The 288,358-nt window shown below is 39.4% G+C and overlaps 1 protein-coding gene across 2 annotated transcripts; it reads right to left on the reverse strand.

Annotated features, from left to right (window-relative positions):
• Positions 1–146,935: 146,935 nt before the first annotated feature.
• Positions 146,936–151,069, reverse strand: LOC127975445 (iroquois-class homeodomain protein irx-1). Of its 2 annotated transcripts, XM_052579544.1 has the most exons (4): positions 150,648–151,068; positions 148,408–149,332; positions 148,080–148,152; positions 146,936–147,283 (listed from the first exon to the last, which is right to left on the reverse strand). In XM_052579544.1, exons 1-4 carry the CDS (start codon positions 150,882–150,884, stop codon positions 147,226–147,228), a joined length of 1,293 nt encoding a protein of 430 aa, XP_052435504.1. In that variant the 5' UTR covers positions 150,885–151,068; the 3' UTR covers positions 146,936–147,225. The 2 variants fall into 2 exon arrangements, with proteins under 2 accessions (XP_052435504.1, XP_052435506.1); XM_052579546.1 differs by lacking the exon at positions 148,080–148,152 and having other exon boundaries at positions 150,648–151,069.
• Positions 151,070–288,358: the final 137,289 nt, after the last annotated feature.

Genomic DNA, 288,358 nt, shown 5'->3' on the forward strand with positions numbered 1-288,358 from the left:
GCTGATTTGATGTGTTATTCACACCTTTTAACCACTCAGCACTGATTAACTCACGCTGATTACATTTCACTGAACTACTCAGGCACGAAAGCCATTAGATGTCCTCGTTGGCAGGGCTGGACCAAATTGAGTTTAAGAACCGGCTCTGTTCAATTCATGAGCTGGAATTAAATTGGCTGCACAGGATGACAGAAAGAGGAAATGACTGAATTACAATTTAAAGTCATTCAATACAATAAAGGAATTATATTAGTGTTACACAACAACAAATAGGCAAGAACAGAGAAGGTTTCTGTGTGTCTCTGTGAGAGAGCTTATATATATATATATATATATATATATATATATATATATATATATATATATATATATATATATATATATATATATATATATATACGACTAGTGCTATGTGCTGTATTAACACAAACATAAATGGCATTAATAAAAACACTAACACTGACAAGCAACACAATATCATGTTCATAATCTAATGCGATTCATCTAATGAACGCGATATAGTGCAGCTTGTCAGTGATCTTCGGCTCTGTGTATTAAATGTCACTCCATCTAAAAGCATGTGATGGAGATTTACCCGTACTATTAATCACAGAACCGGCTTTACTGACGAGATGCGGACGACAATCAAATGCGATTTATGGTGCAGCTGATCACAAAGTACAAAGTATGAGTAAAACTAAGATGCAGAGTGTATTCAAAGCACCGATAGAGTGTGTGGAATGGTGCGCTGTGATTGGATGTTACCGTTTACAGTGCGTGGATGGTGCACTGTGATTGGTTGAGAGGATATATCGCATTCTGCAAAAAAGCGAGACTAGTGCTCGTAGCGGTTTTGAAAAAAAAGGGAGAAAACACGATCTAATAACTCTGCGAATATCACATTTTGCATATTATATATATATATATATATATATATATATATATATATATTATGTTTTTCTGTGTTTTTGGTCAAATAAATGCAGCCTTGTTGAGCAGAAGAGACTGAAACAAACAAACAAACTTTGTCTCATTGATCCCAGATGTTCGATATGTGTATGTTGATGGATGGTAATTAGAACTGTTCGGCAATCAACATTCTTTAAAATACCAGCTTTATTGTTTCATAGAAGTTTTGGGTAAAATCTTTTGAACTCTTTTATGTAGATCAGCTTTGGAGTGAATTATTAATAATGGTAATAGATATCATATAAAGAAACATTTAAATACAAATTTATTCAGGTATTATTGCAAACATTAAACACTAATATAATTTAATGTTTCTGGAGATTTCAAATGTTGTGTGTATATGATAATATGCCTGTGTTTAATTCATATTGATGAAATGCTTTGTTAATTAGATTATTGAAATGACTTTAATTCTATACACCATTACATTTAAATTGAATCACTTCATTTTATTTGCTATTTGAAATTTAAATCAACTGATGTGGGATTTTAAAAGACTTATTTTAAATGTGGTTTTATTAACAAAGTTCGGGAGAAGCACGATCAGATAATCATCCAATTTGGCACAGGTGCATCTCGTTTAGCTAATCATCTTAAATAGCACGCAAGCGTATATATATCCAGTCTTCCTACCTCCTGTCCCACGACAGTTTTTCGGCATAGACCGTCTGTCAGCATTCGGTTCGCTCTGTCAGCATTCGGTTCGCGCTGTCCGTCATCTTATCACAGGCCCAATCTTCCTTCCGACGAAGATATCTATCCGCCGAACACCAACAAGCGTCATCGCGTCAGCTGCTCTTCTCGCCAAGCCACACGTTGCGGCCAAAAGCTCGTGCAAATCCTTGAGCTCGCCTCACTCGGCAACACGATTTTCTCGCCAGGACCGGGCTCTATTATAATGCTGGATCGCAGCCGTGCTCCAGTTCTCCCCGCAGTAAACCTCTCTCGCTTTTTCAGCCGTGTCGCAGTTCGATGCTGCCTCCACTAGCGGCGAAGTTGTAGTGGCATGTCGTTCGTGAAAGAATCGTTTTTTCGAATGAATCTTCTAGGCGAACGAATCGTTCTCGGTTTACACTCATTCATGAAGAATTTTTCAGAGTTGTCATCCACAATGAGCGAGTTTCATATGAGTCTCAGAGATCGAGAGCTCTCATTCGTGAACGAAAGGACTAAACCGGTATACATGTCGAGTTGATTAAACGGATACATGTCGTTCGTAAACGCAATGAACTGGTACATATCTTATCTTAACAAAATTGATGAGAGTAAACCGGGTCAGTTAGCCATTTAGCATGTCAATCTTGCAAAATGTAAAGCGCAGTTATAGGTACTGTGCACATATTGTTTACATATTTAGCATACAAAAGATAAATTCCACGTTTAATCCTCGATTTATGAACGTGAATATATAGATCAATATATGAACCGTCTGACCAAACAATTAAAATGCTAATCATGCAAGAAAACCTCGTGATTTGCTCATCTGAACAATTTAAATAGACGTTATATATAGAATGCGCTTATGAAGACGCCAAAATTTGTTAAACGGCGTTATGACTTAACTCTGTCCGATGACGATGCCACTTTTTAACCACGAAGCAAAGGCTTTTTGCAGAGTTGTCATCCACACCGAAATGTCTAAAGACATTACATTTGCTTTACTGTGCATGTTTAAACCTCACTGAGATGATACAGACATAAGTTTCATGCAATTATTCCGGCAGGATCAATTATTTAGGGACATATTTCACCACTTACTGGCATGATTATTCAGAATTTTTCACGCTACTGCCTCGTGTTTGGCTGCAGAACAACAAGTGTGAGTAAATTTTCTTTTTAGGACTGTTATATGAAAAGCATGCAAAGTAAATGTCTTTAGAAACGGCTTGAATTTGAATTACTGCAATTAACGTTACTGCTATAGACATGTCTATTGGTACAATGGTTTATAAAACTAAACATGCTACATTGTTTCAAAGCCTCTATTTTCACAGTCCATACTACAACAGGAAAACAGCATCCCAAATTTATCTGCTCCGGAGGCTGTTTAAAAGGGCCCGAAGGCCAAAACAAGAGGAAAAGATGCTTTTCCAACAGGACTGTATTAATTCAGACAAGGTTTGAGCAATTGTCAAATCAGCCAACAACTACAGCAGCCAAAGCAAGCATGAAGCTACTTTTACTTGCAACACGGGCCTGCACATCTCAGTATTTCCATCCTGTTACTTCTGCTAGCAGTGCAGGCTACACAGGTTCTTCAAGACATCACACACCCCAGCCCCTTCCCACGACCCACAGCCACAGCAGCTGAAGCAAACGTGAGGCCGCCTCCATTCGTAAACGCGCCCTCAACTCTTCCGCTCCCTCATGCTACTAACCATTTTTCTGTTCAGTGGCCTCCAGCTCCAGATTTGCCAGAAGGCAGAGGGTACCAAGACCTATTATTGGTCAGGCCGATTATTTTATTTATTTATATATCTATCTCGAACCCTCTTCAGCCAACCCCTCTAACGCCAGCTCATCCCCTTTCACTAAAACTCCTAATCTACCATAGCTAACTCTCCTAACATGCCCTATCTATCTGTAATGGTCAATCCTCACTTCAGCCATCCTTCCGCAGGAGCTTTCTCTGTATCTCCCCACCGCCGCAGCATTGTCCGCTCCCGCAGGAGCCTTCTCTATATCTCCCCACCGCCGCAGTATTGTCCGCTCCTGCAGGAGCCTTTTCTGTTTTTTCCTCACTGCCGCAGCAGTCTCCGCTTCCGCAGGAGCCTCTACCTATATTTCACCACTGCCGCAGCAGTGTCTGCTCCCGCAGGAGCCTCTACCTATATTTCACCACTGCCGCAGCAGTGTCTTCTCCCGAAGGAGCCTCTACCTATATTTCACCACTGCCGCAGCAGTGTCTGCTCCCGCAGGAGCCTCTACCTATATTTCACCACTGCCGCAGCAGTGTCTGCTCCCGCAGGAGCCTCTACCTATATTTCACCACTGCCGCAGCAGTGTCTGCTCCCGCAGGAGCCTCTACCTATATTTCACCACTGCCGCAGCAGTGTCTGCTCCCGCAGGAGCCTCTACCTATATTTCACCACTGCCATAGCAGTGTCTGCTCCCGCAGGAGCCCTTTCCATCCTTCCCTACTGCCGCAATTCTCGCTGCCGCAAGAGCCTCAAAAATAAATAAATAAATAAATAAATAAATAAATAAAAATATATATTTTATGTCCATTCTCCAATTCAACCTCATCAGGCTCGCTTTTGTCTAACTCCGGAACGCCCAATCTAAATTCACGATGGACCCTCCTTTCATCAACGACTCTGGTTTAAAAATATTAGTAATCAAGTATTCTTAAAAAAAAAAAAATAAAAAAATAATCCATCGATTAATCGAGAAATAAAATGTGTTTTTGCTTAATTATACTGATGTGCGCATGCACAGTAAATCTGATGGGTAGGATAAAATGTCAGGACCCCGGACTTTTATTTAGTCGGGTTGACGTACCTTTTCAGTTCTGTGTATGTGATGTGATGCTAGTTTTACTTAAATCAAATGGTCAAATGCTCATGAACTGACTGTCAGAGCAGTTCTGGAGATGTTGTTCAAGTCCTTATTTAGTGAGACCGCAGACGCAGAAATTACCGTGAGCGTAACGCGCGCTTCAGTGTGTGTGTGATAAAGGAAGTCGCGCTCCTGCTCCATTCATTAACAGAGACACACAGAACATGCAGGATTTACATTTAAATACTGTTCCGGCTTAATATTTAGAGATATTAATTTGTGAATTGGATGTAAGTGCAATTACCTATTTTGATTCATTCATTCAAAAAAAAAAAAAAAAAAAAAAAAAAAAAAAAATTAATAATAAAATAAATAATAATAATAATTGGCAAGTTCTTTGCCATTCCGCGTTCAACTGTAAATTCCGTTTTTGTGACTGGATTCCGCGATCCCCTCCACGTTTTCTGCATCGCGGAAATTGTAGGGCCCTAGTTGTGGTATGCTAGCTCTATCTTGCAATGGACACATGCCACAACGTTCTCTTTACGTCCTCAAATCAAAACACTGCTGACTCCTTGCAGTACGTGATTTTCGGACGCAGCGCTTGTCTCCTTCCGCCAACAACAACAACAAAAAAAAAAAAAAAAAAAATATTCCTCCTTAAATCATGTTGTGTACTTGAATAATAGAAGCCTCTCAGTTATCGTCTCTTCGGCCAAAGTAAGGGCCCTCCAGCCATCGTTACAATCTCCTTGCCTATTTCAGCATCGGACAGGGCTCTCCCTTCCGGTGCAGCTGGGCAGTGGCTCCCTTCGGTCGCAGTGTGAGCCTTTCATCTGTCATTGAGTTGCGCTGCGCGCTCAGCGGCAGACGGGGTTATCCCTCCCGGTGCAGCAGAGCCACAGGCCCCCTTCGGTCGTTGTGACAGCCCTCCATCCGATGCATCAAATTAAGCCTCGTATACAGTCGCAAGGGGGACTCTCCCTTCCGGTGCAGCAGAGCCGCAGCTCCCTTCGGACGCAGCGAGAGTCCCTCCATCAGTCGCGTTTTCTTGCCTACTTTGTATCGGACGGGGCTCCCCTACCGGTGCAGCAGACCCACGGCTCCCTTCGGTCGCAGGGTGAACCCCCCCCGTCTGAGTTATGTTGCATGCTCAATGGCAGACCGGGATCTCCCTCCCGGGGGAACACAGCCGCTGGCTCCCTTCGGTCGCAGCAGGAGCCCTCCATCCGATGCATCAAACCGTGCCTCGAATCTTCTTGCCTATTCTGCATCTGATGGGGCTCTCCCTTCCGGTGCAGCAGACCCACGGCTCCCTTCGGTCGCAGGTTGAACCCCCCATCTGAGTTATGTTGCATGCTCAAGGGCGGACAGCGTTCTCCCTCCCGGGGGAAAAGAGCTGCTGGCTCCCTTCGGTCGCAGTGAGAGCCCTCCATCAGACGCATCAAGCCATGCCTCGCATCGCAAGGGGGACTCGCCTTTCCGGTGCAGCAGAGCAGCAGCTCCCTTCGGACGCAGCAAAAGTCCCTCCAACAGTCGTATTCCAGTTAGCGTCAATCAGGGTTCTCCCCTCCGGGGCAGCACTCCTGCTGCAGAGTTGCGAACCCCCTACGGAGGCTGGGAGAACCCTCAGAGGCAAAAAAAAAAAAAAAAAAAAAAAAAAAACGTGCCTCCATAAACCCGCAATGGGGGACTCCCCCTTCCGGTGCAGCAGAGCCGCAGCTCCCTTCGGATGCAGCGGGAGTCCCTCCAACAGTCGCGTCTCTTTGCCTTCTCAGCATCGGACTAGGGCTCCTCTTCCGGTGCAGCAGACCCACAGCTCCCTTCGGTCGCAGTGTGAACCCCCCATCTGAGTTATGTTGCATGCTCAACGATGGCTAGGGATCTCCCTCCCGATGGGGTACAGCCGCTGGCTCCCTTCGGTTGCATTAGGAGCCCTTCATCCGACGCGCCAAACCGCGGCTCGAATCTCATTGCCTATTCAGCATCTGACGGGGCTCTCCCTTCTGGTGCAGCAGACCCACGGCTCCCTTCGGTCGCAGTGTGAACCCCCCGTCCAAGTTATGTTGCATACTCTATGGCGGCCAGGGATCTCCCTCCCGATGGGATACAGTCGCTGGCTCCCTTCAGTCGCAGTGAGAGCCCTCCATCAGATGCAACAAACTGCGCCTCGTACTCAGCCGCAAGAGGGACTCTCCCTTCCGGTGCAGCAGAGCCGCAGCTCCCTTCGGAGGCAGCAAGAGTCCCTCATTTCTTGATATCCGGCATCGTGCTCCTCCCATAAGCGGCACGGAGGGCTCGCTGGTAAGACGTTGCGAGCCGCAGCTCTCGTCGAACACTGGGCGGGCTCTCCCGGTCGCTCTGCATTTTCTTCCCAACACGCATATTTTGGGGGGCAACTAAATTTTATCTCTCTGGCTGCTGTCCTATGTCTTTAAGCTTCTTTTGGGGAGTTATTTGGGTTCGGGCTATGCTCCGGGCCCGGACCCCTCCCCCAGGACAGCACGCCAAAATATGCCTACTATTTGCCTTCAGATTAGATGTAAGGGTGAACTCGTGAAATGTGGTTTTATTAACAAAGTTCGGGAGAAGCACGATCAGATAATCATCCAATTTGGCACAGGTGCATCTCGTTTAGCTAATCATCTTAAATAGCACGCAAGCGTATATATATCCAGTCTTCCTACCTCCTGTCCCACGACAGTTTTTCGGCAACCCTCCTCCACCCCAACTCCTCACTTCTAATCTATTTATCCCAAATTAGGGATAGGGGGAGTTATTTGGGTTCGGGCTATGCTCCGGGCCCGGACCCCTCCCCCAGGACAGCACGCCAAAATATGCCTACTATTTGCCTTCAGATTAGATGTAAGGGTGAACTCGTGAAAGGACTGTTGATGCAGAAATCAAGCTACATGCAAACAAGGAGTGTGATTTTTTTCCATTATTATTATGCAAGAATAATAATATTATAATATTCTTCTTTGGGCAAGAAAGAAAAAAGAGCGCAGTCAGAAGTGTGGAAGCTAGGATTTATGGAGCAAGGCCATCGGCTGTAACTTCGCAGTGGTGGAAATTAGTCACAAATAGCATATTAGAACCACTAATCAGACACAGACCAGCGCCACGTGGCCTCAACACCTCCGTAACGGCCAGAGTAGATGAGCGGCCCCGGGCATCAGACTGACCAATCGCCTGACCTCCACAGAACCAGAGTCGACCCCACACTGGGCCCTGCGAGATGCCTTGGTGGAGACTGGAGAAAGGTAGTATTTAGTATTACATAAAAAAAAAAAAAAAAAAAAAAAAAAACCCTAAAGATGTATGGTTTTGGTTTTCCCAGATTAAACTGCAGAAACAACCAAGAGTAAAGGTATATTACCGTAACTCATACAAGACAGAACCATCCTCTAGATAACTTAATTTTTATCAAATATCAAATATGTATACAGTTATTATATGTTTTTCTTTTTTTTTCTATTTTGGTTATATTTTATAGTCAGATAATTGGTCTAGGGTTTGGTCTGTAAGAGTAAAGTTTCTAGGTAACATTGGTGAAACATTACAACACATGCATAATGGCAACACTCTCATACAATGCATTGCATCACTCTCTTGAATACGTTTGAATATTGTCAGGTTAAATATGTTTATCCATTAATTCACATTGCTTCATATGTCTGCTGTGAGTTGTATGTTAATTGCCATTGAGGAGTGTGTAAATGCAGCACTGGAGATCTGCCCTGTCCTCTTTAGATGACGGCAGTGAATTTAAAATTTCAATCAGACGCTTGTTAATTATTGATGGGCTCGTCTCACCCACGAGAGAGAAGCTAGGGTCTTGCTTTCCTCCGCGGCTCTGCTAGAGGACCGGGAGCGAGTTCAGGTCAAGAGGTCAGTTCCTCTGATGAGATGTGTCTACTTCAATGAGCTCCTCTGTGCTTAAAACACCCACAAATCTGACATCATTTTTCAGTTTTAGACCACATATAGAAGGAGATCCCAAAGTTGTATTCCAATTTATGCATTCTCTGTACTTCCAGGCTGTCTTAAAGGCAGTTTAACTGAGAACAGAGTTTTACAGGATCTCCAGTGATGAGAAGAATCTTCAGCTTTGTGAGGCATTAGTGAGAGTGACAGCCCTGATAAACGTGCGGGAGCTACCTTCAGGCCAGTGTGCTGACATCCACTGTGTTCAATATTCCTGGCAATAAAGCAGGATTAGAGATCTTTTATTGTTGAACTCAAGAGTTCAATTGCTTTTTCAATCAGAGTTTATAGACCTGGCAAGATCATTACATTTGTTCAAACAAACCCGACAAAGAAAGTGCTGTCCATGGCACACAAAACAACATTAACTATGCGTTTACTGTGTGGCCACACTGTCCTGAAAAATCCAATGATATCACTTCCTCCAGAATCTGTTGCAAGGTCACACTGTTCAATAAAGTGAAGCAATGTTCAGTTTATTCAAACAATAAGATACATGTTAAAAAGAATATATATATATATATATATATATATATATATATATATATATATATATATATATATATATATATATATATATATATATAATAGCAACCATTGCAGCCATATCAAGCACAAAATGGATTTAAACATGCTTTTGTAATAAACTGACTACCTATTTACCTTATTAAATCATGTTGAGTGATTTATTTAAATACACTCCTCTTATAAATTTCGCATCTGAAATGGAAACACCCACAGAAACGTGCAATACAAAAATTACTGTACACACCTTTTATTTGCTTATTTTTCAGTCCTGATAGTGTTTTTCTTTGTTTTGTTTCTTTTTTTTTTTAACTAAAGAACTGTTAGTAAATATAGCTCAAATTTAATAAATTATCTCAAGTAATAATGCAGTATACGTTTTAAAGATAAACATGTAAGTATAACCGATAATATAATAAGTCTCCCAGGAGTCTCAACATATCTTAGCTACAAACATCCACCATCTTGTTTCTTCCTGTTTTCCCTGTATGCCTTTTGAAAAAGAAGAAAAAGAAAAAAAAAAATACATAGACACGGTTAAGTTAAAGGTGAAAAACGATGGAAATCGAAAGGGTGAAAAAAGAGAGGTAGTCCATCTTGTGCAGGTCCAGGTGTCAAAGCTGATCATACTGTAAGAACACTTGGAGAGTCGCTCTACCTCTGCACTTAGCCCTTCTGCCAGATGGTTATTAAGACAGAATAAGCTGGTGACTTTTCAATTCCAACCATAATTTGTTTCTGTATTGCATTTTCCGACAGCGGGGAGTGATGGAATTTTTCCTCACCGTGGTACTGCAGAGAGGATCTCCTGCAATGTCCTGTAATAGGTTATCACAAGCCATATCTTTTGCAAAATAGAAACTCGGACATATGTACATCTGCGGTAGCACGTCGCAGCCTTAAATATACTTCAGAATTGCATTCACTGCACCGATTGGTATTCTCCGCTGCTCCTTCGTCTCTGCGCCGCATATATCTCTGACTTTTTGAATTACGATGTGAAGTCGGTTTGCCTTGCGTGAGACACTTCTGTACCCTTGTTTCTTTGAATAGAAACAGGAATGTGTGTGTGTGTGTGTGTGCGTGTGTGTGTGTGTGTGTATGTGTGGGAGAAAACCATGTAAAGGTTAGATGATATAAAACCGGGGAATGAACATTCATGTTATATGCACACACACTCACACAAATGTTTCTCAATAACTGTAGATAAATAAGAAGAAAACACAATCAAATCTGCTGCTGCTACTATGACTGAGACAAACCTATTCGTTGGTTGCATCACAAGGTCCCTCATGGTTCCCACATGAAACTCAAACCCAAGTTTGTTTATAGGGCCTTTTTTAGCTATTTTTGGAGAAGGAAAACTTAGATAAAGAATGGGGATCTATTAAGATTCTCCCATAGAAAAATCAACTCTCAACTTATCTAAACACTAAGCTCTAGGCCACAACTCCAGCCCAGATGTTGGTTTGAAAAAAACAAAACAAAACATAGGGAAGTAATAAAAACAAAGTCATTAGTAAAAAACATATATAAATACTTTAGTCAAAGGGATACATGCATTATTCAACATAATTATTGTATTGATAAACATGAATATTGATATTTTGACATGCATTAGATAGATCATTAATGTAAAATGTAAATATAATTGGTCTTAGAACAGACCCTTGTGGGACACCTATTTTGTTTCTTCAAAATCAAGAATTATGAGACTAGAATTCAGGATGTATATTCCTAATTGAACGATATTGTAATGCTGCAGCTGCCCTGATGACACACCAGTCTCTCTCAACGAGAGTATCAAGCAACTCTTCACTCGTACTTGCCAGGTGATTTCTTTAAAACTGTTCACGCTCAAACAAAGTCAGTTCACAGAACTCCATTGTTCAGAACACACAAGGTCTTTATCATGTATAAAGCTTTGAGAATAAGCCATGTCAGATATAGACCCGACTGGCTGTGAGCACTTTGCCGTGTTATGTCTATAAATCGTGCTTATGTGCAATATTTCATCAGGCCCGCGCTGACGTGCCTGTTGGGATTGACGTCTCTCCAGTTCATTTGTCTGCTTCATAATCCTTAACATATTGCTCGGGCCATCCCCCACTTGATTGCGTATTGACAACAAATCAAAGCAGAAAAATATATGGTAGTGTGTTGGAGGGCCAAGGGCTTGACCAGATAGCCACAGATCTTGACTAGCAAGTCTACACATGTTTGCTGGAAGAACTAGCGAGGATGCTATTGATTGCCCCAGGAGACGTCTGATGGACAAAGACTGATTCTTCTGTAAACAGGTCGTCACTTAATGGCATCAGAATTGCAAACAGAGGGCCCACACACAAATTTAACTCCCCCGACTACCCGGCATGAGGTTAAGTAATAGACAACAAATGCAATAATCAGCTCAGACCTCGTCTTAGATGCCTTTGCTCCAAAGCTAATGTGTGTGGATCAGAGAAAGTTTGTTTTTTCCCCTTCAGGGCTATTCAATAAATGAACGCAGGAGAGGGGTCCCGTCTCACCTCAACTGAGTGTCTTTGAAATGGGTTTTGTATTGATTTTTGTAACTACCCTGTTAGATGACGTTATGCCGTAACGTGTGATTTCTAGATGGGGCCAGCCCCGAGCAGGTTATTGAGGTGATAACTGTCATTTGGTGGGACAGAAAAGCAATCATAGCTTTTTCATTACTTACATTTTGTCCCCCTCGCTAGCTATACCAGTGGGATCACTTGACATATTATGGCTTCTGTGATTTAACTGCACTCTTAAATTAAGTGCTGGAATATCAAGCTGTAGCTTTGGAAAAATAAACTCTGTGTCAAGGGATCAGATGCCCTTTAGGTCAAAGCCATGAACTTGTAATGGCGCACTCATCAATTTCAAACTTGTACACTTGTGTTCTTTGAGGGGGTACAGAGGAGTTTGATTATGGTTATAAGGGTCATGGCTGCTGCTCGGCTCAGCCCATAACATCAGCACAACACTGTCATTGTGCCTGACCAAAGGTCGTGCTTTGTTTTGTTTTTTTTGTTAGTTTTTTTTTTTTTTTTTGGAACCTTCATGGGAAGGTTGTCAGTGAGCGCTAACCATATTAGTTTAACTTAAATGCTAAGCATGTCACAATGATTTAGCATTAACACACCACATGAACAGTACAGCGTCAATGTCAGGGCAACTTTGCCGAGGGGGAAAAAGGAAGTCGCTGTTTCCATTTCAGCTTAACAAAATCATATTTTAAATATTCTGCTCTAAATATAAACATTTATTTTAACTAACAATACTTTGATTCTGTGATAGAACAGTTTTTGTTCTTGTAATTGGGTTCCTGGGTGTAGTAAATGTCTAGTGTGCAGATTAATGACGTGATTTGATTTTTTATTTATTTATTTTATTTTTTTAAGGATTAATACTTTTTTTTTTCATCAGAGATGCATTAAATTAATCAGAAGTGACAGTAAAGACATTTATAACGTTCCAAAAGTATTCTGTTTCAAATAAATGCTGTTGTCATGAACTTGCAATTCATGCTGAAACTTTCCAGAGAACCATGGTTTCCACAAACACATTTAGCAACTGTTGTCAACATTGATATTAATCAGAAATTATTTTTGAGCAGTAAATCATCATTTTAGAATGATTTCTGAAGATCATGTGACAATGAAGACTGGAGTTGATCACATAAATAAATTACAGTTTAATAGAGATTCACATAGAAAACAGCTATTTTAAATTGTAATAATATTTCACACTATTACTGTTTACGACACTTATTCATGTTGTTTAAAAACTTCAAATTGCATGTAAAAACTTGTGGAAAAAGTCACATTTAAAAACCTTTAAAATCCCTTTCTATTTTACATCAGAGATTTTCATAGAGTGGCATGTTTCTTGCACTTCCTACCCCGACCTGGAGGGTCACCTTCCCGATTCAAACGCACGCCTGTCAGTGCCGAGAGGACAACAGAGACGATCAGGCCGTTATCGCTACCTTGAACAATATTGTTCTAGTGTTTCATCCTGTAGAAAAAAGAGAGATGGCGCCGTTAACCGGTAATGTCATTAACGAGTAGGCATAAGGTTAGTCCCCTCACATCAGCTGTTCAATGTGACCCCCATTATTCTCAATCAAGTCATCCATTGCGACACCCCGCCGAGGGGCCTTCGCCCCCAGATCCCGCTGAATGCCTTCCAGGAAGCATTCTCATCCTCCGCAGCGGAAAGGGATGCTCAGTGCTCCCTCCAAAGGTGTTATGGACTGTTATCAGCAAGACCATTGAATGGATGGCTGCCCTAATTGAGAATAATGAGGGTCACATTGAACATATGGTCGCTGTTGTGTCCCCTGCCCCGTCTCTCCTCAAAAAAGAGCTTCAGTCAAAACTTGGCCAGACGGAAAAAAACGCAAAAAGTCTGAGCGACATCACAAAGGACTTTTGCCGACAACTTTGCGGTGGGTTTTAATGAGCCGATACCCACTGTTCTGGCGAAGGGCATTGCCGCGGTTGACCTCGGGCTCCTCAGAGAGTTGCGGAAACTGTGGGCTAAGCACCGCTGATAGCAGCTGCGCTCGGATCACACGCAATGACCAGTCGCTTTTCATTAAAAGACTTTGTTCCGTGTCATTGAGAGTGGAAGACGAGTTTCCAGCCAAAGCACCCGGCGTCAGATGTGCCCGCTGACCAGCATACGTACACCACAGCCATCAGATTCGATCTGACCCGGTGTCAGAAGACATTTGCAGTGCACTTCAGCGATGCAGGGCTAAATCACCAGGTTACATGCATTATATATGTTGCCCGAGCAGAGTTTACGGTTCTCATAGACAGCTATGTGATCTGCTTGCATTTCAGAATAAATCTCGAGAGCTTGTCTGAATGTGTCACGTCTCTTGTCATTTAATACGTGTGGCGAAAAGCTTTCTCATGCTCATGTAATCTTCCACCGAGCTCTTTATTGTTGCTTCATTGCTGTTTTTGTTTTATAAGAGTGCGACGCTCGTAGGCAAATGTGCAGGATTCTTTCATGATAATGATGGCAGAATGATGGCCGTTATTCTCCAAGGAAGATCCAGTTTCTCCAGCTAACTTGATTAACATTAAATTCGATTTGGCTCAGTTAATTAAGATTTCAATTAGCACACCTCTGCAGCTCTAAAATATTATTTTATTAGCTTAATCTATTCACTTGGTTGTCAAATCACATGGAAAGTTCATCTGAATGAATTCCTGTCCCACAGCATTTTCATGGAGTTTTAAGGTTGAGCTGTAAAAGTATCAGTTGATATGTCTGCGTCTCGGTTGCATGTGTAACATCTTTATGAGGCTGGATTTATGACCTGTTGGCTACTGAACTATTACAGACTTTAAGATGTCAACTGACAGTCAGATTTCAGATCTGAACAGGTGAGTATTTTAAAACCATCAACAGAATCTGCATATTAGTTCTTAGCAATGATGTTTCATATCTGAAAGTCATGATCTACACATGTGGAAATGCTGCGCTTGTCATGGATGATATATATATATATATATATATATATATATATATATATATATATATATATATTACAAATGAATAAGAAGTTGACTAAAATATAAGGATGTCCTCCTTGTATCCAACATTGAATTTTGATTTATTATCCTATAACTACAAACTGTTTTAATATTAATGCATACAATTTAAAATTCTACTTAGTGTAGATGGCCTGTACTCTCACTCTCTCACTCTCTCTCTCTCTCTCTCTCTCTCTCTCTCTCTCTGTGCGTACGTACGAGTGTAGTGGGACGTCTGAGCGTGCTGGTTAGAGCGAGCGTGTAAATTAAGCATTTTGAAAGTGTTTTCCTATTTTTTTTTTTTTTTTTCCTCCTCTTTGTTCTTAATAATAATTGTTTTAAGATTATTGAGTATTTGAAGCCGCTCGCGGCTTTTGACGCGTGTCGGTATGGCCTCTGAAGTTAGTCAGGGAGTCTCACACCTGTCGTTGCGTAATGGCTGCAGGTGTGTACCTGAACTTAGCGTGAGCGTGGAGGATGTTCTCGTGGTGGTGGGAGAAATTATAGGCTTCGACAATGTTCTCTCAGCATCGCGGATGAACAAAGCAGTCATCGTGTTTTTAAAAACAGAGCAGTTAGTTCACCAGGTGACTGAGAATGGATTATGGATTAAGGAAATGTTTGTGCCCGTTACTCCTTTAACGGCTCCGGCAACTAAAGTCACTATTTCCAATGTACCGCCTTTTGTCTCGAATGAGGCGATTGTTAAAGAATTAACCCGATACGGTAAAATCGCAAGTCCGGTCAGAAACATTCCATTAGGATGTAAAAACACTGATCTCAAACACGTTTTGTCATTTAGGAGACAAGTGTTAATGTTTCTGACTTCATCGCAGCGCACATTAGAGATCTCGTTCCGTGTAAGTCATGGAGATGGATCATATATGCTGTATGCAAGTACTGACAATCTAAAGTGCTTTGCTTGTGGAAATATAGGCCACAAACGCTTCTCCTGTCCCAATAAAACAGCGGATGTTGAGCAGCAGCTGCCTGTTAATGCGACTGAAAACGGATCAGCTCATCGCAATGATACCAGTGATACTGAGGATAATACGACAGTAGCACAGGATAAACAACTACCTAAGAAACCGAACAAAAGGCCGTTAGGGGAGGTCTACGGGCACAATGAGGTGAGTGAAAGCGATGCTGGTGTGGATGTGGAGAGTAGTGAGCAGGCTGGATGCAGTTCTGCGATTGTTATAACTGAAAATGATGATGTTGAGAAAGCAAAAGAAAATGAGTGTGTATCTCAGACTGGTATACAAGTAGCTGAGCAATGCTCGGTGGATGATATGGATGGGTATATCTCAGTACACAGATGATAGTGTGAAAGATGATGGGCATTGGTCTGAAGGGTCAGAAATGTCAAAAGTAGACACAGAAGGATTGTATACTGTGGCACAAATTAATACTTTCCTGGATGAGACAAAAGGTAGAAGCACGGAAGTGAGTGAATTTTTCCCAGATCTGGATAAGTTTATCTCTTCTGTAATGTGGGCAAGGAAAAGTTGCAATAATGATGAGCTATCACAACAGAAACGTTTTAGGTTAAAAAAACATATAACTGATATTCGTAAAAAGTCTAAGACAGGGAAAGGGAAACCAAAAAGAGGAAAATATAACTAATTACTATGGCTAATACACATATCTTTCTGACTGTTCTTTTTCTAATCTTTTTCCCTCTTATGGAAACCTTACGCGTGGGATCCCTAAATGTTAATGGGATGAGGGATAAGAGTAAAGCTGATACAGTGATAGAATTCATCAAGTTAAAGAAATTAGATGTAATTTTCTTACAAGAAACTCATAGTGATGTAAACAATGAGGTTGACTGGCGATTGTGGTGGAGGAATGAATGTGTGCTCACACATGGGACTAACCTGAGTGCAGGAACTGCTATTCTCTTTTCTCCCTCTATAAAAGCCAAAGTTTTGGGAAAAAAGGAAATTGAACCAGGAAGATGTTTAGCAGTTAAGGTTGATTTAAATGGTCTTGTCTTCACGTTTGTGAGTGTATATGCACCTAATATAGAAGCTGAGAGAATTATTTTTTTTAACAAATTGAAAGTGTTTTTAGGACAACAGCAAGGTAATGGTTTTACTATCTTAGCTGGAGACTGGAACTGCACACTTAATGCCTTGCTTGATAGAAATGGAGAAGAACCCCATTTTCAGTCACCAACAGTACTTGAAAATGTTATTAAAACCTCCAATCTTACTGATATATGGAGAGAAAATAATCCCTCTGTTAAACAATATACATGGGTAAAGGTTAGTGATGGGAAGATTTCAGCAGCACGACTGGATAGACTGTACTTATCTAATAGTATGAAAAGTAGAATTATTAATACAGCTATTGTCCCTGCATCCTTCACTGATCACAAATTAATCACTATTGACTGTACTTTGAATTCTAAGAAAAACAGAAGTGTTTACTGGCATTTTAATGTCAAATTGTTACAAGACCGGAGTTTTTGTGAATCTTTTAAACATTTTTGGGAGACCTGGAAAAAAGAGAAAATAAGATTTGATAGTGTTATTCTTTGGTGGGAAGTTGGAAAAGTTCATATAAGGGAATTTTGTCAGCAGTATACATCTCACTCTAATTTTAGTTTGAAACGGTCTCTGGAATGGCTTGAAAGAGAAATCCTTGCCATTGAAAAAAATATGATAGGAGATCTTTCTTCCAATGTAAATGAGTGGTCTGAGAAGAAATTAAAATTGAGCTCTATATTAAATGAAAAGGTTAAAGGAGCTCTTGTGAGAAACCGATTCCTATCAATAAAGGATATGGATAGTCCCACCTCTTTTTTTTTCAATCTGGAACGTAAGATTGTGCAAGTTAACCAAATGTATAACCTGAAGAATGACAATGGACAATGTACATCTGAACCTGTGGAAATGCGTAGACTAGCAGTGAATTTCTATTCACATTTATACTCACCTGAGGACATAGACATTCCGATACAAAATGGATTCCTACAAGATCTTCCTTGTTTAAATGAAGAAGATAAGCAAGCACTGGAATCTGGATTAACCTTTGCGGAATTAAGTGATGCCGTAACGGGTCTTTCGTTGGGTCGTACCCCAGGCATAGATGGACTTCCTGGTGAATTTTATAAGCATTTCTGGACAACACTTGGATCTGATTTATTTGAGGTGCTAAAGGAATGTAATCGTACTGGTTTTCTACCAAAGAGCTGCCAACGGGCTGTATTAACATTGCTTCCAAAAAAAGGTGATCTTACCCTGTTAAAGAACTGGAGACCTTTGGCAATCCTCTGCACTGAATACAAACTTTTATCAAAGTGCCTTGCCAACAGATTGAACAAAATATTGTTCAAAATTATACACAAAGATCAATCTTACTGTATAAAAGACAGATTTATTGCTGATAATTTGCATCTAGTACGTGATGTTATTGATTATGCAATGTGTAATAATATAGATGTTGGAATACTGTCACTAGATCAGGAGAAAGCGTTTGATCGTGTTGATCATCAATATCTTTTTAAAGTATTAGAAGCTTTTGGGTTTGGAGAGGAATTTAGGAAAATGATAAAGTTGTTGTACAATAATGCTACATGTATGGTAAAGATAGCAGGAGGCCTAAGTGTCCCTGTTAAGGTACAGAGGGGTATCAGACAAGGATGCCCACTTTCTGGTCAGCTTTACAGCTTAGCTATTGAACCTCTTCTATGTAAACTAAGAGAGAGTTTAATGGGTTTGAAGGTACAAGGTGCTATTTTTAATGATTTTGTAAAAGTTTCAGCTTATGCTGATACCATTACTGTTGTTTTAAGGAATGTTAACAGGTTTTAAAAGAGATTTTATTAAGTTATGGTAAAGCTTCATCTGCAAAAGTAAACTGGGCAAAAAGTGATGCAATGTGGTGTGGTCTAGACCATAACACTCCAGCTCTCCCAGGTAATTTAAAATGGGGAAAATCTGGGTTAAAATATTTGGGGGTGTTTTTAGGAAGGGAGGATTATAAGAGACAGAATTGGGAGGGCCTGGTGGAGAAGGTGTGTGCTCGGTTGTCTTGCTGGCATTGGCTGCTACCCCAGTTATCCTATAGAGGAAGAGCCCTGGTCTGCAACAACCTTGTAGCCTCAACGCTATGGCACAAAATGAACATTCTGGAACCTCCTGAAGATTTGGTTGTAAAAATCCAAAAATGCTTAACAGACTTTTTTTGGTCCGGTAACAACTGGATAAGAGCATCAACTTTGTTTCTGCCCAGACAAGAAGGTGGACAAGGACTAGTGGATGTAAAAAGCAGAATTAAGACTTTCAGACTACAGACAGTAAAAAGATTTCTCTACGGATTGGATGTAAGCTGGTCTGGAGTAGCTTCTGCCCTCCTTAGAAGAGCAGGAGGGATGGGGCTGGATAAACACTTGTTTCTTCTGGACATTCAACATGTTGATTTGACTGGATTAACTTCCTTTTATCACTCAGTGTTCAAAGCCTGGAGGACTTTTAATATCACAAGAGACATCACGGATGAGGGGGGTCACTGGTCAAGGGAGGAACCCCTAATGCACAATTCTATGGTGGACTCAGCGATCCTAAAATCACCATCGATGAGGAATCTTTTAAAGGCCGCAGGAGTTGTAAAGATTGGACATTTAATAACTTCAGATGGATGGATGACTCCTGAAATGCTAGCTTCCAAGATTGGAATAAGATCAATTCGTCGGACACAAAAACTGAACTAAGAATAATTCCGGATGTGGGTATATTTGAAGAAAAGGAGGGGTCTTTGTTGACCTTCAAGACACCTAAACTGAACGGTTTCAGTAAAACTGAGAAGAAAGCACTGTACGCCACATGTGTAAAAGTTTCACACTCTCAGTCTTTAGGAGGAGTTAAAGAGTCGAAATGGCAAGAACTATTCGGATCAGGCTCTTCCCCGAAGGGTTGCTGGAGGGCCTTGTATAAGCCTCCCATTGAAAAAAGGTCCGGAGACCTTCAGTGGAGAGTTGTGCATGGGTTAATAGCTACAAACAGATACAGAGCACACCTCGATCCCCAGGTTCAGGAGGGATGTCCTTTTTGTGGGATGACTGAAACTGTTTTTCATTTATTTCTTCAATGTGGGAGGCTTGTGCCATTATTTTCTCAATTAGAAGAATGGTGTACTGTTTTGGGAGAAGTGTTTTCACCCATGTTATTTATATATGGACCGAAGTATAACAGAAACAGAAAGCAGATCCATGTTTTGCTTAATTTTTTGTTTGGGCAAGCAAAAATGGGAATATGGATTTCACGTAAAAGCAAAATAAATAATGATGTGTCAACTGATGCAATGTTAATTTTAAAAGGGTTAATTAAAACTAGATTAAAGGTGGAATATGCATACTATTCCTTGGTTAAAGACCTGGAGACTTTCAATCACATTTGGGGAGTTAACCAGTGCATATGTGAATCTGATTTTGATGGTGCTTTGCAAATGTATATTTAATTGTGCTATTGCCTTCCTTTGTTTTCTGCGCTATTTATTATCATATGTTTGTGTTTTAAATAACTTTTTAATCTATGTAAGGTTTAACTAAACCTTGAATATTTTGTAATAAAAGGGGGGTTAAAGTCAAAGTTAAAGTCTCTCTCTCTCTCTCTCTCTCTCTCTCTCTCTCTCTCTCTCTATATATATATATATAGATTTCTTTTTTTCTTTCTTTTTTCAGTTGTAAATAAATTGGAGTTTTTAGTCTTACTGCTTAAAAAGAAATCACATTTAATTAAATGTATTAACTGTTATTTCTATGCAGCTCCTTGTGAAATCTACTAGTAATTTATCAGGGAATTAAAAAAATAATAAATAATAATCCTACACCAAGCATTTTTCACAGGATATATTTCAAAATAGTCAAAAACCTTAGTTTGGTTATTTCAGCATTATTTCATGCAGAATAGCAAATGCTGCAGAGTGATGGAATTACAGTGCATTACAATAATTTGGATAAGTCAGGTCATTAACATTTGTAAAGTTGGGAGACAAGTATTATGCTCATAAAAGCCACAGTGAAATTACCCAGAAACCCCAGCATCCAAACCGCGCTCAGGCTGAAGCTTCTGTCTGTAGACACAAGTTGCTGACAATGAAATCTGAATATTGCTGTGCTGCGGAGGCCCCTGGGAAATAATGTCACTAATTGAATTCTCCATTACTAAACAGAGTTTGCCATAATGGGATTTCTCTGTAGCTCGGCCTGACAGGTGCTAATGTCCCCCTCATCATCCAGAGGAGAGTCCTGTTGACTCGCAGTTTCTCCCTTGCTGTCACCCAAACCTGCATGATAATGGACATTTTCTCAATGAATAAGGTATTGTCTCTCTCTGTTTCTCTCTGCAGTTATTTCCAATAAAGAAGTTTAAAGTTTATTCTAAACAAGTTATTATTATTATTATTTTTTTCTAAATAAGCTGATATTACAAAGTCAGGATTTTAAATTATAATTGTTTATTTAATTAATTTTATGCAACTATTTTTATTATTATTTTTATTTTTTCATGTAAGATGATCAAATGTCATTTTAAAGTAAAAATTTAAAGCTTTATTCATGCTGTTATTATGTTGTTATTTAGCTTGGTTTATTAAAACAGAGGTAATGCTTCACAATACAGACCCACTACTTAATGTTAGTTAATGCATTAGCTTACACTAACTAACAATTAACAAACTATTTGTTACAAATATATATATATATATATATATATATATATATATATATATATATATAAAAAAATTAGTAAATAAAAAATACAGGTTATCATGTTAGCATATGCCCATTAAAAGGCGGATTAATAGGATAATGAAATACAGGCTTTATTTTAGATACATGAAAGGAGGGATGAATCCTGTACACTGGAGGAAGTTTGAGGCGGACTGCCACCGGACTAATGATTTTGGTGACAGTGAACGGGCCAATAAATTTGGGAGACAATTTATTAGAGACGGAACAGAGAGGAATGTTCTTAGTAGAAAGCCACACTTGACCCATGACGTATACGGGAGGCCTAGACTGGTGGCGATCGGCTTTAGCCTTGGTCCGCGCCCCACTTGGAGTAGAGTCTCGCGGGCTTTAGTCCAAGTGCAGTGACAACTCTGGACGAAGGCGTGAACGGAGGGGACAGCGACTTCGGATTCCAGACTGGGAAAAATAGGTGGCTGGTAACCTACACTACACTCAAACGGAGATAGGCCTGTAGCTGATATTGGTAAAGTATTGTGGGCATACTCCACCATTGACAGTTGTTGGCTCCAGGAGGAAGGATTCTTGGAAACTATACATCGCAACACCCTTTCCAAATCTTGGTTGGCTCTCTCGGTTTGACCATTGCTCTGGGGATGAAACCCTGAGGACAGACTTACAGTCGCTCCCAGTAATCTACAGAACTCATGCCAAAATTTGGACATAAATTGGGGTCCCCTGTCAGAAACCATGTCTATCGGGAGTCCATGTAAACGATAGACGTGATCGATGATGGTCAACGCGGTCTCTTTGGCTGAGGGTAATTTGGGCAATGGAATAATGTCGGCCGCCTTCGAAAACCGGTCCACCACAGTCAAAACTACTCTGTTGCCCTGGGAGGACGGGAGGGCGGTAATAAAATCTAGTGCGATGTGGGACCAGGGTCTCGAAGGGACCGGCAGCGGTTGAAGTAACCCATAAGGGGGTCGATTGGAAGTCTTACCAGTGGCACAAACCGAGCAATCCAAAACAAAACTGTGAATGTCGCGAGCCATAAGTGGCCACCAGAATCGTTGCTTGACTAAGAATTTAGTACAGCTAACTCCTGGATGACAAGCCACATTAGAGCAATGCCCCCGCTGGATGACATTGGATCGTAATCCCTCCGGCACAAATAATCGATTCGGTGGGCACCCGGGCGGAGGCGTTACCCCTTCTGAGGCCGTCTTGACCTTCGATTCGATCTCCCATGTGAGTGTGGAGACCACTAATGTCTCAGGTAAAATGCACTCGGGAGTGGACGGGTGTTCGGAATGGTCAAAAATAGGTGACAAAGAATCGGGTTTAATATTTTTGGAACCTGGGCGGTGCGAGAGAGTGAAGTCAAAACGTCCGAAAAAAAAGTGCCCACCGGGCCTGCCTGGAGTTCAATCTTTTGGCAGCACTAATATATTATAAATTATTGTGGTTGGTACATACTATAAAAGGAACCCCCGAACCTTCTAACCAGTGGCGCAATTCCTCCAATGCCATCTTGAGTGCCAACAATTCTCGGTTACCAATATCATAATTGCGTTCGGCAGGAGATAATCGATAAGAGAAAAACGTGCATGGGTGCACCTTGTCGTCTGAGGGAGAACGTTGAGATAACACTGCCCCTACCCCCACCTCCGACGCGTCAACCTCCACCACAAACTGACGTGATGGATCAGGGGTGATCAGGATAGGGGCTGAAACGAAGCAACTCTTCAGTTTGGCAAACACAGCCTCGGCTGTGTCTGACCACCTGAACGTAGTTTTGGGGGAGGTCAAGGCGGTCAGAGGTGCGGCTAGTTGGCTGAAGTTGCGAATAAAACTCCGGTAGAAGTTGGCGAACCCCAGACACCTCTGTGGGGCCTTACAGGAATCTGGACTTGGCCATTCTACCACAGCCTTAACCTTCTCGGGATTCATGTGTGTTCCCTCAGTCGACACGGTATACCCATTCTCTAGCAATCTTTGAAGCACTTGAACGTGCTGCACGTGTTCCTGGAGAGAAGAGGAAAATATCAATATGTCGTCCAGGTAGACATATATGAATTGATCAATCATATCTCACAGCACATTGTTGACGAATGCATGGAAGACCACTGGGGAGTTGGAGAGCCTAAAAGGGCATGCCCAAGTATTCAAAGTGCCCCCTGGGGGTATTAAAAGCGGTCTTCCATTCATCCCCCTCCCTGATGCAGACCAAATGATAAGCATTACGTAAGTCCAATTTCATGAAAAGCAGCAAGAGACTTACTGAACACTTCCTTCAGGTGGAGGTACTCCGTGGGCACGTTAGACAAATCCACTGCCTCCTTCTGAAACACAGACATAGAAACAGACGGTCAAGCAGACCTTGGCCTTTTACCGGACAGATGTAGGCGTTATGACCAGTCCCCCTGCAGTAGAGGCACAGGCCCAGGGACCTCCACCTCTCCTTCTCCTCCCGGAAAAGCCGAGCTCATCCTACTTGCATGGGCTTGTGATCGTAGGAGGGGCTGGCCACGTCCCCGACGCTGACTCACACGTCCGTCTGGGCCTTGGGTGTGGAACTGGGTAGGTTCCGTCGATCTCTCATGTCAGACATGCATCTACCCTCAGCGCCAACTCGAGGAGCCCATTTAGTGAAGTAGGAAGGTCCAGGGCGTAGATCTCCTTCTGGATGCGGTCAGCCAGCCCATGCAGGAACATGTCCCACTGCACCTCCTCATTCCATCGACACTCCACCGCCAGAGTACGGAACACGATTGGAAAAGTCTGAGACGGATCTTTCACCCTGATGCAATTCAGCTAGCATCCTAGCCGCCTCTCTCCCGGCGACAGCCCGATCAAAGACCCGCCTCTGTCTGGAACGAGGTGCAACATGGATCTTGATTTTCCCACACCGCCGTCTCCCATAATGCCTCCCTCCCAGTGAGCAGGGTCAGTACAAATGCCACCTTGGCTTGTTCATTTTTAGGAAGTTCTAGGTTAAAGACAGAAATGCATATCGCATCGAGTTAAGAAAGCTCTACAAAAGTTTGGCTCACCAAAGTAGGTCTCCGGAATGGGGAGGCTGGGAGGGGGTCTCCGGTGGTGTGGGAGGAATGGGCGGTGTAGCGGCGCAGTGGGAAAGCCTGAACAGCGTGACCAGTGTCATTAAGATTTCTCTCCTGGGAGTCCATCCTCCGAGCACTGGCACTGAGAAACTCCTCCAAGGCTGATGACGGGTTACTCACTGCTTCCATGGGTGGTCAGATCGTTCTGTCACAGCTGTGAGTAAGGACAGGAAGCAGTTGCGAGTAATGGTATTTCTAGTACTGAGTAATGGTAAGTAGATGATGGTGGGTGACGCAGGGAACTCAATGGCAGCACAGACAGGTGAGGAGGTGTTTGAGTGCGCTGGTGGAGGTGGTGGTGGTGAGTAATCTGTGGCGATGACTGGTTAATCCAAGAGCGACCGAACTGAAACAAGACACAACGAAGTAGAGCTGGTGGAAGACATACATGTAGCACAGAGGACCTCAAACAACTATCTGACAAACAAGAGACGAAAGACAGGACATTAAGTAGGCTGGTGGAATGAGCTGCAGCTGCTGCTGATCAGATGATCAGCGGTAACACCCACATGAAACAATCAACATGATGTAATAAATACTTTTTTGTCACTTATACTGACTGTGGTACAAGGAAGACTTCAGGCGGATGACGTAAGACGTATGCGTTGTGCGTGTGTCTCTGAAAAATACAGGAGCAAAGGAAACAAAGTAGCCCCATATATTTCCCTGGTAGTTGTATGTTTTCCAAGATTAATATCTAAATATCCTTGAATCAGGATTTCCTGCAAATGTAAAGTTTTACAAAGTTAAGTAAGTCCATGCTTAAAACTAATATCTGTCGGGGTAGAATATCACGTTTTGTAGTGTTCAGAAGGTACATTCCAAGTCTTATTTATTTATTTTTGTAAAATCAATTTAAAATGTTATTTGGAGTTTTTTTTTGTTTTTTTTTTTTTCTTTTTTTTACTTTGAAGCATTTCATATAGTGTTCTTTTGGAACAGAGCATAATGGCATATTGTTTTCCCTTCAGTCCTTACGTTTTCTTGGTCTGAAAGGTCTTACATTTACTTTTATCAAATCTGCATGTATTAGTAAATGTTATTTTAACAAATCAACAAAAAAATCAACAAAAAAGAAAAAAAAAACCTGTATTACTTATTTAAACAAATGCAGCCTCAATGCAAAGTGTAAGTCAGTTAAATGTTTTAAACTTCAGTAAAGAACTATGAAGTTGTTCAGAAGTGTCTCCTTGCCCACACTTCCCAATTCTCAAAAATGAGAGAATGTCATTGAACTAAAGCTGTGGTTCGAGTGAGGGTCCGTAAACTCTGTGTGAACCGCTTTCCTCCTCCTGGAAAACCAACACCATTTCAAGGCAAGGTGAAAATAAACAAATGTTCACTGACTCCTGCACTGAATAATGTCAGTTTTCAACTCAGGACTGACACGGAGCAGGTTAAATACCTGTGTTGTTGTTTTTGGAGAGTGTCTAGTAAAAAAGTTCAGTGAATGATAAATCTGTACGCCTTCCCGAACCCCATGCAGCGTGGCCAAACTAGCTAAATAAGCGCGCTCCACCAGCCTTCCCTGATTTCCATCGCTGTCTATTCCTACACACTGCAGCTGTCTCGTTCTGGCTAATAAATACATATGTTGGTGTCTGTGACTTCCTGCTTATTAAAGCTATAATGACACACTCAGTGCAGAATGGAAAGATTTCCTCAGCGAACTTCACGTCAGCTCAGCCATTTCGCTGTATGCATGTCTATCGAGACTTTGAGCAGCAATACGTCTGAGGCACAATTTCATGGAAAAAGCACAGAATAGATACTAATATATACATGTGGTGTTGAATTGCATTTGGCGGCTTGCATTTCAAGTATTTGCCAAGGAAAATGGAGCAGAAGAACTTGTGAAAACAGAAGGATGTCCAGTGTGTTGCTCACGTTAGCTTTATTACTGTTATACAAACACGAGGACTAGCTCAAGACAACATGCTTCATGATCCAAAACTAGTCCCAGCTTAACGTGTTGTGTTTCATTTATGAGTTATGTCTTGAATATACCAGCGTTGGTCAAAGAAATGCAGAGCGACTGAATATGTTAATGTGTGAATGTGTTTAGAGCAGTTTCTTCAACTACAGACACTTTTATGTCCAGCGGGTTGTTTTCTATTGAAACTAACTGATTTTTATGATTTATTATTATTATTGTTGTTGTTGTTGTTATTACTTTTACCTTACCATTCATTTAGAATATATGTATAGCCTTTTATATAGAGATGTTAATGTTTTACGATAAAAGTAGTATTTCAATTGCTAAATTTCTGTTTTAATATAGACTTTTAGTTTAAAATTTTAGTTTAAACAAAAAATACAGTATTAATATCATTTTAAAATCTATGATGATTAAATGAAAAATGCCCAAACTGATATAAACTATAAGCATAAACATAGTAAACATAAACAATTTAAGTTTCAACTAGTAGTAAAGTAGTAAAAACAAAACTATATAACTATATTTTATAAAACAATAAAAATATATTTACTAAGGAAATATTGGTTGCAAAAGCTTGAAAATAGATTTGATGTGTATATTTATGACACACAAAAACACACACACTATGTCTGTGTGTGTGTGTCATTTGCTGTCAAACTGTAACTTGTGCAAAAAAAAAAAAAAGTACATATAATTTTGTGTATATTGATAATAAAATTATATTATTCCAAAAGTCATTTTTTTCCATCGTTTCCACAAGCAAAAAAAAAAAAAAAAAAATCTGTATCTTTGTAAAAATGATTTGGAATACTTTGACCAATATTTGAACCCACTTTATACTAAGTGTCTTTAACTCCTTGCATTTAAATGAATACTTTCATTAAAAAAAAAACACTTCTTGCGTACATACTGTACATGTTTTTACATTATACCCATATTTGAAAATACCGTAGTGAAACTACATCTGTAATTCATTTCTGGAGTTTAATCTATAATTACCCTGTTGACCCTACCTCAACCCCTTTTATGAAATGAATTGTTGATGCATGTGTCAGTCCAGCAGTGATTGTGTGAGGCGTGTTTGAGGTTTCCAGGTCTGAACCCAGCCGTTCCTGCAGTCTGGGCTTTGCTTGTGTTGGGCTTTCAGAGTGCGTTTTCTGAACCCTGAACGTTATCGAGAGTAATGCGGTAAATTCCTGCCACTGATAAGTAAAGCAGCTTAGGATTATCTTCAGACTGGAGAGTGAAGTTAAGAGCAGCTCTCTCGCTCCGTCACTGTATTATTTCTTCACCATTAGTGTCAGCCGCGGTGATTATCCAAGCAACGGCAGATGGATGAGGTGTCTTTATTCACTCGCTCTAGATCTCGTGAAGAGAGGCCAGAAATAATGAGAGAGTCCAGCAGACGCGTCTCTGTTTTTCTGTCATATTACAGCGCGCTTGTTTGTTTATCTGAGCTGGATCTATATTTCAGCTTTTAATTGAGTTAATGTGATACAGACTAAAAGCTCCCGCTCTAATAACATGCCAATTACAACAAAGACCTACTTAGAATAAATATGAATATAATGCTGTAATTTATGGCTTGAAACACAAACCGGACCAGGTTCCCTTGACACCATTGATTATTAATTGGAGCCTCAGCCTCAAGGGCCAATTAAACGAGGCCAGTTAGGAGCGTCCGGGGGAAGTTAATGGGCATTTGTCAAAGGAATGGCAAACCACTTACCTCCATGGTCTTATATCAACAGGAAGTCCAATAGATATTTTCTGACATAACGAATGCCACATATTTGATCGCTGCTGTGCCGTTATCGAAAACAAGTTATGATTTTTTAAATGGATAGGTCAGCCGTATGGCTGCATTTGCGTTTATGGACTCAATTTCTTTAAGTGACCTTCTTGATGATGTACAGGCCCTGCGTTTGTGTTTCTCTGGCATTTGCATAGAAGTGCACTTGACATCTCTACTGTAATGAATCCTCACTCTTTCAATTCATTAATGGACCTGAGTCCTGCTCCCGTAACATATGTTCTGTAAATATGCATTGATTTATTTCAACCTCTCATAATGAAGCTTAGAGAAACACGCAGCACTTGATGAATGAGTTGCGTACGGTAAACTATAACTCAGAGAACATGTATAAACTTCAGCTGGCCTTTACCGTAAAAGCGGCCATTCCTCAGACGCCTCACTCAGTGTGACACGTTAGCAAACTGAGCTCATTCAAACATGTTTGAAAACCATCAGTATTTGTGCCAGAGAGTAGACACTACAGCAGTACATTTCAGAGCAGGTTATGGTCTTCTCTTAAACGGTTTTACAGGTTACAAAAATAAACAATGCTAAGTAGTTTGTGGAGCTGGAGATGCAACCCAAACAAATGTCATTACTGGGAAATATAGAGTGTATTGTTATTGCAACTGAACCACACTGCAAGACATTTAAAGCAAATAACATAAATAAAGAAATACAAATAAAAGTTATCATTCAGAAATGAATGCACTTTATTAAAAAGTAGTTTGTGTAACTTAAGTTGCCACCAAAAATAAAGTATATTTTGATTGCAGTGTTACCACACTGTAACGCTAACAAATGAAATCAACTATATAAATAAACAAAGATAATACAAATTATTATTTAAAAGTGAATGCACGTATAATATGAACAAGGAGAAATAAATAAATAATGCAAAATTCCAAGGAGTTTGACCACATTGTAACATTAACAATATAAAGTAAAATAAATAGCCATTAAAAGCAAATTATATAAATAAATGTAAATAAGGATTTTTATTAAAAAACAAATGCAGTTTAAAATATTTGAAATTACAAATAATGCCAAATACAAAAGTTGTGTAACTGGTGTATACAGTATAATTGTATTGTACCACACTGTAACACTTACCATTTAAAGCTTGTGATAGAAATAAATATATTCGTATGAAATGTGTTTGAAGGGGTTTATCTAGTGTATATGTTTATAGGCATTATTGTACATGAACATAACGTATATTATGAGCACACACGTGTGTATGTGTAAGTGTTTGTACACGCGAGCGACGTTGTTCTTCTCCAGCAGCTGCTCTAGATCACTTCTACAAGCACGCAGCTCATTTACTTATCAAATGAACAGTTAAGACTGTGTAAATAAACGCATGCCTGAATGATTCCCAGTCTTGAAAACCTAGTTTCAGCAAGTCCAAACCTAATGTCTCCGAGAGATCATCCATTACGGTGCAGACGGTGTGTGTGTGTGTGTGTGTGTGGCTCTGCTGCAGGCACACAATCATCCAGACTGACACATTTCGTTCCCTTAAGAGCTGCTCACTTATGGTGTATTTGTTACTCGCTGTACTGTTTGTCAGTTCTGTGCTCTAAAAGCGCTGCCGCTTGAATGACTTTCTCCGTCTCGCCCCAAAGCAGATGCATGAGTAAATAAAATGGTAATAAGACGCCCACCTCTAACCAGTAGGAGTTTAAACCGTGGAAAGTTAAACGATTCTTCAGAAAGCACACTCATGTGAGTGAAGCAGGGTTTGAGTGGTGGAGGAGTCAACTGCTCCTTTGGGTGGATGTTGTAAATTCAGCTAATCATTTCTCCAGCGCTGTACTTTGTTTGTTTAAGGCCCGGGTCATTCCCAGCTTGTTAAAGATAGCAGCAATAAGTGTTTTATTGGTCCTCGTGGAGAACGGCCTTCTGCTCCTCAGCCTCTCGACACAAGGAATATGAGCAGAGCAAAACTCCATAAAAAGCACATGTAACAATTAACTACTTCACTTTTATATAAAGCCCATTTCCACTGGTTTCCACGCCGAAACAACCACACTAAACTTTAAAACGGGTGATTTATTCTTTATGAGGGGATGTTAGCAGGAGGAGTAAACGCATACAGTCCGTCAGAGAGATCATAGTAGCAGCCGTTCTGAGGATGTGAACTCTTGAGTGCAGACTTTAACACTGCAGGAAATCTCTCACAGCGTGCATGGATTAATGCTACAACTTTTTAGGTTTTGCCACATGACTGTAGGCCCACGTGCACAACCTGCATAAACATGTTTGGAAAAATTCGTTGATTTGAGACACACATGAACTGTTCCAGTAGATTTGGTGCATTTGGATGGGAAATTAACGTCTGCACCAATTGCGGAAAGTTGGTCAGGAGAACTGTGTGAAGAGTTTTTAAGAAGTGACCCAAGTATTGTAAACAACTGTAAGCAAATTGCAACCTTAAACATTTTAATAAGTATAAATTCAGATACTGAAAACAAAATATCTTTCCCTGTTGAGTAATAATAAAAAAATAAAAATAAATCTCTGGATCTCCATGTCTGCCATGCAAGTCAACTGTTCAGATTCAATTATTAGATCTGTCAGCATTATTACTTTTATACTTAGATTTGTTGTTGTTGTTGTTGTTTTTTTTTTTTTTTTGTGGGGGGGGGGGGGTTCAAACTGAAATGCTGTGTCTCAATCAGATGTGATGCGTGGCAGTAAAAGGTATCGTTTCCTGGTAGATTTTGTCCTAACCACATGTGGCAGGGGATTCTGTATTCAACAGGATTTCTATATTCTGTGACATCACAGCTGAAACAGCATACAAAATATGACAGTGGTAATCTCAGGTAATGATTAGGTGCATTTTTCAATGCTAAAAGTGTCTAATATGAGTTGTATTATTATTTTGCATAACCTTTATAGTCATACTGAAAGCAACAATATATACTTTATCTTGAAATAAATTAAAGCAAATTTGAAGTAGGCCACGTTAAAATTATGAACTCCAACGTGTATTCCATAACAAATCCATTCACATTTGTCTAAAAAACTCACAAAGTCTATTTTCCATGTACACTATTCTTTTCTTCATGTCGCGTTGCATCCAGTAGCTATAAACAGAATCTCTGATTATAATGGGTTATATTCACTGTTGGGAACGTTACTTTGAAAAAGTAATCAGTTATAGTTACTCACTAGTAACTGAATTACTGAATTATTATAATAAAAGTAACTCGTTACCAGGTCAAGTAACTATTTACGCTACTGTAAAAAAAAAAAAAAATGTTTTCACAAGTCAGTTGAAATGAGAAGAACAGACAGTTGTTCGTATAACTTTTAATATTTATTGCACGTCAACAGACAGCAAGAGTTTTATCCTGCACTTCAAGTATTATCTTTGTAAGAAAAGTGTTTTTGGCCACTAGCTTTGTATTAAGCGTGTCACACATTACATCTACACATTACATGCACGTTCCTGCCTTTGACCACAGTGAATTTGAAGTAGTGCTTATATCTCCACCTTGAAAATGCAAACTTTTCATCGGATTGCTCCTGACTCACCATTTCTGCTGCTGCTGCGAATCTTCGTGTAGCTTTTGCGTTGCGTGTGTGTGTGTTTGGCGCCGCTGGCGCATGTGCCAGCATGTGTGTAAAAACACTGGCTCTGATTGGCTACTATGAAACACATGACTCTGCCTTAGCCAATCATAATCACTTGTCTCGTTATTAACTCACCTGCTCACTCGCTGTGTGAGCCAGGGGTCCGTTTGGATTGCATAGTTTATTAAATCAATGCATAGTAACACACCGCATTTAACGTCCAGTAATGTTAACGGCATTGTAACGACAGGAAAAGTAATTAGTTAGATTACCCCGTTACTGAAAAAATAACATCGTTACCTAACGCCGTTCTTTTAAACGCCGTTATTCCAAACACTGGTTATATTGTATTTTGTTGCATTGCACCGCACTGCTTGTGTCCATTGTAGAGACGGTGTCACACTAATGTTGCTTTCTGATCCTGTGTTTGAATTTTCATGCCACATTATGTCAAATAATGCACAGGCCAAACATTTTTCTTACACGCTCCAGATGTCGCTCGCAGGCCGCCTATTGAGGAACCCTGGTTTACAGTGATGGTAAAGGACATGCTTTTTCAGCATTGTTCCAATAAATCATGGTCACAACTATCATGGAACAGCAGTAATGAGGAGAGACTCTTAATGCGTGTATTCCCTCATCAGGACGATAACTCTTTATATTTTCTTTCAGTGAGTCGTGGGATGTTTCGGAGGGGGAAGCTGCTCTGTGATTCACATGCGCTCTGGTGCTCACTTTGGTTTTTATGCTTGATTCAGAGTATGAAGAAAATGAGGCATTAATTCCTATTGATATGTGTTGAGCTAAACCCTGTGCTGCTCTAATAAGTCTGAGGAGATCGAGCCGTCCTGAGGGGGATTTGAGACCTCTCCAGAATAAAGCACACAGTCCTGACGTTTGGCTTCATAAAGGCTGATAAGTGTGTACTCTTCACCAGATTAAAGCCCTTCTGTTCTTTAAAAGGGAGAGCTGTCAGATATTTTGAAAAATTTCAGTCTGATATTATTGGCAAATTTCTGTTTTTCAATTACTCAGGATCAATGATCAGACTAGATCAGCTCATACTTCTATATTATCAACATTAAATTAGTATTTCACCCAAAAATGAAATCTGCTCACCCTCAGACCATCCACGATGTAGAGAAGTTTGTTTCTCCATCAGACTTGTGTCATTACATCAATGGATGCTCTGCAGTGAATGGGTGCCATCAGAATGAGAGTCCAAACAGCTGATAAAAACATCACAATATTCACACCACTTCAGTCCATCAGAGAAGACAAAAGCTGAAACAAATCCTTCAAGACGTTTGAACTAATATTCAAGTCCCTAATCTATAATAACTAGGTATGGGCAAGTTAACGTGTTAATTGATTATCAATGACAAATTATTTTATCATGCATCAACACAGTTTTTTTTTATTATTATGAAAGTCCGATGCTGACTGGCTCTGAATACAAAGTTTCATGTATACACAACAACGATTTGCGTTTACACATATACACGAAAAACTGCTGTATTGCGTATGCCAGGCCAGTTGGTGGCGCTGTTACCTTGGTAGTAAACCGTACCTGTAGGGAAGTGGCGATTATGTGATGTATCTGATGCGTCTCCACTGTTGGTTGTAATATTGGTGAAGTAACTCTGCAGTACTCTGCCATTGTTGTGTATGTTTGTTCACACTTGCCTTTAAAATCAACACATATCTACATACCTTACACAAACTGCGCACTTGCACAATGTCATCGTTTTCAAAGATTCCCATCTTTGGGGTTTTCAAACATCCCAACGTGATCGTGATTTCTACTGAGGGGGACCCCGCTGAACTCGATTTACCGAAGGGAACGTGGAACGCTATCTATATGAAAGGGAACAACAGCACACCACCCCAGACCACCATCCCGATTTCTACTGAGACCCACTAACGATCAGTATAATGCATTAACTTAATTAAGTTAACGCATTAAACTGACAGCCCTAATATAAACTTATTGTAGGAGACTCCCAAAACAATATAAATGGAATAATATGGCCACTTTAATGTGAACACATCAGTTTTATCATGATTTCCCACAGCTTCAGCTGTCACAGACCTCTCTTCTGTGATCAGAGCGTAACAGTGATTCAAATGCCAGCCTGGACATTTCTGTGTCAAAACAAAGTTAATTATTATCTTTATATTCACAGACACTTTGCAAATTAGATGGAAAAGTAAATTGACTTGTTCATGATACTAAAAATGTCCACTACATAAAGATACAAAAAAAGAATCAATATGACCCTGATATAGATCAAATCTTCTGATGAATAATGTGATTAATCATAATTGATCAACTTCTCTAATAATTAGAAAATGATTTTTAAATATGCATTTCATCTATTAAAGTGATAAAGGCTTTCGTAAGCAACTGCATGGATGATTTACATAATTAATTGATTTTAAAGCCACTAACTTGATTGAAGATAATTTTTCCTTCTGAATGTGCTTATGAAGCTCCAAACTACAGAACAAACAAGATCACTTGCATTCATTCAATGAAGAGAGAGAGAGTTTCTCCCGCTGTGCTTCAGGATGTTTGTTTTCAACCTGTTCCTATGATGTAGCAGCGACTTTAAAGCATGTGTAAGACATCATTAACACAATCATCTTATTAGGAAAACTCATTTTAAGATGCTAGAAGAACACAGCTATGTTTTTATCTTCTTCATTCTCAGAAACTGTAATACTGACGAACATGAATCAGTCTGTGTTAATGACTGTGTTCCTTTCATCTGTAGCTGACTGATCTATTAAATTAAGTCCCATGTCATTAGCTGGAATCTTAAAGTCAAGGGACAAACATCTACTAATAAAGCAGAAAGAGGTCACCCACACTGCAGGGACATGAGATGCTGTCGTGTGTGTGTTAGCAGATTCATATATCGCATCCAAGCGTCTTATAGCTGATAGCTTCGGGAGTTAATTTTCCAGTCTTCATTTCACTATTCTGTCCTCCAGGACTTGACACTATGGCCAAAATTTGATATCTGATAAGTTTATGTAAATCTATATTAAATATCTATATTTTTTAAACAGTTTTGTATATATATCACCAAAAAAAAAACAAAAAAACAGTTGTAAGTAAAAGTTTATTAGAGTAGGTTTTACAATAACATATAAAAAATTTCACATTTAAAGTTAGTATATGTTTCTTTGTTATTATTTTTAAAATTGTTTCTACTCCTGTTTAGAAGTATATTCTTCCATTAAAAAAATAGCAGTCGGCAATATATTTTTCTGCCGCTCACCAAGGCTGCATTTATTTGTTTGTAACGTATATTATAACTTCTAGCTTTTAAAACTTTTACAAACTTCCTGTTTTAGCTTTCTCAAGCCAACTTCAAAGTTTGTCTTGACAAACTTTCTTTATCTTGTTACAATTCAAACATCAGTTTTCTGTGTGAATCTGTGTTAAAGTGTAATGTATTTCTGTGATGCTCAGCTGTATTTACAGCATCATTCCTCCAGTCTTCAGTGTCATTTGATCTTCAGAAATCAGAATAATATGATGATTTAGTGCTCAAGAAACATTTCTGATTTTAAGCAATGTTGAAAAAGGTGTGTATGGCCACTGCAATATAAGCTCTATTCTAAAACTCCCGGCTGACACTGAGATCTGTGACTCTCGTCTAGTATTTTTGTGAGCTATACACTGTGAACATGCTGTATTTTGAATGAAAAATTATGATTTCCTCAGCTATTTCAAAAAAATGGTATCGATCTTGTCTTTTCAGCAGAACCCATATTCGGATGTTATAGTAGCTAGTGTTAAAAAAAAAGGCATTTCGAGTGAATAAATAATGGAAAATGCATGTGTGTGAGGAGAGGAGCTTTGTTGTGAGAGTCTTCTGCAGTCAAATTAATTAGCGCTCAGCATCCTGTCAGCTCCATATGGCCCTGCAGCGAGGAGCTCGCAGATGCTCCAGCCTGTGCTAATGTGCCTCGGCTCCAGTAGAGCACCCTGGCACTTTCCCCAGCTTCCCTGTCCAAGTCCTCCCCATTCCTGTGGGCCCACCAGCCAATAGTCCATTTATAAATCATCACCTGCCTCAAACTGCCACCCATCAGACCAAGTAAGGAGCGAGTGCTAAGCAGCCAGCTAACAGCACGGCTCCTGAGCCATCGAAAGGCGTTTTCTCCCCCAGTCCCTGGCCAGGAAAGAGCTGCTGGAGTACAAATGAGTTTGTGGAGGTGATCCCCGGTCCAAGAGAGTAGCAGACATGCTTTTGTTGGTCTGGTGCGGTGCTGTTGACTGTATTTGGCAGCGTTGGCGATCTACATAGACATGCTGCTGGAATCTCTCATCTGTAAAGCCCTGTTCTTACATCTACATTATTGTTCTTATTAGCTGCTGGTGTCAGTCTTTAAAGTTAACAAGTAATGCCAAATGCAAATCAGTCTTTCTCGTAAATATAATGACAGTATTCGTTATGTGTAGGTCATTAAATGTGGTCAGAATCTTTTGGTTGACCAACGATTACAGATCTAGATAGATAGATCTAGATAGATAGAGCACTGCGCTAGCAAGCAAGCAAGTGCAAAGTTGGGGGTTCGATTCCCCGGGAACACATGATATGCAAAAATGGATAGCCTGAATGCACTGTAAGTCTCTTTGGATAAAAGCCTTTGCTAATTGCTTTAATTTAATTTAATTTAGTCCACTTTAGACATTCTACTGACTATAAGTAATTTTGTAGCTACATGTCAACTACATTTCAACTAAATCTCAGAAATTTGGAACTACATGTCTACTAACTCTCAGAGTAGACTGTTAGGGTAGGTTTAGGGTTAGTATAAGTTAACAGTTAGTTGACAAAGAAAGTGTTAGAATATATTAAGCAGACAGTCTGCTAATACTCTAGTTGACATGTAGTTGCAAAGTTACTTACTGCTAGTAGAATGTCTAAAGTGGACTATCAAAATAAATTGTTACCAACCCTTCCTGCAATGGATTACAAGGAATTATAACCCCATTCTGTTTCCAGTTGCAATATTATTAATGAACTTGAAGAATGTTTCATGTTAACTTCATGTTTAAATAGCCTGAGTTCAATTTGTTTTCAAGGTAACACTTAACAATATGGTTCAGTTTAGTGGCATTGCACTGTGAAACAGCAATAAACATTTATTTGACAATTTTTTATATTAAGTTCTACATGCACTAATGCATTTTTAACATTTCAAGTATATGTTCACATTGCTTACGAAAAAGAAATACACTTTGCCATGCTTTTAAGAGAATTTCTAATATAAATAATATACTTTACAATACTTCAGCATGATCTGAATGTAATGTTTTTAGACATTTAAAATACATTTTAATTAAAATTAATTATAATTGTATTATCCTTTATATTAAATGTAACTAGCTGAAATGTAGTGTTTCTGACCCACTTAAGTGAGACTTAAGTAGATCATTATTGTTAAAGTTGCTGCTGAATATATTGACAAGCATTCACGATAAACTACTTTAATATCATTTCTATTAAAACTTGTATGTCATGTACTTAAATATATTTGTAATTACACAGTTATAATGCTGATGGTGCAATTTAGTACATTTTATATATATCAACATTGAATGCAATATTAAATAACACACCACAGTTAAAATTATAATCAGGTACTTTATATGAGCTTTAAAAATGCTAGCCAACACATCAACATATGTACTTCTTTAAAGTAGATTATTAAAACTTAGTAATTAAAAATTTATTGTGATGTAAAACATCTAATTTTTAAAGCAGTCAAGTGTCCCTCTTTCAGTCACTTAATTGGTCTTTTATTCCATTAATATTTTATCTGAAAAAAAAAAAAAAAAAAAACAGTTTTTATTTAAAATATTAGTTTTTTTTGTGTGAACTGTCCCTTTAAAGGGTAACTCCATTGAAGCTTGTGTTTATTACGGACCACTGCAGGAACTTTGAGATGTGTTTGTGTGTCTCATCTTTCCACAGGGCCTCTGCTTCACATCTTCACCTCATGCTAACGCTATGTGCTTTCAAAACCTAACGCACTTATGAGCGCCAAACCATGTAAGATCTGTAATGTGGCACGCTCTCCAGCCTGTCACTGAAGAGCCTTATAGGTTCACACTGAGGAAAAATCAGCCCTCCATTATCCAATTGTAAAAATGAAGGCTTTATGAGTGTAGCTTTCAGTGCAGAACAGCTCCTGAGGGCCCATAGCCCAAAGAAAGATCATTATTTTAACAGAATTATTCTGTGATGGAGCATCAGTACATCTTTACACAGACTCCAACACATTCTCCTCAGGGCCAAGATGCTGAGGTTGAAGATGGTACACTGATTCAGAGAAAGCTCGGGCTGTATATGAAACGTATGTAAGCTTTATATCAAACCGAAGCTTGCTTCCATGTTCTGGAAGGCTGAAGTACTCTTATATAGTCTATGCAAATATTATTGGTTCATTGATCTGTAGAGCAGTGTAATATCATTAGCAATCATTTTAACTGGCTCATTTTAATGACCGTGCTAGAATTAATTTTAAAATGGCATATGCATTTTAGTGACTGATGAGGAGTTTAATAGAAACGACTGCTTCAGAAAATAAGTCATCAATAGTTGTCTGAGGGAAATCGATTGAATTGATTGGCTGAATTATGTTCCTCTTCAAATGCAACATTTGCATGTAAAACTGTTCACTTGAGCCGTGAAGAAACGGATAAGAAAACACCTGTCTGGCTCCCAGTGTCAGACCTGACTAAACTCCTCCAACTACAGTCAAGCTCAGCTGAAACACTAAATTATTTTTTTACTTTGTGCCATACTAAAATAATAAATAATAATTGACCTAATTTGGTGTTCCTCGACAAAAGCAACTGTTCTAGTTCTAGTTTATTTTATGATGTCCTTGTTAGGTACTGAGTATTAATTAACTACAGGTACTTACTTTCACATAGGGTTAGGTGAGGATGAGGGTTTGGCTTAGGGTTACTTGCATGCAATTATGCATAATTTTATATGTAATATATAATTATACATAATTGTTATTACTATAGTATGTATATGTAACATGTAACAAGGACACTGTAAAATGAAGTGTTACCAAAATACTGGACTCAGACTATTTATGTATTTGTGTATGTTTTTTTTTTTTTTTTAACTGACTGGTCATAGGCCAATAAACACATTTATAAAAGCATTATTTGTGGATTAATTTCTACTCAAAACTGAGGTGCATGAGAAAAGAGGTTGATAAAAAAGACTGAATCCCTTATTTGACAATAATGTAGCATAATGAGAATTGCATTTTAAAATGACTGGAACACAGGGTTAAATATATAATCAATTATATATATATATATATATATATATATATATATATATATATATATATATATATATATATATATAGATAGATAGATAGATAGATAGACCAGGTAAAATGGGGAAACAGAGACAAGACGACCTGGTAAAATGGGAAAACAGAGACAAGAGAAGTGCAACACAAAACAAGGAGTCCTGGAAGGTGGTGGACCGGCAGAGGATCAGGGGGAGGGACGGAGGGCCAGGTCCTTAGGAGGAAGACAGACAGAAAAAGTCCACGAAGGACATCACGTGACGCCCACCAGGGCAGAGCAGAAGACCACCACAACCGTGGGGTCAGGGCGGAAGCCCCCCAGGGCGGAGCAGAAGACCACCACGTCCGTGTTGTCGACCCAGACGCCCCCCCCCAGGGCGGAGCATATGACCACCACATCCTTGTGGTTGAGGCAGAAAGCCCCCAGGGCGGAGCAGAAGACCACCAGGAGGACAAGTCTGGTTGGGTAAGCCTGAAACATAGAACCTGGACATGTTAGGGGTTGCCTCCGTGGCCACAACAGGAACAGTCGGGTGCTCTGAGAGTTTGACTGAGACATGATGAGTCTCTGGAATTTTCGCAGAGGTGAGGAGAGACTCTGGTAGTTCATCAGAGCCGTGGAGAGGCTCGAGTAATTCCACAGAGAAGTGACGAAACTATGGTAATCCCATGGTGTTTATACTGGATTCCAGAAGATCGGTGCTGACTTGACTCTGCTCATGAACATCAATGGTGACTTGCCTTTGTTCATGAAGATCAACGGTGACTTGACTCAGTCCTTGAAGATCACCGGTGACTCGACTCAGTCCCTGAAGATCACCGGTGACTTGACTCTGTCCTTGAAGATCACCAGTGACTTGACTCTGTCCTTGAAGATCACCAGTGACTTGACTTGACTCTGAAAGGTCAACGGTGACTAGCCCTGATTCTGGAAGGTCAACGGTGACTAGCCCTGATTCTGGAAGGTCAACGGTGACTAGCCCTGATTCTGGAAGGTCAATGGTGGCTAACCCTGACTCTGGAAGGTCAACGGTTACTAACCCTGACTCTGGAGGGTCCACGAGCACCTGACTCAACTCTGGAGGGTTCATGAGCACCTGACTCGACTCTGGAAGGTCAACAGGAATCTGACTTGATTCAGGAGGATCAACTGGAACGTGACTCGACTCTGGAGGGTCAACCGGAACCTGACTCAACTCTGGAAGGTCAAGGGGAATATGACTAGACTCTGGAAGGTCAACAGGAATCTGACTTGATTCTGGAGAATCAACGGTAACCTGCCTCAGCTCAGGAAAGTCCACTGTAGCTGCCACCTCTGCAGTGGCTCCGGGCTGGGGGCCAACTTGTCCAGTGGCACTGGGTTGGTGGCCATCTTGTGGTGCTGGCTCAGCAGACGTGACATGAACAGTCTCTGGATCGGCAGACGTGACGTGAACACTCCTGGGAATCTCTAGGATCTTTGATAGCATGGAGAAATAATCCAAAAATGTCTCAGTGGCCATCTTGGGTGTTGGCACTGTGCTGGCATCCATCTTGCCTCGTGGTGCTCGGCTGATGGCCATCTTGTGCCGTGTCGCTGGACCTGCGGCCATTATGGGCAGAGGTGCTGGGCTGGCGGCCATCTTGTGCTGTGATGCTGGGCTGGCGTCCATCTTGCCTCATGGCGCTGAGCTGGTGGCCATCCTGTGCTGTGGTGTTGGGCTGGCTTCCATCTTGCCTCGTTCAACACGAGCCCAGGGACGAAGGAGGGCCATGGTGGAGACCAATGCCGAACCTCCTCTCTACCACTCACTTCTTTGCGACCTCCCCTGGTCCCACGGAAAACCACCAGGCGGTTTCCTCAAAACCATTCCTACCCCTCTCGGTGGCTTGGGAGGAAACATAAAAAGACATACAGCTGGATCTGAGGGATGCTTCTGTGCTGATCGGTGCCCAGAGAGACCCAGGAGAGAGAGAGATCCAAAAGCAGGTATGCTTTATTTAGAGGTAATCCAAAATCAAGGTCAAAAACAAGCCAGGGTCAAAATCAGAATGCAGTCCAAACAAAACAAACAAACAAACAAGAAAGGAATAGGAAAGGGAACGGAAAGGGAACTCAGAATATGAGGAATCTCGGAGGGCGAGAAGACTGGACATACGAAGGGTAAGGACTCCATACAAACAACAGGAAAAGACTGGAATATATAGGGAGGCTAATGACAATAGATTGCTGCACCTGGTGCAATTAACTGGAGTGCAATTACTGTAAAGACAGGACAAGACTAGAGGAATTCTAGTGCCTACGGTGAAGTGCCTAAGGGGAAGTGAGCTCACTAGTGGACACCTAGGGAAACAGAGACTAGACAGCGTGACAACAGATAGATAATCCAGTAATCTTTGTTTTGAGAAATCATTGTATAGTTTAGTGATAAACAGCAGCATTTCTGCTATAGAAAACACACACGAATGCAGCTTTTTGGTACACAGCTTTCTGTTGGGAAAAGTGTTCTAGTTACACTCTCTTGTAAGCAGCTGAGCTTCTTTCACAGTATGTTTAATTCACAGAATTGTGAGCTGCTGTAGAATTTTTTGTGTGAGCGTGCGTGTGTCCCTCAGCAGAGGGTTTGCCCTCCCGTCCCCTGCTCTGTCACTGTAGCCACATCACCCTGGAGTGGACACGAGCATCAGAGTGATAGAGCCGTCTAATAACATCTGACACAGCAATACAGCATCTCTCACGTCACGGCAAACCCAGGCCTGCTCTGAACACAGATTGCACCACATGCTCGGGGAACAGAGGGACAGAAGCATCACACCGCTTCTTAACCTCCAGAAGTGTTCTCTTCTTCACAATCAGTGCTGTGATGTGACAGATAATACAGGAGCAAGTCTGTGAGTTTGTACTGACTTCCAATGATGTGCAGCCTTCTTTTTATGTTAACTTTTTTAAGATTACTTTTTAATAAGTGTCAGTGTTGCTCTAGTATTATTTATATACTAGTTTCCATTTTAATCTTAATTTAAGTTTTAGCAATTTTGTTATGTGTTTGTTGATTTAATAGTTATGTGCATCTTTATTTATTTTTTTTATTTTTTTTAGGGTAAGTCATTTTAGTGCAACATTATAATTTCCATCTAGTATTTATATTTAAGTTTATTTCAGCTTTATTTCAATGACAGAAATGTTTAGTTTTAGTAACATCACTGATCATGACAGCAGCTTATAACAACTTGAAATGTTCTTTGAACAGGCCTTAACTGTAGCAACTTCACTATTAATGTAACATGCATGAGTATATAATTAAACTCTAATCAGAATTTAGGCCCCAAAGTCTATCCAGCACAAATATTTCTGAGCTCATGTCCGAGCAGCACTTCTGGAGACCATCAGGGTGTTTCTGTGGATGTTTGGTGCCAGCTGCACATTAAACACCGGGCACGTCTGGCCAGTCTCTGGCTTTAAGCCGCGGGGAATGGTGTACATGGGAAAGTTCTCATCTCCACTCTCGCATTTAGCAATATGTAACAATACAGTACATGTAACTCATTTAACAACGGGCCCCTGCGTTGTGGATCTGTATGCCTTTACAGTAAATCTGTGTTCTGGGTTGACGTGGTGAGATGGTGGCCTCTCGCCAGGCCGACCGTCCGAACTCAGAACACATCAAACGCCGGGGACGGTCCACGTGTCGTATCTGACGCTGCCAGCTCACAGCGATCATCGACGCCGGAGCAGATGTTGCTCGTAATAATCTACGCCTGAGAGAGAGGCATGTATGCCAGGTGGGGAACCCGGGGTGCTCTCGAACTCGCTCGCCCGCCTTCCTCACAAAACCCTTTTTGGCCCTCTTGTAAAACAAAAGATGCTTTGAGGTATTGGGTTTCATCAAAACAAAGAGCGAGGGAGTGGAAGGGGGGCGGTCAGCGCAGACGCCCGTTAAACAGCGAGCGACCGAGGGGGAAACGGGTCAGTGAAGGAAAGTGACAACCAAGGGTCCGCAGGTCTGGAGAAGACCATCAGAGTAAGGTAAGAGCAAGCTCGCCTGTGACAAACTATGGAAAAGAGGCAGAAGTGTACAGAGACTGTTAGCTTCTGTTACCGGCTGCATTTCTGTGGCATCGATTGACTGCTGGCTTCCTCTGAGTGAGAAACTAGCTCCTCAAATCAGCCCGGCCATGAGGAAATGGATCAGGAGCGCTGAGAGGAGCGAGATGAGAGAGGATCTCAGAGCTGGGGTGAGGAGCGAGTGGAGAGAGGTGGAGATTTGGACTGGCTCTTGCTCTGCAGTCCAGGAGGAGGAGGGGGGCTGGATGTGCGACTCCTCCTCTGGCCTTTAGGAGGCGCAGTGCTTCCACTCCACAGACGTCTGGAGTCAGGGATCGCAGGGACTTCCAGAGCCTCTTCCTGCTCCTTCTAATGCTAACTTAAAATGCTACTTAATTTGTTTTGTTTTGCACGTTATGCATTGCTTTTTTACATCTGCAATAATTTAAGATTTAAAAAATATAACTTTAAGCATGTTTTAAGAATCAACTGGATGCCATACTTTACATAAAATCATTATAGAGAAAAGATAAATCTGTTATAAAACACATAACATTCTTAATTAACATTATTATTATAAAGTGCTACTTGTTTTGCACGTTGTGCATTTAGTTTTACACCTGCAATAATTTAAAATTCTAAAAATATAACTTAAATCATGTTTTAAAAATCAACTCTATGCCATAGTTTACATAAAATATTGAAATGCCAAATTAACAATTTATTATTATTATTATTATGATTATTTAGTTATTTTTTTAAATTTAATAATATCATATTTAGTCTTAATTTTAGGGAACCACGACACAATTGCACAAAAGACAAATGGGATTTCATGTCGAAACAAACAATGCTATATTTCTTTCTCTGTTTTTTTAAACAGACTTTTGTTGTGTTTAATCAAATTACTTTAATCATGAAAGGAAAACAGTGTATCTTTTCATCGAGCCATGACTCATTTAATTACAGAATTACTGAAATCTATTCAAATGAATTGCACTATAAATCTTCTGGAGTCACCATAGAAGACATATAAATTTGGCTCCCATTGTTCAGTCGACTCGAGTCGTTCTCCTTCACACAAATACACTTTTCAGCAGCAGTATGACTAAGAAATGAGATTAGCCTCTATTGAATCAAGATGCAGGACACACACATTTCTCAAACAGAAGATAGTCAGATGAAAACATGCAGGTATGAATTGCCGATGCCTCGTGATGAATGTCAGGCCAAAGAGGAGTGTGTATAATTGTCTGATAATTTATGTTTGTTCAAAATGAAATCTGTGTAGAATTGTATCAAACATGAGTGTGTCAGTCTCACATCATCCCAAACAGGAATCAGCTTCCGTCTGTATTTATTAAGATTAAATATAGAATTAAAATGATGTCATTACAGATTTTTAAGTATTTTTTTATACATTACAGGTTTTTAATTACAGATACTAAAAAAAAAAAAAAATAATGTTTCTATATCTGTTAATGACTTACATTTATATATTTGTGCTTGGAATTACATATTCATAATTTGCATGTACATATTCAGATTTGCACGAATGCATTTAAATTAAAAATATACATCGATATTGTATTTAATGATTTTCCCTTGCTTTCTTGCTTTTTTGTACAACTGTATAATGAAACACATAAAAGGTAATTAATTTCCAATCATGTTATATAATATTCAGTGTGATGGTTATGATTTCTTTACAGCTGCTACCGAATTCAATGCAAGAAAAGGAGTCAAGCTACGAGACTGCTAAATAAATGAACAAACGTTCATGTTTGAATGGAAATATAATACAAACAAAGCGCTCCACTTCAGAAAACGGATCAAATTAAGCGTCTCGTTTGGAGTAAAAGTGATATATGAAATGCTGCTAACATTATTTCACTGTGATGCAAAACTGTGAGTAGAAAAATGACAGCCGTAGAGCTTTTAATAAACCTGTTAGACCACACACACACACACACACACACATCAAAGCCTCTCCTAAGGTGGCATCTAAATCACACTCTTCAGAAATGGCTAATTTTTCATTTTTCTTTTCTTATGCAGGTTGTAGGCTTTAATAATTTCCCATAAATGCCATATTCCTATTTGAACTTTTTCTCTTTTTTCTGTCTCTGCTAATATCTTGGTCTCATGAATCCTCTGCGCTGTTGGCGGCACACTGGGGTCGGATGTGCATAATGGACTTTAACTAATGTCGCCTTTGATCAAGCTTAAAGGTGAGAAGAGAGAGGGACTGTGTCCACACCGCACACACACACACACACACACACACACCGCACACACACACACACACACACACACACCGCACACACACACACACACACACACTTCTACAGGCGACGGCCTACAGATAGCTAACCAAGGTGACTCAATCGATCTCCAGCCATGAGATCTCTCTGAAAAAGGACGGGTGAAAATTTCCCCATGCATTTCAGCATGAATCAGTCTCAGGATGTTCAGCACAAAGAGTGTCTTCTTATCTGACCAACAACACTGCAGAACATTCACAAACTTGAGTCATTTATGTGTTTCTTTGTGTGTGTGTGTGTGTGTGTGTGTGTGTGTGTTAATTTGTATTGAATTTTTAATGTGCATGTATAATTTTTTTTTTTAATATTAACAATTTTAATCATCCCTTATACACACACACACACACACACACATGAACACACGTATGCGGGAGGAAAAGACCGCTGTCTGTTGATGTCGCTGAAGCTCAGTTGATTGTCCTAATCTGAAATCTAATCAACAGAATGCAGCTCAGTTTAGATTAGGTAAGTATTTGATTCCTAAAAAATGTAAATTGATTGTCTGTTGGACATTTTTAAATTGGCGTAATGGAAGCGTTTAAAACGTGGTTTGTATTGATTGGATTAGGTTTTGAATTGGCTGTGGAAAACAGTTTTACATAGATTCAAGATCCTTAGTTGTTATGTGCTACATCATATTCTGTGTTTTATTTAATAACGTACAGTGCAGTTGGTTTTATAATCAGTTTTTAATAAATGTTTTCAATTCACCTTATTTTATTTTGAAAAAAACATGTATTGATTGTGTGTGTGTGTGTGCGTGCGTGCGTGCGTGCGCGTGTGTGTGTGCGTGCGTGCGTGCATGCGTGTGTGTGCGTGCGTGCGTGTGTGTGTGTGTTCGTGTCTAAACCACATACAGATTTGTACTTACAAGTGCACTAAAGCTGACAAAACCTCCTTTTTAGGACATATTAATTTGTAAAAATGGCATAAAAATAAAGCAAACAACATTCTTAAATATATATATTCTAAAAAGGCAAGAAGTCTTCTGTTATGGTTATTTTACAGTAGCTATAAAAAGCTATATATAAAAACAGCTTCTCTGTCTCTATATACATTTTACATATACATCTCTGAAAATATAAATTATAAAATGGATTTCTAAACAAATTAGTAAGTATTCTAAATAAATAAATACATGCCAGAAATTGAAATTATTTAATATCCTGAAATGGATGTCAAATAATTAGCAAAGAAAAAAAATATTCTATACTTACAGTCATGAATTATACACAGTATAAGGCTTAGAATGTTACTGTTACTAATATCAGTTATATCACAAGGCTCATCAGTGTTGTGTCATGTACTAATATGATTAGTGTGTATGTGCATGCGTGTGTGTGTGTGTGTGTGTGTGTGTGAATGGAGCTGTTTGGAGACTCAGTGCTGTAACATTATTTCATGGCAGATGGTTAGAGCCTCTCCTGACGTCAGAGACACCTGAACGACAAGCCCAGGAGTAAGAATAACTCTACATGAGCGTGTCATATTGAGACACAGTCCAGAATGACAGAACAGCACCATTAAAGGGGAAATGTGTCATTAGTTCAGTGTGCAGAGCAATTATAACTGAGGTCAATGCCTCTAAGAAGTGTGACCCTGTGACTCATCATGACACAGACACGCTCAACCGACCAATGAGGATAGATGGGGGCGGGGCTGTCTGACAGGCTGACCAATGGCAGGGGTGGGACAGTGTACAGTAATCCTGGAAGTATCTTTACGGTTTTTCAGGGTAACACTAATGCAGCAGAGATTACATGCTTCATTTGACTTTGCACCTTATCTCACATCTACAAATAGCATGTACAACATTTTGAAAGCTTGAAAAATGGGTTTCTGACATGCAAATGTAGACAGACACAAACAACTTGGTTTCTTCAGGCTCACTTTTGTGTGAAAGCAACTGGAGTGTGTAGAGCAGGAAGTGATGTTAGAATGTGACATCCTGTTTGTTAATTACATTTATTTGAAATCACACTGGTATATATATATATAATGAGAAATTAAATTGAATTAATTCAAAGGGTAAACAAGTTGGCAGTCATTTATCCTTGTTTCAAGCAAAAACAATGAACACTATCTAATATATATATATATATATATATATATATATATGTGTGTATGTATACATATACATACATACATATATATATATATATATATATATATATATATATATATATATATATATATATATATATATATATATATATATATATATATATATATATATAAAGTAATTTTGCTTCTCAAGTAAATGCACCTTTGGGAAACAAGACAAAATACTGAGGACGAATATTTAGCTTTTTTTTATTTTTTATTATTATTTATTTATTTGTTAAGAAAATCCATATTTGAAAATCTCCCAATGACTTTAATGTCATGTTTGCCATTTTGCCAAATCTAACTTAAAGTGATAATGAATTCAAAATATTTGCATAATTCAATCCTATTGGTTTTCTTTGTTACAAATAGTTGCATATGGAATTGTGATTGGTCTTTTCTACACTTATAGAAATACAAATCTGTCCCTGAGGCGGTATCCTAAGGTATAAAAGCTAAAAAGCACATCTTTGCAATTTAATTAGTCCTAAATTGTACATATTAAAACATTATAAGTACATTTTAGTACTTTTTTTGAAAGGCCAGCCCCAGTGACAGTATTTTTCTGAGAGTGTATCTTGTGTTTAAGTGTCTTCAGACTGCAGAGCCGTGCTGTTTCATTAATTCACAGCTGACAGAAATCTAGATGTGTTTCTGACAACAGAAAAACATGAGTAAACATCTCCTCTTTCGCCAAGAACTCTGGTATCTGTTTATTTCTCATGTTTGCTTTCTGTTTGTTGTTTGTTTACTCTGTATCCATGTCTGATAGTTTGGGTGACGTACGTGTAACTCTCTCCGATCAGAGTGACTCCATACAGAGAGTTTTCCTGCCAAGCGGTTCAGGTTTAATACCTCCGGCCTGTCCAGTGCTGTTCCAGCTGCTCCCTGAGTGAACACACACACACACACACACACACACACAGACAAGCGTCCTGGCACTGCATCAGTGGTGGCATATGATCTGACTTCTGATGGTGTTTGGCTGGGCAGGGTGCTGGAGTTGCTGTGCATGTGTGTGTGTGTGTGTGTGTGTGTGTGAGGGCACAGGCGAGGGCTGCACCGCAGGAGGTGGTCTTATCTGTCTACCGTGCAGATCTCTGTGATCCACCTAATGAGTCTGTAAAATTAAAGATGAAAGGAGGGACTGTAGCTCTATTTGTTTAAGCACAGTTATGAATCATGGGTAATGAGGCAGGTTTGGCAAGATCTGTCCACTGATGTGACCATCATGCCAGTTGGCATGGCAGTCAGCTGACCTTTGTTTACCAAAATACCTTGCATTTTACATCCTCAAGCTATTTTTTTCTGGAGGACGAGATTGATGAACCTTTTTTTTTAATTTTTTAATTTTTATTTTTTTTATTTTTTTAGTGTTGTCATCACTTTATTTTTCCACACAATGCTAAAGTTCAAATGTGTTTCTTGTTGTTCATTTCCATATAATGGAAGTGCATGAGGACTGAAACTGCTGGCAAAAAAATGACATGTATATTATAAATATATTGGTGTAAATATGAGGTGTATTATTACTAGTAAATTTCACAAATGTAAAGAAATTGCAAATAACACAAAAGAATTTAAACAGTTAGACTGAAATATTATTTTCAGTCACATTTAAAGCCTTTATGTGTAATACATTATAAAGTCATTCATAATGCACAATATAATACATTAGTTCTTTTCATAAATAATTGTTACCAACATAAATATGCATTATAATATTAACAGATTCCGTGTTACATCTGAAATTGTTTTGTCATGTGTTTTAATGCATTCTATATATAGATAAGCCATATAAAATATTGTAACTAAGTGCATTACAATAATTACAATAATTAATGCATTAAATAATGCATTATATATATATGTAAGTGAACTAACCTTTGTTTTATTTACAATTTAAAAAAAATGTGTAGTGCATGGTTTTTATTATACATTTATGGTGCTTTGTTGGCATTATGCAAATTTATACAGGCCTAGTCATCATTTAGAGAGTAAATGATGACAGAATTTTTATTTGGGTCTATTATTTCAGTACATTATGAGTGATAGGAGTTAGCAGAAATGCCATTAGCTGCACTGTAACTGATCCTTTACACAAGCACTGCAAATTCTGTCTATTTAGATAAACATTTGTCCAGCATCTAGGTGAGCATCTCATAATGCTGTCCGTATGCTGTCTCCTCCGCTTCATGGGATATGAAAGATTTACACGTGGAGGAAGGATTTGGTGTGAGGAGCACCTGAGGACCTTTTGAAGCTCTCAAAGCGGAGGTCTTAGAAAGCTGAGCGCAGGTAAACTGAACGCCTGCCAAATAGCAGCATGCTGCTCCGCCAATCTGTCTCAACTCCATCCAGAAAACACCTGCAGTTTCCATCATGATTTTGAACACGCACACACATTCACGCACACACACACATCCTCACAGATACCATTTTTCTCTAAGAAAGAATATAATTGTGAGGATACTACCTTTTCTATTTTCTGTCCAAGATACTAGAAAAGGTAGTATCCTCAATTATATTCCTTAGAGTAAAACTGTATATGTGAGGATTTCCAGTCAGGATTTAGATCGTATCATAGTACTGAGAGCTCTCCTTAGAGTTACAAATGATCTGCTCTTATCATCTGATCATGGGTGTATCTCTCTATTAGTTTTATTGGATCTTAGTGCTGCGTTTGACAAAATTGACCACAGCATTCTCTTGCTTAGACTTGAACACTTTGTTGGCATTAATGGAAGTGCATTAGCATGGTTTAAATTATACTTATATGATCACCATCAGTTCGTATCAGTGAATGAAGATGTATCATATCGATCACAAGTGCAGTATGGAGTACCTCAAGGCTCAGTAATAGGGCTGCTTCTCTTCATGCTTTACATGTTACCCTTGGGAGATATCATCAGGAAACATGGTGTTAGCTTTCACTGTTATGCTGATGATACTCAGCTCTATATTTCTTTGCGGCCCATTGAAACACACCAATTTGAAAAACTAGCAGAATGAAGTCGATATAAAAACTGCATGACAAGTAATTTCTTACTGCTAAATTCTGAAAGAAAAAAAAAAAACAGGTGTTAATTATAGGACCTAAAAACTCTGCATATTATAACCTAGAAAGTGTCTAAGACTTGATGGTTGCTCTGTCAATTCTTCGTCATCAGTTAGGAACCTAGATATGCTATTTGATCGCAATCTTTCCTTAGAAAGCCAAGTTTCTAGCATTTGTAAAACTGCATTTTTCCATCTCAGAATATATATCAAAATAATGGTCTATGCTCTCAATGTCAAATGCAGAAAACTCAGGCAATTTGATAATATCTAGAATATCAAAATCAACTGCAGGCAGCAGATCATTTTCCTATTTGGTGCCTAAACTCTGGAATAACCTACCTAACACTGATCGGGAGGCAGACACACTCTTGCAGTTTAAATCTAGATCAAAGACCTATCTCTTTAACCTGGTTTACACATAACACACTATTACACTTCTAATATTCAAATGGCATCTATGCTAATAATATAACTAGTATATAATATATAAATATATAAATAAAGGTGACTTGACTTGAATTGACACACACACACACACACACACACACACATGCACACACACACACACACACACACACACACACACACGCATACACACATTTCTGTGCAGGACACACACAAACAATAAAAGGCAAAAACATACAGCAGAATTTGGACACTGAAAAATTTTCTGTGGTTATATAATAACACAATATCACACATATGGCATTTTATTTTAAAGAAATATTTCACAAAAACAAGTTTAATTTAAAACAGAAAATTTGAAATGTACATTTAAAAAATCATGTTGTTTTGTTAGCATGGTTTATTGTGTTAGTTAGCTGTATTTTAAGTGTGTTTTTTTTTAACCTAATCAAAATAACCCAGCTTACAGAAAATCTGTAAAGTTGCAAAAATTAAAGTCTCAAATCCAAAGAGATATTCTTTATAAAAATTAAGAGTCAACCACACCCTCCTAAAACACCTCGTTCTAACACAACCACAAATGTCTATGTCACTGTCTGGGAAGATTTGCATAATGCAAGAAAGAAGGCATAACTTTCATTCTTGCTGTTGCAACCGGTGCCATGTTGTGGAGATGCTGTTTCATTGTGAAAATACTTTGTTTGGCCTTCAAAAAAAGGACACAACTTGAAATCAGTGGTTAAGTTGTATTTACAACACTGTTACAGAACAGTTCAACCTAAATATTCAGATGTGTGCAGCACATTTCATGGAGAGAGTAGACTACAATGCCTGTGCTTCTGACTCACAGTCTGTAGGTATGTTTTCATATGTAAAGGGTTTGCCACTGATGATTCAAACAGGAGTTTTGAGCAGTGTAGTGCTTGTTTTTTTTATTTTTTTTTTTTTTTTTCTCCAATCACAAATACAGACATGGTTTTATGTTAAGTGTAAAAACACAGTATAAATCAATATAATCCTTAATCATGGATTCAATGTCATGCAATAAAGGGCTTGTTTGTAATGGGTTTTATTGGTTTTGTTTTGTCTCACCGGTGTTCTGACCAGGACATTCATCACAGTGTGGAGAGGGGTGTAACATTTATGTCACATGCTTGAGGCCAATCACAATCCACTGGATAGCTGGCAAATCAGAGCACACCTCGCTTTTCAGAACGATGAGCTTTGTAAAAAAAAAAAAAAAAAAAAAAAAACTATGTGTTTCAGAAAGGCAGGGCATAGAGAAGAAACAATAATGTACAATATGTGGAAAAAAATGTGTGTGTGTGTGTGTTTATATTGTTACGACTCTGCGTTCTACTTGCTCGCCTGCTGGTGGCGGTGTTCTTCCAGGAGAGCTTGGGAGATTGCACACCTCTGTTACCTGATCACCACTGAATTATGGAGAGGATAAAACATTGGACTCAATCACTCCTCTTCACTTCGTCCAAGGGATCGACACCCTCTAGAGAAGTCACTTGTTTCGCGAACCTTTATTTGTTTACAATCCATACCAACCTTTTCTCCTCCCCATCAGGATTATGTTTTTTCCCCTTTTGATTTTGATCCCTAGACTTCGTTATATTAAGTTATTTGTGTTTTTGAAGACTAATAAAATCTTGCAAGTCATTTCTTCAGTGTACTTGTATACTTTATGTACGGTCGAAACGAGCTGGTCGTAACATAAATTGGGTGTCTCGTCCGGGATCCTATGGTTGTAGAAAACATTGGTAAGTATGGGTTGTATGTGAATATGTTTTTGTGAATGGTTACCATTTATAAATGAGAACTCTGGTGAGTTAGAGTGTTTCCATCTGGATTGTGAATACAATCATTCCAACGGAGCACTGTTTGTTGTTTTGTTTTGTTATTTTGCCTTTCTTGTTTTTAGAAGTTATCCTGGGTGGAGATTAACTCTCTGTAGGGGGTACGCTTCCGGACCTTCAGTTTGACTGATTGTTGCAGAGCTCAGCGTTTAATGCCGCCCCGAGCCCTGTACATCTCTGAAGACCAGATATAATTTATTTAGTGTTTTTCTGAGTTAGGAGCTGGAGTTTTCTCATATTGTAAACGGTAAATCCATTCTACAAAAATAAATAAAGGTAAATCGTTGTGTTTGTGTATATAGCGCGGTTTAATTCTGCGCTTACACTGTGTTTTGACTTGTGGGAAGTTTTTGTGAATGAACATAGGTTGCGTAATACGGTGACGTAGTTTTTTGAAGTGTTTTATGAGAGTTGTAAACAGCGTCTCACGTGTTAGCTAGTAGTTTCGTTTGTGTTATTGTGCGTATACAAATACGAACAAAATATCTTCGGTGATCGAAGATTTCTTTGCGTGTCCATCAGAAGCTTTGCTTGAGAGTTGTACCAAGGAGCAGTTAGTGCAAATCGCCGAACGCTTCAGTGTTGATCTTACTTCTCACGAAAAGAGGCTGAAGGAAACTATTGTGACTACTTTGAAGCGGTCACTTATTGATAGAGGAGTTATAGAGGTAAGCACTGAGTTAATTACTCCCAGTGAATCGGTTTTGTCTACTCCTGCTGAGGTTTATAGTGAAGGTGAGACAAAATATCCAGAATTGTCTTTGCAAGAGAAGCAATTGTGTTTAGATGCCGCGAAAATTCGTGCTGAATGCGATGGTCGTGCTATGAAAGAACGAGCGGTAGAAAGAGAATTTGAAGAGAGAAAATTAGATCATCAGTAAGCTATGCGAAGACTGGAGCTTGAGTTAGTGAAGGAACGAGAAGAGAGGACGTTTCAGTTGGAGAAGGAACGGAAAGAGAGAGCGTTTCAGATAAAAAAGTTGGAGTTAGAATTAGCAGCAAAGACAGCTGAAGTCTCACAAGCGAATGTGCCTCCTGTTCTACAACAGCAAGCGAATGCAGGTGAACCTGTGTTTGACGTTCACAGAAATATGAGATTAGTGCCGCCATTTTCTGAAAAGGAAGTGGATAAATAGTTCTATCACTTTGAACGTGTTGCTTTATCCATGAAATGGCTGGAAAGCTTTTGGACTTTATTGTTACAGTGTGTGTTCACAGGTAAAGCTCTGGAAGTTTATTCTGCACTCTCACTGGAACAGAGTGGTGAGTATGATGTTTTGAAATCTGCTGTGTTACATGCATATGAACTCGTGCCTGAGGCATATCGTCAAAAATTTAGGAATTTGAGTAAAGCTGATGAATGTACTCATGTTGAATTTGCAAGATCAAAAGATATCTTATTTGATCGGTGGTACACTTCAGTGAAAGTTACAACTAAAGAGGAATTAAGAGAATTTGTGCTCTTAGAGGAGTTTAAACATTGTGTTCCTCATGCTGTAGCTACGCATCTTACTGAACACAAGGTGAATACACTTTCTGAAGCTGCTATCATGGCTGATGAATTTGTGTTAACCCATCATGGGTCATTTAGTTCAGTTGTTCTTAAAACCAACGATATGAGTAAGTCTAAGTTTTGCTTTCAACCTAAGACAAAGTCTCCTGTGATGAGTAGGAATATTAAGGCGACAGTTGCTGAACATTCTAGCAAACCTGTACTCTCACGAGACATGGTTTGCTTTTATTGTAAAAAGCCTGGTCATAAAATATCTGACTGCCTTATTCTCAAGAAGAAAGAGAGATTGTTGAAACCTGTTGTTTTGGTTTCTACCTCACCATTCACTGTTGATACCTGTAATGAGAAAGATCGTCATTCATCTAGTTCTAGTGATAAATCTGTTGATCAGTGTATAACTTCCTCCGTTGATTATACACCTTTTATCACAGAGGGAAATGTGTCATTGCCTGGTTCAAATTAAACGGTGCCAGTACGTCGTCTTCGAGATACGGGTGCCGCACAGTCATTTCTTTTAGAAGGAATTTTGCCTTTAACTTCTAAAACCGCTACTGGAACGCATGTATTAGTGCGAGGCTTTGAGATGGGGTTTGTTGAAGTGCCTTTACATTGAATCCATCTTTCCTCTACCGTTGTATCTGGTGATGTAGTGGTTGGTGTTCGTTCTGCACTTCCAGTCCATGGGATTACATTTATTCTGGGAAATGATTTAGCTGGTGAGAATGTTTGGGGATGGAGTGGTGTGGCAGCTCCGCCCATAATAGCATCTATACCTAGAAAATCTGATATTTAAAACATTAGAGAATTTCCTGATTTGTTTCCAGCTTGTTCAGTTACTTGATCGATGGCTAAACAATAATCTGAAATTCAAGTTGCAGTTCCACTGCATGACACTTTCTTTTATACTGTTAATACAGGTAAGCCAGGATCTGATGTGTCCAAATGTCCTGAGCAAAGAGACCTGAAGTCCTGCTCTTCATTGTCTTCTGACCAGAAAGATTCAACAGTGCTGCAAAAATAATCTGCTGATACATCTGAGGTTCTTTCCACTCCTGAGAAAACCAATGTTGATCTCTCTGATGTTGATGACTGTTCTCTGACTACTTTGTTACAGATCTCTCTCGGAGGATTTAATTCGAGCTCAACAGAGCGATGACACTCCTTTATTTTCTGCAGCAGGGTCTAAGAAGTGTTCTGATCCTCTGTCTTTTTCATACTTTCTTGATGATGGTCTGCTTTGTCGGACAGGGGTTCTGCATAAACATGCTTCTTTAGAACCTTAAACTCAGATTGTGGTTCCTTTTCAAGTGAGAGACTCTGTGTTGCATTTGGCTCATCAAGGACTTGCTGGTCATACCGGAGTTCTTAAAACATTTGATCGGGTCTTACAACAGTTCTATTGGCCTAAGGTAAAACGAGATGTGGCAAAACATATTCAATCTTGTCATACATGCCAGATCCCCTGTAAGCCAAATCAAAAAGTGCCTGTTGCTCCGTTGCAGCCTATTTCCATTGTTTCCACTCCTTTCGAGCATTTGATAGTTGACTGTGTTGGTCCTTTGCCCCGGTCTAAGGCTGGTCACCAATAATGCCTAACCGTTATGTGCCAGACTACTCGTTATCCTGCTGCTTATCCGTTAAGGTCCATCACTACAAAATCTGTCTTGAAAGCCCTCACTAATTTTATGTCGACCTATGGAATTTCCAAAGTTATTCAATCCGATCAGGGTTCGAACTTTAACTTCGAGTAAACCACAATATTTCTAGTGCTTGAAAAAGTGACGTGACATTCAGCCAAGTATGGGGACCCATACTCAGAATTTGTGCTCTGCATTTAACCCATCCAAAGTGCACACACACAGAGCAGTGAACACACACACACACACACAGTGAACACACACCCAGAGCAGTGGGCAGCCATTTATGCTGCGGCGCCCGGGAAGCAGATGGGGGTTCGGTGCCTTGCTCAAGGGCATCTCAGTCGTGGTATTGAAGGTGGAGAGAGAACTGTACATGCACTCCCCCCAACCCACAATTCCTGCCGGCCCGGGACTCGAACTCACAACCTTTCGATTGGGAGTCCGACTCTCCAACCATTAGGCCATGACTTCTCCCGCGAGGGGAGTTTGAGAGGTTTCATCAAACCCTGAAGTCCCTTTTGAGGTCATATTGTGTGTAACTCGATGCGGATTGGGAAGAAGGTCTGCCGTGGATGTTATTGGTGATACATGAGGTTGTCCAAAAAAAAAAGCCTTGGGTTTAGCCCACATGAATTAGTGTTCGGACATGTAGTGCAAGGACCAACAGCTATGTTAGCTGAGGAGTGGCGAATGTCGAAACCTTCTGAAAACATCTCAGATTAATGAGTGGATTCTGGCGTAGATTGTAGAGGCACAAGCTCTCGCTAAAAAGATGTTGAGTAAGTCTCAAGTATAAATGCAACAACATTTTGACAGAAAAGCTAAGTTAAGGGAGTTTCAGTTGGGTGATCATGTACTGGCTTTGCTGCCTCTATCTGTCAACCTATTTCAGGCTAAATTTACAGGTCCCTACAGTGTAGTTAAACGTCTTTCCGATAATAATTATCTGTTGAATACTCCTGACCGGAGAAAAAAAGTACAAGTCTGTTACAGTAACCTGTTTAAATTGTATATAGCTCCTGTTTGTTCTGTTACTGGTAAAGTGGTGACTTTTCTTCAGAATCATCTCCTCTCTTTTGCAGTATGAGGGGGGATTCTTTAGAGAATGCTGATGAGGATGAGGGTTTTCTTTCTCAAGGGAAAGTCGACGGGCGACTTAAAATCTCTGAGATTCTTCTTAACCTGTCCTCTCATCTTTCTTATTTGACAGAGAGAGGAGTGATGTCACTGAGTTGGTGATATCATTTCCCTCTCTTTTTCTTGACGTTCCCGGTCATACTTCTGTCATAGAACATGGTATCGACGTGGGAACCTCGTGTCCAGTTAAACAGAACGCCTATCGAGTCAATCATTTTAAAAGAGATTTGCTGAAAAAAGAGGTGAACTATCTGCTTGCTCATAATCTGGCTGAATCTAGTTTCAGTTCGTGGAGTTCTCCTTGTGTTTTAGTAAATAAACCCGATGGCTCATATCGATTCCGCACAGATTATCGAAAACTTAACTCTGTGACAAAGCCGGACTGTTTCCCTTTACCTCAAGTTTATGACTGCGTCGATCATGTTGGCTCTGCCCGTTACGTTAGCAAATTCAAACTCTTAAAGGGGTATTGGCAGGTGCCTTTGACTAGTCGTGCTAAGGAATTATCTGCCTTCGTTATGCCTGATGCTTTCCTGCAGTATACGGTAATGCCTTTCGGAGTTCGAAATGAACCCGCAACTTTCCAGCGACTCGTAAACCGTATACTGTATGGAATGTCAGGATGTGAGGCATATCTTGATGACGTTGTGCTGTATAGTTCATCCTGGTCTGAGCATCTTAACCAGATTAAAGAACTTTTTTCTCGTTTAGCAAAGGCTAATCTTACAGTTAATCTCGCTAATTATGAATTCGCGAAGGCAACCGTAACCTATTTGGGTAAGGTAGTGGGAAATGGTTGTGTAAAGCCCATTGAGACTAAGGTAGAAGCTATTTGTAACTTTCCAGCTCCCACCACTCGTCGTGAATTGCGACGATTTCTCGGCATGGTGGGATATTATCAGAGTTTTTGCGACAATTTTGCCAGTGTAGTCTCACCTCTTACCGATTTATTGAGTCCGAAGTTATCTTTTCAGTGGTCTGAGCCCTGTCAGCAGGCTTTTGAAAATTGCAAGGCTTTGCGGGCATGTGCACCTGTTTTGACAGCTCTGAATTTTGAAAAGTATTTTAGTCTTGCAATTGATGCGAGTGCTTGTGGCGCGGGCGCTGTTCTCTTGCAGGAGGATTTGAACCAGGTTCTACATCCTGTAAGTTACTTTTGTAAGAAATTTAATCGACATCAACGGGTATATTCCACCATTGAGAAAGAAGCTCTTTCACCAGTGTTGGCCGTACACACATTTTGAGATGTATCTAGGGTCAATTGCTGCACCGATTATCATTTATACGGATCATGATCCTTTGGTCTTCTTAAATCGGATGAGGAATCGAAATCAGCGACTTATGCGATGGAGTCTCATTTTACAACCTTCCCATCTCGAGATTAAACATATTAGAGGAAAAGATAACATAATAGCTGACACACTTTCTAGAGCGTAACATAATTTCTGCGTTGTCCATTCCTTTTTCTTTGCATCTCTAGGGCCCAGAGGTGTTGTAGAATGAAGAGAAGACGATGTTCCTTTGGATCACCAGAACTTTTAATGTGTTCGTTCTGGGTAGTGTTTAACGGTCTTTTCTTTGTGTTTTTTTAGATTCGTTGCCGAATCTTTATTTTAGAAGGGAGGTGTTATGACCCTTCGTTCTACTTGCTCGCCTGCTGGTTGCGGTGTTCTTCCTGGAGAGCTTGGGAGATTGCACACCTCTGTTACCTGATCACCACTTAAATATGGAGAGGATAAAACCTTGGACTCAATCACTCCTCATCACTTCGTCCAGTAGATCGACACCCTCTGGAGAAGTCATTTGTTTTGCGAACCTTTATTTGATTACAATCCATACCAACCTTTTCTCCTCCCCATCAGGATTATGATTTTTCCCCTTTTGATTTTGATCCCTAAACTTTGTTATATTAAGTTATGTGTTTTTGAAGACTAATAAAATCTTGCAAGTCATTTCTTCAGGGTACTTTATGTACGGTCGAAAAGAGCTGGCTGTAACAATGTGTATATATATATATATATATATATATATTGTATGTGTTATTTATTCATTGTTTTCATTTTTTCACTGATGAATCATGCACAGATCAGTCGTAAAGTAAAGTCAACTTTTATTTTCATATCAGCTATGATGAAATTATAAAGTAAATACAGACAGCTTGAGAATACAGTTCCTCTATTTACATTAACTGATCAAATTGTATCAAAATATTTTACAGTCAGTAACTACAGCTGAAGCTAATTCTTCTGTTGAAAAGGTTAATCTCTTCATATGTATGAATGAATCAGCACAGCTCTCACAGCGAGGGCAAGCCTCATTGTCATGTAAGAGTAATTAACTTGAAAGACATTCATGGGTTAAAAAGAGACTTTAAAAGATAAAGAGCATTGAACAAATGACGTTTGTTGACACTAAGCTGGGATTGGTAATATAATTTGTTACTTTAATGTCATTGCAGGTTGAATTTGATCCATTAAATAGATTCAATATGATAAATGATTGATGAAACACAATACTAAAGTCGACAACTGTTTTTGCTGTGTGTAATTGACCAAGACCAGAATGTCAAGTCTAGAATTACCTGCTTTAATTACTCCAACTTACTGTATGATATTATCAGTGATGGAAATCAAAGGCAAACCCCTTATCACGTTTCACGAAAGCTGGACGTAATTACAATGGAAATTACAATTTGCCATCGTCAGGACGAGAGCGGCCGGCCTTATCAGGGGAAAAGTGAAGTAACTGGGCTGGGAAACACATGCCGGAGTTTGAGCAAAGAATCAGGCATTTGTCATTGTAGTATATATTTCAAAGAGGGGCTCTGAAAGGCAATCCTCCACATTCTCTGGCGCATTGTTTTCTGGGCATCAGGGGTTGGGAGTTAAATGGATTAATTAGCTCTCAGCCTCTCTGCTTTCAGCTCACTGCCTCGCTGGGGGCTTTTGAAATGCACATATCCCTCTAATGACATAATCACCTAATTAGGTGATTTTCAAATGCAATCAGGACATAAGTGGGGGGTTAATTTTCCTCTCCATCCATCTCTCTCTCTCTCTGAGCTGTCATTTGCATGCCGCTGCTGGAGGAGGCGATGCATGTTTGAGAGAATGTGCTTTTGTAGGAGATAAAGTGATGGTGAACTGATGTGATGCAGGAACAAGGTTCGAACACAATCTCTGTGCATTGAGTTACGTTGTTCTCTAACGGTCTAGTGTCTAGTGCTCTTGCTCCCACACAGCATGCAAATTTCAGTCACACTAACTTTTACTGAACGCACCAAAGATGCACAAAAATAAATAAATAAATATAAATATACACTAGTCAACATTTGAAGTGGATCAAAAACTTTCATCAAACCTGACCTAAAGATCTAAGAACTGCAAAGTACTGTTTAACTTTTATTTGTTATAAAATAATATTATAAAATACTAATATATTGGTAATATTAACTATTGTATATAATTATATATATATATATATATGTATATATATATATATATATATATATATATATATATATATATATATATATATATATATATATTTATTTATAAATAATAACTGTTAAATTGTTAAATAAAAGTACTACATTGTGTTTCATTACATTGCTACACTCGCTATACCTATAACATATATTTATTAAAATGTACCACACGGCCAAAAACAAACGGGCTTCAGGTATTTTCTTTTTTTTTTTTCTTTTTCTTTTTTTATTTTTTTTTTTTGTGACAGCAAGTACAAAGTCTGCTGCTTTACCTCAGATTTGAGAACGTTTGAGGACGACAACATTGTGGTGTGGAATAATGGGCTGCAGAAAGCCTGGTGTCCTGCCTGGAGTCCAGCGGAGGTTAAATTAAGATTTGGCGTCTTCTGAAGGCTGAGGTGACACCTCTCATTGACTCCTCACACTCTCCACTGACCGCAGACACTCCGTCTGTGTGGAGCTTCTAGTATCTGATGTGAAACAAGAAGGTTCCCTTTTCTCCGGCTCTCCACGGCTTCACAGAGAACAATCGGCATCTCTCCACAGCAACAAGCTGACCGCAGGAGGAGAGGAAATCAGATAATTAAATGTGAGAAAGCCGGCAGAGAGAAATGGGATGGGCTTTCTGCACCAGTACCTTCCTGAGGGCACCTGCTCAGGCGTTTCGGAGGCTGGGCCGGTAGTGGACGGTGAACAGCACAGTGAGGCTGTGGACAATGGCACACCGCAGCCCCTCAGTGCTCGGCCTGGCAAACACATTCAGCTGTCAGGGACAAACAAGCCAGCCATGTCCACCCTCAGTGGCTCCACGTCCATCAGCCGCCCGAGGGTCAAAAGAGCCGTGTTTCACTTCCAATGATACGCCTCATGCCTCAGGAGCCCGTATAAAAGCCCCGGGCTGGGGAGGACGACTGGAGGGATGAGAAAAATCACGTCCTGTGTCTGTAGGGAGGAAGAGAGACACTCGTTTCACATCATAATATGTGGGTCTGAGTTTGTGGACTGACACGCTGCTCATCTGAAAGCCAAAGGTTGATACTCTGGGCTGCATTTCCTTAAAGCATATAACAAGTTCCAGCGTTACTAACAGAGTTCACAATAGAACTTATGACCGTAATTAAAGAGTTTTTTTTTTTTTTTGTTGTTTTTTTTTACAATCATTATGACAGTTTTTCCAGTACTTCTAACAAGTTTCCTAAACTCTTACCGCACCAAAATGGTAAAATACAATAATACACTACATCTACCAAAATACTGCAAACGTCTCAAAATATAGCTGTTATTTATTTTGTGAAAATACATATTCATGTCAAACAATTAATTGCAGTTAGTTTTTCTCAATCAGTTTTGACTGAACACAATGGACTTGTTCTCAAAAAAATTAGCACAGCCATCCAAACACAACATTATTTTAACCAAACAATTCTACTTTGCTGCAAAATGAAGCACTGCATTTTTTTCCTAGTAATGCATTCATTAAAAGTAAATGTTAACATCACATCTATAGGTGTGTTCTCTGTTGATTATAAAACACCTTCAGCTGTAGATGCACAAAAATGCAAATTAATATACATTTAGTTCAGTTCCTCAACAGGGAGTTTTGTTTTACATATTTTGTTTATCTCAACAAAACAAAAATTGTTATAAAAACACCTGCTGTCACCCATGAGACAAAACTCATTGCCACTTCAAATCTGTTCATGGCACCTTTAGCAGCAAGAACTGCAAACAAAGATTTCTGAAAACTACAGATCAGTCTTTTACAGCACACTGGTGGATATATATATATATATATATATATATATATATATATATATATATATATATATATATATATATATATATATATATACCTCATTTTTAGCTGCTGTGTATGTGTGTTTGGTGTATACATGAATTATCATGAATTATTGATCTTGTCTTTTTATTAAAAGTTTTTGTTTACATAATATGTGTGTGTATTGTGTGTATTTATTATGTATATACAAATACACACACATGCATGTATATATTTAAGAAACACATAATCTAATCTAATATTCCTGATCTCTTGTGTTTGGGAAGAATCTTTTGGTCTTATCCACTCCTGGCATGCAGCATCCATTGCATCCAGGAGGGACAATTGGCCCCGTGGACGACAGTTAAAAACCTTCAATCTCCAGGCTGAGAAAAACAGGAAAGGAGAATAGGGGCAAGCAAAAGGGACATCATCCTCGGATGGGCATCAAACCAGGCTCTGTCTGCACTGGGAATGGTGGAGTGCCACATTGTCCCATGTGATCATATATATTGACACAACTCCCACCTGTCCCCTTTCTACCTCTGGCACAAGTGTTTCGAGCAGGTCTTGTTGTATGAGCCAATAACACATTCATTCAGGAGTGCACCATTGTTTGAGATTGTGGCGCACCTGTTGGCTCCTCTCTAGCATAGAACGGTAACTGTGGCCCTTTTGCTAATCATGTTTCTTCCACGCCAATGCCTTTCCGCCAAGTTGAAGCCAGCCTCATCGATGTAGATCAATTCATGAGGGACTTGATTGACCTGTGTAAATGCTTTACTGTATGTCCTACTGTAATCAGGGTTTATAGAGTAGTTTACTGCAAAACACACTATGTAGTGTACAGTAATGACTGTAAGGAACTTTCCTGTAGTTGTTTCAGTAGGACTCTGTGCTTAGCTAGAGTCAGAGGAATGGATGTTATGCTGATTGCTGCAATGTCCCCAAAGAAAAGGTTGTCTTCTACAATACTTTAATTTAAGTCAGTCAGTAAAAATAATAATAATAATCGAATGCTGCACTAAAACCAATGTTTTTAATATTACACATTTTTATTGTATACATAGCTGTAGAACGGGCCTATAAACACACATCTACTGTATGCAAATACACATGCTCAATGTTTTCTTTCTTTCTTTCTTTCTTTCTTTCTTTCTTGTACAGTATTGTATTCACAACCACAAATGCTTACAGAAAAAAAGGTTTGCTTTCAATCTTGCTTTCATGTTTACTGTGATTTTTTTTTTTTTTTTTTTTTGTCTTTGCCAATTACTTTCAATCTAGTGAAGAAATGTACACAGGAGCTCATGAAAGAAGAGCTTTAGGTTTTGAATAACTGTGTGTAATGGTATATCCAAAAATATTATATTATGGCAAATATGTTAGTGATATTTTGCATGCAGTGCTTAATTTGTCTTGAATTTGTGTGTAAAGTAAAGAGAGAGAGAGAGAGAGAGAGAGAGAGGCAAAGTTTTGGAATGTGTGTAGCAGTCGAAAAAAAAACTGTATGGTTAATTTACTATTATTTTCACATGTATTATGTAACTATCTGACGCTAAATAAAGGGTAATTCATTTTTTAAGGTGTGTGTGTGTGTGTCTGTCTCTCTCTCTCTCTCTCTCTGTGTTTGTGTGTGTGTGTTTGTGTGTGTGTCTCTCTGTGTGTCTGAGTGTGTGTGTGTGTGTGTGTGGGCATGTTTTTGTATCATATCAGGACACAACTCTGTATAATGACATGGGTATGACACAGGTATTACAAGGAGAGGGTTCTTATGAGCACATAACCCATGTCCCCATTTTTCAAAACACTTATAAATCATACAGAATGAGTTTTTTTGAGAAAATAAAAATGCACAAAGTTTCCTGTGAGGGTTAGGGTTAGGTGTAGGGTTGGTGAAGGGCCATAGAATATACAGTTTGTACAGTATAAAAACCATTACACCTATGGGATGAACACACTTTACATGTGTGTGTGTGTGTGTGTGTGTGTGTGATCCCCCATGAACACTATTGTCTCTGTTTAAGGGCTCTCTGTCTCTAGTCTATTGACTGCAGATCTATCGCGGCTCATCTTTCTCAGCAGATGTCCACTCTGAGCATCTGTTTGTATTAGAAGTGTAATTGCAGTGATAATAAGCCCATTGATTCAGTATCTAAGGAAATAGTCAATCAGGCCGGCCCATTTGTCTTACTTCTCCTGACAGTTCGCCTCGCAGCTAAACACACAGAGGCAGGCGAGCGCGGTCGACTGGACCAGAACGGCACATTCGGAGCCCGTCCCCTCAGCAGGGGGCTTTGACAAATAGATGTGCTGATCTGTTTATACTAGCTGCTCCACACCCTGACGACGGTTGCCGTGTCACATGATCCATCAGGCAGGGATTCGGCTGTGTTCTGCCTGTTAATGTAAACGTGTGGCGACCGCTCTGATGTTTGGTATCACATACAATCAAACCAAACTTTATTCAGACACCTTCAACATTTCTCACATTATCACAGTTTATTCACTTTAGTTTAGACAATGGTAATAAAGCATGACAAGAACTTAAACTATGTCTTTGTTAGAAAGGCATGTAATGAATTTGACTGAATAACTGTCAGCTGTTAAATTTAAGAACACAATTAGATAAAACCAAATTAGCTCAACCAATAACCAAGCGATGCTTCATTTTGTTCGGTCTGTGCAGTAAATAGTTCAAAATGGAAATTAAAGAAAAAAACACTTAAGCAAAACATCATCAGGTAAACCCACATTTTTTCAGTTTTGTTATTGTTAACTAATATTATTAAATCATTACCAGTAATTAAAAAAAGAAAGCTAATAAATTTAAATAAAATCTAAATATTTAATAAAAATGTACGTTTTAAAAAACGTAGAAAATGGCAATTAGAAATGCTGCCTTGTCAATTAACTGCATAAAATAAGATTACCTAGCAAAATTACTAAAAAATAAAATAAGATAAAGCCATTTATCAACTTATGTTAATAATTATTTACATCTATCTGATTTAATTTAAATAATTATACATTCAAAATGCATTTATTCAAATTGCATAAAATGAACACAGATCTGTTCACTGTGAAAACAATTATGTTTATTTGCTTAAAAAGTATGAACATGGTTAAAATATGGAAAGCAGATTCAGTTCAGATATACTATATAATACTGAAACGTAATTACTTGATGACAAACATAACGCTTTTATGCATTTAAAACACATTCAGTTTATTAGATAAATCTGACCATTTCATTTATGACTGATAAATATACATTAGTTTATTAGTTTACGTTAAAACTGTATTTTCCAACTGGATGACAAATTAATATGCAATTCAAATGAATAAATCTGAGGCTTTTTTTTTTTTTTTTTTTCTGTTGTACAGTTTGGAGGTCAATATCCACAAAATTAAATTTTAAGATAAGAATTACCAATTATTGTACCCTTATGTGTTTGTTTGTTTGAATATTTATGTATTTATTTCATGTAAAGGAGATAAGCAAGATCAGCAATGGTGGAGATTTCAGTGAAAATGCATTCCATCTTAGAGAGGAAACACATGGTGACTCGTTTCTGCTGTTCATCACTCACATTGCTGTAAATGTTTTGCAAGCACCAAAGAGTGTTACAGAAGACCACATGACCCTAAAACTGAGACAGTTCCTTTGCTTCAGCGTGGCTTGATGAATGTGAGATGTTCAGATGTTCAGATGTTCAGAGGTGGCTTCATCTTATAATGACCTGTGATCAGCACTGGACTGCTTGTAGATCACTAAACTGAAACATATGCTAATTGCAATCTCAAATGGGCAGAATCAGAGACAATCAAGGTTTATATATATATATATATATATATATATATATATATATATATATATATATATATATATATATATATATATATACTGCTCACACACATTTTCAAAATTGTGTCTCTTTTTTTTCCAAACTATACAAACAAAATGCAAAATGCCTCACATCTGTTGCAAAATTAAGCACTGCGTTCAAAATATCACAAACACATCTCAAAAGCAAACATTTGCATACAACCTTGCCATAATATCAGTCTGTTAGATCTGAGTATGCTACACAGATAATTGTGTGTTGGGTTTATATTAGGTGGCTTTAGCTACTATGTACTTAACGGCAGAAGAGGGCTTGCAGAACAGTATGGAGCAGAGTCTGTTTCACCCCCCAAAGACTACAAATAAATGGTTTAGAAGATATCTACTTAAAACTGTCAGAGCGCTTTAGGAACGGCAGCCACACGACCCGGTCGTTCAGGGTCAGTCCTCCACCACGGCGAGGGTCAGTCATGTGCTGAATGGAAATATAGACCACAGGGAGCAGAATATACAAACCGGGGACCAGCACTGACCTTTAGATAATATATTTACAAAGGTGAAAGCTCCTTCTCTCACTTGACTTGCTCAGCTTCTCTACTGGCAGATCTGTGTGTAAAGACTCGTCTTCAGCAGATTCCACGCGACGCCTTGATTTCACAGTGATTGATGATGGGTTACTATAGTGCCTAAACTATCATGACTGATCTAAAGTCAAAATGCAGGATCTGAAATAAACAAAAAAGAAGTAAATAAAACGATAAACAAAATAAACAAAAAAGAAGTAAATAAAAATGGTCTGACTGCCTGAAATAAATTTGCTCAATCATCTTGACTACATTTAATACATCAGATCAGTTCCTTAGGATTTTTTACAGTCCATTAATTTGACCATGAAAGACTAAACTGGAACTAAAATCCTATGCTGCAAAGACTCAACTAAAACAGAATTTTAAAGTAAATATGAAAATAGCATTAACATTAAATCAATGTTGGTAAAGCAAAACTATAATAGTCCTGCTGACATGAGCATAGATTTCACCAAAGATTATATGCACTAGAACTCAAGGGAGTTTGTGAAATGACACATGAAAATATACTTTCACACAACTTTTTTGCAGAGCCAGAGTTTGACGCTCGGTCAGAACAACGCAGTATATGTTAAATCTGATGCTTTAGTTTAACCAGAACAATGCATAATGCTGTCAGTCGTCTGCAGGGTCCTGTTACGTCTGTCTCCACAGAAGAGATTGTATTATGCAGGAAGATTAAAATGTAATCGATATGTTTATAAAGTTAATCACAGTCATCGTTCTCAGATTCTCATAAAGCTGAATAACACGGGATGACTAACGGTCCGATAAGACCCGGAGTGATCCGACATGATGTTTGAGACGGATGCTCTCAATATTAACGTGCTGGTGATTTTCCCCACCATCAAGCAAGCATTTTAAATCCATAATTGGCTCCGATATCCCTCTGTAATTAGTGACCTTCCCCGGCAGGAGACTTAAAAAAGCATAAGCTGATACAGTGTGTATGATGAATTATGCCTTTACTTGCTGTTAATAACTGTGAAAGAGTCACAGAGCGGAGCCCCAAAGCACAGTTCCAACATTAATGCTTTATTTCTTATTAATATTTATCGACGCCTTAAGTAAGACAGGGACAGATATGAGGGCATGTGGAAAATAAAGATGTCCCCTAAGAAACTGAAAAACAATGTGAGTTAACATGCTTTTTCAAGAATAAAAGCCGAGTCATTTGATCACATGAAGGACACATTTAAACACATTTTTCAAGAATACTTTTCCACATCTCAGATTCTTATGCCAGATAATGTAATTGTAGAATCACTTATATACTTTTCATAGTTTTTAGAATTAGATTGTGTTTATTATTCTGTATTCTCTTTAATTTTAGTTACAATTTTAAGTAGTTGTTTTGTGTTTTTGTAATTTGTATTAGTTTCTTTTAATATTTTACATATAGTTTTATATATTTTTAATTCAATATTTATTTAGTTTTAGCTAAGCTAAACTTTTGTCAGTTAACATTTATTTTTATTTCAAGCAACAGACATGTTTTTGTTTAGTTAATGATAATAACCCTGATGCCAACCTTAGTTGTTAAAGTATTTAAAATGTTTTTATTTATGCTTAGTATACTACACGTATATTTACATATTTATGTATTTAATACACTTACCAAGAAATTGTACTTTTAGTACTGAACTGGCATGCTTAAAGTATGTTAAATATATATATAAAAAATAATAATAATAAAAAAAAACACTGCAATTTAATAGTGCAGAAGTAGTACTGAAGTCCAACTAAAGTTATAGGCTACTTAAGTATATTCAATTGTGCTAAAGTTAAACAATTTCATGTATGTTTCATTTAGGAAGAGTGATCTCTGATGAGATATGCAATCATATAATTAATGATGCAACAGTTTTCTGCTAACATGAATGCTGTGAGCCCCTCAACCATATATTTGTGTCCTTCAGAAAAATCAACTGAGAACGAAACGGCTGTATGAAAAGGAACTTTGACATGACTTTGTGGAGGTACTGTATGCATACAACACTTTCTCCAATATATCGGACTCGCACCAACCAAGTCAAGCCATTGGGTTGTGCATATACTGGTCATGTTATGTTGTCTTTTACAGAGGATTTTGGAGATGGATGGCCATGCTATCATCCATGAATACATTAATGTGGATGAGGTAGGCTTCAATCTCAGCAAAACCATAAGGGGGAGAAATGTCATTGGACAAAGGGCCATTGTCAGTGTCCCTGGACAACATGGTGGAAACATTACAATGTGTGCTGCAGTTACACAGTCATCATGTCAGACTTGGCCCTCATAACACTGATCACATCATAGGTTTTCTGGATGCTGTTCATGATATGCTTGTACAAGGTCTGCAGAATGACGACTAACATTTGTCATCATCAGGGATAATGTCAGCTTTCATCATGCCCATCAGGTCCAAAACTGGTTTGTTACTCATCACCGTTTTTCTGTTGTTTACTTGCCTCCATATTCACCATTTCTAAACCTTATAGAGGAAATTTTCTCCACATATCTCTGGAAAGTGTATGAACATCATCCCTATGTCAACTTCTCCAGGCAGTGGAGGAGGCATGTGGAGACACTGATGCCGCCTTCATCCAAGGTTGGATACGCCATACAAGGAGGATCTTTCCACTGTGTCTGGCAAGAGAGAACATAGCTTGTGATGTGGATGAAGTATTGTAGCTGGACCCAGCCCAGAGGAGCGATTAGTCCTTTGGAACAATCACCTTTTTGTTAATTTAAGTTTGGATTCTGTCCAACTACACTGTTGTTTTTCTTTTCTATAGTACTGTATTCACAACCAATTAATATTTACAATAAAAATAAATAAAAACAGTTACTTTCGCTCTTGTACAGAAATGTCATTAGGAGCTTGTGAAAGAAGAGCTTTAGTTTTTGAATGACTGTGTGTATGTGACAAAAATATATCCAAAAATATATTAGTATGGCAAAAGTGTTTGCAGCGTAAGACAGATGTTTGCTTTTGAGATGCGTTTGTGACCTTTTGAATGCAAGAGATGTGAGGCGTTTTGTGAGTGCAATTCTTAGGTTTCAAATGGGGAAATGTTTTCATTTTTTCAATTCTGTGACACACCTCAACATCAAGATGGACTTTTCCTGGATGGTCTCCATATAGGTTACTACAAACATCCACACTTGAGGGTCTATTAAATAAAGAAAATAAATTCTTACCTGTTTGGTAATCATGGTAATTTCAGTTCGGACCATATTTGACAAAAAACTATTACAGAACACTGTTTCCTAAGTGCATTATCTTATTATAAATACAAATAGAAAAGGGGTATTACAGAAACCTCCTAAACCTTGACAAAAATCCTGAAAACTGTCTTAACTTTAGAACAACCCCACAGCTGTCATAACTTCAATATTATTTGAAAGCTAATGGAAACACCTCTTACAGTTGCAATGTCTGTCAACTGTTTTCTTCACAGACTCATCTGTACAGTTAATGCTGAACTCTTACCCATTCCCTGTCTGAAAACTTACCAAATAGCATCTGCTTTGCCTGTTCTACCGAACCTTCAGCAAAACAAAGGTTCAGTTTCCGCGACACTGAAATTAAAAGCTCACCAGTTTTGTTTATCCATTGTTTACCACATAAGCAGCTTGTGCAGTGTTGGTTGCTTGGTAACAGACCTGAGAGTGGATTGTCGAACTTGATGATGCAATTTAAGATTTCCTAACCAGATAAGATTAAATTTTGTAAGATAGGATAATAATCCAAAATCAAGTTAAGATTTGTTTCTGTAATACGAATTTTGCTAAAACCTTAATAAAATGTAACATATCTTAAGTTAAAGCTTCACTGAAGTGTCTTGAAACACGCACTATTATTCTATCTTTTTAGCTGAAACAGGTAGACGTAAAATGTATATGCTCAATATATTCTTAATTGAGCATGATTTCTATGAGGGTTATGTTTAGGGGTGGGGTTAGGCGTGTTCATTCAAACTACTAAGCCACCTAGTAAAATATGTATGAATTACTGTGAGATCGGTGTAAAACGCCCACAAATTGCATTTAAATAAACGTGCGTTTTGATTGGTAATGATGTTATACGTCATTTCATGATGAGAGATGCAACGTGATACTGTCATTATTTTTACGCCCGCTAGAGGGCACTTAATATTAAAACGCAAATATAGGTCGTAATAAGGTGCTTGCACAAATGACCTATATGGTCGTTTTTTGTTGGAGGACAGGCTCTTTATATCACAGCTTGGACTAGAGCTGTTGAGCTTGGTAAAGCCGCATTTGACAGAGTAGGACAGCCACAATCTCATCCATATTGCTATAAAATATACCTTTCTTTGTGGGATTCAAATGGGTCCAATAAGTTTTGTGGACTGCACCGACTTGTGCATATGATCCACTCCATGCAATTGAGTCTCTGGACTGGAGCAGACTGTGTGTGTTGTAGTAATTAATTTGACAGTGACACAGGATGGAACCAGACTCATTTGGCCCCAATGGAAGCATATTTGCTCTGTTTGAATCGTTCAATATCCCCTATATAGTGCACTAAGTGCAATTGCAGAACGTACAGAAAATCCAAGTAACCGATTTCAGCCGCAGCTTCTAGGGGTGGGACACTTCAGATTCGAGAGAGAATTTGATTGGACAGAAAGTTTGATGTAAAGTGTAGTAACCAGGTTTTTTGTGTGTTTTTTTTTTTTTTTTTTGGCATATTGATCACCATTTGTATAAGCACAGTTTTACTACAAATACAATTGTTAAACTATTGTTAATTAAGTTGTGGTTACCATGTTTTTTATGTTTAAATTGTATTAAAACCATGGCTAATTTTGATAAGGGTGATCCATGGTGAAAGTGAGAGACTGACAGTTTTGAATGCTTATGTATTGTAAATGCAAATTTTGGCCAATGTTTTGGACCACACTAGCTTATAGATAACACATAGACTTCATGCTAGAAGCCAACAAAACTCACATTTTGATTGCATGGACACTTAAAGTCCTAAAATAATAAACATTCTGTAATATGCCCCCTTTACCATAACCATCTGTCCTTTTCTCTCGTCTGATTCCTGTTGTGGGAAGTGGCGATCCCTCCAGCAGATTCTGGTCCGCTCCGGCCGTCTCTCTCTGAGAAGGTGGACGGTCTCGGACAGAAGCGGATGAGCATGCGTTTGACAGATGCCCGTGCCTGTGACCATCTGCCCTGAACAGCAGAGGTGCTGCGCTGCAGGTTTGAGCAGAGCTGAGAAGGAGACCCCTGGACAAAGGTTGTGCCTTCGGTGTAGTGAGGCAGCGTCTGGGCTCTACAGCTTTAATTTATGATGGATGAGATCGGAGGAAAGGTCACGCGCTGATAAATATGAGAGTGTTTGACTGAGGAGGTCATCAATTATGCTCGCGGCTGCTAACGGTCAATCTTGCGGATGAAATGGATCTCCCCGATATAAGAAAGCTATCTCTCTGAAAATTGGTATGTATTAATCAATCCGAATGGAGTGAAGCCTACCCCTGCGTCCTTTTCAAATTGGAGAATGGATGTGATCCTTACCAGGAGGGGACGGTTGTTTTAAAGCACTGGATTAAACCCAATGGCTGTGGTCCAAAAAAAACCAGAGAGACTCTGGAAGAACCGAATTAGGTTTGATTCCCAGTGAAAGCGTGAACTGATGAAATGCATAAAGGATCTCCAATGCTAAGCATGGCTCTTTTGATAAAAGCATCCAGTATGAGTAAAGCAATTCAAAGCATAAACACAGAGTTCAGTCTAAATAAAAATGCATTTTTGGTAATACTTTATTTTAAAGACCAGTTCTCTATATTAACTAGCATGCATATTACTAGCATATTGGCTGTTTATTAGTACTTTATTAGTAAAGCACATACTTATTTATTATTCTGCTTGACCATATTTCCAATCCTTAAACCCTACGCTTGAAAACTACCTTACTAACTTTTAATAAGCAGCACATTAGGAGTTTATTTTATAATTATTATTATCATTTATTTTAGTTTATTTTTTGTGAGCAACTTTTTTTTTGTTATATTAACAAAACAACATCCATCCAAACAAGCAAACAAACAAACAGAGAAAGGGGAGCAACATACACATTATCAAAAATTTAGGATCTGAAAGAGAGAAAAAAAGTAAAAATAATACATGGTTATTCCTTTACATAGTCCAAAATGTCAGAAGAAAAACATTGCCTTGCATCAACAGTACCAGGTTTAGCTGTTAATTCATGCTGTTGAACATTCACAGGCCACTATCCCAAGGAGGCTATGGAACCAAAATGTTTTTGCACACATGTGCGGAGTAAACCAGTTGTGTATTATTGTCTTCTTTGCTGCTGTAAAACCAGCAAACAACATTCTCTTCTTTAATAAACTTAAACAGGAATTAGAATCATAATTGAGAAGACATAAACCTGGATTACATGTGTAATCAATTTGTAGTAAAAAGGATAAAACAGAATTCAGATCATTTATTGAGGCAAACATCATAGTTGATAGTTAATAGTAAAAAGTTCACCTTAAAATAAAGTGTGACCAAATTTGGTAACACAAAATGTGTGCATTTACGTAGTTATGTGCTTAATTTGCACATTATTACCTTACACATTTTTATTTTTTTATTTTATTTTTTTTTGCAGTGTGGTATTAAAAGTGATACTATACAAAAAACCTTTTAGTTTCCTCTTTCAGTGATCAGTTCTTAAAATAACCACTTTTTTTTTTCTTAATGTGATGTACGTCTTATTAATCTTCTAGAACCTTCTGTGTGATGTAAAGATTCCATGGATGATAAAGTTTCTTCATGGAACCGTATATTACATAAAAACGACTTTCATACGTTTTTCCTCAATAAACTGTAGGGAAATATTCCCACTATTAACTGCTTATTAGCATGCCTATTATCAACATATTGGCTGTTTATTAGTACTGATATAGGACATATTCTGCATGACCATATTCTACGTCTCGACTTGAGTCCAGTCTCGAGTACAGTTTTTGATAGACTGGGACTTGTCACAAACTCTGAACCATATGTACGTGGACTCATATATTATGTGGAATATATTGTCCATACACTAAAGGGAATTTTGAGTCAAGTTTCCCATGAATTTCATGCACTATTCATTGACACATTTCTTATGCATTGTAATATGTACAAATACAGTGAACATGATTGCACAGTTATGAATGAACCAAGTAGATCTTTTAAAGTAAATGATGCTTTGCTTTCCTCTGGTGAAACTTACAGAAAAGACAAGTCAGAACATTGTTGAGACATCTCACAGTTTTGTCATCTCGGTTCAGATATCAGATGATTTCACAGCAGAGTTTAAAAAGAAAAGCCTTATCCCCAGTGTCTACAGATGTATCTTCATAGCACTAAATCTCTCAGAAGTGAATCTTTATGACAGAAAACCATCACGGAGCAATATTTTACAATCTGACACACAAATAAAAATTCCTTCATTCTCCACTTGTATTTGGTCACATCATGGAGAACTTTAAAAGCTTCACAGGCAACATTTGAACCAAATGTAAGACAGGAACATTCCTCCGAAAAGATCACAGCCTGACCTTTGACCGGGTCACCGTTCGTTAATCATTCTCTTCTTTTGCCTTTCTTCCCTCTTCCCATCAACTGCCTCCTCAGGCCCATTATTCCCCAGCGCTATTGTTTCAGAAAGACTCAGCCTCAGTGTGGAGGAGATTGTGATGATTACGAGAGAAAGCTGAGGGGGAAACCGGGCAGAGTGAGGAGGAAGTTCTGCCAGTAATTCTCGCAGTGGCCACAGAAATAATGGTCTTTTTATTCAGCTGACAAGCGGCCGTGATGTCAAGCTCTTCCAATCGATAGGCCTCCATTGTCCCTCAGTGAGCCCCAAAAGACAAAAACCCCTCTTGAGTTATCTCCTACAGCTCCAAAACAGCTGTTTTTCAGCGTCTGTGAAAAGATAAAGAAATATGTTAGAGGGTTAGTGGACCAGTCTTGACCCCAAATTAAAATTTATTGCCCGTAGGCCACCGCTAATTATAAGATATTCAAAGCTGTTCTCTTGTGTAGTCTTTCAGCGCAGCAAACGTATGGGCAGTTCTGCCTTTATGTTCTCGGCTTCATTCACTACATGCTACTTTATTGCCAAATGTCTTGTAAACAGAGAGGCAAAGGAAAAGAGAACAAAGACAGGCCGTTATCTCACAGCAGCAAATGATTATGTGTCTTTCTTTCACACTGTAAATGTTTGTAAAGACCTTTATTTCCAACGCCATTTTACGGGTTTCTTGATTCGCTTTGCATTTAGACCAAGTGCATTCTCTCGAGAGGTGAGGAAACTCTCGCTTTGGGTCATTATCCATCTCAGGAAAACATGCATGTTATAGACCACCAGGCTTTCATCAAATACCCTGGTGCGTCTGACTGACCCTCTGCTCTCAGAAAGGCCTGCTGAAGACATGGTCCAGGGCTCTCCTAAATGTAGCATGGCTTATTGATCTCCTCGGGTCGAGTGGAAGCAGCAAGGCCAGCACTAACTCCAGCTGAGTCAGGCCCATTGCCATGATATGGACCAAATCAATTGTCTCCAAAGGCCAGTTTTCTGCATGACAATGTCTGTCCTCATGGGCCTTTGTTGAGTGAAGTGTTTGAGTGTCAGGAGTGATTACCTTGACCATTTCAAATGGGATTGCTTTCTTTAACGCCAAAGTTACAATGCGAAGAAGAAGCTGTTGTGATTATGAAACAATCCCCATTTTCCACAATAAAATTTAAGTTATATACTTAATTAATACAAATATATATATATATATATATATATATATATATATATATATATATACACATTAAACACACATTTAAATGCAAATATTTCTCATGTTTTAAACATAGGTTTTTCAGAAAATGAGACTTCATATTCTTGTCTTTTTGCTTGAATATTTTCATATTTAAAAACAAGACAAAAAATACTGGAGCAAAACCACTTTTTTAAAGCTTATTTTTAAGAGTGTAGCACCAAGCTAACGGTAAAGTATACTGACATGAGTTTTGGGTAAAGTCCATTGCCACATTTGTTGACATACAAGTATTATAGATTGCTATTGTGCAAATCTATGGTCCCCAAAGGTTAGTTTCTGCATGACAATGCCAGTCCTCGTGGTGTTTGTTCAGTGGAGTGTTTGAGTGCTAGGAGCAATGACTTTGACCATTTTAAATGGGATTGCTTTTCGTGTGGACAATGTGAGGAGCAGCTGTTATTATTATGACACATTTCCCCATTGCTCAAAATGAAAGTACATTTTCGTTGCACTTGAAATCCTAACATCAGATTATTACGAACAGCATTATATAACGGGTTAACTCTGCAGAAAATCAGCTGCGTACTGTCATAAGTATGTTCCTCCTCCGAGGCAGGCCTGAGAGGGAGATTTGCTACCGATTAGCACCTGGTCTCCAGCCAGATCAAGACGTCTGATTTCAATTTAATGCATCTTTTGAGCTGATCCAAAGAAATGCATGATAGTCATAATACTTTTCCAGCACTAAAACTGGGTAGTTCAGCAAACGCAGGTCTTGGTTTTGCTTAGCAATGGCTTTCAGGCCATCATCACCCTGCTTGGACACCCACAGCAGTCTGAAGACGTGACCTTACGTTATCTGTCTTTCAGACACACAGTTTCAGTGAGTGCAGGGGATATCTGTAGTTACTCTGAATTATTCGTCCGGAGGTCTGCCGTTCTTGATTCATGAACCATTGCCTGGGACCCTTCTCTGATGTCTGGCTTCAATTATGACATCATAGATAACAGGAAATACGATTCATATCAAAATCAGGACGGCAGAGTTATTCGGGGCAGACAAATGTCTTCAATCCGCTCTAGATATCAACACTTCTCTTCATCTACAGTACATATGTTTTAATGTTATTGATTTAATGTTCACATTCACTTTTTATTTCTATAGTCCACTTTTATGAAGTTCTGTAACACTTTAGAATAGAGAATGCTATACACTTTTAACTAGTTGCTTATTGGCATGCATATCACTTGTATATTGGCTGTTTATTAATACTTACAACACACATTTAAATGCATGATTATATTCTAGGTCACTTCAATACCTAAACATAACTACATTTACATTACATTTACATTTAATCATCTAGCAGACGATTTGATCTAAAGTAGCTTCCAAATGAGAACAACAACAGTATACAAGTGCTAGTTAGGACCTAGTTAGTTAATTAGTTTAGTGGAACATCTAAAATGTAAAGTGTTACAAAGTTACCTCTGTGTCTGCTTTAAAGGTTTTGACTCACTTAAGAGACAAAAAAATATACAGTTTGAGATGTAAAATATGTTGAGGTCTTATTTATAATCCAGAAGCAGAAAATATGCAATGCATTCTAAATCACTGACTAATTGTATTTTAAGAAAAAGAAAGAGAAAGAGAGAAAAAGAGCGGAAGAAAGCATATGCCATTCCAGACTGAAAGCATCTATGTGAAGAGCTGATGAAAACTTTTCCTTGGTATTAAGTTGAATGGCCAGCGTTATCTTCCTCGTGGAATTCCTCTTATCTGTGGAAGGCCGGCCGAATGACAGATTGATGTGAGGCTCTACCTGTTTTCTTCACAGCAGTCTGTGCTGGGATCCTGCGACGGATAGATTCTGTTGGAGCGCTTGCCATTTTACACCGAGAGCTCTCAATAGCTGCTGAGTGACTGTGGAGAGAGCCGTGATATTGGGCATCTGTGTACCTGGCTGGTGCTGGATTCAGTTTCAGGAGATGTCAGTCGTCCTAACCAAATCCTCCAATTTAACAATATGGAGGAAGGACAGACAATGTCAACTAGTTTTACAAAACCTGGCTCACCTGCAACAAGCCTGGCATTACCTTGTGGAAAAGCTGAACAAAGTGGAGAAAAAACCCTCTAATGAGTTTTCGTTTGGTAGTTTTCCTACTATATATATAACATCTACTAAAAGTGGAAACCTGCAATTGTTACCTTAACAAGTTATTTCTGTTAACAAGATATTCTGTCAGATAAAAATATATATATATATATATATTTTCTCCACATTATTCTTGTTCTATGTATTTTTTGAATTGCTTATAACACATATTTATTGGTTATTTAAAACTACAGTAAGGTTTTATAGTTTCATGAGCAGTGATATTTTAGGATCATATATTAAGTTAATATTTAGTATGGTTTTAAAATATACTGTGATTTTAGCTTTAGTTTACATTTTTGTAAATGTTTTATGTCATTTATATTTTCAATTTTATGTCATTTCAATTAAAGATTTTTTAATATATATATATATATATATATATATATATATATATATATAAATATATATATATATATATATATATATATATATATATATATATATATATATATATATATATTTTTTTTAGTTTTTTAGTTTTAATTTTATTTAATAGCAACGATTTCTTTGTGTTTATTTCAGTGCATTAAACTAGAAATATTTCCTTTGTGCATTGACTAACCTGAGCACAGAAAATAAACCAAACGTTTTTCTTCATTAAAGTCTTATTCTGACAGTCTTAATTATTAATCTAGACGTGTGGAATGTCACTGTTTAATTACTAGGGGGATCACTGGATGATAGTTAGCTCACTTCTTCCACAATGGTCCGTTTCTAACTAGCAGCTGCTTTAATTGATTCGGTGGCTCAGTCTCTAGCTGATATTGATTATCTTTGTCTTTAGGCTAAGCAAAGTCAATAAGCCTTGAAATGAACAATGATGGCGGTCCGGAGAGTGTCACAGTTTACTTCAAGTGTTCTTGTGTGAATGTTCTCCCTGTGTAAAGCTCATCAGTGCTGATGGTTATGGAGAATCCATCATTACCCACAATGCCTTTCAGGTCTGTGTCCACATCAGCTGATTTTCAATTGAATATTCACTCAGAGAGTGTGTTGGCCTGTTTTTCACCGCCACTGGAGCCAAATCAATGCTGTTTGTGACATAAAGTTAACATGTTGGAAATAGCAATCATTGAAAAACCCTTTTGGACGACATGAGCGATGCATGAGACAGAGGTCAGTGACCTTATAGAAACACATTCAGATTGCTGCTCATCATCACATATCTGTTTCTGCATACCAAGAAATGGCTTATCACAGCAATTAGATGCACCTGGTCTCAGTCTGTGTCTTATGTGTGTGTTTAACAGTTGTTCCAGGTGCAGGGCTTAAGTTAAGTCTACTCGCCGCTGGCTGTTAAATGAACAGATGAGTTTGAGATAAAGTTCAGAAATGTATTTCATGAGGCAGGGGAATATAATAGATGTTTCAGAGTCGATATGAAATATAAATTGACTTTCCTAAACCATCTTTCTGATTGTATTGTGCACGAATCATTAGTGTACTTTAGAATAGTTTGAAAAGAAGAAATCAAGAAATGTTTGAAGTGAATGTAAAATTTTTAGACACAACTGCAAATGAAGAGTTTATTTGTAAAAACAGATAACTCAGGAGGGGAAACATCCTCTAGAGAGACGATGACAAGAAAACCAGCTAGAACACAGTTCATTAATGTCTCAGGAAATGTGCTTAAAATCCATCCAACACACTGGAAATGGATGATCGGGTTGAGTGCACTGCATTGTGGGACACGGCATTGAAGACAGTTTTCAGTTTGTTGGTTGTTCACTGGTTTGTGATTCTGATTTTCATATCATTTGCACCACATGCATTACAGTATACACTGCAGAAAATGTAACAGTAATATGTTGGTACACTGTTCCAAACATCTTTTTACTATTCCTTAATTACTCAGATTCAAAGTAACCCATGAGTTTAACGGCTTTCATAGGACCAATGTTCCTAAAAGAATGACTTGCACTGCAAAATGAAGGACAATGCAATTCAATTCATGCAATTATAAACAGCAATTTAAAGTCAAAAACAGTATTAAATATCACTGGATCAACCTAAATACATTCATTTTCACCAACACAACTAAATTGCTGGGGATAAATGAGGCAGTCCATCACATTTAGCAGTGTATTTGAGTGTATTGACATCCCTGACAACACCAGTCTCTCACTGTCATCTGCTTTGAAAAGGGATTTTCTGTTCTATAATAATAAATATTGTTACAAATGCGTTTTATAGTTGTCTCCTCAGGTCCTATGATGTGAGAAAAAAGTATTTTAGTTAAAAGAAAAACAGGTAGGTAGATAGAGACAGAGAGAGAGAGAGATGGAAATCTTTGAGGTGATGAATAACCCTGCAGGCATTGTAATTTATTATATAAGCTTCATGTAACTCCAGACGCTAGATTGAACACCTTCAGCTCAATTTATCAGTCAGCTGTCAAACCGCGGGTCAATCTCCTTTTAACCTTTGTTTTGAGGTTCATAACCCTCTTACAGATTCAACACTGTCAATCAAAACACGGGAACTGCGTTTCCCCCCTTCATAGCTCATTCTCTCTCTGCAGGATCTTACCCAACATTTTAAGACTTCTGAACACGAGCGTTATTAAATTTAGTGTTGTCGCGTTACAGCTCAGCATATATGCCCTCGTAACATCTGAGAAGTTACACTAATGACTGCCACAGTCACAGCCACTCTGGGTTTTTAGACTCTTAAGTTTTATTACCTGAGATGTTCACCTGTGACATGTTTTTACTTATAGTTAGCAGAATGTCTAAAGTGGACTATCAAAATAAAGTGTAACCAACTAATGTTAATTATTGTTTCCCCATTTGTTATATTCCTATGATCCATAAGAAAAATCTCAGATTTCAAGAATAGCTGTCCTAAAATAGTTTGAAGTGATGAATGCATTGAACGGGGTTAAGCATGTTTGTCTGTGTCTGTGTCACATGACACGATGGCTGCAAAAATATATCAGGGCTTTGAGCAGTAGAACACGTTCAAGAACACACAAAGCAACGCACTGATAATTTGCACGAGGAGGTGAAAAGGTGTGCAATTAGGGAATGAAGGTGCATTCAAATGAACGGGTGATGCATGCAATAAATATGTTTCTGGACGCAGCTTCAGGGTGGGTCTAGCGGAGACTGAGCTTTAGTGAAGAAAAGGAGAAGAAAAGCAGCCAAGTCTCCCCCGGCCCACCCTTCTGCACAGGACCGAATCCCTATGATGGAGTGTCCTCTCTCCCAGAGAAAGTATGTTTGCCTAGTATTTCATCATCCCCTGGAGGCAAGAGAGGGAAAATAAGCACATCAGTTGTCATTATGACAGCATAAAAATGGTGCCATCATATTTCAACTACACAATGCAGCCAGCATCCCCTTCCTCGTGATGAATTATGGACTCCTCTTTTCACACGTTGACTATAAGTTAATATTATCTCCCGTGGATAATAATAGCCAAGTTCAATTACCGGCCTAGAATTACCGCGCGGGTTTGGACACACCGCCTTCTTAAAAAGGTATTTATCTTTGCCCCAGCAAACTGGATCTGCATGCTGGCAGTGATGCAGCGCCGCGCCGCGCTCGCGTCCCCGGAGTCCTCTTCAATGTAAACGCCTCCATTATTCAGCGCTTTCAGGGCCTTTCAGCGCTCTCCATGACTCTGTGTGCAGTATTTGGGTTTATTGCTTCAGATGTGTGACTTTCTGCCGATCTTGCGAACTTGCAGGTATTGCATTAAGAGCTGCCATTAAAACAATTGGTGTACAATTTACTCTGAAACAATTTTCACTCAGAAATTGCTGGTTAATTTGTCAAATAATCAGAAAGACATGCCAAGCAACAAATTATTTAATCAATTTGAAGTAGAAAAAGTGAAATAGTACAATGTGAATGTGTACAATTGTAAATGAAATGGCATATCAGTCTTCCTACTTCAGAAATTCATGTTTAATTCAGTTTGTTAGTTGTTGATTCTTTGTAATTAATTGTGACATTTACTAGCAATTTTAAAAGTGAGGACTGTTTCTTCACCAAATTTGTGTCATTGAATTTTCTTTAAAAATGTATTTATAATATATTTTATTTATATAACTTTATTTAGTTTTAGTGTGTACCTGTCACAATTATTACAGTAAGCATCACAAACCAGAACATTTATTGTTATAGCCTTAAGACCTTATGATTCATCATAAAATCAGCAGATTTTTTTAGTTGTAAGTAACTGTTAACACAAGTATTGTGAATTACACTCAAAAATGTAAATAAAACAGATTATTGGAGTATATTTTATGAGAAAATACCATTTCATTCTTGACTATTTCAGACATTTACTGCAGATTTCTAAGTGAATTAATTAATGCATCATAAACCTGTATATTGCTTTAATGATAGAACATGTTAGATGATAGATATGACAGTTATTGCACAAAAGCACCATGCCATAACCAGGAGCACAACACAGGAATAACTCAGCGTGTCTAATAACAATTTCTCAACTCTTTTCTCTGCATGTCTCTCTTTGTTTTCCATTACCTAGTTCCACACGGCATCAGATGAACAGGTCATTTGTTGAGCTGCTTCCAAAGGCCTCACATATGAATTCAGCATTAGCCAGAGTCTATTACAGATCAATATTACAGTTAACTACTTTTCATGTCACACTGAACCCAATTTTCAGGGATATTTGATCTACAGGGTATTATTTCCCTCGTTCAGCTGTCAGATCCCCGACTGACTTCAGGAAGAGCTCTGCCTCTGATCTGACATGAAATGAACGAGCGTTAGAAACCCAACCCCAAGAACTGCACAATAATGGTGACGCGCGGAAACTTTTAGGCCAATCAAATGTTCATTTTTTTCCCGCTTACATGTTTATGAAACATGTTACACAAGCTAATTCTCTCAATAATCTCCTTATTAGCGCATCCATCTCTTTTTTATGCAAATGCAGAGACGGAACTCAAAATCTGATTTGTTATGAAACACTTGTATGCAATACGAAATCTACACTAATTATTTCGAGGCCGGCATCTGCCTTTCAGCGCGACTGGATATTACATTTGCTTAAAACTCAATCAAATGAAATGAAGACTCCATTTGAGAACATTTTAATAAAGATAAGTCGCCGCTATCATCTAATCGGAGACTGGTAATCGCCACATTCATTCGCCGCTGACAGATAATGTCAAGCCGACGTTAGGCTCTTATTTTGCAATAATGCATTTACATTCTAATGATTTTATTAAAGCTCATACAGGCTGTCGGAGACGGACCCCGCGGCAGAAGATTCACCCAGACCAATTGTATCGTTTATCAGCCGCTGCTGACTTTATCACGCGGCCCACCCCGACGAGACGCTCGCTAGCTGGAGGACTGTGCGTTTCATCAGCGCTCTCGGATGTATTGTTCTGCTTAGTGTGCATAAAGAAAGATCCGACCCCTCTGCTGCAGGCTGGAACAATGAAATAAACTATCTGTCTTATTTATCATTTTTGCATTTTCTTTCTTCACTTACTTTCTTTATTTGCTGTGGGGTGTGTTTTTTTTTCCCCCTTTCTCCTCTGACCTATCGGCTCTGAGCAGGTTGGTATTATTCAGTGATGTGTGGAGAGCCATTTAGATGGAGATAAAGAGCAGTCCTTCTCTCTGGAGTGTATATATGCCCACGGGGACCGGAGACAAGGGCCGCTGTGGCTTCTGAGCAGGTATAGGGAGGACCTGCACTCTTTACAGTATGTAAATCACATACACACTTACAGCGGAGGAGATTGATGCTTCCATGGGTCGAGTTGTGCCACATTTGCATGTGGTATTTCAACACAAAACAACACTAACTTTCCACAATCCAGTTTAACCAGGACTCTATGCTGAAACAGCAATGCATCATAATGAAATTTAGTCAGTCATGCATTCAGAAGCATGTGTAAGTATGCTCCCTTTGTGCTTTTTAAAGAGTAGATTCAGGTGTCTGGATTTCAGTGATGTACCGTCTCAGTATAGTCATGTTACTCTCTTCAAAATAAAGGTTCCACAAGAGGGTTTTCACAGTGATGTCATAAACAGTAAGAACTGTTTTGATTCCCCAAAGTTCTTGTGAAGAACATGTTAATAATCAAAAGAAACTTCTGTGCAATGGAAATATTCTATGGATGTTAAAAGTTCTTCATGAAACCATCAATGCCAATAAATTAACTTTATTTTAAATTGTGTAGTTGTGTGTGTGCTGCATCACTCACATTTAAATACATACATACATAAGCCCTTTTAACTGTAAAATAAATAAATAAATAAAGCCTTTTTACCTGTCTACTAATCTAGATAAACTTTAAATCTGTGTAATATTTATATTGTGGACGCTTATGGAAAATTACTTTGATGTCCCTAATTTGTAATGTTTATTATTCATCACGCAGCACGCTATTGATTAAAAAAGGTTTGTAATTTAATCAGGCTGCCTTTTTATTAATTACTAGATAATATTAACAAATGTTTTTTTTTTTTTTTTTTTTTTTTGTCCCAGCTAACAACACAAGCAGCACATGCTGTTAAACTCTACCTCATATAGACAGCATGCATTTCAAATAAATTGAAACATTAAACTTGACAGTGTTCAGAGCTTTACGGTGTCCTACAATCTTAAAAATATATAGTCATATAATTTCATTATATGGAGAATCTTTAACATCCATGGAATCTTTCCATTACACAATAGGTTCTTTATAGTGGAAAAAAGTTTCTTTAGACTATTAAAATGTTCTTCAAACTAACAAATGATGGTTCACTGAATAGGCAATGGATCTCCAATGGCTTTGTTACAAGACCCCCTTCTATAACCCTTGTTTTAGTGTATATATGTGCAAGAATGGTCTCACTGAAGATGGCAATAATCGGAGCATTTAAAGGGGGTGCAACTTAACAAGTAGTTAATATGACAAGGTTTGATATCTGATGACTTTATTAGAGTCCTGATGTACGTGTTTTGCCATAGTCTGGGCTCTCTGGAGCTGCTGGTGGTCTAAACCTCACCACATCACAACAGTGCCTGGGGTTGGTGAGCACTGTAAGGTTTCATACTGGTTGTAAGGATCTGAATATGTGGTGGAGGCTTCAGGTCATTTTTCAGTCTGCTTGTCATGAAGTTATAAAGACCCTTCCCTCCAAACACAATGCAGAACCGACAAACAGTGGCGTCTCCTAAAATCACAAAAAATGGCATTCTGTGAGATGCAAGTTCATTGTTGAAGCAAAAGGTTAACTTGAGACCATTTTGACTGAATAAAAATGAATTATGTCCATCATGTCAATTAAAACCTGCATGCTGTATATCTATCTATCTATCTATATATATATATATATATATATATATATATATATATATATATATATATATATATATATATATATATATATATATATATATATATATTATTATTTTTTTTCATTTCTGAAGAATATTTTCATGCAATATAACATTTTAGTGTCTGAGCTCCAAAACAGTGCTTAAATATTATTGGGTTACATTGGGTTACTTTATTTAGTATTCACTTTATTACTAACTGTTAGTAACTTTGACACTTTATATCAAGTCTCATTACTGTTAGGTGAGGGTTAGAAGAATAAATTGACATATTATTTGCATAGTTTATTGTCTAAATTGGATCAACATAAATATCAACATAAATTGTAACAGATTATTTTACATTCTGCATACATACAATTGCACTTTGGGAATTGATTACAAGATTAAATGCAAGAATAAATTACTTTATTTAAATCCACTAAAGGACTAAATATAAGCAGTGATGTTGGCCCAATGGCTTTGGCGTGAATAAGGCTTCGCTTGAGATTCTCAGAATACATTTTCATGCAAAATGGATACAATACCCATTATGCCCACTGAGAATGCACCAAACGCATCTGGATGTATGAGTTTGTGATTTCTCCAAGTAGTTTGATATGTCTGATTAGTCGAGCTGAATGGAGGACAGAAACTAACACATGTAGCATTGACTGTTTAACATGAGCTACGCTCTTTCAATACAAGGGATTAGCTAGGTTTATATCAGCATTTCGCAGATAGCTGATTGTTGGAAATCTCTTTTGTACGGAGAAGCTCTAAAGGGTCAGACGACTCTGGCGTCATTCAGCGTAGACTGAAGAACTTGAGATGCGTTGGTCCTGACATAATGGGTGTCCTGATACTTTTGGCCTTGTGGCACCACATTGTGGCTTTAACAAGAGTGCTTTGAACTCTGTCAAGTCTCCACCTGGGGCAGGTATGTCACGGCAACCTCATGTATCACACCAAGACCAAAAAACCCAGAGCGGGACGTTGACTAATTAGATGGTAAAAACTCTGGTCATGAATCTGTGGTTAAAGCTTCAGGAAATATAATAAATTGACACTGGCCTCAAAAGCTAGGGGAACCTTTTTTGTGTTCCATTTTCTTTCCCCCGGTCGGAGAGCGTTATTCAAGCCCCGGCTGTAAACCCATCCTTCATCTGCGGGGCAGTTAAATAGCCGCTATTGTGCTCCATTGTCCTGTTATTGCTGTTGTCCCGATTCCTTTCAAATTCAATTCTTTATTTGGTGTATATTATTACCCACAAGAAGCTCCTCTTCCTCAAGGCAAACAGCAGACCACGAGACAATATCAGCTGCACAAAAGACCTTCAAACTCCATTATGTTTTTTAATCTCTTGGAGGGTTTCATGACTCTCAATGCTCTGGAAAACAGGTGATGTCAACGGAAAGGAGTCCTGCGGTTAAAGGCCTCCACTCAATGCGCATTAGAGATATTCCTCTCACCGCGAGCGTGACTAACATAGCCTCTGTCGGAGCAGATCGAACTGGAGTCGCTCCAGCTGAAGGAAACCTGTCTGTCTGTGTTTTTGCGTAACCTTTGTGATTGAGGTGCTCGGGTCTAAAATATGTAGTGTTGTCGATGTTGGTTATTTATCCAAATTCTCACTGAGAAAGACGCCAAAATCAGGCCTGTAGTAAAAGCCCACTAAATATTTACAAATAACAGGACATACTGGCAGTTTTCAGCATATACATTCAGTCCAAAATAACAAACAAAGAATAATATTATAAAATGCATGATTTAAGCCTTGGCTTCTGATTAGTCAATGCAACATTTAAGTAATGCTGTAGAGCACAAAAATAGCACATTCTGCAATAAATGTTGCATATATATATCTGTGTGTGTGTGTGTATGTATAATCACCTCTAACATCTGTAGCTTTATATTTCACTGGCATTTTACTTGATTACATCATTCATAATGTTTCATGGCATTGTACTTTAGTGCTTTCCCTCATTAAAGCCATTAACATAGTCTTTTACTTCAAATTTTCATCCTATACGCAAATTGTATATATTTTGTTAAACGAAGTATAAAAACATATGAAACCTATCATAAATTAGAACTATTTCATGAGTTTTTGTAATTATTCAGTTTTAATAAACTTACATATATTTTGTTGACATACTGCATATACTTTGCTACATGTAACACCATTATAATAGCAATAAAAAGGAAAACAAAAATCCTACGATAAACCAACTACTAACTAAGAAGTTGACCTCTATAAACTACTACTTTGCTGCTTACTAAGTCAGTAAAATAGTTGTTAAATTTATGTATGGGTTTTAAGGATTAAGAGATCTAAAATATGGTCATGCAGAATAAAGCATTAATATGTGCTTTATAAGTATTAATAAATGGCCAATATGCTAGTAATATGCATGCTAACCACCAACTAGTTAATAGTAAGAACTGGTCCCTAAATTAAAGTGTAATCCAAAGTTTTTTTGGTTTGCACTTTATTTTACAGTACATGTACTAGCATATACTTATAGTGTACTTACAACACAACACAAATTACATTCAGTACTGTACTGTAGCATTTTTGTCACACTTACAAAGTGGAAAAATAAAATGCATGATGACACAAAAAACTGGAACTAACCGCATGAACTTATACTGGTTTCTTGGCCGAGAGTCCCACGCTCTATCCTCTCTTTGGTGGCCATTGACAGGAAGTATTGACTGACTACAAGTAAAATAGACCCAGAGTTGATGTGGACCACAAACACTTCCACCTGATCCACACCAGCTCTCAGAGGCCCTCAGCTAGTTTTATATTAGCTTCAAGATGCTCTTTTACCATATTGCTCTGCTTAGGATGAAACCACACATGCAATGATTTATACTGCCTGTCAAATTGAGGTTTAGATGGTCATTTTGATTAACCAAGCAAAGTTTTATGTTTCTTGACAGTGAATCGTGGGATATGTTTCACTTCTCGTGGTTATAATAAAATAGTTTTGCCATTAAATCTTCAATGTAAGCCAGTTTTCTTTGTGCTTGCGAACATGGGGATATTAAATCCTACGGCAGCGCCTTGTGATATTTGAAAGAAGACAGGTCTTCTTCAGAGAAGCGTACACATACGTATTTATGCACTAATTTACATTCAGCTCATCTACAGACCAATCATTTATCCCTCGCTCATTGGATTTTGGGGTGTGTGTTCATTTCCTGTTGATCAGATTAAATGTTTGATGTGGTCTTCCAACTTGACACAATGGTGCAGATGAAAACCGGACAAATTTACTTTTAGGTGACAGACAGCAATTGGAGGGAAATTAAGTTGTATCAGTACATCACATTATACACACTGGAAATATTGTAGCTGGAACAATCGCAACCTCCGTCTGTTTAAATACATAAAAAAGTAATTTCATTGCTTTTCTTTGATGTGTTCACTGTGAATCCTGTAGTGTGTGGCTGAGCTTTGAAAAGAGGAAATTATTGAGTTTATCCAATGCCAGTCAATCTCACCAGCCTGCTTTATTAACAATTTCACATGGCTATTTCCCCAGCTTAAATACCTGTCTATATATAATGTGCATGTGTTATTGTATGTGATATTATTCTCTCTATGGAATGAGTTATTGTACTGAAACACATGTGCTCTTCCATTTCTGGCCTGAACCAGTGAAAAAAAAAAAAAAAAAAAAAAATGTATATATATATATATATTGGTGACGTTTTATCCTTGATAAACAGAACAGAGCCATAGTTCATGCTGATCATATGGATATACTTTACACATTATACGGATCATATGTGTCAGAGTTCACAGTAACTTTCAAAGAGTAAAACTTGTATTCATTCATTAGACGCAGACTGATATATTTCAAATGTTTATTTCTTTTAATTCTGGGAATCGTAATTCAGTATCTCAGAAAATTGAATATCACTTAAGACCAATACAAAGAAAGATTTTTTTGAAAGTATGAACATGAAAAGTATGAACATGTACAGCACTCAATACTTAGTTGTGGCTCATTTTGTCTGAATGACTGCAGCAATGCAGCATGGAGTCGATCAGTCAGGTGTTATGAGAGCCCAGGTTGATCTGATAGTGGCCTTCAGCTCTTCTGCATTCTTGGGTCTGGCATATCACATCTTCCTCTTCACAATACCCCATATATTTTATATTGGGGTTTGTAGTCCACTCTTTATGAATCTCCCCCACATTTTTTAAGGTTTTTTTTTTTTTTCTTTTTTTTTTTTCACAATCTTCTCCAGGGTGCGGTTATCCCTATTGCTTGTACACTTTTTTCTACCACATATTTTCCTTCCCTTAGCCTCTCTATCAATGTGCTTGGACACAGAGCTCTGTAAACAGCCAGCCTCTTTTGCAATGACCTTTTGTGTCTTGCCCTCCTTGTGGAAGGTGTCAATGGTCGTCTTTGGACAACTGTCAAGTCAGCAGTCTTCCCCATGATTGTGTAGCCTAAAGAACTAGACTGAGAGACCATTAAAAGGCGTTGCAGGTGTTTTGAGTTAATTAGTTGATTAGAGTGTGGCACCAGGTGTCTTCAATATTGAACCTTTTCACAATATTAAAATTTTTTGAGATACTGAATTTGGGATTTTCCTTAGTTGTCAGTTGTAATCATCAAAATTAAAATAAATAAACATTTGAAATATATCAGTCTGTGTTTAATGAATGAATATAATATACAAGTTTCACTTTTTGAATGGAATTAGTGAAATCAACATTTTGATGATATTCATACATACACACAAATTTTCATTCTCGCCTTCTTAAAATTCTGATATGCACTGACAGGAACACAACAGCCATTCTCATCAAATTTAAACCTAAAGCACAATTGAAATGACCTGAAATACCATGTAGTTCTTCAGATTTTATTTTAATCCTGCTTGTCTTTGTAGTTCCTTTTGCTAAACAAAGAGACTTCCTCGTGTTGCTCCTAAAATAGTATAATTCAAGGGCTGTTTTACATAGCACAATAGCCTAATACATGATTCAGAGAGTTTCTGCGAATCAGATGCATTAATATAATGGAGACAGATAATACAACTTTCAGAGCATAAAATGCAGAAGAAAATGACTCAAATTGTCTATGTATCCTTTATGCTTCCTGAGGAGCATTCATGGATAATGAAAATATTCTACAGAGCATATGCATTATTGATATGTTTATCAAAAAAAAATTTCTGCATGGTTTGAGAACATTTGAAATTAATGGTTATTCAGGATGAATACTACTACTGCTACTACTACTACTACTACTACTACTACTAATAATAATAATAATAATAATAATAATAAAAGTGCTCAGGTGGACACCATAGCTAGAGTAATGACTTCAAACTTTAAAATGATATATAAAGTGGCACACAACTCTACCGGAGAGAGGATAAACAACTCTATAAATTAAGTATTCTGTAAACTCATCAGACAGAATTGTGCACCTTAATACATTATGGGATTCAAGACACTCCCATCTGTGCTCACAACTTGTCAAAACTAGAGGCCTGAGTGATCCTTAGTGACTAGTTGCAATCAATCGACATGATGTTGTAATGATTTTCAAATAGTGCATATAGATTTTTTGAGAATGTGGCCAAGGAAAGCCTATTTAAGAATTTAAAAAGTAGAAAAAACAAGCAAAAACAAACAAACAAGAAGTTATAAATAGGGAGTGCACATAGTGCTTAATACACAAATGATAGTAGTGACAGTGTCTGCTTTACTGCTGCTGTTCAAGCCGTCAGACCACCAGGTATTCTAACTGGAGCAAGCCTTGAAAACGTCCTGTGAGAGAAGGAACACAAACATTATTACCTTATTTAAAGAAAGAAATCTTGAATATTGATCCAGAGTAGCTTCATTAACTTGAAACTGCCATGCCAGATTGATGTTTCTTTAAAGTAGGTCTCTGGTCAGAGCTACCCTGGGAATCGTGCTATTGACTTTGGGTGTTTGTGCAGGCAAGCCTCCAGAGACTTTTGTTTGTTTTTAATGGGATCCATCAATTCAGTTTCTCTTTGAATAATCATTGTTTTACGGTTTTTGCAAGACTGGAGCGGTTTGAAGCTGCTTCAGTTGTGTCGAGACAGCACAGTTGTTTAAGTCCCTGCATTAAGATCTTTTTCTCTGCTCTTTGAGGATACGTTGTTCTTTCATCTAAGCTTTGACAAGCCCCCACTTTGAAAGTTCGACCTCAGAAACCAAAGCAAGAATCACTGTGATATAAGAAGCCACTAAAAGGAAACACTCAGTTCCATATGGAGTCCCCGTCAAACCAGAACTGAGGTTACACCATTAAACTGGAGGCAGAAGAGACTCTTCCCCTCACATTAGCATGTTAGTAATTGAAAATCCGCAATGCATTTCTCTTCTGAAAGTGCATTGATTTCCATAAGGCTGATGCAGGGCTCCTATTGTTGTCCTATTTTAATGGGATGTTTGATTCCCCCTGTCTTTAAGCATAGGGCAGCGGTGAAAGTATTGCTACAAATGAAAAAACAACCTTATAGACCTTTGATTCACCTTGCAGACAAGCAGGAAACCAAGGAAAGACTCTTAAGTGATGTCTCACCGAAGATGAAAGAGGATGCAAATGTTAAGTACATTGATCAATGCTCTTCAATGCTCAGCTCTTCTGCTCCCTCAATATCTATACATTGGAAATATAATTTGTATCAGCAGTTGTTTCTTTTAATTAAGATCTGACCCAAATCTTTGCCATTGATTTTTGCAATTACCTTAATGACAGGGCTAACACTGAGTCCAGACATTTACAAAGCTGAAGGGTCCAGGCTTCAGATATGAGAGCCTGTGAAACAGAGCACAAATGAATTATGTCACATTGAAGCAGACACACACATTCTGAATAGGAAATCAAAATACTTGTTTTATTTTTTATTTTTTGTGCCAAGAGTGTGAAGGACATGGTCCCCAAATCAGATAATATCCCTTGGCCAAAGTTGGAGTATGAACAAGCCAACTTCAATCATCATTTTTTTGGACATTGACTCAAGTGGAAGATACATCCTTCACAAGTTATACAGTTAATGCATGTTGGGGCTTTATTATTGTGAGTGCTAAGCTGTAATGCTTTATTGGGTGGTTGCTCTGCATGCTTAATAAACAAACTACAGCTAGTCCAAAATGCAGCAGCAAGAGTTCTTACTAGAACCAGGAAGTATGACCATAATAGCCTGGTTCTGTCAACACTGGACTGGCTCCCTATCAAACATCGTAAAGATTAAAATCTTGCTTATTACTTATAAAGCCCTGAATGGTTTAGCACCTCAGTATTTGAACAAGGTCTTGTTAAATTTTTGTCCTCCACGTCCACTGCGTTTTAAAAACTCAGGCAATTTGATAATACCTAGAATATCAAAATCAACTGCGGGCGGCAGATCCTTTTCCTATTTAGCGCCTAAACTCTGGAATAACCTACCTAACATTGTTCGGGAGGCAGACACACTATTAAAGTTTAAATCTAGACTTAAGACCTATCTCTTTAACCTGGCTCACACATAACATAGTAATATGCTTTTAATATCCAAATCCGTTAAAGGATTTTTAGGCTGTAATTAGGTAAACTGGATCCGGGAACACTTCCCATAATGCCAGAAGTACTTGCTACATCATTAGAAGAATGGCATCTATGCTATCTTTGCTATCGCTCTTATTTTGAGGTCTTGAACTTCCTGAACGTCCTTTAACTGTCATTTTGCATTATTGACACATTGTAATGTTGTTCAGTTGCTTTGACACAATCTTTTCTGTTTAAAGTGCTATATAAATAAAGGTGACTTGACTTGACTTGACTTTGTGATTGTATCTTTTGCTAAGGTGAAAGTTTGAGCTGCAGCCCAATTTTTGGCCTTCATAACAAAAATAAATGTCACGTTTCCAGACTGGCCTCTCATCGATACAGAGGTATGTAAGGAGTCCTCTACATGAGCACCACAATGATCTCAACCCAACAGCTGGTCATTCATCAGTTGAAAAACTCTTCATGGAGTGAGAAATCTTTGTGTGGATGGTTGTCAAAAATGAAGGCCAATGCTGACCTGGAAGAAGCTCGAGTTGGGCCATTTCTTTTGGGGCTCTCGGTTTGGTTTTGGTGTTGGGGGTGGCTGGTTAACCTAATCCCATTAAAGCTTCTCTACTGTTGTCTCTCTGTCAGTTGGATCGAGGTGAAACGGCCTCGTGAAATGTCAATACCTTTGCCTCAGGTCATCTTGCCAGACGCCTCCCATCTGACAGCGACTACTTTCGCCATCCTGTTGAATACCCCTCCCCAGTCGGGCATACTCATCTCCCTCTATGGTGCCGTCCAGCTCCCACCCACCTAAACCTAAAGCCCTCAAGTGCTGAATTTGTTTGCTTCCCTCCTTCCCTCTCTTCAACCTTCCCTTCCCTGGAGCCTCAGCAAACCCCATGAAGAACAGTCAAAAATGGGTGAAAAGAATCAGTGGAGGCTTTGAATATCCACGGGCATTTTACCCAATGCCTGCTCAACTCCGATTGCACAGTGCCACAAACAAAATCCAATAGAGGGCTAATCTGATCATCTCATCCCCACTTTTCATGCTGTGTTTCCTCAGAACGCCTTGTACTAGTTCCAGCCTGGGAGAGTGTGATAAGACACTGGAAATTTAGTCATCATCTTCTGCGCAAAGGGCTCTGAGAAGGGATTATGATATTGCTATAACCTTACATTGGATGTGGACAGGGCAGCAACCGGCAAGACTGCAATCCCCAACACTGCAGCCCATCACCCCCCAGCCCTTATGCGGCTCCCTCTCTAAAGGTTGGCTTTACCAGATTAGCACAGACTAACCATCATCATGTTGAGCGAGATAGCGGAAAGAAGACAGGGTTTACCGTTGCAGAGTATGTTTTGTTGGGGAGGGGAGTGCTGATAATAGAGACCATTACCTCATTTTTGTGCGTACTGACCATATGAAATAGTGTCTGAGGAATATGTCAGCTTGACAGAGAGATATGCTTTCATACATTTACCAGTGTTAGCTGGATGCTGCATGTGAATAAGCTTTTGATTGTGAAGAAAGCCTGGTGCATTCCTGCAGCAATCCTGAAGATTTGGTAGCTAACAAAAACACAACTTTACAAAAAAAACAAAAAACAAAAAAACAATAACATCTCTCCAAAAGCTAAAAAGTCATTTTCCAATCTATTTGATGAGCACGTAATATATGCAGAAACTATAATATGCAAGGCTAATTTGAGTGAGCGGGTCTATCTGTTTGCCCAACCAATAGCAGTTGGAAGAATGTTCAAAAATATTTTATTGATTATTCATTCCATTTCTATTTGGCACAGATCAGTCTTTTAAAGAAGAATGGAGGGATTTTAGGACTGAAAAAGGGCATATTCCCGTATGTTTCCATCTGTGAATCATTCTTAGCTCACTTAGTGTTTTAATGATCCTATTTTGTTATGCTTTTAAAGTAGACGCCTGTCAATTTTACTAAAAAGGTGAACTACATCAGAGAGAAACTACAATAGGCCAGTGGTGGGGAATTCAGAGGTTATAATAATGCATAAATTTGCAGCTTGTCAAAGTTAGTTTAGAAGTGCACTTGTTAAGAGAGCGTCTGCTGCAAAGGTGAACTGAGAATATGATGAAAGCAGACAGCTCTCTCCACCGATACAAACACATTAAAGAACTCTTTATTATTTTTACCAAATACACTTTGACAGATCCACTACTTTCAGAGAGCTAACAGGCACTGTTAGGGATTTCACAGAAACTGGCACCCTGTGGGACTGCTGGAGGTGCCTTCCTCAATTTCCTTCCCCAGTAAATAAATAAACACATTTTAAGGTGATGGCCATTATTAGTATAATTACCTGTGTAGTGTCGCTCAAGATTTACTCACCCTATTGTCAGCGGTGAGGATGAAAGAGAAAAGACACTGTGAAGAAGGCAACAGATTCTTCCTCTGTGTTAGGGAAGATTTGCACTGAAGTTTGTAAGATGCCCATAATTTATATAATCATAATTAGTTAAACTATAGAGACAAACAAACAAACAAACAAAAACTATAGAGTTTGAAAAATTAGTTAGCAGCAATAAAAGCTACTCACGAAAAGTAGCTAACTACATTGAAACCACTGAATATGCATACATACATGTACAACAGGGCAGGGTTATTATTGTTAACTAAGAATAAAGCAAAAATAAAAACAAACTTACACTATTTTATGTCAGCTTTTATGTCAACACAAAAATGTTTTTAATTTTTAAGTACTAAAATAACTAAAATAAATGAATAAGTACAAAATAATAAATGCTAGACAAAAATAAAAAAGTAAAAACAAACAAACAAATACTCGAAATACAAAACACATTTTAACAGAAATCAAATACATATAGTATATATAGACAACATACAACAAACAACAACAACATAAACAATCGTTACTGCGCATGAGCGCTTTTGTGGACCTAACTTAACTTCCGGTAGACTTCCAAATAGAATCAATAACAACAGCCAAGTCCCTCTAGAGTAGATATTTTTTTGATAACAAACAAAATGTTTGCTGTGTGGATCAGGCGGACTTAATGAAAATGCAATTCATTATTTGCCACCAGTAGATGTTTTAAAGCATAGACATAAAGTGCCAGAAATAGAGGTTTCCCCAGTAACAGCTGTAAACGAAGCAAAGCTGGTACGCTCATACGCTGCTATCAGGCATATAACATGCAAGTCTTCCTTCAGAAATACAGAGATATAAAAACACCTGTGCCTCGCTTTGATATTAAAACATATAAATGTAAGGAATTATTACTATTAAATGTGCAATACTTATCGTTACTCAATGAAGCCTTTTTGAAAAAAAAAAAAAATCAGTTTTAAAATTGTGCCGAGTCTCCAAAAATAAATAAATGTATGGGAAACACATCCCACCGCACAACCACCTGAGCCCAACTTCAGTCTACTCATCACCTTGCCTTTAACTGCGTTTGTAGAAGGCACCGCAGCCAGACCGATATACACAACACAGGCCGGAAGTTAACTTAGGTCCAGGCGCGTGCGCCCGATGAAACAACACATATATGTATATCAACAACAGCAAAAATCACAAAAATATTAAATTATAATATCATTCAGTCAATGATACTAAAATGCAACACTGCAACAGGATTCAACTAAATATATTATTATCTCACTAAATATTATCATACAACATATTATACTTTAAACATTGCTCTTCTTCTTCTTTTGTGTAAAATTTCTGCACTAACGAAGATCTCGTGGCTCAGACCACCTAAGTGTCGACGCTTTCAAAGGAGCATGAATAAACTCATAATAAATAGAGCTATTGTGAGGTAAATGTGCAGACAGGAATAGCTAGATGTGTGTTATCTGACTGCTCCATCGCCTTCTGTCTGCGTGACAGCCGAATAAAAGGGTTTTGAATTAGCGATGCCAGAGGAGTGTGTCTCGTACGCTCATGTATGGAGGCTGGGAAGGCCCTTTCATCAGTAGCGGGGAACATCACTAATTAAACATATTGTCATGGTGATGCTGATGATGATCTGTGGGAAGAAGATAAGCAGTAGCACGTCAATGCTCACGTCCACTCGCGCAGCGCTGCACAATAACATCTGCTTTATGGCCCTACAAAAGACATCATGGATGGAGGAATAATATTTCATGCCTCTGCACAGCCAACTGTCAGATATGTTTATTTCGCGACACAAGAGCATCTGTAATGTGTGGGAAATGTCAGAATGTATGCACTGATGTAGTCTGGTAATAGGGTATTTAAAGACGCATTCAGGGTAAAAGTGACCCGGCGGGCGACACGCTGGAGATCGTTGACAGCTATTGTGAAATATTGAGTAGAGGTGTGATTCTGACGGTTGTCTTTGACAGACAGCTCTGATACCGCCTCGTTCAGAGTCACGTTAAATTTGACTAAAGACACTGAGAGGCTTCTGACAGAAATTTCCCAGACTCCTCCTCTTCCTCTTCCTCGCTGCTCATCTTTCATCAATATTGCATCAGGGAAGCTGATATGCAACTCTACCTTTGCCCCTGGACATTTTCACTGGTTTGCGTTCGAGCCAACCTGGAGAGAAAGCTAAAGAGTCTCATCTGAAGTGACGTCTGCTCATTCATTCTGGAGGAAAATCAATCGTTCAATTCTCTCTGGATGGCTGGCTATTGTGAAAGGAGCCCTGTCTGAAATGAAATAAACATTTTCTTTCCCTAGATTGCCACCTATGATAGATTTGTGGCAGTACAAATAGATCGCGGTTCACTTTACGAAATGGAAATGCTGGATGTGTGTCCAGTCATCACCTTATTTCAGCAGCTTTCACACAAGACTTGAGTTATTCCCCCGAACACAGACGATCGTTGTGACTAGCTTCAGTCCACTTGCACCTTTAAGCGCCATTGTGTTTTCCAGATGGCTTTATGTTTTGCTTCAGGACTTTTATATTGTGCATCAAGTAACGACTCAAAGCAGTACTGGAATCATTGTTTGATATAGAAATCTCACTTGAATTTCCGTCATTCAATGCTTTTGTGATTGAAACTGTATTTAATGCAGTCTGGGTCATGTTTTATTTTACCTCACACTCTCAGCGTTTTTATACTACATAGTAGCAAATTTTGCTGCTAATGGTGCAAATATTTTACACTTCACTTTAAGAAGCCAAAGTAAAAATGTATTTATTTTATTTAAATAAGTTATATTAAATTACATTGCAAAGACTTTCAAATAAAATTAAAAACACAGCAATAAATAAATGACACACAGCAAAAAGTACTAAAATATTTACTAAATTTAGAGTGGAAAAAAGAACATATAAAGATAATACAATCTAAACATATTAACAAAACATACAATAATGATGCTAAAATAACACTGCAAAATGTTTTAAATAATTACACTGTATTTGTTTTAGTTTCCCCCCCCCCTCAAAATTATTGGCATACATCATGAAATATAATTATACACACTTAAATATATGGACCCGCCCAGAGGCTCATTTTCTACCAACGTGCTCTTGACTTTAGACTTTAGACCAGGTTTGAGTTGGTCTATGGCGCAGTCTATTTTCAGCTCCTTAAAATAGCAATACACCATCAATGAGCCTGAACACACCTCTTTTTTTAGACCATGGGTGCACAAATAGGCGTAAATGCATTTGCTAATTAAACGATGTGGCACTGGATGGGAAAATGCGAACGACGCTGGATGGAAACTAACACACTCACTTGCGCTGCGCCTTGCGTAACATTGTGTTGGGTGTATGATAGGCCCCATAGATTGTGTGGGTGAGAATGGTGTTATTCATCTTGTGTGTGTGTGTGCTTTCCTGGCACAGGGTGTGTGTGAAGCGTCTAGTGCAGTAGTGTGGAGTATGAAGGTGTTTGTAGTTAGTGCATGCTGTATGCTGCACGCTGCTTGCAACTTTCAGATTTTTAGCTACCGCCTTTGACTAGCCCCCTAATATGGGTGAAAAGAGGAGCCAAGTGCGTAAGTCTCCTCTGCCAGTACACAGCCTCTCCACCACCAAGACTTTTGCAGTGCCTCCTTGTGGCCACACATGGTAACTGGGTACCTCGCAGTCCCAGGCTGAACTGCAGGGGATCTCGGAGCAGCAGTGGGCCCCAGAGATGTGGTGTGCAGGCCCACCAAACGGTGGACATGCCCTGACGCCCGTCAACTACTGCCCCAGCTATGGGTAAATAGCCCCACTGCCTTGTGGGTTAGCCTCTCGAGGCAAGGCTAAGGGAGCACACCCCAACAGAAAAGCAATGTGCTGGTGGTGCGCAATAGGTGGGCCTAAACAGAGCTAGGTCCTGGCAGCTTCCTGCAGCCGGGACTGGGAGCTGGTTGTCCTTGGCTTACCCATGCCGCAAGAACTACCTCATCAAGGTGAAGATAGTGCTACTGGAGAGAGCGCACCCCCCAAATTACTTTAAAAATTACAAGTGCATGTTTCCACCTCTGACCATGTTGAATATTACCTGGCTATAAATCTGGTTGAAGTCTGGCGGCGATTGGGTGTCTGAGGATGGGGGCAGGTTTGAATAGGCTGGGAGCTCTTAGTCAGAGCCCTGCACATCATCAGCACAGGGTATTGGTCGCTAACAGCTGGGTTTGAGTGGCAGCTGTTCTCGGCAGACCCCTGTGCGACTGAGCAGCCCTATTCAGGGACCGCACTGCTCACCTCAAGTTGAAGAAGAGTCTAGAAAAGGTGGCCTAAAAAATGCCCAATCAACTCATACCTGGACAGGATACCACACCTTTCGGGTCATTCCACTTCTGTGGTCGAAACATAAGAAACAAATCCTACAACCTTAAACTGTCAACATGGAACATAAGAACTCTCCTGGACTCCTATGGCAGGTCTGAAAGACCCCATAGAAGAACAGCCCGCTATGATATTGACATTGCTGCCCTGAGTGAAACCAGGCACCTTGATGAGGGGTCTCTAACAGAGGAGGGCATGGACTACACCTTCTACTGGAAAGGCTATCCCACAGGTGGACAACATCTGCATGGTGTGGAAATGGCAATTCAGAACACACTACTGCCAAGACTCACTGAAACTCCTGTGGGCATCAGTGAAAGACTGATGACCCTCCGTATCCCCCTGTTGAAGAACCGCTATGCCACACTTCTAAGTGTGTATGCTCCAACTCTACCATCTGACAGTCAGTCTAAAGACTCTTTTTACCAAACACTGGATGAGGCTCTTCACCAGATCCCCAAGAAAGACAAGATCCTCCTGCTTGGGGACTTCAATGCTTGTGTTGGGCAGAACAGTGGGATATGGAAAGGAGTACTTGGCAGGCATGGGATTGGTCAGGCCAACTCAAATGGCAACAAAAAGGTAACTTACCCTCTGCCCTGAGCACAACCTGACCATAACCAACACCACCTTCCAGCAAATGACCAAATACAAAACATAATGAATGCACCCACGTTCCAAAAATTGGTACCTGATTGATTATGATTATGTCATCGTGAGACCTCAGACACGTTCTCATAACGCAGGCCATGAGAGGTGCGGAATGCTGGACAGATAAAGTGAAGTGATGTGACATTCAGCCAAGTATGGTGACCCATACTCAGAATTTGTGCTCTGCATTTAACCCTTCCGATTCACACACACAGAGCAGTGAACACACTCACACACTGTGAACACACACCCAGAGCAGTGGGCAGTCATTTATGCTGCGGCACCCAGGGAGCAGTTGGCAGTTCGATGCCCTGCTCAAGGACACCTAAGTCCTGGTATTTAGGGTGGAGAGAGCACTGTACATGCCCTCCCCCCACCCACAATTCCTGCCGGCCTGAGACTCGAACTCATAACCCTTCGATTGTGAGTCCGACTCTCTAACCATTAGGCCACAACCTCCCCAATCATCGCATGATCATGACCAAGGTCCTCATGACAGTGCGCCCCCCCCCCCCCATGCGAAAACGTGGATCCAGTAGGAGGCGACTAGACTGTGTCCGCCTGGAAGTTACCACTGTTTCATTGGCTGAGAAACTAGGGGAGCTAGAACTCCTCCTGAGGGATGGTAATGCCACAGAACAGCAGTGGACCTCTATTACTACAATGAATGACTTGCCTGAATTTCCCCCTATTGACAACCTAAGCCAATCTCCAACCTTCCTGGAGGTTCTGTCAGCTGTCTGCTCCCTGAAGTACAACAAGTCTCCTGGCTCTGATAATATTCCTGCAGAACTGCTAAAACAGGTAGGGTATCTCTGCAAAAGAACACTACATCATTACATCACCAAGGCCTAGGCTGATGAAAGCATCCCACAGCAATGGAGAGATGCTAGTATTGTCACCATATAAGAGCAAAGTGGATATGGCCATTTGTAACAACCATAGGGGCATATGACTTCTTGCTGTGGCAGGCAAGGTCCTGGCCAAGGTGATGTTACAAAGACTGATCAATAACATCACAGAGTCTATGCTACCAAGTCACATTGTGGGTTTAGAAAGAACAGGAGCACAGTCGACATGGTCTTTTCATCCCGGCGACTTCAGGAAAAGTGCAGGGAGCAACATAAAGACCTGTTTATGGCTTTTGTCGACCTCTCCAAAGCCTTCGACACTGTGCAGAAAGATCTCTTGTGGGAAGTCCTCCTCTGGTTTGGAGAACAGGCTGCAAGAGTATTGATTCCACAATCAGCCAGCACCAACCTCTGCTGGAGGCCAGAAGAAACGCTTTAAAGACCAAATGAAAACAGTGCTTAAGAGGTGCACAATGAAACCTGGGGACTTGGAGAACATGGCTGCTTACCGTAACACCTGGCGGCAGCTGTGTCTAGATGGGACCCAAGCACTCGAGGAGCAAAGAACAGGTCGGAGACAACAAAGAAGGTTCAGGAGAAACACACCCAAAAATACCAGTAACACCAATAGCATGTATATATGCCCCACCTGCAATAGAACCTGTGGATCCAGGATTGGATTATTCAGCCATCAGAAAAACTCACCGTTAAAAGACAGAAGTGGACATCATCATCGGATTCGATGGACAACCGCAAGCAAGCTAAGCAAGCAAGCATTCATCTGAAAGTATTTTCTTGTGCCTTTGCCTGTATGTCAGTGTGAGAGGAAGGGGCTTAATACTTTCACTCAAATGAGCTGAAGTTTATTTTTCCTTCTTTGTATGCTGACCTAAACAAAGCTGATTAGCTGATTTTCTTTAACCATTATTATTTTCTCTTCTATGCTGCGTATATAACACGGTCAGGTTCAGAGTTGTGTCAGAACATTGCTATATTGCCACCTTTGCTGGTTTAGGTTTATTGATTTGATTGATAAAAAAAAAAAAAAAACAGAAACTCACATGTACACACATTTTTTAGCTGAATTTTCTATTCTGATATTATACATTGATGTAAGCAGAGCATTTGCTTTGATGTTCTTGAGTATGCAATGTGTTTAACACAGTCAGGTTCAAATGTGGGTGCAAAAAATCCATTAAAACTCTAGCAGAGGTTTGTCAGAGCGTTGATATTGTGCTATTGCCTTGTGGGCAAGTGAGAAATGTTAAATAAAGCAACATGGTAAAAAGATGAAAATGACTTGATTTTATTTTCAATTAAATTTACATTTTCCAAGGTCTTAACATTAACATTTTTCAACTCCATGTAGGACATTTCTGTACATAAATGTAAGCACTGTGGCAGTAATAATGCAATATTTAGAAAATGTACTCTTGATACTCTTGATACTCAAGTACTTTTAAAATCAAGTACTTCAGTACTTTTACGCAAGTAAACATTTGACTGTAGTACTTTTATTTGTACTTGAGTAGAATTTAGCAAAGGGTATCTGTACATTTACTCAAGTAATGAAGCTGTGTACTCTGTCCGCCTCTGGTGATAACCAGCTTGAGTTTGAACAAGCCTAATGATTCAATGAACCATTCATAAAGAACCATTTACTTCACTCCTGAATGAATTCGCCATTTGAACGAATCAAACGAATAAATAAATGACTCAATGACTTATGATGAAATATATATATTTGTGTGTGTGTGTGTGTGTGTGAGTGTGTGTGTGTGTGTGTGTGTGTATAAATGTGGGTGGGTGGGTGTAAAATGTAAAAATAAAAACTTGCTTGATAGTCATGTACTGTATGTGTATATTTGATCCAGTCGTGGAATCTGGGACTGTTCTCTGCTGAGGTGTGAAATGTTTCTGTGATCAGTTAGCATTCTGATCTGTAAATGCTTCACATCACATTTCTCTCCTCCAGTTTTCTCTAAAACAGAGGCTAATTTCCTCTGAAGGCTTCTGAAGACACGAGAGTTGAGGCTGTGGATTTGGCCTGCAGATCTTCCCCAGGCAATAATAGAATGACTAGTCAAACACGCTCACAGCAGTCCTAATCTTGCTCTGGGACATCGAGTTGAGATGAAAGGCTATTTTTACACATTACCTTGGTTAGAGCTCTTTCTTCTTGCTAAGCCTTCTATTGGTGTTCACAGAGCTGCTCTGACAGCCAGCATTCATATTCAGCATCACTCCTCTGTTTGAGATTCACCCAGCGGCTGATGAAATCTTTCTGAGTGAGTACAGGTTAAAGATGCTTGTAAAACTAAAGCAGCAGTCAGAAGGCTTTAGAGGAACTGTGTCTGAGCGAGTGTCAGGTTTTAATTGTTTTGATTTCATTATTCATCTGTTTCACCGTGAAGTGTCCATCTCAAACGTGCTCTACTGATGGAAACTGGAGCTCTGAATAGTTTGTAAATTTGAGAAGAAATAAAACCCCATGCAAGATTTGCTGTTTTATTTTTATTTTTATTTTTTTATGAATCATTCAATCAACCAGTCAGTGTTATTTTTGTATCACTGAGATGCTGTTACAGTTTTTATTAATATTCTAAATCAGTCTTTATTTATTTTCTGTTTTCATTTGAAAGTTTTACTCTTTTATTTGCTATTTTTAGTTCTCTCACACACTCTCTCTCTCTCTCTCTAGTATTAGTAGTAGTTTTTTTCTAAACTGTTGTTTTACTTTTAGTTATTTTAGTACACTGCAAACAACAACAACAACAACAACAATAATAATGTTTCTTCCTTATTTTGTTTTATTGATGTTTTTTTTTTTACCAGTGAAATCATCTCAACATTCTTAAATCAAGAAACATTCACTGAAGAAACAGCATAACATAATATATAGTCTTTGTACTGACAGAATTATCAAAATTAAGTTTATTTATTTGTTTGTTTACTTCCTGAAAGAATATATATATATATATATATATATATATATATATATATATATATATATATATATATATATATATATATATATATATATATATATTATTTTACTTTGTATTATTTTTTTGTACATCAAGTCAAATCAGTGTAAAATGAGACATATTTAAACAAGTTAAATAAAATGAATTAAAGGGTTAGTTCAGCCAAATATCAAAATTATGTCATTAATATCTCAACTTCTTGTCGTTCCAAACCCGTAAGACCTCCGTTTATCTTCTGAACACAGTTTAAGATATTTTAGATTTAGTCCGAGAGCTCTCACTCCCTCCATTGAAGCTGTGTGTACGGTCTACTGTCCATGTCCAGAAAGGGAAGAAAACCATCATCAGAGTAGTCCATGTGACATCAGAGGGTCAGTTAGAATTTTTTGAAGCATCGGAAATAAATTTTGGTCCAAAAATAGCAAAAACTACGACTTTATTCAGCACTGTCTTCTCTTCCGTGTCTGTTGTGAGAGAGAGTTCAAAACAAAGCAGTTTGTGATATCCGGTTCATGAACGAATCATTCGATGTAACCAAATCCTTTTGAACCAGTTCACCAAATCGAATTTAATCGTTTAAAACGGTTCGCGTCTCCAATAATCATTAATCCACAAATGACTTAAGCTGTTAACTTTTTTAATGTGGCTGACACTCCCTCTGAGTTCAAACAAACCAATATCCCGGAGTAATGCATTTACTCAAAAAGCTGTGAAGAGAGAGATGAACACCGAACCGAGCCAGATAACGAACAAAAGATTGACTCGTTCTCGAGTCAAGAACCGGTTGCATCAGTTTTCGGATCACCAGTACTTCTTTCAGACAGTTCGATTCAATAAACCGCTTGAAGAAAACGGTTCACCTGTTCTTTTGCGCTCGATGTAATGGCAGTCTTTCTCACTGATATGCTAATTGTGGACTATAAGAGCTGTTTCCTGAATGAATTCAAACATCTAAAAATATCTAGACTTATATTTGAAAAGCAGTGGATGATTGCAGAAGGATATTCCAGGCTGGATGTGAACGGGCCTGAACTCTGCAGTGTTTCTACACACTGTGAAATCAGTAATTTGATGAGATACTGGCTCTTATTTTTCATAAAATTCTCTTTGAAAGACATATTTCATCAGTGTAAGTTTCTCAGTTCAAAGATTTCCGTTACATAAGTACTAGATAAATCCATTAGAGGTTAAACTATCCTTGAGTGATTTCATCCCACTTGGGATCCTCCAGCTGGAAGTGTCATGACATACAAATCACATGCATCTCTCATGAGCATCAGGCCATCTCTCATAAACCTACTTTAGAAAGGACAGAGATGAACAATATTTACATCTGGAAGCATCCGGCAGCTAACAGACTAACACATTATACGGATCTCATTTCAGAGAGATTATTTACATTTTCTGTTTATTATGATTGCAGAATCATCAAATAATGAAGAAAAGTGTTATAACCATGCATGTACGTACTTATATGTAAATATGGTTTTCAGTTATGAGAGTTTGCCTTGGAGCATTTGATACGTTATGATGTTCCTGTCTGAATAAACCTTGGGTGTGTTACATAAAAGGGGAATATGTGAATTAATTTTCTTCAGGAAATCACTTTAATTTAAATTTGGGAAGATTTGATCCTCCAAAAGGGTGTGAAGGCATGCAAGTCTTAAAAGGGCGAGATGAAGCGAAATACAATCCTGAATGAAGGCTGGTTTTAACATCTCGGTTTCCTGCCGGTTTAACGTGGATTCTGTGAGCTTTAATAGGTCAGAGCAATGAGTGTGTGCTGGATCTACAGTTACTGATGTTAACAGCAGGGTAAGACTTTAGCTGTGTTGTGTTACACATTAGCACCACAGACCACATTAGATCAGCCGTTAATGTCACGGATCTAAACTCCATCCACACATGACGTCACTGAAGCACAGCTCTGTCAGCAGCAGATGAACTTCGACTCTTCATATATGTGCGCAATGAAAGTTTAGAGGCTCTGACAAGAAACGGTCAGCTGTACAAGCAATGGCTGAGCCAGGAAGACTTCACTGTGTCCACCCTCATGAAATCATGCATCTTCTGTCTTAATGATGAGCTCCTTAAGAGGTCAGGACATATTTCTTATTTAAACATCTCATATATACCACAGATCCCACGTCATCTGGAGTCGAAGTCTGAAAATGTGTATTATGTCAAATCAGAAACTGCAAAAAGAAAGACAGCAAAGTCAGATTAAAAAGTAAATTCATGCAAAAATGTAATTTCCTCAAGTCATTATAAGTCTTTATCACGTTCATTTGTGAGACATAAAAAGGGGATATTTTGAATAATGTGCAAGCCAAAATCAGAACAAACTCCACATGGACAAACACACCATACTGGTCTCATTGTGTATATGTAGGTATTATGTATTATTTATCTACAGGTATGAAACACACATGTTGTGCATTTTTGGAAACACTTATTATTAACTATTTGGTTATTAGCATGCATATTAATAGCATAGTGGATCTTTGTTTGGACATATTAATTAATGACCATATTTTAGATCTCTCAATCCAATCCTAATACATAGCTAATACAACAACAAAGTTACTATCAAGTTTATTGAGAGAAAACAATCTAAGATCTTTTCCCTAATCTAAAGTTTTACCATTACATTATATCATAAATATATGTGTATAATTGCACACATTTTACATGTTTGTGTGTCTGTAAAGTACTTCATAGACAAATACATTTCAATACATCAATATTGTACATTTCAAAGTCTATGTAAACTTACAAAAAAAAAAAAAAAAATGTTTAAAAGGTCTCCATAAGTTGTACCATAGCTTGAGTTAGGAACAAATTATTTAAAACTACCAAACTCAACTTGAATTGAGATGGTCACATCTTATTTAAAGTCCAATTCTCTCTGTTAACAAACTACGACTATTGCCTCAGTAAACTAATTTGCTCCTCATTAATAGTTAGTAAGGTAGTTGTATGGTTTAGGTATTGGCTAGGATTAGGAATGTAGAATATGTTCATGCAGAAAATGTGCTTTATATAAACAGCCAATATATGAATAATAGGCATGCTAATAAGCAACTAGTGAGAACTGGTCCCCATACTAGAGTTTTAGCAGAGAGATCTGTGTAAATAACAGTCGTGTCTCAACAACACGAGTCTCATGCAGCTTCAGGACAGAATGATTAAAGATGCTGCTGCTGTGAAGATGTGCTCATCCTACAGTATCTCACTACACTAACATCTCATACCTCTGCTCCTAGATCTCTCTCTCTCTCTCTCTCTCTCTCTCTCTCTCTCTCTCTCTCTCTCTCTCTCTCTCTCTCTCTCTCTCTCTCTCCGAATCCTCTCACTCTTTTGGAAGTGAAGATATTGTTGCTCTTCACTGTGCATCCCATGTTCATAAGAGCAAACTCCTTTAAAAGGTGAGGCCCACAGTGTGTTTGGTTTGTGTAGGTCATGAGTTTTAGTGTGAATGTCAAGTCACCTTTATTTATATAGCACTTTAAACAAAAAAGATTGCATCAAAGCAACTGAACAACATTCATTTGGAAAACAGTGTGTCAATAATGCAAAATGATAGTTAAAGGCAGTTCATCATTGATTTCAGTGATGTCATCTCTGTTCAGTTAAATAGTGTCCGTGCATTTATTTGCAATCAAGTCAATGATATCGCTGTAGATGAAGTGACCCCAACTAAGCAAGCCAGAGGCGACAGCGGCAAGGAACCGAAACTCCATCGGTGACAGAATGGAGAAAAAAACCTTGGGAGAAACCAGGCTCAGTTGGGGGGCCAGTTCTCCTCTGACCAGACGAAACCAGTAGTTCAATTCCAGGCTGCAGCAAAGTCAGATTGTGCAGAAGAATCATCTGTTTCCTGTGGTCTTGTCCTGGTGCTCCTCTGAGACAAGGTCTTTAAAGGGGATCTGTATCTGGGGCTCTAGTTGTCCTGGTCTCCACTGTCTTTCAGGGCAGTAGAGGTCCTTTCTTGGTGCTGATCAACCATCTGGTCTGGATACGTACTGGATCTGGTGAGTGTGTACAGTGTGTACAGTGAGTGAAGCTCTGGGCTGTTTTGGGTTCCTTTTGCTGCAGGGCATGGATGCAACAGATTATGGACCAGGATTCATCTAGTCTACATGAGAAGAAACTCTGATGAATTCAGTCTGCATCTGTGTGCATACAGCAGGACAGAGCACATATGAAAATATTTATTTTCATAAATATTGCAATTACATTTCCATGCATTTACATTTCTGCTTTTAGCAAATGCTTTTATCCAAACTGACCTACAAAAGAGAAAAAAAAAGTGATTCAAAAGGAGCCAGCAATATTCCACTGAAATAAACAAATAAATAAATGCAGCAACTGAACATAACATCTTAAGCATTTCAACTTAAATTACAATTAATTCAATAAAAACATCCTGAATTTAACAAATTAAGTGTGATTTGTTAAGAGTGTTTATATTCTTGTAAAGATATAAAAAGAACAGCAACCAACCACACATCTAAATAAAGAAGATAGTAAATGAATAAACAGAAAATAAAGCCCTGCAACCATTTTACATCTTCAGCATTTCCTTTTGTCTTGGAAGCCTCAAAAGTGTGATAGCAGCATAACACGTGATGAGATGAGTCTCATTAGCATCTGAAGCCGTGCTGTATGATACTGTCCCAGCTGGGGCCGTGGGGTCGTTTCTGAGCGCCGTTAGCGCCGAAGCCCACTCCTGATCCCACCCACACTGCAGGGAATCCCAGCCTTTGATGTGTTTGGGGAATCTGCAGGGCTGGATTAAGACTGGCCTGCGTCGCCCATCACTCTTTTCCAGCAGGCCTGCTTTCCAACTTAGCAAACTCCACATTGTTTGCTGTGTAAATAGATGTCTCTATGAGGCGTGCTCTTCTGGCTCTTTGTTGAAGGCTCCAGTGCAGATCTGGAGAGATGAGGAGGCATTCGCCAGCTGGGGGGGTAATCAGGACACAAGACTTCGGTGAGAATAACTCCTCTGGTCCTGAACAATCCAGTCGCACGCTTGCCTTCAGGAGCAGATCTCATAGCGTTACGCCTCATTCAGTTTAACTACATGTTGAGGCTCTTGATGCACTTCAAGGGTATAGACTTCACCGATCAGCAAACATTTTTTATTGATTGTATTATCTTTCATGATTTATTACTGATTAGTTACGTAATGTACACTACTCTTCGAAAGTTTGGGGCCAGCAAGTTTTATTTTTATATTTTATTTTATTTATTTTTATTTTTTCTCTGTACAGGTCACCTAAAGTTATGAACAGAAGAGATATATTTTTTTTATATAAAATAAAATACCCACCTCAAGCTTTTGAATGGTAGTGTAACTAATTTTTGGGCTCAAATTTCCAACCATAATTTCTCATTTGTGATATTTATCCATAACCATGTAATAAAATGTGTAATTAAGTAATCCCGTCCACCCCTATATGTCTCATGTTTGCTCAGTCTCTGTCACATTATTGTTTTATGAAACTTCCGTAGACCAGAGGAAGGGTGGGAGGAGGGTTTTTGATCAGATTCCCCAATGGGTGTGAGTTTGGGAGGGTAAACAAACACATGAACTAACTAGCATAAACTCATGTGGTGCTGGATGGAGAGATTGTGAAACAAGCTTAAGACTGATCACCTGTAGAGATCAGCTCATGGGACAATCACCTCACATGACTGATATCAGGGCTGCTGTGGCCTAATGGATAAAGATCTGCAATAGTAAAGGTTGTGTGTTCAAACCACACAAGTGCTGATCCATAAAATGCAAAAGAATAATTCACAAAACATTTTTACCTCTTATAATATGTCTCATGTCATTCCGTATTCTAAACTTCAAATATTTACATTATGCACACAGATGCTTTTTTTTCTTGTTTTTTGTTGCATTCAAAGCGTGCATTTGATCAGTTCATGCATTCCTTGGCAACTGAACCTATGAACTTGCAAATCGCCAAGATCAACTGCTTGAGATATGAATGCTTTTTTGGTTGCACTTTTATGTTGCCGTCTTTAAATTCTTCTAAAATCTTATTTATTTCAGCTTGTACAATTTATGATTGCAAAAATCATCAGTAAATAAAGACCACAAATGATCAAATGAATAAATATTTTCACACTTCCTTACACAATAATATAACCTTTTAAAAAGTGTTTTTACTATAGAAATAGACTTTCAATCATAAAAAATAAGAACATTCATCATAAAACTGTATAATGATTTAATGCAAAAAGTGGTAACAATTAATGAACTGTTATGCATTATTTAGGATACATAAAATCGTATAAAATTCTCCTTGGACAGTGGAGTCAATCCTGTGATTCTAAAGATGACATGTGATTTACATCTCAAAATGATCTTGGAGAGAGATAACAGTTATCTCAAAGGCAGCAGCTTAGCATGTGTAGCTCTAGAAGCATTTAACCAGTTTTATCAGAACACAATTTATCTTTGCTATACAACAAAATTACAGTTATCAATACAATTAATGCACATTTAAAATCAACATGACCTGAGTGAAGTCTTATATGGCTCAATAAAGTAGAATGTCTTGGAAAAGTTAATTTCAGTAATTCAACTCAAATTGTGAAACTTGTGTGTTAAATATATTCAGTGAAAACAGACTGAAGTAGTTTAAGTCTTTGGTCCTTTTAATTGTGATGATTTTGGTTCACATTTAACAAAAACCCACCAATTCACCATATCAACAAATTAGAATATGGTGACATGCCAATCGGCAAATCAACTCAAAACACCTGCAAAGGATTCCTGAGCCTTCAAAATGGTCTCTCAGTTTGGTTCATTAGGCTACACAATCATGGGGAAGACTGCTGATCTGACAGTTGTCCAGAAGACAATCACTGACACACTTCACAATGAGGGTAAGCCACAATCATTAATTGACAAAGAAGCTGGTTGTTCACAGAGTGCTGTATCAAAGCATGTTAACAGAAAGTTGACTGGAAGGAAAAAGTGTGGAAGAAAAAGATGCACAACCAACCGAGAGAACCGCAGCCTTATGAGGATTGCTAAGAAAAATCGATTCAAGAATTTCAGAGAACTTCACAAGGAATGGACAGAGACAAAGCATAAAGAGACACCACACACAGAATTGCCAAGGAATTTGGCTACAGTTGTCGTATTCCTCTTGTTAAGCCACTCCTGTACCATAGACAACGTCAGAGACGACTTACCTGGGCTAAGGAGAAGAAGAACTGGACTGTTGCCCAGTGTTCCAAAGTCTGCTTTTCAGATGAGAGCAAGTTTTGTATTTCATTTGGAAAACAAGGTCCAAGAGTCTGGAGGAAGGGTGAAGAAGCTCATAGCCCAAGTTTCTTGAAGTCCAGTGTTAGGTTTCCACAGTCTATGATGATTTTGGGAGCAATGACATCTGCTGGTGTTGGTACATTGTTTTTTATGAAAACCAAAGTCACTGCACCCATCTACCAAGACATTTTGGAGCATGTCGTGCTTCCTTCTGCTGACCAGATTTTTGAAGATGATGATTTAATTTTCCAGCAGGATTTAGCACCTGCCCACACTGCCAAAAGCACCAAAAGTTGGGTAAATGACCATGGTGTTGGTGTGCTTGACTGGTCAGCAAACTCACCAGACCTGAACTCCGGAGAGAATCCATGGGCTGTTGTCAAGAGGAAAATGAGAAACAAGCGACCAAACAATGCAGATGAACTGAATGCCACTTTCAAAGAAACCTGGGCTTCCAGACCACCTCAGCAGTGCCACAAACTGATCACATCCATGCCACAGTGAATTGAGGCAGTAATTAAAGCAAAAGGAGCCTCTACCAAGCATTGAGTACATGTAAAGTAAATTAACATAATTTCCAGAAGGCCAATTATTCACTAAACATGTTTTTTAATTTGAGATAGTGAATTAAAAATTACTTCAGTCTGTGTGCATTGAATTTATTTAATACACGAGTTTCACAATTTGAGTTGAATTACTGAAATAATTGAACTTTTTCCATGAAATTCAAATTTATTGAGATGCACCTGTAATAGCTATGTTTGAAAACAAAACCCAGATACTTTTCATAAAAAAAAAAAAAAAACGTTTATTTTTATTTGTTTTGTATTAGCAACTTCAGTACATTCTCTTCTATTCTAAACAGCAGAACATTTGATCATAATGAAGAGTGTATGTGCTGTAAACACTGGATGGTTTTTCATATGGAAGGGTCCTGTTAGGATTAGAGATGCATGAATAGCTAATCAAAAGAGCAGTGGATGGGGTCAGGTCTAAGTTCACATAAATCATTAGGGGTCAATGTAGTCATCACTATGTGGTCTTTCAAACACTAACTGGTCTCGTGGATCATTACCCTGCTAATTATACACCTGCCATCAAGGTCTTTTCCACCTCGCTCAATACAATCAGCAGCACTCCACAATCAATCATTCTGGAGTGTCTCCATTACGGCCAGCTGAGCAGCTTCATGACACTCATGTCTGTTTATCCAGCTAATCTGAAGTTGTGTGGCTTATAAAGGCCACTCAGTAAATTAAAACAGACAGTGGTGGCTCCACACACAATGCCAGCTAATGCTGAGAATTATTAATAACCCATAGTTTCTCTATTTTCTGATTGGACAAGCAGACTGCACAACAGACTGCATGGTTCAATTTGTTAACATTATGCATTCGGTGTCAAACTAGCAATGATGCAAATCCTTTATTAATCCATGTTCATATTAATTTATAAACTACTGCTCATTAAAATTTCATGTTTGTTCATAATGCAACTTTTATATGTAAAATAAATACACATAGTAACGCAGAGGATTGTATGTAGACATACAAGTACTTCTCAATAAATTCTCAACAAATACTTCAAAAGAAAGTATGTCCATTAACTGTACATGTACTTAATACTTAGTAGGGGCTCCTTTTGCTTTAATTACTGCCTCAATTCAATGTGGCATGGAGGTGATCGGTTTTTGGCACTGCTGAGGTGGTCTGGAAGCCTAGGTTTCTTTGACAGTGGCCTTCAGCTCATCTGCATTGTTTGTTCTCTTGTTTCTCATTTCCTCTTAATACTAATACTCCATAGATTCTCTCTGGGGTTTATGTCTGGTGAGTTTGCTGTCCAGTCAAGCACACCAACACCATGGTCATTTAACAAACTTTTGGTGCTTTTGGCAGTGTAGGCAGGTGCCAAATCCTGCTTGAAAATGAAATCAGCATCTACAAAAAGCTGCTCAGCAGAAGGAAACATGAAGTGCTCCAAGAACTCTTGGTACACGGGTGCAGTGACTTTGGTTTTCAAAAAACAAAACAAAAAACACAATGGACCTACACCAGCAGATAAGAGTGAACCCCAAATCATCTGTGGAAACGTAACACTCGACTTCAAGCAACTTCTTCCTTCTCACTGGAGCTTCTTCACCCTTCCTCCAGACTCTAGGATCTCAGTTTCCAAATGAAATTGAACTTGCTCTCATCTGAAAAGAGGACTTTGGTCCAATGGCAACAGTCCAGTTCTTCTTCTCTTTATCCAGGTAAGATGCCTCTGATGTTGTCTGTGGTACAGGAGTGGCTTAACAAGAGGAATATGACAACTGTATCCAAATTCCTTGACACTTCTGTGTGTGGTGGCTCTTGATTGCTTGACCCCAGCCTCAGTTTATTCCTTGTGAAATTATCTAAAATTATTGAATCCAGTTTGCTTGACAATCCTCATAAGGCTGTGGTTCTCTCGGTTGGTTGTGTATCTTTTTTCTTCCACATGTTTTCATTCCACTCAACTTTCTGTTAACATGCTTGGATACAGCACTCTATTAAAAGCCAGCTTATTGGCAATTAATTTTTGTGATTACCCTCCTTGTGAAGGGCGTCAATGATTGTCTTCTGTACAACTGTCAGATCAGCAGTCTTTCCCATGATTGTGTGGCCTAGTGAACCAAACTGAGAGACTGTTTTGAAGGCTCAGGAAACCTTTGCAGGTGTTTTGAGTTGATTAGCTGATTGGCATGTCATCATATTCTAATTTGTTGAGATCGTGAATTGTTGGGTTTTTGTCAAATGTGAACCAAAATCATCAAAATTAAAAGAACCAAAGACTTAGACTACTTCAGTCTGTGTGCACTGAATTGATTTAATACACAAGTTTTACAATTTGAGTTGAATTACTGAAATAAATGAACTTTTCCTCAACATTCTAATTTATTGAGTAGCATCTGTAAAAAAAAAAAAATAATGTAGATAAGATTACATTTTGTAAAAAATGTATTTATTGTTAATTCATTATAAATAAATTAACTAATGTGAGCAAATTGAACCTCATTATAAAATGTCATTTCAGTCATCTCATATCTATACTAACACCACAATGTAAAAGTTCATAACATAATAATGTGCATGATATCCTGCAAGAATAAGACTTTATTCATCAATAATTTGCCACTGTAATCATCATGTGTGAATAAAAATAAGCTGTTTTATGGCTTCTTGTGTCATTACAGCTTGAAACTGCAGTGAAGTTAATGTATTATGTAGAGACACATTTTCCAATGAGCCTGGGCTGTAAAAATTACTTATAGTTAAAAAAAAAGACAGAATTATAAAAAGTGCTACCAACTATTGAACACAGATGCATACAAATAAATAAAATTGTTCAAAAATTGACACTTAATTTTTGTAAATAATTACATACATAATAATTGTTATTTTCTTGTAAAATGTCATATCACATTATAAAATCATTTTATCATGTTGATGGTCCTGCAATATTCTATGCAGTTAGTCACACAAGGTATTGTTTTTCTTAGATTTGAAGGACTATTCATAGACCTTTGTTATATTACATTAACACACTACTTTATTTTGCGTTCGTGGCTAGTGACTCTCAGCACTGCTCTGAGCTGGTCAGTCAGAGACTCCTAAAGCTTACTCAGGTTAAATGGTATTTGATTAAAATCAGGAGATTTCCCACTCCTTTTTCCCAGGGTTGCTTTGGCCTGCTGGGAATAGAGGGGAAAAAACAGCATGAATCATGTGCGGCTTCTCTTGTTGTGTGATGGAGGAACAAAAAAGGGACCCTGTACATGTGAGTGTGTGAGTGTGTGTGTGTGTTGGGCTGTCCTAAAAAAAAAAGGTAAATAAAAAAGCTTGCCACTGTTTATCAATCCACAGCAAATCCAATTAGCCCATGGCCTGCCTCCCAACCCTATTAACCTGCTCAGCTGTGAGAGCACTCAACAGCTCTGCCAATATCTCATTTCTGCCGCCTCCGATAAGATCGGCTCAAGATATTCAATGGGTTTTACTTCAGCTCAATCACACAGAGGCCGAGACTCAACAGACCACCCCGCGCTGCTTCCTTTGTCTTTGGGCCATCCGACTGGCTTTCTTCTCCCAGAACGACAAACGTTGTCCACCCTGAAAGCGGCGAGAACCATGAGAAAAACGAGCCGTCAGGATAGTAAGTCTCAGAGATCAGGCGCAGGCAGTGTCTGACAGGACGGAAACTGATTTTCCTTATCAAGGCCGGCCCACAAAGGCCCAGGCCAGGCCCGCGTGATTAGCATTCCTCGCTGGAGATGTGTCAGCCGCGCTTCTATCACAGAGACAGATTGAGCCTTTCACTCAGACCGGCCGCTGACTGACACATGGCCCGGCCAGGAGGACAACATTGTTATTTGAGTTCAGAAATCAATTTGTATCAAATGTACACTGTAATTTATTTGTTGGCTTTGAAGGAAACCTGGCTGAGATAAATGGGAATGGACTGTTTTCTTCTTCTCCTCTCGGCCATAGCCGAGCAGATAAAGTTCTTGTGAAACCCGTGATAGTTCCAGTCAGAGCCAAAGTGACAAAACACGTTTAAAGTTGCACAGTGATCTCTAAATCTCAAAAAGAACACCTTGTTGGACATGATAGAACATTTCTACCTTTTGCCTCCCCGCTGTCACAGCGCTGCTGACATGCAGCTTTAGTAGTTTTCTTATTTTATTTTATTTTTTTCTGCTGACATTTTCTTTATCAGCCTCATCTCACTGGGAGAGATGTTTATATATGTATGTATATATATATATATATATATATATATATATATATATATATATATATATATATATATATATATACACATTTTTTTTTTTTTTTACTCCATCCATGGCGAGCCTCGGAGCTCAGAGAACAAGATGTTCTTTCAAGATTAAAAAGATTCATTTCAGCCTCTCATGAATTAAGCCTCTGAAACAATATTCATGCGCTATGATGTGTTTTTCAGATTGTGCTTGTTAGATGTTTCTGCAAATGCTGCATTTGGAATTTTATTGAGCTTAAACATGGAATACTGGAACACTTCCACATCTGACACATCATTTTAATGAATTAATCTTTTTACAGTGTTTTTTATTTTCTTTTCTTTTTTCAACTTGAATCAAACTGAACCTACTTTATGTTGAGATGCCAGGAAAATAAGGAATATTTTTTAAACTAATACAAACTATATATAGTACATACAAATAAACATCAGGCTATTATTAGCATACATTACCAGTCAGAAGATTGGAATAATTAAGATTGGTTCATGTTTTTTGAAATAATTTGCTCTTGTTCCCCAAGGCTGCATTTATTTGATCAAAAACACAGTAACAATTGTGAAATAGTATTACAATTTAAAGTATCTGCTTTTGATGTGTATATTTTTTTAATGCAATTTATTGCAGAATTTTCCGCATTATTACTCCAGTCTTCAGTGTCACATTATCCTTCAGAAATTTAACTTTAGACCAGTATAGTGTATATTCATCACTTTTTTTTTACTATAAGACATTCGGTATATTGAAACGTTATCAATCTTAAAATATTCAAGCGTATATACAAAACATTCCCCTATATGATAAACCCAGCAGAAACAAATTAATCTACTGTAATCTTACTTGTGAGGTTATACTAGTGTAACGCCACGCCAGCAGAGGGAGCCCTCTCCCGAGTACTGACTGTGATCCGCTCCCTCTGCTTCACCTGTACTTCCTGTTTGTGCTATATATAAGCATGGCCGCCACCACTGTCACGTTGCGAAGTATTGCCAGCCTGTCTGCCTTACTGAACGTTTTTCCCATTGCCAGAGCTTGCCTTCTTGTGTATGATATTTGCCTGGTTTACCCGTCTCTGTCTTTGGATTTGCCTACTGTCTTGTTGTTTGGATTGGACTGCCTATCTGTGTATGATTCTCTGCCTTCTACGATTACGATTCTCTGCCTACTGTTTGGATATGTCTGCTGTGGATGTTAATAAACTGCACATGGATTCTAACGCCGCCTCCGCGTCCTTACATAATACTTCGCCACCGAAGAATCCAGCAGAGGTAACAGATCTACAGGCTGCGTTGGCTTATCAGAGCAACGTTCTCACGGAGTACCGTGACCAACTGGCTAAAGCTCAAGTGGCTAACGACTATCTCACACAGTATCTACGATCGCTACCACCACCCAAGCCCTGCAAAGGTACTTTTTGCTCTTCCTGATAAATTCAATGGTTCTGCAGAACAATGCAAAGGTTTCATTCGGCAAGTTGGTCAAAGCGATCGAGTGGGCTGCAGCAGTTTGGGAAACCGAGCGTATGTTACAAACATCTTTTCTCTATTTCATAAAACAACTTAGGGATGTGTTTGAATACCCAGCGGGGGGCAAGGATGTTTCTACTAGGCTGATACAACTCACTCAAGGCTGCAAATCGGCCGCCGACCATGCTATTGAGTTCAGAACAATCACTGCTCAGAGTGGATGGAATGACGTTGCACTTAAGGCCATGTTTCGTCGTAGCTTAATTCTGGAGCTACAGGCAGAGCTCGCATGCAAAGGTGAGGACTATTCCTTTTCTGAGTACGTCACGTTGGCTATCAGGATTGATAACCTCATCCGTACTCACCGCCCTCAATCCAAGTCTATGAATGTCATGCCTATCTCGCTAACCACACAGATGTTTGAATCATGTCCTGTTAATGATCCTGTCAAATCTGAGCCCATGCAACTAGGAGTTACCAGGCTGTCATCTGAAGAGAGATCCAGAAGATTCACCCAGAAATTATGTTTCTACTGCGGTAGTGCAGCTCACCACAACGCAATGTGTCCACTCAAAGCCCGGAGGGACTACACAGAGAACGGCTGGGTGAGTGTTTCCAAGCACAATATTAAAAATCTCACTACCATGGTTAAGATAACTACTGGAAACAACTCGTTTGAGTTCTCAGCGCTGATTGACTCTGGCTCGGCCCTAAACCTCATTCATCGGGACCTTGTTAATACATACCACATCCCCGTCCTACCATGTGACCCACCTATTGAAGTAAAAGCAGTGAACAATAAACCCATTGGAAGCGGTATCACCCAACAAACACACCCTGTGAAGATGCAGATAGGCCTATTTCACCAGGAGACTATTACATTCTACGTCATCGATTCACCATGCCACGAAATCATACTTGGTTACCCCTGGTTATCTGTTCATGACCCAGCCATCTCCTGGCAGAGTGGCGAGATCAAAGGTTGGTCACAATTCTGCTATTCTACATGTCTAAATAATGTCCTCTCTAAACCTTGTCTCACTACCAGTGTTGAAAGTCCTGCGAGTAAACATGTCACCATACCACCCCATTATCAGGATCTTCAAGAGGTCTTCAGCAAAACCAGGGCCACTCAACTACCACCTCATCGTCATTGGGAGTGCGCCATAGAATTGTTACCCAACGCCATGCCACCCAAAAGTAAGGTCTATCCACTGTCACTTCCGGAAAATCCAGCCATGGATGCATATATTGAGGAAGCTCTCAGCTCTGGGTTCATCCATCCATCCACTTCCCCAGCTGCAGCTGGATTCTTCTTCGTGGAGAAAAAGGATGGAGGACTATGCCCCTGCATTGATTATAGAGGTTTGAACAATGTTACCGTCAAGTTTCGCTATCCACTGCCATTAGTTCCTGCAGCACTAGAGCAACTCAGAGAAGCCAAGATCTACACTAAATTAGATCTAAGAAGTGCCTATAACCTTATCAGGATCCGGGAGGGTGATGAATGGAAGACTGCATTTCTGACCACTAGGGGGCACTATGAATATCAGGTTATGCCGTATGGGCTAGCAACTGCACCTGCGGTATTCCAGTCTTTCATGAATGAAATTTTCAGGGACCTCTTGAATAAATTTGTCATTGTCTACATTGACGATATCCTAATCTACTCCAAGTCTGAAGAAGAACACAAGGGTCATGTCAGAACAGTAAATGAAAATTATGTCATTAATCACTCACCCTCATGTTCCAAACCTGTAAGACCTCCGTTCATCTTCAGAACACAGTTTAAGATATTTTAGATTTAGTCCGAGAGCTCTCAGTCCCTCCATTGAAGCTGTGTGTACGGTCTACAGTCAATGTCCAGAAAGGTAAGAAAAACATCATCAAAGTAGTCCATGTGACATCAGAGGGTCAGTTAGAATATTTTGAAACATTAAAAATACATACAGTTATTAATGACATAATTTTAATTTTTCGGTGAACTAACCCTTTGGGCCCTATTTTAACGATCTGAAACGCAAGTGTCAAAGCGCGAAGCGCAAGTAACTTTGTGGGCGGGTCTCGGCGCTGTTGCTATTTTCCCGGCGGGATAAATGGCTCTTGCGCCCGGCGCAAATCTAAAATGGGTTGGTCTGAAGTAGCTTCATTATTCATAGGTGTGGTTTGGGCGTAACGTGAAATAAACCAATCAGAACTTCATCCAACATTCCCTTTAAAAGCAGGTGCGCAAGTTCCATTATGGATTGCTATTATTATGGCGTATTTACCAGGCGCACGCCAGGAGCGGTTCACAGCCGAGGAGACTGATGTTCTTGTAAGAGCAGTGAAAGACAGAGAAGTTGTGTTGTATGGGGATGGGAGAAACCCACCCAAAATAGCGTCGGTTAAACAGGCGTGGGAGGAAATAGCCACAATTGTTTCATCGATTTTTTTTTTCCTGGTTCTTGACGGACAAACAAATTTGTCAGATGTCCTTATATACATATATGTCTTGCCACTATCGGGCAAACAGGTCTGATCCTTAATTACTACAATTAGCCTGAATAATTTGTAAGCAAGATTTCACAATGATTTCCGTCATCTCATGTGTTAATATTTTTTTAGTGTAACAATTTATGATTTGCAAAAATAACTGTTGCATCTGTGTAGATTACATGAGCAAAGTGTATGCGCGTTGTGCACGCTATACATTATGGTCAAGCTTGCGCCCTTAAAATAGCATAATGAACAACGCGCAACGCGCCACTGACTTTAGACTAGGTTTTTTCTGGTCAGTGGCGCAATTGTTTAATGGAACAGCAAAATAGCACCAGGGATTGTTTGCGCCGGAACACGCCTCCTTTTATGCGCTGAACCGCCCAGGGAGCGCAAGTTCATTCACTAGTTTAGAGACGTGCTTCTGTGGAGGGAAAAGCGCGCTTTGCGCGGATGCAAAATAGGAATGACACATGCGTCGGTGTACAAAGTCAATTGCGCTGGGTGCAAGATAGGGCCCTTTGAGTGGAAACTTAACTATCTCAGCATCTTTTTACTAAAGCTTATATCCTGTGTTACTGGGCTCTCTTCCATTATGGATTTATACTTCATAAACTTAAAAAAGATAAGATGATGATGCAAGCACTGTTGGCATCCATTAGGTATTAAAATTATGAAGTCAGTAATGAGAGTCTGATCACAAACTGCACAGAAGGGCCACTATATCAGATTGTTATCTGAATTACTTAATTCCCTTAATACTGCATACATATTGTTATAATGTTGTTGCATATTCTGTTTATCAATAGGTTTTGTGATGAGCAATAAATGTAATATATGACTCAAATTGCCCTATATCAAGAGTCATATTACCTTACAGGTAACCCATAAGGTAATATCACTCTTGATATAGGGCAATATATACATATAGGGCTAAATTGTCACGGCAAGGATCCAATGAGGCACGGAGATAGAACCAATTGCAGGTAAGTCGTTTATTTAGGCATAATCCAAAGGGGTAAACAGTCCAGGCAGAGGTCAAAACCAAACATAATCCAAACAAAATAAATATGACACGATCACAAAACAAGGCAAGGCAAGGCAAGGCAAGAGTTGACGGACATGAATAATACTCAACATTAAACAAAGACTCCGTAACACAGACTAAGACAGACTGGGTATAAATAGACAGAAGGATAATGAGGGAACAGGAGAAAGGTGGGGGACAATCAATTACACAACAAGGAGGAAGGTGACCAAATAAGGGAACAGGAAGTGATCTGGTGACAGACACCGTGAGAAAGGAGGACACCTAGTGGAACCCCAGGGAACAACAACCCAGACACTGTGACATAAATAAAATGAACACATAAATACATTTGTGATATTTTCAGCAATTTTGCATTTAACCAATATAAAACATAATTTTACATATTAAATATATCTATATGATATTTTACACAGTTTTATGTGTAACAACCATATTGTCACATTCGCTACTGTGTTGGAGCATGGAGTGAGGAATGAGGAGACGTAGAGTCCATCAACAAGGATATTTTAATGACAAAGGGAACCAGGAAAACACACGTAGCTGAGGAGGTTGACATTAACAATACCGGACTAAGAAGAAAGGTACACACAGGAAATAATATACACATGACATGACAAGACACACCTGGGATCTATAGAACTAAATTCAAAATTAAATTTAAAAATTAAATTAATGCATTTAGCAGACACTTTTATCCAAAGCGACTTACAGTGCATTCAGGCTATCAATTTTTACCTATCATTTGTTCCTAAAAAACTGAACTAAACGGGAAACGCCTGGAACAAATTATAAGCACAGGAACAGGAAGGACCAAATGGGGACATAGAAAACCATGGGGAGCAAAACACAAAAAACATGTCTGACATACATATTTCAACAATATATATTTTACTTATATATGCAACTGCATTAAAATAGCATACAGTGTATACAAATATATTGGTTTATATGGACATGATATATGTTAAAATGAAAAATATCAAATGTCTAATGTTTCATATGTTTATGCAAGATCATATTTTGTATATGAAACAGTACACTGTTATGCATAAATAACTAAAGAAAAAATAATATATTCATTATTTATCATTTATTATTTTTTCTAATATTTTTTGTTAACAAATTATATTACATCATTGATTTCCTGCTTTGCTCTGTATTTAATGTTCCCATATTTATTCAAATGAAATCAGCATAAATGTGATCCATTCTCTTTCATTTGTTCTATCACAAACATCTGTGTAGGAGAGCAGCTCACTGGAGACTAGTGCAGCTTAATCTAATAAACTATGGAAAACACACATCCATGTTAACACACACTGAGTCTTCTTACAGAAAGTCAAAAAACAAAGTTTCATCTCCTCTCACAAAAATAATATCTATAAAGACATTCAATTGTATTAGATGCTCGAGTCAGTGTAGCATCTCTTTCTCTTTTCCATAGAGCTAGAAAAACTTGTGGTTATCTGAAACACATCAAATATGTGCTGAGCCTCTGGCTTGACATTGGAAGCTTTCTCAGTTCATATCTTCATGCAGACCAAAAGCATGCCGTCTTGAATTGGCATCCAAACGTAGATATGCAAATGCCCTCAAAAGGAAGACCGATTGAAAAAGGATGTCTCTGAGGCTCAAAGCAGCATACTCTAAAGCTAAACAAGATTAGCAAAATTGAATCATTTCAAAAGCTGTGGGCAGAATCTTAACTTGTTAGCTTTTTAATCCTTAGGCCAGGTGACCAGTTTAATGTCTATCTAGATGGCAACCAGAGCCAAGCACTGTAGACGGGTTTATTGGAGCTAAATAACAGGCCTCCTCATGTTCTTCAGAGAAAACCGAGCCTTTGAATCAGCCGGACTCCAACCGTCCGACATACAGTTTCCATTCTGTCCAACATGATTCACTTTCTGTGGACCAGATGTTGCGTGGAGATGTCTTGATCCCCCCGCAAATGTTAGAAAAGGCTCGTAGAAGGAATGTCAAGCTGATCATTTATTGTGTCAAGCTGATCATTTATAGTTTATACGTTTTGCCTCATGTCTACACAGAATTTGTGGACCACATTAACTTTTGCAGCACTGGGAAGAGCAGTGTTTCTCTCTGCTCACTTCCTGTTATTTATATCCATCATTCCAGTGTGATGAGTCTCAACGATGTTTGTTTTCACAATACTTCCCCACTTTTTATTAATTATGAGCTTTTTTCTGGTCGTTTATTTATTCCCTCATCAAGTTACAATGCTCCTGAAAACCTGAAGTATGCTCTAATGTTAAACACGGCCGTTCGAAGATTTGTAGCTACACAGATGCACAGATTCATATTCTTTGTTTAAATTGCACTATAATAAATTTTTGTCAGCTCTAGATCACTGGCTTAATATCAAAAAGCTCACGTCATGTTGTCCCAAACACATAAGACTATTTTTTCCCCTTTAAACATAAAACAGATAATTATGCTGCTCCTTTTCACCTAACAAAAGTTCATAAAATACGCAAAATGCACCATAAATCAAATTGCTTCATTCATGGCATTCGATTTGAAAGTCTGCAGTAGAAATGCATAATACTTATTGTGAAAGTAATGTAGTTTTTTGAACACTTAGTTGCAATTAAAAGGTATAAATTTCATACGTGCTGGAGTGTAAATCAAATGCACGACAAAGGAGATATCTAAAATTCTTCTGATCCACAGGAGAGAAAAAAAAAAAAAAGAGCACATCTAAACACAAATCCAAATAATCGAACATCAATAGCGGACAAAGCAGAACAGAACAGATAGGGTTTTTAAACTCAAGGAAAGTAATGAGAGGAATGGAAACAAGTGGGGAGTAATCAATTAACTAAACTAGGAATGGAACATGACCAAGACCAAATAGGGATAACACAAAAGGAACAGAAGTTCATGACTGTGACAGTTCGCCCCCTGGTGCATCCTTGTATCAAAAGAGATACAAAAAGAGTCCAGCGGAGGGAGGGTGGAGGTTCAGGAGGTGGGGCGTGGGGCGTGGGGCATGGGGCATGCAATGGAGAGGGAGCATAATACCAGGGTGGAGTGGATGGAGGGAGGAGCCAGGGAGGAGCCCGGAGCAGGAGGAGCCAGATGGTCATCCTGAGGCCAGCCAGGATAGCGGACCATGGTGGAGTCGATGGCGGGAGGAGCCATGGTGGAGGAGGAGCCACATGGTCATCCTGAGGCCAGCCAGGATAGCTGACCATGGTGGAGTCAATGGCGGGAGGAGCCGACCACACCAGGGGCCGACTGACGGAGACTGCATCAATGGATGAGGAGGCCAGGTTGGAGCAGAGCAGAGGGAGAGCCAGGGTAACAATGAGGGTCCAGAGGTCCAATGCAGCGCTGAATGCATCAGCGAATGAGGCAGGGCTACGGAAGCCCACTGCTGAGTTGGAGCGACTGAGGATGGAGGTGGAGCAGGAGGGAAGGAGGAGTCTGACAGAGCAAGAGGGATGGAGTGACAAGGTGAAGCCAGTGGAGTGGAATCCCGAGGCAGCGAATGTTCGACGACTGACCAAGGCGGAGCCGGAGGGACCTGGGAGCCCGGTGGAGCTGGTGGGATGACAGGTCACGGTGGAGACGAGGGAGCTAAGTGCCAAGGCGGAGCCGATGGTTTGAAGGACAGAGGTGAAATCCAGGGCTCTGAGGCTGGAAGTGGAGACAGGGGATCCTCATGCCATGGCTAAGCTGGAGACTGGAAGTCCCTATGTGAATAAGAGCACCCAGATGTCGATGACTGAGGGAGAGCAGAGGGACTGACAGGCACCAGTGGAGATAGGGTTGAGGAACTGGCTGGTTTGAGAGGAGGTGGGAGAGGGAAGCTGGGAGGGAACACAGAAGGACTTGGGCTGGGCAGAACCAGTGGAGACACAGGAGAATTGGGTAATGCTTCCCCAAACCAATCTATTAAATCCATCTGGAAAATGTCCATAAGTTCCTCATAGTATTGTCCAGTGACCAGATGCAGGTCTGTCCAGTGTGGGCAGGAATTCTCTCCAAGCCCTCGATCTCCACCAAAAATCCCTCAGAAACAGACGATGTAGCCGGCTCATGCACTTGGTCAGATGCTGATCGAGGCTCAGTCTCCATGGTGGCGATCGGCTCAGTCGCGGCCGGCTCAGACTCTCCGTCTGCAGTGGGCTCAGGCAGTACTTCCGTGCGGTGGGATGACAGCTGGCTGGTCTCTGGTTTGGGAGTGGGGCTGGAGATATCCTCCTCAGCGGGGCAGACGGTGAACGGTGATCCGTTATTCTCCTGCACCCACTCCACGAAAGCAGCAAAATCCTCTTTGGGACCATTCGCTGGTAGGTGTGCCTTAAACTTCTCGCTCAGGCTGGTGTAATAAAAAAGATTAATAAAGTCCTTGGTGTGGTCCTCCAGCGAACAGTCCAACTGCTCCAGGCATAGGAACTGGACAGCTCTGAGGGCCATACCAGGAGAGGGGGAAACAAAACAAAAAAGAAAGAGAAACACAGCTAATCTCACTTATTAGGTCCGCTTTTCTCTCACACGTGCTGGAGTGTAAATCAAAAAGCACGACGAAGGAGATATCTTAATAGTTATTTTAATGATCCACAGGAGAAAAACACAAATCCAAATAATCAAACATCAATAGCGGACAAAGCAGAACAGACATGGTTTTTAAACACAATGAAAGTAATGAGAGGAATGGAAACAGGTGGGGATTAATCAATTAACTAAACTAGGAACGAAACATGACCAAATAGGGATAACACAAAGGAACAGAAGTCCATAACTGTGACAATAATAGTTTATATTAATTTATATTTTTAATATTAAATGCAATTATCTGAACTTTAACAACCATAAGAAAGTCCATGTGTTACTGCTGAATATACTGACACGCATTTATGATAAACTCAAATACACTTAAATGACATTTCTATTGAAACATAAATCTCATTTATTTAAATGTTTATATTTACAGATATTGTATATTTTACATATTACACTGATGGGTTCAAATTAAATATCAAATAACACACACCAGTTAAAACTATTATCAAGTACATTACGTGTTTTATATGTTCACAACACATCGAAATAAGTGCAATTTAAAGCATGGGAAAAGATAATTTAAAATATAAAACGATTTTAAATGTACTTTCAACTCAAACTTAATTTGACATTAGTACAAAGTATTTCATTAATATTATGTTATTGTTCAAGCCAAAAAATATATACTTTAAAGAACTGAAGTGTATTATAAATACACATGGAATACAACTGAGTGCAATTCTTTTTCACCAAGCAGCTGCACAGAAGAAACTTTTCAGTGAACAATGACATACATTGCACACTGTTCTCACATAAATCTCTCAAAAGACTGCTCTTTGGAAACCATGCACAGGTCATATGGACACTTTCATGATGCTTTAGGAATCTTTATTTGTCCTTTTGGAGTTTGACAGTCATGACTATGAACTTGCAAATAGCAGCATGAAGATTGCCCTCCCTTTTGTGCACCATAGAAGAAGAAACATGGGTTTGGAAAGAAACAAGTGTGAAAATAATATGAAAAGGTTTGGCGTTCTTTAATAAATGAGAAATTATGGAATGACCTATTTTCCTCATGATTATGTTTCTCCAAGGTTTTTTGTCTCTTCTGAATCTCTGAAATATCTGAACCTTGAAGTCTTCCAATAATGCCACATCTTAAGTTTTTAACTGATTTCATGCAGTGTTTGGTCTATAGTGCAGTGAGCAGAATAAGGACATGGTCTCTGTGATTTACAGTGATAGTACAAGTAAATGTGCTCCATCTGGCTCCTGCGCCGTACAATCCACTGGCACTACAGAGTGACTATAGCATTTGATCAGCTGGGAAACTCTTTCAATATGACCTTTTGTACTTTCTATTCATAGCGGCATGAGATCTGTGCCATATTAACAGTGCAGCGATCCTTTTCCTGCTCGGATCTCCAATGTCTTTGTGGGAAATGAATACTGAGCTGTGCAGCTCAGTCTGCAACACGTGCCGCAGATCTCTAGACCTGCTTGCAATCACATTCATCACAACAAGCTCATTATCTCCAACATTAGTGATCACTGTGTGTGTAAGTTATCAAAACTTCTCTTTCTAATCCAAGTACATTCGTGTTTGGGGTTTTAAACTCATTGATGCGGTTGCATTCTGTACTTGTACACTAAATCGCCATGACTTGTTGTAGAGATGCCGTAAATCTTTCACTATAAGGACTTAAGCAGCATTCGTGACCTGACAACAGGGGAACATGATCACAAAATTCAATCACCATGTAATGTGCCTCTGACCTCTCTCGTCTCTGTTTGCCAGGGACACGAGCTTGTTTTACTGCAACGACTCTTAAATGCTATGTTAACTCCTCAACTTGAGCTGCAGGATTTATTTTGGCCTAAATGTGCTTGTGAAACACCTTACCACAAATCCAAATGATCAGATTTACTGCATGCAGTGATGTATAATCAGGAGCCGGTTGAAAAGTGAACATTGCTCAACAGGAACCAATAAATTGAAGGCTAAATATGAGATAGAAACAGCAACCAGGGCATTTCTTCTTCTTCTTCTTCTTCTTCTTCTTCTTCTTCTTCTTTACTATGAATATGAATATTTTAAATGTGTTGTAATTTAGGGACATATTACTATGAAAATGTACTTCTGAAGTATATACTTAAAAAAAAAATACAACTTGATTTTTTTTTTTTCTAGAATCGTGGTAATATACTTTTTATTGTTTTAAATTTGCTTTTATTTCAGTTTTCATTTAAGTTTAATTTGAAGTTTTTTTTTGTGCTTTTGTCATGCTAGATTTATTTATTTATAATAATAATACTAATTATTATTATTATTATTATTATTATTATTATTATTATTATTATTATTATTATTATTATTATTATTATTATTATCATCAATATTTTAAAAACAAATTAGTGTGTCATCTTATTTCAGATAATGCAAAGACAACATTTTGCCCTGTTTGTTTTGTTCATGTTTTTCATCTAATATGTATATTTTATACTTCAGTTCAATCAACAATAACCACCCTGATCATGTCAGATACTTTGTTTCCTAATACAATGCTGTCCACTCAATTTTCTCTTAATTAATGATGTTGTGATAAAACAAAACTAGCTTATGTGATATCCATCAAAAACAAGTTTAACGTTTTAAACTATAACAAGTCTTCACAACATGTGTTACTTTAACTCATTAAAATAGACTGAGCAATTTTTCTTTTTTTCAGTCAGTTTAATGTAGTTTAAGCTTAAATGACTTTTACAAACAAGTTGATTATACTTGGGAATTTAAGGCAGCAGTAAATTGAAGGTTTTAAGTAAAAAAAAAAAAAAAAAAAAAAGAGATTTCTTACAGTGAGTAATGAATGATAATAGCATATAATGCACAGTAAAAGTGCCCCTGATCACTGAATGAAGGACTGAAGATTTCTGTCTCCTCACAAAGAGTCCATGATGACTTTACTTCATGAAATCATGTATCGTTTGTTGATGTCTGTCTCAGACCCCTCGGGTGATTGGTCACTATTAGTGCACATGTGATGCAGCAGAAGTTAAGAAATAGCCCGTATTAAGGAACCCCACCGCACTTTTTCTGGAAGTTAATGGGAAGCACAATGTGCTCTGTGCTCTTCCTAATTAATTAGATTAGTGGTTATTAAGAAAATGGTGACAGTGAGTCAAACTCCAACACCTTAGTCTGCTCCGAGGATTTCTTGCTAATATACCGCCTTTCTTCAAAAGATGAATTTGGACAAACTCTTCGACGGTGCTGCTGTGGACGAGCACCAGCGCAGATGGGAAAATAAGCTGTTTTAGCTCTTCATTAAAAACACAATCCCACACAATCTCAAGGGTGGAATAAGACACGTCTCCATTAAGTAATTAAGTCACGGCAGGATGGAGATCACTTCAAGAGCAGAGCTGGAAATCACTGCTGTTATATAAGACGGCCTCGTGATCTCTCCATCTTCAGACTTAGCCCAGGATCGCAGCAGATTATTAGCTAATAACAAACTAATGCTACTGCTGGAAAACACTGTGTGATGAAAACTGAACACAGAGCTGACCGCTCACTCCTAGTTCTGCAAAAACATCAAGTGAATGTCTTACAGGACAATACTCATACATTAGACTGAGATTCACACATCCACCATTACGTGCCAAACCTGAGACGCACAGCTCATTTAAAGTTCTGGTGAGAAGAAAGCAGATCCATCCTCCATCTGCAGACACTACAGTCCGGTTCCTGTGATTTTGACAAGTAAGACATGTTCCTGGATCAACATCTTCTGATGATCCTGGATCACCATTATTGTCCAAAAATATAAACTTAACCCAGTCCCTGCCCATAAGTCTAACCTTACCCATAATTTATTCCTAAAATCAGTGGGAAATAATGGCTGATTAACAAGGGTGTAGAAGCACCTAACTCTGGATGTAAGCCTTAAACAGATATTTCCTGAAAAGTTACATCTCAATTCTGATTGGTCGATTGGAATGTTGATCCAGGAACATGTTGTACTTGGTGAAATCACGCTCGCCCTACAGTCATGTGCATGAGGTTTTTACAGGATGTGCTTGTTCTAGTGCTGTAGACTGTTTGTATTAACTTGCATGTTTTCGTTCAAAAAAACACTTTGATTTCTTAATTTATTTATGGATATTGATTTGAAGATGTAAACCCGATTGTCCTGTGTACGCGTACAAGATGTGCATCTTATTTTTAAGAATCCTTTTACACCAGCCATCTCAAAAACTCTAAAGCACAAAAATTAAAAAATGTCAGCTGGGTACAGTCGTTTGCATAAACACGCCTCCAGAGTGACACATTGACATAGGCCCCGCCCACTTGTCCTTTAACTCCACTTTACATCTGTACATTTCTATATGGTGCATCAGTCCATCCTCTGTTTCTGAAGCTCAGATGCTGAAGCTCCTGGTGCTGATGATGATCTCAAACAGTGTGTTAATGTCTCCTACATGACACTCATGACACGTGTGTGGTTTGGCTTTCCAAGTAATGTCTGGACAAATCCTGCAGGCCGGCTGGGGTCATGTGTCTGATACTGAGTGTCCCTGGGTTTGTGTAAGTGAGTTGTCTGTCATTAGTTTGTGCAGAGCTGTGGCCGGCCTGAGGAAGGCCTGTGGAGCAGTAGGATTGGTTTCCTCACGCCGCTGCCCAGGGTTTGTGTTACGTGCCTCATAAAAGTAGCTCTTATTTCACCATCACCCCGCTTTGTCTGGGGACCCAGCTAATCTGTCAAACTGGGCTCACAGGCAAATTCTTCCACAGAGTAACATAAACTGTTAGAAACTCCTTGGCTGTTTAGATGCATGAAATGACCTGTTGATGATGACCGTCAGCCTGAGCTGGGTATCTTCCATTGTATATATTAATTCATCCATCCAATAATATTCGAAAATAGTACAAGTAGAAGAATGAACTGTAAAAGTGAGAGTTGCATGGGAGATAAAGCAGATGTCTGAAGTGTAATAGAATCTATTATACACTATGAGGACGGGGATTGTTTCTGCAGGAGCTCCCCTGACCTTCAGTGCTGATCTCTGGTCATTGTCTGTCTCTTTAACTTAATCTGCACCTGTGTAGTTGTGTTGTGGATCGGCACAACAGAACATGTCTTTGTTTTTGTCAAATGTTTGACAGCTCTGTGTGACCCGGGCAGAGAGAGGAGGAGAAGGACCTCAGATTTCATCACGTTCTCTGAGTGAGAAGACTGCAGTGGAAACTGTGTACTGTCCTTCAGTCCACGACGGTGACAGTCGCTTGATCCGCAGCACTCTGAACTTATCATTTCTCCTGTGCGTTTGGGTCTGTCTCTGCGAGAGGAGACGCATGAGTTAATAATCTTATTTAATAGTTCTTGACAAACTTCCAGCTGTAGTTTGAGAGCAAAAAACACAGTGCAGTTGTGAGTTGCATGACGCTTTCTTATGTGCAGAACAATTAAATATACAATGCAAATATTAATGTGTGACCATGACTTTATATGCAGTACTAAGTTTAAAAAAAGAAAAAAAAGGAAAACACTGATTGATGAACTAAAACCCAGTGCACATGATGGGAAGGGCTCTTCACGAGACGGCTGAAGCTGACTGATCTGAGACCTCAGTAAATATCTAGTGCATCAGTTTCTTTCATCGCCAGAGTTATTTGTTCGCTCCTCGACCGTCCCACCAAACCAGCCAATGGCAATCACTAATTACGATCGGGATGCTTTCAATTATCTAGAAGGAGTGGTAACAAATCACAGACTCCGTGCCGTCTTCCCATTACACGCCTGCTCTGAAACGTCCTGCTGATGACCTTCTGAATAAAGAAGACAGAGAGAGAGTAAGAGGACACCTTCCACCGAATCAGCCTGGCTCAGTCATCAGCACTTCAGCATTAACTGTCTGTGTTTTCTTTCTCGCTTTCTCTTTCAAAGACGTCTGACGAGAGGCATTGGTTAGTCATGTGTTTAGCTGCTGTGGAAAGATGATGCAACACAAGCACACTGGATGTGTGTGCAACAACAACAACAACAACATCATCATCATCAACAACAACAACAACAACAACAACAACAACAACAACAATAATAATAATAAAAATAATAATAATAATAATAATAATAATAATAATAATAATAATAATAATAATAATAATAATAATGCTGTAAAATCAAATTTGAACAAAAAAGTACTCTCTCTCTCTCTCTCTCTCTCTCTCTCACTATATATATATATATATATATATACATGTTCAAGAGTATAGCATAAAGGAAAGAAAAAAGTGCGAAAAATAAGATTTTAAGTAAGTAAAATGCCTTCAGCTAGAGTCACTATATGATGCTCCAGTAAAAGAGTGTAGATGCAGATTAGAGTTGCTCTTTCAAGAATGGATGAGGTTAGTTTCTACATCCTGAGACCCAACACCAATAAACATATTATATAAAAAATAAAAAATACATCCATATGATCGCTGGAGCTCATGAAGCACATTCAATGCATGTGAACCGTCACAGTATGTTTGTTAGTCAACTCAAATAAAGAGGGAACTTCAATTCAAACTGGGTCAGGTCTCTTGCTGCCTTCAAAAAAAAAAAGACAAAAAAGGCAAGAAAAGAAGGCAGAAACCTCCCACCCAGGGGGACGGAGAGATTACCCCAAACGATTGAATTAGCTTGGCAGCTATAGGGGGTGGAGGGGGGCGGGGATGCTAGAAACTAATGGTAAATAACAAGCTTTTGACAATTCCTCTGCTGTGCTCTCGGAGGAATGCTGGAGACGGGACCTTTCCCCTCCGCTGTGTTCCTCCAACAAACAGTGTCAGTGAGATGGCATCCTACCTCACACAGATTTGCATGGTTGTCACTGGACTGAAAGCCAGTTTAAAGGTACATCCTTTATGTGCCAGAAAAAGGATTAAATGCATCCCCACAAAGAGGCTTTGATTTCTCCCAAACACATAAGAAGACCGGCCAGGACTGGAAGCTAAAGCTACACCTCGCTCTTCTTCAAATGCTTTTCACTTTTTTCTTTTTTTGTTCTGATCACTCAAGATATTCTACTGTAAAGAAAACTTTTCTGTTTTCTCTCTGAAAGCAATGCTTTTAAACACGTAAGAAATGTTAAAATAGCAAGAAGTAAAATGATGTCTTGCCTGCGGTGTTCAGAATGCCTTTCATATGTAAAAATTATGAGAAAGAATCTGGCTTCAAGTTAACTGAACACTACCTGCCAAATAATTAAAATATTACAGAAAGAAACAGCTCAAAACTTTTGTAATATATATACATACTCTTTAAGGTCATGCCACAGAATCTCAATCAGATTTAAGTCTGGACTTTGACTTGTCCACTCCAAACCTTAATTTAGTTTTTCTTGAGTCATTCAGAGGTGTATTGCTGGTGTGTTTGGGATTATGACCCAAGTGTGCTTCAGCTTGAGGTCACAAACTGACGTCTGGTCCAGAGCATCACACTACCTCCACCATGTCTGACGGCTGGTATGTAAATATATAGTAGTCAGATGTAGTTATGTTTTATGGATCCAAACAGGGTTGAATTTAGAAGCTACTAAACACTTCTAACTTCTCATGTAACCGTCTTTAAATAGGGAAAACATGGACGTGTTTAGTAGCTTCTAAATTCATCCCTGTTTGGATCCTGAGGAATGAATGGTGCTAAGCTAAACACTAGCATAGTGGCGCAGAGATTGAGACAGGAGAGGTACGTATCAACTCATCTGATCTGAGGGAAGAAGAACACAGTGGGATATGGAAAACGGTGGTGTTTTCCTTTAACATGTGAGGTTATTTAATAAGCTGCCACTGCACCAAACTCACATTCAGTGAAACAAACTGGAATTTAGAATCAAAAATAATCATACACATCATGTACATGTTTAAACTCAGACAAACGATCTTTCAATCAGTGTCTCGTCACCATCTAGTCATTTGCTTTTCATAGAAATGACATGTGCTACATATGAGTCTGAGAGGAGCGGAAAAAGCCGTCAGTAAGAATGATTTCAGGACGCTCCGTCTAAAGCATCATCCCGATCAGACCGGTCTTCACAGAAGCTCTTGTGATGCTGTGCTGGACCCCAGATGATCAGATCAGATCAGAAGGACCTGTGTCTGACTCCTCCAAGAACTCCTTCGAGTGTGCCGTAGATCACGCTCTCGAGTCCCTTCGTTCCAGCACATGAAGGCCAGCTTGTTTTTATTCATTCAGCCCATTAGCAACTACAGAGAGAGAGAGAGAGAGAGAGAGAGACAGAGATGCTGCTGCTTTGTTTTGGAGATATGAAGACAGCAGATGAATGATCACTGGCACAGGAAGGAGAAACAGGACGGAGAGCAGCCCAAAAGAAGCCATGAGTTTACATTCACAGCATTACTAATGTGCAATCATTATTAATGGAGCGTCTGTGTCACCATCCGCAATCAACTATAGTTCTACATATGCAAAGATAAGCCTACATGTGACAAAGTAACAGTGAAACGTTACTTTACTAATATTAAGAATATTCATATAACGTTTTGGAAACATGTCAATTTATTTAATTTCATTTATTTATTAATGATTACGACATTGCAAGTCTCCCAACATCTAAAATCACATCCTCAAAATATATTTCAGTCCTGTGTGGATAAAACGATATATTTCACTTAAAAAAAAAAAAAAAAAAAAAAAAAAAAAAAAAAAAAAAAACCTATTCAGCCTTCATTTTGAAGGACTTCCATATTTCATTATATGAGTTTTTATTTTATTATTATTGTTATTATTATTTAGGTAGGCCCCATTAGCACCACAGATCTCTGGCCTGTCTATCGCCCCCTGTGGTCAAAATCAGTTATGCAGTTTCTAGGCTTACCATAGTGAATTTTGGCAATAACAGAGTTTTGAAAACTTGAATTACTTACTTACTTACTTACTTACATGCTGAAATAATGGAATTTTGTTTCATCCAAAAAAATGTAAATAAACACAAACTTTTCAGTTCTGTAGCCTGTCTTGTCCCTGTAGTCTACATGAGAACCGCTAAATTAGTATTTCATGTGCATTAAATCATGTGCATAAAATATGAGATTTCCATGAAAAATAAATAAATAAAGACATTAATGAAGTTCATGGCATTAATATGTGCATGCAACATATAATGGAAGTGTTATTGTAGATCAGTGTTAATTAAGCAGAGCAGCACATCATGTTTATGGTGTTGTGGAGTCGCTGTTTCTCCAGCTCTGGGTCTGAACTGAATGAATCAGGATTGAGGCACAGAATGAGTCAGGACACAGCGATTGGGGCCGCTCTTTCACTTACACAAAGACCTGGTCTACAGGGACACCATGGGAAGCGACTCCTCCTCCATCTCTCCATCGCTGCCCACCGTTCAGCCTCAGAACTGAAGCATGTTGTTGAAAGTGTGTGCTTGTCTGTGTCTGGCTAACGAACACAGATGCACTCTAATAACCCCCTCTTCTCAATTTATATGAACAAAGATTGAGACGGCCCCTCGAGAGGGACGCGTCGTCTGGTAACGTGTCTTCATGTAGTCGGGGGGCCGTCATATTTCCTGAACGGCGCAGGAATCACCAAACAGTGGGGTGCACTGACATCATTATTTCACGGAAACTTGTGATTGTTTGCTCCCAGACTGAACCGTGAGTGTTACAGTAACGCAGCAGAAAAACTCAATTACTTCAGATTGTGTAAGTATATTGTTTGAATAATTGTACTTGCAGATAATAACTAACAAAATAAAAGGCCACTTTAGTAAACTTAAAGGGAAACACTTTTATGACTGTTTCTTACCATACCTGCATACATTTTTTTAAAAAGTTCACAATTATGTAAAGTTAAAAGGTTTACTGTAATTAATTAATTTTCAAAGCATGTTTTAAAATCCTGAAATCCAAAAAAATTAAGTAATTGTATTTTTATTGTCCAAAATTGCAACTTCGTCATTATCATTGCAAAATGACAAGTATATATACATTCATGACATGCAAATCTGACAAGAAGTGTCATTACAGTACATTTATAGTTTTATCATGAATACGTGCCAGTACATTCGGCAACACTTTAGCCATATTTAAAAGACAATAGAAGTAATTAAAATAATAATTATAAAGAAAAACTACAGTTTGCCCTTTTATTTTATTGTTTGCTTATATGCAATAAGTATTCTTTTTAAAAGTATGTGAAAAGTGAACCTCTTTCTCACGAGATCCGTATTGTCATTAGCATATCACTGTTGTGTTTAAGACCTCATGAAATCCAGATTTGTAGCTTGTATTCATATCTGCTAATCTACAGGCTAATGTCCTCTTAAAAGTTAATTACACAATTAACTGTTGGTGTAAATGCACAATTACAATTCTGTTGTTTCTCTCTGTGGTAGGAAAAACAATCCAAAAACATTCACAAACGGGATGTAAATTGATATGTTGCAAGCGTAGACACCAGACACAGATTGTTCTGGTGCGATTTAACCTATTTTGATGACTTAATTTAGATCTTCATCTAATCAAATTCACATGACAGCATACTCTCCTCCAAACAACACCTGCCTCTAAATAGCAATGGGAAAAATTGTTTTGCTTTCTTAAAAATAGCACTTCAATAAATCCCATCCCGACTTTTCTGTTTCAGCAAGAAATCCATCATCACAGGAAAGAAAATTGAGCATGTCAGTTAATGTTAAGTAAATATGGTGAACAATCACGCTAAAGAAATCATGCTTTTTAATATTAAACAGATTTGATAGATAAAACAAATAAAGACTCCAGTAGACAAACACATAAATGAGTCTTACAGTAGTTTAAATAAGCACACTTTGGGAAGTGTAAAACAGGAACCTTATATTTGGAGCGGTGGTTTACCTAAACGAGTTAATGTGTGACACATTAGAGACCGCAGTAAGATGACACGCTACACGCTTGACGAGTCAAACACATGTTCTGAATCTGGGACTGCTGGCAGACTTCACGCGCCAGGATTACCTCCATGGAGAGATTCTCCAGTTTATTACTGAAGGAATGGAGAAAGGCTACAAACCACAAGAGGGCTCAAAGAAAAATAAATCTAGGGTTTCCCATTTCTGATACATGTAGAGCAAGTATGTGAGCGTTTAAATCACACGGCTTGTTGGAAAGGCTTGTGTATTTACTGTCTCTCTCCCCAGAGGTCATTACATCGAGGCATGGCTTCTCTCAGTGTTTGCACTGACTGATGTTGTCCAGCATGTGTGCGTGAAACCGAGCCTGTCCAGCCTAGTTTGGGAGAAAGAGCTAATCAATTGCAGAACTGATATGCAGCTAAAACAAATTAGACTTCAGACTAATTCAAATATTGTTTGAGAGATGGATGTGGGACGTCACGTATGCTGCGTTACACTGAGCATGTCCTGAAAGAGAGGCCTGCAGAATGTAAACTTCGTGGCTGTAATCCAATGATGCCAGTATTTGGAAGCAAGCAGGACTTGAAAGTCGTTCCAGGTAGTGAATAAATAAATCAAAGCATGAAATAAATGTTTATTTAAAATGCTGTCAGAATCAAACGTTCTACTGTCACAGTTTTCTTCATTGTCACAAACAAATACAAATCCAGGATGTTTTTATATCTATATATATATATCTTTTTTTTGTGTGTGTGTGTGTGTAAAGACATTATTTGACCGAGATACAATTATTTGAAAATCTGGAATCTGAGGGTGCAAAAAATAAAAAAAATAAAATCATAATAATAATAAATATTATTCACTTGAGAAATTACGTTTAAAGTTGTACAATGCATATTACTAATCAAAAAGGAAGTTTAGGTATATTTACAGTAGGAAATTTACAAAAAAATCTTCATGGAACATGATCTTTACTTAATATCCTAATGATTTTTGACATATAACAAATATTTACAGTGTATGGGTCAGGGACACATATGTGTGTATTAGAATTAGTAAATTAGCATACCTAAAGAAAAAACACAATTATATATTATTATTGGTTCACTTCCAGCTAAATTTCATTATGACCTCTCCTTCACTCTTAGTTGCATGGCACAGGCACATTTTTTCAATTACAAATGCACAAAGATGATCCAACTGGATGCGGAGCAAGTTTCAGCCTGTGGCGGTTTCCAGCACGATTAGCTCAACCTCCGAAGGAAAACAGGGCCAGTCATTTCTGAACTCCTGTTCAAACTTTTGGTGAGATTAGAGTTGAGAAACGCTCTTCCAAAAGTCCTCCTACAAACCAAATATTGTGCATTAATAATTGCTGTGCCACGCCTTTGGTAGCAGTGTAATCGCTACAGGCTGCTGAGGGTTTTTCCGAACTAATGTTTACAGTTGTTTTGGAGTGGACAAAGAAGGCACCCAGAGGACAGCAGGGTGTGTGTCTCTTCTCTGCAGATTGTGGTTAACCAGGTCTCATCTGGAGACCTTATGCTTGGCTCATCTCACTCCGGTCCCCTTGTCTTCCCCCTCCTGATATTGTCTACATTCCACATCAGCTATCTCTGGCTGAACATGTCATCCTCTGGTATGTGCTGATGGTTCGCTTTTATGGAGCTTTCATGTGTGCAGTGTGTGCAGTAATTGCTGGATGGGATATATGTATAATAAATCAATTTGTCATTTAAGAAGTATTTGCTGAGGGGAAGGGTTCACGGACAGATTTGTGGCCTGTCGTGCTGCCTGTTTCCCTGACTCTCGTGTCCCACCCTGCGTGACTGGTGAAGATCTGTGTTTTTACTCTTCGTGACTTTGTAGTGCATGTGTACAGTCTTTCTGCTGAACTAACGATTTGTTAGTCGATGATTGCACAATTATTCATGCATCCCAAAAATCTTTTTGCTATATTTGCTGCAAAACTCTCTTCAAACACCACGTTTGTCACAGTTTTAAAACCAAGGTTTGCATTAAAAGAAACTGCTTGCTCAGCATATCAGTAATCTGCTTCAGTTTTTGCTGTAAGATGGTCAGAGTTCATCTGAAGCCCTCCACCTCCCCAGCTCCACCTGTCTAGATCTGGATTTTTAATTACGCTAGTTGTGCAACTTAAAGGTTAAATGTGTAATGTATGCTCCAAAATCACACACACACACACACACACACACACACACACACACACACACACACACACACACACACATATATATATATATATATATATATATATATATATTTTTTTTTTTTTTTTTTTTTTTTTTTTTACTTTTATTATGTTTAACATGACAGATAATTATGTTTGGTAGTTGCATTCACAAATCTAAATGTTGTATGCATAAAGGTGCGTTTTCTATGCATTGGAGCTTGCATTCTTTTTTTTCTTTTTTTTTTGGAGACACATGAGAAAAGCAATGATGAATGAAAATTACAAATTGCAGGTAACTGTAATAATAGACTGATCGGACGATTTTTTTTTAGAGACAAACACTTCCTGTATCTTTTGTTTTCAATGTTATTGTTAAGCTTAAAATGCTGTTTTGAGACATTTATCCAATTTAAGTGCACTTAATTTGGTGTGAATTAGACAGATGTCAAAATGATCAGAGACCCAGTACAGTGTTTGATTATTCAGAGGGACCGGTAAACACCTACGGCTTTACCCACAATCCACCCTGATGCTAAGTCAAAACAGAGCACAGAAGAAATCACTTCCTCCTGTACTGTGTCACACCAGGGCAGAAACTACATTAGCAGAGGAGAAAGAGAAGAGGAGGAGGACGGGGGTGAAGGGATTGGGGGGTTGGGTGCTTTTATTCTGTAACACAACAGAGGACACAATCGGAACAGGCCTGTATTTTCTTCACAAGGTCAGAGAGGGCAGCGCTTGGAGTGAATTGCAGAAAAGGGGAGGGTGCTGGATAAACGTTAGCTTTCCCCGGCTGTGCTGGGATTAGACGAGGGCAGGTACAGCACACTTTACAGCCAGCCAATTAACACCGTCAGCAGCAGCAGCCGTAAAGAAAGACTCCTGCTTCGGTGTGAGTCACATGCTTCCACTCGCCTTTCTTCATCGCAGGCCGAGCCGCACACAGCTGTTAAACTGGCAGGGTTTTAAGCATTGCTGATGGGCGCAGGAGCTCCTAAAGATTTCTCAGCAGTGCTTCCTGAGGAGAGATGGAGAGTAAGCAATCAATGTGCCAGACCTTACAGTGTGGCAATGGATGGCAGATAGCGGCTCCGGACCCCCCATCCCCGGCCCCAGCCCTCGTTTTTTCAAGAGTGAGAAGTGGCTGATATTGATGTCGGATCTGCACACAACAGGCTGGAATGGCCTGCTGGGAAGACTTGGAAGTTGTGTTGACTTCTTCATCCAATCCTTCGCTCCCCTGCCTGCCACACACCAACTGCTGGCATTTCAGCAGCTTTGATACATATTTTAAAGGCTTCGCTGCATCTGAACCGTACTAATCTTAGCTAAAAGGGGCGGCGCTCTACACAGATTGCAGTGTGGTGGCCCACTGAGTCTTGATGGAAATCTCCGGGAAGGAGAGTCCCGTTATCTGGGCGAGGACGGACAACCTTTCATTTTTTTTATTTATATATATATATATATATATATATATATATATATATATATATATATATTAGTGCTGTCAATCGATTAAAAAAAATTAACTAATTAATCGCACAATTTTTTAAAATTAATCGCGATTAATCGCAGACTGAAGAGTAATCCGGGTTTTATACTGAAACTTTCCGTCTAAAAGTCCTTCCTTGGTCTTATCCATATTTCTTTGCACGTTGAACACACATAGGCCACAACTGGAAATAAAAAAAACTGCAACCGCGTTAATTGCGTTTTTTTTTTTTACGCGTTAAATATTTCAAATTAATCGAATGCGTTAACGCGCTAATTTTGACAGCACTAATATATATATATATACATGCAAATTCATAATGATGCTACTGGTGCTGGATATATGACTAGATTACACAACATGCAATATCAAACATTATTGAAAATAATATATTCTGACAGTGTCAAGAGAAACTCTATATTATGGCCACTTACAGACTGAGAAAGAGCGAATGGATGTGAGTGATGAATGCAGATCCGTGAAAATCCATCTCAGCGTGATGATGCATGGTTTGTTTTTCACAAAGCAGTGTTATTGGAGGTGATCGGTGTCAAGATGTTCTTTTATAATTTCCTCGGCTCAACACTGTCCCTGCTTTATACGGAATGTAAAAAGAAGTAACAGTAGTTTGACTTATTGTGTCGTCTTTTATCTTCCGCGGGCCGTTTTAGAATCATACCCTGGCTTGGCGTTCAAAGTAATGTCTTACTGTTTATTAAACCATCACCCATCCAGCGCTTTCTTTCCCAGACCTCACAGTTTATTGTTGCCAGGGTATCGTCTGATATACATCTGATCATTTCCTCATTCTCAGCAAATCTCTGACATTAGTGGCATTCGTGTCAGTGTACGCGTAAATCTTCTTCTATCTGCGGGACGAGCAGCACAATATGAGTCACACTAAGTGACTGCTCAGCTATTATTGGTGAGGAACAGATAGCAAGCTGAAAAAGAGATGGAGAAAGAAAGGAGAGGAGAGTTGACCACATGCTGGACAATATTGGTGGCAGATGTGGCTAGCAGATCGCAGTCAAACCAGTATGGCATTTCCTCAGGATGAGACTATGTATTTTTGAAACTTTGATGTGAGTGCTCTCCAGAAATATGGAGGATCTTGCGTGCAACTGATCTGGCAGCATTGATCGAGGGGATAAACTGAAAAGAGAACCTTGCAATTTGGCTTTGAGGGTTGTGAGAGTGATTAGCGTTATTCATTGTGGAGCTATTTGAGTCTGGTTCCTGCTGTCCTCGTGGTGCTTCCCAATGCAGAACTGTCATTATGATGCTAGTGGATCATGGGGAGTGATTCTATGTGATTGCAAATGTGTTCCTAAGTGGTTTTTAGCTTGTTGTTCTGCCTTCGCTTGGATCTGTTGATGTGGCCCAGTCATTCAGTGTGCATCTGTGGGATTTTTTCAACTGTTTTCTGGTCTGAAAGCATAGTAAAGTAGCAGGACACCTTTCATCAACAGCACACATGATTTTGAGGAACCAAAATCACGGCAGGATGGCGTTTCACACTTACTGTAAGGTTATGAACTTTGAAAAAAAAAAAAAAAAAAAAAATATGCACAGCTTAGCTTGATTAATTTATGAAATCAAGAGATGTCAAGGGAATCAAGTAGAGCATAACATTTCTCATCCACTTTTTCATTGGCTTTGGTTCTGAAAGTATTTTTATTATTTTTTTTAATTAATTTCTCCAAAAGGGATTTTAAAAAGTCTTTGTTCAGGGGTTAAAGAGCCACAAACCAGCAACAAGGTGAATCACTGCATCACAAACTTTGATTTTAAATTAATTAATTAAAGTATTTGGAAACCAGCCAAAAAGAAGAAGACACAAGATGGCTTTAATCCATTGATTTATTGCCATTAACATATTCAAAAAAAAAAAAAAAAAATACAAATAAAAAGGTGGGTGGTAAAGTGGATTTGCTTGTTTTGATTCTCTGATTGGTGGAGATGTTGTGCAGAATTATGGGTAATGTAGTTTTCCAATTCCACTGGCAAACAGGATTATTTAGGTTGAAATAATGTGAATTGATGGCTTCAATTAAATATTACGGTCTTTAAATTCCAATGTGGAGTATATGAATGTGATTTTTCCTTCCAGAGCCGACCGTTTACTGTCTATACTGAAGGCAGCGTGCTTGTTTTAGTTTAGCTCTTGATGTGTGATTGTTCAGTGTGAACGCTGTGAATTCTTCCCTCAGCTGTGCTGGAGTTGTCTGTGAAACATGAGGAGTTTGTTTTGGTGTTGTGAAGTCGAGGAGGATCACACCCTGAATGCTAACGAGTCTTTTACCAACTGTCAGGGTTGGGCATCGTCAAACACCTCCAGGTCACCGAGCCAAACAGGAATAAGGAACTGGTTTGACTCCACTGTGTCCACATTCGCTAAAGTACACTCAATCATATCAGTGTTTGATCTGCTGCATCAAACTAATTCATCATCTACAGCTGTTTCAAGCCCCCGGCAGCCAATAACACGCGAGCGGACGCCAGTCTGACTCTAGATCCTGATTCACCACGGCCGGTTCGAGGAAGATCCTCATGGGCTGCGATGCAGATTAGAGGAGCGATCTGATATCAGCCTCTGTGGTGCACATGTGCGGAGAGGAATAACAGAGCCGGGCCCCAGCTGCTGGGTGACACTTCAGATACATCCGCTCCTCTTTGTACAGACCTCTGGAATTAACCCAAACCCACAATGGCATCACATCAGAAAGCAGCGCAGGAAAGTCTGACTTTATTATTCGTCTCTTTGGAAATTTTCATGCGGAGGGATGAAGCTCTGTAACGGCTGTCTGCTGTTTATTAGGCACAGCACAAGACAATAGCAGCCTCGGGGAAGGAAGGGGCAGAGAGTCTGTGTCAGGACACTTTGAGCAGACATACAGCAGACACTGGGAAGGACAACTGCCTGCGTGACATCTCAGCTACTAGTCGTCTCTTACAGTGTGTGTTTGTTTATTTGATGTGTGTTTACGGTGTAGAAACCCAAACACGTCCGAACAAATGCACTGTGAAGAGCTTTGATGCATGGCTCTCACCGGGTTTAACCATTAAAGGTCTGATGTTACATGACTGATGACCTTTGACCCTTCCTCATAATCTTACATGGCTGTCTGTTTTCTGTTTCTAGGTTTTTGTTTATGATGACATAAATTCAAAATGTCTGACGAAAGTGGTGAATTGTCTGTTGTGGACAAAAACATGAACAATTATTAAAAACATGATTAAAAAAAGACTGGGATGATTATATTCTTGTTTTACAAAGAATAATCACAAAGAACATATGTATATTTCCTTTTTGTGATTTCATAATTCATGAATTAAAGGTTTTATATCTACAATTTATCTCAAACTCAAACTCAAAAAGGTTTAATCATAGTATTTAATAACAATAATAACAATAATACATTTATTATTATTACTGGTTGTTACATTTTGTATTATTATTATTATTATTATTATTATTAGTATTATTATTAGTAGTATTATTTGTATATGTCAAATATTTAAATAAATACACAAAACAGTGTTTAAACAAAATTGTATACTACAAAAATATGATATATAACATATCGCTTTAAAAAATAAATAAAAATATAAAAACTAAGTTTCTAATAATAATAATAATAATAATAATAATATATTTTACAAGAAAATTGTATTTCAGCCTTTCTACTTTACATTTGTAATATTCAATTCGGTGTTACTAGCCGTTTTTTTTTACTAGCCTATTTCTGAATAAAAATTATTTTGAAGTAAATATTACACCATTTCCCCCCCAGTGTATTATTTTGTGCATTATTTATATAGTCTGAAAAGTTCAGAGTTGTCAAAGGTAAATCTGTCACCACAGTTTTCCAGACGATTGGAGGAAGTATCTGTGTGTCCGGGTTTTCACTGCTGCACACAGTGATTGTAAAAGCCATAGCAGTCTTCACTAGCAGTTGACCCTTGTTGCTCTCTCTCTATGTCTCTCTCTCTCTCTCTCTCTCTCTCTCTCTCTCTCTCTCTCTCTGAGGCCCAGCCTCATCCGGTGGCATGTTCAACAGCAACCCATGGCTCCTGGGATGAAAGGCGATGACCAAGGTATCCGTCCCATTCACCGTCCATTGTTGATGTGGAAAGCAGGAACAGCAGAGTATAGTCAAACCCTAGCATGGAGTAAGGCAAGTGTGTCTGTGAGTGACTCCTGGACTCCCCGACTCGAGGCTCCCAGCAGAGCCGGCCATTGTTGAAGACATTCACCCAGTGCTCTCATGAAACTAGATAAATGGATTAGTTCTTCAGAGATACTGGCGGCATCTTCAGAAAGACAACAGCGTGGGGCGGTGCTGATGGTGGGGGTGGATGAAGGGGCATTTGTGCTGTAGAAACCAATGACCTGTTTCTGCCAAAAAGACACGACAGTGATAAACTTTCCTCCCTGTTCACCCCTCTTTCTCTCTGGGCATCATGAGACAATCTCTCACAGTATACTGGAGCAACAGTTTCAGTGCAAGCATGCAGTGAGCTGCTGCATTATTTATTGCATGGCTTTTATGTCACCACAGCGCGCACCATTATCAGTGTCTTTCAAATAAGATTATGATAATGATTTAAACGATTATTGTGATTTTTCTCTATATTTCCAGCCCTCCCGCGCTTGCGTTTCGCTTTATTCTGTTAGTGTTTTTTTTGGTTGTGGTTTCTCGCCCGGGGCGGGTGTGAGAGGAGCTGGAAGTGTCAGAGTAATTGTGGGTTCCAGACCCGTTTATTTCTCGTTAGACAATTGACTGTACATCAAGTACAGAATGAGTAACCAGCTCGAGCCCCATGCGAGTCCAGGACAAGACCGAGAGAAATGAAACACATCGCTGCATTTCAACCACACCGAGCTACGAAACGAGATGAAGACGAAATCTTAACAAGGGATTATTATTATTATCCTTATTAATGTTATTAGAAGTCGCAGTAATAATCTAGTAGTATTGGCCTATTGGCAATTACAATTTGTTTAAGCGAGATTGGCTAACATTTGTGTTTACCTTTAAAATAGGGGAAATATGAAAATTAATTCAGAAGTGTATATGAAGTAGAGCTTTTTAATAATAGCAACAACAACAATACTACTACTACTAATCATAATAATAATAATAGTAATAACACTAGATAAATACAGGGCATAAGTATCTGCTGAGATTTATTTATTAACGGCAAATTACGAAAATAAACTAAAATATGTCATAATATGTTTTTTCGTTATTATTTTAGGTTATTTAATGCTACTAATATAACATAAATACATAAATAAACACTTTGCAAGTTATATATATATATATATATATATATATATATATATATATATATATATATATATATATATATATATATATACTTCTTTTTTTTCTATCAAAACATATCTGAGATTTGGTTTTCAAGTATAAAATCCTTGAATGTTTTGAAGTTTTCAGACAGTTTTGATTTAGTCCTCCTGTATTGTTGGTTGTTTCAGTTTTATGGATTGAAATGTAAAACGCATTGATTATTTTAGCGCATTAATTACACAAACGGGTCTTTTTGATTTGTTTATGTAATTGAAATAGCCATTATTATTATATTCGATATAGTCTTGGTCAACTATTCAGTATTTAAAAGGGCTGCAGATTCAAATATTCGATCATTTTCTCATTTGAAATGCTGTCTGTAGTTTCATGAAGTGATTTTATGAATTTCTCCTGTCTTTTTCCATGTTTAGCAGTTGTATTGACTCTACCAATCTATAGAGGTCGCTGCAAGCTTTAATTTACGCTTTAAATCCGGCATATTCTGCTTTCTTGCATCAATAACAGTTTTGAATGGAATACGCAAATATACAGCTTAAATATCACTGATAATGCCATGCAAAATCACAGCCCGTGTTTGCCAAAACAGCTTCATATCACTCGATATAACTTCTGTGTGCAGTTTCTGTGGTCACCATTTGAACAGACTGATTACTTTTTAATTACATTTTTGTTCGTTGATTAATTTAGGCTAAGTAGTTGTATTTGAATTATTTAACGGGGCACAGTTAATTTCACCTTTAAAAAAATATATACAAAAAAAAAAAAAAAAAAAAAAAAAAAAGGTAACATCCTGTCTAACAATCGTTTATATTTTAATTTGAAACTGCAGCACTATTTAGCTACTATTTGCAACTGCAATTTTATGAAATTAATTGTAATTATTAGGTTATGAATTGAAAGCAATATGAGCTCTAGTGTCTCCTGCTGATGACGCAGAAAGGCCTCAATCCACACTCTGCCTCTGAACTCAATGTCACTCTCCTCATCACATTAATCATTTATTATCGTATCGAGGGTTTTTCTCTCTCTCTCTCTCTCTCTCTCTCTCTCTGACAGATTAGATTTTAACCATTTGATTTTGTTTGCACAGGGCGTTCCCACATTATTACTTAATGATATTCCCAGCTGCTTCGGTCCATTTTCCGCCGCCAGCAGCCATCTGGTCTCTTATTAGCACCTCAATGCATCTGCAGCCAGCTCCATTTAACAATTGAATTTGAACACTCCCGCAAAATATCTGCAGATCCGTTCTGGGTCTCGTGCAAACTGATCATCCGACAGCGGTTTCCACCTCGCGTTTAAGAGCATTCGTTAGAATTACCGGCGATCATTAATAATACAACTATCTTATGATGCATTCAATAATAAAAATAATAATAATAATAATAATACAATTAAAAAGACAAACAGAAAAATAATAATAATAAAAATGCTGTAACTACACTAAAAACAATTCAGAAAACGAACCAACCCACAAAAACCCTCAAAAAAGTACTTCGAACGTGTCTATAATTTCATTTAGTTTATTAGACAAAATATATGATCTGAACAAACTCCGTCAACTCGCTATTTACAAATGTGGGTCACCTTAAAGGAAAACACCAACACATGAAGACAAATAACCTAGCAATGTCCCACGGTGAGGAAGGGGTCACAGGTGTCTCTATGTACAGCTCCAGCGGGCGCTAATCAAACTCGGCCATTTGTTTTAGAGTAACTCAATGCATTGCTCAACTGATTTAGATTTCATTGTCCCTTTATGAGTGCCATCAGTCCTTTAAGCGGGGCATATGTCTCGATCAAGCGGAAGAGAGAGCTGTGAGGACCCTCTGTGTCGATTCCTGCTGGTTTCTGGGGCTGTGGAGACACACAGAGAGAAATAAATGTGATGTGATGATGTCCAGTCTTCACAACAACAGCTTGAGTCATTCCACGGTTAACCACACACTCAAATTCTCCACGCGTTATAATGTAGTTATAATAATTACACAAAACCCGATCATATATATGTACACACACAAACACACACCACACAATAATGTGTACAGCTTTAAGGCCATTTGACATTTTGTTTTCTTAAAAGGTGCAATCAATTAATTCCCATCCACATAAAAATTGTACAAAAGCTTTTTTTCCCCTCTGTCTCTCTAAGACTTTCAATACAACATGGCGATTTTCCAGCAAATCCACTGGCGCGTCTTTTATGCAGGAAATAAATATTAACCATAAGTCAAGTCAGCAAACCCCTCGCACAGGGCCTGCTGAAACTGTGGCACTTAAAAGGGGAAAGTTTGAGCAAGACTGCTCCCCCGAGGGTCGGTTTTCCCGAGGGTCTTTAGGAAAGGCACATATCCTCGGTGACTTGATAAGTAGTTATTCTCCTGAGAGACACAGAGTGTGTGTGGGGAGGGGAACCGTGGCCTTTTGTCAGCAGGAAAAGCACAACTATTTATTATAAGCGCTGAGTTTTCTCTGCCAGTCTGCTAGAAAATAACTTTCTCCGATAAGAAGTCAAATAAATAAATAAAAATGCGTGTCATCGAGTATAGCCAGCTGCTGCTAATAATAATACTACTAATAATGATAATAATCATTATAAATAATAATAGAATGAAAAAAATAAAATAAAAATAAGAATATAATGCAAATGTACCCGTCGTGAAGAGGGCGAAATGATGACTTTAAAGGTTGCGTTGGTGATTCATTTCTGAGCACATTTCCCCGATCTAAGATTTAAAAACGAAACAGAACGTTGGAAATAGATCGACTGGAACTGAGATCTGTACAGCATTTAGTGTAGGCTACAGATTTGTTTTTATTTTATTATGTGTTATGTATAGGCCAGGACATTGAGGGAAACAATAACAACAACTACAGTAATAATAATAATAATAATAATAATAGCCACATTTAAAATGATATCGCGGCCGTGTGGGTCACGTGTGTTCTGCACGCACAGGCCTAGTGGGATTGACACATACCTATGTGTTTTGGACTCAGGTCCTCTGGCGCCCTGTCACTGTTCACGGCTCCCCCGGACGAGTGCTGCTGCTGAACCGGGTGATTGTGCTGATGACTGACGCCCAGGAACGATCGCACGTTCAGCAGGGAGTTCTGGCCCAGAAACGCGCCATTGGTCCAGTTGTGGAACTTCCCGATCTGGCACGTGTACAGTCCGTGGCTCGGCAGGAAGGCCGGGTGAGTGGCGGGAACCGAGGGTGACGTAGGTTTCTGCGAGCTATCGGGACTGGTCGCGGTTTCTGCTAACGACCATATTTTGGGCTTATTGCTAACGGGAACAGGAAAACCTCCCTGGCGACCTGGCGACAGAACGCTGGTGGTGTTATTGTTTCCATCCGACGGCTCTTTGCTGCCGGAAATGGCGTTGGGTTTGGATTTCTCAAAGGCCTCGTGAGCGTGAAGTCTCTCGAGCTCCCCGCGCTTTTCCTCGTCCTCCTCGTTGCTCTGATCTCCGTCGTTGTCGTCGATCTTGTCGATATCTATGCTCTCCAGATCTATTTCCTCGTCGTCTTCGTTCTTCTCGGCGTCCCCCTCGTTGTCGCTCCCAAAAATATTTGCGTCTTCGTCCTCTTTACTTCTGCCCCAAGTCACCTTGTTCTCCTTCTTCAGTCTTCTTCTGGCGTTGGCGAACCAGGTGGACACCTGCGTGAGGGTCATCTTGGTGATGATGGCCAGCATGATCTTCTCTCCTTTGGTGGGGTAGGGGTTCTTCCTGTGCTCGTTGAGCCAGGCCTTCAGGGTGCTGGTGCTCTCCCGCGTGGCGTTCTTGGGCCTGGACGGGTCTCCGTACTGGAACTGACCGTAGGGGTAGAAGGCCGGGCTCGCGTGGGCAGCGAAGCTGGCGGGGTGCACTCCGGGACTGTCTTTTAAATCATACTGAGAGCCCTGCAATCAGATCGACAAGGAGAAATCAAAATCACCACATGGGATACACACTACAACGTGCACAAATGAATTCGGGAATATGCTGGAATTCCATATCGAATTTTCAGTTTATTCAATTTATTTTTCAATGATTTTTTTTTTTTTTTTTTTTTTTTTTTTGCTTGCAATATTGTTTTCTATACCGATATTTTATAACCAGCGTTTGTTTTTACATTTGACCAGTATTGTACTATTAAATAATAATAAATAATAATAACAATAATAATAATAAGCTAGGCCACAGATAGTGATAACGCACAAAATATCCTAGATGTTATCCCAAACTTAATTAGAAAGACATTTAAAAAAAAAAAAAAAACCTGGTCAAGGATGGTAAATGGGGTCGCATTATTTCGAGCCTATAATTAAGTGTAAGTTTAATTTAAAGCTCGCTCGCGACGTACAGGCCTTAGCCTATTGACAGTATTATTATTTTAATTTCTAGAAAGTTATACGACGTAAATCTACTCATCGAAAAAGCAGAACTGCGAAAAGTATTTCAATCTCCCCCAAGAATTAAATTATATTTATAGAATTTGAATTAATTTCCCATGCAATGGAGATACATTCATGCGATTTCTAATTAATGTATTATAGGTTGGCGATTGGCACAGCTGATTTATAACTCTCACTTTATTTATTTATTTATTTTTTGGGAGGGGAGATATGCAACGGTTTTCTTCTGTAAAGTATCACATTTCAACAACATCAACTCTTTCCCCCTTTCTATTAAAATTGCAATATTATATATTATATTATATTATATTATACAATTTTACAAAAGCATGAGGTAGCCTAATAAAGTGTAAAGCAGTTTCTGAGCCAGCAGCACCGTTTCAAACAGTAATTCGTTGTACATAGTTTTACAGCACGAATATTAAAAATGATCGATCGAAAATTGAATTATTAAATTAAAAATGAAGCTTAACAAGAATTTTAAAAAGTACAAATTTGGCCAACCCAAACAAATGTCCTTCAAATCAAAGCTCGAGCCATGATAAAACTTTTCTTACGGTGTGATAATAGCGTTTGTAAGAAAAGAGGTATTATTGCAGATATTATTAATTGTATGCGTTCCAACTCCATAATATCATTTTAAGATAAACCTTGTAAGAATGTTAAAATCTGCAGAGAAACTTTCCATGCACAGTGCAAGCTGAAAATTACTCCAGCCCAAAAACGGTCGGCGATCAACTACAGGACGCTCGCAGGATAAAAGCAATAAAAGACTAAACGAAAGCGAGCTGCTTTCGCGAAAGTAATCTGATTTTCTTACCATCTGGGAGAAAAGAGCCAGATCGGCGCTGGTGTAAGGCAGAAAGGCGCTGTAGTTGTGTGCGTAGGGGTACATGCCCAGCACCGAGGACACGGCAGCGGCGGCCGCCGACGCGCTTCCCCCGATCTCTGCGCTCCCTCCGCGGGACGACGGAGTCAGCACTCCCGGCCGATCGCCTCCGTACACCGCCTGGGAGGCACTTAAATACTGCGGGTAACCCAGCTGGGGGAAAGACATCTCCTTCGCCACGTCGCAAGCCAAAACAAGGCAAAAAGCAAATAGCCCACCAAAGCAAGAAGTGAAAGAGTTTCTCTCTCTCGAGCAGCACAGAGTGAGAATGGGAAACTCTCGTCTTTAAATCTCAGCTTCTCTTTTGCAGCAAGTCCGTCGGATGTGATCAGATCAACAATTGAGCTCCAACTGATGTCTCTGCCCCTAGGTCCTGGGCTGATCTCTCAGATACAATTTGAAGTTGATGCTTTGATTGGCGTCCCAGGCTCCTCCTCGTTGGCGCATGTGGTTAGTGCATTGGCCAGGGCCACTTTTGCACTGTTTGGAGGATTGTATTTTAAATGTTTAGCATTAGAATCCATTCACTGTAGTGTGACAACCTGTCTACATGATTTTACAGCTGCCCAGCACTGGGGAAATGAACTGATAGGCACGCGGAACTTATTTGAATGGCTCATATAATTCTTCTAAACACTGGAGAATTAAAGCACCACTCGCGATGACACTGATCTCCATAAGGTATTGACGATCAAACAGCTGTATTCTTTCGAGGTGCTTTTTTTTTAGATTGCTAATATTGCGTACATTTGGTACAAATTATGCTCTGAACTAAATTATTCAAATGAAACACTGGCTTTACTGTTTCTTGAAGTGATCTTAAATAATTAAAGATGTGTATTTCCATACTCTAAACCTCATGATTTTTTTTTTTTCTTTATTCTTGTCGGTACTGGCAGAAATACAGTTTCTCATGCATGAACTTCCAAACGACTTTTAACTGATGATGCAGGCTTTAATTATGCGAATGATATCACATGCAGGTTTTTTTTTTTTTTTTTTTTTTTTTTTTTTTTTTTTTTTTGGTAAAACAAATTAATTAATTGATATCGCTATTGGCAATCAGGGTAGACAATGTGTGCCAAATTGTCTAAAACACTCTGACACGTCTTTCTCTTGCCTCTCTCTATCTCTTTTCTTCTCTCTCTCTCTCACACAGACACACACACACACACTTATAACCCAGAGGCACTTACACGCATACACACGGGGTGGGGGCATTGGGGACTTTGTATTTATGTTTCATTGTTAAATACTGGTTTACGAGGTGATGTCGTGAATAATCTTGAGCACTTCATTAGCATGCACACGAGCGCCAATTTAGCCACAAACCAACAAAATTATTAATACCACTAATAATAGTCACGACAGATCAAGGGATCGCCTGTGGTCGAACAGTTTGTGATTTAATGTGTGTACGGCTACACTAATCTCACCAATCCCGCCACATATTTACCAAAATACCTCCCACTAATAATAATAAACTGTTTGCTTAATGTGTGCTGTATAATAAACATGCAACGTGCTCATACTTTTCAGAAACGGGATAACATTTACAGATTTGTACACAAAATGCGATTTTCGCAACGGTTTAATTGTGCACCGTTTTTTATTTTATTTAATGTTAGCACTAGGCTATTATTATTAACTAAATTAAAGTTGCACATAAAATTAGATGTATTTATTTATTTATGTTTTTTTTTTGTATTTTTATTTTTTTATTTTTGGTGTCATTCTAATTCGAGACGTCGTTTTCCTCTAACCGAACTCGCTCTTGATTCGTGCGGGACTCGATCTGTCATGGGGTCTAAAGTTGTGCTCGCTGAAAGGATATAGTGGATTTAATACTTTAACGGCTCAGATGAAGCCAGTGATTGTGATCTGCCCCAGATGGCCGCGAGTGGAGGATCTGTTGAAAATATCTGAGGGCACTGATGCCAATCAGAGGAACACATCAGACAGAAGGAGGAATGGCACTGGTGATAACCCGCTGGAAGCGCGCAGAGCTGAAGATCATGCAGATATGACACTGAAAATATCTCCAAACGATGGAGACACAGACGTTAAGAAAGGACATTCAATCTTGAGAAATGTCGTCGAAACGAGTTAGGCGTGCTCAGTTACTCGCTTCTTATTTAAGCATTCACTTTTGACATTTTATGCATATATATATATATATATATATATATATATATATATATATATATATATATATATATATATATATAATGGGCTGCAAGGTTACATTTATTTATAGCATATATTATCTTTTTTATCATTAATATTATTATTACTATTATTCAAAGTCTTTTTTTTTCGGAGGTGAATCTCAAGTGTCCTTCTTTTCTTTCTTTTTTTCGGGTCAGTGGGGAAAATAAATTGTAAAGGGGTTGAAGTCTGACCCTCGTCAAACAAAGGCACGTGCAATCTATGGGCAATAAAGCATGTTCACACTTAACTGATTTATGGGGCTTGTTAAAGTCCCATTATCACGTTCACTGCAATATTAACGGAGAGAGAGACCTGTGCAACTTCACTGGATACCTGTAGAATATTTGTATCTTTTTAAGAAAGGTTTCTAAAAAAAAAAAAAAAAAAAAACACCTTTTTCTTAAAAATAATAATATATTTGTTTTTTTTTCTCTATATCTGTGCAAGATGAAAATTATAACCTACTCTGCATGTGTATGCAATGAAATGTGTCCATGTATACACACATCTATAAATTATGGAAAGTACACTAGTACACATGCCCTTAAGCAAGCTCTTATTTTTCTGCCCTTCTTCTGTCATATAAATAGCAAACCCAAGCTTAGCAGAGCAGTGATTACAGTGCTGAATTCTGCATATTTCAAAGGTTAGCGTTTTTGTTTTTACTCTAGGAAAAAAAAAAGAAAACATTTTTAGACTTTTAAACCATTTCAAAACAACAACAGCAAGACACACACACACACACACACACATTTCATGGATGAGTTGCATGTGTTGTGTTATATTCAGAATCTGAAGGGTTTCAGGTTGTCTGTACAGTGACTCTGATGCTGTCTGAGTGTCATTATACTATAAACACTGTTTGGCAAGCTTTCTTATATGCTTGCTTTAATACACAGATGCATTTAAGAAAAAAAAAATACTAGTATTTATTTTCTTTCAGACCATTTCTGTCATCTGCATGCAAGCCTCATGAGACAGATCTTTCAGCGCAGACTCCGGTTTGTGATTGGATTTCATAGAATTCAAAAATCAATGCATTTCTCAAGCATGTCAATGTACATTCTTTAAGTACAGGTGTAGGGCAATTCTTACAACACTGTAAAACTTATGTAGCACAAACGAAAGCAGGGAATGGCATTCAACTACACTGTCAACTTTAAACAGCCATAAGCAATGAGATCAAAGACATGCGCTGGAGTCTCTTCTCTCTCTAGATTACAGCCCTAACGGTTTGAACCCTTAATGCTATTAAAGGGAACCAGGACATCTCTCCCAACCATGGTTACTGAGTAAATCCCCTCTGGACTCAAAAATGACCAGAGTCAGCAGTGGTCAATTGGAGCTTTTGCATTGACTTTCAACACCAACCATCATTGTAAAATGTTATGCTCTGGGTTTTTGGGAGAGATGCTGCAAGTGCACTGATTTAACAGGGTTGTGATCCACAATCTTGGCTGCACAGACTGTTTGCATCTCTTTGCATCTCGCAATTATGGTCGAGCTCATTGGTATCTGCATGAATAATCACTGTGTAATGCTTTTTTTGTTTTCTCCACTCATTTCAGCTCTGTGTATATATATATATATATATATATATATATATATATATATATATATATATATATATGCAATGCAAATTGAAATCTGCATGATTTCAGAAGCTGTTCAATGAAGGATCCCATGCAATGGTCCAGTGAATGTGTATTGCGTGTAAAATCAACTGATAATAATGCCCGGGATCCTTCAGCAGTTTAGGAATGTCTTGAGATTATCAATGTTGGGAACTGTTATCACGTCAGCGGCCTGCTGGACCACACATGATTGTCCCCTATTGTCCTCTTCTGTGTTTGGCGAGTTGACATGAGGTTAAAAATCTCTGGTATGCCCCTCTCGCCCAGGAGAGATTAACAAATTATATGTGCTGAAATCTAGTCCAGCTAAATTCGGAAGAAAACAGTTACCACCAACCATCACAATGTGCCGTTCGCTCCCAGCCCACAAATAAAGTTTATCCAATATCCCCAAATATCCCCCAACACTGCAATAAACCGGAGAGCAGTTAAATGCCTTATTAGAGTCCTGCGCCAGGAATTTGAGAGGAATGCTTAAACCACACCCAGCTACGGAAAGACGGAATTTCAGGATAATAAAAGATGTGTGTGGAAATGTCATGAGGCCAGAGTGCAGTGTGTGCGGCTGACAGCAGAGCATATGGGAAGAGATTTTACCTCGCTGTAGCGACACCTTGGCACTGAATCTGTTACACTACTGGGCATCTGCTAGTTTGGCACTAGCCTGCAAACTTTCCACTCAATTGCAAATTTGCCAGAAAGGGACGGAAGCAATAATTAGTCATTATAGTGAATTTGTCTGTAACTTTATTATTTCATATCATATCAAAATTGTATTATTATATTCCTTATTTAATTTTGATTAGATAACAAATTGTGCTTTTGTTCCTTATATTTAAATAAAAAACACATTAACATACAATGTACAAATGGAACAGTAATTGGAATTAAATCACATGACTGGTATATTCAAATGAGTATGAAAGTTTGGGGATAGTTATCAATCTATCTATCTGCCTGCCTGGACACAAAAAATACACTCTTTGCTAAAGTTAGGGTATTTTTTCATAATGGGGCAGGTTGTCACATTTTATTTGTAGGAATTTTATACAATCCATTAATTACAATATATGTTGATGCTAAAATAAATAAATAAATATTAATAATAATAAATCTATTTGTTTGTGTGTGTGTGTGTTAACTTTGTTTTACTTGTGTATATATTTTATGAATTGTTTTATTTTCATTATTGTTTTAGATTTGTTTGTTTTAGTAACTACATTTTTTAGGTGAAAAAAAAAAAGCATTAGAGAAATAAAATGGACGTGAAGCACAAATTTAGCTAGTTAGTTTGGGCTGGTAGATATGGCAGTGTCTGTATGGGTTAATCAGTGTCTTTCTCCCTGGATCCCACACCTCTTGAAACACTTGCAGGGTTTTAGGAAAAAGACAACAAAACCTGCTTCCACCCACCCGGCCACCCCAGCATGCTCACATATCAAAGGCTGGCCATCTATGAGGGCATTGTCAATGGTGATTAGTGGGTGGGTCACCTCTCTGAAGTGATTGGCTACTGAGAGAAAAAAAGAGAGGCAGGGAAATGTGAGAGGGGATGTTAATTATTTTGGCTCTTTTCTAAGGAAAACATATCACCATGTGATCTAGTGGAGGTTAAGTACCCTCATTGCCACAAGGCCAGAGGTAATTAATAGACAGAATGGCTGTGTTTATGTGCATTAGTCTTTTATGGCTCTTTCAGTTGTAATGGTTTGTTAAATGGAGGCCTCCTTTCACCACAGATTGCAGGCTGATAAAAGACATCAGGTGGCCTGCGTTTAAATCTCAAGCACCTCACGTAATCCAAACCAACACCTCTGCAATATCATTGAAGTGTGTAAGCAGAACTGGGTCAGCTTTTTTTATCCCCACTTCTGTTGGAAGAATCATGAAAATTATGTTTAAAAAATGATTACATAATTTTGCATTTAAATGGAAGTTTTACAGAGCTTAACACTTGTGTAATCTATACATTTTAGTGAATGTGCAAAATTTACCCTTAAGATATTTTTTCAAATGTACAGAGCACACACACAGACGCACACCCACAACGTGATACAGAGCATACAAATCTGTTAATTGAATTGTAAAGAAGGCCTATCCAAATGATGGATTTTTGTGTATGCAGGCTCTGATATCATGGGACAGAATTGAAGTTGCACTTATAACTTGTTCTCAATCTGCTTTAATAAAATAAATCCTGTTTTAACTCTCACCTTTTTTTTTTTTTCATTTAGATATTGTATGAAAGCAAAGTCAAAAGCAATTTCACATTAGCCTGACATTAGTATTTCTTCACATGACCAGGTTTGTAATTATCAGTTTTGTTAGATCTGGAGCATTATCTCCAGGTGAACCGCAAACCTCTACAATCAAGCATCTACTAATCAGTGAGTCTCCACGTCTTGTGATGCGTGTTAAACAAACAAACAGATTTCTTTCAACTCTAGATTACTTATTCACCTTCAGGCACAAAGGGATGCACTGGACTAAGTCAGTGTGCCTCATTGAACTGTCAGCATCTATGAAGCCGCTTGCTGCACTCAAGGTTACAGAGCGGGAGGGCATGGAGGGGTCTGGCAGGTACGGCCAGGCAGAGCTTGTTCCTCGGTCCGGGATCGTGTCACTTTCGTTCAGGGCTGAATGCTTTCAAGCGGAGCATCCAGGGTTCTGGCCTGAGGGGTGGCAGGTTGCATCCCCCGGTTTTGTATCAGCTCCACGTAAAGTCGGCATTGATCCCAGCTGAAAAAAAACATCCAAACAATGAGGTCCAATAGTAAGTCCATTTCAAGAGCCCAGCTGATTGGAGCCAGGTAATGCCAGCATTAGAGATATTCAGCTGGGCCGGCGACTTGCAGAGTGCACCGTGAAATCTCTTGTTAAAGTAAGAGAAATAGTGTTTGCTCAGTAATTGAACAATTTTATTTTAGCCCCACCAGCCCCAGCAGCCCTGCTCCTCCTCCTCCTTCTCCTCCTCCTCATGCTCCGGTGCACCACCTCCCCCTTGCCTTTGTGTGAGTACCCATCAAATCTGGATCGATCCTGCAGTGTCATTGTGTTAGGGGGTTATTTATGTGGGCATCCAATCTCCAGCTGCTGTTGTATTCGGGCAGGGAACAAGGCCAGAGATTTTGTTAACAGCGAAAAGAACATCAGAGTAGACACCACAGCCGAAGCTCCGGTGCTTTCACAGCCAGTTAGACTTTAAGTAGTGGATGTATTGAGTTCATCCTGGTGAAACAGACAACTAATTTACTGTTTTCTCTCTCCATCTACATGGATTACGAGAGGCAAATGAGACGACCGCGCGACCCCTCCTGGCCGGCTCGCCAAAAATGAAACTCAGCCCTATCTGCCGGAGAAATGAACGATCCTACTTATGTTAATGCATACATGAGCGTTACACAGGTTTTCCCATGATAAGGCTATAGGTTAATGAAATGCTCATTTCATTCTAGCAGTTGTTTTCTCTGTGAAGTTCCGATAAGTAGCGAACCAATGAAGCCTGTAATTACAATCTTACAGAAACCCGGCCAATCTGTATATAAATCTCACCATCCAATTACAAGATGTAATAATTTTGCAGTCAAGCTGGTAATGAGGTCTAATACTCATGCATGTGATAATCCCCCCTGGATGCTGACTCTATCAGATGTTAGCTTTGTAATTATGTGGGCAAAAAATCATTATTTCATGTTCAAGTAGAAAATGAGGTTGGTGGGAAGTTAATTTTCTCTATGCTCTGTGAAGCATAGACAAGAATTTAATGATTTAATTACAGTTGTTAGCCCTTTTTTGTGAGAGGCTTAAATCGAGCTAAGCGTTTTTCATAGCCTGACATCAAGAGTCCGGGAGCATCAAAGATTGCGACAGCAGTGCATGTGCAAGAAGCGACGGGCGCCCCCCGGAATCTCCAGGAGCGCACATCTCCTCAGAATTTTGGTTATATCCTCATCACCAAGGTAACTGCATCCCCAGGACACAGAACTATCAGATAAAAGTGACATCAACAAATATTAAGCACTCTGGCTTTCTCTGCCACTCGCTAATCCACTGTATGTGAATTTGTCATATCAGATTACGAAGACAGTCATGATGAGGTGAAGTGAAAAGCATCCACCCACCTCAAAAGGACAATATAGTTTTTTCTCCACCTTTCTGGGAATTTCAAAACGGCTTTTGAGTGGTGTCTGTAGCCCTCTGATTTCCATATATTCTTTATGGAGGAGAGAGTTAGTGAGGGAGAGAAACAGTAAATACATTCCTCAGAGTAATCCCTAGAAAAGGGAATGCTTTTTGCCAGTGGAAGAAAGTACTCTGAGCTATGTAATTCAACTTCACAGAGAAACCAGCTACTTGTTTATTCAAGGGTTGGGGAACGTTGCTTCGCTCCCTTTAACAGGCCTCTGTGAAGACTGCCAAATATTTAGCCTGTCCTCTCCCGCCTTTCATCTGCTCCCACAACTTGACACTCGAGATTCTTCTCACCGTTCTCCTTACAAACTTCTGCTATGATTTGAATTTGACTTTGCAATAAAGGGTATATGCCGTCTAAAGTCACTCGAGGCACTTTTTCGTTCAATGACACCACTGAATCCCTAAGAGGCATTTGAAGCCTTTAAGAACTCCAGGTTTGTGGAGAAAATATTTGTAAATGACTTGTCTTTGGTTGTGCATTCGAGTCGTTGGAATTAAGCCCCAAAGCTACATACATTTTAAACACTCCAACGCCTCTTGAAAACTCCAAAGGTGACAATTGCACATTCAGAGGCGTGAAGAACAGATCTTCAGCGACAATAGTGCTCTCAAGCGCCTGCCTCCCACAGCACTTCGGGTCCCTGACCTTTAAATCTTCTGTCCTGATTTCGGTGCTTCACTGCGTTCTGTTAAACAAGAAGTGTTGTGACCCATAATTGTGGGCAGTCTCGCAGCAGGTTGGGAGAGCTCTTTCCGCCATAGTGTCCGGTCCGGCTCCATCTGCTGCTGTCTTGCACTGGTCCCACTGGGAAGTCCGGCTAATTTTGCAGTCAATTAGCAGAAGGATGCCTTTTGTTCTCTGGCTGTCCCAACGGGCTGCTGTGCCAGTCTGCCGCAATCTAAGGATGCTGCATTCAGATGGTGCACAGGGTTGTTTTTCATTCTCCCCATGCTCTCCAGTGCTGGGCCCTAACTAACCTTTTGACATTGTTGGCCAAACGCTGTCGATCACAGTGAGCTGTGTGGAGGCTTGAATGACGAATGTGAGATGGACAGAGAGTGCCTGGGTTAAATTTGACCATGAATGAAAGGTATTAGAGGCTTCATTAGCTGTAGGATTAGATGTCATAAAGCCCTCATGGGCACATCATGCGCAATGAGTATGCTTAAAACCATTAGATTATCACTGCAAATACTAATTCTGCACAACACCACTGACACAAGATTCTTACGTGCTATGACCACACTAAATCTCTAATGATACCTGGGAGAAATGTCATTTAGTTTTCATCCACGGAAGTAAATTGATTGAGATTATATGTTGATTAACGTTAGGTTTCGTGCATACAGATCTTTTATGTATATTTTCTGTTCTTGTAAAACAAATGCCTTAAATGCGCTATAAGTTGCTATTAATCAAATAATTCTGTAAAATAAAATGTATTACAAAATGTAAAGCAGCACAATCATTTCTAACATTGATAATTATGAGATATGTTTCTTGAGCAGTAAATCATCATATTAGAATGATTTCTGAAGATCATGTGACACTGAAGACTGGAGTAATGATACTGAAAATTCAGTTTTAATAACAGCATTGAATTACTTTTTAACACAAATTGTAATATTTCACAAATTTTAAAGAATAAGGTTTTGTGTAACAGTGTGTATTTTTTGGAGTAATTTGGATACTTTCCTGCACTGCTTTGTTTCCTGTATAGATAAGGTGCTGATGCACATATTGACATACATTTAATGCACATAATTTAATCTGCCAGTTTAACAACAATTTATTATAAATCAATTAAATATAGTATTATGTCCATAAAGTGATTTTGAAGTATGATTCGTGGTGTATACAAAAAGTTACCTGCTCTGTTGCAGATGAAGATAAAGCACTGCTGCAGGTACAGATACATACTGAATGTACTGAATTGCTTTTATTGTTTCCATTAAATAAGTTTTGCCAAATTAACCATAATACATTATCAATAAATATCTTGTTTATGTCCATAAAATGTTATTAAATATGATTTATTTGACTCTAATATTTTTATTTTTAGAATATTTTATATTAATGTTAGTCATGTAATAGTGTATCTCTCATGTGTGGAGGAATGTTTTTGCTTGCTCTGCTTTGTGATCTGTAGATGAAGTGCTGTCACAGTTATCGATGCACGTTGAATGTACTAAGTTGCTTCAGTCAAAAATAAATAAATAAATAAAAATGCACCAGAATACATCATGTCAATGCAATGTCATGTCAATCAATGGTTTATTCCAATATTTATCGCATTTAGGGATAGTCTTGCATAACAACATATCATATTTGGAAAAATAAGAAGCTCTGTCACACATACTGAAATACCTTGAATGCACTATAAATTAGTGCATCTGCCAAATCAGTTCATCCCCCAGTTTAACAACATGCCATGTACATTTAGACCATAAATGGTTTATTCTGACATTTGAATATGATTTATGGCGAACGCATTTTTTATTTGACTTTCTAATCATTTTGGGTCCTGTTAAATAAGGTAATGGTGTCTGATACGTGAAACCGCCCCATTCCACCTGGTAACCTGTGGATGAAGCGCTACCATTAGCTGCCAGTTACAAATGAGCTTCCCAGCCTCTCCGAGCTCTTTTCTGATAGATGAAGCACCCCGTCGGTCTCACCCCGCAGTCCTGGAGCAGCTTTACCTGGCCTCTCGCCGCGCTACCTGTCTCAAGTTAAATAAATCATTATGGTCCATAAAATATTCAAGGTGGGTGGGGAGGGCCAAGGTATCAGGCAAGCAGGGCAGGTTAAAGAATTTCTTAAATTTTTATAGCGTGACAGCCTGTCCCACATAAGCCCCTCAGCTGTCTCATGTTCTGGGGCAGAAATGCTCCTCTGTGTCACTCTAATAGTCTAGAATTACACTTGTATCACTGTCACTAGCATATGGGGATGTGTAAACCCCCTAGGCCTGTGCTCCCTCTGCTTTCATGGCATTTAAAATGATAACATTTGGCCAAGCTAGTTTTGACAGAAAGAGTGAAGCTCTATTCTCTCTCTTCCCTCTCCACAGCGGGCGTATCGCTGACAAAGACAGCCACCAGGGGCCTGCCACCGAGCGGCCAATCATCAGGCTTTTTACTGGATAATGATGGCGGCTGTGACTCTGTTAATAAGGGCCCGAGCACAGAGGGAGCGCGGCGTCAGAGCTGTTGGGCTGCCATTCACTTCATCATATACTCTCTTATTATAGAGCTCTGCTGCACCTGATCGTATCACCGTGTTCTCCGATCGGACTGAGTCAGAGGCTTTCTGATCAGCTCACCTCTCTCGGTTTTATATGAAAGGAATCACAAAGTGTACAGAGTCAAACATGACTTGATTTTCATGTCACAACAGCAATCTTACGGAATGGGAGAATCAAGCTTGTATCTTCTTTTCCAAACAATAACAAGCTTCAAGAAGTCTCCAAAAACATCAGAGAAGAAGCTTGTCGGCCTTCTGTGCACCTTCTACATTCATACACATAACTTTATCTGACAGAACGTCTAAAAAAATCTAAGACACATTGGATTGACAAACTCAGAATATAGTATTTATGGTCATGATAATATGTGATTATGTGGAAAAACATTTCCTTATGTGTTCCAAAAGGAAAATAATAATAATAATAATAATAATAATAATAATAATAATAATAATAATAATAATGATAATGAAAGGAGTCACTTCTGCCCACCAAGGCTAGATATATTTGATCAAAACTACAGTAAAAGCACTAATTCGTATTTACCGGTTTATTATATTTAAAATGCATTATAATATATTGTGTCCTTTGAATTGTATTTAAATATAATTATTTTCATAGATTCAATTTTAATAGAACATGATCAATGCATTTACTATCCCTTTTGATCAATTTAATGTGTAATGAATGTGCTTTCCTTCCTGGTGTATCCAGGCATTATAAAGGATAAACTGCATATGAAATAGTGATGACCGACCAATTAAGCTGCGTTTCTGCCTCCCCTCTTTCCTTTCCTCAAATTCCCCTCTCGCCGTTTTCTCTCACTTGAACAGACTCCAGCAGCGTGACGGAGTCCCTCAGGATTTGGCCTCTCAAGTTGTTAAAGTGGGAATCAGCAATCTCTGCTTTCCACACCATCAGGGAGCGTGAGGACAGCCCCTCTGTTATTGAGCCTGCAGGTTCAGGTCGCGGCGCTTGTGGGTGAGAAACCCCTGCTCTCGCACTATTAATCATTATGTGACCCTTTAACACCTGCTACTAACTCTCTGCCTCCAACTGCTGCCGTATTGATATCATTCCCTGTTGATTTCTTCATTTTCCGAGGCTGGCCAGGACCGAGCCCTTTGGAATTCCTCATAAATGTCAGTAATTGTGCATCAGAGTTCAATGTATTACTTTCCCACTGTCTCTTTGGCTTGCTATTTCTCTTTTTTCTCTCTCTGGCGCACACACAGGCGCGCATGCAACTATACGGCGGAGCCTCATGTATTTTGATGATATAAAATATGACCACATTTACATGCAAATAGAAGTTTGAGATTAATGGGGGAAGCAAACAGTGAAAAAGGAGGACAGCATGGTAATACGCCATTATGCTGTTTAAATACATTTACCCGTGTTTGGAAGCTGAATTAGCATGGTCTGAGCACCAGGAAATCATGTTGGCCTGATTGCAATTTTGTTTTCCAATTGATCGTACAATTTCATCAAGTTCAGCTGTCGTTTCTAATAATAACCTGGGTTTACTGACTGAACTGAAGATTTTCGCTGTGACAGAGAGATCTTGGCAGAACAGGTGAATTAGTCTGTTTTTTTATTTATTTTTGCATTGGCCCGTGACACCAAATTTTAAATTCAAATATTCCAAACATGTTTCCCGTATGCATTTGAAGCGTGTCCATGCCAGTTGGCAGTTGCACACACACACACACTCACGCACACTCACACGCGTGCACACACACACAAGCTCACACATGTCTCACACTCACACAAACCCTGTGCATTTCTTTACTTGTGACTCGTAATCATCAACAGACTCTCGTGTGGTTATTTTATGATTATTATTAATTGACTGGAGATCATATGTGTGTCTTTAAACATAGAGCGAACCTGACTGACAGCCTCAGGACTGTCCTGCCAAAGCAGGGGCCACCAAAGACCTCGTAATATATAGACAATAAACCCATTTCTGAGGGCCCCACAGATGAAATGATGATTTGAATATTTCACAACATCATCTAGGAGTGGAATAATCTATCAGTCACTCAAACGTCTGAGACGAGCGACCAAACAAACACCCTGAGCAAATGTCACTCATCTCTTACCCAAAATGATGCTGACAGCTAAATGCAGATCTCAGTTTTACAGAGAAGGATTCATTACCTCTGAATAATAAATGGCAAAATAAATTGTTTAATCTTCTCTCTGAACACTGTCTGCTGGAGCTGAATATCAATCTCCTACAGATCTCAGGCTCAGGAAGGAACTGGAGAATAATGGCTTGAATGCTCTGACAGAATACATTAAGATATCTTTCTGATGTTTTCAGTGAGATAAAATGCATTTATATTTACAACTGCCTTTAATAATAGAGCCATTTAATCATTACGTTCAACACACACATATATATTTATATAAGATGGTTTGATGATTAGGATTTTTTGTTTGATGTGCTATATATTTTTTTTTTATTTCCCCTTTTAATATTTTTCAGTTTCAGTTCAATTCAGTTCAGACTTTTTTTTTTTTAAAGTTTTTATTTTTATTTAACTTCAAGTTTCAGTCATTTTGTTCTGTCATTAATATTATTATTATTATTATTATTATTATTATTATTATTATTATTATGTCTAGTCTTTCAGCTAAATGAAACAGAGAGATGTAGTCTTGTAAAGCTGCTGCTGATGTAGTTGTAGTTCTCTGAATCTGATGACACAGAGTGAGTTACTGATGATCAGCTCTGTATTCAGTCTTGTGGATATGAACTCTTCATTAGGTTCCTGTGTGTTCCAGCGGGAGAGAGTGGGAGCACAATGGCCTGCACTGGAGCCCGGAGCGGAGGGCGATAGCAGGCCAATCGTACGGCCTCTGACACGGGGATCGATCGCTCGCGGAGGGCTTGAGGGGCGGAAGCGCAGGCCTCTCTCATTAGCTGACCGGACGAGAGCAGAGGTGCGAACTCAGCCGTCCCAGAGGAAAACACTGAGCAAACTTACCACGACCAGGACCACATCTCTGTACAGCACTGCTCACACTGCAGGTACATCACCATCACATCTGCACATTCACAAACATCCAGACACCCAGTCCTGCACTGACACCACATACACTCTCTCTCTTTCTTTCTTTCTTTCTTTCTTTCTTTCTTTCTTTCTTTCTTTCTTTCTTTCTTTCTTTCTTAGCCGTGAAATTATATGTTCCATTATTTCCTTAAAAAAAAAAACAATATATAATCAAACAACATCTCTCATTTTCATTAGTTTAACTTGATGTCAAAAAATAATAATATAAATTAAATGGACATATTTAAAAATCCAAAACAATGATACAAAATGACAACAAAGACACAACTAAATTACTAAAACTTCATGAAAACTAAAATAGCATTTAAATAAAAATGGGAAATCTAAAAACAAACACTATATAATAATTTGGAATATCAATAAATACTATAATAATACTCAAAATAATGCACACACATATATATATATACATGATCAGTATATATGATATATGATATGTATGATTTTTTTTTTTTTTTGGAGTCATTGTTAGAATAATAAAAAGAGTCACACTGTTTGAGTTCCTCTGATGCTTGACCAGTGTTAGTCTAAGGCCCTGATTTTAGCTCATCGACTCTTCACTGCTAATGTTTCTAATGCCTTTCTCCAGAGCTTCAGGTTCACTTTATCTACTTCATTCAATCCACTTCTATTAATTTCAGTGCATTTCCTCCGAGTCAAACTCAGCAATGCTTTATCATGAATGAGAAGATCTTTTTAATCAAGTCGATTCCCCTCTCATCTTTCATCTACCTCTCTTAACTCTTTGCCACTTTAAAATATAAAACTCAAGCGGTTAAGCAACAAGGTTGTTTCCTCCTCACTAATTAATTGGACAGAAAGGACTGATTCAGTAGTTTTACAGCACAAAGTGGCTGCTTATACTAACAAGACTCAGATAAAGGTGTGGAGTAATGAGAGGAGAATCTCATCAGGGCCAGAGTTTACATCTTCAGAACAAAACAGAGCGGCCTGAGGTAGTAATCACCATAATGTCAGCTGATTTATATTTGTGTTTAAAGGCCCTGCATAATCAGGCTTCTTCACGAGGACGAGAACGAAGAACAAAGAGGCGCTGGAGGTAATTGGTGAGAGGCCTGTTCCTGCGTCCCACCGGCACACGGTTAAAGAGATGAAACACGGAGGAAATTGATACTCGATGTTCTTCAGGAAAATCCTCCTTCCAGACTGCAAACACTGAGTGGAGCTGCCCAGGTGCCGGAGAATCGCTCCTCGCTCTCATTGTCTGCATTAAAAAGTCTGCAATATTTGACAGGCCTGGATATGACTGTCTTTGAAAGCATTTTTAATGACTCTCAAAGCAGCGCTGCATTATATTGGGTGCCAGCTTTCCATGATATTCATACATTATTGGGCTTTCCAAGGGCTCCAAATGAGTCTCCCTAGCAATGCGACATAAACAGTTGTCACTGAAGCAAATTCATTCCCCACTCAGGGCAAATTGCTCGCAAGGAAAGTCTCTGGCCAAAACCCCATTCTCTGCGGTAGTTTAGCAGTGTTAGCCAAATATTTGTGGCTCTTAATTGGTGACATTTTGTTCTCGTCACTGTTCTGCTTCAGTCTTCTGAAAGTCACTCACCTCTTCTTGAAAATGACAGGAATATGTAGAGGCCACTTTCCAGAGTTTCTGCTTGTGGATGAATGTCTAGTTGGGTGGAACGCTTAAAAGACTGCAGAGACGGGAAACGACTGGATGTCACAATCATTTTTTACTTACATTTACATTTACATTTAATCATTTAGCAGACGCTTTTATCCAAAGTGACTTACAATTGAGAACAATAGACGCAGTCAGGTCAACAAGAGAACAACAACAGTATACAAGTGCCATGACAAGTCTCAGTTAGTCTAGCATAGAACTCATAGGCAGTTTTTTTCTTTCTTTCTTTCTTTTGTACAAATGAAAAGACAAGAAAAGGAAAAGTGTTAGTTGGTTAAGTGCAGGCGAAAAGATTAGTCTTTAGATGTTTCTTGAAAATGAATGGTTGTCTTGTAGTCAAGCATCAGTACCTTGGAATTTCATGCGAGCGGCTACTGGTAGCCAGTGATGAGAAGAGGAGTAACATTAGCTTTTTTGGCTCATTGAAGACAACCCTCGCTGCTGCATTCTGGATCATTCGCAGAGGCTTGACAGTACATGCAGGACGGCCCGCCAGGAGAGCATTACAATAGTCCATTCTGGAGAGAACAAGAGCTTGGACAAGAAGTTGGGTTGCTTGCACAGACAGGAAGGTTCTAATCTTCCTAATGTTGTATAAGGCAAACCTGCAGGATCGGGTCGTTGTAGCAATGTGGTCTGTGAAGCTTAACTGGTGATCCATCACAACTCCTAGGTTTCTGGCTGTCCTCGAAGGAGTAATGGTTAATGAGCCCAGCTGTATAGAGAAGTTGTGATGAAGCAATGGGTTAGCTGGAATCACCAGGAGTTGTGTCTTTGTAAGGTTAAGCTGAAGGTGATGGTTATTCATCCAGCTAGAAATGTCATTCAGACAGGCTGAAATGTGAGCAGCTACCGTCGGGTCATCTGGCTTGAATGAGAAGTAGAGTTGGGTGTCATCAGCATAGCAGTGATAAGAAAAGCCATGCTTCTGAATGAAAGATCCTAATAATGTCATGTAGATGGAAAAGAGCAGTGGTCCAAGTACTGAGCCTTGAGGAACCCCAGTAGCAAGGTGGTGTGACTTTGAAACATCACCCCTCCAAGACACACTGAAGGATCTGTCATAGAGGTAGGACTTTAACCACAGGAGTGCAGTTCCAGCGATGCCCATCTTTCTGAGGGTGGACAGGATAATCTGGTGATTAACAGTGTCAAAAGTAGCAGACAGGTCCAGTAAGATGAGTACTGAGGATTTTGAAGTTGCTCTTGCTAGTCCAGGGGCTTTAGTAACTGAGAGCAGGGCAGTCTCAGTTGAGTGGCCACTTTTGAAGCCAGATTGGTTGCTGTCCAGGAGGTTGTTCTGTCCAAGGAACATAGAAAGCTGGTTGAACACAGCTCGCTCAAGTGTCTTTGCAATGGATGGAAGAAGGGATACCGGACTGAAGTTTCCAAGAAGCGCTGGATTTAGAGATGGTTTATTGAGCAGTGGGCTTACCCGAGCCTGCTTGAATGCTGAGGGAAATGTTCCAGAGTGAAGAGAGGAGTTGATAATGTGAGTAAGCGAAGGTATGACTGAAGAAGAGATCGCTTGAAGGAGGTGAGTGGGGATCGGATCAAGTGGACAAGTAGTAGGATGATTGGACAGGAGAAGTTTGGAGACGTCCATCTCTGAGAGTGGGGAGAAGGAGGAGAAAGAGTGTGCATTGGTCATTGTGAAGTTGTCCTCAGTCTGTGTTGTGGAGAATTGGTCACTGATGGATCTTGTCAAATTTGTGAAGAAAACTGCAAAGTCGTCCACTGTAAGAGCCGATGGAGGAGGTGGTGGCGGCAGATTAAGAAGAGAAGAGAAAGTCTTGAAGAGTGTCCGAGCATCACAACAGTTGTTAATTTTGTTGTGGTAGTAGGATGTTTTAGCCGTGAAGACATTTGCAGAGAAGGAAGAGAGGAGAGACTGATACACATTGAGGTCGGTAGAGTTTCTTGATTTCTGCCATTTCCTCTCTGCAGCCCTGAGTTTAGAGCGATGTTCACGGAGAACCTCGGACAGCCAGGGGGCAGATGGGGCAGTGCGTGCTGGTCTAGACAACAGTGGGCAAAAGTTATCCAAGCAAGATGTTAAAGTGGAGCAAAGAGGGTCTGTAGCGCTGTTCATGTCCAGAGCAGAAAACTGAGAGAGTGCAGGAAGCAAGAATGAAACCACAGAAGATAGGCGAGATGGAGAGAGTGAGCGTAGGTTCCGTCGAAAGGTGACCTGCTTTGAAGTGTGAGGCACTTCAGGAGTAAGTGCTAGGTTAGCAGTAATGAGGAAGTGGTCTGAGGTGTGCAGTGGAGCAACTGAAGAGTTGTCCACAGAGCAACAGCACGTGTAGATGAGGTCCAGTTGGTTGCCTGATTTGTAAGTCGTTGTAGTAGACACTAGCTTGAGATCAAATGAGGTGAGCAGAGTTTTGAAGTCAGCAGCCTGGGGTTTATCTAGGTGGATGTTGAAGTCACCAAGCAGTACCAGAGGAGTACCATCTTCAGGAAAGTTTGATAGCAGCACATCCAAACTCCTCCAAGAAGTTTCCCAATTGATCTGGGGATTTTAACACGGTGGGTTACAGTTATGGCATGTGATTCAAATGAACCAGTACCTGTAGGTGATGGCTGAAGATCAAATTTCCAATCTTTTGATATAAGGAGACTTGTACCTCCACCCCTCCCAGTGGTACGAGGAGTTTGGGAACAAGTGAAATTAGTGGAGAGGGCTGCAGGGGTGACAGTATCTTCAGGTTTGATCCAAGTCTCTGTCAGTGCCATGAGGTTGAGACCGGAATGAGTAGCAATAGAAGAAATGAAGTCTGCTTTGTTAACTGCAGACTGGCAGTTCCAGAGACCAACTGGAATAGAGAGTGTAGTAGAGGTCAGAGGGACAGGCTGTAGATTTGTCAGACAGGCCTTCCTGCGACGTACATAGCGTGCTCCCCGAAAGTTAGTAGTGATAGTAGAGATCTGAAAGCACATAGTGACTACAAGTGTAAGAGATATTAGAGAACAAGGTATTCAAAAAGTAAAGAGGAGAAGGAGAAGAGCAATACTCAAGTGTCCTGTCGGTGTCCTTGCTCGGTGGAGTCGCGCAGGTAGAGTCGATTGTCTTTACACTCGTCCGTCTTCACACGAGGAGGATTCACACGAGGGCTGCCGCGGTGAAACCTAACGCTTTTATTACCTGTGATTGAAGTCAGCTGGCCACGCCTCACTATTTAGCAGATCGAAACTGGGCAGTCCCGTGGCAAGCGCCACTTTCAGCACGTATTTACCAGGGCAAGACACACACAATTTAAACCAAAAACTTTCCTAGCAATGACGATCACACAGTAGTCTAATGAGAAAATGAAACTAAACACTAAGTTGCTGTCCTTCTCTGTTGCTCGACTATTTCTTCTGACAAGTGCTTGCAAAACAGCTAATCAAGTACTTTCACTGGCTTTGGCCACGCCTCACTATTTAGCAGATCTAAATACTTAATACTTAATGAGGGTTTTTTTTTTTTTTTTTTTTGCTGTGAAATTATTGGTTGTACACTATGATTCAAAAGTTTGGGGTTGGTCAGATTTTTAAAAATGTTTTTGTGTCTTCTGCTCACCAGGGCTGCATTTATTTAATAAAAAACACAGTAAAAAAAAGAAAGAAAAGTGAAATATTATTAGACTCTTAACATCTGTTTTCTGAGTGAATCTCTGTTAAAGTGTAATGTATTTCTGTGATGCACAGCTGTATTTTCATCATCATTCCTCCAGTCTTCAGTTTCACATGATCTTCAGAAATCATGAAAATATGATGATTTATTGCTCAAGAAACATTTCTGATTAATATCAATGTTGAACACAGTAAAAAAAAAAAAAAAAAAAAAAAAAAAAAAAAAAAAAACTTAATTGTTTAGGACACATTAAATATATTATAACACATTATTTATATAATAATTAAGAATGTTTTAATTGATAAATTTCACAATATTGCTGTTTTTACTGACCAAATATAAATGCAGATACTTTATTCATAAGCATTAAAATATCTTTATTTCCAAACCGTTTTCCTCCATTTATGTGTCCTTGTTGAACAAAAGTATTTTAAACAACTTCTTGAATAATAGTGAACTACAATTGAGAAAGAAGGATTTAAAGAAGAAGCAGAGGTAGGTGTGCTAACGATCGCCACATTTTGACGGACATGGGTCATTGTTGGTGAGAATCCAAAGAGGAAGCGTGACTGCTGCGATCGCTCTGGGGTGTGTTTGCTCCTGCCATCTACACAGGTTACTCCTCTGACTGAAACCAGATGGTTCTCTTCAGATAATATCATCTCGCCTCTCTAAAAATAAAGAGGGCGGGGGTCTTTCGCACCATGCTCAGAGATCTTCAGCTACTTTATAATGCTACACATTATTCATGCCACAACATGGGGTCTCGCAATTCAAGTTGTCTGTTTACTCGAAAGCTCGAAGCAGCTCCATGTCCAGAAGCTCTGAGGGTCCAGCTCAGGCCTGAGATCAGGGCTAATGTGACACCCGAGGACTAATCTTCTTAGTGGACCAGAATAAAATGAGTATCCATTACCGAATCAACCTTCAGCCACCCCTCCTCTCGAGCCAGCGGCCCTCTGATAGCCAGCCATCAGACAATTGCTTGATTGGGCCCTTAATCAGGTATTAGCCACTAAAGCTGTAAGGGAAAGCAGCTAATCTCCAAATTTTCTCCATCTGCACTTGCAGACCCAACTGGTTTGGCCCTGCTAGATCAAAGATGGCTGGTAAAAATCAGATTAGGGAGCGGAGAGGGGGGCGAGGAGCAGGCCAGAAGGGCCACGACGGGCCCAATCCAAGAAGAGCCCCGCTTTCCTGGCATAATCCTAAAGCTAAGCTTGCTGTTTGAAGCATGGGGTCTTTGTGCTTGCTCTTCAAGAGACTGGAAGGAAAGAGGTTAACAAACAGCTCTTAGTTTCACATGTGCGTGCGACATCTACGCCAACACGTATGCAGAACCAAAGTCAGGTAATGCTTAAACATTTATGTGTACGGCATCAGAAGTTCTTCCAGTAACCACAGAGAAAACATTTGTGCAAAATTACCTCAAAGTTTTAGCACACAAGCATCATTTATACATTGCTTATGGAAGTTTCTTTTTGAAACATTTCACTTGAACAGTAGTATTTGTTTCAGAACGTTTAGAGAACATTCAAAAGTAACACTTAAATAACGTTTGCAAAATCATTGAATGGAATTTTCCCTTAATGTTCGCATGATCAAGAATTATTATTATTATTTTTTTTTAACATTTACTTTTTGGACGTTCAGAGGACGTTTAGAAATAACAGTAAATATGTACTTCAGGTGGGGTTTACACGACACTGTTTTCAACTTTTAGGTGTATTCATGTTCATTAACACAACAGGGGGCCTGGAAACACAAGCTTTTGTACAATGTTTCAAACTGAAAGTTTTTGAAAAAGATATTGTTATCATTTAAACTACAAAAATGTTAATTTGTTAAAAAGATGACATCATGCACATGTAATACATGCTCAGTCTCAGAGTTTCTTCACACTGGTCTGGCCGGACTAATACAGCGTTTCAGCCGTTGTGTGAATGGGGGACTTTTTAACAACATTGTCATATGTATATGAAACTTTCCAAAAATGTGAAGGCAAAACATTTACGTTTTTAGTTTTTGTTATTGTTGTGTAAACATATAATTAGTAAACATTAAAAAGTAACGTTTCAATAATCATTCCTGGCTGCGGAAAGTTACTTTTAATCAATGTATTAAATATAGTGTTACTCCCTAAAAAGTAACTAAGTGTGCTACACAGTTACTTTAATAAAACATACTTTGTTACTGTTGCGTTTCATTTGCTTGTTTGTTTTTAATATTAAACATGATATTTTTGTCAAATGTAAAAGTCCTTAAACACCAAAAGTGAAATGAAAAAGCCTCAGCACTTCTGGATTGCTTGAAGAAAAGGACACATGAGCGTTCAACACACTTTACAAAGTTTTTTAATCATTTTGAAGAATGTTTTTGTGCAAGTGTGACAAGTAAATCAAGTAAAAACATTCAATCTTGATGTGAACATTACTAAAACATTATATATATTTTTTGTTAGCTGGGGAAGCATGGCTTTCCTGAAGCGCTGAAAGTCTTTCCTATTGTATTATTAGCAGTCGTTTATTTGCCAGCATTGTGGAAGCAATTATCACTTTGGAGGGGGCAGATTAGTTCGCAAGATGGCAGTGTACACAGAGCCATGTGGGCCAGCAGAGATCAGAGCCATATTTCCGAAGATGACCTCGCTCCAAATCCACACAACACACCCTGAGCGCTGCTACATCCACTGGCTTTACCATCCTTATGGGTCACACACACGCACGCATGCACGCACACACACACACACACACACACACACGCACACACACACACACACACATGCACGCACGCGCACACACACACAGAAATACAATACATTTTTAAACAGTGTTTATTTAACCAAAGAGAGTTGAATTGTTACATATCACATCAACCTGCAATCTTTTCTAAATTTCAAACAAAAGTACATTGTTCCCATATGCCATTATTACACAAAGCCCCCCCTTCCCCTCCACTTTAATAGCTTAAAGCTTCAACGTGAGAGACGTACTTCATCACTTAATATGGTCTAAATGTCTAGCAATCACTGATTTGAGTTACTGGCAGTGCTCAGTTATTCTGATTCTGTGTCATAAAGTCACGGTCGACTGGATGAACTCATTAATGTGGATTATGTTGATGCTGAGAGGAATAAAGCTGAAGTGCAGTGTGAAGAGGATCGAGAACTGAGGGCAGAACAGCCCGAAAATCACAGGAGAGTTGTGTGTGTAAGTGTGTGTTCAGAAGAAGGGGTGAAAGTGCTGAAATGATTATTGACTGGAGCCAGTTTACTTCACACTTTTCAATGATTGCTGTAAAAGCAGAGGTGTCTGTTTAATTGCGGAGGCCGAGTGTCAGGGGAGCTTCTGCCAGCCACTGACTCCTGCTCTTCAGTTTGACTTCTGTGTGTTCAAGGGTAAAGAGTTCGAGAGCCGTGCCATAAACACTCTGACTTCTGAACACACAGACAGCACCAGAAACAGCTTCAGGTACACTGGGGAGAAATAGAAAAACAGCAATATCATACAAAAACTAAATATATTTCACAAGACAGTTTCATCTGATATTAGAAAGTTGAACAATAAAGAATAAAGCGACAAGAAGGGAAAATCATGAAAAATACATGACCTCAAAAATTTATTACAATTATTATTAAGAATATCAATAAACAAAATTTCATCAACTCTGTTACTGTGTTTTAATGGTTTGAAGAAATTTATTTTGACTGCTAAGCCACATTTAAAAACGGTACTTATTTTAAAGAAAGATGCACTAAGAAGAAGATCATTAGCTTTTAAAATATAAAGCAATGGCAAAAAAAGAAACATAATGTAACTGTGTTTCATTGTAGTTGTCTTAAAAATATTTAGACATCATGCAGTCACAAAAAAATCACCATCTGGTTAGTTAGTTAGTTCTGTAAGCAGTGCTAGCATCATTGGTTTGAAGATGCTGTTATTAGGTGTGAAAATTGTGCCGTTAAATAACAGTAATTTACTGGCAGCAGGGCAGTAAATTACACTCATTAAAAAAAAAAAAAAAAAACTTTGCTGAAATTTAGACAGAAACATCAAGAATCAGCGTATGTATCACAACAATGGTGACAATCCACAAAATAAATAAACAGATCAGTTCTGAACATCACAACACATGCTACTAAAACTTAAGACAAAAGCAAAATCATAAGCACATAAAAATTCAAGAAAATAAGTGAACCATTCAGGGGCATAATTTATTCATGCCGCAATGCATGCTGGGAGTCGTGGATGAGTTTTATCCTGCGCTGGTACCCAGCATGCATTGCATCATGAACCTTTTGATTGTCACCATTGTTGAGATTCATATGCTGATTGTTGATGTCTCTCTTTGAGTGTTGCGGACACCGCTGCCCAAAATATTTAAAACTCAAAGTGTCGCTAAAAACATTTGTTCTGGTTATCACATTACTGTTCAATCTTATAAAATGTAAGAAACAAAAACAAAATTGTAATTCACTCACATTTTTCAACACCAAATTATTATTTGACTACTATAGCAACACTTTAAGTCAGTCTAGTAGATCACGCCAGACAGAAACAGCCATAATCACTACACCATTAAAATTAATATTGCTGTAACAGATGTACCATAAAGATACAAACACTGCAATGAAGCAACATTTAAAGTACAAAAGTCAAGGCTCAGGAGCCCAACTAAAGCAAACACTGATCTCCACAATGGTGACGTCAAACGAAACAGTAACATTATCATCTAAATCTCTGTAATTCTCAGTAAGATCTTTCGATCTCTGATCTCTGATCTGATAGAAATAAAGTCAGTCTGGTTAGTAATGAGTGAAGTTGGTAAATCTTCAGTTGATTTCATCTAAGGCTGTGGCTGAAGTCAGTTGTAGTTCTTGTGTGTGTCTTGTTTCTCTTTTCTTCAGTGATTCTGCTCATTAACAGCAGCTGTTGATCAGTGTCTGAATTCACTCATTAGTTTTCATTCTCTCTGTTAGGTGGACTATATTAGTAAACTCATGTAGGGAATAGTGAATGAGGGAGTAGGGTGTGATTTGAGACACAGCCGCTGAGTGTCGACTTTGAACGTTGTTAATTTACGATATATAGCAGCAAGCTACCTTCTCGAAAATGATGAATATTACCCAGAATGCACTGTTTTAATGAAAAACAGCATGTTACTGTCAAAATTTGGCCTTTTTTTACAGCGATTTTTAACAGTGTACAGAGCCACTTTTTAGACTAAGAGCTATTTTACATGTACTTTGAATCTGGCTCATCAGCAGAAACTCTCCATTTGATAATTACAAACGGCACAGACGTCACACAGGGCTGTGTGTGGAGGCAGTATTGCGTTTCTAGCTGAAATCAGTGCAGTAAACACAGACGTCTCTCCCCTCAGAAGGTCACGGAGATCGTGGCACCAGGATCCTCGCTGCCTCTCTTCGATTGTCTGACTTTTTCTCCTTCATTACCGCTAGCAGCTGTGAATAAGACGCCCGCTCTCTTCTTCCCCCAGCTGAACTCACTAAGTGCTGTTGTGCAGTTTTATCAGAGTAGCTGGAGGACTCCAGGGAGATGCACTGTCTCCTCTGGACCTGAAAATTGATATTGAACATGGGGGGAGAATCTCACGAGCTGGTAGCAATTAGCTAAAAAGGATTTGCAACTCTCTGTGATTCATCGCATGAGAGATCGAAGTCATTTAAAGAGACAATTTTGACTCCTCTTTTCAAGGAACAGCTCTGTTAGACCCTTACAAGTTAGTGAGACATTTCCTATTTAAAGGCCTATTTCTGTTTTTGAAAAGTCACAAACAGGGCCTTTGATTCGTTGGTGTTTGCTCACCTAACACCGGGCTGTGAGCTTCATATCGGCTGCTCCGGGTTTGACTTGTGAATTGGCAGAGTAATGAGACGAGGAGGAGAGTTCATTAAGAAAGAGAAATGTTTGCCATGGCTTTAACAAACACATGGCTGCTGAACTGCAGTCGAGTTCTCGATCTGTGTTTTCTCTGCACACTCCACAAATATTTCAGGCAATTAAAAGGAAATCTGGGCTCGAATAAAGCCAGTGTTCAGCTCGGTTTCATTTATAGTGCTTGTGCACGCTCAGAGTTCATCCTAGTCCACAGCGTTTTGCAGACGTTTTTGTGAACATTAAAGAGACCGTGATAAACTATTCCTCCACCTTCATTATTTTAATTCATGGGGTCAGTTTATTTTTAGACAAGTGGGCTTTTATTAGATATTTTTTCCCCCATGCACTGTACAGTAGCTGATTTTGTATTGAGAGAATTTCCATATGTGTTTCCTATGCATATCATTTCATTTTGTAGCACATTACTTGAATAATATTGTACATTATAATGCGCTATTTCTTCATAAATAATCGTGAAAGAAAAGTAAAAATGCATTATAATATTTGCAGAATACTTGTTAAATCTGAAATTGTTTGACATGTGTTTTAATGCATTGCACTTCCTAAAAGTGTAACAATGAATTATAATGAGATTTATCTACACAATTATTCACAAGATCATATGATGCAGTAAATATACATTGCAAGGTATGCATAATGCACTGAAATACTTTTAGAATGCATTATAAATACTACAAGTAGAGTGTTGCAATAATAAACATCCAAATCATCATTAAAATTGTATTTTATTTTCATTGCAAAGAAAAAAAAAAGTTGCATTCAACTGTAAGCATTCTGGGGTTAAACTACATGCATTTCAGCTTCTTTATCTTCTGTTGTATTTCCCAGGGATGGTTGCATCATGGTATATGCGAGTCTGATGGAACAAGTTATGATTATGCTATCCATAGACATAATTTCAAAAGCCCGCAGCCGACTCTCTTAGTTTTTAACTTCCATGTGCGATTACATCGTGAGGAATTATCATAGAGGTGATGTCCACAGTCTGCAGTCGAACACGATCCACACAGACGCAGATGCAGTTAAAAACACCGCTAACATACAGTGTTCTGCACGTGCATGCGCGACGCTCGGGATCTCATCAGCATGCGTGGACTAGCAGGTCCACCCTGGTGAAAGCTGTCGTTTAAGAATTGAGCGGCGGCCATTAATAGAGCCAGAAAGATGACAGATGACTTCATATGCCATGCAAGCAGGCCCAGACAATGGCTTTAGCTATGACAGATTGCCTGGCTGTAACCCACTTTATGTTAAACTCATTCTCACTGTCCAATTTCACAAGCGTAATTTTGTTCCCCTGCATGGCATTGTCCTCGGCGGACTAACCGAGTTCCTTTGGTAATGATTCCCTTTTCTATTGTATTGTTTTCTGCATAATCGGACCGGTAGTCAAGGGTTTGGGTGACACAGCCATCTGTCAAGTTCATTTGCTTTGTAAGGTGTGCTCAGAATAATGGTCCATACAACTGGAGGCTATCCGTTATCAAAGAAGAATATCCCCCGTACCTCGCTCGATGCGCCCGAGACGTTTCCCCCTCCTCCCTTCCTCTTATTATGCTATACCCTTGGCTCCATCACCTCATTTTTTTCGGCAGCTGTCACATGGGCATCTTGTATTATGAAATTTAAAGCCACGATTCAATTAAGGGTATGAGTTATCATCCTTACCGGCTCACCTCTGCTCCGTGGGGGCGGCTCCGCAGACTGCAGCGCTCACCAGAAATGATCTGCCGCTCGTTGAGCCTGTCAGCTCTCATTTGGGAGAGTCCAGTTTAATCTGGACCCGCGCTCAAATCTCATACTGCCACCGCTGCGTTTTCATCTGTCTTGCCTATGAGAGCCAAAAGTTGACGGCTGAAATATACTGTCTATATTGAGTGGGTTGCGGCGACCGGGATGGCAAAGGCGTGCCACACGATTCCCGTAAGCCTCTGGAAGACGTGGGGAAGACCGTTCCAGTGCATCGAGGATACAGTCTGGAGTAGGCCACTCCATGGTGGTACGTAAAACTGGATGAGGCTTATCTCTTTATTGTCGCCTTAACATTCATTAATATTCAATCTGTTATTTGCCATGCAGAACCAAAGTTAATGGATCAGGTTGTATTTGCAATGTTGGCCTCACAGTTGGCTGTTCTTACACAAGACAATATTAAAATATGTTTCACAACATACTTTTTCAAATGTAGCATTCCATCACTTGCTCACCAGTGGATCCTCTGAAGTGAACGGGTGCCGTCAGAATGAGAGTCCAAACAGCTGATAAATCAAGCACATCACTCCAGTCCATCAGTTAACATCTGGAGGAGACAAGAGCTGTTTCTTTTGGCTAAAATACGAGATTACAATCCATAATGACACTTCCTACAGTGAAAAGGTTGTCTTGTCTGAATCAGGAGAGAAATCTGCACAGATCAAGCTCCCAAACGTAGTTCAAAATAATCAGTTGTGACACCTCTGGGCTCTCCAGGCAGACCTTACAAGTGACTTTAGATTAGCATTTAATTTCATTTGAGCTAAAATGGGCAAAAACACAAGGTATGTACCAATCTGCAGATTTCCACAATATGTCTTGCCATTTTGTAGCACAGATAGTGCAAGTAGTGTGCTCACACTGTCATATCCAATAAGAAAAAGTGCACTTCAAATACCTAGAGGGTGCACTTAATTAACCAAAAAAAAAAAAAAAAAATGACATGTGAAAAGTTGGACACTGTCGCAGCTTTGCTTATATACAGTATTGTTCAAAATAATAGCAGTACAATGTGACTAACCAGAATAATCAAGGTTTTTCGTATATTTTTTTATTGCTACGTGGCAAACAAGTTACCAGTAGGTTCAGTAGATTCTCAGAAAACAAACAAGACCCAGCATTCATGATATGCACGCTCTTAAGGCTGTGCAATTGGGCAATTAGTTGAATTAGTTGAAAGGGGTGTGTTCAAAAAAATAGCAGTGTGGCATTCAATCACTGAGGTCATCAATTTTGTGAAGAAACAGGTGTGAATCAGGTGGCCCCTATTTAAGGATGAAGCCAACACTTGTTGAACATGCATTTGAAAGCTGAGGAAAATGGGTCATTCAAGACATTGTTCAGAAGAACAGCGTACTTTGATTAAAAAGTTGATTAGAGAGGGGAAAACCTATAAAGAGGTGCAAAAAATGATAGGCTGTTCAGCTAAAATGATCTCCAATGCCTTAAAATGGAGAGCAAAACCAGAGAGACGTGGAAGAAAACGGAAGACAACCATCAAAATGGATAGAAGAATAACCAGAATGGCAAAGGCTCAGCCAATGATCACCTCCAGGATGATCAAAGACAGTCTGGAGTTACCTGTAAGTACTGTGACAGTTAGAAGACGTCTGTGTGAAGCTAATCTATTTTCAAGAATCCACCGCAAAGTCCCTCTGTTAAAAAAAAGGCATGTGCAGAAGAGGTTACAATTTGCCAAAGAACACATCAACTGGCCTAAAGAGAAATGGAGGAACATTTTGTGGACTGTTGAGAGTAAAATTGTTCTTTTTGGGTCCAAGGGCCACAGGCAGTTTGTGAGACGACCCCCAAACTCTGAATTCAAGCCACAGTACACAGTGAAGACAGTGAAGCATGGAGGAGCAAGCATCATGATATGGGCATGTTTCTCCTACTATGGTGTTGGTAGAGCTGTAGTCAAGTCCAGCTTTGTCGAGTCCAAGTCAAGTCCAAGTCCAGGACTAGTCGAGACCGAGTCAAGACCGAGTCCAAAGAGGTTCGAGTCCAAGTCAAGTCCAAGTCCAAAAGTTTCGAGTCCAAGTCCAAGACCGAGTCCAAATGAAAGAAAAAAGGGTCCTCTTCAAGACCACATACTTAACTACTGATAATGTTTGTGATGCGAGAGAAAGCATATCTCCTATTCTAAGAAAATCATTTTACATTATTATTTGTAATGATCAAAAAGCATGTGCAAAGTAACAACTCTGTAGGACAGGGGTCTCCAAACTACATCCTGGATGGCCAATGTCCTGAAAAGTTTAGCTCCAACTGGCCTTAAAACACCTGGAAGATTAGTGTGTCTAGTAAGAGCTTGATTAGGTTCAAGTGTGTATAATTAGGGTTAAAGCTAACAGGGGCGTTACACAAGATCCCGGGCCCTATGCATAGGCAGTCCTGATGGGCCACCATGCCCCCCAGCTATGAAAATATCTAGGTAAAAAATATATATTTCAGATTCATACTTTTCAAGGGCCCTCTCTTCCTTTGGGGCCTTGCTAATGAGTACTGGTTTTACCCCCAGTCTGACCCTGGGAGCTAAACTTGGATAAACAAACAAAGTTTGGAACTGTAAGGTCAAATAATTTTTATGTACTTTATTTTTTGTTGACATTATATCTGTGGTCAAAAATGTATATGACTATGCCTAATTGGCACAGTGCACAGACACATGCAAAGCTCGGGATATGACAAATGCGCGCAGCAAGGCTAGAATGGATACGTTTGGCTCTACTGGCCATGCGCACATAAATACAGCGAAATTTTTGTCATACTGTGCTTGTGCTCGCATAGACTAGTCGAGCTCTGTCGGAAACAATCGACTACTCCAGCATGCATTAACCATAATGCATACAAAGTGTTTGCAAGTACGACGTGAATTTTAGAATTACAATATTGCGTGGAGCTGTTACTATATGACCTTATCTATGTTGCATGTAAAAATAAAATATGTAATGTAATAATTAGGGTTGTGCCTGAAGCCGAATATGGCACGGATAATGGCTTAAAAAACGAATAACGCTCAAGGAATAATTCTGCCTGAATACTCGTCTGAAGCTGACAGAGTCTGGTGTTTGCTAGATAACAGGTGAGCCAGGGAATCAGCGCCAGAAGTGAATGAATGTAAACTTTATGAGTGAAAAGAGCGTAAATCAAACACCGCATTGTTGTCGCCTCTCTGTGCATCTCTCAGAAATCAGTGCAAGAGTAATTTTACCTATAATAATACATCATAGCTACACGTTATATTATTTGTATATATTTAAAAGGCAAATATTGAAAGCTTAGGCTACCATGATACGAATGAATGGAATAAGCACAGCGCGCTCACCGATCAAACAGCCGCGCTGCGCTTCTCAGTCTCTCAAAAACCAAATCAGTTCTCTCAAGAGTAGGCTAATGATCAGCTTCGATACGGATACATTGTCTACTTGTCCTACATGTTTGCATCTTTACCTTTTGCTGGTTTGCGCAAAACACACACATCTGTTTAGTGAAGTTCATTAACATTAAGACTCGCTTAAAGTGTTCTGCGTAATGAGAATGTGTGCATTGAATGGATTCAGTCGTGTTCAAATGATCACTAAACGTTTGTCATGACATCTCTCTGCTTGCATGATAAATATTATTTTAGAAATTAATAATTATTTCAGTTTAACACGACATACTTGTTCAGTCATAACTACGAAAAAATATATAAAAAGTCATAACAGTCTTATCAAGTAACTGTACGATGTTGTATCCGAATGCAGATAGGAAACATTTTGTGATTGTTACAGATACAAATACTGGCTGTTACATGAAAATGTAAATATGTAATGTCATATATAAAGTTTTTAAAATTTACATATGTAATTGTTGCATAAGGCTATACATTAATACGCGGTGTATCTAGGTGTAGACGTAAATAAAACACAATCTAACAGGTAGAAAATTAAATTAGAAACATCTAAACTTTTCAGGTCGCAGTAAGTGCACCACTGGTCATGCACATCCTTTCCCGGAACAATACTGAAAGCTAAGGCAAGATGGAGAAACAGATGATCATAGCTGTACAAGGATAGCCATTTTTTAAATGAATCTATTAGCAGAGCTACTGAAAGGGATGTTTAGTGCTGGAATTCCATTTATTAAGTTGGCTTGAAAAAGCCAACTTACTGATCTACTATTTAATCTTATTATGTTGGCTTGGCAACAAGCCAACATACTGTTATGCTATTTAAACTTCTTTTTTTTCTTATTATTATTTTTCTGACAGAAATTCTGTACGCTACTCCTCCTAGGGCTTTAAAGCCACAAGCCCCAAACTCGGCAGAAACCTGCGGGATAGAGCGGTGCTGGTTGCTATATCTTTTCACACTGATCAGACTTAAAGTTTTTTTTTAATTAATTTTTAAATGTCAAATTACATTACCCATAGACTTACATTATCTGAGAAAAATTGCGCCCCTAGTTGCAATAACCGAGATTAAAGGGAGGAGTCAGGTTTCGTTTCACTTTTAAACCGGTTAAAAATACCAAGTAAATAATACAATTTCCCTCAAACTGACAAGCTAAACCAACATATCTGATTATTACAGGGGTCAGGGCTCATTAATAATTTATTTCTGGGCAGAGAGCAGTTAGAAAGACGAGAGAAGAATCAATGCTGCTCAGCTCAGGCACTGTCTCCAGGAGCTCACAACGAGCGAATTCATTCTTATTTAAGACCTTTTAAAACGGCGACTGCACGCAATCCACACGTTAGAACACACCAAGAGCTAAATTCAGATGTTTCTGAACTGTTTAAAGTAATAACATGATATATTCGCGGCAGCCAAATGTCCGCGAGCCCGCGATGTATTTCTCTGAACACTTGAAGTCCACATGACAGCCGCGTTTCGGGGCGAGATCGGACAAATAAATAGGCTAGCTATATAAACTGACAAGCTAAACCAACATATGTTATTATTACCGGGTCAGGTCTCATTTATAAATTATGTCTCTGGCCAAAGAACAGCGAGAAAGACGAGAGAGAAATGAGCGCTTCATCCGCATTTTTAAGCGCTTCCAAAAATAATATCACAGCGAATTGCACTAATCCACCCATTAGAACACAACAAGAGCAGAATTCAGGTGTTTTTGAACTGTTTATGTGTGCAAAATGAAATATAATTTGACAACGTGATACAGCTTATGAATACTTGATGTCTGGGCAGAGAGCAGTCAGACAGACGAGAGAAGAATCACGGCTGCTCAGCTCATGCTGTCTCCACGGAGCTCACAACGAGCGAATTTATTCTTATTTAAGACCTTTTATAATTAAATTATATCGGCGATTGCACGCAATCCACACGTTAGAACACACCAAGAGCTAAATTCAGATGTTTCTGAACTGTTTAAAGTAATAACATGATATATTCGCAGCAGCGCGACTGCCCGCGAGCTCGCCATGTATTTCTCTGAACACTTGAAGAGAATTTACAGCCTGTCACATTAAAACACTGCAGCGAAACGGCACAAAACAATTAGAACAATATATTATACACATGAAAATGAGTGTTTATATGTGATTGTGAGATTTTATCTGTCAGGCTGAACCTCACATCAATTGTTATCCATCGTCACAACATGGTAAAGTCATTTATATATATATTTTTAAGAGCTTCTTAAAATAAATATTCCTGCGAATGCACACAATCCACCAATTAGAACACACTAAGAGAAAAATCCAGGGGTTTTTGAGCCGTGTATGTGTGCAAAATGCAATATTTGACATCGCGAAGGGAAAAAAAAGTCACATGACAGCCGCGTTTGGGGCGAGATCAGACAAATAAATAGGCTACACATTTCATTCACTCTGACAAGCCAAATCAACATATGTTATTATTACCGGGTCAGATATCTCATTAATAAATTATGTCTCTGACCAAAGAACAGAGAGAAAGACGAGAGAGAAATGAGCACTTCATCAGCATTTTTTAAGAGATTCCAAAAATAATATCACAGCACTAATCCACCCATTAGAACACAACAAGAGCAGAATTCAGGTGTTTTTGAGATGTTTATGTGTGCAAAATGACATATAATTTGACAGCGCGATACAGCTTATGAATACTGGAAGGAAAAAAGTCACGACAGCCTTTTAACTCTGGAGTCGATTAACGCATATACGCGTTTTGAGTCATTTTCTGCTGATAACCCTGACAATTACTTAAATTACATTTTCAGTTTTAAACGTACAGATAAGAGCAATACATCAATCGAATCTGTAAAGGGTCTACTTTTTTTTGGATACAAACACAATAACAACAAAACTTTGTGCACTTATAAAATAAAGATAACAAACAAGGTGTGCTGTCTTCAACCTTGTCTGCGCTGATCTTCATTTACAAACACGTCATTAAAATGAACTGTAACTCCATGAATACTCAACGAAGAGACATGAGAGATATATCTATAGAAAGTTTGACATGTCTACTTTTAAACTAAACAAGTGCTGCCGAACAAATATTCTGTAATAAAGTACGCGATGTCCTTTTTTCACGTCTCCCTTCTAATGTGTATGGAAGGCCAAGAGGGTCAAATACACGTTAAATACGCGTTGTTTACTCATGAAAAATCAGCTATATTTCACGTTTTAAATACACGTTAAATACACGTGAAATACACGTGAAGTATGCCTTAAAAATCAGTTTGAACAGGTCAGTGTCATTGGCTGCTGAGGACTTGGGTCAAACCACTTCTGTGTGCTTAGAGGGGTGTACCATTCATAGACAGGCAACCACCATTTAACATGCTATAGATCAGCTTATTCAGCCTTATTATTTAGTCTTTTTTCTTTTCTGTTTTGTATAGCCTATAGAAATAATATATTTAAGTTTCAGTTTTATGAAATATTTATTTTTTAATAAATATTAATTAAAATTTTGTGGTGATAGCATAACGTTTATAAAAGTTACAGTATTTTGTAATGAAACAGGACTTTTTGTTTAGCTCTTGACTCACCGAAGTATACTATATATACTGTCCCTTCTTTAATTTTTCAGTAGTGTGATAACTTAAAATATGTTGTCAGTACTATTAAAATAACATTAAATTGAATGGTATTTAGGAGATTATGGTTTTTGCATGACTTATTTCGCATTCAGCTAGACAACCCTGTCGTAGCTGTTATCATAGCCTAGGCTTTTTATTAAAAAAGAAAACAGCAAGGGACCATGGAAAAAGACTGTTGCAGGTGTATTTTTTATGGTATTATTTATTTATTTTTTTTGCAGCGGGGCAACTCAAGAATGTTGGGCACACAAGTACTGTGGCTCTTTTGCCCCATGGCCAAGATGGCCAAGCCAACATCAAAGTTAGTTCACTAACTTTTAATTCTAGTTATTATTATTATGTTGGCTTGGCAACAAGCCAACATACTGTTATGCTATTTAAACTTCTTCTTCTTTTTTTTCTTATTATTATTTTTCTGACAGAAATTCTGAACGCTACTCCTCCTAGGGCTTTAAAGCCACAAGCCCCAAACTTGGCAGAAACCTGCGGGATAGAGCGGTGATGGTTGCTATATCTTTTCAGACTGATCAGACTTAAAGTTTTTTTTTTATTAATTTTTAAATGTCAAATACATTACCCATAGACTTACATTAACTGAGAAAAAATGCGCCCCTAGTTGCAATAACCGAGATTAAAGGGAGGAGTCAGGTTTCGTTTCACTTTTAAACCGGTTAAAAATACCAAGTAAATAATACAATTTCCCTCAAACTGACAAGCTAAACCAACATATCTGATTATTACAGGGGTCAGGGCTCATTAATAATTGATTTCTGGGCAGAGAGCAGTCAGAAAGATGAGAGAAGAATCACTGCTGCTCAGCTCAGGCTGTCTCCACGGAGCTCACAACGAGCGAATTCATTCTTATTTAAGACCTTTTAAAACGGCGATTGCACGCAATTCACACGTTAGAACACACCAAGAGCTAAAATCAGATGTTTCTGAACTGTTTAAAGTAATAACATGATATATTCGCGGCAGCGCAACTGCCCGCGAGCTCGCCATGTATTTCTCTGAACACTTGAAGAGAACCACTGCTGCTGTCTCCACGGAGCTCACAACGAGCGAATTATTTCTTATTTAAGACCTTTTAAAACGGCGATTGCACGCAATCCACACGTTAGAACACACCAAGAGCTAAAATCAGATGTTTCTGAACTGTTTAAAGTAATAACATGATATATTCGCGGCAGCCAAATGTCCGCGAGCCCGCGATGTATTTCTCTGAACACTTGAAGTCCACATGACAGCCGCGTTTCGGGGCGAGATCGGACAAATAAATAGGCTAGCTATATAAACTGACAAGCTAAACCAACATATGTTATTATTACCGGGTCAGGTCTCATTTATAAATTATGTCTCTGGCCAAAGAACAGCGAGAAAGACGAGAGAGAAATGAGCGCTTCATCCGCATTTTTAAGCGCTTCCAAAAATAATATCACAGCGAATTGCACTAATCCACCCATTAGAACACAACAAGAGCAGAATTCAGGTGTTTTTGAACTGTTTATGTGTGCAAAATGAAATATAATTTGACAACGTGATACAGCTTATGAATACTTGATGTCTGGGCAGAGAGCAGTCAGACAGACGAGAGAAGAATCACGGCTGCTCAGCTCATGCTGTCTCCACGGAGCTCACAACGAGCGAATTTATTCTTATTTAAGACCTTTTATAATTAAATTATATCGGCGATTGCACGCAATCCACACGTTAGAACACACCAAGAGCTAAATTCAGATGTTTCTGAACTGTTTAAAGTAATAACATGATATATTCGCAGCAGCGCGACTGCCCACGAGCTCGCCATGTATTTCTCTGAACACTTGAAGAGAATTTACAGCCTGTCACATTAAAACACTGCAGCGAAACGGCACAAAACAATTAGAACAATATATTATACACATGAAAATGAGTGTTTATATGTGATTGTGAGATTTTATCTGTCAGGCTGAACCTCACATCAATTGTTATCCATCGTCACAACATGGTAAAGTCATTTATATATATTTTTTAAGAGCTTCTTAAAATAAATATTCCTGCGAATGCACACAATCCACCAATTAGAACACACTAAGAGAAAAATCCAGGGGTTTTTGATCCGTGTATGTGTGCAAAATGCAATATTTGACATCGCGAAGGGAAAAAAAAGTCACATGACAGCCGCGTTTGGGGCGAGATCAGACAAATAAATAGGCTACACATTTCATTCACTCTGACAAGCCAAATCAACATATGTTATTATTACCGGGTCAGATATCTCATTAATAAATTATGTCTCTGACCAAAGAACAGAGAGAAAGACGAGAGAGAAATGAGCACTTCATCAGCATTTTTTAAGAGATTCCAAAAATAATATCACAGCACTAATCCACCCATTAGAACACAACAAGAGCAGAATTCAGGTGTTTTTGAGATGTTTATGTGTGCAAAATGACATATAATTTGACAGCGCGATACAGCTTATGAATACTGGAAGGAAAAAAAGTCACGACAGCCTTTTAACTCTGGAGTCGATTAACGCATATACGCGTTTTGAGTCATTTTCTGCTGATAACCCTGACAATTACTTAAATTACATTTTCAGTTTTAAACGTACAGATAAGAGCAATACATCAATCGAATCTGTAAAGGGTCTACTTTTTTTTGGATACAAACACAATAACAACAAAACTTTGTGCACTTATAAAATAAAGATAACAAACAAGGTGTGCTGTCTTCAACCTTGTCTGCGCTGAACTGTAACTCCATGAATACTCAACGAAGAGACATGAGAGATATATCTATAGAAAGTTTGACATGTCTACTTTTAAACTAAACAAGTGCTGCCGAACAAATATTCTGTGATAAAGTACGCGATGTCCTTTTTTCACGTCTCCCTTCTAATGTGTATGGAAGGCCAAGAGGGTCAAATACACGTTAAATACGCGTTGTTTACTCATGAAAAATCAGCTATATTTCACGTTTTAAATACACGTTAAATACACGTGAAATACACGTGAAGTATGCCTTAAAAATCAGTTTGAACAGGTCAGTGTCATTGGCTGCTGAGGACTTGGGTCAAACCACTTCTGTGTGCTTAGAGGGGTGTACCATTCATAGACAGGCAACCACCATTTAACATGCTATAGATCAGCTTATTCAGCCTTATTATTTAGTCTTTTTTCTTTTCTGTTTTGTATAGCCTATAGAAATAATATATTTAAGTTTCAGTTTTATGAAATATTTATTTTTTAATAAATATTAATTAAAATTTTGTGGTGATAGCATAACGTTTATAAAAGTTACAGTATTTTGTAATGAAACAGGACTTTTTGTTTAGCTCTTGACTCACCGAAGTATACTATATATACTGTCCCTTCTTTAATTTTTCAGTAGTGTGATAACTTAAAATATGTTGTCAGTACTATTAAAATAACATTAAATTGAATGGTATTTAGGAGATTATGGTTTTTGCATGACTTATTTCGCATTCAGCTAGACAACCCTGTCGTAGCTGTTATCATAGCCTAGGCTTTTTATTAAAAAAGAAAACAGCAAGGGACCATGGAAAAAGACTGTTGCAGGTGTATTTTTTATGGTATTATTATTTATTTTTTTTGCAGCGGGGCAACTCAAGAATGTTGGGCACACAAGTACTGTGGCTCTTTTGCCCCATGGCCAAGATGGCCAAGCCAACATCAAAGTTAGTTCACTAACTTTTAATTCTAGTTATTATTATTATTCTTCTGAGCCAAATTTTAAACACTATCTCCTCCTAGAGCTTTCAAGCTAGAACCACCAAACTCGGGTCAGACCTTCAGACTGGTCTGACTCGGGTTGCTATATCTTTTCTAACTGATTCGGCTTATGGTTTTCGTAAACCAGACTACCAAAACCACCTTAAATCCCATAGACTTTCATTGCGGGGGTACAAACTTTTGAAAAATAAGGCTTATAATATATTTAAGCTGTCTACTACCAGGGCAAACCTTAAAAACTCTCTACTGAGAATACAGCTAAAACCAGCCTAAGCTGATCAGTTGTTTTGGCTAGTCTCCCAAACTGGTTTTTAAGTGGTTTTGACCACTCTCACGCTGGTCTTAGCTGGGTTTTAACTGGTTTTTACTGAATCCACTGTTTTTAGCTGGTTTTTGCCAGATTCGCATAGAAACATGCTAACAACATGCTAGTTACTCACTAATCAGACTAGAAACATTCCTATAACATGGTTTTAAAGTGGTTTCGGCCACTGTCACGCTGGCCTTAGCTGGTCTTAGCTGGTTTTAGGTGGTTTAGTATAGAAAAATGAAAACAACATCCTAGTTACTTGCTAATCAGACTAGAAACATACTTCTAACAAGATTTAAAGTGGTTTTGGCCACTGTCACGCTGGCCTTAGCTGGTCTTAGCTGGTTTTAGGTGGTTTTCTTTACTGAATCAACTGGTTTTAGCTAGATTATCATAGAAACATGTTAATACCATGTTAGTAACTTGCTAATCAGACTAGAAACATACTTCTAACATGGTTTAAAGTGGTTTTGGCCACTGTCAAGCTGGCTTTAGCTGGTCTTAGCTGGTTTTAGGTGGTTTTCTTTAATGAATCAACTGGTTTTAGCTAGATTATCATAGAAACATGTTAACAACATGTTAGTAACTTGATAATCAGACTAGAAACATACTTCTAACATGGTTTAAAGTGGTTTTGGCCACTGTCAAGCTGGCTTTAGCTGGTCTTAGCTGGTTTTAGGTGGTTTTCTTTACTGAATCAAATGGTTTTAACTAGATTATCATAGAAACATGTTAATAACATGCTAGTAACTTGCTAATCAGACTAGAAACATACTTCTAACATGGTTTAAAGTGGTTTTGGCCACTGTCAAGCTGGTCTTAGCTGGTTTCTAACTGAATCAACTGGTTTTACCTGGATTAGCATAGAAACATGTTAGTCACTTGCTAGCCATGCTAGCCACATGCTAGTCACATTTTAATCATGCTAGCAACATGCTAGTTGTATACTAATCATTCTAAAAACATGCTAGCGACATACTAGCAACATGCTAATCATGCTAAAAACATGCTAACGACATGCTAGTCACTTGCTAATCATGTTAATAAAATGCTAGCAACATGAAAATCATGCAAGAGACATGCTAGCCACATGCTAATCATGCTACTAAAATGTTAACAACATGCTAATCATGCTACAAACATGCTAGCAACATGCTAATCATGCTAGCAAAATGTTAGCGACATGCTAGCAACATGTTAATCATGCTAGAAAAATGCTAACAACATGCTAGAGACATGCTAGCCACATGCTAATCATGCTAGAAACATGTTAGAAACATGCTAATCATGCTACAAACATGCTAGCAACATGCTAATCATGCTAGCAAAATGTTAGCAACATGCTATCAACATGCTAATCATGCTAGAAACATGCTAACAACATGCTAGAGACATGCTAGCCACATGCTAATCATGCTAGAAACATGTTAGCAAACATGCTAATCATGCTACAAACATGCTAGCAACATGCTAATCATGCTAGCAAAATGTTAGCGACATGCTAGCAACATGCTAATCATGCTAGAAACATGCTAACAACATGCTAGAGACATGCTAGCCACATGCTAATCATGCTAGAAACATGCTAGCAACATGCTAATCATGCTACAAAAATGCTAGCAACATGCTAGCAACATGCTAATCATACTAGAAACATGTTAGCAAAATGCTAATAATGCTACAAACACGCTAGCGACATGCTACCAACATGCTAATCATGCTACAAACATATTAGCAACATGCTAATCATGCTAGCAAAATGCTAGCAAAATGCTAATCATGCTACAAACATGCTAACGACATGCTAGTCACTTGCTAATCATGTTAATAAAATGCTAGCAACATGAAAATCATGCTAGAGACATGCTAGCCACATGCTAATCATGCTACTAAAATGTTAACAACATGCTAATCATGCTACAAACATGCTAGCAACATGCTAATCATGCTAGCAAAATGTTAGCGACATACTAGCAACATGCTAATCATGCTCGAAACATGCTAACAACATGCTAGCCACATGCTAATCATGCTAGAAACATGTTAGCAACATGCTAATCATGCTACAAACATGCTAGCAACATGCTAATCATGCTAGCAAAATGTTAGCGACATGCTAGCAACATGCTAATCATGCTAGAAACATGCTATTCACATGCTAGAAACATGCTAGCAAAATGCTAATCATGCTAAAATCATGCTCTCAACATGCTAGAAACATGTTAACAACTTTGCTAATCATGCTAACGACATGGTAGTCACTTGCTTATAATGCTAGTAATATGTTAATCACTTTCTTTTTTAAACTTCTTAACTTTTCAAACTTTTACATTTTTAAAACTTTTTAAGCTTTTCAAACTTTCTACATTTTTCTAACTTTCTGGCCAGGCTTTTTCAAGCCAACTTAAAGTTTGAAAACAAACTTTACTATCTAGTTCTTTGCTGAAACTTCTGCGTCATCATGGAGAGCGGGTCATGGTTGCCCAGCAACAGCAGACGCCACTGGAGCGCAAGCGCGGGCTACAGAGTGCTTTGGAAATAAGGAGAGCGGCGCGCCTAGCGTTTTCCACACGTTTTCAGTCGCGACATCATGCAAATGTGGTTTTGTTTTGAAGGAGAAATTTTTTATTTTATTTTTTTGCTGGACTCGGTCGAGACCAACTAGAAGACTTGGCGAGTCCAATGGCCAAGTCCGAGACAAGTCCGAGTGCAAATTCAACGAGTCCGAGACAAGTCCGAGACGACAGAAAAATGTCTCGAGTCCGGACTCGAGTCCAAGACCGGACTCGAGTACTACAGCCCTAGGTGTTGGGCCTATTTATCGCATACCAGGGATCATGGATCAGTTTGCATATGTTAAAATACTTGAAGAGGTCATGTTGCCCTATGCTGAAGAGGACATGCCCTTGAAATGGTTGTTTCAACAAGACAATGACCCAAAACACACTAGTAAACGGGCAAAGTCTTGGTTCCAAACCAACAAAATTAATGTTATGGAGTGGCCAGCCCAATCTCCAGACCTTAATCCAATTGAGAACTTGTGGGGTGATATCAAAAATGCTGTTTCTGAAGCAAAACCAAGAAATGTGAATGAATTGTGGAATGTTGTTAAAGAATCATGGAGTGGAATAACAGCTGAGAGGTGCCACAAGTTGGTTGACTCCATGCCACACAGATGTCAAGCAGTTTTAAAAAACAGTGGTCATACAACTAAATATTAGTTTAGTGATTCACAGGATTGCTAAATCCCAGAAAACATTTTTTGTACAAAATAGTTTTGAGTTTGTACAGTCAAAGGTAGACACTGCTATTTTTTTGAACACACCCCTTTCAACTAATTGCCCAATTGCACAGCCTTAAGAGCGTGCATATCATGAATGCTGGGTCTCATTTGTTTTCTGAGAATCTACTGAACCTACTGGTAACTTGTTTGCCACGTAGCAATAAAAAATATACTAAAAACCTTGATTATTCTGGTTAGTCACATTGTACTGCTATTATTTTGAACAATACTGTAGCTTGAGGGTCGACAATGTATAAATGAATAAAAGTTGTTTAGGTCTGTTATGCATGTCCTATATTTGCCACTTGGAATTTGATTATCAGAACCACAGTGTTGCCAGTATTTGTTCTATATGAACATTCCAGTATATCCAAATTCTTTGGACCGAATTAACCATTTTCATACAGAATGACAGGCCCCCTGAGGTCTACTATGATGGCGTTCACCAGTAGAGATGGCAGTGCAGGAATGGACATGATAAAGCATCAGGGAGTGTGAATGCCAACCAAATGGCTGCAGAAGCTCTCCAACAGGCTGGCAGAGAGCTGATCTGAGGGGATCCAGATCAGCTGTGTGGGGTATTGGGTGGTAATGGCCGCCACACTACCTGGCATTGAGGAGGTTCATTAGCCGAGCGTTTGGCCCCATTCAATGCATTGTGATGCCCGCAGCGATTGGTGTCACAGCGCCCAGGCTTTTATCCACATCCTGGGAGACCTATTAGAGGCTATTTGCGATTATATGGTTGTGCTCTTAGGTGGGTCCAGTGCATGGCCTATATTTGACATTTGTGTGGTTGGTGTAGCTTCCAAACTGAGCATAATGTCAACATTTTTTTTTAAACTGGCAGTGACTCAAGCTACTGTTTCAGGTCTCATGTTTTCAAGCCACAAATGGATCATATTTATAATATTTAGCGACTATATTAAATAAATAGTTCACCCCAACAGTGACAATTTAAAAAAATGGTGTTCACCCTGCGGCCATTCAAGAAGTTGTTTCTTCATCAGATTTAATTGCATCAGTGTCTCAGCAATGAGTCCAAACAGCTGATAAAAACATCACAATAATCCACAAAAGTCCACTTGACTATTCTTTTTCATTAGAAACAACTGTTTTGGGTTGTAAACATTGCTTGCTAAACCAGACCACTTTTACACCGGAGGAAGTGTCATTATGGATTATTTTAGCCAGAACCAATGTTTTAAAGTGGAAGAATTTTTAATGATGGGTTTGTCTCATCTTTTGTCTTCTCCAGATGTTCACTGATGGACTGGAGTGCTGTGGATTATTGTGATATTTTTAACAGCTGTTTGGACTCTCATTCTGACGGCACCCATTCACTGCAGAGCATCCATTGATGAGACACTGATGCTATGCTACATTTCTTCAAATCTGTACAAATTATGTATGTATTTATTTATTTTTGGGGGTAAAGTATTCCTGTACCACTTATGGTTTCTGCAATGCTGAAAATATGTATCTTTAAGCGTCTCAGATGTTTAATATAAAAATAAAGAATAACATCACTTCATTAAATTATGATTCAGGACATCAATAATTTAAGGCATGATATTCTGTATCAGTAATTGCTATTCATAATAAATGTAATGTGAAACTGACACAACTATTCTATTATTTCATCTATTATTTTTGATACTCTCTCATAGCTGACAAATACAGCGGTAACCACTTTAGCACTTTCATACAACTGAGCGAGCTACACGTCTGCTGTGAGGTTTTATTAAAGTTTATTGGCCATGTAAAAACCTCTCTGTAGAAAATAACTGTCTACGTCTGTCCTGTCACCATGAATTTAGGTGTGGTGTCTATCCGCTGCTCCCAAAGCCTCCAGCAGAGCTACAGGTAGGAACAGTCTTCTTCAATTATATCTAATCATCCCTCTAAATGAATAATTGTGCTAAAGGCTGCCTTCAAATCTGTGAGGGATTCACATCTAATGTGCTGATCCAGCTTGTCTGGGCCAGCCTCCTTGTGTACTGAAACCAAAGCAATTTAGTCGTTGCCTACGGGCCTTCTGGCAGTCCTGGAGTCGGAGTTCAGCAAGGATTTGGAGATACGATTTAATCGGATACATCTGTGTGCACGCTGGAGTTAAGCGTGGCTGGAGTGGGGGATATGTTTCAAGTGAGAAGTATTATCACTTTCCTATAATAACAATGGTGCGGAGCATGGGGAGAGCTTGGAAAAACAGCTCGCCTCAACCTAATCTGACTTCTCCTTCTGGCCCGAGCCTCGTTGTGAAATCCAGCCTGGAGACGGGAAAACCTCGCCGCTGAGCAATCGAGTCTCCAGCCTGCCAAAACAGACAAGGCTGAGGAAATGAAATAGGTGGGTTAGAGAGTATCCATCCGTGCACGTGTGTGTTCTTCTTGGATGTGAACGCAGCAGTGAGTCATATCCACTACTGTTTGTTCCAGACACCAAAATGTTGGCCTCAAAATTACCAACCCGCTATTTTTTATCAGACGGTGCATGGGGAAATCTGCAAATGAATCATTGGCACGGTGACATCAGACCATAAATTCTTCTCGGCTCTGTCCACAGACTTCTAGTGTCTCATAGTTTTTCATAGCTTTCATTGCAGTAACAACACAAGCCTAATTTAAGAGATGCAAAGCTAGCAGGATGAGCTGAGCTTTTTTTGGTTTATCTAGAAAAGAACAGAAGCTGCTCTGCAGTGCGCAACTGTACAGAGATTAACCTCCCGTCTTAAATACAGATGTGCAGTGAGTGTGCAGTTTACATACTGTGAAGTGTGTATTTTAGGCTAAAATCAATGTTTATTTTAATTCCATACAGAAATGCATCTATCTTTCTATGACATAGTTCAAATTACCTTTCTTCTGCCATTGCAAGATCTCTCCATGACATCAAGCACTGATATCTAATGATGTTCACCAATCTTCAGTCCTCACGTCTCTGAGGATGTGACTGTGTTCCCTCTCGACTTATATGGATAATTCGGCTGGTCCCTCATTCCCACATGCTCTTTATATGAGCTAAGTCACCAGAGGATACGTCTCAGACGGTGAATGACCATTATCTGTTTCAAATGCTTCAAGGGGCTCGCGATAAGAATTTCAGAGCAGGGCGGCAAAGGTTAAAAGGAGAGATAGTTCTTGTCATCGTTCATCTAGTGGATGGGAGAAAGGCATGGGGAATGGCGCGATATCTTAAAATAGGCGAGTGATGGAGGCGAAGAGCAGATAGACACTTTAAGCAGCTCAAGTCACAGTTCAACAACCACTAGTGCTGTAAGACAGGACAGTTCGGCAGGATCCGCATCCAACTCGGCCCGTTCTCCAACATATGAAACTGGCTATTTCACCGATGATCAATCTCAGATGACGTGGAGCCAAAAATGATGTGTTTGTTGGCATGTCTCCAGTGTGAAGTTGGATATTTGACCAATAATCACTCCTACGCAGTAATAATTTCCACATTTACTAGTGCTAGTTGAAGATTTTATTGGGTTACACTTTATTTTGATGGTACTCTAATTGCGCAACTGTGTGCCAACTAACCCTCATCAATTCACAACTATATGCATCTACCCCTCATTAGAGTATTAGTACTCTGTTAGGTTAGAGACCATGAATAACTCTTGTTTATAGAGTGCATTAAACACTTATCAGAAGAGATTGTGTGTGTGTTTGTTTCATTGCATACATAAATTGAACAGAAACTCCCTTGTTGGCCCCTGATTTCATTTGTATCCAAATGAGTCAAGTGAATGTTCTTTTACAGATCTCTCCTTGAGAAACAATTCCTGTCTGAATAGACTTGAAATGATTTAAAATCTATAATTTGTTAGACAACCCGAGAATAAAGCATTTGTCTGGATGAATCAGTCTGGTTCAAAGAAAACGCAGCTGGATAGACAAGGTTATGCAGTTATCCCTTAACACCTAAGTGACAGGGCTCTAGGAATGCTGTAATTATCGGCTTGATTAATATCTAGTCGGCCTAAGGCCAGACTCTGAGGGAAGCTGGAGTGTAAGTGAGACTTTAATAAGTGTTTTGCTCAGACAGCTCCTCCAGCAAGACCTCACAATCCAAATCATTCAGCAGTTTGGAGACTATCTGCTAATATTATGACCCTAACCTCACTGCGTCTTCCCTGTAGACCCTCAGAGACCCTCGCTGAGTGCAAATGACTCGAATCACTGTCGTATCTCTGCTCACGAGGAAAAACTGTCCTTATCTTAGCCCCACTCTGTCAATACCTCATTGTTCAGATACTCACAGACAGGAACATTAAAAACAGCTTTAATTGCTGCTAGCTGCGTGCTCATTGAAGTTCACACTACAGACCCCATGCTAGCATCTATTCAAGCATATCATCTTTATTAAGAGTAATCAAAACCACAGACAGCGTTGAACCGAGTCCTTCGGGTTCAGTGGGACTTGTTTATTTTGAAACGCGAGCTCTCAGAGAAAGATAAAAATGGTTCATGGGAATCAGCTGATTAGCTAATAGGTATTATTAGCGATTACTCTCGTCCTACTCTGGAGGAGATTAGCAAGTGCCAGGAGAGAGACAGACACACTGCATTCCAGCGCAGTGAGAGAAGAGGCAAGGTGTTCAGAGACATGAACCCACAGTCAAGCACTCACTTTCAGACAATTCATCAAGCCCACATCTCATATTTCAAAAGCCTCTCGTCCTCCCACACCTGCACATTTTACATATTTTTTGTGGTGTGTCAAACAGACAGTTGTTTGCCTCACGATGTAAATCTGTGTGTGTGTGTGTGTTTTTTTTTTTTTTTTTAAGGATGATGATAAATCAAATAATTCATGATGCTTTGAGCTGGTCCATTCAAGTAGCATGTTTTAAACGCTTTATTTTGAACCAAATCAACTGACAATAAGCCAGACTAACTGAAATAAACCTGGCTTGTTTGTTAAATTAGTTTTATGGAACAGCCCCCTGTTCAGAAGAGTACAAAACAGGTAATAAACCTCTTTCTATACTTTGATCTTTCCACCTTTTATATTTAAATAACCGTCAAACGCTTTACACAGAAATTGATTTGCATGTAATCATTAATTAATATTATAATAAATGCTGAACTTTGACAGAAATAATCTAGTAAAGAATGGTTCAGTGAATGTGCTTTTTAAACAATCATTTACAATTAGCCAGAGAAGCTTGATCATTTGTGCCAATATTCAATCTAATATTAACTATATTAGGTTGTATGCCTATTTTTAAACTTGTGCCTTTTTATAATGCATTTTACTTATGCCTTTTTATAAAATACATACATAAATATTTAGGTACTTGCCAAATTGATTTTTTTTGTTTTTTTGTTTTTTGGCAGAATTCTGGCCTTTGTAGCAAAATAGATATGTATACGTATGGCATAAAAGTATATATACGTATATTTAGAGTATGCACATTTATGTAAATAATCAAGTTATGTTTTTCTTGTCAGTAAAGCAGGAGTGACCAGTCCTGCTCCTGGAGTTTAGCTCCAACCCTAATTAAACCCACCTGAACCAGCCAATCAAGGTCTTCAGGATTAGGCTGCAATCCAGTAATTTTTTTAAGAATCAGAATTTTCAGAATCCTTGCAATTGGCTGAATCATAACATCCTAAGAATGCAACTGTTTTGAACGAGCACACCTTTTTTTAAACAAACAAAATTTTTTCTTGTCTATTGCGGAAGCACAGACATTCTTCTTACTGATAGCAGAGGAGAGGATCCAGTGAGAGCTGTATGTGGCGACCGGAATGAAAAAGTTGTTGAGGTGTGGCAGTAGAATTGGCACACCTATAACGATGAGAATAATCACTCCCACTCTGAAATAATACTAAAATGCAGTGGAAACGGGGTAGGGATAAACTGAACGAAATCTGCAATGACATAATAATTGTGTTGCATTGTGGTCTATGGAGCAACCTGAAGTGTACATATAAAGCAGACTCATTCTGTCTATTTGAACTTCCTTTGTCCACTTCACGAAGTGTAATACACTTAAAAATGGAAGCAGGGATTCCGCTGAGGGAAACTGCTTAGGGAAGTTTGCAAGTGCATGTCTAAAAGCGAACTGGTACGCAGCCCTACTAGAAACTTCCAGACAGCTGTTTGGAGGCAGACTGGAGTTAAACTCTCCAGTATATTGTCCTTCCAGGCAATAAATGAACACAAGAATGAATGATGATTTAAGAGAAATTAAACAACAATAACATACTAAAAATGCAAAGGATTTTTTTGTACAGACAACAACATTGTCAAAATGATCCCTGCTCACACAGATCCACAAAAAGTTTTTTTTTTTGGCAAAAAACCAAAAACAACAAACATATTATTCGTAAATAAACTAAGCGTCTGCACACATACTGTACCCATAAATTGAAAACATAATAGACTTTTGCATGAGGTCACCATTTACATAAATTCACATTTTTGTAGTTTACATGGAGAAGATAACTTTATTAATGTACACTGAAACCTACGGATGATTCACCATCACATTCTTTAACAGTGAGTTGAAAAAAAAATACAAAATTATAACACCACCCTTTGTGTTGTCGTCATCATTAGCTAACAGACAATGAAGTAACACAAAATTAGTCTAATGGCAAGGTATTTTGTGATTTTCTTAGATGAATTGCTGGTTTAAAATGATCACAATGTTGTTTAGTTTTATATCGTCTTAAAATCATAAAAACTATATTGTGAATATTCAGTACATCAAACCCAGCTCTAATTGTTATATAATTAACAAATCGAAAGCACTTGTGGCGTGTTACTTTTAACTATGCCAACTCTGGAAATTTAGCGTGGTCACTTGCCAGCAGCACCAGAGGGCCCAGAACAGCTTCACCAATTAACAGCACAGCAGGATTCATTGCCCTGCTTTTAACAATCATTATAGATTGAGGGCAAACATGTGTTGATGGTTAATTTTGTTTCCAAGAGAACACGAAACAATTAGCCTCTAAAAGTGTGCTAGCAATAGTCTACATACAGCTTGATTGTGTCTTGAATTGGACTGGGGGAAGGAAGAGCGATCTGGGCTTCTAGTGGTGTCTACCAATCCCACGTCACTCCTCTCTCTATCAGCCAGTCTGAAAAGGTTGGGTTACCAGCTTAGGCTCACACATATTCATGGGCACAGCTGGGACAGTTTAATGACTTAATTCTAGTTAATTACTCACCCCTGTGCAGCTGACCAAACTCCATCACAGACTCCCTCAGCATGGCTGAGTTATGGTCAGCTTTGGGAGGGGATGTGGGAGCCGGAGAAAAAAATGGACAGACAGGAGCAAAAAACAGTGGACTGCAGAAAAGTGCTGGGTTGGGTTGCTCCATCCATTTGTAAGTTCTTTCTTAAATTGGAACACAGAGTCCACATTAGAGACTTATTACTACTGGCTTGTTTCTAACTCTTAATTCAGTTGCACCATTTGTTCTTAAGGCAGAACATAACTAGTAGTTCATATGCTCTCCGTAAAGAAATGCATAGTCGCATTTTGGGTAAATTTTGGTTTACCCAGTTAAAGCTGGAGTATGCAGTTTCTGCGCAACTAATGCAATCTAGCGAACTACAAAAATGAAGCAAACAACCTTTGGAATCAACAACTATTGTGTACACACCTTCCCTAAATCAAACATCACAAACACAGCTCATATAGGTCTATAAAAATAAAGGTATGTCTTCACAGGAAAAAAACAGCTATTACTTTCTGTTTCTGTGTATTTTGGCAAGACTTTGAATTTTGGCTTTAGAATATGACGGGCTTCTGTAAATATTTCTGTTACATTTTAACTAAGTTTAAAGTTGTAACTTCGTGCCCCTTTACATCACATCAAGGCTATGCTGTAACTGGTACAACCAGCCCCTGTTGATGATATGATCTCAGTCTGGATCTGGTTGTACAGTCCAGGAATATAGAAGGATGTTCAGAAAACAAGCCAATACAGTTGGTTACAGCATTTAATATTTGCAGGATGTTCTTGGTTATTAGCCAATGTTTTTTTAATTTTTATTTAATTTTATTTTTTATTTTTTGCAGATTGGGTAGTTTAATTCATTCCAACCTATATAATCTATTACACAGCAATACACATTCCAGTGGCATGGCCGTACCATAAAAACATGGCCTATCTATATTCTTGTGGACCTTGAGGACCCTGAAATGTCAAAAATTTCCCTACATGCTACTCCCAAGTGTCTTTATTTCAGCTACAGTGGCAATGACTTATGCAGAGCTTCAGAACCGGTGGCTTTTGCATGTGCAAATGAATTCACTCAAAACGATTTACTGCCTTGGAGCAGCTAATGGGAAACAAGGGTAAAAACATGAAGACTGTTTTCAGGGATTTCCTGCTGGCTTCCAATTTGTCTGAAGACCCTGCAACCAGTAATTTATTACCTTGTTGTTTATAGCTATTGATTTCACCCACAGAGCCTCCTGACATCCAGCTTTGGGGGTTGAGATGCAGAGGGCAGGGGCTGCTTCCCCTGGTGCTCCGGGGTCAGGTAAGGTAGCATAGGGGTCTGCTCGGGGTCACGCATCCCCAGCAGGGGAGCCTGAGAGTGGGCAGAGTGTTTGCGGATTAAGGACCTGAGGTCCAGAACCATCCACGTATCTCCAATTAAGCCCGACTCTACCCCGCTGATGCGGGACACCACAGGGCTGGGACTTGGGCACCTTGTTGATTATGCATTTGCATTGTTCCCAGATGTGTAACTAGGCAATTGTGCTGGGCCATAAAACAGCATGGCTGCTTAAGAGAGTTTGAAAGGGAAAAAAGAGGAAGGCTTGTCCATTTACCTCAACAGTGTCAATCTCCCACAAACACTAGTACAACTTTAAACCAGCAGAATGAGGAGCAGAACCACGGCTCCCACTGTGGAGGAACTGGTGAAAGAGACAGTAAAGAAGGGAGGGGAAAACCTAAACAAAAAAGGACAGCAAAAGGGAAAGGGAAATTAATGACTCTTCACATATTGCCTGTGTTTCTTTTGTGGAGGTCAACAAAAGAGAAGCCGGTTCGAGAAGATGTGGGGCTCAGCAGCGAGTGGATATCGGGCCTGTAAAATCAACCAAACATTATTAACTTCATTACATGCCAATTACCAGCCAGTGGTGGGGGAACGGAGTATCCCACTTCCACATGCATTTGTCCAAGACTCAGCATTTCTCGCCGTTCTCCTTTTCTCTCTCACACCCTCTCTCTTTCCCCATCTTTCTTTCTGTCTTCTAAAGGCAGAAAGGTCAAACCATTACATCGTCTGAATGAAATGTTCCTGACTTCCTCTGATGTATAGGCGACTGGCCTGGAAGCCACTGGTATTGTTCATTTGTGTAATAATTAATGCAGCACTGGAATGGCTCTCCTGGGATGAACGGAAGGGCGGGAACGCTGTCGATTTCACACCCACTGAGGTCGACAACTGACTCCAGATCAAAAGGCCAAAATGAATAGCCAAAGAGCAATGCTACAATGTTCAGTTTACTTATTTGCTATCAGTTGTCTTATTGAATTGAACACACCCTGCTACGTTCTGGTTACATCTGTGATATAAGTCAGTGTAAAGCATCTATGTCTATCTCTATAATTAAATAAAGCCAAATAAACATCTGCTAATACAGTTCCATACAAAACCACACTGTAAACCATCGTTGTACTTATTTACTGATCACATATTATACATTAACTACTACTGAGTGTCATTATTCCCAGAGAAAGGAAGATGTTTATGTATGATCTTTAAACAGGCATGACTCCTCAAATGAAAAGGATAATAAAATGTTTTATTTGTATTATTTTCTTTTTATCTTTACTATAACAAAAATACACTTTAGTTTAACATGATACATAAAATACAATAATACAATAAATATCTCATACAAATAAATAAATGTGAACTTATATTTAATATTTATTAAAACATAAAAATAATCAAAAGTAAATATTATCCATGATTCTGTAAACAAAATGCTGTTATATTTAAGTTTATGACAGCCAAATTACCTTTAACAAACTATATTTAACTAATGTAGTTTAATTAATTGGTCTCTTCTTATACTTGTTAGCATTGACTGTCGGGGTTGAAATTAAGTTGCTTGGTTTGTTGCTTAATTCTGGCATGGTTTATGTCACCCTGATGGTATGTTGTGTTCGTAACCCTGCACTCTGTCTAGATGTTTATTAATCATGGTTAAGTGGAAGAGTACTTTTAATGAGCTTTTTATGACTTTATTATGTTTGTGCATGCTCAACACTCTGCATTAAGTCATAAATGCAATCAAATACTTGTGATGCATGTGGACGCACACAGACTGAAATGTAATGGGCAAGCAGAGACATGAAACAGCAATCAAGTCTTTGATGTGAGCCTCAGGCAACAAGTCAACCTGAAACACCTTTACAAGGAACTATTCATAATTGCTGCATGTTCATACAAAGACATGTATTGTTTCCTTCTAAGATTCTCAATTTGAAAATATATTCCTGTGAAGGAGCATTAACCCGTATCTCTGTTTGACTTACTTTGTTTGATGAAATGATCATTTAAACAAGCCCTCCTCACGTCTGAGGCTGTCCTTCTGTGTGAGTCAAAATACTGCAGCGTCTATATGTATTTATTGTTCCTTTGCCAACATCTTAAGGTGTTAAACAACCCAAGCAAATTGATTTACGACTAAGATAAACATTTCCACAGTGCTTCTTAATAGTGCTTCTCTCTCATACATCCCTCGGTTTCAACAGTTAGAGACAATATAACACATGTATATATATATATATATATATATATATATATATATATATATATATATATATATATATATATATATATATATATATATATATATATTAGACTTGGGAAACTACAGTAGGACCTCAGAAGACATGGAAAATAACGTGTCATACGGATGCTTGATATGAAGTGTTTGGTTGTTTGTTTTTATTTGTTGCATTTGTCCTTTTTGGCAGTACAAATCATCATCAGTTTGGCTAAAAAAAACAAACAAAACAAAACAGACTGTGAATTTCTGTTTAAAATCTTTGTGTGTTTCACGGGAAAGATAAAATAACCAGAATGACATGAGGGCGTGTAAAACATTTTCGGTTTTGGCTGAATGATTCCTTTAAAGCAGCCAAACAGGAAGTGATTTCCATTTGTGCCCTTGGAGAAGTGAGATCCCTGCATCAACAATGTTTGGAATAATCAAATAATCAATCAGTTAATGAATTAGTCTGGTGAATAATTGAAGGTCTCAGTCCAGACTTCCTCTCTGATCTGGAAGAAGCTGGCGTCTGAGTAAGAGCATCTGACAGCGGTGTATACATCGCTTTAATCAGCGCTTTGATCTTCTCTACAACACTCGTATAAGTCAATTAAAACTAGGCTGACGACGATGAATTATGCAGCACGTTTATTAAAACATTTATCAGCCAGACTTATTATAAATAGATGACTTTGGTAAAGACAGCGGGCGCAGATGAATAGGTCAGTTTATTTGCTTCTCCGCTTGCTTTGTTGCTCAAAGTTTGTTGTTTATGTATTTCAGTGAACCTCTACAAGACTTGCCTTGTTTCATCATCCCTGTTTCTTGATTAAACGACAAATACAGCATGATTCACCTCACAAGTGCATGTGCCTTTCTGTGGACATTTTCTCACAGCCTGTGCTTCGCTTGCTTCCTGAAGGCACTGCAGCAGCACACAGGCCAGCACACGCGTGTGCTTCGACATCTGAACACAGCTGATCCAGCACAGACACAGGAGAGCTTGCAGGCCTGGAGATGTCAGAAGCAAACCCTCACAGTCATGGAGAACAGAAAAAGATCAGCCTCAGAAACTCAGTGAAAGACCACGAGCATCATCTGTCCATGAACATGACTTCCCCCTCAAGCTCCATATTCTGAACAGGTTATTGGAATATTGCTGTATAGAGCAAAAGAGTATTGTATTTTGTGAATACTGGAGATTATGGCACATTTTGTATAAATATGACCCTGGCACACAGAAGCAGTCATCAGTGTCACGGGTATATCTGCAGCAATAGCCAAAAAAAAGAAAAGAAAAACATTTTATGGGTCAAAATTATCCATTTACCTTTTAAGCCAAAAATCATTAGGACATTAAGTAAAGATCATACATAACCTTCTGTAAATATATATAAACTTTTTATTTTATTTTATTAGTAACATGCATTGCTAAGAACTTCATTTGGACAACTTTAAAGATGATTTTCTCAATATTTAGATTTTTTTTTTTTTGCTCCCTCAGATTCCAGATTTTCAAATAGTTGTATCTCAGACAAATATTGTGCTCCGAACCAACCACACATCACTGGAGAGATAATTTATTCAGCTTTCAGATGATTTATGAATCTCAGTTTCACAAAATTGACACTTATGACTGGTTTTCTGGTCCAGGGTCACATATATTCTTCATTTATCCACATTAATCCTTATTCAAGAAAAACTAAGTATGTATACTGTAAAACACAGTATACTCATACAAATCCATGATGTTCATATTTGTAAAAATATATATTCTTGATTAACTCAGTCATATGCCAGCTGTCCACTTCAGGTTTTTAGAAGCCTTTATACTGAATTAAACTCCTTATTACAGTCATATTAATATCATAACAATATCATGCATGTACAATAATGGTGAGGAATTTTAGGTTTAATGCACTTCTGTAAATTATTTACACAATTAATCAGTAAAATTCACACTATAATATAATGTACATAATAATAACAAAGAAAGAAATAAAGAAAAAAAAGGTAACTACATATTTTCAAGTTTCCAAAATGATTTGAGACATTTTGAAAACAATTTTCCACATAAAAAACCAAATCCAATGATCAACTGAATGAACAAATTCAAACTGACAAAAATGTGTGTTACTTATTACTGTGTTACAGTTATTAAGATAATATTTCAGAGAACTAAAACAAACAATCTGAATTCATCAGATTTACTAACTTTCCTCAACAGTTTATTTATTGATTCATTTTATTCCATTGGATAGAAAATGTATTTCAGGTGGAGATCAACTGGATATATTGCTTCTTTATTTATTTTTTCCAACTCAAATTGTTTAAGTAAAGACTTTTATTCTGATTGGGACAGGGGCGATTCTAAGATTTTGATTTTAGGGGGGCTCAGCCCCCAATAAGGGTATGATTAAAAATATTATTTTACTATTAGGGTAGGGTTGTATACTACTAACCTTATTGCAATCCACTATTCCATTGTATTCCCTGTATTTCATATATGGGAGTAGGAGTACTGACTGAGCCATATATAACACCGTAAAAAAAAACTGTAAAAAAAACTAATACAGTTTTTTACATGTGACCAGTCACTGGAAAATTTTGAATTGGGAATGTAGATTTTTTTTATTTTTTTTACAATAAAGACTTCCTGATTCAGTATTAGGACATTCATGTTTATCCTTTGATGATACCACTGCTTTTTCTTATGAAATGTACGTGGAAATTGGCAATGAATCTTGGGAACACAGTGGTATTGTGTGTGTGTGTGTGTGAGGCTGTCTGTTCTATTCTCACCTGACTGTTGCTCATTTACAGACCTACTCCCGCACGACAAAAAAAAATGTTGTATATCCATCTACAATGAAATATAAATTATTATATTTTATTATTATTATTATTATTAATAATTTTTAGCTTTTTAGCCTTTATAATCAACAATACGGTTGGTTATACATCAAGTCAGCCCCTGAACATTTATTTCATTTCAAATCATTTAACTAACCAGCTAATATTCATTAAGAATATAGACAAAACATGTATTAATGTAATTGTCTATTGGCAATATGTTTAATCTGTTCTATATTTATTTATATTTATTAAAAATAACATAATTATCAATTTGCCACTTCTATAAAGCAATTACTTAAAAAAAAAAAAAAAAAAAAAATCACAGATCCCTTTACTCTTACTCTAATATATGTATCATGATACACTAATGATTAATTATTACTTAATACAAAATTATGTTTAATAATAGAAAACAAAATAACTCCGCATGATGTTTCTCTCTCTGTGCCATTTAGTGCTTTCAGACAATGATGTGTGTCGTTAATAATTTATTTTGCATGGCTGCATAATGTAATGCCGAAATACACAATAATATGTTTTCAATTTCAAAAAGTAATTTAAAATAAATCATGATCGTTTTCTAAAGTATGTTTTCATGGGTGTTAATCGCTCCATTTTTGTTGGAAGAAAAAACATCTGTCACACTGTGATAAAGGCTGAAAGTGAACGCAGCGAAGACGTACTGGTATTGGATGCGAGAACACACACACCACACGCACACACGCACGCACACACACACGCACACACACACGCGCACACGCACGCGCACGCACACACACACACACACACACACACACACACACCTTGTACTCTCTGATGTTCGCTCTGCTCGGCGCCCCTGTGGATTGAAAAACGCGCTGAATCCATGCAGACTCAGATAAGGGGAGGAGCCGGAACTTGATGCAGCTTGACACCGTCTCAAATGAGTTTTTAAAGGGGACTGAAGCGATCACTAATGAATTAATCAAATAATTTTTAGGGGGGCTGGGCATAAGTTTAGGGGGGCTGAAGCCCCCCTAAAAAGGGCCTAGCGACGCCCCTGGATTGGGATGTTACTGACAGATAACTATAGTTGTGAGAGTCAAGCAGTCTTTTGCCATATCAAATACACAGTTGCTCGAGATGAAGAAAAATAAGAAACGTAAATGCCATTTGATCTCCTCAACCTACTCTTGTGGAGAAACAAACAGGACCTCCTCACACATCTGACGCTCGAGACTGAAGACACACTCCGGTTCCTCCGCCTCTCTCTGATTCTGTTTGACTGAAGGCTCTGATCCTCGCAGGCACAACAAATGATCCAGCTCTGCAGGAATGAGGAGGTGGCGGAGGTCGGCCCAGACTTCTGTTAATTGAAGCTGTGAGTTAAAACCACAGAGACAATTACTCTGTAAGTGTTTTCTCCGCTCTTTCTCCTCTCCCTCCCTGGTTCTCGGGGCCGTTTGGAACCTGTTGACACAGATTACGCAGGTGGATCTCCCCGGAGGGAGTGCTGGGATCATCGCTCTCTCTCCGAGCCCAATAGCTGCTGGCCACATCTGCTGGGCTCTGATAATACAGCCGGCCTCCCGCTCACAAACCGTTCCATTAGAACATTCCTCACCGCCATTCTCAACATCTTTCATGTCCATCTTGTTTCTTGCCAAATGCAGATTTGGGAGCCTCCTCCTCAGGCCCTCGAGCGCACAAACGCTCCAGACGCTGGCGTATCGATCCTGAAGAACTGATAGTGGTGGTCAAAATGATGACAACACTAGTACTTTCAGCAGCTAAAAAAATACAAATAAAAATGTTTTAGGTCTGAATTTTTACTGGAAATACTGGAAAGTAGTGATACTCAAATTAAAAGTATCGATACTAAAGTGTGTTTTATTTACCAGTGATTTTGTTTAACAACAACAACAAGATAATAATAATCATGCATACAACAATAATGGAGTATGCTAGAACTATTTTCCTGCTCATCTGAACAAATACAAATGTTGCAAGGCAGAATCAATCAATCACTGAGAGCGTTCACTTGCAGGGCATTCTGCGTTTCCCAAAAGTATCTTAAGAAAGCATTGAATCTTTTGGGAATGGCAGCCCAAAGCAATCTGTATCCGAGGACAGAAATAAACATACATGTTTGAGTTATTTCACAATAAACTAATTGAAATTGTAGCCTACAGTACATAGGTGGTGCAACTACATTTATTTAAGTTGAATGTTGAAAGTTCATATTGATCTTGTTCTGTTCTGTAATGTTATTATATATATATATATATATATATATATATATATATATATATATACACGCACCGGCCTGTCACTGACATTCCCTCATGAAAATGAACCACGGTTTTACTAAAGTGACCGTAGTTTAACTACTGTATATTATTTGTAGATTTCCATGGTTTCCACTACAGTAAACATATTCCAAACATGTGTAAACAAAAATATAACCTAAAGGTTGCAATTAAAATATATTGAATGTTGAAATGTGTTTCAAATTCAAAGTATCTTTACCTGTTTTAATCTTAGTAATTTAATACATTTCATACTTAAATTCAGTTTAGAAGTATCGGTATCGTATCGAACTCAACAGAAGTGTGCGTCAGGCTAACAGGACTAGCTTTAGCGGCGGCTGAAGGTTGAATGGCGCTCGTGTCTTTGAACGTGCTGCCTGAATCAACAGCGCTGCGAGTGTTATTTTCATCTCCAAATGAGCTGGCTGCATCCGAGCTCGCCGCACATCTGGAAACTGTGATTTGACCTTTATTTATATTACAGAGCTCATCAGTTTGAGAAATAATTTACACAGTCAGCTGAAACTAATGTGAAATGTTTTGGCAGACCACATGCCGGCGACACAATGCAAATAGCATCTTTCTGTATTTATTTGTAGTTTGAAGGGAGCGAGCGGCCAACAGAAGAGCAACACACACAATTAAGTCACAAAACTATCTATGAGAGGAAACTCAAACCCAGACTAAACACTGTCCTTGAACTTTTTTGAAACAAATGCACTGGCCCCAAAACGGCTTTGTGCACCTTACTCATGTGTACAGATATATGGAAATGTAAAATCTGACATATATCAGACATACATGGTACCTATAATGCTATATATATATATATATTTTTTTTTTTTTTTTTTTTTTTTACGTACGTACATTTTCTGGGTAGATAAACATATAAGTCTATAACATAAATTAAATCTTCATTGTGATGTCTGTATGTAGGTTAATGGTATATATATTATTATTTTATTATATTATTCTATATATACTATTTATTATATATGATATTATATGAAAACTCAGCCAGTTTATAAGTAATTTTTTGGACAGTAATTTTTGATCAGGAACAGCACAGTGTAACAACACCCCCCACCCCCCCAAAAAAAGAAAAAAAGTTTGGTGGAAGTTGTTACATCGCGTGTGAGACAAGTCAGTGAGCTTTAGTCCAATGCAATAATATTAACCGGAATATGTGCATCAACATGAGCTCATGACTTTAACCAGAAAGCATTTGATTGGCCAAAACGAATGAGTACAGGAAGAGTCATCCATATTGTGGATCTGTTTTGCCAAGCAGTTTTTTTTTTTTTTTTTTTTTTTTTTTTTTTTTACATTCAGTAACATCTCAAAGTATACAGACATGCACTAAATGCCAACAAAGTTTCAAAGCTCTAAATACAAATCTCATTTGTTTCACGTTACTAGCTATCCAACTTCACCTTTGATTTTTTGTGTATTGCATATAACTGTGTAATCAGTTCTTAACTGTTTATCATATGGACTAAATAATTAATAACAAAAAATGCAAATAGAGTTTGACATGACAAAGGGAAATGACTGCAAGGTTTTGAGAGGCCAGGTGTCTGAATGATGATCAGATCTGCTGGAGAGTGCAGCGAGTCGTCCGCGATCGAGTGTGTTCATCATTTAACATGAGAGTGTGTCCAATATCACCACAGTCATTTAAAACCGCCAGCCTTCGCTACACTGCCCGTGTTTTCTCACACTAGCTCTACAGTTCATCTGACAGCATCTGAATTATCCGCTGGAAACGGCTTCCCTGCTGAGGAAAATGTTCAAATTTGTGATATGCAAGAACACTTTGGGAATACACAAATTGCTGAAAAAAAACAAAAAAAAAAAAACACAAAAAAAGTATGTCGAGGCTGTCAGGTGTACGTGTTTTAGAACATTGTGTTCTGGTAAAGTAAACCTTTAAAGCTCTGCTCTCACTCGAATCATTTCATTTCTTTTTCACCAAAGGCTGTGAGGTTTTGAAATTCCTGACTCTCCAGTAAAAGCACTTCAGCAGTTTTCAAACAGAGTAAATGTCCCTGAAACTATCTGTGAGGAACCAGAGAAAAGCACAAGCTGATAAAAGCGTCAGCTGCATGTGTGAAGTCCTGCTGAAATGTGTTCACACCATCAGAGTTAAACGGCAGAGCGGCGGGTGTGAAGTGCTCACACACACACACACACACACACACTTCATCAATCTACAGAACATGTCCTCTGCCGTGTCAGGATCTTTCTGCTCTTCTGGATGAACAGTAAATAAGAGGAGACATGTTTCATATCCACACGGGTGTTCCTTCAACTTCAGGCAACTTCTGACTCTGTGAGCTTTTAGAAAATAAACTCTCAGAAAAACACTTTTCACAATATCACTTAATTTAATTTTGCTTGTTTTTGAAAGTCACAAATATCTCCAAAATATCTCCAGTGATGTATTGCATTTAATAACATTTTGTGGCAGAAATGACATAGAGTATTTTTTATTATATTTATGTCTAAAGTGAACGTCTTACATTTACATTGATTATATATGAAAAAAAAAAAAAAAAAAAAAAAAAAACAAGTTAAAATGATAATTGATATATATATATATACTGCATAAGCAACAACAACTTATTTTTCTTTTTTTTTAAGACTTTGTCTAAGAGGATTTGTCGACTGGGTCTATAACAAGCTGAATAATATATATAAGCATTTGAGAAATAAATAAATACATAAAAAATAAATATTGTTTGGTTTTAATTTTACTTACAGTGTACAGATTCTTGTAGCATGGGTCTATGCATTATCATGCTGCAACATGAGGTGATGGTTGTGGATGAATGTGACTATAGCTGGACATACTGTTTTTCCATGCAATTCTAAAAGCTTCCAAGTTAGTTTTTTCTCCGTTTGCGTTCAAGACCACGAGCTACTTTCTTGAGAGAGTGAGTATTACAGGCAGGTTATTTGCGAATCTTTCTTTGGTGGCTGGAACAATAGTTCTGCCCAGACGGTAACGCTGCGACATATAGTTAATATCAGTTATACGCAGCATGCACGATACAAGGAAATGGTCTGTAATATCATCACTTTGAGGTATGATATCTATAGCAATAAGATTGATTGATACAATATAATTAAATCTAGTGTATGATTAAAACGATGAGTGGGCCCGGTGACATTTTGCTTGACTCCAAAGGAGTTTATTAGGTCAGTAAACGCAAGTCCTAATGTATCATTTGCATTATCAACGTGAATATTAAAATCTCCCATGATTAGCGCCTTATCAACTGTAACTAGAAGGTCTGAGAGGAAATCTGCAAATTCTTTTAGGAATTCTGTATACGGCCCTGGTGGTCTATACCCAGTAGCCAGAGCAAGAGATACATTAGATTTCTTTTGCATGTCTGACATTTAGCAGAAATATTTCAAAAGAGTTCAACCTGTATCCTGTTTTCTGGGTAACATTGAGAATATCACTATATATTGTTGATGACGGGGCTCATGCTTATAACAGTAGTTTGGTGGAGTAGACTCATTTAGACCAAAATAATCATTTGGTTTTAGCCAGGTTTCAGTCAAGCAGAGTAAATCAAAACTATTATCTGTGATCATTTCATTTACAATAACTGCTTTTGGTGTGAGTGATCTAATTTTTGTGAGCCCAAACTTAAAAAATAGTTTTTGTTCATTTACTTTACATTTTTCTGGTTTAATTACAATAAGATTTTTTCTAGATCCTACATTATATTTATATTTTGACCTCACTATTCGGGGAACAGACACAGTCTTAATAGTTTTTACAGTGCAAGTACTTTTATCATTTAAGAGGGTGGAACAAAACTCATCATAATGGTTATTTGAGAATTGTCTTACTAGTGACATGGAGTGAAGTGTCCTGGAGATGTTGTCAGAGAGAAGCTCCGCTCCAATTCTGCTGGGGTGTAATCCATCAGGGCGAAACAGTCTAGGACGCTCCCAGAAAAGATTCCAGTTATTAACAAATAGCAGTTTCTGTTCTTTACACCATGACAACAACCATTCATTTAAAGCAAAAAGTCTACTGAACCTTTCGTGTCCTCGTCGATACGTGGGCAGTGATCCTGACACGACGATCGTCGCCGCGGGCGTCGTGCTGCGAACCGTCTCGATCAGGCTCCTGAAGTCCCTCTTCAGCGTCTCCGTCTGCCGCAGCGTGGTGTCGTTAACCCCGGCGTGAAGCACGACCGCTCTGGGGCTCTCGCCGTCCTTCAGGATCGCGGGTATCTGCGCAGAAACATCGAGAACACGAGCACCAGGCAAACAATGAGTGTGCACTTTACCTTCGGCTAACGTAGCACTTACGTGTCGGACGATGGAGTCTCCGATGATCACAGCGTCGCGTCCTGTCTCGCGGAGGGGAGCGAAGCGGTTCCGGATGGAGATCTCGAAGGCAGGAGGGGGAGAAGTCGTCGCCCGGGGCCCGGCTCGCGTCCTCCGCTGTGGATGCACCCAGGGTCCGTGGTGTCTCGGCGTCGCAGTGAAGGACATCTGGGAAGATCGCGTCCTGGGTGCACCAGGCCTGTGGAGAGAAACACACGGAGTAGACGTGGTGGGACTGTTAACAGCACGCTGTATACTAACCATGGACTTGTGAGTGTCAGCCCGGGATGATTCCAGCGCGGCTCTCCGCTCTCTCAGCTGGCCCTGCCTTACCTCCAGGTCGCGAATCTGCTTCTCCATGGCCCCGAATGCAGCTCGAGCATGTCCCCACCTGCAATCAAAGGTAGACATTCATGCGCCATTAAAGCAAGTAACAGTGAGTACAGCAGTGGTAATGTGTGTGAATAGAGTATTAGCAATGTAAGCGCAGTTAGCTGCAACCATGCCACTGATGCTAATGGGCTATAAGCTAATAGCGGACCCGGGAGATCAAAATAAAACTAGTGATGGTGAGGCGCTCTGATTGTTTTTGTTGTAGAATACAATAGAGGATATATTCACACATTATATAAACAGAAACGATGGTGTATAAAATTTATTTTTAAGTAAAAAATTGTCAATAAAAAGAATATAGTGACGGAGCTCAAACGCAGTACAGATGCCAACAACAAACAGGAAGTGACGTCAACAAACATGAAAGTCATGGAAGTGACACAGAGAGAAACAGAAACAATGACACAACTTAGCAAAGACAACGACTGACAAAGGCTAACTCAAACACTGGGCTTTATAGCTAACAGGATGACAAAGTAACATGTGAAAGCATCAAGATGACCAATGAAATAATAGGACTACAAGTTGACTACAAATGACACTCTAGACAGAAAGGAATACAAAATTACAAACACAAGATGGGAACATGAGCCAGATCATGACAACTACTATACTACATGATATTAGCTTAACATATTTACCTTTATTGGAAAATACTGAATTGTAGAGTTGGTAACTCTGGTATATGTTGAATTAAATAAGTATTTATCTTTGCTGGTGTAAGTTTTGAAGCACATACATATAAAAACAAGCCCTGTGCTGTTTGCAGGCCTGTAATCCAGGGTCATGCATGGATTGCTTGATGGATTTGTCAGAAGCAAAAGAAGATCACAGTACCACAGCAATAATGCATGAGTTTTGATCCAAATAAGACTGCACGCTTCGGCCTCTCTTATCAGGACACACGGCCATGTCAGTCACCAGATTTACCCGCTGCAGATTCCTCAGTATTCAGCCTACTAAATTATATGGACATTTGCAGCAGCCAATAGCTGCAGGCGGCACCATCCTCAATGGCATTCTGTACATAAGCTTAGCTTACTAGCCTGCGATAGCAAGCCAATGCTTATCCATGTTAACAGAAAACCTTCTAAGACAGGATTAGCAGCGAGATGGTGACTAGCACGACGGACACTCCGTCCCTGGGGACGGCACACAAACACCAACCTCACTTACTGTGCTTCAAACCCACCAAGAATAAGAAAATCTGCTTTAGACCACATTTATAATATGATTAGAACTGAGTGAAAACAGACAGCCATACATGTGAGGTATATGATGACAATCCAGTGTTGCATCCTAATACTGTAGTACTACGAAACTATAAAATAAATAAATAAATAAAAATAAATTAATCAGTAAAAGTAAAAGTTTAGATTTACATATACACATATATACAGTGTTTATTTATTCTGTATATATGTAAATACAAACACATGCATGTATATATTTAAGAAAAAAATGGTATGCTTATATATTAAATGTATTTCTATACAGTATAAAATATAATAATATAAATAAATAAATTTATATATGCATGTAAATATTTTCAAAATATACAGGTGCATCTCAAATTAGAATGGTGTGGAAAAGTTCATTTATTTTAACAATTCAACTCAAATTGTGAAACTCGTGCATTAAATAAATTCAGTGCACACAGACTGAAGCAGTTTAATCTTTTAATTATGATGATTTTTGCTCACATTTAACAAAAAAGCCACCAATTCGCTATCTCAACAAATTAGTATATGGTGACATGCCAATCAGCAAATCAACTCAAAACACCTGCAAAGGTTTCCAGAGCCTTCAAAATGGTCTTTCGGTTTGGTTCACTAAGCTTAACAATCATGGTGAAGACTGCTGATATGACAGTTGTGCAGAAGACATTCATTGACACCCTTCACAAGTAGGGTAAGGCCGAGCATACACTTTGCGATTTTCATCCGATTTTGAGCCAAATTCTGACTCTTGCGACTCTTTTTCGGGTCAGGACGATTTTCAGCATTTTTGTGTGTCGTTTGTCATGCAGTGTCCGTGCAGTGTACAAGGGGAAACGAGAGGCGATTAACCTCTCCCGAACAGCAATTGGTTGGTCGGATGGATTTCTGACATGTCAGAAATTTTGGTCACCTCTCGTGAGGTATCACACTATTGAAGCAGGGCTAAAAGCCGATTTTCCGCATTTCCCTCACTGCGCAGACGTGAAACCATAACGAAACCATGGTGACATAACGTGTAGTGTGGACTGAAGTGATGGAGGGATAACTTGTGGAGTTATGGCAAAGAAAAATAAAAATAAAATAAGGAAGAAAATGCCTGCTTACCTCCAGTTTTTTTTTTTTTTTTGTAATGTTTCAGCACAAAGAATTCCGCATATCACCAAAGGAGTGCGTTTATCCCGGGAAAGCATGTTTATTCTGAAACAGCCACAAACATCCAGGTTCTAAAGGATCCTACGTGTTGATTCCCCACGTATAGTGTGAGCAGTCAAATCGCAACTCGACGATCGGACCGTACAGTGAGCGCACAAAAAAGCATGAGCTTTGGCTTTACATCGCATGCGATCTACTCGTGCAGTGTGAGTTGGTACCTTGCTGAAATTGCACAGAAATCGCAAAGTGTATGCCTGCCTGAAGACACACACATTCATTGCCAAAAAAGCTGTCTGTTCACAGAGTGCTGTATCCAAACATGTTAACAGAAAGTTCATTGGAAGGAAAAAGTGTGGAAGAAAAAGATCCACAACCAACCGAGACAACCTCAGACTTATAAGGATTGCCAAGCAAAATTGATTTAAGAATTTTAGTGAACTTCACAAGGAATGGACTGAGGCCGGGGTCAAGGCATCAAGAGCCACCACACACAGATGTGTCAAGGAATGTGCTGAACCACAGATAACGTCAGAGACGTCTTACCTGGGCTAAGGAGAAGAAGAAATGTTTCCATTGGTCCAAAGTCCTCTTTACAGATGAGAGCAAGTTTTGTATTTAATTTGGGAACCAAGGTCCTAGAGTCTGGAGGAAGGGTGAAGAAGCTCATAGCCCAAATTGCTTGAAGTCGGTCATTTCTATTGTTAAATGTGAACCAAAATCATCACAATTAAATGAACCAAAGACTTACACTACTTCAGTCTGTGTACATTGAATTTATTCAAAACACAAGTTTCACAATTTAAGTTGAATTACTGAAATAAATTACATTTTCCACAACATTCTAATTTACTGAGATGCACCTGTATACTGTATGTGTGTCAGTGTTGTGGACTTATGTTTCTTTGTTTTTCCTCTTGTCTTCGTTCCTGTTTTCCTTATTTAGTCTTTCCTGTTCTGGTCATCGTTGTGTGAATTTGTTTCCAGCTGTGTTTGATTAATTAGTTAATTTGCTCCCACGTGTGTACCATTTGCTGTCTGTGTATTTAAAGTGTTCCCTATTCCTAGTTCTCTGTCCACTGTTAAACATCATACGTGAGTTCTTGTGTTTCTCTCCCTTTGTTTTGTTAAATAAAATTTTAGTTTAAGTAATTTCCAGCATTTCCTCGTTCCTCCATCGTGAACCGTGACAGAATAGCGGACCAAACAAGATGACTACAGCTGAACACAGGCTTTGGTGTCTGCGGCAGGGTCGCTGGGAATTGCAGAGGTATGTAGAGAAGTTCCTAGAGCTTTCCAACTAGGTGATCCGGTTCGACTCTGCTCTCAGTGTCTGTTTTCGGCTGTGGCTGGATGATGACGTAATCGGTTGAGATCTTCTTACGTACAGTTTTACCCTGATCGAGCCGGTTAATCATGTTCTTTATTTAAATTGAGTAAATCTAGAGGTAGTAAAATGTTGGAGCGAGCATCCAGTCCCTCCTGAAACCATAGAGCCTCACCAGCTCACCTCTCGCCAAGTCCCTCCACATACCCAGCCAAATGGTCTGACGACACATCTCCTCCCAGCACCGTCTCTGTCCTCAGACCAGAAATGCCGGCTGTTCCCCAGCTGAGCCCGCTGGCCTTTCCTCAGTCACACTTGCCCACTGGACCGATCTCAAACCTGCTGGCCGTGGTACTCTCAAGCCTACTGGTGGCCCAATTCACCCGTAACCAAGAGAGGAGGATGTGGAGGAAAAGACGGTTTACAGCCTTCATCCCAGCCCCAGAGCTCACTCCATGGGTCCTTCTGAGTGGTGAGACTAAGGCCCCTGGAGGCTGTTCGGCCATGGCATCCTGAGTTCCCAGCTGTAATGGCCGGTCCGACTGGTGAGGCCAAGGCCACGGAAGCCATCTGGACATGGCCTTCTGAGTTCCCTGCTCACCTGTGGCCTCCTGAACCATCTAATCCACCATGGCTGCCATGGCCTCCTAGTTTGCCTGCTCTGCCATGGCTTCCTGGATTATCTGGAGCTCCCTGCTCCGCCATGGTGCCCTGAACTGCCCGCTCTGCAATGGAAACCTGGAACGTCTGATCTGCCATGACTCTCGGGACTGCCTGTTTTGTCATGGTCCCCTGAGCTCCCTGATCTGTCCTGGAGGCCTCCCGTGTCTTCGTCCTGTACCAGCACCCACCCCGGTGGAATTGTTATGGAGCAGGATGTGCCTTCCGGAAGGAGGGAGTAATGTCAGTCTTGTGGACTTATGTTACTTTGTTTGACCCATCTTTGTTCCTGTTTTCCTTTGATCGTTCCTGTTCCATGTCCTCATTTCCTGAATTCCTGTCTAGCTGTTAGATTAATTGGTTCATTTGCTTCCATGTGTGTCCTATTTGGTGTCTGTGTATTTAAAGTGTTGCCTATTGCTAGTTCTCTGTCCACTGTTAAATGTCACACCTGAGTTCTCATGTTTGTATCCCTTTTGCTCGCTGAATGAAATTCTACTGCAAGTATTCCCCAGCGTCTCCTTGTTACTCCCATGAACCATGACAGAGTGTGTGTTTTTATATATAACACCCATATATTATGTAAACAAACTAAAATTTGTGGATGTTATTAATCGTTTGACAGTATTAATAAAAAACACAACCTAAAGTGCATGTCAACCTAAAATCCACCAAATAATTATCTAATCTTCTTGCACTGTTTATACATTTTAATTTATATATATATATATATATATATATATATATATATATAAAAAAATGACTGGCAACATGGGCACTATTTTCTCTAATACATTAGAAGCTGTTGCCCCCGTCAAATTGAAAAAGGTTAGAGAAATATGTACTGTGCCATGGTATAACACTAATGCTCACTCTCTCAAGAAAGAAACTCGTAGTCTTGACGCAAATGGAGAAAAACTAACTTGGAAGTTTTTAGAATTGGATGGAAAAACACTATGTCCAGCTATAGACAGGCTCTAAAATCTGCTAGGGCAGAGCATATCCACAAACTCATAGAAAATAACCAAAACTATGTAAGGTTTTTATTTAGCACACTGGCTAAATTAAAAAATAACCAGACGCCACCTGATCCAAATATTCCATCAACATTTAATAGTAATGACTTTATGAATTTCTTCACTGATAAAATAGATAACATTAGAAACACAATAGCAAATGTAGATTCTACAGCGTCTAAAACACCATAGATCATGACATACTCATAAATTGATTACAAAACTATACAGGTATTCAAGGGCAGGCTCTAAGATGGGGAGTAATCTCATTTATCACCAGTAAAATATGGAGTGCCACAAGGATCCGTCCTAGGTCCCCTTCTATTCTCAAATATACATTTTGCCCCTTGGTAATATTATTAGAAAATACGGAATTAGATTCCTGTAATGTCTGTTTTGGCTTTTGTGTCTGTTTTGGGTTTTGTTTCATGTTCTTGTTTTCAGGTCCTTTATTTTGTTATTGTTTGTGTCATGCTTCCCTTGCCCTCTTGTCTTCATGCTATTAGTTCCTCTTGTTCTTTGTGTCATGTTCTGATTGGTTTATTGTCTTGTCATGTGATTAACATTTCTGTTTATTCATTGGTTGTTTTAGTCGTGTGCCTGGTTCATCATTGGTTTGTTCATGTCATGTGTCCTTTTGTCTGTTATAATTAGTCAGGTTTTTGTCCTTATCGCTTGTCGTGTATTGACGTATGTATCTGCTGTCGGTGAGTCCTGTCTGTTGATACCATGCCATGCCATGTCAAGTCAAGTCAAGTCAAGTCAAGTCAAGTCAAGTCAAGTCAAGTCAAGTCAAGTCTTTGTTAACTGTTTGGATTATTGGATTGTCACCTTGTAAATAAACTGCACTTGGGTTCATCTATGCTCGCCTTCAGTGGATTGATCATTACAGAATACACGACCACAAAAAATGGACCCAGCAGTTGTTCGTCTCCTGCGTCTTCGTCAGGGTAACCGATCCATTGAGGAATATGTTCAGGACTTTTGTGGACTCTGTATTCAAGTGGATTTTAATGATGTGGCACTGAAGGACATCTTTCGGGTGGGTCTTAATGAGCCCATTTGCTCTCAGCTTCCTGGGGGAAAAGTTCACTGGTCACTTGAGGAATATATTGACCATACTCTTTTTCTGGCTGGTTCGTCATTTACTGTGGGGATTGCTGATGAGGGACACTGGAATCCTGCAGTAGCCACCATGCCTGCCATGCCTATTCACGCCATGTTTGCTCACGTCACGCCTGCTGTGCCAAGTCCTCTTCACGTCACGTCTGCCAAGCCGTGCCTGCTGACATCATGCCGGTCACTCAAGAGATTCTTCATAACATGGCCGCCATTCAAGAGCTTCATCTCAAGATGGCCGCTACACAAGAGTCTCTTCGGAAAATGGCCGCCGTGTTAGAGTCTCATCACATCGCAGCCACCATTCCATCTCAGCTGACCATCCTGAGCCTCGTGACGACATGGCCTGAGTCCCCGGCCGAGATGGCTGCCACGCCTGAGTCCCCGGCCGAGATGGACACCACGCCTGAGGCCCCGGCCGAGATGGCCGCCAAGCCTGAGTCTTGTCAAGTCTTGGCAGTCACTGAGACTGTTCCCGTGGCCTCAATACTTCCAGTAATGGCAGTCGGCATTTTGAGTGTGTGGGCTGCACACTGCATTCCAGTGGCTTGTCCTGTCACGGCCAAAGAGGCCGTCCACGAACTCTTTGCCTGTCCTGTCACGGGCATGGAGGCCATCTACGAACTCTCTGTCTGTCCTGCCACGCCCTTAGAAGGGGGGGGGGGGGGTATGTAATGTCTGTTTTGGGTTTTGTTTCATGTTCTTGTTTTCAGGTCTTTTATTTTGTTATTGTTTGTGTCATGCTTCCCTTGCCCTCTTGTCTTCATGCTATTGGTTCCTCTTGTCATTTGTGTCATGTTCTGATTGGTTTATTGTCTTGTCATGTGATTAACATTTCTGTTTATTCATTGTTTTAGTCGTGTTCCTGGTTCCCCATTGGTTTGTTCATGTCATGTGTCCTTTTGTCTGTTATAAGTAGTCAGGTTTTTGTCCTTATCGCTTGTCGTGTATTGACGTATGTATCTGCTGTCTGTGAGTCCTGTCTGTTGAAACCATGCCATGTCAAGTCAAGTCTTTGTTAACTGTTTGAATTATTGGATTGTCACATTGTAAATAAACTGCACCTGGGTTCATCTACGCTCACCTTCAGTGGATTGATCGTTACAATTCCACTGTTATGCTGATTATACTCAGCTATACATCTCAACGAGACCTGATGAAACTTCTAAATTATCTAAGCTAACAGAGTGTGGGAAATGCAGTTTTTGTAAGATGGGAAATAAGGTTTTCAAAAGACAAGTTGTTGCCTAATATAACACCCAGATTTTTTACTTTAGAGGTAGTAGCAATGTAAAATGCAAATGATTGGATGACCATCGGATAAGACCGAAATATTAATTATTGGACCAAAAAACAGTACACAGAATCTTGTAGATTAAAATTTGCAACTAGACGGAAACACTGCTACTACCTCTAAAGTCAAAAATCTGGGTGTTATATTAGACAGCAACTTGTCTTTTGAAAACCATATTTCCCATCTTACAAAAACTCTATTATTCCATCTTAGAAACATTGCCAAGCTATGAAACATGTTATCTGTTTCTGATGCAGAAAGGCTAGTTCATGCATTAATGACCTCTAGACTGGACTATTGTAATGCACTTCTAGTGGTTGTCCTGTCTCTTCAATAAACAAGCTACAGGTAGTCGAAAATGCAGCGGTTAGAGTCCGTACCAGGTCAAGAAAATATGATCATATTACCCCAATTTTACAGTCTCTGCACTGGCTACCTATTAAGTTCCGTATCAGTTACAAATTATCATTACTTACCTATAAGGCCCTAAATGGTTTAGCTCCTGCGTACCTAACTAGCCTTCTACCACATTACAACCCATCACGCTCCCTAAGGTCACAAAACACTGGACTTTTGGTCGTTCCTAGGATAGCAAAGTCCACTAAAGGAGGTAGAGCTTTCTCACATTTGGCTCCCAAACTCTGGAATAGCCTTCCTGATAATGTTTGGGGTTCAGACACACTCTCTCTGTTTAAATCTAGATTAAAAACACATCTCTTTCACCAAGCATTCAAATAATGTATCTCTTAAATTGTGAGTGTAGTTGTATCTGATCAAATGCACATTTCTATTATTTAGCTTGGGTTAAACTAATTAATTTTACTTTGTTGGATCAGCAGCTATGCTAATGATGTCTCTATTAGTTTCTCTGTTTCTGCTGGGATCTTCATCCCGTGGTAACTAGGATTTACACAAGCTCCAGTCTGGATCCAGAACACCTGAGAAGAGATGATGCTGACCCTCAGAGGACCCCAGATGATGCTAACCCTGAATCAACAAACAGAACTAACAAATATTGCTACAAGTGTGACTGAATCATATAGTAACTTCTGTCTATAATGTTCATCGTCTGGCTGACTACGTATTGTATTAATTTTTTCTGAAAAATCCTGTCATATGTGCACAAGCAGACAGTCACCACTTGTAAGCTACTACTAAATATTGTAAAAATATACATTTCTGTAAAGTTGCTTTGTAATGATTTGTATCATAAAAAGCACTATACAAAAACCTTGAATTGAAATGAATTGGATTGAACTTTTCTGTTATTTTTAAACATAAGCAGAAAATGTAAATGCCCTTTCACACCAAAAAGTGTAATGAATAAACCTCAGGCTGAAGGAAAAGTAAATTCACATCTGTACAGTAGCACACAGGAGAAGAATGTTCAACACTATTCAGCAATAAAAAAATGAAGCACAATTGTTAGTTTATCTTAAGTAATTTTTGCTTATTAGTATGGTTGAACTGGATCATCAAAGGTCAACAGCAAAGATGTTAGTTCATAAAATGGGATTAGCTGTTATTTAACATTTAATTATTGCTGGTTTGCATCATATTTTGAATTTGAATTTCACTGTTTTAATTCATTTTGATGAAAACTAAATTGTTTTTTTTTGTTTTTTTTTTTTTTTTTTTTGCGAGTGGGATGAATTAATGGACTAGGGGTGTCACGATATACCGGGTGCCATGCACTTAATGCCTCATCTGTGGTCATTCTTCAATAAGGTTCATTAGTTAACATTAGTTAATTATGTTAGTTAACATATATAAATAATAATGAACAATATTTCCACAACATTCATTAATCTCAGAACATGTTAATTTCAGCATTTATTAATGCATTATTAAAATCTCAAGTTGTGTTTGTAAACATTAATGCATTATGAACTAACATGAATTATGAACGACTCTATTTTTAATAACATTAACAAAGATTAATAAATTGTGTAATAAATGTATTGTTCATTGTAAGTTTCTTGAAGTATCTTCGAGACATTGGCACAGTTCTTCTGGATTGAGTCTGTCTCAGTTTGTTCTGTTTCTTCATGTTATCCCAGACAGACTGATGATGATCAGATCAGGTCTCTGTGTGGAGCACTGGCTGTTGTCAGACTCCTCGTGCAAACTGAAATCTCACTGGATTATTTCATTTAATGGCAAAAATTATGTTTGGAAATGTAAACTGATATTTCCTACTGACACACTGCAGCAAAGGATAGTGATAACTGACTCAAAACCATTTTTTGTTGGTGAAAATACTAGTGCCCTAAGATTTTTGCATAGTACTGTATCTATATACATATAAGACAACAGGATAAGGGCAATCCAGGGCAGCAGATATATCATAAAGCAGAGGAAAGGAAAAACTGCATCTTGACTGTCAGATTTGACCTTCTACTTCCCTTTATGGGTTAAGCAGCCTTAATGCGTTCTGTATGCCTTCTGTCACAGTCTTTGCATATATGATACCAAATAATTGGGATTTATACATTATTCATTGTGTACTAATGCAGGTGAAATGACTTTGTGGCTCGGAGTGCTGCCTTTCGTTCAGCGAAATTAAAGACAGGGAAATCACACATACTTCAGTGTGAAAGAATAAATACCCTGCAAGAACACATGCAATAAAAATGTATGAGCTGTGGGCGGCCATTCAACTGTTTAAACTGTTAATGTGGCATATCTCTGAAAACAACAGAGCAGAGGTCCTTCTCAACCGCTTGCACTGATTTTACATTGAACATCAAGTGGAGACCCAATGGAGTACAGGAATTAACAAATAATGATGCTTATGACCTTTGAGTCCACTGAACCAGTCCACTGGACAAACGGTTCTTTATAGTGAAAAAAGGTTCTCTAGGTTGTTTAAATGATCATCACACCATGGAATAATAATAATAATAATAATAATAATAAATAAATAAATAAATAAATAAATAAATAAATAAATAAATAAGGTACACAAGAAAACAAAACAGATTGAATAGATATCAGATATAATTTGTGATTGATTGGTTTTGATTAAGCATTACTAACTTTTGTTATTCCATATTTCCTAAAATGTTGTTTAAATATGCAAATGAGCCATAATTAAATATCGACTAATTTTTATACATTTACAGAACAAAAGTCTGAAGAATGGATTATAGATTATAATTTTTTTTTTTTTTTTTTTCCTAATTCAAGGTTTTACAGATGGGATTTTCATCAATCCATACATCTAAAAATAGTGTCAACAGTCAATCAATCGATCAATCAATACAAATTTATACAATTTATAAATAACATATGAAATCAGGCAAATTATGTTATAATAAACACCTGGTCTCTGTGATTTTGCCAAGTAAGAAATTATCCTGGATCAACATTATTGTCCAAAAATATAGATTCAACCCAATCCCTGCCCCTAAAATCAGTGGGAAACAATAGCTGATTAACAAGGGTGTAGAAGCACCTAACCCTGATCTTAAGCCTAAAACAGATATTTCCCGAAAAGCTATATCTCAATTCTGATTGGCTGATTGGAATGTTGATCCAGGAACATGTTGTACTTGGTGAAATCACGCTCACCTAAACCCCTCTATAAAACAGAATATAGATAGAAATAAAACTGTAAAATAAATAAAACTGTAAACTGTGGTGTAAGTGCTGCTGAAGTGGAGATTTGACAAAAAAATAAATAAATAAATAAATAAACTAGCGGTAATAAAAAACCCTTTAGGAATATGCATTATATTTTAAATATAAAAAATATTTGCAAATATATCAAATGCAATAAGCAATTATAAGTGTATTTTGCATGATCTATTTTTACTAGTTTGAAACAAAAAGTTTACGAAAAGCCAAAAAATCACAAAAGTGACCAATGTTTTTTTTGCACAGTGTCTGACCTTAAAAAAATGCCCTGCTTGTGCAGACAGACAGACGCTTCCACGAGTCACGGTTACCCAAACCACAGCTACTCTGAAAATGGCCAGCGAACACAAACAATTAGCCTTCAATGACTGGGTAATCCCAGCTATTTGATAACTCACAGAGAGCTCAATTTGCCCTAAAACCCCAGACACCCCCGTCTCCAGATCTAATGTCCCTCCACTCCGGTGTGATGCAGTAATCACAGGGCTCCCATGACCTGTCTTTAGCACACACTGACCCACACATTTGAAAAGCAAGTTTAGGGTGACATAATATTTCTTTTGGCAGGGGTCATCGGCGCTGCCCGTACATCATCACCAACTTATTAGAGCTCCAGGCAATTAGCTGGAAACAAACAGGGCAGACAGAGGCATCATTGAGAGCCGGAGGAGCCTGTCGAAGCCCAGTCCCAGAGAAAGCCTGCCATTGTTGCGGTGTAACGCATATACAGTAGAGCGGCCCGCATCTGCATTTCTCCACTGATTCAGTTTCAGGTCGTGCCGGCCTGGAGTAATGCAGAAGTCGATGGGACTCTCATCTCGGTCAGGCTGGTATTAAGGAGTCATTAGGGCTCGTTTGGGACGCTCCTGATGAGAGGTTGTCATTAAGGTCAGGGGTACATCATCATCACGCGGCCGTCAGAGCGAAACGAGCAGCTGAAACACTTCCTCTGATAATAAGCCAAATAATTACTAATTGTTTCTGAAAGCTGAAATTGTCTCATTAAATTGGTCTTATACATATCATACTTATTGTACGTATTTTTCAGCATGTATTATACTTTCCAGTGCCTACTGTGATTACATTTCATGGTTTCACCACAGAAATTCAATGTCTTATTAAATATTTAAAAGTGGGATGATCCAAATAAATAGTAAAAAATAAATAAAAAAAATAATATATATATATGTGTGTGTGTGTGTGTGTGTGTGTTCGTCAGCGAAGTTGGACTTAAGGAATAAACATATGTATAAAGTGTATACAGGACTGTATGTACATGAATGTGTGATTTAAGTACATGTATATATGAAATAGGTTATGTAATTAAATACACAACTTCACGTTCACTCTGGTTATACCATGGTCTGTCTGAATACTGGATTCTGATTGGCTGGCAGGTGTGCAGTAAAACTGTTTAATGCACAGGAAGTTGCAGGATAAAACCATTTAAAACCCATCGGGTGGTTCTTGTCCTCCACGTCGTGCATTAAAATAGTTTAATGCACAGCTAGCCATCTATTAACCCTTACAGATTAAAGGGTGACAGGTAAAAGTATCTGAGGGTGGTAACAGTAAGGAAGTGTATTGTGCTCTGCTGATGAAGTCTTCACGGGTCTGTGGTGGGGTCAGCAGATCCAGGGCCGTAGTTTGTCTGGGTAATGTGGATGCAGACGGACAGATGTCAGGTCGCGGGTCCAGGTGCAGACCGACAGACTCCTGCAGAGGTGCAGTGTGACAGATGTACACAGCAGGTGCTGACGAACACAGGGTGTCAGGAGAAACCTGTTCGCTTGACACGGGAGACACACTCCGCCTCTGTTACACACTGTCACCGCAGACGGACCAGATCAACCAGAGCTGCTCGATGGTCAGCTGCGTTTTACATTTAAATAGTGGTTCACTGCTAGGATATATTCAGATCACAAGCAATAGTTCACTGTAAAAAAAAAATAGTAAAAAAAATAAGTGTTACTTGCTGTTTCTTTGTCTTAACTGTGAAATGTATCAACAATTTCTGAGTGAAACATTTTCTAAACATTTTTGTTTAGACAATCACACACACACACACACACACACACATACACACACACAAAATATTAATAAAATGTTTTATTAAAGGGATAATTCAGCCAAAAAATATATATATTTTATGATACAATAAGATTATACAATAATACAATAAAATTAAATAGTCATTCGTCACCAAAACTGTTTCCAACCGAATTCCAAAAAAATAGTGCATTGAACAACAACAACAACAAAAACATCGGGAACGACATTAAGGTGATTAAATGATAAAAGGTTCTTAATGTTTGGCTGATATTCCCTTAAATGGAAAATTGTTCAATGTGGTGGAAATGGTGTTATTTTAATTTTGAAAGTCATGTTTTTAAATATCCTCAAATGCTTCTTTTCACTTGTTTAAATCCTAATAGATCATCTTCAAAAAGTGGCCTATAGAAAAGCAATCCTCATTTTCCTAACCCATGTAAAGGCCATTTTTAGGAAGCGCAGAGTGTGATTCAGCTTTTAACAGGTTGATTAAGAAAGATGCACTGGCATTGATTTGATTTTCCCATTTTAAGCACTACTAAAACACACTGGCGTCAGCCACTGAAGAAAGTGATCTCAAATTAGTCTTCAAACGACTGCTCTGTGCTTTGATCTTGTTTGCTACTGGTCGACAAAATCCCCAAAACATAGGACTGAGGGGCAGATTTGAGACACACACACACACACACACACACACACAGACTTTCAGCACACTTATCAGTTTCATGTGAACAGCACTGGAATGCCGGCTCGATTCGCTTACTTTCCCACAAGAGTTTTTCCCCCTTTCCTTTTTTAATTTGTTCCTCATTTTCTCAATGGATCCGGTTACAGGACGTGATACGCTCTGCGGTGCCACTCAGAAGCCGTGAGATCTGCTGAACTTCTCCAAACGAGGAAGGGTTTTGCTGTATATGAGCGGTAATTAGTGCAGCACAGGTTACACTCACCTCAGCTCCTCTTGGTTTGTGGCTTTAAATCTGAGCGATCGCCGCTACACTCTCAGAAAAAAACAAAAGGTCAAAGGTTATCACTGGGGTGGTACCTTTTTAAAAGGCACAACTTTGTACCTAAAGAGTCCATGTTGGTATCTTAAAGGTTCATATTAGTTCCTGAAGTGTACATCTTAGAACCTAAAAGGTACAAAAGTGTACCTTTTGAAAAGATCCGCTCCAGTAACAGCTTTTGTTTGTTTTTTTGTTTGTTTGTTTTTTTGAGACTGTAAAGAGATGCTGCAAAGCACCTAAAAAACCCCAAATGTGATCACTGCAGAGGTCAGAAAACAAATCTGGGACAATGGATTCACACTTTTTGATGCTGAATTTTAAATGTTATTTGGCCCATTTTCTGTGATCCATCAAATATATTAAATATATTTACACTGAACAAAATTATAAACTCTTTTGTTTCTGCCCCCATTACTTATGAGCTGATTCAAAATATTAGCTAATATATTGCATGTAAGTTAATTGTAAAGTTAGATGGTTTTCAAGAATAATGGTTTAAGTTCATAAAGTTGTGTCTTACTGTCTTTAGGTGAAAGTACCAGCACTGGGATACTGAAGGATAGATCAACACTGTTAGTATCTGTGCTAGTGTGTGTTCATTAAGAGGAACGACCCAGTCTTACAGGAGACTCTTGAAGCTCGATGAAGGTTTTAATGCATCAGCCAGCAGATGAGGTTTACGATGAACACTACTTAAGTTGATCTAAGTGTTTCAGCAAAGCTGTTATGAATAATGTTCAAGTCAAAATCTAATTTATCTAGGAGTTTTCCACTCTTTTGTGTGTGGATTATTTGCACTTGGGACAGTAAAGTGGGAACACGCATCTGAGCCATTTTATTTAGCCTTAAAAGTAGCAGGCATTTATAGCTCTTTTTAGTGTAGCGGGACTCTTGTGTCCATGCAGGTTTATTGGATGGATTTATATTAATTGTTACATGGAATAGACTGCGATGACTGAAGTGCTCTGCTGGAAATCCTCCAATCACTAACAGACTGAATTAATCAAAGACGAGAGAGCCGTGTGTTCCTACAGTCCTGCCATTAAACCAAACCACCCAGTTATTATTATTATTATTATTATTATTATTATTATTATTATGTGAACTTGAGGGGAAGTAAAAAAAAAAAACTAAAAAAAAACTGCCACATCAAATGATTAAAGGTAAATTTGTTTTGAGCATTACTTTATTATTAGCACTTGGGTTGACTTTATTGATTAACTGCTTGATTGATTGATTTAAACAAACAGTTTTAGAAACAAATAAACATTATAAAGGACTTTACACAAACAGAGAAATAAACAAAAATGGTAAAATAATAATTATTTATTATTGTAATAAATCACAATAAAATTGTACACCAGAATTGAAAATAATACTTAATTAAATAATTATTTAATTTTTTATAACATTTAATTTAAACACTCTAGAAACAAAGAAACATTTCAAAGAAAACATACTTTGCAATAAATAAATAAATAAATCCATTACTCTCTCTCTATATATATATTCACAATGTTTTACTATTATACTTATTATTATTAATAGATTGTGTGAGGTGTTATTTGACATGTTTTTCAAACCGCTGTGTCTCTACACACTCGTGTATATGTAGTTACAGTGCTGGTGATTAGACGGAGAGCTGGTGATCACAGTTCTGCAGTAAAGAGGGTTTGTTTGCGGTGGATAACCTTTCTCACAGAGTCTATAATTACTCATTATTAGAATCATTAGTCTGCCGAATAAATAGACGGAGGACTGGAGCACGTTTTTGCAACACTGCGTTTCTTCGATGACCTCGTTATAATCTCACACACTCCGCTCAAGTGATTAGGAAACACTATCAGTCTTTACACACGTGCTGTCATTAGCCCATCACACACACACACACACACACACACACACACACTGGTCTCGTTCTGCGTTTGATTTGAATGTTTATGAATGTTTCTCTCTGGAGACGTGGAGCCAGAGATATGGACTCATTGCCTATGCATGCAGCCCATGTAGGAAGATTAAAACAACATTGAGTGTATTCTGTAAATGAAGAGGAGAACCAGGCAGGGCCTCCGGAGTCCATTATGCATTTTAATAATACATCAAGGTAGTGTAACTGAATAACCGATCTCTTAGGGAAGAGACACGACATTTGGCTAATATTACAATATGAATTATGAAAAACAAAAAGAGCTTTTAGTTAATCTTGTCTTCTTACTTTTATTCTTTGGGCATCTTTTTTTCCCTGTCACTTTCCCTGAATTCAGAACAGCGTGTAAACAAATAAAAGAGAGGCTGAACAGTTTGGTATCTCGGTAGATTAATTAATGTGCCCATGAGCTGGCATCATGCTGCAGAAATTATGTGCATAAATAATATCACTAATTAAAAAGATGCAGATTAACATGCAAATAATGTTAATGAGAATCTGCGGTCCCAGAGTGTATTCGCATAACATCAACAATTTAATGTGTTGGAAGGCTCGTGTTTGCATTACATTAATAAAATTCAAAGAGCTCGCATAAAACATTCGGCGCCAGTCTCTGTTTGCCACTAGCGAGTTGTAAATTCGGCGGCAGACAGAGCCCTTCTCTTGGCAGATGCGGGACTTATTATCTCAAAGAGCCGCCGTGTGCCAGGATGACCAGCTGCTGGATCTAGTGTTTCTGACGGCCGATGGAGAACAGCAGAAAAGGAGGAGAATTTGATCAGAAGTGTGTCAGGTGCTTCTTGAGCTGTGCGACTCAAACCGTCCCTGACTGACCAATATCCAGACAACCCTCATATCAGCCAGAAATACCTCTACTGCTGCTTCTGACGAGATTCTGCTGAAAGCTCGTCTATTTCACACTGGCTTATTTCAGTGAAGTAACCACAAATCATTCTGATAAAACTGCGATTTTTAATAAAAGAGAAAAAAAAATATGTTATTAAAAAACATTTGATTCGATTAATTAAGTTATTGTATCACTTCCTCCACTGAAAGAGTCACCTGGTCTGAATCAAGAGAGAAATATGCACAGATTAGCACATTATATCTAGTGCTACAAACAATTAATCATCAAACAAATTAAAGTTTTTGTTTATATTATACCCAGCCAACGCTATCTCACGACCAATTCGTACGTATTTTACGAGGTAGCTTATTCGTACGAATGTGTACGACCTCACTCGTACGATTTTATACGACCCCAGTGACGGTTAGGTTTAGGGGCGGGGTTAGGTGTAGGTCATTCGTACAAATTCATACGAATTGTGCAACTCGTAAAATACGTACGATTTGGCAACAGTCGTATGAAATTGTATGTGTGTGGTCGTACGAATTCGTACGAATAAGCCACCTTGTAAAAAATGTATGAATTGCCGTGAGATCGGGTTGACCCAGCTAACAATTTAACATTCTGGGAATGTTAGTTTTTGGTTGCCAGAACGTTTCCTATTGGTTATCCAGGAAAGTTTTCGTAACGTAAGTAGAGCATTCCCTTAAGGTTAGGGGATTGTTCTGGGAACCTAATCCGAACGTTCCCTTAAAGTTATAAAAATATAACCTACAGGGAACGTTCCCAGAACATTATCCTAAGGTTTTCAAATGAAACCTAAAAATAACATACAGGGAACATTCCTAGAACGTTCTTGTTTGGTTCCCAAAAAAAAATAACCAAATGGGAAGCATAAGGGAACGTTAGGGGAACGTTCTGTGTTTGCTGGGATATTTATGTGTACCTTGAATATTTAAATTAAAACGCATATTTTGAAAATATTGATGTTTATTCTGTCACGGGTTGTCAAGGTTAGATGCATACTTTCAAACAGACTTTCCTGAGAATACTGATTTGGTACAACACAGAACATAAGCTAAACACAGACAATGAAGAGACTGGAATGAGGAGTATAAATACACACATGGTAAATGAGGGAACTAAACCAAAACAGCTGGACAAGGATTAACTAATCAGGAACCATGGGAACTAATGAGAGCTCATAACAGACATGAACTAAACTCAACATAATCGTGACATGTACATATTTATATATTCATAGTCTTATAGTTTATATAATATGTACATATATTTGATATATAAACATAACATTATTCTTAAATAAATTCATGCATGTGTTTGTATTTATATATGCATAATACATATACACAGTATACACATGTATGTTATGCAAACATTTTCTTTCTTTCTTTCTTTCTTTTTTGGGGGGGATGGGATTAATCGTTTGACAGCACTAATTGTATCATATTACACAAATATATAAATCATACAGAATGTAGTGAAAACTAAATCATCTTTTCACTATTCCACAACAAACAAATAAATGAATAAAAAAAGAGAGAGAAAAAAAACAAACAAACATGTGTGCGTTAATATATTTAGTGATATGTTGCTCACCTGGGTGATGGGAGTTCAGATCCAGCTTGCAACCTTTCTGCTATAAACTAAATCAAATCTAATAAAAAAGTAGTAAACCATAAAATTCCAAACCCCTGACTTTACATGCTCTGCTATTTTGAGCTGTAGTGCTTATGTGGTCAATGTGAGTTTAAATCCAGCCCGCAAATCTTCCTTGTCTCTTCTATCACGATAAAGGCCAAGAAGGAAAGAAAAAGGCCAGAAATAAAATGTTAAATATGTGCTCTGACATTTTAAGCTACAGTATGTTGCTCATGTTAGTTATGCAAGTTTAAATCCAGCAACATGTCTGCTCTTCACTGTCACTGTTAGTTTAAGAGCAATTAATCAATGTAGCAATATTTTTTAAACCCAGATTTTTCCTGTAGTTATCATGTGGTCAGTATGAATTTAAACCCAGCTTACGACAATACACGAATCCAGTTTTCTCTCTCATGATCAACGAACAAAAGGCCAAAGAAGAAGAATTTCTGAAGAATTCAGATTTGGCTTGCAGCATTTATTTTCTCCATTGTTGCTATCATTAACAAAATGAATGAATGAATGAATTAAATGAAAAAGGACCTATTGAGATGATGTGGTATTTTGAATCAGGCTTTCAGTCATTCCTTGATAGCATTCCCCAAATTATTTCTTTCTTATCCCAAATAATATTGATGTTGCAAAATTAAAACTGAAACCTAAAAGAAAGCAAATGTCCAACACAGTTCCATCGCACTGTTAAGAGTCTCATCAGATTTCCCGACAGAGACATTAGAGCAGGCATGCAGATCTCGCCGTGGCCACGTTTCCTTCACAAGCAGCGAACACAGAACACGCGTCTGACCTAATGGCTTTCACAGAGGAGATGAAATGACAAGAGTGAGTGAGCACCTCATCTCCGGAGGCCCGGCGCCTGGCGGATGTGGATCGTTACCTGTAGAGCAAACAGAGCTTCCCCTGAAAAACCAGCGGCTGCGGTGTGTGTAAGACTCCATCGAACTGTCCTCAGAAGGTCAATCCACCGCGCCACAGTATTTCACTCGTAGCTCTTCACACAACACACAAACAACAACAGGAAGCACTTTATTCTGACAGTCCACTTTAGATATTCGACTAACAGTTAGTAACTCTGCAGCTACATGTCAACCAGCAGTCATTAGAGTATCAGTAGACGGTCTGCTTAATATCTTCTAATACTTTATTTTTTTTTTTTATGAGACCACCACATACAACATACTGACTATGAGAAACTCTGCAAGTATATGTCAAATTATTCTACTAACCCTAAACCTAACAGTCTACTCTGAGAGTCAGCAGACATGTGGTTGTGAATGAATGAGAGTTAGATGATATATGGTTACTTACAGTTAGTAAAATTTCTGGAGTGGACTATCAGAGTAAAGTGTAACCCAAAAACATTATGAATTTCTGATAGGAACTTTTGCATGCCCTCGTTTTTAAAAACTCACTTCGTTAGCATTAATAAATGCAACACACGTAATGGCTCGCACTCTTCTTCTGTCCCCGTCACTCTGGCACGAATCGCCCCGCAGCCTGACAGCCATTAAAACGGGATTGGAGATAAACATGTTTATTGTTGATCCGCAGGTATCTGTGACCAGCAGCTGTCTACACATTCATCATATATTTGCCAACTGTTTGCTTCAGATGAAATCTGTAACGTGTCATGCAGGGAGTAAAATAGAGAACTATGAAACGTCTCATCCACTGCACTTGACAACAGCAAGTGCTAAACCAGGGTGTAAGTGTGTGTGTGTGTGTGTTTGTCTAGTGGGGGTGAAGGCTGTTAAAACAGTCAGACATGCTTAATGCATCTGATAGCTTCTCAGGACATACGGTTTGTATTATGCTTGGCTGTGAGTGTGCAACAGTGTGATTTTCAGAGAGCAGAGCAAGTCCAAGAAAAAACACACAATGACCTCTTCAGCCGGGCACAGGAGCAGCTGCTTAATAACTTACACCAGGCCTTGTAATGCGCTTAAGAAACGCATAAAATTATGACAGGAATATGATGTATGAGGGTCAGTCAGAGCTTGCAAATAAAACATTATCAGCGTATATCACTGAGAAATCAACAGATGCTGACTGCACTAGATCTCAGACAGTAAAGCAAAGGATGCCCGCCGCTTATTCGCATGTGCTTGCTGCGCTGCTTTAGTGACTGATCGACTGAAGGCAAAATACAGTTCTTTACAAGCTGAAAATACCAATGTTGCATGATTTAATGAAGACTGCTCGTGTGATTCATAGAGTAATAGAAAATGTACAAAACTTCTGGATAATTCATATATAGCAATAAACAGAAGAGTAAAAAAGATTATCAAAGTACATTTTATAAGAAAATACTGCTTCAGTCTTTCTACTTCAGATTTTTATGTGTAATTCAAAGTGTTTCTTTCTTTGTGACTGAAGGAATAGTTTATACAGAAACTGAAAATGTGCTCATCTGAGATGTAGCTGAGTGAGTTTCTTCATCAGATTTGAAGAAATGTAGCATTTCATCACTTGCTCACCAATGGATCAACTGCAGTGAAGGGGTGCCGTCAGAATGAGAGTCTAAACGGTCCAAAAAAGTATTCTGTTCTGAATCAGGAGAGACAAATCTAGACAGATCAAGCAGCATTTACAAGCCAAAATAGCTCTAAACAAATACGTGGCTGGATTTTAATGTGAGAGACATATATTGGCAAATATATGATGAAAAGTAAACAACAACAACAACAAAAAAAAGTAAAAATGTCTTGATGGGTTTGTTTCATCTTTTGTCTTCTCCAGATGTTCACTGATGGACTGGAGTGCTGTGGATTATTCTGATGTTTTTATCAGACTCTCATTCTGACGGCACCCATTCACTGCAGAGCATCCACTGATGACACACTGATGCAATGCTACATTTCTCCAAACCTGATGAAGAAACAAACTCATCCTGATCTTAGGCTGAAGGTGAGAAGATTATTAGACAATTTTCATTGCTGGGTGAATTTTTCCTTCAGTTGTGAATTTTACTGAAAGTTTCTGAGTGAAAACAGTATATTTCACATTAAATTGATTGTCTTATTAAATAAGACACAAGGTTGTGCTGAAGTCTCACACTGTAAAAAATGACTGTGAATTTTAATGGTAAAGTACTGTAATAACCAGTGCTGTCAAATGTTTAATCGTGATAAGCCGCATAAAACAACTGTTTACATAATACATAATAACACATGCATGCATATATTCTAAAAATATTTTAATGTATATGCGTTGTAGTCTAAACAAGTCATTCAATGTAGTTTTTGAAAAGTGATTTCTGTTAAATAAAATATCTCGGTTTTGAAGTGGAATTTGAATTTTGTCAATTTGCAGAATGTTTTTTTTTTTTTTTTTTTTGTGCTCGAACAGCAACATCACAGACTAACTAAAGTTGAAAAGGTGACAAAGCATAGGACCCCTTTAAAAGCTGCTTGTAATAGGCTGTCATCACCACCTGCTTTTGGTGCTCATCAGTGTATTACAGAGATACACAACAGATATCAGTACTTCAGTAGGTTTGAATATTGATATTATATCAGTTAATGAAGTTATGGTATTCAAATGTAAATTTAAGTTAAAACCGTAAAACCTAAAATGCTGCTCAATTATTTATTTTCAGTAAAATTCTGGCAACCACAGCTGCTGTTTTTTCGCCATAAATTTGACAGATTTTAGTTTTTACAGTGCACACACAGAAGTCATGCAGTTGTTTAGTGAATATGTCTTTACACTTCCAGCGACTGAGCACTGGATGGACAAATTGATCTGTGACGCCTCTGTTTCAAAGGGGTCGGACCGAACGTCTTGTCTTTTAACCAGTCGAATGCCAGAGTTTTAAATGATCCTCTTCTAGCCTGGGGTGAAATTCATCAAGGTTACAGTGGGTAGCTGCTCCACTTGTTCTCCACATGCATATAAAGTTGGTAATGATTCTCAGAAGACTTGCACTACAAAGCACTTGTCTGAGCGGCGGGCTGGAAGCTAATCACATTCACACCAATCTGTATTAATGCTTCTATATTAATGCTTTCCCAAGTTAATGACACATTTTGATATCAATTAACAGAGAAAGGCTTGATCTGTGAAACGGTGTGATGTGATCTCCTCTTTGTAACAAATCAACAGTTACTTCAAATTAAAAATATATATTGTAGTCTAGAGATGCCTTGATGCAGTTTGTCAGAATTTAGGGATACACTGATCAACACCTGATTATAAGGGTCAAGGTTCAGAAAAAGAACAAAACACATAACATGATCCTCGTGTTTCTGAATGATCTATCATATAACCTATATAAGAGTTTTTGTTTTTACTTAATGTTTGTAATAATTAATAAATTAATGTCTATTGACATTTTCGTTTCTTAGTTGCCTAGTTGATACAATGGTTGACATTTTTTGTTTTACTTTCTTTATGTTGAATTTCTTTTAAATGAACTCCAGAATAAGAATTCCTGAAGTCATTATTTCAGCTTTCAAATCCAGTATGACACAGACTGGATGTCAATAACATCGAACCTCACTGGTTACTGTGTCTTGAGACACCAGGAGGTCAAACCTGTGCCATGATTAATTTGAGAGCTGCATAAAGGTCTGCATGAATTATCTGATTTGCGAGTGAATAATAACTTTATTATACGGGTTCAAAATACTTGTGGAGTTGTATGGATTAATTTTAGGATGGCATTATTTATTTTTTAGTTAATTAATTGATAAATGTATATATGTATTTACTTACCAATATCATGCAATGCATCATGCTGCATGAATATTTTATTCTTTCCACAGACTAAATGACATCACACATTAAACATTATGATGTTGAGTAAATAACGACCCCCCCCCCCCATAAAGTATATACCGAAGTTAATATTTAAATAATTTTAGAGCTCATTCTTTTGTTAATGGTCACATGACATGGAGGTACACAAACTAAACATTTATCTTTTTAGTCCGATTTCAATTTTAAAAAAAAAATAAAAAAATAAAAAAAAATAAAAACATAAAATAATAATAAAAATAAAAATATATATATATATAAATTGCATGATATTTGAATTTTTTCATGTAAATAATTATTTATATTTTTTGGTATTTTTTCATTTTTCCATCTTGTGTATATTTCTTTGTTTGTTTTCTCTATATTAAAAAAGAAGTGACATAGTTAAGAGATTTGTTTCTTCATCCATAGTAAACCCAATCACACATTTTGTGTGACTATCATCAGATCAGACCTGAAAGGATAAAGAAAGTGACTTTGCTGCATCTTCTCCATGTCTCTCCTTGCATGCCCCAAACCGCTGCATGAATAACTTTTAGTCACAAACGGACCCTAAAGCAGCTGTGTTTGACCAGAGAGCTGCATGTGCTCTCATAACTCATGATTGTTTAACCGTGGGCTATTTCACAGCATCAGCAGAAGCCCAGCTCACGCCTCATTGTCCATTCTGAATGGGACTTACGCTCAACAAGTCCATCTCCCATTTCCTAAAACCATTGTAACCTCCACGAGCGAATTAATTACAAACCCTCTGCCAAGCTCCAACTAATACAGAATTAATCGCACTCAAAACGACCAAATAATTTTTTCCAAAATCCAGACAGAAGAAATTAAACTGCAATTATCATGAAATCCATCATTGTAGCGCCGCGGTGTTTGGATAGGTAATGATTTTCTAATATGCCAATTTGCATAAGTAGCCCAGAGATGGGTTATCGTTTCCGATCCCACACAATCCCAATTCCATCTCCATACATCAGAGCTCACAGCGATGTAAAACCACAGTGCTAATTAATAAGCCATTTACAGGCTGCAGCTAGCTACAACGGTTGCGCGGATGACCTCGCCAAGGATGAGGCGTCTCTGAAGCTCCCGTGCACATAATGACGTGCCAGGAGGGAATCATTAAAAATAATTTACACAAGCCTTCATTTACAAGATCTTTTGATAGTGCGCTTCCCCTGGCGTTTAGAAGAACCCCCTCCCTCGGCCCGGCGTTTGGAAGGCGGCGAGCGCACCGATACCTAAGTGGTTAATTAAGAAGCATTGGGCCGCTGTGAGAGGCTCCTCCAAATCCCTCTGATGTCTGCCGTGTCAAGTGTCTCTCTCCGGCTGGAGCTGCATGAGGTGACTGCCGCGGCTGGGCTAATTACCGGGGAGAACGGGAGCAGATGAGGTAGAGAGCCCTAAATGAGGCTTCTCCGAGCACAGGCGGGCTAATATTTGGGCAATCAAAACCCCTTTGTGCCGCCACAAGTGCTGGAGCGAGGGGGTGTGTTCAGACTCGGCTGTTTGAAAGGGTTAACTACCCTGGGCCTGCAATCGTATTGCTTCCTGACAAAGGAGGAGGGAAGGGTTTATCTAAGAGCTAAGCGTTCTGAGCGAACAATAGACCGCGCTGGATTCTGACCCACCGCCAGGGCTGGGACCATATTATCATCATGTTTTCTTCCATATCGTACGTTATCGATATTTAGCACGATATTCATTTACCATAATTGGGAAGCGAAGGCTTTTTGCATGTTTGTGCCTGATAAATATAGACATGGATTATTTGTTCACAATTAAACTCCACAGAATAGCTACGTTTTAATTTAGTGACCCATACACAAAAGCCATATAATTCTTCCCTAAATTCTATTTGTCATTTTTATTTATTTATTTGTTTTTATTTTACATATTTTTCATCAAAAATTGTGTCTAATGAAATTAAATAACAAAACTTTATCACTTTAATTGTCTTTTTGTGTCTAATCAATTGAAAAAATACAAATTAATTTTAATTGCATTTCAGTTTTTGTCAAGTAAGATCCTCCACAACCGAACTGTATAAATTAAACATGGATGTAAATAATTTGGTATGGTATTATATATTTTATTACATATTAGGTTTATTATTAAGTTGATCATATATTTTAGTATACAACAGTGATATAATCCTGTCATAATTTCTTAAAGTTACACCAAGCAGCCGGTTGTTATTTTTTTTTTTGCTAGTTTATTTATTGTATTATATCCTTGTTTGTTTAGGTGTGAAATCAATATTTTGGCATTTATATTTGTTTATATACATTGTATTTGTTTTGTTTATTCTTTGTACACGCACAATCACCAGCCACTTTAATGAGGCGCACCTGTTCAACTGCTCAATAAGGGAAATAACTAATCAGCCAATAGCATGGCAACAATTAGCTGAAGGACAAACCCAGTTTCAGAATAGGAAAGAAAGCTGATTTCAGTGAGTTTGAACATGACATGGTTACAGTTTGTTTTGTGTGTCATCTCTAGCCTTATTGGGTTTTTGAGTGCTGAGCATCATGAGAATCAACAAAAGATCAATAATAAGCAAGTGCCATGACAAGTCTCAATTAGTCTGACAGTACTTAGTTTAGTTACTTAGTTAGCAGTAGTTGTTCATACACTACAAAACGAACAATACACAAGTTTACAAGTGCACCATAAATCAACTGAAACAGTTTGTCGACAACAGCCGCAAATCCCCTGTCAGCCGTATGAGGAGGAGCCAGGAGAGATGCCCCCAAACACGGCCTCTTTAACACCGAGGAATCCTCACTGTTGTGTTGAAATGTTTCAGCGGAGGCGGCGCTGCCAAAGACCAGGCCTGAACAATCGTAGACTGGCTGTGGGTTTGGCGGGCTTCTCCATCAGCCATCAGGCTTCCCTCGTCTCAGGCAGGCGCAAGGCTAGTGGGGGACGAGCCCAGAGACAATAGAGGTGTTTGGAGCCAGAGCCGCCTCTAGCAAAGCAGCTTTGGCCCAGGCCTCGCGCTCCAGCAGAAGGCTGGCAGAACAATCATCTTAGCAGTACGGTTGATCCGCTGACCCGCTACTGTCCTGCTTCATCTCTCCAACTATTTGCTAGCTGGCTGAGGCCGGAGGACTGCGCTGTCGTGGAATGTGACGCTGCCGGAGAGGAAGCACACGACACATGACGAGTCACCAGAGACCAAGTGCAGGATCACACCGAGACGTTCTGTGAGGAGCTCAGTCCAGGAGAGGAACAAACATTTCTAGCATTCATCAGCGTGACCCATGGCTTCATATGCAGCAGGAAAAATTATGGGAAATACAGTACCTTATTTTTATCTGCATTAAAAAAAAAAAAAAAAAACTGTCATTATTAAGGACATCTCTGCCTGAATATATTGTATGTCAACAGACATTTATGAAATTATGTTTCAACCTGTAATGATGTACATATATATATATATATATATAATGTACAGCTATTTAAATACTTACAAAAAAATTAAATACAACTTTCACTTTTTTTTTTTTTTTTTGCAAAAGAGTCAATTGTTCTTGTTTACAAGTATATATTATACTATCAATTACCATATAATTTATAATGAAAATCCATATAAGGACATTCCCAGAAGTTCCTGCAGTATATGATTATGTTTTACAAATTTTTTTTTTTTTTTCAGTAATGTGCTTTAGGATGCTCTGTGTTATATTTTCTGTTATTTAGTTAAGGCTTATTGCATTATTCTTAGTGTTATTTACGTGATTCTGAGAAGAAAAGTCTTAAATGTGAGCTTTTACAAGTATTATTATTATTTATTATTTATTATTATTTTTATTGCACAGTAAAAAAAAATAAAAATAATAATAATAATAATAATAATAATAATAATAATAATAATAATAATAATAATAATAATAAGAATAATAATAATAATGGAAAGCCATATCTGCCACAGAAAATGAATGAATGAATTAATTATTCAATGCATTCATTCATTAACAAACAAGGGATAATTGCAACTTGCCATACAGTATATTTTGCAACTTTGAATTGCAAGAAACAAATTATTAATTGTGAGATATTTTTTTAATTTAATTTAATTTATTTTTATCCCATGGCAGAAACAAGATTCTGTGCATGTGTTACCCTGATGGTGTTGTATCTTTGTGTATAATTTTCTGCATCATCTCTACATCAGGATCAGCAGTGTTTTCTGAACATGCCACTTCTGATGACGTCTGCTTCAGGATGTGGCTTCCTGTGTTACTGTCTGTATTTTCTTGATGGTTATCAGTGCATATTTAGGTAAAAAGCTGATTTTGGCATTATTGGCATAGCATTATGACCTCTGACCTCATTGTAGCAGACCGGGTTCAGAGTTCATCTGTGGCTGAGAAAGGAAATGTTGGCAGCTCGCTAAACATGCATAGCAGACACATGAAAGAAGCCGACCTACACAGGAAGTGCCCAGTGAAGGGCATTGTGGGCCAGGTGTACCCTCTCCGCCGTTTGCTCTCTTGACTCCTGAAGCACACATGCAGACACACAAACACATGGGAATGTGCTTCTTGTCTAATTGCACAGATACCGTCTGGAAAACTGCGTGATGAAATTAGACCCTCCCGATAAAGATTTAGCAGATATTAAGCAGACTGTCTAATACTATAATGAAAGTTAGTAGACATGTACTGTAGGTGCAACGATACTCATACTCATTTTATTTACATATTTTACAATCAAACAATATTCTTGTTCACTGATTTTTTTTTATTTTTATAATGGTCGACAGATTAGATTAAATGATTAAAAATGACTGCCTAGCCATGCTTAGGTGGCGAAGTGCACCACGAAAGGGAATCAACGTTAAACAAGAACAAAGTAGCTTGGCGTAATTTGTCTAAGCATCTGTTTCCACAGTGACTCGAGGATTTGACGCTGTGTTGAGAACGTCTTTGTGTGTTCACTGCAAATATACTCTGCGATATTTTTTGGAAGCCATAACCACAAGAAAGAAAACACACACTTCACCTTCATTAACAATCTTAATCTACAAGCTCTTGAATATTTGAGTATTGAATCTTTCTCTGTTCGCTCTTGTCATACTTAGACCTCTGGTTTAGGATTAGTGTTGTTCGTTTTTGCATTCTACTCAGGTTTTATTAATGAGATGAAAATAAAGGATTCCTCCCGTAATGCTGTATTTTCATGCCTGCCACGCTCCATGTATCTGAGAGAATAAACAGTGGTATCAATGGCTGGCCAGAGAGTAGCAGCACAGAAGCTGCCATGAAAATTGTTTATCTAGCTGCAGAATGCTATTCAACTGGGACTGCGGCATAATGATGCTGCGAGAACTGTCAGCTTCGCAATTAAGTCCGTCTTCAGATGCTTTCCAAGCAATTCATTAACTCAACACAGTCCTGTTAAATGTGTTAAGACAGATCAGTAATTACTGAAGAAGTTTGTGTATTAAAGAGCTCAACTCTTTTTTTTTTTTGAGGAATCCTGAAGAACTTTGTTATGTATTACAGTGTAATTATGCTTTCTCATTACTCTCTTGCTGATGTGAGATTTTTAATTGCTTTGCTATTGAGAGTCATTAGAAACAATAGTTTTAAATGAACACTCCTCTGCTCTTATCTGAAGTCTTAAGAAGAAGTTCTGACCGCAGCCTTTCGTTCCTGATGGATGTCACCAGGCATGCTACAAATTAACTGTATTATTTAAAACGGTTCCGAAATTACACCTTTATTTTTTATTTTATTTTGTAAAAGCAATAATTAGCAAATGGATTACATGCAAATGATATTTTAACCTTTGACAATATTTCTTGTGCACTTGATGGAACTTCCAACTTTGATGGAAGTCTTCCCTAGACAGTCTTCAAAATTTCTCTTCAAGTTTTAGCCCAACTTTAAGATTGTGTCGATTAGATTTGTTGTCATATAAAGTGATGAAGTAAACAAACCTTGGAATGTTCATGATGTGATGTATCTGATGCCAGAAAATCTAAACCACAGCCTCCATTTTCTTCAAAAAAGTTTACTAGGCCTCAGATCATTTTATTTATTTAATTTATTTATTTTTTAATGAAGCTCAAGGAAACTGAATTTCACATGTCAGAAAACTGACCGTGCTTCAAAAACCGAAAGCACATCTCAAGCACACCGCAGCGGTGGAGAGTTGGAAGGGGAAAGATTGGAAACGGGAATGTTTGAATTCCCTTTGGTCTGTAATTGAACTGAAGTTGGAAAGCGCTGAAATGATGAATTGTTCAGGACACAATAATCTCCCAAAGGAGGTCACTAACTACCCTACAGGGAGCGATGAATTCCTGAAGACATTTTTAATCAAACATTAGAAGCATGCATACGTAGTAGTTAACCTTAATGTGTAAGCCTTGTTGTGTGCTGTAAATAATGGTCAAAAATGAGTGGCCTTTTAAAAATAGCTTATAAATCTCTCATTATGTATTTTTTTTATCACCAAAACTTGCATTCAATCTTTATAGCAACATATTTTCTTTCAGTAAGCACAGGTTTTGTATTTCTTTTTGTAACTGATTGGTAGTAGGCCTCATTTATTTGTGTTTAATTTTAGCAATGTGCACGAAAAACTGCACTTGTATAAACTGAGATCAATAAGGTGTACAATCAATCAGCTCCAAAAATAAGGATGTCAAGTTGATAATAAGACTGAATCAATGACTTACTAATAATAATGAACCATAATGATAAATAAGCAATTTTTGTGTAGGTCATTTTTGACCAGCTCCATTGTCAAAGCAAAAATTCCAGCTCCATTGACAAAGTATACTAAACCAGAAATGTCATGTTGCTCGACAAAGCTCTAGTCAAAAATGGCCAACCCTGACAGAGATCTAATGAGGGAAGCCCACGTAGGCGTGTTGGATATTTTTCAGTTAATACTGATCCGAAGCCAAGTTTAAAGTGCCTTTAAAATCTAAAATGCTTCTATTGGCGTCTTTGCGTGCTTGCCAGTTGGCCACGTTTGGTAATATCTCAAAAGTGGAACGTTAATCTCAAAGCCTGGCTAATTAAACAGCATTAAACAGATTAATTTGTTCTTTGAGTAAGTGGCTGAACCGCTCGCTCCTCCGAATGGTCCGCCGTGCTCCGTCTATTTCATCTGGGGAAATGTTGAGCTTTCCTCCCTCCCTCCGCCTCCATCTGATGTGCTTCCTGGGTCACGGAGGTGAAAGAAGAATTATACACATATAAATGTCCCTTTTATGAAGTGCCTTTTGAAAAGCCACTAATAAAAATAATAAAGATAATGTCCCGGGCAGATGCATTCCGCTGATCTGAAGCACAAGCCGTGGGCCTCGCAGTCATTCGTTGACAAAACAGTCATCTTATTTACACGCTCCACAATAACCCCCCGCAAATGTCGAAAAGAGGAATAAGGGGGGAAAATAATTAGCATATTAATCTTTTTTATGCCGTCATCTTTCAGGTCCGGGAGAGCACGGTGTAATTTAAATCTAAATGCTTTCCTGGCATTAGAATTCATTTTAGATGGGTCAATTGTTCTGTAATAAAAGGATGGAAGGTGTACTTCATGCAGGAGATTTATGTTTGCCATTTGTTCATATTCATGTGCTACTGAATACCCTCAATTCAAATGGTGATGGCAGCTCATATCAGCCTCAGTGCAGCCCCACACATCACTAACCACCAGCAATGAATTTCATTTGCAGAACAAAAAAAAAAAAAAAAAAAAATACTAAAGGGAGAAAAGAGACGGGGGGGCTAACACACTGAAATTAACTCCACTGGTTTATTGAATTTTTTGCTCAACAGAGGCCTGTATAAAAGCTCTATTGCCCCCATAATGATTAGTGACAAAAGTTTAATTAAGCAATTATGAAGGCAATAATAGAGTTGTCGGGTTTGCTTAGCTTTAGACTGTTTAAGACTTATCTCCTTGCCGCACATCATAGCGGCAGAAATCTGCTTTAGGAGATTAATGCTGTGAGAACACAGATGCCCACTCTAATACCCCCTCCACCGCGCTGACGCCTCGCCCAGGACCACAACACAAGCGTCCCTTTATCAAATGACAACTCTGTTTTTCATGAATATGTAGTACGAGGGTGTGGGGGGGGGGGGCATAAATCCAGTTATGGCTTTAAGGTGTAATTATAAAGACGTACAACACAAATGACAAGCGCCATTCTGTTTCAGTCATCTTCGCTATGAAATGTGCATGATAATTTTGTTGTGAATAATGATGCACGATGTTCTGAGAGCCTGTGGAGCTTCAAACCGTTTGTCGGCGGGTATTTCTGAGAGTGCCTTAATGTGCTAATCGATTAGTCCTCTTTCTTTTGTTTCCCATGTCTGTTCCTTTATTTCATTAGATTTTCAACCCTCTCGGATTCTCACAGATACATGGGAGACTTTTATGCGCCGGTTTGATAGCGGACTCTTGAAAAGAGCTGGATGAGAACGTCCTCATTGCAGAAACACTATTGTTACTTCAAAGCCACAAACTGGGCTTTGTTCTTTACTTCGTGTTTAATTCAGAATGTAGTTTTGTGGTTTGTCCGCTATGTGCTAGTGTACTCGGTTTAATTCATATGGCTTTAATAGCACAACAAATGTATATTTAATATTGCCAAAACATTAAAACAGTATGGCATCCAAACAGTTGATGAAATAAGATCATTATAGATATAGTATGCATTTTAATTTTACACTCTTTATTTCTGGAAAATACGGATGACTCATCCCGTTCATTTTGTCCAATCAAACACACTCTACAATGTCCCTCCTCCAGTACTTCTGACTAATAAAAGCAAGCAGCAAATCTTGCTGTCTAATTATATCATAAAGGAAGTAAAATAAAATTGTACATGAATCTATGCTTAGCTAGAGAATACTAGTATGCTCTAAACAAAGACACATGCTAAAATTTTAGATAGAGTTTGACCTGCTAATAAAGACAACTTAAATATTTTATTCATTTAAATTGTCGGCATTATAAATCAAGGAAGCATTTGTTTGGAAACAAATCATCTGAAAATGCTGTCATGCAATTGTTCTGTTTTAAGAAGACTCTCAGCTTTCATAAAGCCCTTGCAAAATAAATAAATAAATAAAATAAGAATAACGTTAAGCCGAGTTCTCATCATCGGAAAACTCTTTGCACTCAGGCCACAACTACACAGCACAAAATAAGACTGTTATAAGCTTTGCAGGGCAGATTTGAGAATGCTTACACAGGCTTTTATGCTTGTGTATCTTAAGACTGCAAATCGAACCACAGATTAGCTTAATGTCAAAAGACATATCTTTTGAGTTTTCCCCTGAACCGGATCCATGAATTAAATTTTACATGGATCCTCGATTGAGAATCTGTGGTCATTAGGTTAAGGCTCGGGTTTAATCTGGGATGCGTGGATGAAAACTGTGCAAAGAGATTATTTGCGGCATTCATTTTTCTCTAGCATAACAGGAGCGTTTTCATGCAGCCAAGCAAGCTTTCCAGCACCGAGCTGCCAAGAGTGCGGACATCTTCTCTGTTAATGAACTGAAAATCCTAACAGACGGGTAGAAGACTGCAACACACTGATGCTCAGACAAACTGTCAACGGATGAAAACCAGCGCAAAACACTGGGAGAACAATTCTGACATGAGTGACAAACACAGACAGACCTTCTCTGTAGATCAATGATGACTCGAGAGATAATAAGTCAGGAAACAATAGGCTGCTGGCTTTCAAACCGCAGTATGGCACGCACGAGGTTAACATCCCCCGCCAAGCCATTAGTCTGCGACTGAAGGTCGAGGTTGGTCAGGGTCACCTCTGCTGTCCTGTTTCTCAGCTGTTGTGCCAGAGAAGAGAGCGGCGGACGGCCGGCTGATGCCCCGTCCCTGCTGCCTACACAATGAAATGACACACTGAAGGTGGTCTTGCATCTGGCGTGCTATTCAAACAGGCCAGGAACACGCACTGTTGCCAGATTGCAGGCTAATTAAGGATCTCTTGGATGACCATCAGTGGCATCTTCGGCTAAGGTGGCCCCGAATGAGGCCCTGGAAGAGGAGAGGCGAGCAAAGCCTCCCTAGAGCCGTGACCGCGACGAAGGAGGCTCCTGGCTTGCTCGCCAATCCCGCTCAGACTTCTCGTTGTTTTTTCCAGCCGCATTCGAGCTGCAGATTTAATGCAGTCTATTTAAAAAGGCAAACTTGAACAGTTTTGACACAGAGCTTCCCCATTCCGCTCGGCTTTTAGCATAATGTCTGTTTGTGACAGGCCGTGCAGCCCGGTAAAATGTGCCCAGTTTGACAGCAGCTCTCTGAGTGGAGAGCAGCAATTGTTTACCTGACTTTATTTTTGCTGCTCGCTGCCTTTATTTCTCAGCGCTGGGAGGAAAAGTGAAGAGGGTGAGGTAAAGAAAGACAAAAAATACAAGACATGCAGCAGAAATGCTGCTGCTCGCTAATAAGATGCCCATCATGCTCGGAGGGCTGATTTGCAGCGCTCCCCCTCTAAGTCTTCATGATTACAGCGTAAAGGCCCTGCTCTCCTCCCCAGCTGATCCTCATCTTGTTTGCTGGCATTAATGACACTTCAGTCACCGTGGCTTTCAAGCAGGGGCCCTTCCACGGCGAACAGAGAGCTGACATTTCCTGACATTTTCCCAACTAATTACAGTACAAATAATTAAGCGTGTTCGCGTATGTAACAAATGAAGGCGAAAACTGTCTGTCATGGTGCCTGTGATTGATGACGCTCGGGAGAGTTTATCTGATGGGTCCCTGCCAGCAGCTATAGAGGGAAGCAAATTTATTAGAAAGAACAATGCAAATTTAGAAGTCATCTCATTCAGTTAGGCACCCGAGCAATATCCGTGTCAAGGTGAATGTGACAATGAAAGCAAAATATTTGCATTTTATGGAGCGGGCTGAGGGGAAAATCAGAGCCAGAAGATGACAGGCCTAATTATTTCGACTCACACAGGCCAAGACAGCTGTTTCTTGTGTCCTGAACAAGGCTGTCATGCAGGTAACCAAATAGGTCTGCACACGAGCCCGCATCCGACACAGACGCGAAAATGTCTGCTGCTAATGACCAATGCTAATGTTGCTGCCATGTCTCACAGAAACTGCAGAAGTGTCAGCTTGCACTTTCTGCAAGCCCGTCAACATTTTGCTCCATAATTATGTGTTAGAGAATTAATTCTTGCCTGTCAGTCCCCCTCGGCCCACCGCTGCTGACTGACAAAGACGAATGGCGTTGAGAAGCTGGGATGACGATCGCCACGTCCCATTCAAATAATGAGTAAACTGTAGGGTAAACGTATATTTCTTAATTCCAAATTTGCTGTATTAATCAAATCTGTGGTAAAGAGGACTATTTAAGATGAATGTATTATATATTGCTTCAATGCATCAAACACAACTGTTATTTCAAAGATATTGCACTGGGGTCCAGTGTTTTTTTTTTTTTTTTTTTTTACTTTAAAAAAATGCATATACATTTATTAAGAAGCATCACATTTTTGACCTACCTTTTTATCCACTTGCTTATGACAATGTTGCATTGCTTGTGCTTTTAAGCTAATGAATATCAATACGATGCATTCATATGCACTTAAGGGAATACAAGCCTTACCACCCACACTTATAATGAGGCTAGCATTTGTACTCAGGGGCAGCTATACAATAGCTGAAGAGGACGGCAAATCCTGTTGGGTTTGGAGAAATCTACATTGGGATCAAAGTACACCGCTTAGCTGCCTTGCTCCTGCTGTAGAACAGATGGGCCCTGGTCACACGATGAGCCCTCAGAGATTCACTATCTAAAATATCTGCTGCTTAGGTAGCTAGACAGATAGACAGAGAAAGAGACAACTAGCCCATTTATTTGTGTGGCCATAGATGCTATAAAAAAAAAAAATGAAATTCTTCCCTTCTCCATGTTTGTCTGTTTACGCCTCATTAATATATCAGAATCTCAATATATTTCTGATTTAAATAATCTTTGCAAGGATCACCATTGAATGAACCAAATCAATGCCTAGGTGTTAATATTTTATTTCGAAACATAGCAACTTGTGGTTTTGGATATCTTTATCTGTAGTATACACTAGCTTTGCTTTCTTTTGCCTTTCTACACCACGATTGAGCCTCACACTTCACATAGACTGTAATTCCACTGTGCAAACATGACAATAAAAAAAAACAATAGTTTGTTGTTAGCATGTTGCTACATTTAAGTGTCATGCTCTATTTTTGATAACACAGTACATTTTTAAAGTAGAATTATTATTATTATTATTATTATTATTATTATTATTATTATTATTTATTTTAACCAGTGGATTTTATTACAAATGTATCATCAACATTTATCTAGCCATCTTTTGAATGATTTAATCTTTATTATTTATGTATCCCCCCTCTTAGTTTGTGGCAAAACCCACTTTGCAAAGGATGCGCACTAGCAAAAATTTTGATCTTTCCTTTTGGACAAGGCTTTGTCTTAAGATTCTAAAAACTACTTTTCTTAAAAAAAAAGGCTATTTATTGCCATTGATGTTTACGTGAAACACCTTTAATGTCCATGCAACCTGAAGTTTACTGAAATTATTGGAGAATGTACTTCAAACTAAGAAAGAGAGAGAGAGAGAATGAGAAAAAAATATGTTATTTAAAAAAAAAATGTAAAGAGTCTAATATGTAATTCTAAAATGGAACCTTCTTTTTAACGCTTTATTTAAAAGAATGTAGGAAATTCACCAGGTTTGCATTCTAGACAGTATTCACATTTCTTAAATAATATTCCTCTTATTAAATTTGACCTCTCTGGCTCCCAGATGAGCTATCATCTCACTCAATATGTTACTCAACATTTCAGAGGGCTAAAGTGGTGTCAGGTTCCATAGCATTTGACCTCTGACCTTCCTGAAAGGTGATCTGGAGAATCTCTGGGCATATTGCCCCCCAGGTGGAGCATCCTTCTTTCGATGGATGTCCTGACCCTAGGGTGGACTGGCTTTCTGTCAATGATTTCAAAGCGAGCACAAATGACAGACTTATGTCTTTCTGGAGACACTGATTCCTTTTGTGCAGATGACACAAAGCTTGGATCATGTGTCAAAGAGAGGAGATCGCTTTCATAAACACCTGCACTGATCAAAGTTAAAAACATTCTACGAAAACCCCAAGATGTGATGGTATTTTGGTAGACTTTATCAAATGCATGTGCATATGTTAGGAGAAGGAAGTGCACTTGAGGGAAACTGAGATCTCAGTCTTTATGTCTCCCGTTTCCACAATATTTTCCGTTCTGGCTGAGTCACCCAATCTGTAAGGACAATACTGTCAGCATCAAATACCAGTGAATGTCTACGGGTTCAGGCTGTGCCAGCTGAAAGAGAGAGAGAGAGAGGGAGAGAGCTTTATATCATCTTAGCTGACTGCTCACATTCAGACGAGATAATTAGGAGTAAAACAAAGACTGTCATAGGACTTAAGAAAGAAAAGGCATTAAACAGCGTAAAACAGGTTTAACATTTCCCATTATAAAGACACCAATGATCCTCGAGCCCCTGGGACAGAGGACTTTGTTTGAGTGATGCTTCGGGATGACTAATTTTGTCATTTTTTCCCTCTCTTCTTTTGCTCTTTTTCTTGTCAGAGAATTTCAGCGGCTGCATCTACAGTTTTCCTCAGAGCCTGTTTCTGCTTCGTTGGCAATTGGGAATCTTATCGTTGGATGACATCTAAAGTGAAGTCTCTCTCACAACATCCCTTCCAGGAGATCTATTATTTCATCTAATGACATAAGTCAACATTGAAGAACTCTTTAATACAATGCATTGAAATTATTTTAGTTTCATTACAACAACAAAAAAAAAAAAAAGAAAAAAAAAATGTAAGTCTCTAAATGTCTCTGTTTTTTATGAGAGCCACGTCAGAGTTTGAAAATACAATTTCAAACAGATTTCCATTACTTTTTAATTATTTTTTACAAAAAGAAATATAGCTTAAGCTTGAATAGCTCCTAATATACTAAAATATTAAAGATTCTTAATTCCAGATACATTTACTTTAGAAGCAACCTAAGTTAAGTCTTATTTATTGGAAGTGATTTAAAAAAGTGCTTATGATTAAAACAATCAAATATCAAATGAGCTCCAAAAAATTAATTAAATAAAAATCCACTTAATTCAAATGAAAACTGGGTTTCAATGCTTCACTGACAGATTTTAGCAAAAACCCATTTAATGAAGTTACATTTCTCAGAAAACAAGACTTAATATATTCAGTTTGCGTCTTGATTTGATATTGATATTTCATATTCGTATTATTGTATTATTGCAAAACAAAACAAAAATACAGATAAATAAATACACTTTTAGTAGTGCATGCAACATTTATTAGTTAATTTAAGAGTTTCTGCTATGATTCAAACCTTTTTGAGGCCTTCATTTGTGATTAATCTAAATCACTAAAAGAATTAAGCAAATCAAGAAAGAAAGGAAGAAAGAAAGAGATGATAAAATAAAGACAGACAGAGATGACGGTGATGGCTCGGGGCCGTGTGTGTAACGTGTCTCATTCCTCCATTCAACACAAACACTCCACACACAGTCTCTATTTCACACACACGCTTGTAAACAGGATCTGATGCAACGCTGCTCTTTGAAACACATGCACAAGCTAATGAGATGAGATCCAAAAAATACATATTATGCTGACAGTAAATCATATTACATTCCTAATAAGCATTAACTGGATAACTGGGTCAAAGCAGAATCATCTTAATTGATTTTTCTAAAGGAACCTGACAGGAAAATGTCAATGCTTGAATATTTCTTCATGCATCATTAAAACAAGATTGGCTTTTAACAAAAGGAGAGTCCTGTGCCGAATTGATTCTTGCTCGGGGCTGCCTGCAAGTAAGTGTATTACATAAAAATCTATACAGGATATTAAAACAACACCATTCTGCAAGACAGTTACAATTAAAAGCTGACACCCGCCCCTTTTGTGCTGGTTTTCGGCAGAATGCCCACAAATGCATCGCTGGCTTGTTCAAAGTCGCTCTAATCAATGGTGGAGCACAAACCGTTGGCTGGAGACTGGCAGGGGGATAATTGAGCTGTTCTGGGTTCTGCTGTGAGACGCGTCATATTCCTGCTCACTTTCCTCCCATCCATCCATCCATCCGTCCGTCCGTACGTCCGTCCATCCATCCATCCGTCCATCCATCCATCCATCCATCCATCCGTCCGTCCATCCATCCGTCCATCCGTCCGTCCGTCCGTCCGTCCATCCATCCATCCATCCATCCATCCATCTATCCATCCGTCCGTCCATCCATCCGTCCATCCGTCCGTCCATCCGTCCATCCGTCCGTCCGTCCATCCGTCCATCCGTCCGTCCATCTATCCATCCGTCCGTCCATCCATCCGTCCATCCGTCCGTCCATCCGTCCATCCGTCCGTCCGTCCATCCGTCCATCCGTCCGTCCATCCGGTGTTGTCACAATTGATTTGTTTGATGAACAAGTTACATTTAAGTTTTTATTCACATATAAACATTGATTAGTCTCAACCAATGAGGTTCAATCTTGCACATTTGAGCTTCTGCAAGAACCAATGAGGTTCATTCTCTTGTTTGTGTTCTATAGTAATGTGTTTATTTATTTTTTATTTTTTTATATAAAAGCTTGATTCATACAGATTTCGTTTTTTTTTTTTTTTTTTTTTTTTTTTTTTATTTCTGGAAAATCTGAGTTTTGGTTGGATAGACTTTTAATGTAGAGCTGGAAATATCTTAGATTTGATTAAAAAAAAAAAAAAAAAAAAAAAAAAATCATCTTTAAACATAAGTCTTTAAGGTTTTGAATAACACAAGTAAGGTATATGATGACCATTTTAAATTTGTGGTGAAATAACTATTTAAACAAAATAAATCTAGACAAACACTGAGTTGTATATTTTGTTCTCTTGCCATATTTAGCACTGTTTGCTTTGCTGGGAAGAACTGAACTGGCACATATTTTAATTTCCGACTGGTTCATTTACCGTCCAAAAAGTGAGTCAGTTCTCCCCGACACTTTTCTGATGCTGTCTCTCTCAGAGAAGCCCAACACCAGCCGCTCTATTCTCAGCAAACACGCAGCACTGAAAGAAGCAGTGAATCAGTCTCTGACATCCTGACACACATCAAGCCACTTCCCAACCGTCCTCCCTCAGTTAAGATCCAATAAAGCTGTGTGAAAACACAACAGAGCCGTCCTGTAGATCCCAGAGACACGCTGTGAATACACCTCCACTCTCAGGTTTCAGGACAGACATGTCATTAAATAAAGAGTTAGACACATTAAGATAGAGAGTGAGCCAGGGCTGTGTGCTGCTCTGAACAGTGTTTAAATGTAGAACTGGAATTAGAGCATTATCAAATATTAAATATGTTTTACATAGAATATAAAATGTAATATAGGCTACATAGATTTGATTTGATTTTTAAATTAATTTTAAAGTGGTGTTAAACATCATGAAACATGTACTATGTAGTTTCTGTTCTTGCTAATTTAACTGAATTGCCTTGATTTGGAATCATGTGTATGCAACAGTTTTTTACTTTAACAATTTTACTTTCAGTTTTGGTTAACTGATAATATCCTTTATATAGAATAGCATCCAGAAACAGAGTAAACATGTAAATATTAAATATTGTAAACGATATGAGAGTGTGCAAACCTACACAGCATGAGTGATATGAACACGGTGCATCCTAAAATATTACAAATAAATGCATTATGATGTGATATAGAAACCTTTTTATTTAAAATAGGCTTTATACTTTTTAAAAAAAAATAAATAATAATAATAATAATAATAATAATAATAATAATAATAATAATAATAATAAAAGAAAAAAAGATTTAAACTATTTTCATATTCCATTTATTAGCATAATAATAATAATAATAATAATAATAATAATAATAATTCAATGATTCAATATATTAATCATTCAATACACTATTTAAATGTATTTATTCTTTAGACGAACAAATAAAAAAATAAAAAAAAGCTAAATTTAAATGGAAAATGAAACCGGTTTCTACTAAAACTCAACTTAAAACTCTGTGCCATCCTGTTGTGGTGTGTGTGATGTTAATGCACTGGGAATCAGAGCGTGTGATTGTGAGCAGCAGTGCTGTGTTACAGCAGTATCCAAACACGACCAGAGATACACCAGCCATTAAAGTTTGAAATGCTCTTCTTAAATCACAATGACATCCAGAAATCATTATGCAATTCATTTACAACATGAGTGGATTGCACAGAGGTGAGTGTATGAGTCTGTAGGATTCCTCTGAGTCTGATGGGAGGCATGTAATGCTCATTGTACACAAAAGCCTGACAGAAGTGCTGGGCTTGTTTTGTTGCCACCCTTCGGGACGGCCGCGCATGCGTGCGAATGGATGCATGTGTGTGTGTGTGTGTGTGTGTGTGTGTGTTGACGTGCACCCGTGATGCAATATTCATGATGAATTCTGCTGCAACTTGTCTGTTTTCTGAGAGGCAGCTAAACAGAAACAAAGAGAGCAGAGAGAGGGAAATCAGCGCTCACCTGACATCTGCATATGCCATTCAGAGCGCCTGGCGTTCAGCCGGCCCTCGGCGACTTCCCAAACACTTTGAGGTCAACAAATTATTAATATTTAGTATTAGCACTGACGACAGCAGGGTGTCCTCTAGAGAGACAGAGAAGCAGGAGGAGGAACGCGGAGGGCCACTTCTTGATGAAGAGCATATTTGGCAGATGGAGCTGTCAGTTTAGCTCTTCATTTAATGCTCTCATGCATATGGCGGCCCCTAAAAACCAACAAGCTCATGTATTATCAATGGAGCTAAGAGCACGCGACACAAGATGCAGGAGTTGAAACCTCTGTAAACAGCACACGGCAGCCATGTAAATGCCATTTTTACTGTCAGAAATAGGTGAAACATATGGTCAGAGAAGGGGAGCGTCTGCATACCTGCGCCACTCTCGCTCCCTTGACGTGATGCCGACTGACAGTGAAAGACACAAGGAGCGAGCCCAATGACTTTTTCATGAGTTACCTGACAGCTCCGACTCTGACCGGTGAAAAACGCCCAGGCAAACAAATTCTGCATCGCCTCTTTAAAGGAAGTTAGGAGCGAGGCCGCTTAAGCAGGCTGACAGGGCCTGCAAGAACAAACCTGACGAGCGTATATAACGTTATATATACTTCTTCTGAGAGCCTCACACATTCTGTTGCCTTCATGCAAGGATACAGTTGTTTGACGTGGATCACAACTGAAAAGCTCTACGGCAGTGTTGCTGGCGCTGTGTTATAGCCGCACCGTTTCTGAGGCGTTCTAGGAGGAAGTCTCGCTGGGAATGTTTGCCTGCGCTGGTGTTTGTAGACGTGCCATCACACAGACTCGAGCCCAGATTTACTGCACCGACGGGACAACAGGTGTGTTTGTCTTTGCATTTCATCTTGAAGAAGAGAAACGCAGAGCACAGCCATTATAATTAGCACCCAAACTGGCTATATTTATAGACTTTAAAATATCAGGAGGAAGTTTGCAAACAAGGATGAACACAAGAATCAGATTTCGAAAGCACAGCTGCTCAGCGAGGATATAATGCCCTTAACTTATGGTTTCTCACGTTTCTGATAAACAGATATTTTTGAAGCATTACAAAACAATGTGTATATATATATATATATATATATATATATATATATATATATATATATGTATGTGTGTGTGTGTGTGTGTGTGTGTGTGTGTGTCTTTTGTGTTAATTTCAACTTGTTAATTGCATTTGCTTTCTAAGCATTTGTAAAATTGCTAAATACAATTAGTCTCTATACCATTTTATGGGCATAAACTTAAACACAATCAATCAATCAAATAGTTCTCAAATTCTGGTTAATCAGTTGTGTTACTAGATTTGTTTATAATTATTTGTTAAATTTACTTGGGGTATCTTAATTCATTTTTTTAAATGACAAATCAAACAACAATCACTTAATCAGTCAATCAGTATTTAATTTCTGGATTATAAAATGTTCTTTTTTTTCAGATAAAATACAATGTTGGTATTTCACATTAAGTTCAGTGTGTTACTCTTTGTAATAAAATGTGACATTTGAATCTGCTAGGGAAAATAGTTTCAAAACTTTTATTTATTTATTCATTTAATCTTCCTGGGTTAAAAAAAAAAAAAAAAAAAAAAAATCCCACAGACTTGTGGAAGGATGCAGATTTATATTTCACGTGAAAGAGGAAGAAACCACCTAGCAACCAACCAGAACACCTTAGCAACTGTATGAGAACATGCTACAAACAGTCAGGCAGTAGCACTGAATTTCCACACAGTTTATATACATTTCTTGTTTCCGTTTACAGGTAAGACTGGGCATTTCTTACATGCTCCCTATCTGATATTTCACTTTTCCCCCAACTCAACACACACACACACACACACACACACACACATACTCACACACTCGATTTCTCATCTCGACATGGCGCTCGCTCCTTAACCCTGCCACGTCTCCGACAGCTCACTCCACGATTTGTGCCAAGAGATCAGCCCTCTTTACAGATAACAGGCTGAGGAGACGATTCTCGTCTGAACCAGGAAAGGGACAGGTAGAGCTCGTCAGCAGACAGAGCCACGGGAAGCATCTGCCCCAGCCAGCTAAAGAGAAAACCCTTTCTAAAAATCAGAGAATTGAAACAAAAGCATCCGCGATCAGACTGGATCTGTGATCCGTTCGAACACAATGCTCCAAAAATAAAGACATGAGCGCAAAATAGTTGAATCAATAATTAAACGAGATGAAGACATACTTGCAGTTGCACCATTTAGCCTTCCGTTTCTTACCATTCAGAACAGTTTATAAAGATGGAGATAATGGAGGAATCGATTGGTGTATTAAGGACTGGAGACGTATTGATTAGCTCCATCAATAATTCAGTCAGGAAACACTAGCAAACACTCGCACACGGCCTGCCTTTCATCAGCCAACGACTCTGAATGAATGTCTGGTTCTCTGTGTATATGTGGATTCTTTGATGAATAGAAGGTTCAAAAGGACAGCCATTTAATTAGAAATATTTTGTAACAATATAAATGTTTGATTCAATATTTGAGTCAAGAAAGAGATAGCCAAGCCAAGTGCATATTACACACTCCTGTCGCTTAAATAGTAGAACATGGCTCTAACAAAGCCAAGGTCATTGGTTTTCCTTCCAGTGAATGCATGAACTGATCAAATGCATAGCTTGAAAGTTGCTTCAGATAAAAGCATCTGCCAGATACCTAAAAGTAATGCAGCGTTCCTGTATAGCAGTGCTGACCGCACTGGGACTTTTTTCATGGAAATGAGTTCTCTCATCTCTCTAAATAAGTACTGTGGATATGCACTAATCACTTTGTAGCAAATGCAAGCAAGCAGTAGTGACACTTTCCTGTGGACTCTCACATATTCTGCACACTTTAACAGACATCATATGCAATGCAGTAATTCCAAGCCTACAGTTGCATAGGCTATGCTGAATATATCCAATACAATCTGCAAAAACAGAGCTAGTTCACAGAGCACTTTTCCGGGTAAATCATAACAAAGAGCCCAGATAGAGAGAGAGAGAGAGAGAATGAGAGAGCAGAGAAGGAAGGCTTGGCCTAATAAATTGGCATCTCATTCAGAGATCAGCATGTCGAGTGCATTATTCATTATTCATGCTCATTAAATTTGGGGCCTCATATAAACACAGGCCGCCATCTCCCTGCCAAACCCCCTCGGTTTTCAGATGTGCCCACTTGAGACCGGCGGATCTGAATTCAGGACACCACAGTCGAACAACACGCTTGAGGTCCACAAACAAAAACACACAGTCTGCTTCCAATTCCATCCCAACACATTTGACAAAACACACAATTATCTCCCCTCCGCTCACACGTGACGTCGACTTTCAATTACGGTGTCTGTGAATGTGCATATTAATGGTCCCACGAAGCTTGTTTGTTTAGCGTGAGAGAAGCAGTTGTCACCACATGTCCTTTGAGCTAAAAAAAAGACGCTCCCCCGCGGTACTTTCCAACTTCCTTTCTTCTTATGAGGTATTAAGGTTTGATGGCCTGCGTCATTGTTTGTCTGCTCTGAACATTTGTAAAAACATAATGCTAAGTAAGAGCTGGCTCACGTTTCACAGGCCCCCTGACGATTCGGGATCTTCTCACCATTGCACCCCGAGTCCTAGATCTGTAGTCTCAAGGGCACAATGCTCCAAGCCAGACGCCTTGACATCTTCTTACTTTTGGGTGCAGGACACTATAGTTTATTCATGTAAGTGGGGATAGCAAAATAAAAAGTAAACTGTGAGATATTATATACCAAAAATGACATTTTCATATAGTGAAATTCCAGTAAAATTGATAAAGATTTTGATAAAAAAAATTATCCAGACACTTTAACCTGACCATGTTTTGCTTAATTGCTATTTTTCTTGCTAACACTTTAATTTGACAGTCCACTTACTAAATAAATACTAAATACTCAGCAGACCTGTACAGTAATTGTGAATTAATGAGAATTAGTTGACATATACTTGCAAAGTTACTTGTAGTTAGGATACTGTCTAAAGTGGACTATTAAAATAAAGTGTAATATTTTCTTTAATTGCTAATGTGATCTTTTTACAGCAGAGACTAAACAAAATGAAGGATTGCTTGGTAATTGGTTGAGCTAAATTTGAGCTAAAGTTTTATCTGTTTGACATTATCAAGTTAGTTTCTTTTCACACAGTTTAACTCTGAAGGCTTGTCATATTTGATTACCATTTTCTAAACTAAAGCGAATAAACTGTGATAATGTGAGAAATGTTGAGGGTGATTGTAAGTGGACCGGCTTGACTCGAGCGCAACAACTGGTGACGCTCAAACCTCCTGCCTCCCTCGCAGGACTGGGACATTGAGATGTTTTACAAGCAAAAACCATCGTTGGGACTCTCCCGTGTTCGGCAGTCGAGCGAAAAGTGGATTTGACATACAGGAAACAATTATTTATAAGGACATGCATGCCCAAAGGCCCAGGCAGCTGCGACGTCCCGGGCCCTCCGGCTCACATTCGTCTCTCTTAGGAACAGAATTCCTTAGAAAAATACAGCAGGATCTTGCGAGGGTGGAGTCTAGTGCTTTCCCATATGTTTGAATGCGGCCGAAGCCCTGGTCAGATCTTTCATGGACTCCTAATGTACTGGAAAGTCTGCTACAGTCGGCTGCCGTGGTTCCCTTCCAGTCCGGTTGTGAGGGGGGTGATGCCCAGAGGACTGCTTGTTGTCAGGTCGGGTTATGTTTTAATAGCAGACACTTCAGCGCTGGATTTGAGCAGGACTCTGTCAGAAACAAGAGGTCTAAATAAACAGAGAGGCTGGTCCCGCTCCTCATTTATCACCGGCTCTGACAGAAGAAGGGTGGGGGACTCATCTGGAATCGTCCTCTATGAGCTTCCACAAGGCGAAACGTGAGCCCTCTGTGCTCTGACAGAGCCCAACAGGGCCGCATGTCAGTCCTCCTGTCGGATGGGTCTGTATGGGAATCCGTCACGGCCTTTTCACAAGTGTGGCTTTTTTCTGATCGTCTTGAAGCAATAACCAGCAATACTGCAGTGCAAGAAAACATTCTTACCAAGACAAAATACAGCATTGCTCAAATCACTTTGTTAAATCAAAGACTAAAAAACATTTCCCCAATTTTTTTTTTATTTTTTTGTGGCCTGCACTCTTAAAAATAAAGGTGCTTCATGAGGCTATATAAGAACCTTTTTTTTTTTTCTAATGAGGAATCCATGAGGAATCGTTAATATCTGAATAATCTTTCTGTTTCACAGAAGATACTATGTGGTGAACGAAGGTTCTTCAGATTATAAAAAGATGAGAAATAGATGTTTCTTTAAAGAACCTTTGACTGAATTGTTCTTTGTGGAACCTTTTTTTTTTCTTCTTCCATGGCATCGCTTGAAGATCCTTTTAAGCACCTTTATTTTTCAGAGTGTATTATAAACAAGGTTTATGCAAGGAATGATCAGCCAGCCGGTCATAATTCAATTTATTTTGTATATATAAAACTCTATAGGTCAAAAACGTAGCCATATCCAAACATGATACAGAAGCACAGGCGTTTTCTCTGGGCCAGGGTTCATTTAAAATGGACTGTGGCAAAGTGGAAAACTGTTCTGTGGTCAGACGAATCAAAATTCTTGGCTGCATAGAATAAGGATCCGTGTACAGAAATGACCAGCCTGCAGTCCAGATCTTTCACCCATAGAAAACATTTGGCACATCATAAAGGAAGATGTGACAAAGAACAGTTGATCAACTAGAAGCCTGTATTAGACAAGAATGGGACAACATTCCTATTCCTAAACTTGAGTCACTTGTCTCCTCAGTCCCCAGACGTTTGCAGACTGTTATAAAAAGAAGAGGGGATGACACACAGTGCTAAACATGGCCTTGTCCAAACTTTTTTGAGATGTTTTGATGTCATGAAATTTAAAATCAACTTATTTTTCCCTTAAAATGATACATCTCTCATTTTAAACATTTGATATGTCATCTATGTTGTATAATGAACAGAATATTGAAAATTGAAACTTCCACATCATTGTGTTTTTTATTCACAATTTGTACAGTGTCTCAACTTTTTTGAAATCGGGTTTGTATATATATGCCACACCTGTGAGGTGAACGGTTTGCTGATGTCAGTGTTGTAGATCGAGTGGCCCATGGTGGCAGTGGGGTTATGGTATGGGCAGCTGTATGTTATGGACAATTAAAACAGGTGCATTTTACTAATGGCATTTTAAATTCACAGAGATACCATGACGAGATCCTGAGGCCCAATGTTGTGCCATTCATCCACGATCATCACCTCATGTTGCAGCATGATAATGCATGGCTCCATGTTGCAAAGGTCTGTACATGATTCCTGGAAGATGAAAACATCCCAGTTCTTGCATGGCCAGCATACTCACCCAACACATCACCCATTGTTTGGGATGCTCTGTATCGGCGTGCTCCAGTTCCTGCCAATATCCAGCAACTTCACACATTCATTGAAGAGGAGTGGACCAACATCCCACAGGCCACAATCAACAACCTGATCAACTCTATGTGAAGTAGATGTGTTGCACTGAGTGATCCAAATGGTGCTCGCATCAGATACTGACTGGTTTTCAGACAAAATCTGGAACTTTAAAATTCTAATATTTTTATTTTTTTATTTTATTTTATTTAACTTATTTTACCAGGATTGCCATAGAATAAAATATATTTTGGAACCAAACTAGGGCTACTGCCTTTAAATACTGGTCAATGGCAGTCAAAAAAATAAACAAAAAGATCAATCAGAACAACTCGTTCCATTGAGCCTTTTACTGTCATGTAATGATGCCTTAAAACTGAACTAAAGCAAAGTATCTTAAGATGCAACATGATTATTTTGAATGCTGTAGCAGCCTTCAGATGGAGAGGATCTGGATCAGAGCACAGGTGTGAATCCAGGAATCTGGATCTCTCTCTCTTACAATTTGAAGAGTGCTTGAGAACAGACAGAATGTCAAAGCCTCACGTTCGACAAAAATAAGGTAAGGGTGAACACAAACACAGATTTATTTAGTCCTATCTGCCCTTTTTTGCATCTGCCTTTAAAGAATCTGTTTGCTTAAATCAAAAGCTTAACCTCGCGACCGAGGATAATTCAGTCACTGGGTCTGATTTCATGAGGCAACTTTGTGTGCTGTCTGAAGGACTGCAGAGGGCACAGAAACACAGGAGTTACCAAAGCCACATGTTTACTGGTTCACACTAACTAATCATGGCAGGCTAAGAAAACAACTGCCAATTAGCAAATTTCACAGTGTGTTTCAGATTGAAGTGGTTCTCCTGTGGGAACCGTGAGCACTTATGTCAGAGACAACACTCCCAGACTCCTTCATGGATGAGGCAGATTCTGGATGTTCAGAGAACATACATACCATGTAGGAATAGAAGAAATATGAAACTTACAACTCAGAAAAATCAGTCATTTGTACTTAACTCAGTTGTAAGTTAAAGGGTTTGTTCAACCAAAAATTATGTAATTATTGACTCACCCTCATGTGGTTCAGAACACTGCAGAGATGCTGCTGATGTACAACGCTGCTGACATGTTTTCTGGTGCTCCCAATAACAAAGATAACACGTCAGCAGCAGCATACGTCAACAGTCACAGCAGTCATGCTCACAACAGACACGGAAGAGAAGACAATGCTGAATAAAGTCATAGTTTTTGAGATTTTTGGACCAAAATTTATTTCCGATGCTTCAGAATATTCTAACTGACCCTCTGATGTCACATGGACTACTTTGATGATGTTTTTCTTAGCTTTCTGGACATGGACAGTAGACCGTACACACAGCTTCAATGGAGGGACTGAGAGCTCTCGAACTAAATCTAAAATATCTTAAACTATGTTTCAAAGATAAACGGAGGTCTTATGGGTTTGAATTTTTGGGTGAACTAACCCTTTAACTTGAAAACATGCATTCTAATATTGTTGATTACTAAATTGACTCACTTTACATGGTATATTCAGAAAAGTAATTTATATTATTAGCAACATTGTCATATACTAGCTAATTTATATAATTTAAAATAATTTATTTAGGAAGCATTGATGAACAAATAAGCAAGCAACAAAAAAAAAAAAAAAAAAAAAAAGTTATTGGCCGAAGTTGAAACTGAACAAAATGAAACACTGGATCGAAGGCCAAAGCCTGAAAACCGAAAATGTATTTCACGTTTTTTTTTCCCTATGTGTTTTGCCATTTTATTAATTTATTAATTTATTTATTTCACATTTCGTAAATGATATAGCCAAAATGAGTTTTTTACTGTTTAATCTTACTTTTCAAAGAAAAATAAATAAATAAATTACTAATATAAATATACAGTAATATAATATAATAGTAATAAAAATACTAATATTTATGAATGTTGATGGAGTTATTGCTTTTTCTCAGCTTTTATTTCAGTGGAAACCCGCAGGAAACCTCAGTGCTTCTTTTTGTTGACAAAATTTATAAATCGGAGTATGGCTTCGAGACGCAGAATCTCATTCCCTCGAGGATCCATGGTGGCATGCATAACCTGAGACGTTCCTCTTCAGGAATACAAGTTGCGTAAAAAACGTTATGGCAGTGGTTCTCAATTCCACTCCTCTCGCCCCACTGCTCTGCATATTTTGCACGTCTCTCTTTGTTAACACACCAGATTCAGATAATCAGCTCGTTAGAAGTGAACTCCGTACATGAACTGTGTTCCCATTGTTCATTGCTCCCTACTCCCTGAGCAGGGGAATTATTTTGAACTTTACCTCACTTCTGAACATTCATTCACTGATTTGTGCTGCACAGCATCTTTACACACGGACAACTGTGACATTGTATACCTCTGTAAATAAATACAATTTAAATTAATGTCTCGCACACTTTAATGTACTTTGATTGGGACATAAACATTTGCTTCGAACTGGAATCATGGCGGAATATCCTGTGATGTCCACTTCGCAGGGCACTTACATTTGAAAAGAACAAACGTCTGAAGGGCTAAGAGAAATGTGCAGAGCCTGAAGGTCTCCAACACTCTTTAGAGAAGTAATAGCCGGCAAAAAAGCAGTCTTTATAGTCAGATAACAGTCTGATATCTTGTGAATTGGCCTCTAACAACGAAAGTGACGTGACATAAAGCCAAGTATGGTGACCAATATTCAGAATTCATGCTCTGCTTTTAACCCATCCAAAGTGCACACACACAGAGCAGTGAACACACACACCCGGAGCAGTGGGTAGCCATTTATGCTGCGGCGCCCGGGGAGCAGTTGGGGGTTCGGTGCCTTGTTCAAGGGCACCTCAGTTGTGGTATTGAGAGTGGAGAGAGCACTGTACATACATTCCCCTCATCTACAATTCCTGCCGGCCCGAGACTCGAACTCACCACCCTTCGATTGCGAGTCAGACTCTCTAACCATTAGGCCACGACTATGGTTCGCGCACTGCAGAGAAACATGTTACTATGGGGTGTGTGCCCATTGACTGGACAACGAGGGGACATGGTAAGCTTTTTGGCCTCCACATTTTTTTTTTTTTTTTTTGGTGGAGTGGGTCAAATGTGCAGAGAGGCTTGTAATAACTCCAGAATTGTACCAACTGGGCAGTTAGCTGGGTCAAGTTGGCAGTCTCTGAGGATTTGAGAATTGACTTACTAGTCACATGGAGCGAAGTGTCCTGGAGATGTTGTCAGAGAGCAGCTCCGCTCCGATTTTGCTGTGGTGCAATCCTTCAGCGCAAAACAGCCTAGGACGCTCCCAGAAAAAAATTACAGTTATTAACAAATAGCAGTTTCTGTTCTTTACACCATGACAACAACCATTCATTTAAAGCAAAAAGTCTACTGAACCTTTCGTGTCCTCGTCCATACGTGGGCAGTGGCCTGACACGATGATCGTCGCCGCGGGCGTCGTGCTGCGAACAGTCTTGATCAGGCTCCTGAAGTCCCTCTTCAGCGTCTCCGCCTGCCGCAGCGTGGTGTCGTTAACCCCGGCGTGAAGCATGACCACTCTGGGGCTCTCATTGGCCTTCAGGATCGCGGGTATCTGCGCAGAAACATCGAGAACACGAGCACCAGGCAAACAATGAGTGTGCACTTTACCTTCAGGGACATGTCGGACGATGGAATCTCCGATGATCACAGAGTCACGTCCTGTCTCGTGGAGGGTAGCGAAGTGGTTCCGGATGGAGATCTCGAAGGCAGGAGGGGGAGAAGTCGTCGCCCGGGGCCCGGCTCGCGTCCTCCGCTGTGGATGGACCCAGGGTCCGTGGTGTCCCGGCGTCGCAGTGAAGGACATCTGGGAAGATCGCGTTCTGGGTGCACCGGGCCTGTGCAGAGAAACACATGGAGTAGACGTGGTTGGACTGTTAACAGCACGCTGTATACTAACCCCGGACTTGTGAGCGTCAGCCCGGGATGATTCCAGCGCGGCATTGTGTGCAGACACGCACCAGCTTGACATGCAGCCGCATATCCTTTTTCCCACCAAAGCCGAAGTTTTTCTGAGTGGCTTGGAGGGCAGCACCGGATCCTTCAGGGACAATGCACTGCCAGGGGAGAGATAGCTCACAAGGGTTTGTTCCACCTATGGCATTGCTCTGTAACGGCACTCTCCCATCCCCACCACACTGCTATAATAGTCTGAAGCGGGGATGAAGAGGTGGGCTGAGAATGGCCGATTCCATGATCTGACAATCTCATCATGCAGATCAGGGAAAAAAAAGGATTGGAGGTGGTTGTCTTGCCTGCAGAAAACATTCACCAAGCTTGCTTTTCTGCTGTTCAAATTGTTTTTCAGCAGGCCAGTAGATGTTAAGCTTGGCCACAGCGTGAGTAACCACCTTCAAAAGCTCCTCGTCCTGGGGCGATTGAGTTAGAGAATCCTCTTCAACACTCTCCACATCCACCTCCTCGTAAACGCAAAGTGACGATCTCTCTCCCCTGGGGAAGAAACTGCTGAGTGGGCTTCTGATCCCAGGGATTGGGTGCTGGATCTGGCAGATGAGGAAGGAGATAGAGACTGTCTCCATTCCCTCTGTCAATTCCACCGGCGAACTCCACGAGTGCAGCTGCCGTTCTGTCTCAGCAGAAGCGGGGCCAGACCTGCAGGGAATGCTGGTGTAGGCTCCCTCCTCAAAGAGAGCCTTCTGGGATCAAAGTGACTGCATTGGCAAACCTTCAAAATGTGGACAGTCGGTTCCCTCGAATGCGGTCTTAGCATGCTTCGATCCCAGGCAGGCAACACATACTATGTGTATCCCCACTTGTAATATAGCGTGGGCAGGGAGGAAAACACAATCTGAAGTGTGATCTGCTGTCGCCCAAATGTCTTGTCTTTGCTTTGCTCTTAGACATTTGCTGAACAGACATCACCAAATAAGACTCACAAGACAGATTGATAACATGCACACACTAAGCGCTTGCTGAAAGACGAAAAAGCTGATGCCAGCTGCATGGCATGTGCTTTTATAGCTTCCTGGTCACTTAAATCACCCCCTCTGTGACGTCATGCCCTTCCATTGGCTAGATTGCACACAATATTCAGAGTTGCTCATGTTAAAGGTGTTCCCCATAGTGTTTGATGCAGCTCGAGTTCCTGAAGAGGAACGTCTCGGTTACGTACGTAACCCTCGTTCCCTGATGGAGGGAACGGAGACGTTATGTCGACCGACAAATGGGGTCTCACTTGGGAGGCCAATCATCTCTGATTTTAAGAGAAAATGCCAATGAAATTGGCAAGTGGATTAACACACCTGAGCCACTCCCCGTGCCAGCGGGTATAAATAGGGCGACAGGTGCATCCACTCATTAGGTTTTACGCTGAGGAGCCGAGAACGTGTCCCGGCAACAGCGAATGGTTCAAGGTTGTGGCATGGGGACATAACGTCTCCGTTCCCTCCATCAGGGAACGAGGGTTACGTACGTAACCGAGACGTTCCCTATCTGTCGGTCACTACGAGTTATGTCGACCGACAAATGGGGTCCTATGGAAAACGCCATAACCTGAACCTCGTCACAACCCTGAGGCGCTGCAATTGTTGACAAGCCTTGGCGTGCCACAAAAGCTACACTTAAGGTCGTAACCTTCCCAAAGCCCCAGCGCAAATTCACTGACCTTGGTACCGAAGGGGCCAAAGGGTGAGTACATCGCTGCTGGAGAAGGCCATGCTGCTGTTCCGCCCACAAAAGAAAATGGAAGGGATTCCAACCTTCAGTGAAAGATTGCTTCAAATCTTCCCTATTTGTTCTTTCAGATGGCAAGACAATGGGGAAGCGAGCCTTTAGGAAAGGTCGCTACGGAGACACATCCTACCCGTAGGGAGGTGACATGTGGATATACCGATATGGACTGACCCAGGGGGCAGTACTACATATGGAAAGGGTCTCTGAGGCAGGTCCTACCTTGGAGTAGGGATGGAACGGCTGCCAGAAGAGACTGACAGAGCGATCTGTCAAGGGAAGACACGGGTTTGCCAAGAGGGAAACCTTACCGTGGAAGAATACACATATGGGATTACCCGTAGGGAACCCAGCCATATGGACACCTAGCCCAGTACAGGGGCTGACCGGCTCCGGGCATGCTAACGCCAGTACTGGGCCTGGCGACAGACTGCTCCGCCAAGTCTGACGCCGAGGGTGCTGGAGGATGCTCGACCAGGGTACGCCAACCGGGGAACTCTACTGGGAGAAGAAGGCGCTCACATCCCCGTGTTAGGGGGAATGGCGCAGCAAGCGAGACACCCAGCCAGCCCTTCCCGCCAATTACCTGTTACCCAACACACGGGAGGAAACTGGCTCTACACGGAGGTTGTAAAACCTCGCAAAGGTGTTAGGTGTCGCCCAGCCCGCAGCTCGACAAATGTCTGCCAGAGAGGCGCCGTGCGCCAACGCATAGGAGGAGGCCACACTCCGTGTGGAGTGGGCCCTCACCCCCAGGGGGCACGGCTCGCCTTGGGAATGGTAAGCCCAGGCGATGGCGTCCACTATCCAGTGGGCCAACCTCTGCTTAGAGACAGCCTTCCCCTTCTGCTGACCTCCAAAGCAGACCAGGAGCTGCTCAGAGCTTCTGAAGCTCTGGGTGCGGTCCACGTATATGCGAAGCGCTCTTACGGGACACAGCAACGACAAGGCTGGATCTGCCTCCTCCAGGGGCAGCGCTTGCAGGTTCACCACCTGGTCTCGGAAGGGAGTGGTGGGAACCTTGGGCACGTATCCAGGCCGGGGTCTCAGGACAACGTGAGAGTAGGCCGGCCCGAACACAAGGCACTCTTCACTTACCGAAAATGCTTGGAGGTCCCCGACCCTCTTGATGGAAGTGAGCGCGATCAGGAGCGCTGTCTTGAGAGACAGGAACTTCAGCTCAACCGAATCCAGCGGCTCAAAGGGACCCCTCTGAAGTCCCGCCAGGACAATAGAGAGGTCCCAGGAGGGAATCAGGGGTGTCCTAGGAGGATGTAACCTTCTGGCACCCCTCAGGAACCTAACGATCAGGTCATGCCTCCCCAGGGACCGGCCGTCCACTGCATCGTGATGTGCTGCCATGGCAGCCACATACACCTTCAGGGTGGAGGGTGACAGCCCACGCTCCAGCCTACCTTGCAGGAAAGAAAGCACGACTCTGACCGGGCATCTCCGGGGGTCTTCTCGGTGAGAAGAACACCAATTCGTGAACAGATTCCACTTCAGAGCATAGGCCTGCCTCGTAGAAGGGGCTGTAGCCTGAGTGATAGTGTCTACCACTGCTGGGGGCAGATCACTTAGGTCTGCCGCGTCCCGTCTAGAAGCCACACGTGGAGGTTCCAGAGATCTGGACGCGGGTGCCAAATGGTGCCAAGCCCCTGAGAGAGAAGGTCTCTCCTCAGGGGGATGCGCCAGGGAGGGGCTGTCACGAGGAGCATGAGTTCCGAAAACCAGGTCCGGGTGGGCCAGTAAGGCGCAACCAACAGGACCTGTTCCTCGTCCTCCCTGACCTTGCACAGTGTCTGTGCGAGCAGGCTCACTGGGGGAAACGCATGCTTGTCCAGCACTAGCGGACGAAACCGTCGCAAAGCTAGATGCACTGCCAGCAACTCCAGGCAGTTGATGTGCCAAAGCAGTCGAGGTCCTGTCCAGGACCCTGAGGCTGCCTGCCCGTTGCATGTTGCGCCCCAGCCCGAGTTGGAGGCATCTGTTGTGACAACAACGTGCCGGGACACTTGTTCTAAGGGCACGCTGGCCCGTAGAAAGGCAAGGTCCGACCAAGGACTGAATAGGCGGCGACACATCTGTGTGATGGTGACACGATGCGTACCGCGGCGCCATGCCCATCTCGGGACTCGGGAGTGTAACCAGTGCTGAAGTGGTCTCATATGAAGCAACCCGAGCGGCGTGACTGCGGCTGCGGATGCCATATGCCCCAGGAGCCTCTGAAAGTGTTTCAGCGGTACCACTGTCCTGCCTCTGAAGGAACTCAGGCAGTTCAGCACTGAGTGGGCACGCTCGCTGGTGAGACGTGCCGTCACACTCACCGAGTCTAACTCCATACCGAGATAAGAGATTCTCTGCACAGGGGAGAGCTTGCTCTTCTCTCGGTTGACCTGAAGCCCCAACTGACTGAGGTGCCGAAGCACGAAGTCCCTGTGATCGCACAACTCTTCTCGGGACCGGGCCATAATGAGCCAGTCGTCGAGATAGTTGAGGATCCTGATGCCCACTTCCCAAAGTGGGGCAAGGGCGCCCTCCGCGACCTTCGTGAAGACACGGGGGGACAGGGAGAGCCCGAAGGGGAGGACCTTGTACTGCCATGCCTGACCCTCGAAAGCAAAGCGCAGGAACGGTCTGTGACGAGGGAGGATAGAGACATGAAAGTACGCGTCTTTCAGGTCGATCGCTGCAAACCAGTCCTGGGGCTGGACGCATTTGATAATGCGTTTCTGCGTCAACATCCTGAACGGGAGCTTGTGTAGGGCCCGATTCAAGACTCGCAGATCCAGGATAGGTCGAAGGCCACCGCTCTTCTTGGGCACGATGAAGTAAGGGCTGTAAAACCCCGTCCTCATCTCGGCTGGAGGGACCGGCTCGATTGCATCCTTCGCCAGGAGGACAGCAATCTCCTCGCGCAAGACAGGGGCATCCTGGACTGCCACCGAAGTCTCGAGCACGCCATTGAACTTGGGGGGTCGCCGGGCGAATTGAATCGCATAGCCGAGTCGAACCGTCCGGATGAGCCAGCGTGACGGGTTGGGCAGCGCAAGCCACGCTCCCAGATACCGTACAAGTGGCACCAAAGGGACAGTCGACATACCCGCAGTGGTGCAGCGATGGGGAGTCGTGCCGGAAGGCCCAGAAGGCACTGCGTCCTGGGTCATCGCAACCACACTCCTCGTGTTCCCGGAGGAACTGGCCAGAGACGCGTGGAGAGGCGTTGCGTCTCCGAACCGCGACCTCTTGGCCGCTGGCGAAAAGGGGGCATCGTGGGTGAGAGTGAGGAAGCTGTGCGTCGCTCATTGTCAAGCCACGAGCCTTGCAACTCGGAGGAAGGAGAATTTGCTCTTTTATTGAAAATGTGGGTACCACTGGCCGTCCGGCCAGTGGCGGAACAGAACAAAACAGAAACTGAAGATTCTCCGCCCGGCCCTCCTCCGGGGGAAGGAGTGGCGCTGTCTTCGCCATCTCCTGAAGAGCAGTTCTCCGCATCTCCGAGTTGCCCGTGTCAGGGCCGCTTGGTCGACTTCTTGGAGGACTTCGCAGCCGGGAGTGACACGGGGGGCGCCGCTCTCCTGCGCGGGGCTCGACGCGCCGGCCTCGAAGAACTCTCAGCACAGGGCGGAGCTGGCGTAGAGGACGCAGGGGGGCGCCCACGGCGACGAGCAGGCTGAGGCGCTACCCGCGACGGAACGGTGGCAGCCGGAGAGACACGTCGGGGCAGGATGTGCTGGATGGCCTCAGTCTGCTTCTGTACCGCCGAGAACTGCTGGGCAAAGTCCTCGACAGTGTCGCCGAACAGGCCTGCCTGGGAGATGGGGGCGTCGAGAAAGCGCGCTTTGTCCATGTCCCTCATCTCAGCCAGGTTCAGCCAGAGATGCCGCTCCTGGACCACCAGCGTGGACATCGCCTTCCCGAGGGACCGCGCCGTGACCTTCGTTGCCCTTAAGGCGAAGTCAGTCGCCGTGCGCAGCTCCTGCATCAACCCCGGGTTGGTACCACCCTCGTGCATGGCTTTGAGTGCCTTGGCTTGGTGTACCTGCAGGATAGCCATGGCATGCAGGGCAGAGGCAGCTTGGCCCGCAGCACTGTAGGCCTTGGCAGCGAGTGCGGCCGTCAGCTTACAGGCCTTGGACGGGAGGCGCGGACGATTCCTCCAAGTGGCGGCGTTTTGTGGGCACAAGTGCACCGCAACCGCCCTCTCCACCTGGGGAACCTCTACGTACCCCCTGGCTGCCCCGCCATCGAGGGTGGTGAGGATGGAAGAGGGAGAAGAGCGGCTTCTGGCCGTGAAAGGGGCCGTCCACGACTTCGTCACCTCTTCATGCACCTCCGGGAAGAAAGGCACCGGAGCAGAACGAGGTTGTGAGCCGCGTCCCGCGCCGAGAAACCAATCATCCAGCCGTGAGGGCTCGGGACTGGGCGGTGTAGTCACCTCCAGTCCGATACTCACGGCTGCCCGGGCAAGCATGGCCGACAACTCCAAGTCCGATTCGGCAGCAGCGACAACACCCGAGGGGGGCAGCCTCGCCGAACCTTCATCCTCAGAGGTCGATAACCCATCCCCCGATGCAGCAATCGACATCTGGTCTTCGGGCGGCGCACCGAAAGACACGCTGGGACCGCTGTGAGACGGCCCAGCAGAATCAATCGGCAGCTGCACGGGACAGTCGCTGCGTGAGGAGTGAGAGGTCCGTGGGGCGTGGCCCGGCGGAGAAGCTCTCACTGTGATCCTCAGATCTCCCAGAGCGCCAGCCGGCGGCCCTCTGCTCGAGCCAGAGAGACCGGGACGGGTGGCGACAGAGGGGTCTGCTGCACTCCCCTTGAGGAGTGAGAGACGCGATCGCAGCGCTGCCATGTTCATACGCCCACAGTAGACGCATGAATCATCCACGAGCGCAGCCTCAGCGTGTTGGACGCCCAGACACTGCAGACAACGCACAACGTGACCGTCAACCGAAGACAGGAAACGACCGCATCCAGAAGGACACGGACGAAACGGCATCTTGAAAAAGACGCGAAACGTCCGTGATTTGCTCTTTTAGAACTGTCTCTTTTAGCCGAGGCGCCCAGGGGAATCGCCGTCTCGCAGGGACACCGCTGTAACGCGCCGTCACACCGACCAGGAACAGTTCAACAAAAACAAAGATGAATGGCTTTGTAGTGATCTTCTTCATCGACTACTCGGCTCCGAAGCAAAAATCTAATGAGTGGATGCACCTGTCGCCCTATTTATACCCGCTGGCACGGGGAGTGGCTCAGGTGTGTTAATCCACTTGCCAATTTCATTGGCGTTTTCTCTTAAAATCAGAGATGATTGGCCTCCCAAGTGAGACCCCATTTGTCGGTCGACATAACTCGTAGTGACCGACAGATAGGGAACTGACGAGTAAGACCATACAATTTATTCAGCCTTTTCGCTCATCTAATATAATTATACAATTTTGGCCTATACCTAAAGTGAAATACTGTAACTATATTTTGTATATATATATTAGAGCTGCAACTAACGATTATTTTTGCTGTTGACTAATCTAACGATTTTTTTTTTTTCAATTAGTCGACTACTTTTATTTTTATTACAATAAATAATTTATCTAATGTTCTTTTTTTGATTAGCTAATGAATACTTTGGATAACTTTACAAAAAATATATAAGTACAACTTCTAATATAACATTTCAACCTTTATTCATTTTCAACCAATGTGGTTGAAGTTTTTACAGTATACAAAAATAAAGAGGCAAAGAAAATTATATTACTATGGTAAATATGAGTTTACGATAGCGCTTCTAATTAAACCACAGTAGCCACGAATTTACAGTTGTCTGAGACGTCATGAAATGTTCTTTAGCATCACAAACCATAAAATGTGGTCAGGGTTCTGCTATGGTTTAGCATGATGGTTTCCAGAGATCTGGAGCTGATTCGGGGTAGCTCGTGGTTTGTGGCGGCACTGGCTCAGTGGTTCATGTAGGTTGTCTACAAACCGGAAGGTTGGTGGTTCAATCCCCGGCTCCACCTGACCAAGTGTGGGCAAGACACCTAACCCCAGCTGCTCTCGACGAGCTGGATGGCGCCTTGTATGGCAGACACCGCCGTCGGTGTGTGAATGTGTGTGTGAATGGATGAATGTGAGGCAAATTGTAAAGCGCTTTTGATGGCCATTTGGTATGTTGAAAGTGCTATATAAATGCAGTCCATTTACCATTTACCATTTGTGACTGTTGTCTCCCGACGTGCTGTCTTTTAAGGGGCCATTCACATATTGTGTCTTTTGCGCGTTCAAGTTCGTTATTTCCAATATAGGCTCAGTTTGCGCGCTCATAATGAAAGTGACGCAATCGCAACACGTACGCGAAAACAGGCGCGTCCGCACTGCATCTAATTAAAAACATCTCAACTTTTCAGAATCCCGCATGCGCACCGCGGGTCATGTGACAAGAACTAACCAATCAGCTTCATCCCTAACATCGTTGAAAGCTCAGCTAAGATGAATGAACTGCTGATAATAGCTGTATATGGATTGCCATTTTGAACTAAATTTAGTAGCAGAGCTACTGCAAGTTATTTTTAGTGCTACAAATCCATTTATCCTTTGCTGAAATTTCCGCGTCTTCAGGGAGAGAGCGCGTCATGGTTGCTTAGCAACGGCAGACATCCCAGGGGCGCAACTGCCCGAGCGCTTTGTAAAGAAGGAGAAAGAGGCGTGACTAGCATTTTCCACGCGTTTTTAGGCACGATATGTGAACTAGTATGTCATTACGCGAGATGTAAACAGTGTGACGTGTCGACGCATTTCACGCACGTTGACGTATTTTTGTAGTCAACGTAATTGATGACATCTATATGATATATATATATCAGTTTCTACCTTGTTTGTATTTCATAATATTTACACTATGGTAGAATTGGGCAAAATGCCCCCCTTACCCAGACTCATTTGAAATGTGTGCCTCTAAATAAATTTCTGCAGCACCGTTATTACGTATCTTGATATCATGATTGACTCATGCAGGACCATTTTATCAGGGATGAGTTTCTAGTTGTTAACAGCACTCTAAATGTCCACTTTCAGTGTGCAGCAAAATTAAATGGATTTTTGGCTCAAATGGTTAAGTATGAGGCTCATGTGCTCTTTGCTGACTGGAAAATCCCATTTTAGGGTGACTGAGAAGCCTCAAATGCTTACATGGTAATATGCCTAATGCAATTAGTGGCTAAGCCCTTAATAAGGCAAATTAAGCCATGATCTTCAGAGGCTGGAGGTGGAAGCTGGAGGAACAGTGGGACCTGATGGAGGCCATTGAACGCAAATGCTCAGAAACGTTTCAAAACAATTAAGAGCTGATTTTTCTGATCTAAATGAGTGGATTAGGGAGCAGAATGCTGAAATGTTAAAATGCTCTTATATTTAGTTGCGTTTCTCACACAAAAGTACTGAATGCATTCAACATTCTTGGAAGACAGCATTTATGAAACTATGGAAAATTGTATTGCTATGTTTGTCATTTGTGGTAAGTTTTTATGCCTGAGCATTGATTAAAGTTTTGTGAGCAGAAAATGGATAAGATTATATTAGAGGTATTGGTTTTGTTAGGGCTCAGATATATATCTGGCAGTCAACTGATGTCAGCTTGTATCAAAGATATATAGACATATGGAAAAACATAACAAATTCACTAAAATATAATAAAATATAAATATAAATTGTTTGACTGCCCTGCAAAGAGCAACATGACTGATTACTACTGCATTTGCCCTCAGCACATTTACAGTAGGAACTGATGCAGAGTCATAATATTACTGAAGTAAAAGCATGATACTGTAGATTTTCATGAGGATGTCCCAGTTAGACAAGTGAATCACACAAATTATGAAATTTAGAGACTCAGTATTTTAGTGGCGTATTTTAGCAGGGCTGTGTCATTTAAACACTCAGCTTGTCTGTGACATGATCAGTCACAGAGTTCCCGGCCCAGGGCCAGCTCTGATGATGGCCGTTTTAATTTCCCCTCCAACCCCAATCACTCACTAAATAAATCAATACTGTAAACAGTTGTGAGATGGGTGTCTAAATAGCAATTGTGGCCGGAAGGGAAAGCTAATCTGAGAAAGAAAGCAACAGAAAAGAAATATGGAGTTTAAGATGGATAGACTACTGCTTTACTGGATCTCTTGCTGAATTGATGTACATGCTTAAGTTATCCAATAGAAATCATGGAGAAAACTTTTGAATAAATTAAAATCTACAGCACACGTTCTCCAGTCCCTGATAACAATGTTTTATTTTATTTTTTTTCTATATATGACATTTGATTTAACAAAAAAAGTTGATTTTAACTAAAAGTTTTGTTCACAGTATATATATATATATATATATATATATATATACAGTATTGTTCAAAATAATAGCAGTACAATGTGACTAACCAGAATAATCAAGGTTTTTAGTATATTTTTTATTGCTACGTGGCAAACAAGTTACCAGTAGGTTCAGTAGATTGTCAGAAAACAAACAAGACCCAGCATTCATGATATGCACGCTCTTAAGGCTGTGCAATTGGGCAATTAGTTGAAAGGGGTGTGTTCAAAAAAATAGCAGTGTCTACCTTTGACTGTACAAACTCAAAACTATTTTGTACAAACATTTTTTTTTCTGGGATTTAGCAATCCTGTGAATCACTAAACTAATATTTAGTTGTATGACCACAGTTTTTTAAAACTGCTTGACATCTGTGTGGCATGGAGTCAACCAACTTGTGGCATCTCTCAGCTGTTATTCCACTCCATGATTCTTTAACAACATTCCACACTTCATTCACATTTCTTGGTTTTGCTTCAGAAACAGCATTTTTGATATCACCCCACAAGTTCTCAATTGGATTAAGGTCTGGAGATTGGGCTGGCCACTCCATAACATTAATTTTGTTGGTTTGGAACCAAGACTTTGCCCGTTTACTAGTGTGTTTTGGGTCATTGTCTTGTTGAAACAACCATTTCAAGGGCATGTCCTCTTCAGCATAGGGCAACATGACCTCTTCAAGTATTTTAACATATGCAAACTGATCCATGATCCCTGGTATGCGATAAATAGGCCCAACACCATAGTAGGAGAAACATGCCCATATCATGATGCTTGCACCTCCATGCTTCACTGTCTTCACTGTGTACTGTGGCTTGAATTCAGAGTTTGGGGGTCGTCTCACAAACTGCCTGTGGCCCTTGGACCCAAAAAGAACAATTTTACTCTCATCAGTCCACAAAATGTTCCTCCATTTCTCTTTAGGCCAGTTGATGTGTTCTTTGGCAAATTGTAACCTCTTCTGCACATGCCTTTTTTTTAACAGAGGGACTTTGCGGGGGATTCTTGAAAATAGATTAGCTTCACACAGACGTCTTCTAACTGTCACAGTACTTACAGGTAACTCCAGACTGTCTTTGATCATCCTGGAGGTGATCATTGGCTGAGCCTTTGCCATTCTGGTTATTCTTCTATCCATTTTGATGGTTGTCTTCCGTTTTCTTCCACGTCTCTCTGGTTTTGCTCTCCATTTTAAGGCATTGGAGATCATTTTAGCTGAACAGCCTATCATTTTTTGCACCTCTTTATAGGTTTTCCCCTCTCTAATCAACTTTTTAATCAAAGTACGCTGTTCTTCTGAACAATGTCTTGAACGACCCATTTTCCTCAGCTTTCAAATGCATGTTCAACAAGTGTTGGCTTCATCCTTAAATAGGGGCCACCTGATTCACACCTGTTTCTTCACAAAATTGATGACCTCAGTGATTGAATGCCACACTGCTATTTTTTTGAACACACCCCTTTCAACTAATTCAACTAATTGCCCAATTGCACAGCCTTAAGAGCGTGCATATCATGAATGCTGGGTCTCATTTGTTTTCTGAGAATCTACTGAACCTACTGGTAACTTGTTTGCCACGTAGCAATAAAAAAATATACGAAAAACCTTGATTATTCTGGTTAGTCACATTGTACTGCTATTATTTTGAACAATACTGTATATATATATATATATATATATATTAGAACACTAGTACTGTCAGCAGCTAAAAAATATTTTGCTGTAGTGTGTATGTAGGAAATATCAGTTTACATTTCCAAACATTCATTTTGAAATTAATTGAAATAATCCAGTGAGATTTTTGTCTGAAAGCAGCTAGTGCTCCACACAAAGATCTAATCTCATCATCATCATCAGTCTGTCTGGAATGAAATGAAGAAACAGAACAAACTGGAACAGACTAAATCCAGAAGAACTGTGGCAATGTCTCCAAGATGCTTCAGTCTTCGCACCTATGGAACGGTCTCGAAATTTGGCTCACCAAACTAAGCTATCCCCCAGAGGTGATGCACACCACACTTGATCGCGAAGTGTGAGAAACATGCCAGGTCTCTCAAGGACGTAGTTGTCACGGATTGGCCAGGTTCCTCCACCACAATCACCCAGCGATCACAGTCACCTGAGTCCTAACAACACACACCTGCACTCCACCAGCCACCCTGCTTCATAAGCACACACCACGCACCTCTCATTGTCCAGGCTCGTTTATTCGAAGCAGACTCTTAGTGCTTCTCTCTGCGAGTGTCACTAACCATACCTTCCTGTGTTTACTTACCAGTATTCGCTGACGATTCCAGTCTGTCAAGATCCTCTCTCCAGGAGTGTGCGAGCCGTAAGCCAGTCAGTCCTGTCAGTGGTGCGTGTGTGTGTGCCATCGGTCTGTCATCCACTTCAAGCGAAGTTCAAGTCCATCCTGGAAAGCTCCTTCCGCTGTTCCTGCAAAGGAAAGTACTGTCATTCATTCAAGGATCGGACTCAGGTATTCCCCACACCAGAACTCTGATACTCACCCATTCCTGCATGACCATTCAATCTGATACTCTGTTGTTCAAAATAAACCACCTTCACTATTGCTTACCTGGTTGTCCATCTGCTTCCTTAACAGTAAGCTCGGACCTAAAGACAGCAAAACAACATGAGTGTTCCAGATCCCTTCCAAGAGCTGGTGGATTCATTGAAGAGGATATTATCGTCCTCTCCTACCATCACGCCTACTGCACCACCGGCACCACCACCACCGAGCACTTCTTCGGCCACCGCATCTTCCAGTCCCATGCTCCTTAATATTCACGATGCAACCAACTCTATATCCTACCGACCAGTCAAAAATAGCATTCATCACATTTCTCCTCACCGGTCCAGCTCTCCAATGGGCCGAAACGATCTGGAAGCAAGCCAGTCCAGGTATTAGTTCTATAAAAGCATTCGTCTCCCACTTCAGGGAAGTATTCGACCGAACGGATGGAGAGATATCAGCCGGTGAGCAACTCTATAATTTATCTCAAGGTACGGTGTCTACTCATGAATACATGCCCTTCGCTTCCGCACTGTAGCTGCAGCTAGCGGATGGAATGAGCGATACTTACTAACCACCTACCGGCTGGGTCTTGCTCCCCAACTCCGTCTACAGCTGGCTGCATTGGATGACAATATGGGGCTTGAAAAATTCATACAGCAATCTATCAGATGTTCAGATCGTATACAATCTTATCAGTCCCATTCTAACGCTAATGCACTCCTGCGCCCATCTGAAGCGCCAGCCCTCCAGAACCAGAACCTATGATCATTGAATCTGGCAAACTTACCGCCTCTGAGAGACAGAAGAGGCTGACCCGGGGTCTATGCATGTATTGTGGAGCCAGTGGACATGTTCGGTTGAACTGTCCAATTCATCCCATACGAACATCGGTGAGTGTTTTCCGTACTGATGATGAAAATATGCATCCTCTCACTATTTGTGTCCAGTTAACAACCCACACATCCTCTGTTTCAGTTCATGCTCTCATCGACTCTGGGTCAGCAGGAAATTTAATCTCGGGACCCTCTGTCGCCAGCTCCAGCTCCGTACCGAAGCCTCGTCAAGTATTTACCAGATCCAACCTATAACCAAGTTCATCACTGCATGTCCACGTTTTCACCGGAAGTGGGAGACCTTTTCACTTCAAATCGGAGCCTTACACAGGGAAGATATTCAGCTGCTGGTTCAGGAGGGAGCCAACATGGATATCATACTTGGGCAGCCATGGCTGGTGAAGCATGATCCCATCATCTCTTGGGCGTCCGAGGAAGTGATGAAGTGGCGCAAAGAATGTTTCCCAAAACATTCTTTGCAAAATGTTTTGCTTCCTCGATCGATTCCGAATCCTGTCCCAGTCTATGTCACGTCAGTTGAAAGTCCACTTGAGAAGCAGTCCACGAAGATTCCTGACTTCTACTCTTCTTTCCAAGACATCTTCTGCCCCAAGAGTGCTTCCCAGCTACCCCCTCATCTGCCATGGGACTGCGCCATTGACCGGATTCCTAATGCCCCATTGCCCAGAGGAAAGATCTACCCGTTTTTTTTTTTTTTTGTGGCCAAAAAGGATGGAGGGCTACGGCCATGCATTGATTACCGGACCCTTAAAGCTGCAGTAGGTAACTTTTGTAAACCTATATATTTTTTTACATATTTGTTAAACCTGTCATTATGACCTGACAGTAGAATATGAGACAGATAATCTGTGAAAAAAATCAAGCTCCTCTGGCTCCTCCCAGTGGTCCTATTGCCATTTGCAATTATTAAATCAGAGCTGCGGTCCGTAACTTTGTTTGTGTTCAAAATGTAGAAAAATGTATATAATAAGCGAGTACACCATGAATCCATTTTCCAAACCGTGTTTTTAGCTTGTCCTGAATCACTAGGGTGCACCTATAATAAGTGTTTATATTCAGACTATTTTAGATTTCTCCGGGGGTACCGCAGCAGAGTAACCCAGTACCTTTGTGATTCTTCATAGACATAAACAGAGAGAAGTAGTTCCGGCTACGATGTTCTTCCGCAAGACGCAAGCAGTTCTGTTTATTAACCGCTAGAGCGTCAAAAGTTCCCTACCGCAGCTTTAACCAAAGCACCATCAAATTCAATTATCCCCTGCCCTCGAACAACTTAGGTCTGCTACCATCTTCACTAAGTTGGAACTCCGCAAAGCTTACAATCTGTTGAGAATACGTGAAGGGGATGAATGGAAGACCACTTTTGTGACCCCTACTGGCCACTATGAATATCTTTTTATGCCCTATGGTTTGGTCAACGCCCCTTCCGTGTTCCAAAACTTCATACATGAAGTCCTCCGGGAGTTTCTGCATTGCTTCGTGGTCGTTTATATATATGACATCCTCATCTACTTCTGGAATGAAGTCGAGCATCGTCACCATGTTACGGAGGTCCACACACTAAGAGCACATCACCTCTTCCTGAAGGCCGAGAAGTGTTCATTTCAACTCCCATCAGTCCAGTTCTTGGGTTACATCATTGACCAACAGGGGTCCTTCTGGATGAGAGGAAGGTGGCTGCAGTCATTTCCTGGCCAGAACCAACCACGATCAAAGAACTCCAGAGATTTCTTGGATTCGCCAACTTTTACAGACGTTTCATACGAGGCTACAGTATCATTACCACTCCTCTCTCCAACTTACTCAAAGGTAAACTGAAGAATCATCTCTGGACTCCTGAAGGGGCCGCAGCCTTCCAATCCCTCAAATCCGCCTTCACACAAGCTCCACTCCTGACGCATCCAGATCCATAACTTCCCTTTGTCGTGGAGGTGGATGCCTCGACTTCCAGAGTTGGAACCATCCTCTCTCAACATCATGGGACACCCAAATTACTCCACCCATGTGCCTACTTCTCACAGAAGCCTCTCCTCTGGCTATCACCCTCAGACCAACGGCCAGATGGAGAGGAAGATCCAGGAAGTGGGACGATTCCTCAGGACCTTCTGTAATGGTCACCAGAACTCCTGGAACCAGGAAAGATCGTGGATCGCGAGAGTCGACATCCTAGATCCCACACTCATGGAGGAGTTTCATTCCAACCATCCTCAGTACCCTGCACCTCGTGGACGAGGGAGACCACCACGACACCGGAGACCTCGGCCCTCAGGAGCGGGCCCTGGGGAGGGGGGTAATGTATCATTCAATCTGATACTCTGCTGTTCAAAATAAACCACCTTCACTATTGTTTACCTGGTTGTCCGTCTGCTTCCTTAACAGTAGTAGGATAAAGAAGCTAGTCCAAATATGATTTGCCACTATCAATATTGAACCGCTCACCAGGGAGCCATTATGAGTTAGTTGACTTTCTCAAGACCAAACGAAGTAACATTGCATGCATACAGGAAATAAACTGAAATTGATCAAGACAAAATAAATCAGAGAAGGGTATAAGATCATCTACAATTGCACTTTGTGATCAGTCAACACTTCTACGACAAATTAACTGAAGTGAAAATTGAATCAGAATCAACCATAGCCCAAATAATATCCTGCTACACTTCATCAGACCAGGTTCCCTGGCGGTAAGAAAGACAATTTCTGGGAGAGCCCCATACACTTACGGACAATTGCCCCAGAAGACCACATCATCCTCTGAGGAGATTTGAATGAGGACGTTGGAAAAGATGGGTGGTCACTGCCACGGAGGACATGGACTTGGTGTATATAACGACAATGGATGTCGTATACTAGGCTTTGTAGAAACCCATGAACTGGCTGTGACCAACATGTAATTCAAGAAAAAGATCTTCCCACCTGGCCACCTACATCAGCTGTGGCCATAAGACTCATATCGACTGCTGTATGGTTCATGGGCAAGACTTGAAGCTAGTGACCAACACTAAAAGTTGTTCCCTATGACAGAGTTGCAACCCCAACATCGTCTCCTGGTGCTGGGTATACAAATGGACCAACTACATCAGACAGCAAGCCAATACCAGGCTCTGAGCAAATTAAGTAGGGGAAAATTAAGTGACAACTTCTGACCCGGTCAAATAGTGGAAGCTATGTGGAATCGGGCAGTGGACAATATTCACTGAGCGGCAGAATCGAGCATGGGAAAGACCAAATCATGCTGGAAATTCATTGACAAGCAAGAATGGTGGTGAAAAGAAGAAGTGCAATGGGTGATTTGAGAGAAGAAAAATGGCTTTCAAACCTTGAGGAACACTCAGCTTATAGCTGACTTGAAATGATATTGATTGCTGAAATCAGCAGCAGAGCAGGCAGTAACCACTGCAAAGATCCAGCATTACCAGGAATTTATATTTTATAATTATATAATTTTAAACAACATTTCCTGCCTTGGCAAGTCCAACCACTGCTTCACCCAAGACATTGGCTATGTCATGCAAGTCAAAGGCCCTGACCATCAAGTCCTGCAAGACCTGTCATCAGTCCTACGTTAGAGTATTTTTCCAGCATTTGTAATGAGGAATTTCAACATCAGCCAATACCAAGCCCCCCGCACATTCTTGGCCCTATACACAAAATTATAAAAATTATCACAGTGGTGAAACTATCTGTAGAGAAGATAAAAAGCAGCAAGCAAATTGGCCCTGACAACATACCAGCAGAGGTCTTGAAGATTTTTGGTGATCGTGGAGCGTCATTCCTTGCCAAACCTCTTCAACCACATTGTGGCTGAGAACAAGCCTCTCCAGGTCTGAACAAATAGTACAACTGTGCCTATTTGGAAAGGCAAGGGGGATTTCAGCATGTGTGCAAACATCCAGCCAATTTGATTACTGTTCCACACATTAAAGATCTTTGAGCGAGTGTTAGACTGACGTCTTTGAAGCATTGTCACCGTCACATGTAATAAGTGTGGTTCACTGCGGCACCACTTATACCATCCATGCTGTCCTGCTGGTAATGGAGAAACACAACACGGTGCATACAGCTTTCCTGGACCTATCGTAAAACAGAATATTATCACTCTTTGACATCACAATCAGCGTCCATCAAGGGTCAGCTCTTTCATCCCTGCTGTTCATCCTTTGATGTTGTCACTCTTGCGGATTCAAAGTTCGAGAACCATGAGGATCAAGCACAGCAATTGTAGAACCAGCTAATTGAAAACAACTTTAAAGTAATTATTGCAAAGACAGAGTACCTTGAATGCAGCTCCAAAAACCAATGGCACTAAACACATCAATGGCCAGGATTTAAACAAGACTGCCCATTTCGAATACCAGTCCCGGGTTCCCTCAGACAGTGACACCACTCCTGGTGCCCAAACTAGAATTAACAGGGCGTGGATGAAGTGGAGACAAGTCACTGGGATCCTGTCCATTAAGAAAATCCCAGAACACCTCAAGGCAAAGGTCTATAAGACCGTAGTACACCTACTTGCACTCTATGGAGCCAAATGTTGGCCCAACACCAAGAAACACAAGCTAGCCCTTCATGCGATTAAAAATGAGGATGCTCCGATGGATGCTTGGGCTAACTCCCCATGATTACATAATGAACAAGGACATCAGGTGAAGACTTCGAGTTGCCACATTTACAGTAAAGTCAAGAGAAGCCTATCTTAGGTGCTACGGCCATGTCATGCACAGCAACAAAGACTTTTTGGGCAAGAACAGCACTCCACTTCAACCTGGGAGACCGCAGACAGAGAGGATGACCTAAGAAATGGTGGATGGACAGCATCACGGAGGACATGTGGGCAGTGGACCTAACCCCAGAGGACATCACAGACCTAGTCAAGTGGATGAGATGAAGCCAAGCAGTGAACCCTGTGTGAAACATGGGACACCCACCAGGAAAGAAGAACAACATACGTAATTAAGCAAATGATGATCAAATGATGGACATTATAATCTACAGATATCCAGATGTGCTGTGTAGACAAATGCATCTCTCGGAATTTAAAGTCAAAGGGGATATTATGTGTGATTCGGAACCAGGAACTACAATATGCACATTCTGTTAAACACTTATATTTCTGTTCTTTTGTGTGCTATTAACTGATGATCTCTAATCATGATTGTCTGATCTTTTCTAATCAGCCAGGTGCTAAAGTAATTTGAGCGATTTATCATTTAAAATTGGAATATTTCTAAATATAAAAAAAAAAAAAGTTATAGTTCCTCATTGTAAAGAAACAAGTTGAAATAGTATACATTTCCAATTTAGAAAGGTTTTAAAGTAGTTTTCAAGGGTATTTGTTGAGTAACAATTTCCCAAGAGAACATAAGACAGCAAAATGTAATAAAATAATATACTGGAAAAAAATGAAACCCATGACTCCTGGCAATATATGGATGTCTAATGAAGCCAAATGATTGGTCTGTGTGAGAAACTGAACATTATTTACAATTTTACCTGTAATCCAGAGCCTCAGGCAAATGGGGAAATTAAATGATTTTCTGTGAACTGGTTCTTTAGGTCAGTTCTTCTTCTTCAGAATGACTGATGCTGACAACAGATCCTGTGTTTATATATGAGCTCATGTAAATAGAAAGATCACATTTTTACGAGTACTAGAGGGCAAAAACGCACACACACACACACTGTCCTGCTTTATGGGCCATATTAAACCCATTTAAATGACAGCAGTAAAGAAAAGCAATTATTACTAGAAAAACCCTTTACTGTTCAGTGAAGCAGCTCCATTATGTTCATAATCCACTCCAGTGTGTGTGTGTGTGTGTGTGTGTGTGCGTGTGTGTGTATGTGTATGTGTGACATACGTGGACAAATTATGGCCTCAGTACTGTAATATCACGCAAAAGATTGTGAAACATCATGTCACGAGTGGCTCAGCTCAGCGATCACACTTGTGGTGAAGCTGCTGGGATCTTATGATGGGGTTTGAAATCTGTCCGATTCTTTATGGGAGATGAGACAATGATCATCTGCTCACCGGAGCATGATTTTCCCAAGGCCAGGAGGATTGCTTTCCCAAACCGTTCCTCTGGGCTTCCCTTCAAAAGAAGTCTGATGAAATATTAGTGGTCGATCAAATGTCACATCTCCACATCTGGAATTGTCTCAGTACTGCACGGTAAAAACAAACATCAGAAATGGTGCTGATGTATACACTAAAGGAACTGAAAATTGTGTTTTTGGAAAACCTTTGCTCAAAAAATGTCCAAACAAGCAAGGTAATAATTAATAATTAAAAAAATAAAGCAAATACATAAAACACACACAAACATTTATAAAACATTGATGATGATAATAGTATTAATAATAGTAATTATTATTATTATTATTATTATTATTATTAATCTAGTTACTTATTTAATTTTAGTAAATAAATCATATGACCCAAATGCAAGTCTTATTAATATCGATGAAAAGAACAGAAGCAACCGTTATTCAAACACAATCTCCCCCTCTGCTGCAGCTCTTAAATTAAATATCAGACAGAAGAATATAATTTAATATGATCTAAAGTTTAATCTGTTCATCAAACAGAGCTATTATGACTTCAGAAAACAGTAGCACATACTGTACAGACCCCATATGTGGTGGTTTTGTGTGTGTGTGTGTGTGTGTTTTTTTTTTTTTTTTTTTTTTTAGTCCTTCTTGTGGCTTGACAGGATAAATAGATCACATGAGGCTGACTAAATAATGAAAGACTAAGTCATTTAGTGTGAAGTTTCCCAGTACAGAATTAATTTTAGTGCACCTCTACAATCCACTGACAGCATGAAATGAAATCGAGCAGCGCTGAAACTATAGAAACCAATAATCTGCTGGAGCTGAGAGGAAAGTATGTATGATGGTCTGGAATGGAGAGAGAGAGAGAGAGAGAGAAGGACAGATGAACAAAGCCGCCTCCTCTCTCTGTTGTGTGGGCATGTACAGACATGCTGTTCCTAAAATTAACTAAACTGCTGCCTGCTGCCTGCCTTAATGCAAAATAAAGCGATTGGCTACTTGCGGAAAACACCCAAAACAAATGGACGACATTGTTCGCTGTATTACAATCTCATTTGGTGACACAACATTTGTGGACTTACATTTGCAGAGCTAATTGCTAAAGCAGCCAGCACTGCCACACTAGCTTAGCACACAGAGCGTCTCTCTGCCTCCTGGAGGTGAGAAAACTGAGAGAAAATTACAGGATGAACAGAACAGAGAGGAACGCTGAACATCTGCTGAACATCCAGACACAGTTTCCCCCTCTTCGTTGCCATGATGAGATTAAAATAATCAGATATTTACAAATATATTACATAGTTTACCAATGTACTCCGACCAACTCAGTAAACTCAATTGTTATGCTGGAGTGGGTGATTGCTGCAATCTCTATTTCCATGGTAACTGCATCTTCACTTTAGGATGCTGGGTAATGTAGTTCTTCTCCAGAATTTTTCTAATTTCTAAATCACACTGGTGTGTTATGTATAAAATTGGTGTATATATATATATATATATATATATATATATATATATATATATATATATATATATATAGAGAGAGAGAGAGAGAGAGAGAGAGAGAGAGAGAGAGAGAGAGAGAGAGAGAGAGAGATAATGGGATTTTTACTAAACTAACCGTTTAGTTACAAAAACATTAGGCCTACTTCTGAAAAACTTTAATTATGCAAATGCTAAAGGAACATTTCATTTTTTAGTTTTGCAAACATTATGTGAATGCTACTTCTGATTTTTTTCTGAACGTTCTGAAACTATTAACATAAAAAATAGATAATAAAATTAAAGAGTAAATAAAGAGAAAAATAAGAATATCATTAGTTCAACTAAAATTTTGTCAAATAAAAAAAATTGTGATTGGCGGATAAATAACATCCTTGTGCTAATGTTTTGAGAAGTTTATTTGATTAGAAAATATATATAATATTAAATGTTAGATGAGCATCCAACTAAAACATTTCAGAAATAAAATGCTCCATGAACCGTGTATAGATAACATTTTTGAGAATGTTATTAAAAGACCAGATAACTATTACTATTACTGAATAAGAAGGTTTGTTCATAGCTTTGAGAGAACATTGCCAGAATGTTCAGAAAATGTTCCTTGACGTGGAATCGTGCTGTTAAAACCAGCTTTAATAATAAACTGAAAACAGATTAACTAGATTGCAATACATTTATGTATTATGTAGATCCGATCCAAAGACTTACTAAACCAAAGAGCATCTGCTGAGGAGAGGATGCTGAGATATACATATATAATGTATATGTAATGCTATAAATGTCATTGCATATCTGTAAGATCAAGTACACAAGTAAATTCTGCACCAAACAATCAGCTATTGTTCAGTCAAACCGATAGTTAGTTCTCAACAGTCAACCACACAAAGTGACTGCAGTTCCTTTAAGTGCCACTAGAGCCAAAGAAATTGCACACTTGCACATTTCAAATGAATTAGCACGCACAAACTGTACGAGAACAAGCCACATCTAGCATTTTTCACCGGTTCTCACAAAGCCTTTTGAGGAAGCGTTAGAAGGAGTAGTGTTTTGCTGAATACTTCTAAAGGGATTTGAGAGAGGAATGTGGCGTGCGTCCAAAAGCAGGCTTTAGAAAATCTATCAATTTGCAAACACACTTAGCACGGCTGCAGCGAGCCTCCTTCAGCACCGACCAGAAGAAATATTCTGCCTCTCTGTACTCCAGCGATGCACCCCACTTATGATGTAATTTCATTCGCACCATGTGCTCGCTTTCAGTCGCTATCCCCCTCTTTCAGTCGCTATCACTCCGAAGGAACAGAGGGAGAGAAAGCCAATTCCAGCGGTGACAGAAAACTGCCCACTCGTCCCCATAAAATTAGAAAAGCTGTTCATGTTTTTATCTTTCAGATTTCCTGGGTTTTATTGCTAAATACTAAAGCACTGGAGGCTGGTCATGCTTTAAGCTACTAGAAGGGAAAAAAAAGTTAAGCTTCCACGTTGGCCAGCCAAGATATCTGCTATAAGCTGACAAGTAATTAAACCAGCATATCTGTAACAACTGTCATCTCTTATTTCTGTGGAGCCTGGACGCTAACCAACAGCAAGAAAAGCCGAAAAAGAGAGTTGAGGAGGAGAGCGGGGGGAGAGGAAAAAAAAAATGAGTGAGACCCTTCATATGACTGCTTAGCATCGGCCACGGAGCGATTTAGCAGACTTGAGCATTTCAGGGATTGTGCGGGCGATCAAAAGGGTCAGAGATGCTCTTCTCAATTAACAGCGGGCAGGAGGACATCAAATAAGGTGTTGATTTCAGAGCAGCACTTTTGAGGCAGTCAGGCATGAAATGCATGTGAATGCTTTTGAGGAGCTGCTGTTTTGGGCCACTGCTGAAGTCACTGAGCCACTAAAGAGAGCTTAACACAGCTCAGGCTGGCATTCGCTCTCACTGCGCTTCCTCGGTCCGTCCTTTGACAAGGCTGCAATCTCGGGAACACAGAGGAATATTCTGGGGGAAAAACAACATCGACTACAACCAAACAAACAAGAATCCGGTGGCTGACACTGAAAACACTCTCTGTAATTGATGCAGATGGTGCCCTGCTGCCATATAAAACAACTGGGCTTCAACTACAGCAACTCCACCTGTGTTCACAAGCCCTTCAGCTTTAATTAGACAAGTTCAGTGCATCGCTCTGGTGCTGATGCAGGGTTCACGCTTGTTTATAACTGAGAATATTTAACATTTTATAACTGCAAAACTCCTCCAAACATATTCAATGACTTAATGAAGAGGTAATCTGACGGTAGATTACTTGTAGTCTGTTACTGATTACATATTACATGACAACAATTGTGTTCAGCAATGTCATCTATTCGATTGCAAATTTTTGCTAATTTAATCTCAGCACTTTATACACACACACACATATATATATAAAGTGCTGAAATGTAATT

This window comes from Carassius gibelio, chromosome B16, assembly GCF_023724105.1.
Source record: "Carassius gibelio isolate Cgi1373 ecotype wild population from Czech Republic chromosome B16, carGib1.2-hapl.c, whole genome shotgun sequence".
Lineage (NCBI taxonomy): Eukaryota > Metazoa > Chordata > Actinopteri > Cypriniformes > Cyprinidae > Carassius > Carassius gibelio.

Coding starts and splice junctions, on each gene's coding strand:
- LOC127975445 (XM_052579544.1), bottom strand. CDS start 150,884: ATGTCTTTCCCCCAGCTGGGTTACCCGCAGTATTTAAGTGCCTCCCAG. Junction 148,153..148,407: donor CCTGAGTCCAAAACACATAG/GTATGTGTCAAT, acceptor TTTAAATCTTAG/ATCGGGGAAATGTGCTCAGA. Junction 147,284..148,079: donor TTTCGCCCTCTTCACGACGG/GTACATTTGCAT, acceptor GTGTCTCCACAG/CCCCAGAAACCAGCAGGAAT.